General features: G+C 46.1%; 4 protein-coding genes, 2 long non-coding RNA genes and 1 other non-coding gene across 30 annotated transcripts; 5 read left to right on the top strand and 2 right to left on the bottom strand.

The window, feature by feature from the left end:
• The first annotated feature begins 41,915 nt into the window (after positions 1-41,915).
• Mrvi1 (MRV integration site 1) lies at positions 41,916-156,568 on the top strand. Of its 8 annotated transcripts, none has more exons than XM_006507416.3 (21): positions 41,916-41,965; positions 78,844-78,992; positions 95,247-95,347; positions 96,954-97,024; positions 98,309-98,482; positions 99,493-99,570; positions 100,238-100,290; positions 100,466-100,513; positions 100,753-101,364; positions 103,433-103,511; positions 119,275-119,398; positions 122,542-122,572; positions 125,011-125,151; positions 125,788-125,919; positions 128,890-129,031; positions 136,242-136,291; positions 136,777-136,884; positions 139,005-139,069; positions 146,564-146,683; positions 147,849-147,986; positions 153,223-156,555. In XM_006507416.3, the coding sequence occupies exons 2-21, from the start codon at positions 78,933-78,935 to the stop codon at positions 153,464-153,466; spliced, it is 2,571 nt and encodes an 856-aa protein (XP_006507479.1). In that variant the 5' UTR covers positions 41,916-41,965; positions 78,844-78,932; the 3' UTR covers positions 153,467-156,555. The 8 variants fall into 8 exon arrangements, 7 of the variants coding, with proteins under 7 accessions (XP_006507479.1, XP_006507478.1, NP_919446.2 ...); XM_006507415.3 differs by lacking the exon at positions 41,916-41,965 and adding an exon at positions 42,292-42,734; NM_194464.3 differs by lacking the exon at positions 41,916-41,965 and adding an exon at positions 42,364-42,812 and having other exon boundaries at positions 153,223-156,568.
• Gm16336 (predicted gene 16336) lies at positions 118,974-119,840 on the bottom strand. The gene is made up of 3 exons (NR_045267.1): positions 119,722-119,840; positions 119,284-119,391; positions 118,974-119,126 (listed from the first exon to the last, which is right to left on the bottom strand). It is a non-coding gene; the product is annotated as a predicted gene 16336 (long non-coding RNA).
• Positions 156,569-161,871: 5,303 nt separating the features above from the next.
• Positions 161,872-174,218, top strand: Lyve1 (lymphatic vessel endothelial hyaluronan receptor 1). Its single transcript, NM_053247.4, has 6 exons — positions 161,872-162,041; positions 165,067-165,235; positions 165,325-165,464; positions 170,832-171,128; positions 171,918-171,996; positions 172,467-174,218. Exons 1-6 carry the CDS (start codon positions 161,957-161,959, stop codon positions 172,651-172,653), a joined length of 957 nt encoding a protein of 318 aa, NP_444477.2. The 5' UTR covers positions 161,872-161,956; the 3' UTR covers positions 172,654-174,218.
• A 6,154-nt stretch (positions 174,219-180,372) lies between these two features.
• Positions 180,373-225,356, top strand: Rnf141 (ring finger protein 141). Of its 8 annotated transcripts, none has more exons than XR_869742.1 (8): positions 180,373-180,486; positions 187,555-187,748; positions 190,980-191,088; positions 199,427-199,608; positions 203,464-203,571; positions 219,505-219,631; positions 223,274-223,460; positions 223,836-225,356. XR_869742.1 is itself a non-coding variant. In XM_030242921.1 (6 exons), coding segments are annotated over exons 2-6 (543 nt in total). In that variant the 5' UTR covers positions 180,373-180,486; positions 187,555-187,605; the 3' UTR covers positions 219,506-225,356. The 8 variants fall into 8 exon arrangements, 5 of the variants coding, with proteins under 5 accessions (XP_030098781.1, XP_006508188.1, XP_006508186.1 ...); XR_003946542.1 differs by having other exon boundaries at positions 221,506-223,460; XR_001777995.1 differs by having other exon boundaries at positions 219,505-223,460.
• On the bottom strand, positions 212,416-257,035 carry Ampd3 (adenosine monophosphate deaminase 3). 9 transcript variants are annotated; one of them, NM_001276301.1, is made up of 15 exons: positions 256,446-256,619; positions 246,801-247,026; positions 236,011-236,215; positions 233,478-233,637; positions 230,966-231,185; positions 229,017-229,146; positions 223,988-224,182; positions 222,262-222,393; positions 221,581-221,744; positions 220,972-221,098; positions 219,837-220,000; positions 218,741-218,861; positions 216,872-217,045; positions 214,919-215,029; positions 212,416-214,091 (listed from the first exon to the last, which is right to left on the bottom strand). In NM_001276301.1, exons 2-15 carry the CDS (start codon positions 247,019-247,021, stop codon positions 213,915-213,917), a joined length of 2,301 nt encoding a protein of 766 aa, NP_001263230.1. In that variant the 5' UTR covers positions 247,022-247,026; positions 256,446-256,619; the 3' UTR covers positions 212,416-213,914. The 9 variants fall into 9 exon arrangements, 8 of the variants coding, with proteins under 8 accessions (NP_001263230.1, NP_033797.2, XP_006507282.1 ...); NM_009667.3 differs by lacking the exon at positions 256,446-256,619 and adding an exon at positions 251,929-252,221; XR_378209.4 differs by lacking the exon at positions 256,446-256,619 and adding an exon at positions 250,845-251,189 and having other exon boundaries at positions 212,423-214,091; positions 216,872-216,983.
• Positions 244,013-245,557, top strand: Gm39069. Its single transcript, XR_869867.2, has 2 exons — positions 244,013-245,139; positions 245,256-245,557. It is a non-coding gene; the product is annotated as a predicted gene, 39069 (long non-coding RNA).
• B430319F04Rik lies at positions 255,357-259,030 on the top strand. 2 transcript variants are annotated; one of them, XR_001778379.2, is made up of 3 exons: positions 255,357-255,537; positions 257,876-258,142; positions 258,248-259,030. It is a non-coding gene; the product is annotated as an RIKEN cDNA B430319F04 gene (transcript). The 2 variants fall into 2 exon arrangements; XR_001778378.2 differs by having other exon boundaries at positions 255,376-258,142.
• Positions 259,031-272,799: the final 13,769 nt, after the last annotated feature.

The raw sequence follows: 272,799 nt of genomic DNA, 5'->3' as shown, positions 1-272,799 counted from the left end.
GGCCTCAAACTCAGAAATCCACCTGCCTCTGCCTCCCAAGTGCTGGGGTTAAAGGCATGTGCCACCATGACTCAGCCGTTGAAGGCTAGGCTCACAGAGGAAAAATATAAGAGAAATCCTGTCTTGAAGATCCAGAAACAAAACAAAATGAAAACAAACAGTAGGATTGGCTGAGATATTCTAGAGAGAAACTGGAGCAGGAGCAGGGAAGGGTCCAGTCCCTGAGGCACTTCAGCACGAAGGCATGAAGACAGGGTAGTCAGCAGGTGATCTGAGAGGAATGGCAGGCAGAAGACCTCCTGCTGCGGTCCTGACCTGGTGCAGCCGGCTTTTTGTTTTTCCCTGACTGTAGCAGACACTGATCAGATTGGATGTTTTGAAGCCGTGGGTCCAGGTTCAGCGTGCTTTCAGTTCAGTTAGCTTGATTGCGCAATGTCTGCTCACAAAATGCTAGGCTCCCCTAGACATGGTGGCGCATGCCTTGAATTCTGGCCCTCCGGAGCCAGAGGCAAGTGGATCTCTGTGAGTTTGTTAACTAGCTTGGTCTTCACAGTTCCAGATCAGCCAGGGCTAAATAGTGAGACCTCATCCAAAACAACAAACAATGGCAACAATTCTGAGCTCCATGCTGGGCCTCTGGGCTCCTGGTTAGAGTGAAGCAGCTGGAGCATGCAAAGTGCTTTAGAACAGGCTGTGAGGCTGTTCTCTGTTGTTGACATTGTAGTCAGTGGCCCTGTTAAACACACAATGAGCCAGCCTGGGAAGCAGGCTATTCATATGTTGCTACAATATCTCACTGTTAAAAGTCATAAAAGAATGTTTCATCTTAACAAAGAATATTCTAGTTCTTCAATTAGATATCTTTTGAGAATCAGTACACAAAAGGAAATATTTTAGGCAATTTGTATACACCCGTTAAGGAGGTTTGAGAAACTGTACATTGTTTGCTATGGCTTAGGTAATAAATACCTCAGTCTGGATGACTTAACAGAAATTCATTTTCGCTTAGCTCTGAGGCTGAGAGTTAGAGATCAGGATGTTGACTGGGGTGTTTATTTTATCCTCCCCGAGGCGTCTTTTCTTGGCTTGTGAGGGCTTGTTTTCTCTCTGTTTCAGAGTCAGTCCCTCTGTGTGTCTGAGTTCTAACTGCCTCTGCGTATAGGACATCACTTATGTTGATGAGGAGTACCTTAATGACCCCATTTTAATATAATGATGTTGTCAGTGCTTCTGTGTTTAAACACTTTTTAAGTACTGGAACTCAAGACTTTAACATGGGAAGTTTGTTTCAGGAGATTACAGTAACCCGAAAGCTTTCCTGCTAAAAATGTCTAGATTTGCTGAATTAAAAAAAAAAAAAAAAAAAAGCCGGGCGGTGGTGGCACACGCCTTTAATCCCAGCACTCGGGAGGCAGAAGCAGGTGGATTTCCAGGACAGCCAGGACTATATAGAGAAACCCTGTCTCGAAAAATCAAGGAAAAAAAAAAAGTGTAGCTGGCGAGATGGCTCAGCGGGTAAGAGCACTGACTGCTCTTCCGAAGGTCCTAAGTTCAAATCCCAGCAACCACATAGTAATAGGATCTGACACCCTCTTCAGTGGCATCTGAAGTCAGCTACAGTGTACTTATGTATAATAATAAATAAATCTTTGGGCCAGAGGGAGCAGGGACTGAGCGAGTGGAGTTGACCGGAGTGAGTGGGGCCAACCAGAGGGAGCAGAGGTCCTAAAATTCAATTCCCAACAATCACATGAAGGCTCTGTACAGCTACAGTGCACTCACATACATAAAATAAATAAATGTTACAAACAAACAAAAACAAAAAAACAAAAAAAAGAGTGTATATCCTCCAAAAAGTGCTTGGCTGAGCCGTCTGAGGTTTTGGTGTTTAAGCCTTCACCAGGGCTCCCATAGAGCGACAGTGTGAGCAGGGCTGTGTCCCCATATTCCAGGGACTTGTGTTTTGAGATTTGTAAGGATACAGGCTTGGAGCCTCAGACATTTCTTAAAAGAATAAGAAAAAGGAAAAGCTGGAAAAATCCCACAAGTACAGGTAACAGTCTGGCTTGAAGGCATAAAAGTTGAGTACAGGGGCTGGAGATAGATAGGCTCCATGGTTAAAAGCATTCGCTGCTCTTGCAAGAGGACCTGAGCACTCCAGCTCCAGGGGATCAGATGCCCTTTTCTGGCTTCCAAAAGCACTAGTGCATGATGGGAGTGTGTGTGTGTGTGTGTGTGTGTGTGAGAGAGAGAGAGAGAGAGAGAGAGAGAGAGAGAGCGAGAGAGAGCACAGAAGGGTGTGTGTGAGATTTTAAAAATGAAAAAAATCTTTTAAAAAAAAAACTATAGGATAGCGTTTGCACAGGTCTGTATCTCAGGTTCGTTTGCCTGGTCTGGGACTCCTCAAGTCAAGGGGTAAATGTAGAAATGGTCCCTCAGCGTGTGCTACCCTTTGAATGCCTGGAAGGTTACTTACCCTCTTTAGTTACTCCTTATTTCTTCTGGTAATAATTGAATAATAGTAACAAGCAGGCTATGAATGTTTATTTGTGCCAGAACATTCATTCCGAAAGTCATTTATTTTTTCAGAACAACCCATGGCATGTGTACTGCGGTCAGTGGTGTAGGCAGTGGGGGGTAGGCAGCAGTCACATCTGTCTCCTGCGATTGATGGGAGAATGAGATAAAACGGACTATGTTTGGACATCGTCCACCATCTCTGTGCCCTTTGTGTTTTCTCTCACTTGAAGTGGGAAAGGTCTCTTAGCTCTTCTCTCCCTGCTTCTTTCCGGGTCCCCAAAGAGCCACTAGACTCTCCTCCTTTTTTCTCGAGACAGGGTTTCTCTGTATAGCTCTGGCTGTCCTGGAACTCACTCTGTAGACCAGGCTGGCCTCGAACTCGGAAATTCGCCTGCCTCTGCCTCCCAAGTGCGGGGATTAAAGGCAAGTGCCACCACTGCCGGCTTTTTTTTTTTTTTTTTTTTTTTTTTTTTTTTTTTTTTCCAGAGCTGAGGACAGAGCCCAGGGCCTTGCGCTAAATCCCGGCAAGTGCCACCACTGCCGGCTTTTTTTTTTTTTTTTTTTTTTTTTCCCAGAGCTGAGGACAGAGCCCAGGGCTAGGTAAGCTCTCTACCACTGAGCTAAATCCCCAACCCCTCCTTCTTCTCCTTTTAAAGACTTTACTGCTGATGGTTTTTGAAGGAGGGAAGTAAGTTAAATTGTGCTTTAACAGATTTCAAGCAGACTACAATCTTGACAAGAATCTGCTTTCCGGCTGGTGACACGTGAGACCATGGCCTGACTAAAATGCAAAGGCTTTGACATCGATGCTCTGTGTTCCCTGCGCTCTCGGCAACCTTCTGTTAAAATTCTGCTAAGATGGCTCAAAAGTGGGCACCCGCGTGGCTGCTCCACAACCATCTGTAACTGCAGATTCGGACTGTCTGATGCCCTCTTCTGGCCTCTGGGCACCAGGCATGCATGCAGGGTTAGATATACACGAAGACCTAAACACAAACAAAAACAAGACAGACAAACCACTGAGTTCTGGAACTTGTTATGGCAGAGAAAAACACCAAAACAAGACAAAACAAAATGAACCAACTTGCTCGTTAGGGGAGACTCTTTTACTTATCCCTCTTGTGATTTTATGTGGAAAGAATGATGTAACGATTTAAGAAATTCTTTCCCAACTATTATACCTGCTTATTCCCTCAATTATGGGAAAGTCAACATGACAATGGCGCTGTGGCTAGTGAAATCAGTGCCTTAAGCAGAGTAGTAAACTTTGCCAACTTTGTCAGTGAGTTTTGGCCAAAGAGAGTTCAAGTCCAGGTCATACTGACATGCATCTGCCACAGGGCAGGCTGCTCTCATGTAGCAGACTTGTTTACAGAGATAATTGAAAAAGGCATTGGAATTAAAATGTCAGCACTATTTTTATTTCAAGTCGTTTTGCTTTGTTTGGAAAGATTCTCTTCCAACATTAATAGCGTTTTAAAATAACTTTCTGTCATGAGGAGATGGAAGGAGAGCTCTTTGCCTTTTGAGACAGGCTGTCTCTACATAGCCCTGGCTATCCTGGTACTAACTGTATAGATCAGGCTGGCCTTAAAACCACAGAGATCCACCTGCCTCTGTTTCCCCAGTGCTGGGATTTAAGGCATACACCACCAAACTGGCTAGTCCAGGAAGAGCTTTGTAAGGTTTGGAGAGATCTTTCTGTATTTCAGAGACGAGCCTGTTCCCAAGACCTCTGCTGCTCAAGCTTGTCAGTGTAACAGGTGTCACCCGGGGGCGAGTTAAACTCAGATTTCTGGGTACCTCCCCAGTGTCTGATTCTTAGGAGTAGATAACTCATTTTTATTGAGTCTCCCTCTGATATTGATGCTGCTGGTCCATCATGTTTTGAGAACCTGAGGCTGGAGGGTTGTTGAGTCAGACAGTAGAAAAATGAGTTATCAGTTCCTGAGCCCTGGAGGTGTGGCAGGCACTCAGGGTGCAGTATGTCCAGTGGTGCAAGAACTCTACAAGTGCAAGTGTGCCCCTGCTTCAGGTGAAGCACTGAGCTGTCCAAGAGCACACAGTAACAGAAAGGATTTTTCTGTCTTCAGATCCAAGCTGTATACATTAAAATAAGTTTATCTACCTAGACAAAACTTTCTTTAGTTCTTCCTACATTCAGGGATACTCGTTTGATTGCTTGTTTTAGTTTTTCTTTTATTTCTTTTTTCTGCCCACCCCCAGACAAGGTTTCTCTGCGTAGTCCTGGCTGTCCTGAAACTCACAGAGATCTGCCTGCCTCTGCTTCCTTAGAGCTGGGATTAAAGGTGTGACCACAATGCCCAACCAATTCTCATTCATTCTCTCTCTCTCTCTCTCTCTCTCTCTCTCTCTCTCTCTCTCTCTCTCTCTCTCTCCCTCTCTCTCTCTCTCTCTCTCTCTCTCTCTCTCTCTCTCTCTCTCTTTCTTCAAGACAGGGTTTCTCTGTGGAGCCCTGGAGCCCTGGAGCCCTGGTTATCCTGGAACTCACTCTGTAGACCAGGCTGGCTTCGAACTCAGAAATCCGCCTGCCTCTGCCTCCCAAGTGCTGGAATTAAAGGCATGCGCCACCACTGCCCGACTGTGTTTGTTTCTTGAGGGAGGATTTTTCACAGGTTAGACTGGTCTCAGCTTTGCTGTGTAGCTCAGGCTGGCCTCAGAGTTCAGCTCCTCCCCTCTCAGCCTCCTAAGAGCCAGGTTACAGATATGATCAACCACAGCTGCATAGCTGAAGATGACCTTAAATTCCTGATCCCCCTCCACCAAAAGGTGCTGGAGTTGCTGCCATGTATTGTGTCTTTGTTTTTTCCTATTTACCACTCAACACAGACACTTCCAGTCATTAACATGGATGTGAGGTGTTTTCATGTGCTAGTGAATTCTCCAGAAGTCCCAAACTGGAGGTCCTGTAATTTGGCTCCATTTGAGCACTGTCTGCTGGAGATAGAGCCACAGCCCACAGATTAAGACTCATTACCTAGAGGCTGTCACCTCTCTCTGAGGCAGATCTCATGCTCTAAGTTGTAAACCAGCACTTCCAACTTTAGGTATGAACTGGGGTTCCAGTGATGCAGTCCTCCAGGTTTATTAACTTGAGCGAGAAACTCAAAGACTCAGAGCAGCACCGGATGACAGGCTGATCACAGCTGAAAAGCAATCAAAAAGGGTGGATGGCCAGAGAGGAACCACAGGACAGGTCTGATCGAAAAGGGATCCTCTGCTTCTGTATCCAGGCATTGCATAGCTCTCTGAATGGTCAGTTCTGTATCCAGGCATTGCATAGCTCTCTGAATGGTCAGTCCAGGAAGTGTCATGGAGGCATTGCCATGAAGGTATGACGACCAGTTATCAACTCAGTGGCCAGTTTTTCTCTTTCGGCTAGGCTGGCAACCAGAGCACCTCCACGATTCTCTTGCCTCTGCCTTTCTCAGTGCTGGGGTCACAGGCATTGGCAGGGCCACACTGGGTTGTTCTGTGAGTGCTGGGATCTGAACTATGGTCCTCATAGTTGTCAGGCAAGTGCACTTACCAGCTGAGCCATTCTTCCAGGCCCTAATTTGTGTACTTTGATATATACTTTGGATTTTGCTTTCATAAAAATTCTGTCAAGAAGAACCCTCTATATACATAAGGATAATATCTACATATTATCCTTTATACATTATATATATTATACATGTATGTATATGCAAGTATAATAAAACATACTGAGATTGTTTTCTAGACGAATGGACATAAACCTTTTAAATTTTGATATAGATTCTAAAATGAAACTGCAATTTGATGCATCCAGCTTGTGGATGTAGCTCAGTGGCAGAGCATGCCACGTGGTATGCACAGGTCCCTGGGTTCGATCCCCAGGAAGGAGAAAAAGTACGCATGCCCTTACTCTGCCTGTGCCCTTCAGGAAGATCAGGCACTTCCTGTTGGCACCACAGAGGCTTTTGGTCTTTTGTTTTCCCAGTTTGCTAACTGGAAACACACCATGTTAATTTCTTTAATTATACCGTAGGAGAACATCTTCCCATATGTTCAGGGTCTTCTCCATTTATTTCTCTATAAATATTTCTATACTTGGCATGGCTTTCTATTGGCTTCTTTAAAAAAAAACTCATTTATATCAGTTCTGTTTATTTAAGGAAAGAACTCTTTTGACAAGTTTGTTCTAAGATATATTTTTCTCTGGTTTGGAAGTTAGTCTTTTGAGTGAACTTCTCTTTTTAGACCCAAATAATATTGCTATTTGTGCAAATTTATTGGTGTCTCTCTTTAAGGCCCCTGGGTTTTATAGTCATCTCAGAAGAGCCTTTATTTTTCTTGGATTGGTAATAAAATAATTTGCATTTTAAGTGACTTTATGAGTTAGTGTCTCCATCTGAACATTCTTTCATCTGGAGTGACTGTGGGAGGTAATGAGTGAGACAAGAACTCATGTAACCTCAAAGGTGGCAGGCAGCTGCCTCGTCTCTAGGTTCTGAACAGTGGAGGCTACTCAGGGCTGGGCTGGGCTTTGGCGATGGCACCCCACCCCTCCTTAGCCCTGTTTTGACACTTTCCCTGTACAGTACACCTGCTATTTGGGTTGAGTGCTGATTTTTCTTTGGCTTTAGTACTTTCTTCCTGTAACCTGTTTATTGGTTGGAACTTCAAAGTCCATCTTGGTATGGGAAGACAGTTGGTATAGAGGAGACAGGGGAGGTCTTGTTAGCTAGGTGAATAAGACACAGTCAGCTTCATAAAGAGCAGACAGGAGTGTCCTGGGTAAAGAAGTGGCATGCCTGAAGAGAAGGCAGGAGACAATTCCAGTTCCTGTTTGAAGGGACTATGAAGGACCCGTGTCATGAGCATGGGAAACAGGGAAAAAAGGATGAGATGTTTTGGAAAGAAGGCTAGATTAAAATGCATTTTTAGACTATTTATTTTGTTTTATGTGCATGAGTATTTTGCCTGCATGTATGTTTGTGTATCATGCATGTGCCTTATGTCCAGGAAGGTTAGAAGAAAGTTGCATTCCTTGAGACTGGAGTTACAGATGATTGTGAGTTGTTGTGTGGATGCTGTCATCCAAACTCAGATCCACAGTAAGAGCCACAAGTGCTCTTAGTAGCTGAGCCATCTCTCTAGCAATGTGGGCCAGATTTGGTAAAACCTCTAGATTTGAAGCGTGGGGGTGTGGTGTGTGTGACAAGCTGCAGATTCCCAAAGAATAGCAATGACATTCTGACTGTCATGTGGAGGGTGGTGGGAGGACCGAGAGAGCCACACCTGGTGTGGACCAGGCCCGGGAAGGTGTTGATCATTTGTGTGAGCAGTGGAGAAAGAAAGGAAGGGAAGTCAAGACTGGGTGCAGAGTGAGAGCAGGAAGGAACGGAGGCTAATTCCTGAAGCGCCTTGCCATGCACAGCCTTTCTGAACCGTTCACCTAGCCACCTAAACACATGTGTTTAAAATGCCGGTGGCTCAAGGAACACTGAAGGACTTAACACCGCATTTGGGCTTATTGACATTCTAAGATCTCAGAGAGTATTGGATTTGCTGAGATGGGGTGAGTTACAGGAGAAAGGCGCTGGGACCTTGCTGGGCTGGGTTTTTATTAAAAAGCTCACTGTACCTCAGAGACACTTGTACATCCAGGCTTCCTCTGCTGTAGTCCCAACAGCCAGGTAGTGAAGCCACCCTTGACGCCCATCAACAGGTTCACGGAGACGGAAATGTACGGATACACAGTGGGATTAGGTTTAGTTGTAAAGAATGAAATTATGACATTTTCAGAAAAGTAGATGGAACTAGAGACCATTGTGTTAAGCAAAATTAGCCAGAGAAAGACAAGTACTATGTATTTTCACTTGATACAAACAAAATCTAGAGAAAAAAATTTGTGTGTATATATGGTGTGTGTGTGTATGACATGAAAGAAGAAATGAGACCATGAGAGAAGAGGATGGAAGGTGGGAAGATGACCATGGAATATAGTGTCACAGAATGGGGACCATGTGGGAAGGAAAGGGACCAGCGAATGGGGCTTTGTGCATGGGGGGGCAGTGTATGTGGGGCAGAGAAACAAGGAATGTGTATGAACACATCACAGTGTGATTCCTCTCTGTGTACTAACCAAAAAGTTAAAATAAAGAGGGCGGGTGCCTAGGAAACCCACATGTAGGCAGAAAAGTGTTTATTTCATCTGCAGTCTGCAGAGAGGTCTACACGGAGACACCAGCCACCATACAGATCTTGTTTAGAATCACGACAATGGGGCAAGAAATGTAGACAGAAAAGAGCAGGAGACAGACCCTGAGGGATGCCGGTTCCCAGAGCCTGGAGGGGTCCACCAGGGGCGGGCAGAAAGAGGGACAGGCACCATCTCCCAGTCTTCCTTTGCAGCCTTCTGTGGCCTCCTGTGCTTTTACAGGACAGCCTGGCCCCAATGCGCTTCTGGCTTCATCTCTCCTGGCTCCTTGCCTCTCCCTGTCCAGTGCCCCCTTACCCTCCCACCCCACTGCAGGTCTGTTTGTTTTTTTAATTGTCAGCCTGACTCACTGCTGTGTTGATTCAGGGCAAGAAGCACCAAGGATTGTTCCTTTTTTTGTTTCTTTCCTTTCCTTGGTTCTGACATAGTATCTAGCAAACAGCAGGCATACAGTAAGTTTGATTCAGGAATGGCTACACTCTTTAACTCGACTGTGACTCTGTAAAGTAGCCTTACCCCATCTTTACCTTTTTGGTTTTTTTAGAAACAAATCAAGGACAGGATCCTTGGAACAAGAAGGTGACTTTTCACTAGTACCCCAGAGCTCTTGACTCTAGCTGCATATGTATCAAAAGATGGCCTAGTCGGCCATCACTGGAAAGAGAGGCCCATTGGACAGGCAAACTTTATATGCCCCAGTACAGGGGAACGCCAGGGCCAAAAAATTGGGAATGGGTGGGTAGGGGAGTGGGGGTGGGGGAGGGTGTGGGGGACTTTTGGGATAGCATTGGAAATGTAATTGAGGAAAATACGTAATAAAAAAAAAAAAAAAAGAAAGGTGACTTTTCACAGGATCCAGCATAGTGAGTAGTGTTGGGTGGGTGAAGTGTTGGTGAGCCTTGTTTTAGGGTCGATGAATGGGTAGTTGCTGGGGAGCCAGAGGCTGTATAGTCCAGCAGGGGGCAGCAGAGGGCCATGCAAAGCAGGGACTTCCGGCCATTGCATGGGCTTCTCTAGATCTCAGCTGAACTTGGTGCTTACAAGAGTCAAGACAGAGTGTTGAGATCTGCTGATACAGCACTGAGTGCCAGTGTCTTCCTGTGGGTCCCTGGGAAAAAGAAAAATAAGGTGGGAAGACGGGTGGAGGTGGATGTGACAACGGGGCTGCCTCACACTTGGATGTAGTGACTACAAGTGGGATTTGGGGCCCTTTTTGCTTCAGCCAGGCAGGGAGCTAGGAAGGGTTAAAGTGCTGGTCCCAGGACATACATGGTTGGAAATAACTTTCTTTCGTTCTCTAAACTAGTTTTCCTTCTCTCTCTCTCTCTCTCTCTCTCTCTCTCTCTCTCTCTCTCTCTCTCTTTCAGCAGGTTTTAGTGTTTGTTTTATATGTCCAACCTGTCACAGGTGCTGCTGGGGAAGGGGATTTTGCAGCAGGTCATTGGGGGCCATCGAGGCCACAGCAGCAGTGACCAGAGTGCAAGGTCTTGCATGGAAACTGATTTTGGTTTCTCAATTCACACACTTTGCATAAATGTGAACCACAACATAAATCCACAAGCCACGTGCATGTACTTATGTGCACATATCATCCATGTAACATTCACTCATGTGCTCAAAGGCATACACCTGCTACCCACGACCTATCATGCATACATACTAACTCACAGTCTAACACACCAGGGGGTGGGGCTCTGCAGTGGGTTTTATGGATACATTCCAAGTTCCTCTTTCTCACCTCCATGTCCGTGTGCAGAGAGAGCAACAGTGTGATTTAAGTCTAGGATCAAACCAACTCTCAGCTAATGGTACCAACACAACCTCAGCCCCTCTACATCGCCTTGGTGGCTGCAGCTGTTCTAAGAGTGAATGAGGGAGGAAGTAGCTGTGGAAGCTGTCGGCTGCTGCTCTGTTACCCCCAAGAAAAGGCCAAGTCAGAAAACGCTGATGGAGATGTGCAGACAAGAGGCTTGCAGACAGAGCTGGCAGTGGTTTTCCACCACCCCAGTATTTGGAGCCTTGGGACAGCCTATGCCACCTCTCGACTTTAGGTTCTGATACCACATTGCCGTGTGTCTTTAATTCGTTCATATTGGGCTTTTCTGTTTCTTATATCCAGGATTCTCAGTGAGAAGCAGCTCCCGTCGGAGCTCTTGATGAAGGCCGGGAACAGGCCCAGCCTCTGCTTTCCCTCCTTTCCTTTTGGTCTCTTGATCCTTAGTGTGACCACAAGGCACTGTGTGCAGTTCATGGAACTTCATGTAGGAGAAGACAGTTGTGCTTAAACCAGGATGGATGGCAGCCTCTCTCTCTCTCTCTTCTAAAGAGAGTGACACAATTCAAACCCTGGGGAAGACTGGCTCTCTAAGTGGATCTTAATATTTTGTAGAGGCCGAGATGAGAGTCAGGCCAGTGCCTTTGGATTTGGAGGGCGGAAAATCTTTGCTGTCACCCTGCTCCTCCCTCCAATCTCTCTAGCCACTCTGAGGGTGAGCATTACTTACCCTGCTTGGAAGATGGATTATGAAGATGTCTCAGAGAGGATGCCTTCTGCTCAACACAGAGTGGAGCTCAGCCTCCCGTCTAGGGTTCTTTGGCTCAAAAGCTTGTGGGTGCCTCTCCAGGAGGGAACGGCCTTGATTGAACTCAGACTGTTCATGTGATCTGCTTTGGGTAGGCTCTTTGGAGGAGAAAAGGGTAATGAAGAACTAAGACCTCAAAAGTTCTTGTATCTGACTTTATCTGACTTTCACCAGAGTGGTGGAGGAAGCAGGGAAGAGGGCCTTATAGTAGGTTCTCATTGTGGTGAGTAGGACAGGCAAGGTGGACCTTAGAAAGCCAGTTCTGGGCTGGGGCTGGGGCTGGGGCTGGGGCTGGGGCTGGGGCTCGCCCGATAAAGTGCTCAAAACACGAGGACCTGAGGCTGATCCCCAGGACCATAGTTAAATACAAAAGAGCTGAATGTGGTAGTGCACTTGTGTAATCCAACTCTGGGGACACTGGGACAGGCCTAGGCCACCAGGCCAGCCCCAGGTCTCAGTGAAAGACCTATTCTTAAAAATCATGATGGAGGCTAGAGAAATGGCTCAGTGCCTCAGAGGATCTGGTTTGATTCCCAGCACCCATGCTACAGCTCTCAGCTACCTGGAACTTCAGCCCCAGGAGATTCAGCACCCCCCTCTTGCCATCTTAGGTACTGCAAACACCAGGTGTATTCATAGACATACAGGCAAAACACTCATACACATAAAATACAAATGAACAAACCTTAAAAACAAAAAACTGATGGTTCTGCCTACAAGATGACACCTGAGACTGTACTTTGACCTCCATATTCATGTGCACACACACGTACACTCACATGAATCCACACTTACATGAACACTTACCCACTCACATGAACACCCTCCTACATGAACGCACATACACAAGCACACACATACATGAACCTAACACAGGAACACATACATGAGCACACATATGAACACCCACCTACACGAACACACACCACATACATGAACACAACACAGGAACACCCACCCACACGAACACCCATCACATGAAAACACACACACACACACGCACACGCAAAAGAGAAGAGAAAAGACAACAGCTCCTTTGGGGTGTGGGCCTGCAGCATAGGAACTGGCCATGTAGACTTAGACCCAACTATGGCTTCAAGTTCTAAGGTATTTGCTCTAGGGTGTCAGAGAACAGCAAACTGTCAAGTTTTGAATTTCAGGTCTGAACATGAGAGCTTGCTCCTTTGGTCTTGGTGTAAGCCCAACCAAAATCCACAAGTAAAGAACTTAACTCAGGGCTCCCCAAGAGCAGCTGTCCCCACGCTGCATTAAGGCACACAGTGCTTAGCAGGTTTGCAGGTACCCTGGAGTCCTTCCTCATAAAAAAATGCCATGTTCAGTGTGGGAGGGGGCAGGGAGGCAGTGCATGGCAATTCTTCCTTTTTCTTTTTTCCCCTTGGGAGCAGTGGGTGGGGGCAGGTTGGTGGGCAGTGGAGCAGGCTGAGCCACATGCTGTATCTGGTAGTGAGTGGGAAAGAAGGAAGAGTTTCTCAATGCATGGGCAGAGGGCTGGTGGCCCCATGGAGGCATTGAGACAAGGTTGAAGGCTTCTGAGTTCAGTGATCCTGATGTTAATCTTTTCTGTCAACTTGACTGGACTTAGAGCCATCTAGGAGATACACCTCTGGGGTGTCTGGTGTTTCCAGAGAGGTTTAACTGAGGAGGGTCATCCTCTGGCTGGTGCCTTCCCCAGCATGATGAACCTCTCAAACCATGAGCCAGACCAAGCCCTTCCTTCCTTAAGCTGCCTTTTCAGGATCCCTGTCGCAGCAGCAAGAGCAGCAACTAATACGCCTGGCAGAAAAGAGGTTGGTCCTCAGAGTCCTCTCACATCTGACCTAGGAATCAGACTGGGTGTGTCAGGAAGCCTGGCCACAATGCCTGGCCAGGGCCCTCAGGGATAGCAAGATTCAGGTAGTAGTGTATATTAGGTTTACTCTTGGAGCAAGTGGGAGAGAAAGGAGTGGGAGGGGTATACAGGGCACACATTTAAGGAGACACTGGTTTTCTTGGCACCCTGATCTCCCATGAGCCTGATGGGGGCATCTCCTGTAACTTAGAACATGAGACAATTTCCTTGCTTCCCTCTTACCTTGTCCCCACATAGGAAAGCTGGCTTCCCACCACCGCTCCTGTTACAGAGCAAGGAAGATAGCATCTGCTAAGTGATGTATGTGTGTGTGTGTGTGTATGTGCATGCATGTGCACACGCATGCCTGTGTACCTTGTATGTGTGTGTGTCTGTGTACCTGTGTGTCTCTGTACTTGTGTGTGTGTGTATGTGACTATGTGCCTGTGTAGGTGTGTTTTCCACATCTTAAGGATGAGTGCTCAGCTGGTTACATTACTTTCTAGGCAGACCAGGAGATCTGACTCAGGTCCATATTCTCTTGGGCAGAAGGTCAGATGTCAAGGAACTACATAAGAAAATCACGCTTCTTTCTCCTCTTCCCTCACAGGGACAGCTATGGCCCAGAAGTAGAGTTGAGTATACTGCGAAAGAAAACACCATCAGAATCTATTGCATTGTGGCAGAGATGCTCAAAGCTGTCATGTTCATAGCTCAAGACTCCAGCTCTCCTCACCTGGTCCTGTTACAGAGTTTCCAACAAAGAATCAAGATGTCACCTATGGCTTAGTCATTAGGTGACTGGGGACATATTTAAGTTTACTCACACGTATGGATAGGTTTTGATCCCTTTCTGAATGGTGCCTGGAAGCTTTCTTTAGTTTTTACCATCTGGGTCTCTACAACATAGCAAAGAAAGAAAATCTAAAACCCACATTTCCCAGAATCCCCTGCAGGTGAGACACACAAAGGGGTCTCTGAAGCTCTGTGGGAGAACAGAGACCACACCTCTGACTGGCATTTCTCTGGAAGTGCAGGCAGATATCCTTCAACCATAAGCTTGGACAGTGGGAAGCAAGGGGTGTGCATTTAGTTGGGTCTGAATAGCAGCATTGACTCTGGAGAAGGTAGGGTCCTGGTCAGAGGGCCTCTACTGCCTGCTCCATGGCTCAGGTTTTCTGGAAGCCTTGCTGAAAGTTCAATCTAAACTATTTTCTAAATCCCTTCTGGTGATCCTGTAAGATGCTTAATCCCCTGACATGAATCTGGGCTGGCTGACTGTAGCCAGAGTGGACTTTATCTTCAGCTAAGCAGTCCAAATGGGATGAAGAGGCTCTGTGTGTGTGTGTGTGTGTGTGTGTGTGTGTGTGTGTGTGTGTGTGTGAAGGATGCATTGAAATGTGCCAGGAAAGAGGTCACAGAAATGTAGCTAGAGGCAGAAGGTTCCTGGATGGTGCTAGGCCAGGTGCTGTATCATAACACCCTTTTCCAGGACCCCAGCTTCATGTTTTCCACAAAGATTGTGAATATGCTTGGTGTAATCCGCCCTTCCTTCCTTCCTTCCTTCCTTCCTTCCTTCCTTCCTTCCTTCCTCTCTCTCTCTCTCCCCCTCTCTCTCCCCCTCTCTCTCCCCCTCTCTCCCCCCCTCTCCCTCTCCCTCTCCCTCTCCTTCTCCCTCTCTCTCTCTCTCTCTCTCTCTTCCTTCCATCTTCCTTCCACATTTGATTGTTTGTTTGGTGGGGGGATGTGGGAAGCCGCCCCCACATTCGCCGTTACAAGATGGCGCTGACAGCTGTGTTCTAAGTGGTAAACAAATAATCTGCGCATGTGCCAAAGGTAGTTCTCCACCCCATGTACTCTGCCTTCCCCGTGACTACAACTCGGCCATGGGCTGCAGCCAATCAGGGAGTGATACGTCCTAGGCGAAGGATAACTCTCCTTAAGAGGGAAGGGGTTTCGCTTTCGCTTTGGGCTTTGGGCTTGCTCTCTGGCTCCTAAAAGATGTAAACAATAGAGCTCTTGCTCTGCGCTCTGGCGCTCTGGCGCTCTGGCGCTCTGGCGCTCTGGCGCTCTGGCGCTCTGGCTCCTAAAGATGTAAGCAAAGGGGGGCTTGCACTCTTACTCCTGAAGATGTAAGCAATAAAGTTTTGCCGCAGAAGATTCTGGTTTGTTGTGTTCTTCCTGGCCGGTCGTGAGAACGCGTGTAAGAGTTGGTGCCGAAATCCGGGACGAGAAAATCCGGGAAGAAAAAACCCGGGACAAGAAAACTCGGGACGGGAGTTAACCATCACCGGCGCAAGGAAGATTCCTCATTCCGGAACCAGAACTGCGGGTCACGGTAATGAAGTGTTCCCGTAAAACAGACTGTTGAGAAGGATTCAACTGCGTGAATTCAGAACTCTTCAGCTGGGGAACGGTGGTAATAAAGTGTTCCCACAAAACAGACTGTTGAGAAGGATTCAACTGCGTGAATTCAGAACTCTTCAGCTGGGGAACAGGGTACCCGTAAGTATAGCTTTACAAGGTAAGTCTGGCCTTGAACTTTCTAACGAAATTCAAGACAGTCTATCAGAAGTAAAGTGGGAAATAGCTTTACAAGGTACGCCTGGCCTTGAACTTTCTAACGAAATTCAAGACAGTCTATCAGAAGTAAAGTGGGAAATAGCTTTACAAGGTATGTTTGGCCTTGCATTTTTTCTAGTGTTAGGAGCCTTTTTGTTCCTTTTCACATGTTATCAAGCGGTTAAGGCAGGGCTGAAAATTCTGGATGAAATTCAGGGCAATCTATCAGAAGTAAAGTGGGGAGAGAGAGTAGGAGCAAAGAGGAAATATGGTACACAAAATAAGTATACAGGCCTTTCCACGGGTCTTGAACCCGAGGAAAAGTTTAGGTCAGGTAAGAATACCTGGGGAGAGATTGGAAGGAAGGAAAAGAAAAAAGAAAAGAAAAAAGATCAATCAGCGGAGGTTTCTAGGAGAAGAAACCTATACTCATCACTAGATGAGCTCAAGGAGCCAGTTCTTAGTAGTTCTGAATCAGATGAAAAGGCTATTAGGGCCTGGAAGGCGCTCTCCCGAGCAGGTGAAGCCACTGGACAACTAACAAAGATCGTCCAGGGACCTCAGGAGTCCTTCTCAGATTTTGTGGCCAGAATGACAGAGGCAGGCTCTTGCAGCCTACAAGGTCTTATTGTCCACCCTGGAGTTGTAGATCAGGATTATAAAGGGGAACTTCAGGTTCTCTGTTCTTGTACTCAAGTTGTCTTTTCTATATCACAAAGGGACAGAATAGCTCAACTAATAATTTTGCCAAGCCTACATGGCTGTTTTCCTTCCTCTGGTATTCCTTGAGCTGCCAGAGGGATTGGTTCTACTGAAAGTGATTCTGATTACTTAATAATGCCTTTAGATTGTTGTCAAATTTTATCTACTCATGCCAGGCCATTACAGGTCTGGCAAATGGATGTCACGCATATTTCCTCCTTTGGGAGAAATCAATATTTACATGTTTCTATTGACACCTGCTCTGGTGTAATGTTTGCCACACCTTTAACAGGAGAAAAAGCCTCACACGTGATTCAACATTGTCTTGAGGCATGGAGTGCTTGGGGGAAACCCAAACTCCTTAAGACTGATAATGGACCAGCTTATACATCTCAAAAATTCCAGCAGTTCTGCCGTCAGATGGACGTGACCCACCTGACTGGACTTCCATACAACCCTCAAGGACAGGGTATTGTTGAGCGTGCGCATCGCACCCTCAAAGCCTATCTAATAAAGCAGAAGAGGGGAGTCGAGCCTCTACCCCGAGTACCAAGAGTGTCTGTGTCTATGGCACTCTTTACACTCAATTTTTAAAATATTGATGCTCATGGCCATACTGCGGCTGAACGTCATTGTTCAGAGCCAGATAGGCCCAATGAGATGGTTAAATGGAAAAATGTCCTTGATAATAAATGGTATGGCCCGGATCCTATTTTGATAAGATCCAGGGGAGCTATTTGTGTTTTCCCACAGAATGAAGACAACCCATTTTGGATACCAGAAAGACTCACCCGAAAAATCCAGACTGACCAAGGGAATACTGATGTCCCTCGTCTTGGTGATGTCCAGGGCGTCAATAATAAAGAGAGAGCAGCGTTGGGGGATAATGTCGACATTTCCACTCCCAATGCCGGTGATGTATAATGCTCAAGTATTCCCCTGCTTTTTTACCACTAACTAGGAACTGGGTTTGGCCTTGATTCAGACAGCCTTGGCTCTGTCTGGACAGGTCCAGACGACTGACACCATTAACACTTTGTCAGCCTCAGTGACTACAGTCATAGATAAACAGGCCTCAGCTAATGTCATGATACAGGGTGGTCTCATGCTGGTTAATCAACTCATAGATCTTGTCCAGAAACAACTAGATGTATTATGGCAAATAGCTCAGCTGGGATGTGAACAAAAGTTTCCGGGATTGTGTGTTACTTCCATTCAGTATGAGAAATTTACTAGGGCAGCTAATTTGTCAAAAAGTCTTTCTCAGTATATGTTACAGAATTGGACGGCTGAATTTGAACAGATCCTTCGGGAATTGAGACTTCAGGTCAACTCCACGCGCTTGGACCTGTCCCTGACCAAAGGATTACCCAATTGGATCTCCTTAGCATTTTCCTTCTTTAAAGAATGGGTGGGATTGATATTATTTGGAGATACACTTTGCTGTGGATTAGTGTTGCTTCTTTGGTTGGTCTGTAAGCTTAAGGCCCAAACTAGGAGAGACAAGGTGGTTATTGCCCAGGCGCTTGCAGCTCTAGAACATGGTGCTTCCCCTGATATATCTATGCTTAAGCAATAGGTCGCTGGCCATTCAGCTCTTGCACCCCACGAGGCTAGTCTCATTGCACGGGATAGAGTGAGTGTGCTTCAGCAGCCCGAGAGAGTTGCACGGCTAAGCACTGCAGTAGAAGGGCTCTGCGGCATATATGAGCCTATTCTAGGGAGACATGTCATTTTTCAAGAAGGTTGAGTGTTCAAGTGTCCTTCCTCCAGGAAAAACAACACGGGACCAGACCAGGACCCCTCTAGGTGATGAGCCTGGAAGGAGGTTATGTGTACGGCTCCTTTACCTGCACACTGGGGATTTGACCTCTATCTCCACTCTCATTAATATGGGTGGCCTATTGCTTTTATTAATAGAAAAGGGGGAACTGTGGGAAGCCGCCCCCACATTCGCCGTTACAAGATGGCGCTGACAGCTGTGTTCTAAGTGGTAAACAAATAATCTGCGCATGTGCCAAAGGTAGTTCTCCACCCCATGTACTCTGCCTTCCCCGTGACTACAACTCGGCCATGGGCTGCAGCCAATCAGGGAGTGATACGTCCTAGGCGAAGGATAACTCTCCTTAAGAGGGAAGGGGTTTCGCTTTCGCTTTGGGCTTTGGGCTTGCTCTCTGGCTCCTAAAAGATGTAAACAATAGAGCTCTTGCTCTGCGCTCTGGCGCTCTGGCGCTCTGGCCCTCTGGCTCCTAAAGATGTAAGCAAAGGGGGGCTTGCACTCTTACTCCTGAAGATGTAAGCAATAAAGTTTTGCCGCAGAAGATTCTGGTTTGTTGTGTTCTTCCTGGCCGGTCGTGAGAACGCGTGTAAGAGGGGGAGGCACTGAGTCTAAAGGAGTGCCTGCCTGCATTTCATGTTGAGTATAGTTCAGGGACAGAAGTGGAGCCTCGGCTTTGTGACGGGGTTTTACTGTTTATCTTCCATCTTGTCATTGCTGTTGTTTGTTTTCCAGACAGGGTTTCATGTACTCTGTAGAGTTGAGGCTGGTCTTGAATTTCTGATGCCACCATACCCTACTTCTAAGGTCAGCATCGCAGACCTGGCACCACGGGCACTTTTACCAGACTGAGCAGGCTCCTCAGCTCATGACTTTTAAGTCTTTCATTGGTGAATATTCATTGTACAAAGTCATGGCTTCATAACATTTTGTTCAAAATATCCTGAACTGTGACCACATTCACCCACTATCCTCTCCTGTCCTTATCCTGCTTCCTTCCCACCCCACAGATCTTGTTATGTCATATGTGTATACATGTATGTACCCAGGGAGCTTAGGTTCCATGTATGAGAGAAGTATGTGACATTATCCTTCTGGATATTTTTTGACACAATATGATTTCCAATTTCATCCATTTTCCTGCAAGTGATACTTTTTTTTTCTTTTCTTCAGCTGAATAATCCTGTGTGCATATGTGTACCACGTTTTCATTACACATTCATCTTTTGATGAACAGCTAGACTGATTCCATTTCCTCGCTGTTGTGAATAGAGCAGTAAGAAATATGGATGTGCACATATCTGTACAGTATGATCTAGAGTCCTTTGGTGTGGGAACAGGATGGAGGATGGGGGGGGGGATGAGAGATGATGAAGTCATGTGATGAATCCAGGGAAATCAGACTCCAGAGACCAGCATCTGGGTGCAGATCTGCATTTATTGTCCAGCACATAAGCTTATATCCAGTGTTTGAGGCAATGCCAAGCCGCTAAATCCTCGGCCAGTTGTATCTCGCCACACTGTCACCATGCCCCAATGAAAGCCCTGCCTGATGAGGTTACTCAGAAGGAGCAGGGGACACACACACACACACACACACACACACACACACACACACACACATATCATCACTTATTAGAACTTGGTGAAGATGGGGAAGCAGCCACCACCCTGCCTCGTTCCTTCTTGCTGTCTCATGGGTATGTTAGGAGCCATCTTAGATCTAATGCCCTGTACTCCTCAGATCAGGACTCTTTGAGGAGTCGCAGGAGCCTGTGGTGCCTCGTTCTCCATCCAAGTTATCCCTTCACAAGATTGCCTTCCACATCTCTCTCACTTTGGGCATTTGCTCAGGAGTTAGCTGGGTCACATGGTAATCCTATTTTCAATTTTCTGAGGAACTTCCACACTGGTTTCAAGAATGGCCGTTATCTAAAGGCTACCTTAGAGTCTCAACATCATGTTCCAGGGAGCCATTATTTACCAGACTTAGATAGCCAATGTGTTTTCTAATGTGGTTTTCTTCTCTGCTATAGGCGTGGCTTAAAATGAGGTTCATAAATTTTGCCTTATTCTAGAAAATTTATTTTCATATTGTACATGTATGTTAGACTATTTAACACTTAGAGTGTTTACTCATGCCCATCCAAAGCAGGCACACACACTGGAGAAAATGCCAGTGTGTTGGCAAGATAGATGTGCAGAGCCCAGAGGAGGAATGTGTTCTGAGCTGCCAGCTTTCTGCAGGCTGGCCTGGCCCCATCTAGTGAGCCCATAAGCCCATATCTGAGCCCACAGACACACAGGGAAGCAATTGTGGCCAGCTGATAGCAGCTAGAACACCCCCTCCCCCAGGAAGTGACTGGGGGCACATCCTCTGGACTTGTCAGTATGCTCCCTGGCCTGGAATCAGAAGAAAAAGGAAGGGGTTGTGTTTTGGCAAGATGCTGAACTTAAACTTGAACCAAGGATGCATGAATGTAAGCTCATTATGTGACTTTTGGGGGATCACTGGGCACAGTCATCCTCCATTCTGTTCATTTGTAAAGGGAGTTATTTCCCTTTTGACTACACTTTATTCCCACCCAACTAAGCTCCAAGAAGGTCGGCCCCTGAGACCAGTGACTTCTGACCCGGGGCATCATCCTCCTTGAGGGATGCTCCTCACGTGAACTTCTGGCCAGCCCTAAAACCATCCTTTCATTGAATTGCAGTTTTTTGCCCTCCTGAGTCCTGGATGCTCCATTTCTGCATCCCCTTTAGCCCCTCACATCTATGCTCCATTCTACCCAACTGCTGATGTGTTTTCTGCCCACCTTGGATTCTTCCTCCCCCTCCCCCCATCTTTTAAAAGATTTCCCACTCTGGATTCTTTTTTTGTTTTGTTTTGTTTTTTGGTTTTTTCGAGACAGGGTTTCTCTGTATAGCCCTGGCTGTCCTGGAGCTCACTTTGTAGACCAGGCTGGCCTCAAACCCAGAAATCCGCTTGCCTCTGCCTCCCGAGTGCTGGGATTAAAGGCGTGCGCCACCATGCCCAGCCCACTCTGGATTCTTATGGCCTTCTTCTTGTACCCAGCTCACTCTGTACAGCTTAGACCTACCTACCAGGCCCATAAACACTGGTTTACTGTTAGCAGCTAAGTAATGCAGGCACCAAGGTGACTGTTATCTTTCTGACATAAGTGAAGAATCCCCGGAGGGTGTTCTCATCTCTCATTTTCCTTTTTGGGTTATGACCTTGAACTGAGCACATATCTTAAACATGCTCAGGAATGTGCCAGACTCCATAGTACCCCACATAAATATTTGTAGGTTCAAGATAAAACTCTCCAAGCCTCCTTTATTTAGGGGTGGGGTATCATTTTACATGCTTTTCCTAGCCTGCCTCATCTGTGCAGGTAACATTGCTCTTGCCACGCCTTCCTAGCCTTTACTTTCCTCTTTTTTATCCCAATTATGCTTACTCTGGCTTTGATCCCACGACACAAGCCTGCTATGCTTGCTTGCTTCGTCTTCCTGACTCCCATTGGCAGCCTGGCCTCCACTGCCGTCCCTTACTGATATGCTGGCTGACCCAGCTCTTGTGTGACCAGCTTGGAGCCGTATGTGTTCTCATCAGCATGAGCAGGAAGCCTGTTTGTGCTGACAGTAACAGTGTTTGAGCATGTCTACATGAAGGCTGTGGAGTGTGTGTGCGCGCACACATGTGTGTGTGTGTGTGTGTGCGTGCACATGTGAGTGCAGTTGCCCTCAGATCTGGAGCTAGATTAAGGTTGTGAGCTTTAAGACACATGAGATTACTCACAAGGAATCTCTTCCATAACAGCAGTGTGTGACAAAGAGCAAAGAACAGGGCTCCAGAGACAGGCAGCAGAGTTCAATAATGAGTGACTCAGCAACCTTTGCCTCAGATACTTCTTAACCTTTCAGAAGAACTTTGGAGTCCTCGTTTGGATAAGCAGAATAAATAAAAGTACCCAAATTCTTTGGGTTAATGTAAAGATAAACATAAAGCTAACTAACATCGATAAGTCTGATTTACAGTTAGAAAAACATCTAATGTAGCACTAGTTTGCTAAGATTACTGTAACAAATTGCCACAGGCTGACCAGCTTAAATAGCAGAAATTCATTATCTCATGGCTCCACTGGCTGCAATGAAAGCATTCTGGGGTTGGCTCCTTCTGAGGGAAGGCCCTGATTCAGACGGCTTCTTTTTCTGTCTCTCTTTGAGGTGTTGCACTCCTTGTGAGGGACTCTCAGTGCCCAAATATCCTTTTCTTTTTTAAACTAATAGTCATATTGGACTAGGGCCCACTCTAATGATCTCATCTTAACTAATTACATCTGCAACTGCAACAACCTTATTCCCAAATAAGGTCACACTCTGAGGTACTGGGGACCAGGACTTATGCATGTGAATTGTGGGGTAACAGCACAATTCGTAACTGTAATTAACACTCTCAGAAGTTTTACTAAGGCCTTGGTTACTGCAAGGACTTTTGTGGAACCCCTTGGGGAGCCCTTCTGTTGAGCGTTATGCTAGTCACACCCTAGGACGAACAGCTCATGTGTGGAGGAAGCTGAGTCTGGAAAAAGGCTCTTTTGTTCTTCTCTGTTTTCTCTTAGCCCAAACAGTGGCAACAGAGAAGGTGAGAAGGATGAGGTAGCGTTCAAGGGTCATGCAGGCCACATGTAAGCCAGGTGTCCATGTGGGACCTCTGGGCCAGCAGGCCACCATGCTCAACTTAGGCTGTATAGAGTATTGAACCAGAACTCCATGCATGCGAGATGATCACTCTACCACCTGAGCTACACCCCGGCCCCTCAGTCTATCTTTATGCCATTAGCTGGATCCTAATGTATTGGTTGCTCCCCAAGGAAAACCACATTTGGGGAAGCTCTACTCTGAGAGACAGGGGTGAGAGTGGGACATTTAAATATTTGGTGTGTTCACAGGTGCACACAGGTGTCCTGTCCTTTGGACAGTTGTCATTTCTGCCTCTCATCAGGTCAGGGGTCTGTTTGTGAATATGATAGCAATGTCCTGGTCATCCTGACCCCTGGCTGGTGGCCCCTGGGGATTGGTGCTGAACCCTTGGGTGTTGGCCCAGCCTGAGATGCTGTGACTTAGCCCCCATCTTCACTCTGGAGTCTGTGCTGCCTTTGTGGAGGACCTGGAGCCAGGTTCTATCCTTTCAGAACCACCCCAGATCCACTAATTTATCTTCTAACTCAGCTCAGATTCAGCAAGAATTTATTGACTATCCATGTTATGTTGGCAGTTATGCATAGGTGGGATCTTATAGATGATCCTAAGCTAAGAGTTCACATTCTCCAGGGTGAAAAGTGACAAGGGGCAAGCACATGGAAGCACAGGCAGAGAGTGACGGTGATGGCTACGTATAGGAAAGCCAGTATTGAGAAGCAGGGAGACGGGCTGGGGAGATGGCTCAGTCAGGAAATAGCCTGCTGTATAAGCATGCAGACCTGAGTTCCATCCCCAGAACCGGAGCGTGGTGGCTCACACATCAGTCCCTATGCTGGGGAGGCAGAGACAAGCTGATCCCTGGGGCTCTCCGGCCAGCCAGCCTAGCTGAATAGGTGAGACCCAGGCCAATGCATGACCCAGGCTCAAAATCAAGATGCACAGCTCCTGAGGCACAATGCTTTAAATTGAACATTGACCTCTTATACACACATGCATGTGTATGTGCACACATATGTACATGAACACATATACACATGCACCCACACACATGCACGCGAGGCAGCGAGAAGTGAGTGGTTGTTTTCACCTGTGGAGGAGGTTAGTTGCCTGGAGTTATGAAGAATGGATGGGATTTCCATGAGTCCAGAGGGAGAAGTGAGAAGAGCAGGCGAGGCAGCCAGGAAGCCAGGCACTTTAGGCATTCAGATGAACTGATATTGAGGGATTTAAATTCTATTCTGTAAGCAACATGGATGGCATTTGAAAAGGAATTTAGTTTAGATGGACAGTCTGATCCACACTGCCTTCAGCAGGCTGGAGAGATGGCATGGTGGTTAAGAGTATGTCCTCCTCATGTAGAGGATCCAGGTTTGATTCCCAGCACCCATGTCGGGCCGGCCCCAAAGTACCTATATGTAACTCTAGCTCTGGTGGAATCTGATGCCTGACGTGGTCTCTCCTTTGGCACCTGCACTCATCACATATACATACATAAAATAAAATGATTAAAATTCCATATTTTAAAGATTAATCAGGGCAAAAGAGATGGCTTAATTGGTAAGAGAGCTTGCTGTGCAAACATGAGTTCAGATGCCCGTCAGACCTGGCCACATGTGATTATAACCCCAGCACTGAGTAATAGGGTGGAGACAGAAGGATCACTGAGACTTGCAGGCCGGACATATGACCTGGGCAAAAAGAGGTCAAGCTTCAAGTTCGGTGAAAGACTCTATCTTAAGGGGATAAGGTAGAAAGTGATAGATCAGGATACCTGGGCTACACACTCATATTCTCTCTCTCTCTCTCTCTCTCTCTCTCTCTCTCTCTCTCTCTCTACCTCTCTCTCTCTCTCTCTCTCACACACACACACACACACACAGAGACACCTAAACACTCACACACATATTTGCACATACATATGCACTCACACTCATAGTCACACACACATGTACACATACAAAACACACTCAGACATATACAACACACACACACGATTCTCTCTCTCACATACACACACACACAATAATTGTCTAGCTTTCTGTGCAGTGACTGAGTTAGCATGGTAGAGCTAGAGGCAGGAAGTGGAGGTTGTTGCAATGGCCCAGTCAGCAGTCAGATACCGACTGTCAGTTGCTCCCCAGCCCTAGTCTGTTCTCAGAGTTGCCAGTCAACGAGGACACCTGCCAAACTTGAACGCCCTGTCTCTATGTGGTCCACGAACCTCTGAGAATCCTCCATTGCAGAATTTTTATTCTTACGTCAGAAAGGAAGTGCTGCTCTCATCCCTGCTTCCCTGTTTAGAGCAGCCTTCTGCAAGTACTCCCGTGCGGTGGTTTTGAGAGGAATCGCAGGCATTTGGAGAACTCTTTCCTCTTACATGAGCTCCTAGAGGGCCTGACTTCCATCTGGGACTGGCCTTGGATTTCAGTGGCTTGTTTCTCAGAAAGCTTATTAGCGGTGACAGACTTCCATGTCACCTTTCGGCCTCCAATCTGAAGTAGAATCCCAGAATGACACTTAGAGTGTGCATCACAGGAGACACACGTTGCACACACTCATTGCTGTAGAACACATGGGGTCTTTAAGCCTGACTCAACTGATGGGGGAGGGTAGAGCGGCAGTGTGGCCTATACAGGAGATTTGCTCAGTACAAACCAAATGTGGTAGGAATTTTAGAGCTTCAAGAAAAATTTACTTGTTAAGTTTGTTTATATCTCAGGAAGAAACACCCTCCCACCCCCTTTGCCTTGTCTTCCTTATCTATTCAGAGGCAATGGTGACAGTGTATTTGTCAAATGCCAAGCGCTGAGCTGCCTAAGGTCTTGACCAGTCTGAGCTGATAAAGGACCCGGGCACTTGTGTGCCTCAGTGTTTTAAAGATCTTGAGTTGGACTTTGCTTAATAGCTTCACTTCCTGCAGAAATGGGGCCCCTTCTGTGAACAAGGTCAAGCGAGTGTTATGACACTCACTCTGGCCTCTACTTCTGGGGGTTTACTCCTTTCTCCTCTTTTCTAGTCAAGCTAGAAGCTGTGTGTGTGTGTGTGTGTGTGTGTGTGTGTGTGTGTGTGTGTGTGTGTGTGTAGAGGAGTGCAGTCCGAGGTGGCCTCACAGGGGAGGTGGCTGTTTTTTGACCAGTGAGGAAGGAACATGGAGTCGGAAGTGCTATAGTAGACCCCAGTCGTAGTCCTTCTGATAAAACAGATGCCATCTTCATCAGCTCAGCTGTGCTTCTTGCAAGAGTCCAGCCTTCAAGCTTGTTGGTACTTCCTCATAGAAGGAAGGTGTGTGGAGAGCCATTGAACCGTCCTCTGAGATTCCAACTGCTCCTTTTAGCCATTTGCATACAGTGCTGTCCTAACTGAACATGGCATCTCAGTAGGGGCTAGGACATATATGGCTGGGGGAAGCGCCTTGAGACTTCATGCTGCTCTGGGAGAGAGCATCATCCACGTGGAATGAAGACTTTCCAGTGTGGCTGCTTTGGGGTCCCCCACGTTCCTGCTGTAGCCCCTCGCCCTATCCTATAAGAAAGACAAGTTAATCATTGGATCCCCAAGTTGCACCTCTGTGTAATTGTGATTTGGTTTGTTACTGGACCTTATTGTGCTCCAGAACATGCTTGGCCACTGAAGCTGGGGCTGGGCAGTGCTGGTGGTTTCTTCTGTTTTCCTGTGAGTCAGGCTCTCGCTATATAGCTCTGGGTTAGCCTAGAACTTACTAGGGAGACCAGGCTGGCTTTTAACTCAGAGATTCATCTGCCTCTGCCTCCTGAGCGCTGGAATTAGATACCTCTCTGTACAGAGTTGCTGTGAAAATGTGAGTAGTGAGTAGTAAGAGTGATAGGCAGAGAAATTTATCAAAGTAGGATGTGGAATATCTGACAAACTTTCAGTTTTATTTCCTTTTGGTGTATGTGAAAAACCACATGAGCTGTATGGGAACAACAATATGAAGATCTTAAATTAGAACATATTTAGGGATGTGTTATTATTATTACTACACATCTCTCACATTTTCTTCTTCTTTTGTGTGCTTAGCATGTAAACAGTGAGCCTAGGAAAGTCCCATGATGCACCACTAGGCTTGGCCTGTTGTTTGTTGGATTTGTTTTTTATAGCAAGTGTTTGGATCTTCAGGGGTAAGGATGGAGATGGGGGTCTTCTGACCCCTTAGAGAAGGCTCCCCACTTTGCAGCAGCAGAGGAAGGCTTTAAGAAAGAAACAAAGATGTGAATTGGGGAATGTAAGGGATGCAGTCCTTTCCATTGCTGGTGTCTGGGCCCCTCTGCCAGATGGCGTGAAAACAAGGCGTGTAATAGGGTCTTCTGAGTGAACAAATGAATGAATGAATGCTGAGCTGTGGATATTATTATTAAGCTGTGGTATTGGATTCCACCAATTCTCTAAGAACAGTGGCAAGTATTTAGGCTTTTGGAGGAGTAAAACTGTCTCCTGCTAAGGAGATCTTGGATCCCCACTCTTCTGACACAGTGTCTCTAGGCCAGGCTGGCCTCTACCTGTGAGTTCTCAGAGTACAGGCGTGTGCTGCTGCATCTGGCTTATTCTGTGCTGGAGACTGAACCCAGGGCTTCATGCATGCTAGACAAGGTCTCCACCAACTGAACTCTATCCCCAGCCCCTCCTGTCCTGGCTGGACTGTGTTCTCTGGTGCGTGTGGAACTCCATCAGCAGCTGAAGGTAAGTCCTGTTCTGTACTCTGGTGACTGCCACTTCTCCATCTCCTGTAGTTTGCACAGTGGCTTGTGTAATAGAACAGCCTCTCTCACAGCCTCTCTGGTTCATATTATTTTTAGCCCAATAGCACCAACACCCCTTCTACCCCACATAAACTCAAAGAACAGGTGGGTACTCTCTGATGTGATGGCAGCTCACATCAGAGCCACGGTACTGCTGAGAGCCATGCACCTGTAAGGGACTGGGCTGGTTAGATTTTTGTCAACTTGACACAAACTGGGGTCACCTTGGAGGAGAGAACCTCCATGGAGGAAATGCCCCCATCAGATTTGCTTGTGAGCAAGTTGTGGGGGGACCGTCTTGATTAATGATTGACATGGAAGGACCAGCTCACATTAGAAGGTGGCACACCTGGGCAGGTGATCCTGGGAGGAAGCTGGTATCATCCCCCATGGTCTCTGCTTGGGTCCTGCCTTAAGGTTCCTGCCCTAACTACCTTCAACGGTGGACTGTGATGTGAAGTGTAACCCAAACAAACCGTTTCCTCTCTAAGCTGTTCTTCATCTGTTGTCGTAGCAACAGAAAGCAGACTAAGATGGGATGGATCACTCTGTTGAGGCCCTCACTGTTCTTGTAGACCCATGACCCAAGTGCCCATCTCAGGCTCTCATGTTGTAGTGTTTCAATGCCAAGATGCTCGCAACATCCAGGAGAGCACACAGGGCACTAGTTCAACCCAGGAGACACGAGTGAAGTCCTTGCTCCCATTAACACTATCACTGGGATACTCCAATCTACACTCTAAGGCCCTAAGATGCTTGCCTTTTATCCAAAGAGAGGAAGGAAGATCACAAAGGAAGGCTCCGGTCCAAATTGAATTCTTTTGTCTAGGACATGGTTTATTTTAAATGTGAAAGTTCAAGTTTATGAAAACAAATGGTTTGCCTGGTGCGTTTGTGAGTTCTGAGGCACAGATATTTCTCCATGTTTGGAGGATATGCTTAGATAATTGTGAGATTTCTTGGTCATTGTTGAAATAAAAGAGGTGCTGAGACTACAGAACATTGCATCCCAAGCAGTGATCCTGCCTGATGCTGCCTCCGTGCGGCTTAGAAGGGCCAGCATTCGTAGAAACCGTGCTGTTAGAGTTTAAATTTGAACTGCCCTTCACCTTTATGTTTTGGATACTTACTCCCCAAATGCTGGTGCTATTTGGGGGGCTGTGGGGCCTTTAAAAGACAGTGCCTTGGCTAGCATATGTAGTCACTGGGACTGTCTTTTGAAGGTTATAGTCCTGAGCTGATGCTCTCTGATCTCCGTGGTGATGTGATCAAATCTTTGCCATGTACTCCTGTGGCCAGGACCTCTGCCCCACCTTCTCTGAGTGGTAGATTGGCTCCCTCTGGGAATAAGCCTTGCCTTCTTAAATTGTGTTAGATATTGTAGTCACATGAACATGACAATAAGTAGCAGACAGCTGGCTCTATAGAGTAGACTGGGCCAGCAAGCTGCTGCCAAGAGCAGAGAACATCACCTGCCCTCTTCCACCCGGGCCTACCTGACTTCGTTATAATCCTCTTTATTAACTTGCAGTTAGATGGCATTGACTCCAGCAAGCATCTTTTTAAAAATCGATTTCTTGGGGATTGAGGTGGGTACTTCAGCCACAGGGGTTCAGCCTTCCCTTTCTTTGAAGGAGCAAACACAAACCTTCGGATGTTTAGGCTTAGTTCTGCCACAAAGTAGACATGTGACCCTGCAAACAGTGTTTCGTTTCTCCAAGCTTTAGCCTCTTAACTGGAAGAAGTGGGCAGAACATCTTTAGGGGTGCATTCTCAGGATAATGGGTTTAGTCCATGAGGGGGTCTTTTCTCTGTGGGGGTTTGCTGGCCTCCTCTGTTCTGCACCCCTCCCCATCTGCCTTTCTGACACTTCGAGTTTTCTTCTTTGGATCTGGATTCATATCTTGGCTTTCAACACCTAAGAGATCTTTGAGTCCAGATGACTTATGTAAGATGTGAGTCAGAATACGATAGCAGTTTCAGTAGGTCTTCCGTCCATTCAGCCAATCATTCTGAAGGTTAAGTATCTCCAGAGTGCGCACTTCTCTCAGGCTTCTCTATCTCAGTGAGTGGCTAGTCCACCTTCCAAGTTACTCAAGCACGACATGTAAACATCCTCCAGCGCTGGTGAAGGCACCAGGATCTGACAGAAGGCTAACAGACTAAGTTTATACCATTTAGTAGTGACGAGTGCAAGAAAGCAATGGAAGACAGGATGCAGAGCGGCAAGATGGAAGAGATGCTTATAGAAGAGACACAAGATCCTGGAGGGAGTGTTCAGCAGATGACAGCTGAGGAAGGGTGTGGTACAGAGCAATAGTGAGCACGGGGCTGGGTGTGAAGCCAGTGTGTTAGTCAGGGTTCTCTAGAGTAACAGAACTTATAGAATAAATCTATATATATATTTACATAAAATCTATCTATCTATCTATCTATCTATCTATCTATCTATCTATCTATCTATCTATCTATCTATCATCCAGATCATTTGAGCTGGGAAAAACCCACCTCTAGTCTAGGCCACACCTTCTGCTGGAAGCCTATAAAAAGACTTATATTTTTATGTAAATAAAGGGGATTTATTGTAATGAAAGGCTGTGGTCCAGCTAATTGAACAATAGCTGGCTGAGAATGGAAAGCCCAAGAATCCAGTAGTTGCTCAGCCCAGGAGAGTGCTGCTCTCAGCTGCTCTTCAGTATCTTCTGGAATCCTCAAGAACTAGGCTCCAATGCCAGTGAAGGAATGGATGTCCTAGCAAGGCGAGGGCAAGCAGGCGAGGAGGAAAAGCTTCCTCCTTCCATGTCCTTATATAGGCTTTCAGCAGAAGCTGAGTCCAGGTTAGAGGTGGGTTTTCCCAGATCAAGTGATCTGGATTAAAGTTGTGTTTTCCCCTCTCAAGATCTGAATTAGTTTCCCAGCTCAAAAGATCTGCATTAAAAGCATGTCTTCTTGCCTCAAAGATCTGAGTTAAAGATCTTCCCAGTTCAAATTGAACAAACATCTTATAGGTGTCCTCTATTTTTGAGTATTAGTTAGTTCCAGATGTAGTACAACCAAGAGTAGCCATCTCCGTCAGTGAGATGGTGGTAAGGTCCAAGAGAGGAGGATCTCGTTGTGTTGGGTCTCTCAGGCTGTGAAAAGACTCCTTCATTGTCCCCCCAGCTCCTCCTGCGCCCCCTCAAACTTATAACATCTCTTGCAATTATTATTGCTCTCTCTCTCTCTCTCTCTCTCTCTCTCTCTCTCTCTCTCTCTCTCTGTGTGTGTGTGTGTGTGTGTATTTATATACAGCTTACTGAGTCCCTTTAGTGTTCCTTACATGTACATGTGTTTGGGGCTAGTCACTTGGAATTAGATATCAGGTAGCTCTTCCCTGGAGAAAACTAATTCCCCTCTCAGTGTCCATTAATTGCCATTAGTTCTTTATTTAAAGGTGGGGCCTTGTGTTATTTCCATATTCTTGTTGGCCTGTCTGTGTAAATGGAGTTTAATAAACTCTATTAAGTTATTAATATGACCCAACCGGCCCCCAGTAATCAAAGTGGAGTTCTATGGATTTAAAAAAAATCAGCTCTAGCAGGCTGGAAAGATGGCTCAGCAGTTAAGAACACTGACTGCTCTTCCAGAGGTCCTGAGTTCAATTCCCAGCAACCACATGGTGGCTCACAACCATCTGTAATGGGGTCAGATGCCCTCTTCTGGTGTGTCTGAAGAGAGCAATGGTGATGTACTCATATGCATAAAATAAATAAAAGAAAAATGAGCTCTGGCACAATTCTTGGGAGATTATCCCTGATCTATATTCCTACTTCCGAGCTGCGTTACTCAAGACCATGCTGTTTGAATCTTGCCAGGCAGGGGTTACTTCTGTTCCATCAGCATGTCCTCAGGGTCCATTTCCTTTGGGTACATACATACGTGTGGTCCATCACATCTAATGGAGCTCTCCCATTCTTTCCATCTTCCTCCTTGTGGGAAGCTGCAAATGCCATTACAAGATGGCGCTGGTTTCTTTAAGCTGACGCCCATGAATATGGGTAAACAACTAATGTACGCATGTGCATAAGAGTTTTTTGCCGAGTCACTGCCTGGCCCGAGGCATATTAATGAGGTACTTGTAGCATAACCAATCAGGTATGGACACGTCACTCCTAGGCCTATATAAGCAGCACCATTTCTGGGGCTCGGGATCTTTCGCCTACGCAGTCCATGCTCTCCCAATAAACGTGTTGCAGAAGGATCCTGTTGTGGCGTCTTACTTGCTGGCAAGTCGGGCGTCCCACACCTCCTCCTTCATTCACTCCCCTCTTCTTCTCATGGTTCCTTCTTGTGACCCCAAACCTAGTAACTGAAACTCTGCCTCTTCTATTCTCCCCAGTAATTGGCTGTAGCTACCTCTATTTAACCAATAGTTTTAAATTGTGGAGCAAGGTATACACAGCATCACTTGGTATACACGAGTATCTGCAACCAGATCTGGAGAGATGGCTCAGCAGTTAAGAGCACTAACTGCTCTTATGAAAGTCTTGAGTTCAAATCTCAGCAACCACATGCTGGCTCATAACCACCTGTAATGAGATCTGACACCCTCTTCTGGTATGTCTGAAGACAGCTACAGTGTACTTATCTATAATAATAAATAAATCTTTAAAAAAAAGTGTTTGGTTGGGTTTCCCAAGGGGCATGTGGTAAGCAAGGCTGGTATAATGGACAGTGTTTACATTTTATACTTGAGAAACTTGGAGGATGGGTTGTCCCCCACTGAGATGGAGCAGAGAACAAAGAGCAGGGACTCAGGTTGGGTGTGCTAATTTGGAGAGGGCCATGAGACACACAAGAAGAGGTGTCAAGTGAGAGTCAGATGTTTGACGTTGGGAGCCTGAAGGACAGGTTCAGGCTGGCTCTAAACTTTTCAGAGTGTTCAGAGTGTAGTGACTAGAGAGACAGCGTAGTTGGTAAAGTGCCTGCTGCATGAGCATAAGGACCTAAGCGCTATACCTAGGACTGATGGGCATGGCGACAAGCACTGATAATCCTAGCTCTGAGGACAGACAGGCGGACCTCTGGAGCTCGCTGGCCAGCCAGCCTAGCCATATCTGTAAGGCAAACCAGTGAGAGACCATGTCTTAAAACCACAGCAGACAGGGGCTGGAGAGATGGCTCAGTGGTTGGGAGGCCAGAGGACCCGGGTTCAGTTCCCTTATGGCAGCTCACAACTGTCTGTCATGCCAGTTCCAGGGGGTCCAACAACCTCACATAGACATACATGTTGGCAAAACACCGATGTACATAAGATAAAAATAAATTATTTTTAAAACATGGTGAACATCTCCTGAGGGACCAGACCCAAGCTTGATCTCTGGCACTCTCACACATATGTGAATCTACATACGCTTGCGCACACGTGCACAGACACGTAGATTTTCGGTCTTCAGTGCGTAGACGGCGTTTAGAATCTCGAGCTTGGGTAAGGTAGTCTCAGTGATGATGAGCATATGCAGAAGAAAACCTAGCTCTGAGGACTGAGCCTGAGGCAGTTCAGCAGTTGCACATCAGGGAGTTGGGGGAGGAACAAGTAGGTCCTCCCAGTCCCTCTTCCTTCTCTAGTTAGCGTTATGAAAAACAACTATTTTCTCTAATTCAGTTAGCCTTCACTTCCAGAAAGGTGCTTCCAAAACCGCTCCGGGGTTTGCTCTTAAAAAGTGGTGTGTGCTCTTTGCAACTTCAAAGACTTCGCAAAAGACAGCTCCATACCCCAGGCTGGGGGAAAGGTTTCATGGTGCAGGCAGTGACCCCAGGAGGCCAGCCACAGCCTTTCCAGGATTAGTGAAATTAGGCTCTTGTTAGCATTCATCTCTGCGGAATGTCAGGCCCCAAACCTCAGAAATCTTCTGCTTCACATCTCTTTCACTTTTCCATCCAACAGGAAAACCATGTGAGGCCAGAAGAGAGAAGCTGAGAAAGGTTGGATTCGGTGAGATAAGCAATCTGCTGTGTCATGGGACCCAGTTAGAAGCTACAGAAGGCATCGAGTTCTCTCTCCTGCAGAATCTGAGTGGTGGTGGTGGTGGTGGTGGTGGTGGTGGTGGTGGTGGTGGTGGTGAACCACTGGTAACTGGAGGTGCTGTGGAGAGCCTTGAGGAGGGCAAGAGAGGAGCTTCAGGTGTGTCTGTGCACTCTATCCAAGTTTACTCTGATGTGTGGGGTTACCTAGCAACAGAGTATATAGTTTTCGTCAGATTTTCTGAGGTTTGAGGCTCTGTCTTGCCATAGCAAGCACATTGAGGCTGTTAGACCTCTGTGGCCTTCTTACACTAAGTTCTATGGTTCCTCACTGGCTCTGACAAAGCAAGTGTTCCTGAAGAAAGAATGTGACCTTTGTACTCGGGCAAACTTCTATTTATATTCTCCCTCAGCTGCCCCTGAAATCCTAGATGAGTGCTTACCTTCCCTTAAGTTTAATTTCTCCATTTGTAAAATAGGGGTACTGAGCTGCACCCCACTGTGCCATCAGGTACCGTGGCTTCAGGTCACCCAGCTAACATTTGGCATGTGGTGAGAGAGTGTGGTGGCCTTGAGTGAGGTCCCTCCCCTCATTCCTTTACAGTGACAACTCTGATTGTTTTGTGTCAGCATTCTGTCTAAACTCCATCCCACAGTGACCTGGCAACATCTAGGTATGCTCCTCCCCACAGTTACCTGGCAACAGTCAGGTAGACCTGGCCTGCTATGCTATGCTATAAAAGGGGCTGCTTTCCCTCTCCTCTCTCTCTTACTCTTGCTTCCTGATTGCTTTTCTTTTACCCTCTTGGGCTCTTCCCTTACCTCCTTTCTTCCCCCTCTCTCTACGTGGTCATGGCCCGCCTCTACTTCTCTATTCTTTCCTTCTCTCTGCCTTTCTCTGTCTCTACTACACTCTTAACTCCCTTCCCATCCCCTGAATAAACTCTATTCTATACTATACCGTCATGTGACTGGTCCCTCAGTGGGAAGGGATGCCTCAGCATGGGCTCACTAAGACATCCCCTTCCCCCATAACTCACCACCCCCATAGGACATATCTTATATCTCTTTGTCTTTTTATAAACACATCACTTTGCAGACGAGTAAAGCGGCTCATGGTGCCTGTACCATGGCTCAACTATCATTATGGGAGCTATTAGGACTAGTTGCCCCCATGGTGTGTGAGACCCAATTCAGCACACACTGGTGGGTCAGATTTTTCCTGTCAGTTTGAAAGAAGGGCTAGACAAGCCTGGAGCCCTGAGGTTATTATGGGCCATAGCCCTTGAGTGTGCAGCTAAGGAGGGGACAAATAGAGGAGAGGGGCAGACCACGGCAGCCTGGCTCTGATCCTCTGAGGCCTGTGTGGACTTCCTCTCCTCCTTAGGCCTCTGGAGTCTGAATTATCCTTGGCACAAGCTCTTTTTCCCCTTGAGCTAGCCAGAGCTGGTTTCCGATGCTTGTAACTCCAAGAGGCCTCCATGGTGATATTCTGGCCCTGCATGGTCTCACTTAGCTGACCCACCTGGCACTTAGCAGAGCCCCCACAGGGCCTTCCTCTCAGCCCCAGGCCCCAGAGCTCTCTTCTCTGGGCTTCTGAGGCTTTTCTATGACCTTTCCTATGTCAGTCTCTGCAATGACAGGTACTGTAAATCTTCTCTTGGCTCTGCCAAGTTTCTCTCTGTAAAGCTTCTTAATTAGCATATCACGGAGGAAGTACTTGGAGACCATGTAAATGCCTGTGAGTCATAAACTTAAAAACATTCATTGGTGTCCCCTCCCCACCAGTAAATCACACACTAAATCACGATGGTCTAGTTTTAATGGTCTACAATCATCAAAGATTTTGTCCTGCCGCAAAAATAGAACTTCCCTTTCTCCTGGCGTTGTTTTTATCAGCACAAGCTCATAATTCTTATTTGATTCAATGGACTGTAACTCCTTACTAGCATTAGCTATTGGGATGCCCACTGTCTTAGCTTTCTATTGCTGTGATAAAACAGCATGACCAAAATCAACTTGAAGTGGAAAGGATTTATTTCAACCTATAGTCCACATCACAGTCCATCATTGAAGGAAGTCAGGTGAAAAAAGAATTAAATTCTAGCTAGCCCCTATAAAAGACACACAACCCAGGTATTTTATTTACAAGCTGTAAGCCTAGGTTGGGCAGGTTTGGAGCTATTCTAACTTATTTCCCAGCCACATGTCCCTTGTCACTTGCTGTTTCTTCTGGCCATTTGCTAATGGTCCATCTCCTCTCATGGTGGCCTTCTCCTCTCCCCGTGTCCCTTCTTCCTATCTCTCTCTACCTGTAATGCCCAGCTAGGTAACTGGAAGCCTGACTCCCTTTCTGCCCAATCATAGGCTTTGGCCTTTTATTGACTAATTAACTCGGGAGCAAGGTTACACGAGTTATTTGGTACACACGAGGATCTCCCCATCCCTGAGGATCTATCTCCTCATGGGCAGGGGGCAGCCAGATCCTGGGAGCCAGTATATAGCATTTGAATACAAGTAGCAACCTACCAGTCTCCCTTTCAGTCAGGGCAGGAAAATGATGCAGAGGCTGTCTGTGGAGGAATGCTGCTTACTAACTTGCTCCTCATGAAGGGAAATGGAGGAGGAGTGGATCTAGGGGAGGGGGGGATGGACTGGGAGGAGTGAAAGTAGGGGAAACTACAGTTGGAATAAAAACAACAAGAAAAACAAAACCAAAGCAAATAAACAAACAAGAAAATGCACCATAGGCTTGTCCACAGACCAGTCTGGTGGGAGCATTTTCTCAACTAAGCTTCCATCCTCCCAAATGACTCTGGCTTATGCCAAGCTGACTCACATTATGCCAGCACACTCATATTATCTCAGATGTGACCAGTTGGAGCCTACATCCTACGCAGGGAGTCAGAGATGGTAGTGTCCCCAGGGCTTGCCAGCAGCCAGCGTAGCCAAGTCGTTGAATTCCATGTTCAGTAGGAGACTGTCTCAAAAAGTAAGGCAGACAGTAACTAAAGAAGACACTTGTCCTCAACCTCTACCCTGTACATGTATGTGCAAATGCACACACATACCCCTCGTCATGTGTACAACATACACATATGAAAGAAAGAAAGAAAGAAAGAAAGAAAGAAAGAAAGAAAGAAAGAAAGAAAGGAAGGAAGGAAGGAAGGAAGAAAGGAAGGAAAGAAGGAAGGAAGGAAGGAAAAGAAAGAAAGAAAGGAAGAAGGAGAAAAGAGACAATTGTTCCTTTTTATTGGAGAATGGTATTGACAAACAAAAATTGAGTGTAAAATATGCTGATTGCTCCTGGAGCATCCTTATTGCAGGTCTCCTCAGTGGCCATAGCTAGAAAATAGATGAAGATTTATGCACACACATATGTATGTATGATGTGAGGATATATTTATATATACATACACACACACACACACACACACACACACACACACACACACACAGTGCCTGGATTATGATGGTTCAGCTCAATGATTTTTCAGTATTACAAGTTTTTCAGTAGAAATAAAATTTTGAATTAAAAATTCCTGGAAATATGCAATCTTCTATATGCTGGGTGGTGGCAGTGAATGGCAGATCCTACTTAGCCACACAAACCCACTGGAAACAACTTAGATTTTGAACTGAATCATTGCTAGTTTTAGATACAGGTGATCAATAAATTATTTCACATTTCTTATAAAATAGGCTACTCAATGAGTATATGTTCTGAGCAGAGTGCTCGAACAGTCTAGACTGCATGATGGTGTTGAGTGGGTTGTGTATATTAAATGAATTTCCAACTAACATCACTTTTAGCTTACAATGAATGTGTTGGGACGGGACTCCATCATAAGTCAAGGGAACCTATATACATTTACATCTGTATATCTATTTTTGTCTTTATCCACCAGCTATCCTTTCTTTGTGTCTCTCATCCACTTTGGGACAGTACAGTATTCTGTTCTCTCTCCATAATTAACAGCAAAAAGCTTGGCTCTCATTACCCATACTGTGCTTGCTAACTTGGTTCATGGTAAAGTGTATGGAAAATATTTTCCAACTTATAAACTCAACTATGAAAAAAATATACTCAATAGCTAGTTCACAGTTCTCTCTGACATTAGCCTAAGACCGCTCACTTAAATCTTGTACAAAGGTTACCTGGATCCATTCCTTGCTGCCACTTCTGTGTAGAACTTTCTGTCTCCTCTTTTCCAGCCATCTCATCCCTATCCTGGTCACACCTGAGCCTCTCAGGAGTCTCAGAGCAGGCATGAGTGACTTGGCTATTGAAGTCCTTCTCTGTATGCTGTGTTCAGCTCAGCCTTTGCCCCTGATCTGTGAGGCACCAACCTCTGTTATTGTCCTGTAAGCCTCCAGAAATGTCCATTCGTGTCCCCTCCCTCCCAGTGTATTTGTGGCTAAGATTTATTATTGTCTTTCACTCTCTTTGACCTTATCTTCTTTTTCTATTTACCTATTTTTTTGAGGCAGCATCTTTTTATAAAGATCACTATGCGCCTGTCTCAGCCTCCCAAGCACTAGGATTAGGGTGGGATCCACTTCTAGCCTAATTATACGTTCCTTTTAAAGGAGTCCCTGCTAGCATTTTATTGGGATGATAGGAGGCAAGGGATCCTCTTATCTTGATGGAGGGAGACAAAGATTGGGGTCTTCCATTTGCAGTCTGTGGTTGGTCACTTGGGTTCGCTAGAGTCACAGAGATGGAGTTTTCACACTGCAAGATGGTGGCAAGGTCCCTCAGCTCTCCACAGTGGAGTTTTCATTTAGGACGCAGGGGTGGGAAGCTACACAACATGTGTTTTGGGCAGTGATGGCAGAATTAGACCTTGTATGCAAAGTGTCTGGCATAGGGCCTGTGATCCCAAACTGAATGACACCTGTTGGTTGCCATGCCTACCGAGTTGGTCTCTCATTGTCCCTTCACTTAGGGCCAGCTAAGTGCTGAGCCTTCTGGGAGTCCCTAAGTTAACAGGACAAGCTCCCAGAGAAGCTGTCCAGCAATCAACCCCAGGGCTGGTTGCATTCTTGGCAGGAAGCCATGTCTCCTCCCTTGGCGTCCCTCTGTCCCAGGATGAGCTTTTGTTTTCCTGGGCCTTAAAACTTCTTCAAAGGTCAAAGGTCAGATGGCCAGTGAAGAGCCTCCCTGAGCTGTGGGCCAGTCTGCCTCAATTGGCCCTTTGCTTTTGTGCCGAGGACACATGACGGTCGCTGATGGGCTGAGTGATGAGCTGAAGATTTTGGTAGAGTGAGGCCAAATCCCTGTGTGGCTCCAGGAACATGGATAAATATAGCCAGAGTAATTGCTTATGTTCTTTTAAGGATTAAAAGTCAGCTTTCAGGCAAGCTGTGAAGCTCCGTGACCAGGACAGCAAGGGACACAGTTCCTTTTTTAGAGCTGTGGTCAGCACTCCTTGTGCATTGCTGGATCCTAGGCCTCTGTGATGCTACTGTCACATGACTTTAGGGGTCACTGAGAGGTCACAGATAGACCACAGGTATCCTTATCACATTTTGTTAGCCAGTCTTGGGTCAGCGTATCAAAGGTATCCAAGCAACACTTTTTAAACTATTGTTGTTGTTGTTGTTATTGCTCTTTGAGACAGGGTTTCTCTATATAACAACCCTGGCTGTCCTGAAACTTGCACTGTAGACCAGGCTGTCCTGGAACTCACAGATGGTCAACCTGCCTCTAAATTAAATAAATAAATAAATAATAAATAAATAAATAAATAAAAACTTTTATTTCATTTTTATTTTGTGTGTGCATGTATGTGAGCATGTGCATGTGGAATTAACGATGCATTAATCGTTATTTTAGTTATGTGCATTTGCATGTGTCTGTGCATGTGAGTGCAGGGGCCCTCGGAAGTCAGAGGGGCTGTTGGATCCCCTGGAGTTACAGATCGCTGTGAGCATGTTGGGACCTAAAGTTGGAGTCCTGTGACATAGTGGCGCATGCTCTTAACCGTCTCTGCTGCCCCTTTGTATCAGTGAACATCTTGAGTGCATGAATGAAAGGATTATACTTGAGTAATAACCGTGGGCTAAGAGTGTCTAGTTAACAGTAACATCTCAATGTCATTTTCCCGTTCTGAAATACATAACTATGATCTAAGCGCCACCACTGGGAGAAGCTGATGAAGGAGGATTTGGGGCTCTCTACTGTTTGTATAACTTCCTGTGTGCCTGTAATTAGTCCAAAATAAAAGTCAAAACACACACCACCAAATAACCTTTAGCCGGGATCTTCCCAGCATCCCTGACCGTTGGAGGAGGTGTGCTGGGAGACAAGCTAATTAATTCTCTGCCCAGAGCAAGGCTTTTTGCCTTATTCTTTATTACTACTGTTATTATTGAATGTGAACGCGTGACTTATTCCTGTGGCCCAATACTTTAAATGCACAACCAAGACACAGTGGATACAGTGGTTAGTCTTTAATTTTTTTTATTTCATTTTTATTTTATGTGTGCATGTATGTGGGCATGTGCATGCCATGGTGGGTATGAAGAGGTCAGAGGTCAGAGGTCAGAGGACACCTTGTTGGAGTCAGTTCTCCCTTCCACCATATGGGTCCTGGGAATTGAATTTAGGTGGCCAGACTTGCCAGCAGGAACCTTTACCTCTTGGGCCATCTCACTAGCCCCACAACTTAGATACCTTTCCTATGGATAGTGTTTTACTATTATTGACTTTTGTGACAGCTTTTGTATTCTCTCACACACACACACACACACACACACACACACACACACACACACACACACACACACACACGTGAATGTGGGTATACATGAATGGACATAAGTGTCTTTGTATGTATGTAAATACACATCTACATACACTTTTCCCCACCCATGTGGTAGAAGGTGTTCTTTTCAGTATCTCCCCATGTACTAATATATCTCAGAGCAGTGGCTCTCAACCTACCTAATGTTTTGACCCTTTAATACAGTTCCTTATTATGTGGTAAGCCCCCAACCATAAAATTATTTCATTGGTACTTCATAACTGTAATTTTGCTATGTTATAAATCGTAATGTAAATCTATGATATACAGGATGTCTGATATGCAAACCCAGTGGGGTCGTGACCCACAGATTGAGAACCACTGTCTGAACGGCTTTTCCCATCACTACAGCAAGAACTCCCGTCTCCTTTGTTATGGCTGCACCCATCTTCTTTTATGGCCCCCAAGTAGCGGACATTTATACCATTCCTAATCCCTTGCTTTTATAAACAATGCTGCAGCGGGTAATCATGCTCATCTGTCATTTCCCTAGTGTGGGAGTTGTTTATAAAATAAATTCCTAGAAGTAGAACTGGGTCAAAGGGCACAAGCCTTATAACCTTGTCAGCCCTGATGTGTCCTCTTATAGAGTCTGCTCCACTTTGCACAGTCACCAAGTGATGTTTTATAAAATGCTTGTAATTGAAGTGAATTTTAAAAAGTCACTTGGTGACTGCCTTGCGAGTCTGGTGAAAGCTTCAGGCCACCACCAGGAGAAACACAGCCAAGTGCTGGCTCAGAGACTCACCGAGGCCGTACAGGACCCCTTCGGTTAGAGCCATGGTGGAGAGGGTGGTAGGTGGTAAAGAGGAAGGAGTTGTAGATGGAACCACCTCAGCTCATGTCTAGGCCCTGGCACTCAGGCTGCAGAGCATCTGAAGAGCAGATCTATTTCTTTGAGCCTCGATTTCCTTTTCAAAAGAAAGATGTAATGATTCTGTTTGAGAAGACACTTGTGAGATAGACACTTGCTTCCAGGCAAAGTATCAAGTGCACTGTTAGGAATAGAGTGGGTGTTTACTAAGAGGCTTACACACATACAAAAGTGTGCATACACTCACAAGCACGCAAAGCCTTAGGTTCAGTTTTAGCCTCTGGCTCCCAGGAGTTCTTGTAATACCCTTTAGAGCTCTCACACAGGACCAACAAGTGAATCTGCTGTGGAGTTCTCAGGTTTAGCCAGTAAAAATGCCCAGTTTCATTTAACTTCAAATGAGCAACATACAATCTTGTGGTACAATTATGTATTTGGGGGCATCCTTATATGGAAATAATAGCATTTCGTTTGAGATTTAAATTTGAGTATCTGGTTATCTGGCCACCCCTCCCAAGGGCTTCTCTGTTGCTGTCTCTAACTGCAGAAGGGGCTGTGGGGCCCCCATGTGGCTGTGTTAGGGTTGACAGTCTGTGATCCCAGGCTTGGACTATATTGAGGATGAAGACCAAGCGTGGCAGAAGAAAGGCAGCTTTCCCCACCGGAGTTGAGGTAACTCAGGGTTGGAAACTCTTCCGTGCCTTTCTAGTACCTATGAGACCCTAACCCACAGTGTCCTGATTTTTCATTGTTGTCCCACTTCAGAGATGAATAGACTGAGATTTGCTATGTTAAGGCTACAGGATGGTTAAGTGGAGGAGCTGGGGCTGACCCCTGGGGCTGCTGCCAGGCCTGGACTTAGTTAATCCCCCTCACCATGCCCCTGTTCTCTCTAGCAATCCCGAGGGTTTAAGATGGGAGCAGCCTCCGCCTCCAAATCCCTGGGACAGGAAACATTCCCAGCTTCTGCTGGCGGTGAGCCAGGATCTTATCTAGGCTCACATGCTTGCTGGACACTCAGGGGTGGGAGGCTGGTCTGCAGATGTCCCCTTCATACCCCTCTGGCACAGACAGAGTCCAGCATCTTCAACTGCTCCCCGCCCCAAGGCACTGCCATCGGCTATGGGGGTGCCCCTTGCAAAAGCCTGGGGATAGGGGCTACTATTCAGGCCCAACCTTCCTTGAACCCTAGGCTGGCTGGAAGGCTTCTCCTGCTTTCAACCCAGAGCCAGGCTGCAGGGGGCCCTGGTGGAACACTGGTTCCCAGTCCCAGCCCCTCATCCAGCCCCTCTCTGAGGAGGAGGCAGGCAGCTGGGGCTCTGCAGCCAGAGCTTTTCAGCTTGGAGCTCTGGAGCCAGATGTAACATTGACCTTAAATGGTAAAAGCTCCCCAGAGTGAAGAGAGGCTGGCCGGGAGGAAAGGGGAATAACTCAGTTTTAGGTAAGTCATCGCTATTGCCTAGAATAACCTGCCTCTTCAGCCCAAGGGAAGCAGAGAGGCGTCTTCTCCTCCTTAAAGGTACAGGGCGCTGGGATGGGGGCACTTAACTTTAAGTTGCATGGGAGGTGGCCTGGTTGGGTGATATTTTAGCCGAGTCTTTTTATTGTTGCTGTCTTAAGTTTTAAATAAGAAGTGAAACTCACGATCCTCACTAAATCCTGCCCCTTCTACTTGCTGTTGGAAAGCACGCACAGTTTGGGGTAAAGATGTGACTGCTCACTAAGCCCCTTACTCCTGGCTCTCCTGCAGGATCCTTTGTGACAGTAGAGAAATGCCCGGTGCTGTGCAAAGCAGACAGGCTGGCCTTTCTTCCCTGGGGCTTCCCGTGTCTCTCCTTTGTTCCCTCTCAAGTCTTGCGTGTGAACCCGTTTGTCCAGCCATCTTCACCATTGACTCTGTCCATTTCTATGCTTTATCTTCCTGACCTGTGCTCTGGTCACATCTCTCTTTTTGTATCTGTCCCCTGTCCCACCACATCATGTCCCCTTTCACAGATCTCTCTCTCTCTCTGTATATATATGTGTGTGTGTGTGTGTGTGTGTGTGTGTGTGTGTGTGTGTGTGTGAGTGTGTGTGTGTGTGCCTACATCCTAGCTTGCACCTCTCCAGAGGTCCTAGAGTGAGTGGCACTCGGGCCGACTTTCTCAAAGAGAGGGTAGCAGAGCGAGGCTCAGGAAAAGCCCAGCTGCTGGGCTGCTTCCTGCACAGTAAACAGTTGTAAAAGCTGGAGAGGCCTCATAGTCTGCATAAACAGCAGCATGGCCCCAGGACCCCTGGCTGGCGCTCCTGCCTCCACAAGTGACAGCTGCTGCTCTTTAACACTCTTCAGACAGCTCTCGGGTGGCATAGAAAGCAAGGCAGCCCTGAACTTGGCTGAGCTGTATTTTGCCCGGAGAGGGAGAAAGCTGCTAGCGCTGCCAGGCTAGAGCAGGAGTGAGGCAGGCCTTGGGAGGAAGAGTCTCTCTCACAACAAGAGGTGATACACACTAGCGGGGCATGTGCAGTTCCTCATCATCTCAGCACCTTGCCTACGTCACACAAGAAGGGTCAGAGCTAGGATTTGAAAGCATGCCTACACCAGTCCCCACCTGACAACTGTGAGCACCTCCAATAGTGGCCTCTGATTTTCAGCTAAGTGATAATGCAGTTGTCTCTGTTATATTTGGTTCATAATTCAGCGGCATGTATGTGCATGTGTTGGAGATGACTGTCTGTGTTCAAGACCATGTCTTCTTCCATATGTGTGGTGGCATGTCATTTCCATGAACCCTATATGTCCCTCTCAGAAGGAAAACTGTGCCAATTGCCACAACGTGAACAAGACATTGTCCATAAATGTATTTGCTGAGCCACAGAGAAGTCCCACAACTGATGTGACCTCAGTTGGCCATCTCTAGAGGTTCCGCTCTTGACACCTCCCATCCCACACACACCCCTGCTCCATTCACCTCTGTTGGGTCCTGTTTCTGAGAGGATGGTGGTAGAAGCATAGACCCTCATGCTACATCCAGGGCATCATGAAGTGTCACATGACCCCACAGCATTGCTAGGACAGCTTTAGCTGTCCCTTTAGGTGGGACACTTGAAGGTGTTTAGTGCCACAGAGTGACCCAGTATCTTAGGTAGATTAAGAACCAATGATTCCCAGTTCCCAGTAGGTCCCAGGGCTCTTAGTTTGGGGATAAAGCATTCTGGGAGTCTGTGGAGGAAACTGTATTGTTTACATGATGAATGGGTTCTAGCCAGAAGATTGAAGTCTGTAAAAACAGAGTCCACACTGTGTGTCCCAGGCCCCAAATGATGCTGGGAACCTCCTGAGTGTTCAGACTCGATCATTTCTGGATGAATGAACAGATACAACACGTCTAAGATTTGTCTTGGTTAAAAGGACTCGGGTTTACTGAGCGCTTGCTTCTGCTGGCCAGAATCTTGCTGTCTGGCTTAAAAGATGCTGCATGTAGAGGTCCTGTCTATATATCTCTCCCTGCGTTTTCAACCAAGTAGCCCCCCACAGGGCCACTGGGCTAGACAGCCGTCTTCAGTGTGGTTTGACAGTCTGTTTAAGGGTCCAGGTAGAGAGATAATAACTGCCCTTGCACCTTGGGGAGCTGAGCCAGAGCAGGGAGGGAGATGGAGAATTGAGTATAGTAAATGCAAAGGAAAGGAGGAGAAAAGGATGGTAACTGAGTTGCTACTGTGTGCTCAGACCTCGTCCCCATGTGTTCTTCAAGTCAGTGGTTATGTTACAACTCAGACTCAGGATGCTCTATTAGAAGCACACAGATGCTGCTGGTAGTGGTGGGTTCCAGTTCAGGCTGCTTCTCTCTAGGACCAGGCAACTTCTGCAGTCGATGTCACCCTGCCTGTAGCTAGTAACTCAAGTCCCAGGAGTTACCAAGTGCTGCTATCCAAATGGGAAATCAAGGAGAGAGGAAAAGTAGCCATCACACCAGCACTGTGGATTTGGGGCTTCAGGTCTGTCTCACATGATAGACCTTTGAACCTGGCACCTGAGCAGAGGTAACTCCAGCTTGTGACCTTGGACTGTGACCTGGAGCAAACCTTGCCTTCCCTGCCTGGGGTTTCTCTAGGGGAAATAAAAAGCAAGTGGCAGAAAAGCTCCCCCTGCCAGTAACAAATGCAAAGAGGTGGCTAAGACTGGGCTTGGGCATAGGATTGGACCCTTCTACATTCCATCATGGACGGGGGCGGGGGGCTCATGAAGCTCCGCCCCTCCCTGAGACTGTTGGCAGTTAATGGTAATCTGGTGTCATTTTCTTCCTTGGTGTAGACATTAAGTTGCCTATACTCTAGGAAGTAACCCCCTTACCCATGCTTACAGAGGCGACCTTAGTTAACTCAGTGAGTCAAAAAATAAATAAAAATTTAAAACGGCACAGAAGATGAAGACTAATGGAGAAGAGGGGAGCAGGAATTGGGGGTGGGAATAAGGGAGAGTGTTGAAGGTGAACTTGATCATGATGTATTGTGTATGAAATTGTCAAAACAATGTTAAACTCAGCCAAATATCTTTTCAATAACAATTATACTTAATAATATAATTAAAGCTGTTACTGCAAAAGGAACTGGTCTTAATCAGCACTGATTACTTCTTATTTTCCTTTATTTATAATTTTTATTCAGTTATTCACCAGTAGTAAAAGTAGTCTTTGCTCCTACTAAACTTTCTTGGGGGAAATATAGAAATGGGAATAAAAATAAATTCAGAAATAGTTATAAAGAGAAGAAGCACTTCAGAATCTCATCATTCGGAGATAAGTATTGCCACCATTACAGTAGATATCCTATTCATACTTTTATCATGTAAATAGTGACCAGGGCAGACTCTGCTTAGCTCCTGAGATGGTGTCATTGGGCATGTTTTGAGAGCTACATCTACACGCTTCTCTCTGCCCTTCTCCTCTCTGCCCTTTTCTATCTTTTGAGACCAGGTCTTAGGTAGCTCAGACTGGCCTCAAACTCAACAGGTAGCTGAAGATGACTGTGGATTTCTGATCTTATGCCTCTGTACCCACCATTAACTCTCAGTACATGTGTTACAGCTTATCAAACTTAGGGCTTAGTGTGGTCAGGGAGTCATAGTTATTTTTGTCAACTTGACACAAACCTAAGTCTACCTGGGAAGAAGGAATCTCAACTGAGAAATTGCCTCTATTAGATTGGCCCATGGCCATGTCTGTGGGAGCATTTTCTTAATTGATGATTGATGTGGAAGGGCCCAAGTAAGTGAGCCTGGGCTCTATAAGAAAGGCAGCTGAGCAAGCCACAGGAAGCAAGCCAGTAAGCAACATTACTCTGTGGTTTCTACATGGAGGTCTTGCCTTGAGTTCCTGCTTTGGCTATGCTCTCCCCATGTTGCTTTTGTTTGTGGTTTTATCTCAGCAACAGAAGACAAACATGAACACTAAGCAAGCAGCCTACCACCTGAGCTATATATAACCCAGCCCTGTAGAGTCTTTATATTGTTCTATAGTTTTATAAAGCTAAGACCTGAGTTTTTCTTAGTTGCACATCCCACGGTGATCTCCTGTCTGTAGTGTTAATTATTCTTCAAGCACAATGGTTTCGAAATGGATTCACCGTGCAGAGTCATGTTAGTTGTGGACGTTTAATCAGCCTTCCTGTTGGTGGTGTTTGCAATGTGGGCTTCCCGAGAGGACTATCTGAGCAATACACACAACATGGTCGCTGCTCCGAGTTTGCAGTTCTCAGAGGTGGATATGTGCTGTGTGGCCTGATGTCTGCTAGTGGGCCACTGGCTAGCTTCACCTAACAGGAATCACACAGACCTATTTCTAGGTCCTCTTGGTCTTTTGTACCCAAGGAGGGATTCTATATTTGAAGACCAGTTTTTGGGAATGAGAATTGCTAAAACCGGGACAGGCCTGTGCAGATCGGGAAGTGCTCACCCTCATTTGAGCCCGGTGTGATGTCAACAGCTTTCTGACACTTCCTCGTCTCTCTTCTTGGTAAAACGAGGGTAGGTCTTGGTGCAGCATCTTTGGTGGGCAGTAGCTGGAGTGTAGTAACTTGTTTTGATGGTGTTTCTAGCTCTCTGTTTGTGTTAACTGCTGCTGACTCTTATCACTTTAGATAGAACGTAGTTTCCCTTTTAAGTAAATGCAACAGTGGTTGCTGGCACACACTGAATGCCTGCTGTGTGCTGAATGATGGCCAGTGCTTCACAGAGGTGGCTCATGAAGCTATCATGGCAACCCTTCCAGGCAGCTGCCATTGTGGTCTTCAGCATACAGATCAGGCACAGGGAGGGAAGGACAAGGAACTTACCCAACAACATGAATTTAGTAAGTGGTAGAGCCCAGATTTTGACCTTGGTTCATTTCTCATTGAAAGAATATTAAGTAAATAGACGAATAGGCGGGGCAAAACTGATCAGGGTCATGTGCAAAGACCCAGTTAGCCAACAGCTGGTGGAACAACGGGTAACAGAGCTGGTAGTGTTTGGGTAACTCAACCCCGTGAGGGATGAGCATGCACACTGCTTACAGACTGCAGTATGTGCTGGGGCGATGCAGTTCCCAGAGTGGCCTCCCTTTTGGAGGGACACACAGGCCTTAGCCACATCTCTTGCTGACAAAGTAAACAGAAGTTGCCAGAGGCTTAACAGAGGCAGAGACGTTGCCTTGTGCCTTTAGGCAAAAGGCCTGACCTCTCTCTTTTCCCTCCTCATCCTATAATTTTATCAGTAGGACTTCTCAAAAGGTCACTATGAAGAGGAAATGGGGTATTTATCTAAACCGTTGCACATGTAAAACCCTCTTTTAAATCATCATGATTAGGCCCGAAGAAAGGGCTCAGGTAAAAGTGTGAGGATTTGAGTTCAGCTCCTCAGTTTGAGGATAGAGTCCATCATGTTGGAAAACATGGCCACGGCAGCAGTTTGAGACTGGCAGGGTGAGCTGCTTGCTCACTGGGCAGATCAGGAAGTACACACAGGAAGGGGGAGTCTGGTGTTCGGTTGGCTTTCTCCTTTCTCCCTTGTATTCAGTCCAGGACCCAGTTCATAGGTGCTGCCTATATTTGGAGTGGATCATTTCTCTGGAAATGTCCTCACAACATACCCATGGGTGTGCCTCACCAATGGCCTAGGTGTTTCTGAACCCAATCAAGTTGACAGTGAAGAACAATTGTCACCAAGATAGACATTGTGCCAGTCATGACAGTGACCTTTCAACATATGGACACATGATGCCATCACTGGGAAATAGTTATGAAATATTAAGAAAGTTCATTTGTTTCTATTTTAAAAATAAAAATAGAAAACAGTTTCCAAGTTTTTTTCCCTATGTTCTGTTGGGCTATCTTGTATGTTTGTTTGTTTGTTTGTTTTGCTTATTTTGGAGACAAGATCTTGTTATGTTGCCTAGACTGGACTTGAATTCATGACCCTCCTGCCTAATCACCCAAATGGTAGGATTGTCTGCATGCACCTGACCTGTAGGCCTGCATGTCTCATATTTCATGGGTGGGCCAACTGTACAATGAGAGCCATTGCTCTAGGACACAGACCCAGCCCGCCCAGGTTCCAGTGATTCCTGGTCTCTAAGTTTTCAGAAGGAAGATCTTGAATGGCTCAGTGTGAGATCAGCAGTGAGAGTCAGTGGTCAAGGAACACAATGTTCCTTTATCAATGGTTCTCAACCTGTGAGTCCTGACCCCTTTGTGTATGTGGGGGGTTGAACACCCCTTTTATAGGGTTTACATATCAGATATCTTGCATATCAGATATTTACATTGTGATTTATAACAGTAGCAAAATTACAGTTATGAAGGCAATGAAAATAATTTTATGGTTGGGGTCACCATAACATGAGGAGTATTAAAGGGTCGCAGCATTAGGAAGGCGGAGAAACATGGCCTTATATGGAAGGTTTCCTCAAGAAGGGGAACTGTTCCTCAACAGTGTCTTCAAATGAAGCTTTGACTTGTTAACTTGGGGTGGCCTTTCTAATGTGGGGTGGCCTTTCTGGCCCATTGCAGGCACAGAGAATGGTATTCATCATGTATGGGAGTTTTACCCTTACCCACTGGACAGCAGCCTTTCCTCCTCGCTCTTGGCCCTGTATGGCCAACATATACAACACAGGTTTGGCTGTCTAGGACTTTCCTTGACTCAGGAGCAGATTATTTCCTAGTTCTGCTGGTCCCAGCAGAGGAAAACAGGTATGGGAGTTGTTGGGTTTCAAGGATTTCATGTCTTAGACCCAGAGATGCTTGGCACATTGTCCCTAGATCAGCATTTCTACAGTTTGGAAGGCACCAAAGTCATTTATGCACACAAAGCACCTTTTCAGAGTTCAGAGAGGAAGAATCCATTTGCTGAAGTCTATAGTGATGCGGTGTGTGTGTGTGATGATTACAACAACAACAATAACAACAGCAACATTCTTGTTATTATCATTACTATAAAACCAGCATTTATTGAGTGTCAGCTAAATACTGTGTCTGGTGCATTATCTATATATTTTCATATTTTTGCTCTCTGTGAGGTAGTTGATTGTGCTATCGCCCTCCTTTTAAAGAAAATTGAGCCAGGATCACACAGCTGGGAAGTATCAGTGCCAACGCTGCGTTGCCTTGGTTACCAAGTGCACCCAGCACATTGAGGGATAGAAAAAGAAATTTTTTTTTCAAGACAGGGTTTCTCTGTATAGCCTTGGCTGTCCTGGAACTCACTTTGTGACCAGGCTGGCCTCAAACTCAGAAATCTGCCTGACTCTGCCTCCCTTGTGCTGGAATTAAAGACGTGCGTCATCACGCCGGCTGAGGGATAAAAATTCTAATCCCAGCAGTTGGGAGGCAGAGGCAGGCAGATCTCTATGAGTTTGAGGCCAGTCTGGGCTACATAGTGATTTCCAAACCAACTCCAAAGAAAGACCCTGTCAGAGAGGGAGAGAGAAAGCAAGAGCAATACAATAAATATCAAGAGCAGGGGGAGGTGGAATTCACATTTGGGTGTTGACCAGCCCAGGAGGGAAGTATAGGTTGAGTTAGTAAGATGTTGAAGGTTAGCCCAGGGGGCTGGAGAGAAGGCTCAGGGGTTAAGAGCATTTGTTGCTCTTGGAAAAAGCATGAGTGTCCCCCTCACCCCCACCCCAGGACTCTAATGGCAACTCACAACCATTTGTAACTCCAGTTCCAGGGAATCAAACACTCTTCTGGTCTCCATGGGCACTGTATACATATGGTGGTACCTGCATACATGCTGACAAAACACTCAGCCCCATGGTGGTGTTTGCCTTTAATCCCAGCACTTGAGAGGCAGAGGCAGGCGGATTTCTGAGTTCAAGGCCAACCTGGTCTACAAAGTGAGTTCCAGGACAGCCAGGGCTACACAGAGAAACCCTGTCTCGAAAAACAAAAACAAAACAACACCACCACCACCAACAACAACAACAAAAAACAACAACAAAAAGCCTGCTCATTTGCTCATTGTGGGTTTCCAGAAATGATAAGGAAAGGTAGTAATGTGGCAGGGTTTTCATGGGTCCATGGCAGGCAGAGCATGAGTAGACCCAGCCTCCCAGGTTTGAAGACAGAGAAGGTTGTGGTTGTTCAATACCCACTCCTGGTGTGCCATATCCTGAGAAGAAAGGGAGCTAACATACAAGGGTGACCCCTGCTTTTGAGCCTGGCTCATGCTGTGCCCGTGGACAAACTCTTGTTTTTTCCAGGGGCTCGATTCCTCACCATAAACTGTTTATTCTGCAAGGATCTACCTGACAGTTGTATGATTCAGGCCATCCCAGGGCAATAATTGTGACAGATACTGTGCAGGTGACAAGGAGGGGCCTTGCAGGTGTGTTTAAGAGCCAGCTGTTATGGCTCACTCTCTGAAAGGCTCTGCAGTGCCCCTGGGGACAGCTGGGCTGGCATCAGTCTGTGCTTAAGGAAACATTTACTGTTGGAGGAATGCCTGTTTCCCATCATTTGGTTAACAAGGCACTTGATTCATGCTTCGGTTTAGACATTCACCTCTCAGATCAGAGCCGATGGTCTTGTTTTCATCCTTAGCAGAGCTGTGATAGCCTGGTTCCTTTCCTCATGCTATGGGTTCAGTTGTTCCAGGTTCTCTGGCTTTGGGAGCAGGAGACTCATAGGCCCTGGAGTTCAGTTCCTGGGAAGGGATGGACCTTGTAGACATCAGAATTGGGAGGAGTCCATCAGACCTTGGGCACACCTTCAAAGTTCCCAAAGGGGAGGAGAACTGTTGAACTCAGGAAGGCCCAGGAGACTTGCAGCCAACACTCACCCACCCAGCACCGGCTTTGATGCTTTCCTATATCCTCTCGATGACTATAGACCCTGGACCTGTGTGGCTTTTCAGGTATTCTCTAGAGTTCAGTTCTAGCCATGATTAGGTGGCATTACCAAGTTCACTGCCACCTGCTCTGTCCCCAGGTCCTCATTAGCATCTTGTGGACCTCAGGAACTTTGTCTTCATGGATCTCTTCCTCCTTCAGGAAAATATTTACAGGCTAGGAATGCGGCTCAGTTGGTTGAATATTTGCTTAGTATGCACAGAGCCCTGTGTTCCATCCCATAAAACAGGGAGTGATGGCCCACATCTGCCCAGCTCTCAAGAGGAAAAGGTTCAGGAGGCTAAGGTCATCCTCGGCTAAAGAGACTAAATAATAAACCCAAACTTAAAGTGTTATTTTCTAGGCTGGTGGGAAGATAAACTTATCTACTGAAACATTCTTTCACCTAAAAGTCTATTTTTTTCCTTATGATGTTGGAATCCAAGCACTTTTGTGGGTTCTTGGCCCTGGTCCCTCTGTATCTGATAGAGAAGTTAGTGCTGTCCATGTTACCTGGTTACCTTGAATACATCTGGAGACTGTAGTGCCAGCATCACCTGGAATTGAGGGACAGCTGCAGAATTCTGAGGGCTGACACACATGCACAACTTCACACTCTGAACCTTCACCAGGCCCTGGCCACAGTCTATAAATCTGTCCTCTGACACACTGAGAGTGGCTGGATCCCAGGAAACACACAGTTTCTCTTAAACCTTAGCAAGTCCAGTATAGATTCTCAGGAGATGGCTCAGTCAGTAAAGTGCTTGCTTTGTGAACATGAGGATCTAAGTTGGATTTCCAGAACCTACACAAAGCTACATGTGGTGGTATATGCCTGTAACACCAGCACCAGGAGGGGAGACAGGGGGAGACAGGTCAATCCTTTGGTCTCATTGGATAGCCAACCTAGGCCTACTTGGTTAGTCCCACCAAGGGACCATGTCTCAAACAAAGAAAAAAGCAAGGTGAATTCCTCCTGACCTCTGGACTTCACATACACGTGCACACATGTGCATACACACAGCCACACACAGTCCATACACGTGCACACATGTGCACACACACAGCCACACACAGTCCATACACGTGCACACATGTGCACACACACAGCCACACACAGTCCATACACGTGCACACATGTGCACACACACAGCCACACACAGTCCATACACGTGCACACATGTGCACACACACAGCCACACACAGTCCATACACGTGCACACATGTGCACACACACAGCCACACACAGTCCATACACGTGCACACATGTGCATACACACAGCCATACACAGTCCACTATGGAATCTGTATCCAGCATTCAAAGCCCTGTAAATGTCAGCACACCTGGATGACACCGTGCACCCTCCTCCTCTATGCCATCCCACAGGGACAAGCAAGTGAGACAAATGGCCGTTAATCCTCTTCTGGGTAACTGCTCCTGGTTTCCTTCTGAGGCACCAGTGTTCTGGAGCCATCTCTATAGGAAGCCAGCCCTCAGCCCAGGGATGACACAGATCTAGTTACAACCCTAAGTGATTATTCTTACAGACACTGTCTAATCCAAAAGGCCGTAGGTCACCCTAGACTTATGTTTTATAGGGGACACTTGGCCTAGAAAAAGTGGCTTGACCAAATAAGGCTGGAAGACACTAAGTTCTGTCATACCATTTTGGAGATTAATCTTGTGCGTTTGTGCCCTAAGAATTGGGGATGCCATGCAGAGCCGAAGCCGATCATGTGCCCTCTTGCTTTTCAGAGCTCTTACCTTCACTTAGACATGCTCAGGAACGGCTAGTCTGGTATTTATGCTTAAATGGGTGTGGGGTAGATCACCAAATACCTACAGATTCCTGCAGAACCACCAGCGAAGGCAGATGGTGGGTGAGAATAGGGGAAATGGGCTTCGGGGGCTTGTGGCTCCCCATAGACTCTCATCACCTGGGACTCTGGAAGCATCATGGTACCAGCTTCCTTGTTTGAAATGGCATCTGCTCATTGGAAGCATGGATGTCTCCAGGCCTGTGGCAGGCCGCCTGTGAACAGGGAAGCTTGGCACTGTGTCCTGTCATCTCTTGCTTGTTTTATTTTTTGTTATCTCCTGTTCCCATGCAGATGTGAAACATTAGGGCTGGAAGCCTCCAGGACACAGGCCAGCATGGCTCTATCATTTTGATTTGAAGGTCACTAGGATTCCTTAGTCCAAGAACTGATTTCTCCTTGAGAAGGGAGGGGGCACTCCTGTGACCAGCAAAAGACCAAGGAGGAAATCCATAGCACTTTGGCTGAGCTGTGGGCTACATTAGGGTCACCTTGGTGGCACGATGAGAAGATACCACACAGCTAGGATTTCAGACAGTAATGGAATACCCAGGAAAGGTACTCATTATTCTCCAGGGCATGGGCAGAATCTGCCTCAGGAGAAAGGCATATTAGAAACGAGATGCCCTCCAGGCCTAGTGGTGTAAACATGTGACCTTAGCTATCAGAGAGGCTGAGAATTGTGAATCCAGGTACAGCTTCAGCAACTTAGTGGGCTTAAAATTAAAATGTTGAAAATGTGCCAGGAATACAGTTTGGTGGCAGAGCACTTGCCTAGCATGTCCAGGGATCCTTATTCCATCTTCAGTACTGCAAAATAAGATTAAAAAAAATGTTAGTTTTGTGGCAATGTTCACAGGTGCCTGCCCGGGCCTGACCCATCATCCAGCAGGAGCTGTATCTAAACCATGGTGATTCCATTTCAGAACTGACTCCAGAAAGGCCGTTATTTCAAAAATGGCCTTTGACAGAGGGACAGATGAACAGAGGGCCCTATGGTGGTGTGGAAAGGGCTGGGTTGGAGTATTAGTCTTGGCTGAACCTTCATGGCCATGTGGTCTTGCTAAGTCCCTTCTGTACCTAGAGGACAGACCTAACAGTATCTGCCTAGCAGTTATTGTATGCATGTGTTCGGCACTAGATAGGAAATTGTTTGAGCAATGGAAAGGTTCCAAACAAAGATAGAGATTAAAACAGGCATAAGGACCGGGAGAGCATGATGAAATCCCACCAAGGAACTGTGGCCTCTCATCTCTCGACGTCATCTAAACAAAGACTACTTGTGTTGGTGAGGATGAGAGGCAATGAGATTAAGTCACATGACTTGGAAGTTCCATTTTTAGGCATTTACATAAAACATCTGAAAATAGGTGTTCCAACAAAAGTGGGTATAGTAATATTTATAACAGTACAATTTCCAATAGCTAACAGGCAGAAATAACCCACATGTCTATAACTGATAAATGTATAAACAAAATATGAGAGAGCTTTACAATGGAATATTAGTCAGCTATAGAAAGAATTGAAGTTCTGACAAATGCTACAACACAGATAAGCTTCAAAATGACACAAAATCACATACTGTATGTTTCCAGAACAGATAAACCTGTATATAGAGAAAGCAAAGAGATATCTCCCAACTCCCAGAATAAGAGAAGTTCAGCCCCTGTAGGAATGTGATTTCACTCTTGAACCTTCATCCTTAGGAATTAAGAGACAGAAAATCACCCACAGTACTTCTCCAAGGGACCATATATTTTTAAAATTTTATTTCATTACTGTCATTATTACTGTTATTATTACTATCATCATCATTATCATTTTTATTAAGAGTCTCATGGAGCTCAGGCTGGCCTCAGACTCCTTTTGTGACCCAGGCTGGCTTTGAACTCCTCTTGTCTGTACCTCCAAAGTACTAGGAGTTTCCCAGGTGGGTGTTTCTGCTCTCGTAAGCCACGTGCCAGGTTAAAGGTCTCCAGTTCAGTAACAAGTGGAAGGCACAACTTGAGAATTTCCTAATTGGGAGGCAGCTCGGTCAATGTAGGGCAGCGAGGGACCAGGCAAAAGGGGAATGAACCAGGAGAGCCTAGGGCAGCCAGGATGGAAGTTAGGATCTGACAATGGCATGCTGGGAAAACAGGGATGTTTTAGAAATAGCGACATCATTCCTGAGGGACTGGCCGGGCTAAGGATCGAAGGCAATTTTAGATGCCCTGAGGACTATTTTTGGAGACAGAATCACATTAGTTTACTGCTGCTTCAAATGGTGGACATTTAGGGAGCCCTGAAGGAGCTCGAGGGCTGCTCTCCACCCAGCGTTGGTGTAGCAGGCTTGGAATCTGCAGGCTCTTGTCTATGCCCTTTCCTCCCAAGACTGCTTCCTGTTTCTCTATCATACCCAGCATTGGAAACACTCAACACTCACTTCTCCAGACTGCCATCTTGGGAAATAACAAGGCCATTTCAGGCACACTGGACAGCTAAGCCTAAAGTTTAGGGGGGAGGGGGAGAGATCAGAACAAAAACATCCAGAAACTTCTCTGGCCTTCACTCTGCTGAGTTGTGAGGAAGCTAACACTGTGGAGATCACAGCTCCCCTTCCCGCTCAGCTTCACTTTTTTTTTTCTTCAGGTATCCATCAGCAGCAGGAGAGCCTTAAGCGGTGTGTGTGTGTGTGTGTGTGTGTGTGTGTGTGTGTGTGTGTGTGTCAGTGTAACAGATGATGTCCTCATTGTGGTGGACACACTAGGAGCGGGTGGACAGGGAGGTGGTCAGAGCATCTCTGGGAAGTTCTCAGCTGAAATCCCAGAGGAGGCCTCATGAGCTTGGAATAGCTCACAGTCCTGCTTCCCTAAGTCTCTCCCTACTGATGAGGACGAAACAGGTCTGGGAATCTCTAAGTGTGGAGTAAATCCTGCTTCTGTTTGACTTCAAGAAGTGAACTGCAAGACACAGTCCCCGTTTGTGCTGTGCTCATAAAGCACATCTTTGTAAATGCCTTTGCTGACAGAATTCCAAGTTTATCCCATGAGAAGTGGTATATACCCTTCCCCAGCCCCAAAAGTCCTATTTTGAAACTGATGTGTGTGTATACACATATGTATGAGTGTGTATGAGTGAGTGTGTGTGCACATATGTGTGCATTTGTGTGTGTGAGTGCACACATGTGTGTCTGTGTGCATTTGTGTGTGGGAGTGTGTACATTTGTGTGAATGAGTATGTGCATGCATGTGTGTGTGCATGTGAGTGTGTGTGTGAGTGAGAGTGTGTGTTATGTGTGCATGTATGTGCATTTGTGTGTTTGAGTTTGTGTGTGTGCATGTGTGTGTGTGCATTCATGTGTATGAGTGAGTTCGTGCATGCGTGTGTGTGTGTGTGTGTGTGTGTGTGTGTGTGTGTGTGTGTTTGCGAATGTACCTGTGATCTTGTCTAGACTGGCATCCCAGTTTGTTCTGGCCCCACCTGTATTCACCTGCCTGCAGTAGCTTTGATAAGTCCTGTCTCTTCTCCTTTCCTTTTCTTTCAGGCTCTTTCGTGTCTTTCCCTTCACATTGTCCAAGCTGACCCCATCGGAGAAGCAAACTCCATCTCTTCTCTCGCCCATTTTTCTTACATATGTACACTTAAGGATTTAGATCCCGTGTCACCTGATGTCGTCTGTCTTTATGCCTTGGTTTGGTTCTGCAGAGTTGGGGGTGAACTCAGTATCTGCATGTGGCAGGCAAGCACTCTCACTGAACTTTGACCCCAGTCTATACCTTTGATGTTTGAGGAAACTTCTCACAGAGGTAAAAATGTAGGGCCAGCTTGCATAATCTCTCTCAGCCTTATTAAAATGCAATCCATGCACCATATAACTCATTGATTCAGTGACTACATTTGGTTTTCAGTGCAATCAGGGTCATGTAGTCATTATTACAATTGAGTTCATCAACCTCACGAAACTCTCTTCTCGTTAACAGCCACTCCTCATTGCTACTATCCCCCTGCCCTAAGCAGCCACAATCTACCTTGTATTCTGAAATTTCATATGAATGAAGTCTTACAGTGTGTCATTTGTGAAGGGTTTCTTTCATTTAGCATAATGCTTTGAATGTTTCATCTTTTTATTTGTTATTTTTTAATAATTATTTAATTAACTTTACATGTTGGCCACAGTTTCCCCTCCACCATCTCCTCCCAGTCATACCTCCTTACCTCTGCTCCCCCCATCTACTCTTCCTATCTTGCTCTTCAGAAAAGGGGAGGCCTCTCATGTATATCTACCAGCCCTGGCATTTCAAGTTTCAGTAAGACACGGCGCACCTTCTCCTATCAAGGCTAGATAAGGCAGCCCAGGAATGGGAGTGAGTCCCAGAGGCAGGCAACAGAGCCAGAGATAGCCCTGATTCTGCCGTTAGGAGTCCCACACGAAGCTACTGTTTTTATTATTTTTAGTTATGCATATGTGTGAGATGAGTTATGTACACATGAGTGCAGGACCTGTGGAGGCCAGGAGAGGGGTTGGATCTACCTCGAGTTGCAGTTACCGATGGTTGTAAGCTGTCAGATATGGGTGCTGGGAATCTAATAAGGGTCCTTTGCAAGAACAGCATATGCTCTTAACTACTGAGCCATCTCTCTAGCCCCTGACCCACCTCACCTCGGCTCAGATGCATAGCCTAGCATGTACTTGTTCTAGACTGAGCAGTATTCTGTTGTACAGTTACACCACCTTTTGTTCAGCCATTGATTACATAAGGAGCACATAGTGTGTGTCCACCCTTTTGCGATTGCAGGAACGGCTGCTGTGGACATTGTGCGTGTGTTTTGTGTAGACATATGTTCCCTTTTCTCCTGGGTAAATTCAAGGAGTAGAACTGGTGGATCAGTGTGGTTCTGTTAAACTTTTAGAAGAAATGCCAAGGTGTTCTCACTATTTACTGCTTCCATTAACAATATATGTACTCTAATTCTTTTATATCCTCATCAAATTTGTTATCTGGCTCTGTGATTTTTGCCACTATAATGGCTTTGAACTGCCATTGTATTCCTTAAATTGTTTTTAAATTAAGATTATACTTACGCTATTTCGCTCTTCCCTTTTCTCCTTCCAAAATTTCCCATATATCCTTCCTCAGTCTTTTAAACCCATGACCTCTTTTTTCATTAATTGTTGTCATTCATACACACACACACACACACACACACACACACACACACATTTCTAAATACATAAATACAATCTGCGTATTCCATGTAATGTACTTGTACATCTATGATGTGTATATTTTAATGGCTGACCATTTGGTATTTGATAACTAATAGGTATTTTCTTCCCTGGAGAAGTCTTTTTCCCACTCTCAGCATTCTTTAGTTGCCTGTAGGGCCAAGGCCTTGTGATCTTCCCCCTCTCCACTTTGGCACGTATATTGGTGTCATCCTTGTTTATGTTTGGGCAGCTATGTTGGTGAAACTTTAGAGTGTAGCTTCTGACATTGCTAGGAGACACAGTCCCACAGCAAACTCCCTGTTCCTCTGATTCTTATAACCTTTCCATCCCCTCTTCCACAATGTCCCAAGAGCCTTAGGTGTAGTTGTTTTGTACCATGGGACTGGGCTCTATAACTCTACATTTTGATTGGTTGTGGTTTCCTGTAGTGGTCTCTGACTGTTGCAAAGAGAAGCTCCCTTGATGAGGGCTGAGGACCACACTGAGTGTGGGTACAAGGACAAACATGTACAATGCAGGTAGGGATGATGTTTGGTTAGTGAATTGGTGGCTGTAGGTTCTCCCCTCCAAGTTCCATGACGTCACTAGCACTTGGCGAGGCCTCCAGTACTGGGCATGGCTTCCCTCCTGCTGAGTGGGTTGATGTTGTGTTGCTGTGCTGAGTTCCGTTTCCTTGGTGGTTGAGCATCTTTGATTTTTAATGTTTTTGCAGATGGCCAAAATGTGTGCTTTTTAAAAATGTGTGTCCTGGGATTCCAAACTCAGATATTCACGCTCACATAGCAAGCACATTTTATGCACTGAGCCATCCCTCAGGCTTTAAGTCTTAATTGCTCATTTGTGTATATTCTCTAGAGAGATGACTATTTAAACATTTCACCCATTTAAAATTGTGTTTTTTTAATTATTGAGAAAGAATAATTCTTTATCCTAAATATTAGTCTCCCATCAAATATCCCTTTTGAAAATATTTTTCCTATTATGTAGAGTCTCTCCCTTGTCTCCTCATTCCCTCTCCATCCCCCAATACCACATGAGAAATGGAGTACCACACAGTAGAAACAAAGCTACCTGTAAGCCAGGAGACATCATTAGGACAAAACCAGACAGAGTTTGATTTTGGACTTCCAGCCCTAAGATGTTAGAAGATAAATGCCTGTTATTTAAGATCTCTCTCTCTCTCTCTCTCTCTCTCTCTCTCACGCACACACACACACACACGAATCTTTAAAATACATATGCATTCACCACACAAATAAAATAATTTTAAAAAACATATCTAATCTTAAATATATATAAATTTTGGGACAGGAAAGATAGTTCAGTGGCAAAGAATGCTTGCTACTCCTGCAAGCGATCAGACAGAATTTGGCTGTTTCCAGCACCCACACTGGGCAGCTCAAACTGCCTATAACTACAGCTCCAAGGAATTCAACACTCTTTTCTGGCCTTTGGGGGTACACACACACACAAACAACAACAACACATACACACAAACAACAACAACAACATACACACAAATAACAACAACAACAACAACACACACACACACACACACACAAATAAAATGAACCTTTTTAAAAAACCGTCCATGTGTGTGTTGTATAGTGTGTGTATAGTGTGTGTAGCCTGCATGCCATACACCCAGGTGGAGGCCAGATGGAGGCCTGAAGAGGGTGTTGAGTTTCTTCCTCTGTTACTTTCAGTTTTATTCCTTTGAGACAGGGTCTCACTGTTGCTTTGCTCACCAGCAAATCCAGTAACATACTTGTCTCCAGAGCCTTCAGGGCTTTGGTTACAGGTGTGATCATGCCTTTAAACAAACAAACAATTAACAACAACAACAACAAAATGTGTGTGCCTCCACATTTAGATAAATGCTCACTTATCCAACACCTTTACCCAACTCAGATATTCATGTTCACACAGCAAACCCTGTTTACCTATTGAGCCACCTCCCAAGCCCTGAAAACAAAGGAGAAGAAGCAGCAGATGAGCAACATGGCAAAGTGTGTAACACGGGAGAGAGCAGATCCCACAAAGTGTGTAACACGGGAGAGAGCAGATCCCACAAAGTGTGTAACACGGGAGAGAGCAGATCCCACAAAGTGTGTAACATGGGAGATAACAGATCCCACAAAGTTAACCTTTGATCTTCACACACAAGCCCCTCCCCACTCTAATAATGATAATTAATATATAATGAACTTTAAAAATTAAAAATAAAAAAGAAAGCAAAGGCCATCCCAAATCCTGATGTGTAAAGAGCATGATAACATACAATACAACATATATGTAAATGGAGTCCTTCTCTGCATGAACTTGAAAAGTTCTGAATTACGAAATCTCCCTCCCGCTTTGCTCCTGTTAGAGCACAGGGTCCATTTCAGGTTATTTAACTGTTAGCTGCTCTCTGTTCTACAACACTTTCAATGATCCTGCTCCATCTGAGCCTGGAGATTCCCCTGGGGCACAGAGCCATCCTCTGTAGCTCAGGGGTCTCGCTTGCCCCTGCTTCCTTTGTCAGCTGTTACTTTTAACTCTCTGAGCCTTTGGGTATTTTTATTGATATCTGGCCGCTAGCCCTTTCAGGAAGCAGGCAGTTACAAATCCCTCACAGGCCAGTCCGTAAAGGGGAACACAAACTTCAGGAGGATTCCCCTGATGATCACGGTGCTGCGGGCTCAGGATTAGGTCCATGGGGAGATCTAGAGGAGAGAGGAGGGGCTTTGCTTCGGAGCAAGTGGAGGGCTACCTGAGCCTGGATGAAGAGTGGATGTTGGTTTTTGTCCATGTGTAGCTTCCCATCAGACCTCTGGGAGAGCTGCGTGTTCAGAGTTCTCCGTGTCAGTGGGCTTGTTTTGTTTTGTTTTGTTTGTTTTTTAAAAACCTTCTAATGATCTGTTTTAGAGCTACGGTGTGTTCCTTAAGCCCAAAGAAAGAGCCACAGGAGAGAGTTGTCACACTTGATGGCCAGGGCCGTGACAGTGATCACAGTGCTGGAGTGTGGGAGGGGCAGGGTCTCTGTCATGCTGTCTGTTGTCAGGCTTATGTCATCAGGAGATAGAGGCCAGCACTTGAGGGAGTTGAAAGTCTAAAAGCTGTTGTATGGAATCTGAAAAGCCAAACCCTGGGAGGCTGGGGTGGGAGGCTGGGGTGGGAGGCTGGAGTGGGAAGCTGGGGTGGGAACTGGGGTGGGAGGCTGTTGGCCAAGGTGGCAGTATGATTCCACACCTGGCTTGCAAACCAATGCTTGATCATCTTGCTTTGGAGAATTCTAGTTATCTCCCTCAAGGTTGGCTTAGAAAATGTGAGCACATGGGTGGCTGAAGCTAAACACAATGTCAATATGCAGAGGAGACCACAAGCACTGGCCAGTCCATTGTTGAAAGTGAATAAGCCAAATTGGCCACGGTCAGGACCAGAGGGGTCACTGTGACATGCCAGCCATCCATGCATGCCCTCTTGGGTGGTAGGTAGTCATTAACTTTGGCAAGGCAATCTCCTAAAGGAGGGTTTCCTCTACTGTCCACCAGGGAAAGTAGTCCCTAGGCAAGGCATGGGTGCTGAACTCATTGTGGGAAAGAGTGAGATACGGAGACTGAGTCAGCAGAAGGGAGAGGCTGTTGAGAACGCTTGATCCACAAATGCCCCTTTTAAGATTCTCACTTGTCACGGATTCCCTCAGCCTCAATCCTCAGGAGAACTCCACCCGTCTCCCCATAGGGACTCTCTGGATGTGTGTGCTCAAAAGTGTGTTGGAAAGGTTTGCTTTCAGTACATTTGCTGAGCCCTAATCACACCTTAAGGGTCAGAGAAATGCAGACGAGAAACACTGAATTTGGAAGAACACACGGGGAGGACAACCCTGGAATTGTTGCTAGCCAAGTGGAGGGAGGACATCACCCTGAAAACAAACCGTTGTACTATGTTGGAACAGGGCTGACTAACTTTTCCACAAAAAGGTAGTAAATGCATTTGTTGTGTTTTGTTTTGTTTTGTTTTGTTTTGTTTTGTTTGTTTTTGAGTTAGATAATGTCTGTCTGAGGTATTCAACTGTCCTTGTAGGAGGGGAAACTACCAAACTACATAAATGAATGTGGCAGTATCCCAATGCACCTTGCTTATTGGGACATTTATATTTGATACACAGTGAGTACTTTCTTTGACTCTGCTAGAGGAGTGCTTGTTAATATGGGAACAACGATAGCAAAAGCTACCATCCCAGTAGCTGCTTTGTGCTAGATTGTGGTAGGCACTCTATGTTTGATTTTCATATATTTACATACTCATCTTACATACTTATCTTTAAGAGCCAAAGTCAAAAGTCAAGAGCTAGGAAGTGTGTCGTTTATGTTGACAACTAAATGATTCAAAATGCCATGAACAAATAGCACAGAAGGCTAGAGAAGGGCAAATGTTCCCTGAGATGTGGGAGTTCCCAGGACTGTAAGCCTGGGCAGACCTGATAAAACTTGCCAATACCAATGACTTTCCAGGTCTGTGGTCTTTGGGGGCTCATCCTGGAAAGGGGACCTGATGGCCTAACTTTCCTTCTTAGGATGGCTCCCTGCAGGGCCACAGAAGGATTGTCCCATCTATCCCTGGCTGCCACTTCCTGCCCAGGGCTCTTGTAACTCAGGCTTTTATAAGAGTCAGGGAATGTTCTATGAAAATGTCTCAGCTTAACTCTGGGATTGAACTCCTTGTTGTTTACCTAACAGTTAACTTAGGTTGAGCTCTTGCAAGAATAACAAATGGTGTGGCAGATGGAACAATGTGGATCTGGTCGTTAAAGACAAGACCTTTTCCATGATGCATTGCTGAAGGCTTAGCCAGATGAACTAACTGCCTCTGGTCCCATGTCAATGGCTTGGGTGGTGGTTATTGTTGAGCTTCAAGCTGCAGATGAAGCAAGCTTCTGAACAGTTCCAGAAGCCTCATTATGGGATACTGAACAGAACCCCGGGCTGGGGCCTGTTTATGGTACATACCTAGTAGTCGTGGTGCTTGGAACAGGCTGGGTCATCCTGCTGAGCTTCAGCAAATGCAGATTGTTGTTAGAGCTAGGAAAGACAAAGGCTGTAAAGTCAGGTGAAGCCCACGTTCTGATAAATGTTAATAGTCTCCCAAAGACAGCCAGAGGAAAGTGCCCTGTGGTTCCTTCTTGTCCACGGTATGAGACTTCAACACATGTCATGCTGTTTTAGGCAGGGATGTATAAGGTGATCCCTCCTCTGGATTGGACATGGTCATGAGAGAAGCTCAGGACAAGCCTATTGGCCATAGATCTGCTTTTCCAGCTGGAGCTCTCAGGCGAGTGGCAGAGCAGAGAGGCGAGGGAAGAGTGATGTATAGAAGGCCCTGTGCACCTCGCTTTATAAAACCACACTGTTTGCATGAGGTGCAGCTCATTATTATCAGTACCCAAAAGCCAACAAAAAAGCCAGCATTAGAGGGAAAAAGAAAGTATTGTTTCTCAAAGCAGGAAAAGCCAGAGATAGCAACCTCAGCTCATCAGGGTGTCGGAGGCTAGCCCCAGGGACTTCCTTTTACTCTCAGCTGTGCACTTTTTCATATTGACTTTATCCCTAAACAAGTTCATCATCTCGGCAAGGATTCTGGCTTACTCTCTTACACTATCAGCCAACAGTTAAGAGTGGAACCTCCCAGCATGCCCAGCAAAGTCTTACTGTGTTTCCTTGGCTGCTGTCTAGTCGTACGTCTCCTTTAGCCAATCTCTGTGAGCAGGGGATGTGATACAGAGACTTCTACAGGCTACCTCCCACCCTGGGGTGGCCTCCTGTCCCGGGGTTGTTATCTAGTCTCCTGGATTCTCATCTCATGATTGCTCTTCATAAGAAATGGGAAGCTTGGACTCAAGAGACAGGAAGGGGGTGCAGCTAGAAGCATCAACATTGTGCTGTAAAGATGGGGAGACTGGAGCCCAAGTAGTGATGGTGTCATTCTGCATGGCAGGTCATTCCCCAAAGGGCTCGTCCAAAGCTGATCTTGGCCTCCTGAAGCCATATTAGAGCTGACCCTGTCCTGCAGCCCATCCCCAAGCATTTCTATGGTCTCTGAGATTCTCAGCATGGAGATGACCAGGGTGAAGGCAGCCTCAGCTGGAGACACTCCGTCCGACCTGCTTGGGAAAGGCTCTCCCTCTTTATCTCTGATCTCAGCTGCTGCTTTTCCACTCTTGGGTACTTTGAGATCTTTTAGCTCAGAGAACTGCATGCCACAGGGCATGTTGGTTTGCAATGCTCATCTTGAGGTAGGACTAGGAACCTGAGAAGTCAAGACTTTGTCAGGAAACATTTCCCATTGCCGACTGTTTATGGTGCAGAGAACAGTCCTGGTATGGCAACTTTGGGTGTTTCGTTGTTGTTTGCTAGTTTTAATTATTTTTATATATTATATTAGTGAACACACATGCGAGTGCTCACATGGTATATGTGCATATGGAAGCCAGAGATTAACTTTAGGTGTTGGCGCACTCCTTTAATCCCAGCACTCGGGAGGCAGAGGCAGGTGGATTTCTGAGTTCGAGGCCAGCCTGGTCTACAGAGTGAGTTCCAGGACAGCCAGGGCTATAAAGAGAAACCCTGTCTCGAAAAAACAAAAAACAAAACAAAACAAAAAAAATCAAAAAACAAACCAAAAACCAAAAACACAACAAAAGGTGTTGTGTTTTGTTTTATTGTTGGGACCTAGTCTTTCATTGGTCTACAGCTCACCAAGTGAGCCTCTGGGATCCATCCTCCTGTCTCTGCCACTCCAGCGCTGGGATTAGAAGCATGGTCACCATGGCCAGCGCTTTTTTTTAAAACCTGGGTTCTGGGTATTTAACACAGGTCATCACATGCCTGTGTTGAAAACATCTATCTACTATGCTATCTCTCCAGCTTATTTTTTTGTTTGTTTCATTTTAAGACATCTTGCTATGTAACCTGGGCTAGCCTGGAACTCCTATTCCTTCTGCTTCTGCCTTCCAAACGCCGGGATTACAGGCATGAGCCACCATGCTGGGCTAGGAGACTCAGTTTTAATCCTGTGTCTTCGGACTGTGTGACTAGCATCTATGATACGGTTTGGTTCTTTTCATTTGTAAAATGGAGATACAGTTCCTTGTTGCATAGCCTCTATCGGTGCAGGATCCATGTGCCATCTGAGAATGAGATTTGGTCATAAGAATACGTGCCTCAAAAAGAGACTGTGGGTGCTGAGTGATTGCTGGACCTGTGCCACATTCCCACAGAAGCTTCCAGAAAGTGAGCTGTCTGCCCTGGGTTGGACTGGGTATGACATACGTGTGCAGGAAACAGAAGCTACAGGATGGCCAGTGGAGGTACCCACAGGTGCTTCCTCAGGCCAAGAAGACAGAGCATCCAGGAGAGGTCAGGGAAGGCTTCTGGGAGGGCACATCCCTCGAAGACTCACTGTGAAGCCCCAGGGGCTGGGTCAATGCTTGGTGCCTGGGATGGTTGCACCTGACATGCCTTGCTGAGGGATGGATGATTCAGACACCCATCCTAGACAGCATCTCCAAACCAGGTCCTGCATAGAGATCCCAGTGGGTACTTTCCAGAATGAAACTCAGAAGGGAGGTAAAGAAGGAGAGGGAGGGGGCAAAGGAGAAGCATGCTGGGAGTTGGGCAGTTGGGGAGAGTGATGGGAGGTACTGGGTTGAAAGTTTGTTTTAGTCTGTTACAGAGTTTTGAAGAAAGACTATTGCTACTGGTTTTCTGGGTTGACATTTTTCAGATCTTATGTGGACAAAATCCCTTTCTCCCCATCCTCTCTCCTATCCTAAGGAATGCTTGTTTTCAGGTGCAGATGTCCAAGCTCCACAAACATGCTGTTGTTGGCTTTGATCCAGATGCACACACTGGCTTCTGAGGGTCTGTGTGTGCAGTGCAGCCAGAACTGGGTTGGCACACTGGTATGTTGAGTCTAGTCCTCTGTCTGTAACAAGAGACAAGTGGTCCCAAGGGCCTACCTCACAGGAAATGAGTGACTCCAGGCACCAAGTGAGAGGACTTACAAGTGCCAGTCTGTCTCCATAGTGGAGAAAGGAATTGGGGCTTGGGTTTCAAGGTTATTTCCATCTTGCACACCCTGTGGCTGCCCTCTGTTGAGAAGGAGGTCCCAGGAGTGCCAGGGCAGTGGACACTGGGCTTCTGCATCCTCTGAGAACACCCCCCCCCATTCTCATGGGTGCCATGGCTAGCTCCCAGGGCCACTGGAGAGACCAGTGGGGATGATTAGAGACCCGCTGCAGGTCCTATTGCTAAGTTTGTCCTAAAAGTCAGTTTGCACAGAACCCCTGGGTAGAATGATGGGAGCCTGGAACTGAAAAGGAAAAGGCTCTGTGCTTTGAGAGGGCGCCATGATGGAATCCTCTGGGGGGAAATTTGCATGCACATGTGGCAGAAAACCCAGGAAACATGGTTGAATTAGTTATCTTTTTCACGCTGCGGACAAATACCTGCCAAGAAGCAATTTGAGGAGGAAGGATTTTTTTTTCTTTTTTCCAGCTTTGAGGATACCGTCCATCATGGTGGGAAAGGCAGATAGATGGGTGAGCAGAACTCTGAGGCAGCGGGCACATAGTGTCACACTCAGAGAGTGGAGAGTGAGCAGGGAGTTGGGCTGGCCCATATACCTGCAAGTGGGAGCCCCTGACACCCACTTACTTCAGTGAGTTTCTCCTCCCTAAAGGCTCCCTAACACTCTAAATGACACCACCAGCTGGGAGAGGAGTGTTCAGACATGTGAGCCCATAGGGGCATGTCACATTCAAAAGGGTGAAATGGAAAACTCAGAAGCTAGCCTGGGGAAGCCGTCTGGGAATGGAGTGAAAACAGCCACACCCCAGAATGTACATCAACCCAACTGGTACATGTTCAACATCTCTCCCGGAAGATGTAACATAGTGCTAGGTCCTCTCCACTTCTTGTGTGGGGAACTCCAGAAGCCATGATGGGGTCGCCAGTCCTGAGGGGGCAAGGGGGGCGGTCACAGATCCCAAGGTAGCCTCAGACCCAGGACTTTGAACATCCGTTTTGTGGAGTGTGTGACACTTTCTTTCCTCCACTCAGTCATTCAGCGTCCCAGGAAACCCTCAGAGGTGAGTTGCATGCTGGCCCTGAGGGTCAGGTCTCACTGTCTATAGGTGAGTCTGAAATGAAATAAAGCTGAGGAAGAGAAAGAAAGGATGTGGGCAGAAGGCCGGGCAAAAGTGTGTTAGCTACCGTTTTTCCTGTCAGTGTCACCAAATGCCTGATACGAAGCAACCTGAGGAAGAAATGATTTCTTTTGCAGGGACAGTCCGGTGGAGGAAGGTGAGGGTGGGGGTGAGGGTGGGGGTCAGGGGGTAGGAAGCATGGTGGTGTAGCTGCTCAGGCTGTGGTGGCAGGAGTGTGAGGGCAGGGACAGGAAGCAGAGACAAGAGAGGAAGCCAGATGGGACCATAAACCTCAAGGCCCACCCTCCAGAGATCAATCCACTTCCTTTAGCTGGGCCACAGGTCTCCACTGGTCCACAGCCTTCCAAAATAGCACTGCCAGTTTAGAGGCCAAGTATCTGAACCCAGAAGTCTGTGGTGGACACTTTTAGGTTCAAACCGGCACAAAGGAGGGCTTAGGTTGTCGGTGTTGTCCTTAGTTGAGTTAAGAGACACGGAAGTGTCTGCATGTACCCTTTCTTGAGCGCTTCCCGTCGATGATACCTACGGCAGTCGGTAGAAGGGGCCAAGTCCTCTTTTCCAGTCACAGCCTGAGAAGTTCATTCTCTGTCAGGATCTCTGAGCTTCAAGGCAGAGCTAGGAGGGAGCCAGGTTTATATCCCACTAAGATCACTGTCACCCTCTCTGTGCTGTGCTGTGCTGTGTGACTGCCATGGCTGCTGAGCTGTGTGTGAAGTGATGACGTTTCTGGGCATATGGTCATTGGCTTGAGAGGTACTTCCCTGATGCAAGACCCTGCCGCCATGAAGAAGTGAAGCCATACTTGGCAACCATACCTAGGCCCGGACATGGAGGAGCTGCCCCAGGGACCACACGGCCCTGGGGACAGAACTCTGTGTGTACCTGATGAGGTACTGCCAGCCTTTTGGAAGGACTGGGCTTTGCTTTGCTCCCTGGCCTTCCCGAGGGTGCTCTTGCTGGCACTGCTGCTGAGAATGAATTAGATTAATTTGTATGTGAAGCCCAGAGGAACATACTTGAGGGCATAAATCAGGGGTGGCAACTGGTAGCTGCAGTCTGAGTCCCCAGAGTCACATGTTTGGTCCTTGTGGTATTTCTATAATTTTTTTTTTTTTTTTGGTATTAGCTTTAACGTTTCTAAATCAGGTGATTTTATTTTTAGCACTAGAGTTTTGGCTTTTCTTGGAAACTGGAAGTGCTTGCCAACAAAAGATGATATTTCTTCCTGACCCCAAAATTGAATAGTAGCCGCTCTGGTTAAGTGACAGTTGCACTCTCTGTCACCACAGACTCCATCAATCCACAGAGGAGGCCCTGCCTTCATCTCACTTGCCTGGCCCCAGAAGGAGGTGTGTGTGTGTGTGCTATCTCTTCATGAACCCCATTTTCTCAGAAGCTGCTTCTCAACTAAAGCAAAGCCTCCTTCTCTATGTATTCCAGATTGGCTGTTGTTGATTCATTCAACAAACACTTAGAGAGTCGTTCTTCTGTGTTTGTCCCTGCACTGGACAGCATTGAGATATGAATATTTATGTCTTTATAGTGAATATTTATAAGAATATTCATTCATCATGAAAGTATGAATGAAATAAGTTCTTGCTATTGAGGCATTTCGATTCTAACAGAGCTGAGACCTATGCAAAGCTCCCTGGGAGAAGTCACAGTGGAACCTGTGAGCATGTCACCTGAAATACAAAAGGGTTCCTGCAGATGGAACCAAGCAGGGAATTACAAATGGGGAGATCACCTGGGTCACCTGCAGGGACAGATATAACACCAGAGTCACTAGAGTCCCTGCATTAGGGAGTACAAAGACAGAGACGGAAATGCACACATGGAGGCCAAGCTCAGAGGTCAGAGAAGAGGCCCGCTTCTTTGCAGGCTGGGAACAAGGAGAAGGGGTTGCCCCAGGAGGTGGTGGCTCAAGGCAGCCCCAGCAGCTAGAGGTGAGGAGATGGCTTCCTTCCCTTGAGCATCCTGGAAGACCACAGCTCTGCTAACACTCAGATTGTATTTATTTATTCTGAAATGTTGATATTTTTGTTTTATGTGAGTGTGGGTGTTTTGCCTGCATGTATGTCTGTGCTCTCCTTACATTCCTGATGTCCACAGAGGCCAGAAGAAGGTGTCAGATCTACATTTGGAGTTACAGATGGTTGTGGGTGCTGGGAGTTGAACCCAGGTTCTCTGAAAAGTAGCCAGCACTGCTAACTGATGAGCCGTTTTCCCAGCCCATCCGCAATACCAAGATCTTAGCGAACAGAAAGGGAAGTTACCTCTCAATATGAGCATTGTAAGATAATAAATTGGTGTTGTTTTACATCACCACATTAGTGGTGATTGGTTGTAACAGCAGTGAAAAAAAAGAGGAAAGGAACCACTTTTCCTATGGTAAAGAAGAGGAATGGCTTAGAAGGAGGGGGTGTTAGAATTGGGTTCTGAAGGACGAATAGGAGATTTTCAGGGACCAAAGGACCAAAAGCAGTTCAGGCAGAGGGGAGAAGATGTGTGCAAAGGTTATCAAAGATGCAGTGAGCATCCCCAAGGGTAGCCATTTGTTAGACACTGTGGTCAGAACATATAGCTTCTGTGGTACTTCCAGGAGGACTTGTCTAAAGGCAACTGGAAGGCTCACAGCCAGGGTGATAGTGTTCTGTGTGCACCAGATAGGGATAAAAGCCAGGCTAGCCTAGCTTCAGAGCATGCAGCAAACACTACACCTGGCACTCTGGGAGAAGAGGTGGCACTCAGCTCTGTTTGCAGAAGCGCCTATTACTGCTAAGTGGATGTCACTAATGACAGCAGAGATGAGGTGGACAGTGGCCTGTCAGTGACCGTTCTCCTCTGGAGAGCACAGGTCCTAGTGAGACTTAACAAGACTCCAAGAGAGTGGCCGAGGAGTGACGCCCTTCAGTTTCAGCTAACGTAGTCTATCTGTACTGGTGTGTGTGTGTGTGTGTGTGTGTGTACGTGCGTGCACATATGTGGGTGAGCATGTGTGTGTGGAGGCCAGACCAACCTCAAGTGTTGTTCCTAGATAACTGTTGTTTTGAGACAGGGTCTCTCTTCGGAACTTGGAACTTGCCTGTTAGGTTAGGCTAGAAAACCTAAGAGTTGGCCCTTGTGAGCCAGGGGGCCAGTTCCTAAACCCCACCACAGAAGCTTCTCTAAAACACAAGGACTAGGGTTCAAGTTCAGCCAGACTTAATAATTCTCAGATTCATCCACCTGGGCAAGGCAGAGCCAATCCCGGAGCCTGAGAGCGGTCCTGACCCTCCATTTATTCTGAGCATCCCTTGGGGGCCCTATTCTTTATGGGGTCTCTCAGAGCTTGGCAGACTGAGTAGTCCTTGACTCCAGTGATGACTCATGACACCCTGGCATGAGTGACAGGGGATGTGTCTCTGGACAGCCAGGCACAAAGGGAACTGGGTAAGATTTATATCTGCTTGGAGCCAAATAGGAGGTTCAGCTACTTTGCTGCCATTGCCGGTGCCTTTGAACTGCCTCAGATTGAGCAATCACACATATTTCCAAGAAGAAAAAAAAAGTTTTCAAGCAGACTTGTTTTTTTAAAAAAAGAACTGCTGAAGTGAACAAGCTGGAGAGGAAACCTGGGGAGATGCTTTGGCTTATTTCCTGTCATGATGGGGAGGGGAAGTGGGGAGGGGCAGGGAGGTCTGGCCCTGGCCTGAGCATTCTTCAGAGGCTGAAGGATGTAGAACATGGATAACCAGGGCTGTCCCAAGCCTCCCTGTGCTCCAGGAGCCTTTGCAGCAAGGACTTTCTAAGTGTCAGGGCAGGAGAGAACATGGCATTACTCCTGATGGGTATGCATCTGTGCCCTTGTACAGATGGTGTGCCCTTGTACAGATGGTGTGCCCTTGTACAGATGGTGTGTCTTGTACAGATGGTGTGCCCTTGTACAGATGGTGTGACTTGTACAGATGGTGTGCCCTTGTACAGATGGTGTGACTTGTACAGATGGTGTGCCTTGTACAGATGGTGTGCCCTTGTACAGATGGTGTGCCTTGTACAGATAGTGTGCCTTGGTTTGTAGGCGATTGCTGGCTGTAGCAAACAAATGGATGGGCAATCACAGGGACACACTGAGTTATTCTCAAGGCTGCCACAGGTCTGGGCACTGAAATGACTGGGCTGACCCAATCATGGGATGTCACAGCCTCCAGAGGATGTCCCTGAGCATGCTCTATTTTGACATACCTCTTTGGGAATCTCTTCCTTAGAGTTCTGTCTGAGAAACAGGCTCGAGACTTCAGACTATGGACTGCTCACCTTCCAAGAGAATTGGGGAGCTGGTCCCTCTGGGACACCCCAGCCTCAGCACTGTCACTGTCTTCCCCTCACCCCATCATCCTGGGGAAGGTGGGTTGCTTCTTCTTGAGTTTGTCTCCCCCTTTTTCTTTTTCTCCCCTCCCCCATACTTGTATAATCACATTTAATCACAAAACCCACAAGGAAAGCAGTTGCCATGTGAGGTCACTGTGAGAATGACAGGGAATAAGCATCCGAGAACCTAGGAAATTTGCCCAAGCCACACTGTGAATGGTTCTGCTTTTCTTGACTGTTTCCAGTTTGTATCACACATTGATAAATCTACTTGTTAGTTATTTGTGGTTTTTATACGGCCTTTATACAATCACCAGTCTGCCCTGCTGTGTCTAGCTACCGAAGCAAATGCTTCAAGTTTCTTATTTAGCTCTTAAGTTTTCTCTTTATGGGACTGAAGATCAACACTCAGGTCTCAAGCTAGCCAAATGCTCTGCCTCCAAACTTATCCACTTCTGTATTTTTAATTTCAAGACAGGGTTTCACTAAGTTGCCCTGGTGGACCTCGAGTGATACATCTTTTGTTTTTAGATCCTTTTCCATTCTGTCCGAGGCTGACAAGACAGAGCCAAGACTCCTCCTTTTCCTACTCTCTCATATGTCTACACACCCCTTCCCCACACGCACATACACCCCACAGACACACACAAGAGGAAGAGTAACCTGAGGGAGATAACTCAGTGGCACTCCTGTCTTGAGGAATTCTCTCACTCCCTACACAGCCAACAAACATGCTGGTTCCAGACTTTCCTGGTGTGGTCTGGCCTATTCTGAGCAGGACTGGCTCACTACAGACACCCCAGGAGTGGATGGTGTGGCCAGAGAAAACAGGACCCCAGAATGATGTCCCAGACAAGGGAATATCTTAGGAATCATGTGTGCTGGAGATGCCATCCTTACTCCCATTCTTCTCATTAACTCAAATATATTTTCAGGGGAGAGTCTGGGAGCCCATTGTCAGACAGATGGTATAAGTGTTCATTCATGTCTCCATTTGTCCAGACAACCCAAGTGTGCGTGTGGCCAGTCACTGTGGAAAGCCTTCTCTTGGAAAGTCTTCTCTTTGGTCAGGTTTTGGTAACTGCAGCTGGGAGAACTCAGATGGCTATTCAGAGCAGGCATGGAAAGTTCCAGAAAGCATGTTAAGTCTGCATGTCGCAGGCATTTACGACTCTAACTCTTACACCAATCCTAAAAGCTCCACACGGCCACCTTCTTTTTGCAAATGAGAAAACAGAGGCCTAGGTGTACTGACCCAGCTAGGTAGAACTAGGAGAGTTGCAACTGTATCTGCTGAGCTCTTGCAACTGTATCTGTGGAGCTCTTGGATTCTTTTACAGCATGCAGGAGATATGCCCAGCCCACTCAGGGTACAGGACACAGCTCTGCAGTTGGCCAGGCCATAGAGATTCTGCCCAGTACCTCAGGATCATCTTAGTCGACTGAGGACATTCTGAGGCCACCCAGGGTGAGGACAAGAAAGAGGATCCTCTCTGCTGTGAGTGAGACCATGAGTAGAAGGAGGATGAGAGGCTCTGCTCTCACGCGGGCTTGTCTTCTGCCTTCAGCCAGCCTCAGCAGGGGCTCACTGACCTTCCGTAGGTGTGGCCTTGGTCATATCCGCCCTCCCACCTCAGCTTTGGCTCCCCATCTGCAAAAGTGGCAATGGAAAGCAGTCTCCTGCCTCTCTGAATTTGTAGAGGGGCTGAGAGAGATGTGTGTGCACAGTTACTTCAAGCAGTCTCCTGCCTCAGCCTTTTGTCCAGAGAGAAGCTAGGCTGGATATTAATAGCAACCTAATCACACTCACATTCTTTGAGTGCTAAATGAAAGCAAAAATCCCAAGCTGGAAGAACAGAGCCCTCCCTTCTGAGAAGCCTGAGTCACCCCAGAGGGGTTCATGAGGCTTGCTTAACCCCTTGCTCCCCACAAGGACCTCTCAACTCTTCTAGAGGAACAGAGCTACTCAGAGCACACATGCACATGCACGCCATGCTCCTGGGACACTGTGGCTTCAAGTGAGGGGTTTGATCTTTTCTGGGCAAGTCACAAGGCTCTGAGAGAGGCCAGCAGGCTTGGTCCCTCAGGGAGCTGCAGAGTCAGGCAATACACTGGCATGCCTGCCACTGCCATTCATGGATGATGCCTTCAGTCCTCTGGCATCTGTCAAATGGGACTAATTGTGTTACCAGTGTCAGAACGTCCATTGCCACCTGCCAGGGAGGCTGAGAGCCCTGAGGGTATCTCTGTAAAACCTGTTCATGTCTCCCCCTGACTATTGAAGATAGCCTGGTGCTTAATGAGGTATGGGACTTACCAGGTGGGCCAAATTTCCTGTATCTACTGAAGTCCCGATGGCTGCTGGGAACAGAATAAAGTGTGGCCTTCATTGCCAGAGCCCTCCTGCCTTCCCCCACTGCCTGTCCCCTGACAGCCCGCAGGGTTCTAAGGCAGCTCTTTATGGGACAGAGCCCAGGCTTTTGATCTTGGCGTGAGGCTTCCTGGCATGAGTGGCTCAATGACAAGTCTCTGGACAGTTGTGTGACTAGAAGAGTAAGAAGTGAGTGAGGCTGAGTGCGCCGCCGCTGCCTCTTCCTCGCACAGTGAACGAACACATCGTTACACCACATACCAGGGACACGAAGCCTCAAGCTGTGGACCTTCTCTGAGCAAGTACACATGTGGGCAAGCTCACATTTGCAGGCCAGAGGCCAACCTCAAATGACGGTTTAGTCTTCTTCCTTGTTTGTGGCAGGATCTCTTGTTTGTGCTCCATACACCAGGCAAGGTGGCCTACCAGCCTCTTGAGTTTTCCTGTCTTCTCCCCCTATCTTTCCTTAGAAGCAATGGGATCACGGATGCCTGCTGTCACACCCAGTGCTCTGTGGACTCTGGAGATTTGAACTCAGGTCCTCATGCTTGTGTGGCAAGCACTTTACCTATGGAGCCATCTCCCAAAGCTGGACCCCTTACTTTACCCTCAGAAGACACTTGGCCTGGCAACCAAAGGCTTAGTGTTACTTCCCCTCCCCGCCTCCGGGAGCTTATACCCCACTTCTCCCTCCTGGAGGGGAGCCTTGCACAAGGCTTTTTGGCTGTCTCCTAGGTAAGAGAGAAGATGGCGCCTTTGGACTCAGACTTAGCAGCTACACGGCCTTGTTGATTGTCTCCCTGCTTCAGTGCTTTATTGTATTAGATGAAAGTAATAAAGCTTACAGAGAAGGGCTGGGGCATAGCTCAGTCGGGAGAAGGACAGCTCCAGGAAAGGTTCATGAGCCCCTGCTCCTGGGGCATGAGTGTGAGGCTGGCGTTTGCTTGGCATGTTCAGGGCCTTGGGTTCAATTTCAGCATTGCACAAAAACAAAACTAAATAAACACACACCCTGTCTTGTAGGGGTTAAGTATGGCACGTGACCATACACAGTAGTGTTGGATACTCAGTAAGGAAACTGGTGTATGGATGCTAAAGGTATATTGTTTTGCTTTTTTTCATGAAGCAAATGAAATATCTAAGGATAGTTTAGGGACCCTTAGCCTCTTCACTTACACGAATGATTGGATGGTTATCCCAACAGAGGCTCTTGGGTAGTTTGTCTTAGGTACAAAGGTAACTGAACCCTGTCTTGTTTGTTTCTCCCTTCTATGCCTCAGTTTTCTTCCCTGTAAAATGGAGCAGGTTCTGTTTAACTATTGGTAAGAGGCCAGATGAATAGACTCCAAAGAGCCGATTGGTTCTTGGCATGACTCACATAACCTGACCTGGCTGGAGAAGCATCAGGAAATATTTGGAAGTGGATTGAAAGGGAGGCAGGGAGACAAGCATGACTCAGTGTTCTCTCCTTTTATGGGCTGGCACTCCAGATCATGGCTTCCTGGAGGCTGTATTCCAAACTGTGCTATGATGGATATGAGGTCCACATGCCCGTTAGCCCCCGCAGACCCCCCAGATGTCACCCTGGGGGCCTGACTGGGTTTTTAACCTTGCTATTTTGAGCAGTGAGTTTATAATAATGGATGGGAAAGCACACGGAACCTGAGCAGCGTGGGGATGGCCTGCAGCAGGGCTGCAGGGATTCCCACAGAGCCTCAGCAGCTCCATCTTGTTCACCTGTGGGGCTGCAGCCAGCCTCCATCCTGCCTCACCCGCATCTCCAGGTGTGTCTGACCTCATTCATGACATTTTGTTTCTGGCTGGTCTGGGAATGGCAGAGGTCTGTCTTCAAGAGAGGGAAGGGGGGGGGGGTTAGAGAATGGGATATTTCTGGTAGACCTTTATAATCCTAGGGTCTCTAAATGGACCCTGGGCTAGGAGCTCCTTGTGGCTGGTTGTGTCTAGATACAGTCTGGGGCTTCAGAGTAGGAAAAAGCCATGGCGGTGCTTGGCATTCCTGTGACCCCTGAAGCCAGCCAATATCGAAAGTCTCCCAGCAACAGCAAACTCTTGACCTTGAAGTTTGTTCTGTTTCATCTTTAACTGGCTCTGGCTACTAGAAGGTCCCTTTGCCTTCTCACTTGGCCCTTGAGTCCTGGCCATACACCTGCTCTCTGGAGACCTCAGGGCCACATGACTACCTTTTAGATATCTAAGAAGAGATTGCTTTTCCATTGCAGCTTCTCTGTCCTGGGCTAAAGTCTTGAGCTCTTAAACACAAATTCTTGCCCTCATAGAATGTTCTTTCTCTTTTCTGAACATGATCTTGCTTGACTGAATCCTTAGTACACAGTATGCTCTGTGTAGATTAAGACCTAAACAGGAAGTGGAATGGCTGCCTCCCATACTTTGGAAACTGTTCCTATTAAGATAGGTTGACTTGTGGGGATGAGGCAGTGACGTGACCTGAGAAAGCGAGCAACGTGTTTCCCTCGATTCCCCTCATTACCATGCAGTCCTTCAGCACTCCGGATGCCGATGTCTAAGTAAAGATGATGAAATTATTCAAAGACCTCATCATCTTTTAGGGAAACTTGATGTTCAGTTCCTTCATCCAGTAGCCTTTGGGGATGGAAGACACCGTGGTCCTGGCCCCACAGCTTTTAGTCTGCTTGGAGCCCAGTCCAGCATGGCTTCTTCTCTGCCAGTTCATCTACTCTGCTCAGCCCCGAGGCTATTCTGCAACCAGAGAAGTTCTGCTCTTATTTCTGTGTTATGGCTCAGCTCAAACTCCCCTCATAACATAGAGCCATCCCTAAGACCACATCTCATGCAATCAGCCTGCATAGCTAGGGACTCTTGTTTGAGTTCTTATAACTCCTCATTTTGAAGTGTTTATACCAATCAGTTTTTCAGTTGCCACCCAACACTGGACTCAGAACGCTGTGAGGGCCCAAAACTACACACCCACTCTCTTTCCATCACAACATGGGCACAGACCTAATAAAAAGTTTGTTTGTGGAGAAAGAAGGAATGATTCAGCCAGGCACGGCGGCATATTCCTGGAATCCTAGCACTTGGGAGATGGAGAAAGGGGAATCAGTCAGCCTCAGCTACGTGAGTTCGAAGCCAACATGTCAAATTTTTAAAGTTATGTCAAACTCTGTCTAAAACTAGAGAGAGAGAGAGAGAGAGAGAGAGAGAGAGAGAGAGAGAGAGAGAATATGAATGAATACCTGAATACCTTAGTTGAGATGAGATTTTCAAGATGACCAGCAGGGGTCACCCCAAATGCTTCAACTCTGCTCTGGGTACCTATTAGAATAAATGCAAAAGCCAAGATGGCGCCATCTTTGACAGCTACTGGCCTAAATGTCTCCAATTCTTTAAACACAAAGCAACCACCATTTTAAATGGATATTTTGAATATTCATAACGAATCAGACACCTTTCCTGCCTCAGAAAGTCCGGCCCAGAGGGTTCTGTGTGCTACGGCTGTGTGTCCTTTTACCAACCTGGATTGCAGCACTCTGGTTTGGGGAACATTCCAGGCCCTCTCTGTGGAACAGAAAGCATGTCATGGGAAACAGCAGAGCTTTCTGGATTTTCCTATAGGCTCCAGCATGTAGTGACACTCACCTAGGACCTGTGACACAGTGGTTACTCAGTTATTGGCACTGTCCTTGGTTCTACACGTGGGGAGGAGACAGGCCACAGGAAAGGCTGTGTGGTATAGGCCTCCAATCAGGAAGACCTAGGTAGAAACAATTAGTTTTCTATGTGACTCAGGACAAGTGGCTTCCAACCTGAGAGGCTCTTCCTTCACCTATAGAATGGGACTATTGATGCCTACCCATATCAAAGGCCATCACAAGGAGTCAACTTGGTAATGGTAGTCATGCTGCCAGTAGGAGCTCAGTAGATGGTATCTGATCTCAGCGAGCTGTCCTCCCTTAGCTATAGTTTTGAGGAGCTGAAATGTTTCTCTTCTGGAATAGCTGTGTTTACTGTAAGGACCAAATTAGATGCAAAAGGTCACCTCTGCCCATGTAAACAAAGCCAGAAAGCAGGAGGCAGTGCAGTTCCCAATGCCTGCTCCCAGCCTCGCCTCGCCTCTCCTCGCCTGATCTCTGGTGTTGATGCAAAACCAAAGAGCTCATCTGTGGCTCTTGGATCCTGGAAATGGAACCCAGTTTGGGACAGGGATGGGAAGGAGTTTGACTTGTCCTTTTGGCATCTCCCCAGCCTGCGGAGCCCAAGCCTCTTGGAGCATCTTTGGGGTTGGCACAGCAGAGGTTCCAGGCACGCACAGCCACTCCAACCAGGCGGCTGCCATGCCCCACATTCCTGAGGATGAGGAGCCCCCCGGAGAGCCACAGGCAGCCCAGACCCAAGTAAGTGCCCCTTCCTGCCCATGGCTAGCCTGGGTGGGGGCCAAACTAAGCATTCTGTCTGAGGCCACAGCTTACAGACTGGCCACAGTGGGTGACTAGTGTAGGCTGCAGTGGGTGCCTGGGGAAGGTGTGTGGCTTTCCCTCTGAAGAATTTGCTACCCTGAGTTCATCTAAGTGGCCAGGGTCCCAGGAATCCCGAGTGTGAAACCATCTAGAGAGTAAATGACTAAGGCTTTATGGGAAGTCAGATCACCTTGGCCCAAAATGCTTTCTTGTACACTTGAGAAAGATGTAGAAAATACAGGGTAGGAGACAGCCAAGGGCTGCTTTGAAACAATCTGCTTAAAATGAATACCAAAAGTTCATAGTTAAGGATAGGAAATAAAAATGAGTTTTAAAATGTTCATTAAGAGTACCCTTAATGAGGCAGGCATGGTGGCCTGCAGTCCCAGCCTTCAGGAAACTGAGGTGGCAGATCATGATGAATTCCAGACCAGCCTAGGCTACAGCCTATCTCAAAAACAAAACAAAACAAAACAAAACAAAACAAAACAAAAGCAAGCAAGCAAGCAAGCAAGCAAACAAACAAAAAAACCCAGACAAATAACAGCAGAGAAGGTATCGTTGAGGCTTTATTTTGCAAATGATATTTAGTAATTTTTAGCTCTCTCTATATATCATAAAGTATAGATTATGTTTATTTTCAGATTGAACGAAGAGTCAAGCATTTTGCTGTTGGTATATCACTTGTTTTGTTTTAGTTTTGTATATGTAGTGTACACATGTGTACTCATGCCAGAGGTTGATGTTGAATGCTTTCTACTGGTCTCCACTTTATTTTTGTGAGGCAGGGTCTCTCTCTGAACCTGTAGCTCATCAATTTAGTAAGACTGGCTGGCCAGAATTCCCTAAGGTCTTCCTGACTGTTTCTCATGCTACCCCTGTCCTTTTTTGTGTGGGTGCTAAAGGATAAAACCTCAAGTTCTCACGCTTACACAATAGAGACTTTCTGATTGGACCATTTCCCCAGCCTCTGCTCATTTTTTTTCTGTTAACCAAACAATGCAATTGCATGATCCCACATTCTTTACATCTTGTTTTATAGCAACATCATCAAGAGAATGTTTAAAGTGTAAGTCTATACCCATCTCCTCAAGATGCTGAAGTCATTCCCTTCTGAAGAACCTATCTTTCCATCACTATCATATTTTCTTTATCTGGTCACTGGCCCAGCTCCATCTGATCTTCTCAGATTAAAGGCTGTGCTTATGAAGGTCACCAACATTATTTACTTTGACTTGAACTTTAGAGTTGGTTTGCGCTGAGCTTGTGCTATCCTATTGCCTCTGACCATGGTCCCACGCTGACCAGAGCCAGATGAAACAGGCTTGCTAAGCAAGAGAAGAGCGTGTGAGTGAGTGCCATTTTTCTAGATGGGCAGATTCCTGACCATTCCTGAATGTTTTTCTGTTGTGACGGCGTTTACTTTCTTACATATTAAAATGGTGGGGACAAAGCAATTATTTAGAAATGAATAGTCACTTGTATTCCAAGGTTCATGAGCTCAAGATGTGAACTTGGCAGCTTAGGGGTGAGGGAGTGTCTTTTCCTTGATCATCTAAAAAACAAAGAGTTAAACTCCCATCTCTCTATCTGCAGACCATAGCTCCAGGTTCTAGGGAAAGCTCCACAACCATCCTGGGGCATCTTGAGCCATAGTGGATGCTGTTCCTTAGCAACCCTCAAGGCAGCTGAGGGCTGGGGGTTTGGGGGAAGGGAAAGGGGGTCACAGCAGAAGGCAGACACTGTGAGCAGATTCAAATGTGGCTGCTCCAATCCGGCTTTCTTTAACCCTGCCACTTCTGTGTTCTTTTGATAGTGGCCATCTCTGACCCTTATGGCCCCCTCACTAACAATGGTACCACGCCAAACTCACATTCTCATGCAAACCCTGGATCCAAAATCCTAGGCAATTTTCCCAGTTAAATGTGGGTTTTGATGACCACCAAGGCCACCAGAATAACCATCTGAGGGCAACAAGAAGGTAGTTTAGTTGAACATGACTAAGTAGCTATGTTGGTTCAAACTTCAGAGTCTGACTTGTAGTAGTTTATTCTAGGCATATTTAAGCACAGCACAATTTGGTGAAAACTTCCCTAGTGATGATAACTCAACCCTGTGTGTACAATAAAGCACAAATGAAGCTAAATAAAGTTCAGATGTGACTATACAGAAACTCTTTGTAAAGTACATGTGGCACCATCCATTAAATGGGTTTATAGATGGAGAAAAACAAGCTTTCAATAAGGGTCTAAGGGAGATTCTAGTGTTGTCTAGGGCATACATATAACTCAAAGGCTGCTCCCAGCCTTGTGTTCAGATAACAGGTCATACATCCATTCTTTCAAAGGAACAACCCTGTGTGTTTGACATTCCAGGTTTCCCTAGTACCTGTCCTCTCTAGCACAGAGACCCCTGACCTCCTACAAACAAAAGCACTCCTAAACTGAGTATAATAAAAGATTAGCAAAGAAACAGCCTCATCCCTAGATGAAGAATAGGAGTCCTATTCTTCCTACATCTGTAGCTCTCAGCATTTAAGAGAGGGTGCTGCTCTTATAGAGGACCTGAGTTCAGTTCCTAGCATCCATCCAGAACTGCCTGCAACTCCTGCTTCAAGATATCTGATGCCCTCTTTTGGCCTACACATTCATGCACACACACACACACACACACACACACACACACACACACTTAAAAAAAAAGTAAATATATTTTAAAGTACTTTCAAACCTTATTAAGCCACCCCCCCTTGTTACCCCCATGGCTGTTACCTGCTTGTTGGTCCAGCTCAATGAAGACCAGGGCCTGGGTGAAGCTTCTTAGAGGTACAGCATTGGGAGGAACCCATGTGCTAGCTGTAGAGTCAATGGTTAAGTCCCTTGATTGGCCAGTAGGAACCCTGAAAGCCAGTTCCCCACAAGCTACGCCTACCTGTGACCTGGAGCCAAAACTAATATTTAAAGAATAATGAGATGGGTTCTAATGGTCTCTGAAGGCTTTTCAGGTGCTGTGATTCTGTCTCTGGGCTTGTAGGAATCTGAAGCTATCCTGACTTTTTTTTTTGTTTTGTTTTGTTTTTTTTGTTTTTGTTTTTTTTTTGTTTTTTTGCAAGTTGCAATGGCTGAGACAGCACCGGAATCTGGAGGAGGATGCTTGAGGGACTCAAGCCAAATGGGATCCAGGAGGCCCAGGTCCCTCAGAGAAGACAGAGAACAGGGTTTAAGACTGCGATCTCTGTGGTCTGACCACATTGGCCTTGAATTCCAGCTCCTCTGCATCCTCATCCAGAGACCTAGAACCAAGGCTGTTAGATTTCTGATTGTTAGAGTCCCCGTGGTTACCTGTGTGCTACTTTGAACAAGGGTTAGCTGTTGCCACTTCTGTTCAGCCTGCTCAGCTCAGCCCTGAGGCAATTTATACCCTTGCACAGAGGTTCAAGGTCCACGTGAGACTTTCATTCTTTTACTTTCTGGTCTTGCTACCAGGCTCTGGGCCTCTCTTAGTTCTCCGGAAGCCAGATAGGCATGGTTCATAAAGAGCCTCTGCTCACACTGGGCTCCTGAGGTAGCATGGCCACAGGGGAGGTTCAGCTCTCCCAAGCTAGCTGGAGCCTCCAGGGGCAGAAAGAAACCTGACTCCCCAAGAGTACAGAAGTCAGGCAGCCAGGAAAGCAAGGCTGGCCAGGGTTCAGCCGGAAGTTCCCGTTCTGTGTAAATTCCCACTCTGTAAAACAGGCAAGGAACAGAGCATCCTTCCAAGTTTATAGCTCCCTGGGGTCCAGCCCTAGTTTTGAATACTCCAGTCCCAAGCCTCTGTTTCCCACCACTAGCCTGAGTGCTAGCTGAGTCTTCACAACAAAACCCTTGAAGTAGGAGAGCTATATTGTTCTCTTCACTGCAACTGCTAATTGGAATTCGTAATCTATCCCTACAGTGAAGTGAAGCCTTCTGGCAGTGACTCAGCAGTATGCATTCTCTAGGGCCCAGGCCAGGACACAGAGTGCTGACTGAATTGAAGCTGTTGGGACACATACCTTGGACCTTTGGGGACCACAGAATGACAGGCTGTCAGCTAGAAAAACCCTATGTCTTAGTTTGCTTTTTGTTGCTGTGATAAACATCACAACAAAATGTAGCCTGGGGAGGAAAGGGTTCATTTTATGTTTCACTTCCAAGTATCAGTACATTACTGAGGGAAGTCGGGCAGGGACCTGGAGCAGAATGCATGGAGAATGCATGCAGACCTGTTCTTCTTCACTGTGCAGCCACAGACCCCAGATGCAGTGTGACCAAGTCATCGGTACTTTCCTGAGCTGTGACCAGGAACCACTTAGGAAGCTGACTCATTGGGACAGCATGCATCCTCAGAGGTGCTTGGCACACTTGGGGTATAGGAGCTCCTGTCAGTAAGAGCCTGGGTTCCACTTGTCCAAGTTCTTTTCTCCTTTGAGGGTTTCTACAAGTCTCTAGGAACAGGTTGCTCGAGTTCATGGACAGAGCATCTGGCTTCCTGTTGTCAGCTCCAGCATTCACCACTCCACCTCTGTCTTCCACCTCCCTGCACACAAAGCCACTTGATGATAACAGGCATCCGGGCACCGGAAACTACTGAGCTGTATTCATACATTTAGCTTTAGATTAAAAAATTACTCTTTGGAAAACGTCCCACATTTATATAATGTATTTTGATCCTACCCACCCACCACTCCCTCCTTTAATTCTCCATAGTGCCCATCTATCTCTCTCCCATTTCTTGTCTCCTTTTGTTATTAATAATTACCCGAGTCTGCTTAGTGATGCTTCTTCCATATGCACAAGAAGGCGTGGCTAACTTGCTAGCAGCTGCTTTCCAGATAGAGAATGACTCCTCCATAGCTATTGACTCACAGTAGTTCCTCTGCTAAAGGTGAGGGAATTTTGACTGGCTTGATCTTATGAAGGTCTTGTGCAGGTAAGCACAGCTGCTGTGCGTTGGTGTATTCAACAACCGTGTCATGCTAAAGGTTAGCATTTTATAGTTTCCCTTTCCACCTACTGATTCTTACACTCCACCCCCCTTCTGAGATGTTCCCTGAGCCTTGGATGGTGGGAGGTTGACAAGATGACCCCTTGACAGCTGAGCACTCACAGTTACTTATACTCGGCACCTTGACCAATTATGAGTCTCTGCGTTAACCACCACCCGCTGCGAAAAGAACCTTCTCTGTAAAATTGAGAGCAGCACAAATCTATGGGCATAAGCATACATATTTAGAAGGCAGTTAGAGAGTATGACCATTTAGTAAGACAACAGTAAGTTCTATTCTGTGATCTACGATCCATCTCCCTAAGTCATGGACTTTTGATCAGGTTTATAGCACCAGGCATGAAATTCATCCTGGAGGTCAGGGCTCACATCGATCAGAAAGGATTGTTGCCCTCATAATCATTATACCACTATTCCATCAGTGGACACATCTTGCCAGGCAGGCCAGTATTGTAGTGTGCAGGGTACATTACTGGGTAAGATGGTTGGTGTTTTTTCTCCCCCAGTATCCTGCATAGCACCATCTGGCAATATGTAAGCCCGAAGGCAGAAGAGGGTTTTCTGGGCATTCTGGGTTGATTACTTTATGTCTTGCATCCAAAGTAACAGATTTAACTTTTAGTGTACTGTAGCTTGTGGCAGAAGGGCTTACCAAACTCCCTCTACAACTGACACAAGCTCAGGTCAAAAACCTTTTCAAGGTATCTGCTGGGCTGGAGAGACAGATCAGTGGTTAAGAGCACTAACTGCTCTTCCAGAGGTCCCGAGTTCAAATCTCAGCAACCACATGGTGGCTCACAACCATCTGTAATGGGATCTGATGCACACTTCTAGTGTGTGTTTGAAGACAGCTGCAGTATACTCATATAAATAAAAATAAATCAATCTTTAAAAAAAAGAAGATATTTGCTGACTTCATTCTCCTTCAGTCAGATGATAAAATAGCACAATGTGGCTCTCTGGCTCCCCAAAACACACTCTGCCAAACTAAACTCAGCCTAGGCCACAGCTCTGAGGCACTCCAGTGCTCCCAAGGCATCTGTTGTGTACTTCAGGTTTTGATGTTCCCAACAGCCATTACTGTCCAGTCACACAGAAGCTCTTGTGGTTGAAGATCGGCTAATCAGGGGTATTACCTGCCTTTCCTGTCCCCAGTTTATAAATAATTGAGATGAGGTGAGATAGGCTCTGGAGAAGCAGGTCTCTGGGTGTGGCCCTGTGATGGTCAACCTTAACCATTATCTTGTTGGGATTTAGAGTCCCCTAGGAAACATGCTTCTGGGTGTATCTGTGAGGTGTTTCCAGAGAGTTTAACTGATGTGGGACATGCACTTGAATGTAGGCTGCACCATCCCATAGGCTGGGCTCCCAGAATGAATCAGAGGAGAAGGTGAGCGGAGCACCAGCACCCACCGCTCTCTGCTCCCTGACAATCCGTGCAGTATGACCAGGCAGCACACACTCCTGCCACCATGCTTCTCAGCCGTGACAGACTGCACCCCCAAGCCATGAATCAAGGTCACCCCTTCCTTCTTTAAACTACCTCTGTTTGGGAATTTTGGAACAGTAGTGACAAATGTACCTGATATAGGCTCTAAGGAGGCAATCCCTTCGTGGAGATTTGTTTCCTCTGGTCTTAAAGCCCCCAGGCTCCTCTTCTTGGGATCAGAATGGGAGGCCCCAGTAAGCATCACCATAGTATCATCAGAAGTTCTTTCTCTCTGTTGGGGTCAATGTAGTCCTTACCCTCAGGCAGTTGGAGCTCTTAGCCCATCACACTGGTCTGGCCTCTTGTAAGATGAGATGACAAAGTAACACCCCCTAAGCAGCCAGAAAGTTCCATAGAAGACCAAGAATGTTTCTGGTCCAGGCTTATAGGTAAGCAGCATAGCAGAGTACCTGGGCCTCACATTCAGGTGATTCCAGATGATCCTCAATTATGTCAGATTGACAATTAATACTAAGTCTTACAAGACTTAAATAACCAATCCTCTGTCAGAATGAAGTAGAGATTAAATTAGTGATGCATATATATAATCCTTGTAATCTTGTAAGGACCCTCTGGAGCAGAGATGTACTTCTACAATCACCCAGTGAGAACCCTCATCCCATTTTCCTTCAAGCCAGCACTGTTGTATGTCCTCAGCACAGGTAGCTACACAATACCAGGGGGCAGGTGTTGTTCATTTATAGCTGTGAGCACCCAGGTGAGTCATGTACAGATCCACCTTTAGAACTGGAAGGAAGTACTTCTGCCACCCACCTGGGATGTCGGCATCATCTTCCTTGAGATGCCTCACTGCCATAATTTGTCTTCTGTGTCTATGATTAAAATGCCTGAGACCAACTTAGAAAGTATTCTTCTTCATTTCATGGTTTTAGAAGTTTCAACCTATGATCTCTTGTTCCTGTTATTCCTGGGCTCAGAGTGAGGGAGAACATCACAGCAGGGAGAATGTGGTGGAGCAAGGCCACCCATCCCATGATGGACAGGAAGTGGAAAGCTTGACAGGAAAAGAGTGGTGACAAGGTAGATTCTTCTAGGACATTGGTGAGCTAACCTAGCTTCCTCTAGTTAGGCTCCACTCCCCTGAAGTTTGCAATACCCACCAAAACAGGACCATCAACTGGGGACATAGACTTCAACCTGTGAGCAGTGAGGGGCATTTTATATTTGAACTGTAGCATCCACTTAGGTCATCACATCCTTTTAAGGTGGTCTCAGTTAAGATCTAAAATGAAATATCTTCACAGAAGCTTAAATAAAGCATTAGGATCTGGTGTAGGACTTAATGGTAACAGTTGTTGGCACCTGCTATTCATGGGTCCAAGCTAGATATTATCATCTCCAGTCTATTATAGATGAAGGCACTGGACCTAAGATGTTAGTCAAATGCCACAATTAAGTGCAGATTCAAAATGAAGATTCCTTGCATATGTCTTCTTTGCCTCCTCTTGCCAGTAAAGACACTGGACTGAGCACCAGTGGCCTCAGGTGTGCAGAGCCAGTACTGACCTCTCATCTTCTAGGGTTAGATGGAGAGGAGGCTTGGGAAAGAAGAGTCAAGACAACTGTCACAGCACAAAGAGAGAAGCTGTAGGAGTGCTTCAATTAAAGTAGAATGCATTTCAGAAATGGTGATCACAGTCAGGAATGCATATTATGGTGGCTCATCCTCAGTTCCCATTGCGAGCAACAGAGTGGCTTCTGCTGTTTCTGTCTCTTCTTAAATGGTATGTGAGCAGCCTGGGGTCAGGGGTCGCATCATTTGCACATCTATCTCTACTCTTAGCACAGACCTAGAGTATGGTAAGATCTTAGGGAAGGAAGATAGGAAGGAAGGAAGGAAGGAAGGAAGGAAGGAAGGAAGGAAGGGAAGGAGAAAGAGAGGGACAAGAGGAGGAGAGGAGGGGGGAAGGGGAGGGAGAGGGAGAGGGAGAGGGGGGAGAGGGAGGGGCGGAAAGGGAGAGGGAGGGCGGGAGAGGGAGAGGGAGAGGGAAAAAGGAATGAAGATTGATTCTGGCTGGATGACTGGATATATGGATGGATAATGCATGGATGGATGCCTGGGTAGATGCCTGGATGAATGGATGGATGGATGGATGGATGGATGGATGGATGGATAGATGGATGGATGATTGTGTTACAGTTTGGGTAGCTGAATATTTAGATTGAGGGGAGGAAGAGGGAATAGCACCCAGAAGGGAGGACAGAAGATGATGCAGGATGAGAGGCTGGCTGGCTGGCTGACTGAGTGACATTTTGCAAAGCATGGTCAATTCCCTTTGTGTACTGATCCACATGTGATAGCCCGAGAGTAAGACCAAGGCTAAGGAGAGCAGGAAGATCTGATGACTATGGATCTCTGCCCTCTGGGAGCTGAGAGGACACTGACAGAGACTGATAGAGCCAGAATGAGCACATAGGTTAGGCTGCAAGCCTTCAGGATTGTGGGGCAAAAAATGTTCCTCCTGCTTTACATGGAGGAGCTACATGCCCCACAGAAGCCCTTACCCTCTCTCCCATGGCCTCAGGATTTGACACTGGAATGATCATTTACTTGTGAGTCCCCTGAGAATCTTTTTATTTTGTCTTAGGAGCACAAATTCCCCTCTCAAGAGAGTCACTGCCTGCCTTCCAGGCTATAACAGATAGACTGCGGATGTGGTCAAACATTGTGCATCCTCCTCCCAGCTCTGCCCTGTCATCATTCTTACTGCTTTATCTGTGTTTATTTTAAAGCCAGTCTAGGGGAGTATTAGCCCCATTTGATGTTCATAAACACCAAGATCAGAGAAATAAAATACCTCCCTGGGGGTCACCCAGCTGAGACTTCATTGTAGGTCCATCTAGCTCCTCTCCTGTTCACAGGGCTGCAGAGGGGTCCCTGTCTCACTGTCACCCAAAGTCATTACAGCCACCACACTCCTCACACTTGCCTGGGCTAGACCTGGAGCTGTTCCTAAAGAGTCCTAGGCCAGACCTAGTCATGTGATATTGAAGATTTGAAGCTCATATTCCCATCTATGACATCGTTCTATATTTATCCCTTGTGCTCAGGAGCATAGGAAACTATCATGTACCCTTGGGAACTTATGAGTGAAATAAACATTTAAATGTTTCTATAAGATTTATTAGAGGGAAATGAAGTGTGACCTGCTGCTTATGACCGGGGTGAGCTAGCTGGAGGTGGCACGGCCCCACAGAGCTTGGCTCACCCCCAGAAAAGAGAGACAGATCCCTGGGGAGACTGGGTCCACAGACCAGGAAGAGGGACAAGAGCCCCAAAGCAATGCTGTCCCAGCTTGCTTTCCCCCTGCTGTGTGTTCTGCTCATTTGGATTCAGGGTTCCTTGGAGGAAGAGACATCCCCCCCATCGCCCCCTCCCCCGGGAAGAAGTGTGCAGTGTAGAGAGCTAAGAGAAGATTGTCTGAAGGACATCAGAAACCAGGGGAGGTCTCAACAAAGGCAAAGTGACAAATGGAGAAGCATCGAGGCACAGTGCGAAGGTGTGTCTTCCACTGTCTGGTGTGGCCCTGGGGCAAAGTAATATTTTCAATGGACAGATTTTTCATCTTCTCGTTTTCTTATCAGAGGATAGCAGGAATTACTACCTGTCTTAGTTAGGGTTTTACTGCTGTGAACAGACACCATGACCAAGGCAACTCTTATAAGGACAACATTAGAGGTTCTGTCCATTATTATCAATGTGGGAACATGGCAGCATCCAGGCAGGCATGGTTCAGGAAGAACTGAGAGTTCTACATCTTCATCTGAAGGCTGCTGGCAGAATACTGACTTCCAGGCAGCTAGGATGAGGGTCTTATAGCCCACACCTACAGTGACACACCTACTCCCACAAGGCCATACCTACTCCAACAGGGCCACACCTCCAAATAGTACCACTCCCTGGCACTCCTGTATTCAAACCATCACATTACCCCTAGTGTGCTGCTGAGTAACATGTGGAATTGATGGGCCGAATGAGAAAACATGAGGGTTTGGGACAATGCTAAGGTGCAAGAGGTCTGAGGAGTTGATCTTTTCCTCTGTGTCTGTGACCCACATGGAACATCTCTTGTTTGAGAAGTTGGTGAGAGAGGAGTGGAGCCAGGTGAAGATGACTGGCAGAGCTTTTGTGACCAAATGTCCTGGGTGGTGATGGCGGGTTGGTATGCTTGTTGGCTCTGTTAGCAGAAGGGCCAATCTGATGCCTTAATGAACTCCTGATTTAGCTCTAAATTGTCAACCAGCCCCAAGATCAAGAATATCACTTTCCCAGAAATCAAATTCCAAAGTGATAAACTCAGCTGTGAAGGAAATACTGAGCCTTGCTCTGTGCCAAGGGTGGTTCCATGGCCTTTCCATCTGGGGCTAAGATTTTGTGAATGAAACTAGTTAGGTCTATTCAATATTGGGACACAATCCCAAGATCTGTCCTCTATGCATTTGAAATTTGAAATTTAAATATAACTAGGGATCTTTTATTTTATTTGGAAACTATTTCCATATCAATTTGTCTAATTTTAAGCATTTAGTGTGTGTGTGTGTGTGTGTGTGTGTGTGTGTGTGTGTGTGTGTGTGTATTTGTGCAGAGTGCTTTTGGAGGCCAAAGGAAGGCATCAGATTCATTGGAGCTGAAGTTACAGGCAGTTGTAAACTTTTAGACAGGAGTTCTGGGAACTGAACTCAGGTCCTCTGGAAGAGTGGCAAACACTCTTAACAGAGCTCCACTCAACCTGTTTTATTTTCATAGAAACTCTGTAAGCTAGATAAGGTGATCGAGACACCAAGACACAAGGTTACTTGTTTAAGGTCACATACCTGGTAAGAAGAAATTATGGTCCAATGTGGTGACCCTTGAGTCTAAGGCTCTTACAGTCCCCAAGCCAGGAGTTTGCCCATATTCTATATAATATAATCCTGTATTCTGTATTCAATAACATATTGCCAGAATCAAGCTCTCAGGATCTTTCCCTTCTCTTAGGAGCTTCAAGTGGGAGAAGGGTTGGTATTTGCACTACACAAAGCTTGACAAACTTCTCCTGAGTGCCCTCTGGCAATGTACCCTACACTCGTTTCCAGTCTAGAGTAAAGAAAAGAAAACAGTCTGTATTCCTCAGGAGTGGTCCGACAATACAGCTTGGCAGAAAGCTACAAGTTCCCAGTCTGTTCAACCATTCTGTAAGCCAATTAGTGAAAGAACACTTCTATTTTATGACATATATTTTAAATACAATGACAGGAGAGAGAGAGAAGATCTTTCTAGAATGTCTCCCAGGATATTAGAGGGATTTTCTCCTGTTGACCTCAATCCTTTTGGGTTGTGAGCAGCTTGAGAGTATGTATGTGTTCATGATTATATGTGTAGCACTTGTCAGTTCTGGCTTGGTTTTGCCTGCCAGGATAGTCACTCCTGCTCTGTGCCCTCTCTAAGTAAGGGTGCCTGTAGTCCCAGCAAGTCCCAGAAGGCAGAGAAAATGCCAGCCAGAAAGCAGTTCCCTCCAGTGTCTTGAAGGCTGCTAACCTTATAGATGTTGGCTTACAGGGAATGGGCCTTCCACCCCTTCCTCTGCATCCCATCTGCTAGCAGAAAGTATCTCAGATTTGCTTACATCATCTGTGTCTCCCCAGTCAAGGCATAGACCCACAGTGGGCATTCCAGAAATGTTTGCTGCATAAATGGATAGAGTAGCGGGTAGGGGTGTGTACGTGCTCACAAACTTCATGAGCACGAAGAGAATCTTGCCACTCCCAGCATAGCTGCCCTCTTACCTCAGAAAAGGTCTTTCCTCACAACACTTGTTTGTAAACTGGTGCAAGTCAGAGATAAAGCAGGCATTAAGACAGTCTGCAGACAATGACTAAGAGGAGCTACAGGGAGTATGGGGGATAGATGTGGGAGGAGAGAGAGAAATAAATGGTGATAGATTGGGGGACAGCATATGGATGAATGGATGGATAGTAGAGAAAGAAGTAAAGAGAGATGGATTGCTAGATTTATTGATGAAAGAGAAATAGAGGAATAGATGAATGGGCAGTGTACTGGCTAGTTTTGTGTCAACTTGACACAGCTGGGGTTATCACAGAGAAAGGAGCTTCAGTTGAGGAAAATGCCTCCATGAGATCCAACTCTAAGGCATTTTCTCAATTAGTGATCAAGGGGGAAAGGCCCTTTGTGGGTGGGACCATCTCTGGGCTGGTAGTCTTGGGTTCCATAAGAGAGCAGGCTGAGCAAGCCAGGGGAGGCAAGCCAGTAAAGAACATCCCTCCATGGCCTCTGCATCAGCTCCTGCTCCCTGGCCTGCTTGAGTTCCAGTCCTGACTTCCTTTGGTGATGAACAGCAGTATGGAAGTGTAAGCCGAATAAACCCTTTCCTCCCCAACTTGCTTCTTGGCCATGATCTTTGTGCAGGAATAGAAACCCTGACTAAGACAAATTGGTACCAGCATAGTGGGGTATTCCTGAGACAACCTGACCATGTTTTGGGGAGGACTGTGGAAGGACTTTGGAACTTTGGTCTTGAAGATCCATTCATTGTTAAGAGCTCTGTGGGATGTTGTGTAGGAGCTTGGAAGATAATGTTGATAACAGTGCAGAAGATGGAGGCCTGGCTTGTGAAATTTCAGAGGGAAAATTAAAGACTCTTTTCAGGGCCATTGCTGTTTTGATTGTGAAGATTCTGTAGTTCTGGTTAGCTGGGGCTGAAGAATCAGCTGTGATTAACAAGATACCAGAACTACCAAAGCAAAAACTGCATTACTGGAACTATTGATGCTGGTTAGCTGGAGCTAAGAAATTAGCGGTGATTAAGAAGAGACCAGCATCATTGAGGTGAAATCTTCTGGGAAGTGTTTTCTGAGAGCACAGTGGCTGTGTTCCAGATATAGCCAAAGTTGTACCTTGTGCTGTGGCTGGACTTGGTAATGTGTAAGGGTCACGCAGGTGGTACTGGTTTTGAAGGCATGAAGGAGTTGAGCAGAGCAGCTGAGGCTTGGCACTGTGAGAGGCCATGGAAGGCCATTGGTGAAAGTCCAGCCTCAGTTGCAATTGATGGCCCAGGACTGAAGGGGTCATGCAGTGTTTTGGAGATGCCAGTACCATGAGATGACCACCAAGAGCAGCAGCAGCAGTGGAGTCCAGGCATCTGGAGCCTAGAGAATGACGTGTGTGCTACAAAGGGCATGGCTGGAGAAGTGACCCAAGCCCTTGGAGGAGCCCAGAAGATTGTGAGTTGGATCCCAGACATTGGATGGTTAGAGATTGACTTTTGCTTTTGATTGTGACTATGCTCTGATATTTTCCCTCTTGAAGGAAGAAACTATTTTAGTGGAGCCCACAGTTAAGAGATTTTTAATTGTAAAAAGACTTTGGATTTTAGAAGATATTGGACATTTTAAAGGGATTGACTTTTAATATGTAAAGACTGTGGGACTTTTAAAGTTGTTTAGATCTTGGGGATGAATAAGAAATTAAGGGTTGAGGCTTACTAGTGATGTGCTTGTGTGTCAAGTTGACAAGGGGTCAATTGTACTGGCTAGTTTTGTGTCAACTTGACACAGCTGGGGTTATCACAGAGAAAGGAGCTTCAGTTGAGGAAAATGCCTCCATGAGATCCAACTCTAAGGCATTTTCTCAATTAGTGATCAAGGGGGAAAGGCCCTTTGTGGGTGGGACCATCTCTGGGCTGGTAGTCTTGGGTTCCATAAGAGAGCAGGCTGAGCAAGCCAGGGGAGGCAAGCCAGTAAAGAACATCCCTCCATGGCCTCTGCATCAGCTCCTGCTCCCTGGCCTGCTTGAGTTCCAGTCCTGACTTCCTTTGGTGATGAACAGCAGTATGGAAGTGTAAGCCGAATAAACCCTTTCCTCCCCAACTTGCTTCTTGGCCATGATCTTTGTGCAGGAATAGAAACCCTGACTAAGACAGGCAGAATGGGAGAGATTAATGGATAAATGGATGGTTAATTGGTGAGTAGATAGGGAGACAGAAAGGGATGAACAGGCAGATAAATGGATAAGAGATGTATGAATGGATAAATCAATGGATATCCAGGGAAAGAGTTTATGGATGAATTTACTGATGGATAAAGAAGATGTTTAGAGAGAGGGTTGGATGAATGTGAGGGAGAGACAGGGATATGGATAAATAGGTGGGCAGGGGAAGAGACATGAACGAACACAAGCATTTATGTAGATCCATAGAGATGGGTGGATGAGAACAGACACAAATAAATGCATGCATTGGTGGATAGATGTATGAATGGCTACACGGAGAGATAAAGCGATGGCTAAGGAGGGCTTGGGCAGGAAGGTACACAAGTGGATGTTCAGAGTGTGTGATGTGTGAAGTAAAGGCCAGGAGAGAGGACAAGAGGTGGAGAAAGAAGTTAACTCAGTTTTTTCTCTCTTTCTGTAAAATTTAGTTTTATGTGTACAGGTGTCCAGTCTCAAGATTCATTCTCTTTTTCTGTCCTTGGAGAGGTGAAATGAATGAAGCTCTGGAACAGGCCTTTAAGCCAGCACTTCTCAAAGCCAGTCCTAGAGGGGTCACAGCTCCACAGGGTGTGAGGACAAACAGCTTAGCCTAGTGCCAACCATAGGCCACTAGAGGGAGGAAGTGCTCATTTTATCTCGTAGGGGCACTCACAGCCATCAGCTCCGAATTTTTATGCTTTCAGGTTTCTCTAGCTGAATTTTCTTGTTGATTGATTTGGAAAGTAGTCAGAGTGTCAATGAATTAAAATAAAGTCTCCCTTTCAGCACCAGTGCATGCTGGGAGTTTGTGAAAACTCCACCACAGGCATGGTAAAAAACTGTGATAGAACTGTGGGTAGAAAAATGAATTTCAGCCTTCCCATGGCAAGAGTCACACGTGAGCAAGAACAAGAGAGTCAGAGAGATTCCAAAGCTCAATGTCTTGTACTCCAGTAAGGCAGGCCAGGCTGAACCACCTGAGAGGCCACAGCAGAAGTGTTTGGGTCCATAGGCCTGAATGAGTGGAACAGGCCAGGCTAGAATCCTTTGGACCACAGTTCCTATGCAGAAACATGAACCTGGGATTTCTTATTACTCAGTTGTAAGAAAATGAGTGGGAGCCAAGCACTTGGTTCTTGTTGATTGCTTTGGAAAGTAGTCAGAGTGTCAATGAATTAAAATAAAATCTTTTTCAGCACCAATGTATGCTGGGAATTTGTTAAAGCTCCACCACGGGCTCTAAGAAGTGCTGGTTTAAAGGGCTGTTCCAAAAGCAGGAAACAAGGGGCTGGGGAGATGGCTCAGCAGTTAAGAGCATGGCTTTGATTCCTGGCACCCACATGGCAGCACATACCCCCACATGTAGGGAGAAAGGCGGGGAGGGATGGGGAGAGACAGAGAGGGAGAGGGAGAGGGAGAGGGAAACTGAGTTAGTCAGTATGTTCATTAATTCATCTGTAGCCATGTCACACTCTACACTCACAGCAAATATCACACTTTGAATATATGTGATTTCCATTTCTGAGTTATATCTTAATGAAGCTGAAACAGACAAACCAACATACAGAGTTGGTGACCTGTGACAATGGCCTTGGGAGTCACACTGTTGGAAATGCCGCAGTTCCAGGCCCTGCATGTCCCCAACTCAGCCCAGGCCTAACTCCATTTGTGTTTTGCTCGAAACCACCAGGACTCTCCCTCTGCAGGACCATTTCCCAGCCCTCCCACAATCGTCCTGACGGGGGATGCCAGTTCACCTGAAGGAGAGACTGACAAAAACCTAGTCAACAGGTATGCAGCCCAGGCGGACGAGCAATGCTTTGTGGGGATCAAATAGCTGCATTTCTAGAAACACTTTCTTCTTTCTTTTTCTCTGAATCACTTTATCGATGAAGATGCTGTCAAAGAGGGCTGGGGATATGGCTTAGTTTGTAGAGTACTTCTTGCTAAGTTTGTGTTAGGTCTTGGGTTTGATTCTCAGTATCACCTAACCTGGGCATGGTGGGGGCACACCTGTAACCCCAGAAATCATGAGGAAGCAAGAGGATCAGAAGTGCAAGGTCATCCTTGGTTATATGAGGGGTTCAAATCCACCCTGGGATACAAGAAACTTTATCTCAAAAATAAAAGTCCACATTATCAAGCAGTTTTTCAAAATGGGAAAGAGAACCTAGGATTTTTTCACCATTATCTTCTTTCCCAAAATGTTGTTCTTACTCTTGGATTTGGCCCTGTACACACTGCTAGATTTTAAGAAAATCAAAGACATCATAGCATGAAAACCTTCCATAATATCAGCCCAGGAATTCCCACAGAAGCCTGGAAGGTGTGGATCTTTAACTATAGGATCCTGTTGTGGCCAAAGCAGGTCCCTCATGGAACCTTTGGGAGGGACAGTGCATCACCATCACAGGGATGTCACTGCCCCTGTTCCCCTCACCAGGGGTCCGTGAATTGATCTAGCTGGAATAAGGTTGTCTAGATATCACTTTTAATAAGTTTAAAAGATAATCCTCGGGGCTGGGGATACAGGTCAGTGGGAAGGTGCTTGCCTAGCAAGTGCAACAAGGCCTGGGGTTGACAGGCAACACCACATGTAAGAGGGTAATTATCATAGGACAGAGTGAGCATCTTCATCTGTTAATTAAGAGCAGAGTGAATACCAAGGAGGATATAAGAAATGAATATACTTGCATAATCAATGTGAGAGGGGGTGGAAAAAGCCAAATAAAAGGGTTAAGTCAGACATAAGGCAGCTTCATGGGGCTGGAGAGTTGACTCAGTAGTCAAGAGCACACACTGCTCTTGCAGAGGACCTGAGACTGGTTCTCACTACCCAAATCAGGTGACTCCCAAGCACCTGTAACTCCAGTCCCAGGAGAACCTGATGCCTCTCGCCTCCATATGCATCTGCACACACAGGCACACACATATATAATTAAAATACGTCGTTAAAAGGAGCTCCGTGTTTTGCAGGGCAGTGAAACTGTGCTTTTATTTTCTCTTTCAAAAACAGATTATCTGTGTCTCTACCAGACCCCCCATGTATGTTTGGTAAGGCTCCCACAAGATAGCTCTAAAGTCCGGGTCCTTATAGAGAGTAACTCCTGTAGTAAGTAAGGTTCCATCCCTTGAGAGTGGGCTTGGATAGCTTGAGTGGGCAGCAGAATGGCGTAGTGACTTGTTGAGCCATTAGTCCTCCCAGGGGCTCTGATGTGGGAGACTGGGGTACAGCCTGGGAATTCAACCATCTAACATGCTCCCAAGGTGACAGTCAGAGGACCCTTGTGTGTGCCATAGATGATGCTCTGGGGTGACCCTGAGAGTCTGTACAGTCATCTCATTTGTCCATCTCTGAGTAGATTTCCTAACAGGATGACCATGGTCTGTCTTTCAGGGCTCCCAGCCCTCACCGGAGGCTTTCCCACCGACACCTGAAGGTCTCCACTGCTTCGCTGACTTCTGTGGGTAAGGGCTGGGTCAATATGAACATGTGCTTGAGCAGCAAGCATGAGTTGGCTCCTTTCTCTCTCCCCAAGTCCAAATAATAGAGGAGATCAGCCTCTCCATGTTTGGGTTCAGAAGAAATGATGTCTAGTTTCAGTGTCAGAAAGAAGAGGAGGATGAAGTCAGAGCAGACAGAAATGATGCTCAGTGATCAGCTGAGTGATGTTCAGCACTGGGCTCAAAGACCAGAGTCCTACGGCTGTATGGGCACAGCCAGGGAGTGTGCCCAGCCAGGAGGGAGTGTGCCCAGCCAGGAGGGAGTGTGCCCATGTGAAAGGCTGTTGGCTAGGATTCCTGATGGTTTCTACTCAGGATTTTCACACCTTTTTAGACCACTGAAGGATCGGGCCACATAGACTTGGGCTTTGTATTCGGTGTTGATTACACTTTATAAGGAGGTTGGGAAATGAGTAGATAGAATTGATAAATGGCCTTCATGAAAGATCTTAGGAAGCCAAGGTAAGAAGGGGCCCACTTCTCCCTAGGGAAGAGAAAAGATGTACAGGTATTCCAGAGGAAGTGGTATTTGAGTTTCACCTTAAAGAGACAGACACACAGGAGGGAGGGATGGCACTCTTGGTGGAAAAGGAGACTTGGTGGGAAGTAGGAACCACCTACAGTACTGTAGCAACCAGATGCTATGCTGTGTGTATGTGTCATGAGCACTGAAAACTATAAAGCCCCAATTCATAATAACTTACTCCAAAATAATAGAATTCTTCCCCCACCTCTGCCTTCTGTTAGTCTTCCTCCATCATTGTCTGCTCTTCCTTCAGGGTCAATGGTTTCAGGTATTGCTGGGTCCAGGTACTTAATTTGGGTTATTAGTTATTGTACTGTTCCATCTCTCATCTCATTTCATATATGAGCTCTCTTCTTGGGAAGACCTTCTATTCATGGGAACAAATGGTCGGCTGCACCTCCAAGCCTCTGTCTTATCTGTGACACCCTTCTTCCCTCTCATTTCCCAAAACTTCTTCTCACTAGCCTCATGTGGTCATCCCTATCTGATCCCTGTGGCTGCCTAGATGGCATTGCTCAACCGGTCAAAGCTGGCTTGGGACCCACTACTACTCAGCCTTGCTTCCTGAAGCAGAGTTGTGAGTGGGGATGGCTCGCTCCCCCTGAATCACTTAATGGTGATCCAGAGCCCCCCACCCCCACCCCGTGAAAATGAAGAGCTACTTCTGGAAGAGGCCTCTGAGATGAGGTGACTCTCACTGGGAGCTCATTCTCACTCTGCAGACCCCTCGGGGCATGTCATTGACCTGGTGAATGACCAGCTGCCGGACATCAGCATCTCAGAAGAGGACAAGAAAAAAAACCTGGCACTTCTGGAAGAAGCCAAGTTGGTGAGTGAGCGGTTCCTGACCCGCCGTGGGAGGAAATCAAGGAGCAGCCTCGGAGACTCCCCATCAGGTAGGGGAGGACCAGCAGTAGGAAGATAGTTACCCTGAGCCCCTCTAAGGCTGGACTGAGGGGAGGGAGGGAAGGACCAAGCTTCAGCTGCAGAACAACCTTCTTTCCAAGAGGGCAGGCTTCAACTGGCCTGTCCCCTTGGCCTCCAGGTTCTAAATGGCCCAAGCCTTGCAGAGATGACCCCTTCAGGAAGCCTTTGTGCTCAGCTTCCAGAGTTCTAAAACACCTACTCAACTCTACCCCTGAGAACTCTCCCATGTTTTGCTTTCAGGCCCTATGCGCGACCATTTGGGACTTCCCTATGTGTGGACAAATGCCATTCCACACGATGCTCATGTTATTAATTGAACTGCTATGTCCTTAGCTCTAGTGCAGAGAAACCCTGTGCAATTCCCATACACACTGACCCTTGCATAATCTCGCATGACAGAGTCTGTCTAACATCCTCATCCTTCCTATGATGACCCTGTCTGTGGTGGGCATCTCCCCAGCCAAGATCTGAGAAGGCCATCCTGGGCTCCCTGGGCTTGGTATCCAAGGTCCCAGGAACTCTGGAGGAGAGACAAGGATCCTGTGCTGTGGTCCTTCTTCTTCCTGAGTGCAAGGATGTAGCAGGTTTTAAAGAAGTCTAAATGGCCTTGGAGGACAAGGAGAGTGTTGGAAATCAGACGGGCTCTATGGCATCTAGAAAGTACAGCCTGGCATGCTCTTCCTGTCAAGCAATGCCAGGTCCTCAGATTCTGGAAAGTTCTCTGAGGCCAGGCCCACCAGGTTAAGGAATGTGATCCCATGTCTTAGAAATTACTTGAGGATCCCTCTGCTGGTCTGGCTGTATCAAAAGTTGGGGTATAATAAGAATCTTATATGGTGGTTCAGATCAGCCCCTGACCTTGACAAGGCAGTCTCGGTTCCCAGGGGTGAAATCTCCCTGAGAGAACGATCCATTTGGTAGCAGAAGTCCTAGCTCTTCACGAATGCTAGCCAATTGGCGGTTTTTTTTTTTTCCATAGCTGTTTCTCCAAACCTCAGCTCTGGGGCTTCTCCTGCATCCTCCAGGAGCTGCTCCCTCACCATCTCCACATCACCAGGTGAGGCTGACCCCGCCCCTCCTGGCGGGGAGAGGGCAGATGGACAGGCTGAGCGAGGATAGGACTTAGGTGATGGGAAGCAGACTCTAATGGCTGCTTTTTGCTCGGAGAGAAGTCGTCACATTTATTTTGAATCCTTTTGTTTGGACCACTATGAGTTTTGTCTGTTCTGTAGTGCTGGGATTTGAACTTAGGTCCACACACGCTAGGTCAGAACTCAACCACTGAGCTGCATCTCCAAGCCCAGTATGTATGTCGGTCTCTTCCTTTCTGGGTTGTGTCCAGAGCCACACCCTCAGGCAATGGAGTCCACAGTCTGCCTTTGTCAGTGCTGGAAGCTAAGCCCGGGATCCTACACTCACAGATGCTTCCTGGTCATCAGACCTCCAGGGCCCCCATGACTCAGTTTCCTTATTTGGTTTCTATGGTGTTTCAGTGCTGGCATGTGAGCAACATCAGTTTTTTTGGCTGCCAGATCTTGTGTGTGTGTGTTGTTGTTGTTGTATGTGTGTGTGTGAGTGTGTGTGTTGGGGTGTGTGTGTGTGTATGTTGGTGTATATGTGTGTGTGTGTGTGTGTGTGTGTGTAGGTGTTTGTGTGCTGTTAAAGTGACAAGCAGGGCACTAGGCAGGTGATGAGCATCACTTACCTGTCCTGGCCCATTGCAGGTTTGGACATATGCAGTGGCCCTCAGTCCCCTCTGCCAGGAGCACCACCACAGGTAACAATACGTGGGCATGCCATTTCTCTGCCATTGGATCTCTTATCCCTACCATGTCTGGACCCTCTGTAACCCCTGGATTAGGGGGAGGGGAGGCATTTACACCGTGCTAAGCTTCAAGAAGGGTGCAGGCCTCTTCCTACTGTTACCAACTTGTGTTTTTCTCCTTTTTCAGCAAAAGGGACATGAGGACGGGGTCTCCTCGCCTTGCCCCGGAGAGCCTGTGAGTTTGTGCTTTGCTCACTGAATGTGGGGAATGTGGTCTCAGAAGCCTAGCAGGACCTGGATGTGAGTAGAGGGTGGGTTCTGGTGTCAGCAGAAGACTCCTCTGTCTTATGAGATGGAACTCTGAGGGGTAAAGAGGTATGACAGGTCCTTTTGCATACTCATAAATAGGCTGTTGTTAAGGTCTGAGTCTTCTCAGCCTACCTCCGGGTCTGAACTCTAGCTTGTTTCTTTCAGAATGTCTCCAAAGGGCTAGCTGACCTGAAGCAGAATGACCAGAGAAAAGTGTCTCAAGGCAGACTGGCTCCTCGCTCTCCCACAGTGGAGAAAACCAAGGAACTTACAGTAGAACAAAAGGAAAACTTTGATCCCCTTCAGCACGTGGAGGCCACGCCCATGGCTCAGGCTTCTGGAGCAAGCATCAGTGGGAAAATGGCTCTGAACAGCCCCCAGCCTGGCCCTGCTGAGATGGAGCTGGGGAGGCAGCTCCTGAAGACAGCCCGGGAAGGCAACCCTCTGCCCAGAACCACAGCCCAGGGCTCAGGAGGAACGGTCTCCCCACATTCCCTGGGGCAGGGCTCTGCTGGAGAGCCTATGGGACCCAAGGCTGGCTCCAAGGCTGAGCTGAGGTCCCCTGTGTCCCGGCCCCCCCTGATTCGGGGGGTCTCCTGGGACAGCAGCCCTGAAGAACCCGGTCCCCTGCTGCAGAAGGTGCTCGCTAAGCTGCCCCTGGCAGAGGAAGAGAAGCGGTTTCCAGGCAAAGCCAAGCCAGCCAAGCCACCTGGGCTCAAAGACTTCCAGATACAAGTGCAGCCGGTGCGCATGCAGAAGCTGACCAAGCTCCGGGAGGTGGGTTCCTGCCCTGAGGATCAGTGTATGCATGCCAGAACCCCCTGAGCTACGGGCGTTGGCACTCAAGCTGGGCCCTGGGACAAGACAGCTCTGACCTCATGAAATCCCAAACTTCTTGACCCCTAGAAGCCAGTCCCATCAGTGTTACACCCCATAGCACCAGCTTCGGGTGCCTTTTGCTCCTGTTAATGTATAGAAGTCCCCTGAAATACAGTGACCACAGTTCAAGAGAAGTTAGCCACATGGACTCCTTATCCTAAGCTGTCTTCCTCCTCCCGCTAGACCTGGTGAAGGAACTTCTGATGGACTATCTGGTCATGCCTAGAATTGGGCAAAACCAGGATAAGTGGGCTTTCCCTTTGTAATGTCATCCATCCTGCCCTCTTGGTACCTGTTAACCAAGGGCCTTAGACCCAAGCACCACTATGACAATGGCCATTGGGGATGCTCCTCTATGGTGAATTTCTTCAAGTGTCCATGGTGTCCCCAACATCCATTAGTCATCAAACTAGGAATCATATTCAGGCAGGGGGCTGCCCTGCTATATAGTCTGTGATTGAGAATATCCAGATGTGGAGGGGTAGAGGAGAGATCAGGGTGTAAAATAGAGGGGGGCTTAACTGGATCGAAGGTCCTGATCCAGTCCCTTCTTTCTTAGGTGGCCAACCTCAATCCAGGTCAAGGAGACTGTGGGTCTAGGGATTAGGGCCTGGGATAGGACAAAGTCCCCAGGCTTTTCTATTAAGGCAGTAAGGGCAAGGAAGTGAGGACCAGTAACACTCCAGCTCCAATGAGAGTATCTAGTGAGAGTATCTACTAGCAAGGACACATTGTTACAGGCCACTGGGCTGTTCAGAGAGCTTCAGAGAGGAAGTGGCTCAGTCAGTAGTGTTCTACTAACATGCACAAAGCCTTAGGTTCCCAGAGTCACATAAAACAATGTGTGGTGGTAACTGTAATTCCAGGACCAGAGAGGTAGAGGCAGGAGGATCAGAAATTCAAAGTCATGTTCAGCTATATTGGAAATTTGAAGCCAGTCAGAGATAGATAGATGATAGATTGACATATAGATATATAGATAGAGGATAACTTGATATATAGATGATAGGTAGATGATAGATAGATAGATAGATAGATAGATAGATAGATAGATAGATAGATAGATAGATAGATGATAGTCTTGGTCTTCTGTGATGTTCTGGGCTGGAGGCTTAGAAAGATGAACAATTTACACAGAACTCCCACCCTCCAATACAAGGCCCAAGGTACCTGGTAGCTTAAAACAAGGCTGGGCAGAGCCACCTAAAGTGGTCCACATCTCATATCCCTGGAGGCAAGTGAGGACAAAGGGGGCAGACAACTGGAGATTCAGCTTCATAGACTTTAGAGGCAGGGAGAGTAGGCCACTCCCTCAGAACTCTCCACATCCCTGCAGGTCACTCACTCTCTCCCGGCAAGGGAAGTCGCAGAGAACCTGGAAGTTCATGCTACCAGCTGGTGTGGCACCGAGACCTGCTCTGTACCCTGCCCAGTGTGCTGGTAGCTGAGGGACTGTGGACCTCTGGCTTGCCAAGTATATATCGAGGGCATGGCCTGAATTCTGTTGCCATGGCCTGGGCACTCTTTGTTATCCCTTTTCTTTCCCCTAGCCCAGAGGCCAGTCGCTCAAGTGACTTGGGAGACTGAGAACCCTTGGATGTCACCAGGAACCAGGATATCACCCAGACATCCCGAGAGGGCCCTAGTCTGACATGGATTGGCTTGGAGCAAGGGTAGCTTATTGGGTCCTCCAGCACCCCCAACCTTGCTCTGCATGCTCAGTCCCCCAAGCAGTGACTCTCAGGCTTCATTTGTCTGGAGGTGCCACAAAGATCATTGAGGAAGGACTGTCACTTACACAGAAGGGCAGGGTAGGAGGCTGCTCCCAGCAGTGAGACCATCAAGAATTACTTCTAGAACAGCTGCATTCGTATCTAGGGGACCTTAATGTCCCCTAAGTTCTTAGTACCTCAGGATACCGCCCTGTGTCGTCACCTGAACTGTGTTCCTTCTTCCTCTCACCAAGGAACACATCCTGATGAGAAACCAGAACCTGGTGGGGTTCAAGCTCCCTGAACTGAGTGAGGCCGCGGAGCAGGACAAAGGTAGGCGGAGGGGGAGGGGCTTGGGGGGGGACCTGTGTGCCCTCCCAGGGCTGGTTAGGCCGGTGGCGTTCTATGTGTGAACACTCGATTTCCCATCAGTCTTTGTGCATGTGTGAAGGAAACAGATTGTATAGTCCACTGAGGCAGAGCACGCTCAAGTCTGTCTCCTTCCTGCCACCCCGCCCTATCCCTGTTAGTGGCATTGGGTCTGGAAGGCGCCCCAGGCCTGAACTTTTGACATTGCTTTTCCCTTACACCCAGGAAGCTACCCAAATAGAGCAGTTCCTCTTTTCAAGACACCAGAGCTCTCTCTTTTCAATCTGCTGTCATCACAAAGTCCATAATCCAGCCCTGCCCTGCTGGGTGTCTGCATATCCCTTCCTCCAAGCCTTCTGCTCTCCCCCAGGCCACACACTCTGCCACACTTCTCTGAAAATACAGACAGAGGCTGGATCCTCCCTGTTCCTGCCTTCGTGCGTCCTTCCTCTGAGTTCGCTGATGTCCCGGGGTGAGCCACAGCTGTCCATCCTGGCTCTGCTACTGAGTGAACAAGCTCTGTGGCCTCACCGGGCCTGATCCCCACATCCCACATTGTTACACGGGGCTATCATAGTTGCCTCGAACATTATCAAGACGAGTACACAAATGAAACTCTATTTACAGTATGCCTAGAGCAGCACCCGGTGCATAGTGAGTGCTGTCTAGGTGCCAGCCGTTAAGATCCCCAGAGATGCTACTGGGCCCCAAGAGCCCGTATCTCTCTCTGGGGATATGTCCATGTGTGCACATGTGTGTCTGTACATACTGTAAGCTATATGCTTACATTCACAGTGCTGCCTGGCACTGATAAGCCCTGAGTAAATACTTAACTGAACAAATGGTGCACAGGGGAGATACCGAGATAGCTGCTTAAAAGCAACCAATAGCCAGAATGCTTCGTGATGGCCAGAGAAGAAAGAACATGCTTTTAGGGATGCTTCTAGAAGGGCAGGCTCTCTGTTCTTCCCTCTTCCTCAGGCCTGTGGGCACTCACTCCCTTGTCTCTACGTGTTCTGTTGAATCATTGCACCTGTCTCTTAAAGGAGCCGGTCTGTCCATCTGCTCCAAAATCACCCTCATTCCTTATTTTGTATTTATGAATATATATATGCATATATGTCTTGTCTTTTGTTGGTACTTATTAATTTAAGTGGTGATATGTACAATGTTATATGTAACTATATATATGGCACTAATGTTACCATTTTAATCATTTTCAGCATGTGGGGCAGTGGCCTTAGGTCCAGTCTTGCTGTATTGTGCAGCCATCGCCACCGTCCATCCACAGACCCTTTTCATCTCCCTCAATTGCAGCCACACCCATGAGGCACAGCTGTCTGTGCCCCTCCCCCAGCCCCTTGCACTCCCATTTCACTTCCTGTTTCTGTGGATTATGTCTTCTCTAGGTCCCTCATTTAAACAAAGCCATACAACATTTTACCGTCTCCTTCTAATGTCATCTCAATAAATCCTCTCTAGTGTTTTGCAGACTCTAAGTCATTGGCAACTCAGATTTAGTCTCCCCCCAGGAAACTAAGAGGCAGGGACTTCTGCTCTCACCTTATTGTTAAGGAAACTGAGGCCCAAAGGACTGCTGATTCCATCACATGGCTTTGCCATCCCAGGAGCAGTTATGAAACATGTTTTAGCATTATTTAATTTTAGATAAACTAATCCAGAGGAGGTTGGCTTGTGGGGGGCAGGGCAGTGAGAGCAAAGCCAGTGTCCTGAAACTTCTGAAACTTCCACCTTTCTCCTGTGGGCACGGGTGTGCGTCAGGCTTCACAGAGCACCTCTGGAAGGGCACACTCCCCTCCCACACTGTCTATGGCTGGTGTTGTCATCTTATGAATCACTGTTCTGGGCTGACATACAATAACCACCACCTTCTCAGTTAACAAGGTTTCAGAGGTCCTGTCTGTCTGTTTGTTTGTTTTTCGAGGCAGGGTTTCTCTTTATAGCCCTGGCTGTCCTGGAACTCACTTTGTAGACCAGGCTGGCCTCGAACTCAGAAATCTGCCTGCCTCTGCCTCCCGAGTGCTGGGATTAAAGGCGTGCGCCGCCACGCCCGGCTCAGAGGTCCTTTTTTAAAGGACTGAATTATTTTTAAAAAATTAACCATCTCTAGCTGGGTATGGTGGCACATGCCTATAATACCAGCACTCTGGGGGCAGAGGCAGGAGGCTCTCTGTGAGTTCGAGGCCAGGCTTTAACTACATACTGAGTTACAGAGAGTCAGGGTGATGTATCTAGACCTTGTCTCGATAAGTAAAAGCAAGCAAACAAACAAATAAATAAAGCACCTTAGAGATGGGGAGATGGCTCGGGGGTAAGAAGGCTTGCTCTACAAGCATGAGGATCTAAGTTTGAGTCCCCAGCACCCACATACAGAGCCGGTCATATGCATAGCGACAATGCATGCCTGTAGCACCAGAGCTGTGAGGAGTGGAGACAGGAGGATTGCTATGGTTTGCTGGCTGCCAGCCTATCTCCAGATCCTTCAATGAATGACAGAGCAAGAGCAGCCGACATCTCCCTCTGTGTACATACACACACACACACACACACACACACACACACACACTCACACACACACACACAGACACACACAGACACACAGACACACACAGACACACACACACAGACACACACACAGATACACACACACAGACACACACAGACACACACACAGACACACATACACAGACACACACACACACAGACACACACACAGACACACACACAGGCACACACACATACACAGACACACACACACAGACACACACACAGACACACACACAGACACACATATACACAGAGGCATAAATCACATACATTTATAAATACTTTTAATTGTTTTATTAACACACTAGAAAAACCTCCTAAGAGTTTATATTCATGAGGTTGGAGAGGTGGCTCAGCAGTTAAGAGCACTTGCTGCTCTTGCAGAGGACCTGGGTGTGCATCCCAGCACCCACATGGCAGCTCACAACTATCTGTAATTCTGGTTCCAGGGAGCCAAGACCCTCTTCTAGCCTCCTGCAGCGCCGACCCCCATATGCTGCAGATGCAGACAACTTCTCATACACATAAAAATAACAAATGTTTTTGAAAAGCTCTTATCCATAGCTTGATTCTTTCCAATAGTTATCATTTCCTAAGTTGGTTTGATGGTATAGACACAACTTCCTTTTAAAGATTTGTCTCACTGAAGTCATAATAACTAATTACATGTATTTAGATATCATATTTATGGCTGAGTGGGTTCATATTTCCTCCTGTATGACTGTCTCTATTGTAAAATATTCCAGATGTTTATAGTTTTCCGTCTGTTATAAACAGTTTTGTCTTTGCACTTGTGAGGTTTTTCTTTTTTTTCTTTTTCTTTTTTTTAAAGTAATTCCCTTAGGATACATTCTCAGACATGGGAGTCTCTGGGTCAGAGTGTAGAAATACTTGCCTCTTATAGAATGGAACCCAAGATCCTCTCCAAGAGCAGCCAGTGCTCTGAGCTGCTGAGCATCTCTCCAGACCCCAATTATTTTTAACAAAGCAACAACATATTTTATTTGTGACATTGTGATAACAACAAACCCTGCTATGTACAGTAGTTAAAAAGCAAGAAAGATCAAAATCTCCTGAAAGAAGCTGGTGCTATGTGTCATGCAGCCCCCAATTTTTAAACTTTTTAGTTTATTATTTGTATGTGTGTGTACATTCATGGGCATACATGTACATATGGTGTGTATTTTCTTTCACAGTCATGCATGTACACATGATTGTGTGTGTGTATATATATATATATATATGTGTGTGTGTGTGTGTGTGTGTGTGTGTGTGTGTAGGGGTACATGTACACATGGTGTGTATGTGTGTATGTGTTCATGTACGACCATGCATGTATACATGATGTGTGGGTGTATGCACATACCGTGCTCCACATATTTATAGTTTGATTTATCTGTGTTTATTTTGCTAATATCTCTTCATCTTGCTAGTAAGAACTTCATCTTTTTTGTTGTATTTTAGTTTTTGACATGGAGTTTTCCATGTAGCCTGGAACTCACTATTTAGAGCAAGCTGGTTATGAATGCATAGGGCTCTAACTTCCTATCTCCCAAGTGCTGGGATTGCTGGTACACCACCACACCTGGCCCTGTGTGCTTCATTTTAAGATATAGGTATATTAAGACTTAAGAGCTCATTACTACAATAATATTTTGATAGTGTTTCTATTTCTTTGTGACAGTCATATGTTACATTCATATATATTTATGGAGAGCAGGGTTCTGTTTGCTGTTGTTTCTGATTCTGTTTGTTTTATTTTCTTTTGTTTTATAGTATTTTAGTGGGGTTTTTTTTGGGAGGGGGTGGTTTTTTGTTGTTGTTTAGTTGTTTTGTTTCTGTTTGTTTGTTTGTTTGTTTGTTTGTTTTTTGAGTCAAAGTCTCATTCTGTAGCCTGAACTGGCCTAGAAATAGCAATCCTTGTGTGTCAGCCTTCTGAGTGCTAGGGTTATAGATATGTCCCACCATACCCAGCTTGGCTCTGTTTCATTCTGGCCAAGATGTTTCTTTTGAGTCATGACTTTAATGAGACTATGTTCTCATGTGTAGTGGGATTAGCCCTCTCTCAGTACTTTTCTTCTGAAACATATCTGTGCATATTTGACATAGATTTAAGTCAAGATTGCAGAATGAGCAATGAGCGAGAGGCCAGAGGCCAGGAGACAGGAATCTGTCTCAAGAGAAGTGAACAGAGGTTTAGGTTTTCTGACATCTGTATGCCCCTTTCACATTTGAGAATTACACCATCTTGTGCACCTTGCATGCTGGATTCAAAAGGATTGCCCATGCAATCCTTTGTTTGCTGTGAAGTTTGTAAGACTTTAATTTACTCACCTTGCAGATACTCTTGTCTCGACCAGACACATTTAGGTATTTCTGTTTTCTCTTGCAGAGCATTTCGTGTTCTTTGCACACTCTGTGTAACCTTATTAATTGGTAACCAGGACTCTTAGTTCACTGGATTTCCTGACCAATCAATCACTAGTAGTGGAGATGAGTGTGGCCCCATGTCACATGCTTCCTGCATTCTAAATATTGTTCTTAAGCAGTAGAGTGCTGACTCTGGGGACTGGGATAAGGACTGCAGCCAGAGTGACTACTGCATGCCAGATGCCGTGCTGAGTGTTTGACCCTGGTAGACTCAGTGCTCACACGAACCACGAGAAGCAAGCAGGTCTGCGGTAGTCACATGACACGCAAAGACAGAGAGGCTTGTGAAGGCCTTGGTGATGTGTGGTGATGTATCTCTTAACCGCAGGAGCAGGATCAGAGCCTGAATGTGTGTAACCTCTGAGACCTTTGACCCCCTTGGCAGAACATCTCTCTTTCTGAATTTACAACTCTACCTCCTGTTACTTTTATTTTATCTGGTTCAGCATCGTTTCAGTTATCCTGCCTGTGGGAAGCCATGCGCATCTCTGTATCTGTGTGCGCTTTATCACTCCGGTACCATTATCTAACCCAAAAATGGTGAGGAGGACATTTGCCTTGCTTCTCTTTTGGAGTGAAGTTTAGTGTGTTGCTTTTTCTTCCAAGAGTCATGCATCGTATTAAATAAATGCACTATTTAAAATTATATTTATATGATTTGATATAAAATATAAGTAGTAATTATAAAACATGTTATCGTCTAGTTAGGTCTCTCTGTTAACTGTGATAAAACACTAATCAAACCAAATTGTGGGCAGAAACAGTTTATTTGGCTTACAAGTCCTGATCACAGGCCATCATGGAGGAAGATCTGGGCAGGAACTCAAGTAGGAGCAGAGGCAGGAACCATGGAGGAGAGCCGCTTGCTGGCTTGCTCATCTTGCTTTCTTATACCAACCAGGACCACAGTGGGCTGGACCCTTGTAAGCCTATTATTAGTCAAGAAAATGCCCCACAGAGATGTCTAAAAGAAAGACTGATAGAGGCAACTCCTCTTCCTAGCTGTATCTTATTTGTGTCAAGTTGACAAAACTAACCAACACAATATTATTTAACCTTTTATCATTATATATTTATTTATAGTTATATATATACTTAAATTTCTATTATACATTTATAATTACTGTATAATTAAAAATGTTTTATATGTTTTTATTTCCCAAGTTTCAAAATTGGTCTTGAAGTCTATCAAATATATTTTTTGAAAAGAGTACATATTACTCGATTAATTTAGTAATTTTCTTCTCTCTTTTATTTATTGGTATGGGTATTTGGTATATTTCCTTTTACAGTCACCAAGTCTGTACCTGTGTTTGTTTTGGAGTATCTGCAACTTTTTTGCATTAGGAAAATTAAAATTTAAATTGTTGGGACCCAGGGACTCCAGACACACTGTGTTACCGTTTGCTCTTCAGTTCCAGTTCCAGAGTACGTTATTTAGGTGCTGGCTGGCTTTGCTCCACCCAGGCACCTAGGGACCCTCATGTCCTTTTGTTATCTTTCAGCAGATTCTTGGAGTCCCACAGCTTAGAACAGGACAGGGTGGAGGTAATAGGAGGGTGTGTGTGTCAGATTCCAGAGCAGGGTGTGGACTGTAACTCCTCTTTCACTTCAGCTCTGTGGTGGCACGAGCTTCACAAATAGCAAGAGAAGCTAGGAGCATGGTTGCTAGCCTAAGAGCTGCCTTACACCATGTTCAAACCCCATTCATGTGATAGATTGTAGTTGTCAGCTATGTCCCTGTCATATCATCTTCTCAATTTAACAATATACCTAGGCAGCTTCCCATTTAATACCTATGGAACCTTAAGTTTTTAAGATAAAAACTAAGCTGATATGTAGGCATTTCCCCACATGTCTCTCTGCTATAAATAATGGTATGATGCACTCTCTCACATGTTATAGAAATGCCCATTTTCTAAGGGATGCCATTCTACAGGTAAGACGGGTAGATTAAACAGTATTTTCATATATGTGTGTTTTTGGTTGTGTGTAGATTGTCAAACTTTTCTACAAAATTATGCCAACATAGCTATACCTAGCCTGTAGCAAAGTCTTCCTCTCTATATTGATAGATGGTCACTGAGTTTTATGAGTAGGTAGGTGAATCTGACTCCTATGAGCTCCCAGTGTTAAAGGGGAATTATACAGGAGGGCTGACTCAGTGGGTGAAGTGCTTGCTGCACAAGCATGAAGACTGTGGATCTCAGAACCCATGGGAAGCCAACGCTGCAGCACACATCTGTAATCGCAACACCTCTGTGGTTAGATGGGGTGAAGACAGGGGCCAACAGGCCTGGCATCCACAGTGGCAGACAGGACACAGGGTCTCAAGTGAAGTGGAAGGCAAGGACTGGTCCCTCAGGTTGTCATTTGACATCCACACATCACTATGGTATGTGCGGGTTCCTCCACTCATGAACAACACACACACACACACACACACACACACGTTCATAAACAAAATGAACCCAGGGTGTTCAATAAATGAACACTTCCTCCTTATTCTCTCAGGTCTAAGGTGTGGGTGATTAATAATTTGGGTTTCATCATTTACTGGTTGCTGAGCTTTGGGCAAGTTTCTTGGTCTTGGCACCTCAGTTTACCCAGCTCTTTAATGGGGATAATTATGGCACCTAAAGTACTCATTAACCTGATGTAATGTTTTGTGTGACCCTAGTCTTAAGTTCAATTAGATCCTGCCATTCTTTCAATGACCGTTGCTGAACTGTGGAACTCTATCTAGGCAACCAAGTGTGACAGAACAGGATTGGGCTGCAGTCATCCACAGGCCCCTTCCCATCATGTATCCAGAACAAAAGATCCGGCAGCCCTCCAAGCTCTGACTCAGAGAATATGTCCAGGCTCTAAACCAGCGGTTCTCAACCTGTGGCTTTAGCAAGCCTCTATCTTCAAAAATATTTACATCACAATTCATAACCGTAGCAAAATTACAGCAACGAAAATAACATTAAAGTAGTAACGAAAATAACATTATGTTTGGGGGTCACCACAGCATGAGGAACTGTATTAAAGGGTTGCCACATTAGGAAGGTTGAGAACTACTGCTCTAAATTCAACAGAGCTCACAGGAAAAAAAAAATGAATCTCTGATGATGATTTCATGAGAAAACTCTAATCTTGTTGCTGTTCCTTGGGGAGACAGGAAAGGCCCTTATCAGGGTGTTCTGGAGTCTCCAGAACCTTGGCTCTCAGTTTCCCCAATAAATCTGACCTTCCCAACAATCCAACCTGTTCCCTTCCCAGGGCTCATTCTGCAGCCTTTGATCATTGTTTCAAGACAAAGATGTGAGGTTGATAAAGGCCACTCTCCAAGTTGTTTTCTGGAAATGTGATGGGGACTAAGGGAGTAGGGCTCAGACCATACCATCAAGGAGATGGCTGTGTCCCAACAGCCATTAACGTTTCATCCATCTCCCAATTTGACCTTTGGCCCACATTCTTGACAGCTCACACAGCACCCAGAGTCTCTGCAGTGCACTTTTGTCTCAGAGGCTTCGTTCTGTTCTCAGGATGAACACTGGAACCTTGGAAAACCCTATAAGGCTCTGGGACAGCCCCATTCACCTCCCAGCATCACCTCTGAGGCTCTGGGCCAGCCCGACTCACCTCCCAGAATCACCTATGAGGCTCTGCAGCCAGCCTCACTCACCTCCCAGCATCACCTCTAAGGCTCTGGGCCAGGCCCACTCACCTCCCAGCATCACCTCTGAGGCTCTGGGCCAGGCCCACTCACCTCCCAGCATCACCTCCCAGTATCATTTCCAAGGCTCTGTGGCCATCCCCACTCACCTCTCCGCATCACCTCTGAGGCTCTGGGCCAGGCCCACTCACCTCCCAGCATCACCTCCAAGGCTCTGAGGCTAGCCCCACTCACTTCCCAGCATCACCTCCCAGTATCACCTCCGAGGCTCTGTGGCCAGGCCCATTCACCTCCCAGCATCACTCAGAACCACCCTCTCTCAGCTGTCAACATCTACCTTTCCTTCTGCAGCTCCTTCATCCTCCATTTCCCAATTTCCCCTCTACACAGAGGGTTTTCTCCTCTCTTCTTTGCCCAGTGAACTCCTGTTGTAGATGTCCTCTGATTAATCTCTGTCCTCTTAAACACTAATTTCTGAAAGGGACACTTGTGTGAAAGTTTTGCTTAGTAGAGCATCTATCTTTGGCTCCAGCCCCCTTGCCTGGGACATAGTAAGTACTCAATAATTAGGGAAATAATTCATGAATGAATGGACTCACCTGCATTCTCTGTGAGAGGAAACCCAAGGGCAGACAGAGTCACCGTAATGCATCATAATGCAACTTCGACTGAGCAGAGGTCCTTGGGAACAAGGAGGAAGAAGCAGCTAGCTTAGCGGATGAGTCAAGGAAGGTTGGGGGCAGCTTTGCTCTGGAAGAGAAAGGCACACCGGGCAGGGCAAGCAGAGGGGACAAAAGCACATCTCTGGTGCCTGGCATGCTTCAGAAACAGAATTTCAGCTGAATCCACTGTGTAATGTGTGACCCAGGGAGATGGGCTATGTGACCCTGAGGCTGAAGCAGTGGTATTGGGTGGGGGAAGGTGAAGACCTCAAGGGCCAAGTAATAAGTTAAGGCACATGGTGAGCCAGAGAAGCCTACAGGAAAGGAAACTACATCCCAGCCCAATTCTTCTGAAGAGATTACAACAACTGGCCTGAGATAGGAGATAGTCAAAATTTATAAAGGCCCAGGCCCTGCCATTGAGAGAATGCCTCATTCCAAATGCTGTCATTGGAGACATCCCTTTGTAAAATAGACACCCATGTAAAACAATAAGGAAATGGTCTGGTGAGGGACAAGGGATAACAGGACTGTGGAAGGATAGTTTGAAAGCCATTTGGAGGTGAGGAGAGTGGGACATGGTGAGAAAGGCATCAGAAAACCACCAGGAATCTGCATGGGTGGCCTTGTGGGTAATGGTGCTAGTACCAGGTCTCAGATCTCAGTAGGGAGAACTCCCTTGAGAAGAGGACCAAGCATCTGGATTTGAACATATTGAGTGCCCACGGGACACAGCTGAGATGCAACAGTTTGACAGAATCAGTTTTACATCCTGGTTCTACTATGGATGAGTTTGGCTCTGTGGGAATCTATCAGCCCTAACTGGTCTTCCGTTTCCCCGACTCAGCCGAACAACTGTAGACAGCCAACAAGAAAGAGTATGGAATGTGTGGCTGATGTTTTATGAATGGTGGCGTTGGAATGATTCTTATTCTCTGTATCTAGTTGGTGATGTCTACAGGGTCGTTGGAAGTCTGGACCAGGTTTCCAAGGAAGGTGGATGGTTCTACACAGCTCAAGGCTGGGCCACAGTCTCATGTCTCACACAGGGAAAATGCTTACCTGAGAAGACAGACGCAAAGAAATGTATTCTAACTGGTGTCTCTGGCCTTGGAGGAAATTAAAAACCTCCTTGTTGCACTAAAATACCCCCCTTTCCACAAATACAGAAGAGGATAGGGAGGAAGGAGAGAGATTAGACTAGATGTACCCTTCAAGATAAGAACATAACAATTTAATTGAGTTTGAGTTGAAGTGAAGTGAAACCGTAGGACTTGCTGAATCTCTGCTATTACTTCCTCCACAGAGGAGAAATTAGTTTTGACAATGTATTAGGAAATATATTAAGGGTTTAGAGTTGTGGATTTTTCTGGCTTTGATTTGGAGCAATTGTTCTAAATTCTTAACCCAGCATAACGTCGGTCACATATGGCAAGACACAGAAATAATAGTCATGAGAGAAGTTTATATTCACAGATTCCCTAACACAGGGGCACAGTACACCCTCTGGGCCAGATAGAAAAGCACCAGGGTCAGCTAGGAGGTAGAAGGTGGGTGGGAAGGATCTTTACTGGGGTTTTCATGACAAGGAGTGAGCTGAGCAGAGTAGGTACCTTAGGAACCTCGGAGTCAGATAGTTTGAGTAATTTTAGCGGGCTCTGAAAAGGAGACAGGAGTCTAATTGTTGGATACTTGATGATGTGGAGCAAGAATGGATATTGCCTTGGTATGTGAGAGATGGCTAAAGGAGAGGGTTGGAAATACAGGTTCTAGGTTGATTGGGTTGGTTTAGATGTCAAAGGTGTACTTAAAGGAGAGTTCCCCCCCCCCCCGTCTCCTGTAATGAGCTAGCCCCAGAGAGTCAGTCTTTCCAAGATTGAAGACCCTAAACAGAAAAAGCAGAACATCTCATTATATATTTTCTTTGCTAGCGATTTCTTCCAGCTTTCTTGCCTCTGACTGGCTAGCTGATGAATTCTCCTCTGTGTGTGGTCAAGGTTATAACATTTCCATTCTACTTTGTAACCAGTTTTCACAGTTGTCCAGTTGTGCACCCGAATAAAAGGGTTTCATGCTTACTGCCAGTTCCCTCCTTGTGGCTAACCATCCTTAAGCATTTTTATTTTGATTTATGTTTTATTTAGTTGGACTTCATTATCTAGTAGTTTTCCTGGGAAGCACTGGAAGTATTCTGTGTCCTGAGTTCTAGCATATTTGAAAACATCTTATTTATCAATAGCCTGCATAACTATAACATTATTGGCTAATTCATTTCTATGAAATGTTTCCCAATTGTTTTCAGCATTGTAGAGATACCCAAGACCTCTTATTTACTGTGTCCCTTAACCTTTATATTCCCTGCATGTGTATTTTCTTTCCTGTTAGGAATAAGAACAGTAGCATTTCTTTATAGACATGCCTTGAGAAGAAAAGAAAAGAAAACAAAACAAAAGAAAACAAAAGAAGGAAAAACAAAAGAATGGAAAGAAAAGCTTCAGATGTATAGTTAACCTCCAAGTTCAACTCTTCCCTCCACTAAGGACAAGTTTTCTTCTATTATGTCTTTGAATATATTATTTGTTCAATGAAAGGGTCGATAGAACTCAACTTAGAACCTTCCTTCTTCAATCTTTCTTTTCCTCTTTATATTCTTTATGATCATTCAATCTATCTGGTCCACCTTACTAATTCATGTAAAACTGTGCGTGTTATATGTCCTCATTTTTAAAAAACAACCTGACCAGTTCTGTTTTTTCAATCTCTTATTCATTCCATTCTTGGTCTTTAATTTTTTTCCTTAAATAGAATCCTTGTCCATTATGTGTGATCTTCTTTTCTTGTCCTGATTTCTTATTCTCATTTTTTTCAGATTCTAATTTCCCCTAGAGTTAAGCAGTTACTGTATATATTTTGCACAGAAATGCAGTTTTTCTTTTTCCCCTATGTTCCCTGCATCTATGTGTCCATCCGTACATCTGCCTCCTGTGTTTCCATTCTTCCTTCCTTTCTACCTTCCGTCTTTCCTTCCTCTTTTCACTCTAGTATTTTTGTCTAGCTGCCATGTCATTGGTTTCCATTTCATCTGTTTGTGACTGGACATTTCCACCGGGATCTCCTCCTTCCTTGAATGTGTTGGGGGAGGAGGGTTGGTTTTCATTCACTCCCTCCTGCCACATCTGAGATCTCTTTGTCTTCTTCTCTCAGTACTGAGGACTGGGTGCTCATGGGTACTTCTTTGCTGCTTGAGTGGGAGGAAAGAGGAAGTTCAGACAAAGCTGTTAACAGCAGCATTTGTAGGCTTTCTGCTTCTTTTCTATAACTTTGTTCAGAGTCCAAAACTGGAGTTTATTATGGCAAATTGAGATATTTCTGTTCCTCCAGCTGGGGATTAGTGAGATTTGGAGCACCAGTTTAGGATGGAATTGTATCAAGAGTCTGTCCAGATGTTTATTGTCTAGACTTGACCCACCCCTTACCAAGAGCCATTCATTCTTCAGCCAGGCAAAGGAAGAAAAGGTAGACGAAATCAAGGACTTTAGCCACTGTGCTATTCTCTAACGTGGTTCGTGTGGAGCTTAAGTTGGAGCTCTCCATACGGCTCCTGCTACATCCGAAGAGCTTGCTTTATTTGTTTAGTTGTTTTCAATCTTCCCTTCTGGTGAGCTCCTACATATTATACAGGTAATTCTGATACAATACCAATACTCATTCCTCCTTTCTTCTCTCCTCCTTCTTGGCAGGGAAAGCTAAATGCCAATACAGGCAGCACTTTCTCTTTCTCTTCTTGGCAGTGTTGGTGTGGTAGGGTGTAGGACTTTCTAGAGAAACTTTCTTTCTGACGTTCCTCTGCAGGCTGCCTACTCATTCTATCTACTCTTTCTTGTTCTGTGCTCTTATATTCTTAGAAACTTCCTTATCCAGAATCCATTTTTGTTTTTAAAAAGACAGGGTTTCTCAGTGTAGCCCTGGCTGTCCCAGAACTCATTCTGTGACTAGACTGGCATTGAACTCAGAGATCCCTCCTGAGTGCTGGTATTAAAGGCATGCACCATCACCTCCTGTCAACATTTATTTTTTTTTAATATTTTGTTTGTATGAGTGTTTTGTCTGCATGTGTGTCTGTGTACTACATGCACACCTGATGCTTGAGGAGGTGGTGAGCCCCCACATGGGTGCTGAGAATTGAACCCAGTTCCTTTGCAAGAACAAGTGCTCTTAACCACTGAGCCAACTCTCCACCCCCAGAATCCACTCTTAGGCCAGGTGTTGAGATGCATGCTTGTAATCCCAGAATGCAAGAGGCTGAGACAAGAGGACCAGTACAAGCTAAAGGCTGGCTTGGACAATATAGTGGCACCCTGACTCAAAGCAAACAAACTCAATAAAACCCCTGTTCTTGGAGGGAGGAAGAAAGAGGAATCAAAGGTGGGGGTACCCCATTTATTTCTAGGAAATTCTGTTTTTAGCCATTATTATTATTATTTTCAGTACTTTATTTTTCTGTATTTAATCATTGTTGGCACATATATAATTGATAATATGATTTTTGGTTGTTAATTAGTTGCATTCAGGGAAAGGGTATTTGGTTCTGGTATCCACATATACATGGAACTGCTATTTGATAAGAGCTGGTAGCCCTAATTAGTTTCTTTTCTCCTTTCTATTTTTGTTCCTCCTCCTTCCCCTCATTTTCTCTCAACTTAGAGAAATGTTTTAGGCAGAAGCCCCCGGTGTGTCCTTCATCTGGAATTAGATTTGATGTTTCAGACACACATACAGCAACCTCAGGAGCCCCCCGCTTAGCTGGCTCTCTGCTAAGTGTGGCAGAGGTGTATAGATACAGAGCAAGGTCACAGATGACACATGGAGCTATCAGTGAGCAACAAATGCCAGCAGAAAGCAAGAGCTGACAGGTAGCTACAGGAACTTCTGGTCTAATGGTACACCTAGAGATGTAGTGTTGGCTGTCCTGTCCATGACAGATGACCCTGTAGCCTTCACTTGAATAACTGACACATCAAGGAGTCTATAATACTGTTCTGTTATTGAACAGGGTCAATCTGTTAAAAACCTATTCACTGTGAACCCAACTGTGTCCCTTCTCCTCTCTGCTTTGTCTCCCTTGGTGATAGGAATCCCAGTCTTAATTCCAGCCAGATGATTGGTACAACTCTGCCTTCTGTTCTGACCTCTAGCCTGGCCTGCAATTCTGGAAAACAGACAAGCAAATTGGAACACTGCTAGGTCAAAAGCCATGGCAGACAGTAAAAAATGGGGATAGATAGCTGCGTGTAAATGCAGCACCCTCACTGGTCAGGATCAGTGGGATCCTGAGGTGGCTCGAATGAAAGATGTCTAAGATGTCTGAGGTTGTTGCTTCACCCTAAATATGCTGTGAGTGAGAACACGGTAAGGCACAGCAAGTCTATCTTGTGTGGATGTGAAGGTCTGTGCCCAAGGTGTTGGCCAGCGGTCTGGGTTACACTTGCTAGAGAACATCTGGGGTCTCTCAAACAGCAACAAGGCAGAGTATGTATAGGCATGGGATGGGTCTAGAGACCATGAACCATAGGATTCCTCAAAGAGCCACTGGGAAGTAGGCGACAGATCCAGGAAAGAGCTGCTCAAGCAGAAGAGAGATTTACAGCCTGCTCTCTCCATTTCCTGGTTACAACCTTGCATCATTTGGGGAGGCAGCACATGCTGTTTGTTGGCTCTGTTGACTAGCAGACATCCGTATTTCTGAGACCTGTGACGGGGCTCATGACCTTAGCTTTATCCTGGAAAATACCTGCTTCTGTTACTATCTAGTGGCAAACAAGATGCTGACTTCTAGGTAGGACCTAGGAGATGGTGCTTTTGGATTTATTTGGGAAAAATTATCAGTCAAGAGATCCCTTTAAGAGCCTGACAAATAGAGAGGTTTTTTTCCCAAACACCCATAATCAAAGAGTCAACCAGCTTCCAGTTGCCAGAAACCAACATCTAAATGCTGACACACGATCATACTTGACACTGGGGATTATGGGAAGAAACGACTGGGGCCAGATAGATGTTGGTTTGCCATCAAGCTGCGCCATTTGCTATGCCTGTAATCTTCAGCAAGCTACCAACTTTATTGAGCCTTATACTATCCACAAGCAGAAGAGAGATTTACAGCCTGCTCTCTCCGTTTCCCGGTTACAGCCCTGCATCATTTGGGGAGGCAGCACAGGCTGTTTAAGGGATGGTTAAGAAGCAGCTCTTCAGGCCACTCTGAGGGTAAAGTAAAATAGAAAACAATTAATAAGGTCTCTGGCATGTAACAACGTGCTTACGAGTGTTGACAGCTCTCGTGGGACCTGCCAATAGTACTAGTATGATTTGAAACAGGCATTCTATAAGGAAAACTCTTATTTTCCAGGAGTCTCACCTGAACTCGCCCCAGCAGCTGAGGAAGAAGAGTCCAAGAGTGGTCTGGATGTGATGCCCAACATTTCTGACATATTGCTGCGCAAACTTAGGGTTCACAAGTCACTCACTGGAAGGTAAATCAGGACATGAGCTTTTGAAGATCTTTCAGGGGGTCCCCATGTTAGACCATGGGTGGAACACAGCAGAGTATCAGTTTTGGTTTTCATTCTGAAACGGATGCAGTCCAGTGGTCCAGGCAGAGCTAATGCAGCCAAAATACAAAGCACAGGGTGGGCCATGTTGGTATTTCCAACTCCAAGAGTATATGAAATTCAGGCAAGAACCTTTGAGGACACAAGGGTCACCAGAGGTGAAAGTGGTGGGCTTTGGGCCAGAGGACATACATTTCAAAGTACTTGCCAGGGGACACACATTTCAATCCATATAAACCACTTACCTGTGGGACAGACGGTATATGGAGAGATGCACAAAATCCAAAATCATGTGACGAACTGAGCAGAAAGTGCCCCAGACTTCTGCTCACAGGGAGAAGGTTCCTTTCCTTTCTGAGTTTTGGCTTCATTGCCTGTAGAAGAGTCGTAAGTGATCTGCCACTGGCAGGATGCACTAAGTGAGACCATCTGTGGGCAGGGCTTGGGAGAGTGTCAGCCCAGAATGCATCCTTGATAGCTGGATTAGAAAGTAAAGAGTGGGATTGGAGAAGTTTCTAGGAGCACCATGAGATAGGGCAACCCAGAGAACGATCTAAGTGAGACACTGGGAAGTGAGACAAAGAAGATCTTTATGACAGGGTAGTCAGGAATCCAGGTCACAGTGACAAGAAGCCACACATGCAAAGACTTTGGTGAATAGCTTTCCAAACGAAAAGAAGTGGTTTTAATAAATATCAGGGAGACAAATGGTGAATCACATGCAAAAGAGCAAAGCTAGGGTCTGGAGAGATGGTTCAGAGGATAAGAGCAGTGGTTGTTCTTTCCGAGGTGCTGAGTTCAGTTCCCAGCACCCGAATGGTGGTTCAGCATCAACTGCAATGGGATCTGATGCCCTCTTCTGTCATCCATGCATGCATGCAAATAGAGAACTCATAAACAAAATATAGTGAACAGCGAATGAAGCTACCATAATACATGAACACCAGCTCAAAATGGACCACAGACCTTAATGTCATGGAATGCTTAGAGGAAAATACAAGAGACAAGCAATCTTCATGAGCTATGAACTTGGGTTAGCCCACAGCTCCAGATAAGACAGGAAATCACACACAGAAGGTTTTAAAAGAACAGGTAAAAAATAAGTCATCACCATCATCATAATTTTAGTAAAAAGCCTATGCCTCAATGTTGCCCAGAAAGCGGAAAGTGACTCACAGAATGGGAGGAAATATTCATGGATCATTTACCTGGTAAGGTGCATGGTGCTATAAAGAATTCTTGTGATTTGATAAAATTTAGATTTCAAAGAGAGAGAGAGCACACTGGGTACCTGAGAAGATTCGCCATTACTCTGCATTGTCTTGGAGGCCCAGATGAGTCTGCCTCCTTACTGCTTAGTAAGAACTGGCTGTGTCACGTGACCACTTGACCTCCACCACACCACCCTGTCCCTTACTGTTTGTGTGTGTGTGTGTTCTGTAGCTCAAAGTAGAATGTAAAATAAGCTTGACTAATTATTTCTGGAAAGATGTAATTTTCATTTAATAGCCAAATGAACCTAGGTGACAGAAGCACATTCTAAGCACTTGATAAACCTCCCAGACCATATGTGCCTCTTCCGTTTCAAGTGAGAAAGCATGTTGACCCTGAGAGGACAAGGCCTGTGTAAAGAATTTTAAGCAGGAGACATCTTTGTCATTGTTTGTCCCCATACTCTGTTTTCTGCCGGCTCGATGGCCACAGGGTCTTGCTGTCTCATCCTGACAGGAAGGCTCTTGCTGTCCTTGGTCAAGGGTGAGAACCAGCCCTTCCCAGAGATGGATGACCCCTCTCCCTTTGCTCTCAGGGTCTCTCCGTACCCATACAAGGGAGGAAAATTGTGTTTCCTGAGAAGTTTATTGATGGTGTGCTTAGTCGCCAAGTCCTGTGACGCGAGTTGAACCCCCTCCTGGCCTCCCCACCCAGCACAGGAAAGCGCCTGTGTGGTATTTACGTTATCTGGGCTTCCAATGGAGCCAACTTTAGTTACTAAGGGCTGCACAGGCAGCCACATGGAGTGGTTGTGCAGATAAGGAATCTGTTGACTGGGACAAGCTGTGGGAACTGCTCAGGAACCTCTCAGAAGGTCACCTCTATGCCACCCCGATTCCAGAGTTTGGAGGCTCTTGTTGCAATGAGCTCTACCAACCCTTTTCTTACCAAATAGATGTTTCTGGACCAAATAAATGTTTGTCGCAGTCCTCGGAGTCTAGGAAGGAAGGATCAGTCTTTACAGAGCTAGGGAAGCCCTTGAAAGCTACAGTTTACGTCAGACATAGTTTGAAAATGACAAATGCATGCATGTTTTCTGATTTCTCACAACCTGTGGGTAAACAGTAATAATAGCCAAGGTGCCATATAAAGCTAACCTACAGTGGGCATTGGTTACAGGATGCACACATATGCACACCACACAGATAGCAAAATCCAAATGTTCAAGACCTTGTATAAAATGGCATAGTACTTTCATATAGTCTCAACAACCCTCTGACATTTTTAATAATCTCTACATGATGTATAATACCCAATATAGTGTAAATTCTATTTAAATAGGTGCTATTCTGTGTTGCTTAGAGAATATGGCCAAAAGAAGTCTGGATAAATTCTGTATAGGCACAGTTTGTTGTAACATTTTCAATATATAGTGGTTGCTTAAAGGAATATGGAACATGTGGCTGAGAAAGGCTGACTGTATTTACACACACAGTACACAGGTGTTCATGCATATATATGTGTATGTGCAAACATGTATATGTACATATATATGTATATATATATTCCTATAAGACATACAATATTCTGATTTTACATGTGAGCAAGCTGGAACTTAGAGGGGTTGTAGTGGCTGTTCTTGGGTGCTGACCCCAACATCTAATATTCCACACCCCCTCTATAAAGGTCAGTGGTCACGGATGACAGGGAGGACACAAAGGACTGTATCTTTTCATCTCACCAGCTCTGCTCAGTCCTCTTCTGGAAGTGCATGACCTGCTGGTCATCCGAAGTCACCTTCTGCTATTTAGTAGGCTGGATAAAGTTCACCTGTACTTTTTTCTTCTTTACAGCGCCCCTCCACTCACTGAAAAGGAAGTTGAGGTAAGCGGCTCACGGGCTCCGTGACGTGTTCTGACTGTCTCTGATGAGGTTCATCCACACATTCCTTCCTGCAGCCTGTGGCCCTAACGTTTCTATACAAGAGTGATAACAATGACTGTGGGATGTTCTGAATGCTTGTTCCCAGCCACTGCTGAGTTCCCCAAGCCTACCTCCATTCATTTTGACAAATCTGGTGAGAGGTGAGAAGGTTGCTGGAGCTGCCATCTTCAAAGACTGCTGTTGTCCCTTGATGGATGAGTTTCCAATACAAAGCTAGCCAGGAGACTCTACAAATACACTAAATTTAGTTCAAAAATTTTAAATGTGGCCATGTTTGAAGCTTCAGAGTTTGTCATGGAGGACAAAGGTATTGGCCTCCTGAGAGCTTGGGTTGCAAGAAGGACAGCTTGGCCAACAATGTGAAAGCTCTTGGTGCTACCTTCCCTGATTTAACCTCCTTGTCCCAATGCTGGGTGATGGGCGAGCTGAGAATTTTCATTCTGGTGAAGGGACAGGTGGACAAGACATGTAGTAGAGGTGAGTCAGGGAGGGTTGGAGAAGTGGAGCAGATGAGCAAGGGAAGATAGACAAGCTGAGACAAGTGTTCCCCACCCCCACCAGGTAACACAGTGCCCTTGAACTAGACGTTACCACTGCAGCGAGTTCACAGCCCCCACCCCTAATCAGGTGATCTCCCAGTAGCTCTGCAAAGTAGGCAGAGCAGGACTTAAAGCAGAAGAGAAGCTGGGCAATAAAACAGCTCACCCAATCTCCCAGACTCAGGACTTAACAAGATTGAGTTGGATGTGTATATTCCAACTGGCCTCAGGACCCTTCGTGTCAGGTATGGAGAGCTAAGCATTGAGAACTGCTCATAGACGGAAGCTAGGTAGGAGAGAGAACCCTCATCACTGGCCTGTCATTTATGGAGACTGATCATGCCAGCTCGGTTAATGTCAGCCCCTGTTCTCAGGTATGTGCTCACACAGCCATCAGCATGGCAGAAGTAAAACAGACTTGGGAATCAGATGTTGTAAGGCCAAGTCCTCCCTCTGCTTATTCATGTGTCACCTTGAACACGTTAATGATGTCTCTAGTCTTGGTCTCTTCACCTGTAAAATGGGTGTAAGAGTCCTCACTCCAGAGAGTCGTTGTGGAGTTAAATGTAACAAGGTTTATAATTCACAATCACCATGGTCAATAAGGGGTAATTTTCAATAGACCCACCACTGTCGTCTAGGAGGCAGTTCTTGTCTGGAGATAACTGCCATTGGCCATGTTAGATGAACTCCAGAAGCCGGGCAGGGGTCAGTGATCATGGAGGTGAGACGGCTTAGTGACTAAAAGTCCTATGCAAGGCTGACAACATTATGACCCCCACAGTAGACAGAACCAATTCCTGGACGCTGTTCTCTGGCCTGTACAAACATACTGTTCACACACACACACACACACACACACACACACACACACACACACACACACACACACATACACACACACTGAAGGAAGAAAGAAAGCTGCTCCCACTTGCTTCAGGCAGGGCAGATGAAGCAATTGGAACACCTCCCCCCTTCTTATTTCTCATGTGGAGTCCACTTGTCTATTTTTCCTCCCCAGTAGTTATGTGTTACGGTGAGTGCTAACTCCACATCTGATCACCTGCACCTTTAAAATGTTCGTTCTTGCGGGGCTGGAGATGGCTCAGTCGTTAAGAGCACTGACTGCTCTTCCAGAGGACCTGGACTCCATTCCCAGAACCAACATGGTGGCTCCCGTTCCAGGAGATTCAACTCCATCTTCTGGCTTCTGCACTTGTCGTGTGCAGGCATACATGCAGGCAAAACATCCATACACACAAAAACTTTAAAAAATATGTCATTCCTGTATGGTGTGCTTCATTTCGGGCTGGAATATTTATTCCAGGACATTTATCATAACTGATCCATACCTGATCTTGTCTAATCTCTGGGAAGTTACTTAAAGGTGACATAGAACTGTGAGATAACAGGGTTAGAAATGGAAGTTTGCTTTAAATCCACAAGCCTGCTGCTGAGTTGGCCATTCTTCAGATATAGAGGTTTGATGCAGACCTCCCGAACCCCCTGAAATAGGTCCCAGTATGAGTCCAAACTGCTTACACAGCTCTGGCCTAGGCCAAGGCCTATCTCAACCCAAACGTGGATGTTCTTGATTCAGGGAAAGGCAGAATGCTATTGTCTCCTGGTTACATTTGGTCCTGGGAAAGACCTTGCCTGGACCTCAAGGATTGCCATTTGTCCATTTTGGTGTGTTTCACCATCAAGGGAAGTTTACCTGCACATGGGGGCCTTGGGGACTAGTTCCTGGTAAAAGGGCTTGAGCAAGAATCCCACCCGCAGCCTTGCTGGCGGCAGTCACTCCTTCCAGCACCTCTACCACACTCTTGTTCCCAACAGAACGTGTTTGTACAACTGTCCTTGGCCTTTAGAAATGACAGCTACACCTTGGAGTCTAGAATTAACCAGGCTGAAAGGGAGCGCAACCTGACAGAAGAGAACACGGAGAAGGAACTGGAAAACTTCAAAGCCTCCATAACGGTAATTGAAGAGCAACTGCCTCTAAGGGCTGGGCCCACTTCTCCCACTAGCAAAGTAGTCTCTGGGAATGAGAAGGGATCCAAGGTCCTGGCAGAGTCTTCCTCAAAGGATCGGGAGGGGCTGAGGCAAAGGTCCTGGGATCAGGCACCCTGGCAGATCCTTAGGAGAGCGATGGTTGGCTCAGACATGACTTCTTTCAGGCCAGCCAGATGTAGTGTGTCTCCACTGGGCTTCTCCTGTATCTGGAAGACACCGTGGCCTGGGCTTGTCTCATGAAAATGAATTCAGGGTTGGTATGCTTTCTTAGTTAGCTCAAGCTACTATAATGCATTAACACAGGCTGGTGGTTTAAACAACAAACTTGTTTCTCTTAGCTCCAAGGCCAAGTTCGGGTTTCAGCATGGTTAGGTCCACACTAAGTCTATAATGAGACCGACAACCTCTCTTTATAGCCTGGCACAGTAGAAAGAAAGTAAGAGAAAGTTCTGTGACCCCTGATGTATGGGAAGCAATCCCATTGGTAAGGGCCCCACCCTAGTGACCTAGTCACTTCCCGAGGGCCCACCCCCCAACCTGCACATTGGGGTTAGGCTCCCAGTTTGAGGACTCTGGGTGATGCTCCTTGTTGTCCCTCAGTCCTCAGCAAACATCTGGTACCACTGCGAACACCGGGAGACCTATCAGAAACTTCTGGAAGACATCGCCGTCTTGCATCGTCTGGCTGCCCGCCTCTCCAGTCGGGCTGAAGTGGTGGGTGCTGTTCGCCAGGTGAGCCCCACAGTGCTTGGTCTTGCTGGATGGTACTGTTCCACTTGTAGCAATTTGTACCATGACACAAACAAGGGCAAGGAGAGTGTCTTAGTTAGGGTTTTACTGCTGTGAACAGACACCATGACCAAGCCAACTCTTATAAAAATATTTAATGGGGCTGATAACAGGTTCAGAGGTTCAGTCCATTATCATTGAGGTGGGCATGGTACAGAAGAAGCTGAGAGTTCTACATCTTTATCTGAAGGCTGCTAGCAGAATACTGGCTTACAGGAACCTAGTATGAGGGTTTTAAAGTCCATACCTATAGTGACACCCCTATTCCAACAAAGTCTCACCTTCTAATAGTGCCACTCCCTGGGCCAAGAATATACAAACCATAACAGAGAGGTATCACCTCTTGGTGACTGACTTAGACCAGGCATTCTATATAGGTTGTTGAGATATTCCAATATATTTGGTGCCAACTCAACCTTTGAATTATTCCTTCAGGAATTGTTTTCTTTGGGCATTGACATTTGAGGTAGACTGTGTACCGCCTTCCTCTTTTAGAGCCCATCTACAGTAGTTAAGTTAGAGAATTCCCTACTGGAGAAGTCTGTTGAGATTTTCCTGTGTGTTTTGTAAGAATATGTGACTGAGGAGGCTCTCCCTTTTCAATGTTCTCACAGAACACGTGCTCAGCTTCTAGGGAACCAGCATTGGGCAGCGCACACTTCAGGAAAAGGCACTGTTTCATTTAATCCACCCAGTAACCCTGTGAAGTGGCCTCCATACCCCGTATCTGCCCCCCCAGTGAAGGTGAATATTCTCAGAAGATATAGCTTCTAGATGGTGGGAAATCTCAAATATTCCAAATGTGTTGAGAGCCTCCATTATGGCACACATAAAAAACAACTAATTTTCTGTGACAAGACCCAGTCAAAATCCATTAAAAATGTACAAACTTATCTCTGGATCACATGTACAATAAGGCATATGTGGAACATAATTAGACTTAGGTACTATTCCCAAGATACTCCATTGCATATATACAATAATCCCAAACCTGACAAAATCCCAAACATTTTCAGTAGGCATTCTGGGTCAGGGACACTGAAGTTGTTCTAGCATTAGTGAGTGACTGGCAGAGTTGCATGCCGGCCCAGCTCAGACTCTCCACCTTGGCCACTTTGAAAGCATATGGAGCCTCCACACAATGCTGCAGTGCCCACTGCCAGAGTTCCCCTCCAGGTTCTGTCCCTCATTCATGCTGTGGCTCTCACAGAGCTCTCCACATGTGAGTGTGCTGGGCTGTAAACCAGAGCTGCTCATTGTGTCTGCCATGTAGGGCTGACAAAATTCATGAAAAGCACATAAATGTGCCATAACGTCTCGGTACCCATTCCTGCGCAGTGCTTCTGTGAGTGGATGTGCTGAGGGTACACTCATAAGCACTGCCTGTGGAATGAAAGGCGGCCAAGCCACGGGGCTGACCCACCCTGGTGTCTTTCTGGAGAAAGGGTGGCTGACTCAGCATTGTGACCTAGGAAGTAGCTCATCGGGGAACAATACCACCAGAAGGATGCTAGGGAAGAGGCGGGTTTCAGTCCCACATGGTGGTGGGGACATTTATAGGGAAATCCCTCTAAGATAGACAGGGCCTAAGCTGCGTCCTCTGTGGACTCTAGGGAGCATGGAAAAAGGAACCCCCCCCCCACATCTCCATTGTATGTAACCCTTCCAAATATATTTCTAGTTCTCTATGTTATAGAATCTGTCTTTACTCTTCTCTTCTTTATTTGTACTTGTTTGTTTTTAAATTTTTATGTGTTTTTATATATCTGTGAGTATTTTGCCTGCACCTGTGTGCCACATGCATACCTGGTGCCATCAAAAACCAGAAAAGGGTGTCAGATCCCCTGTGACTGGAGTTACAAACAGTTATGAACTGCCATGTGGGTGCTGGGAACTAAACCCAAGTCCCCTGGAAGAGCAGCCAGTGCTTTTAGCCACTAAGCCATCTCTCCAACCCCCTACTTATTTACTTTCAGGCAGAATTTAACTATGTAGTATAGTCTGGCCTCAAACTCATGTTCCTCTTGCCTCAACTACCTGAGTGCTAAGATCCAGACATGCACCACCATACCTGGCTTGTAACCTTCGTAACGTGGTCCTTCCACCTTGCCTTCTGTCCCCTACCCTGCCTTGTGGTCCCCCCCCATCGTCTGTGTCTCAGCTCTTGCTCTCCTCCCTGCTTCCCCTGGACCAGCTGAGACACTTGCTTCCTGTGGCGCTCACTCCACAGGTCTCATTCACATCTGCCCTGTCTCCGTTCATGACTCCATCATCCCCCACTTTAACATGATCAGGAATTCCTCTTTGCCTGCACAGAAAGTTAAGACTCTCACCTAGTACATTAAGTCCTCATGACCCAGCCCTAGAGCGCTTCTTCCCAGCAACCCCGAGTGCTTGTTGATCTTCTATATGAAGCGGGAGTTCATATAAAAGTGCGAGGCTGACTTGCAGAAGCCCTTGGGTGTGCTCAGAGTCCCAGCGTAGTATGGAATGGTGCCCACTTTCATTCTACAGGATTCCTGTCTGGAGGATAAATCTACATAGAAGACCTGTGAGGAACTGCCCCTGGCTCTGGCCTTGAAGTTCTCTGGTCTTGGGCCTTTGTCTATCCTGCCCATGTCTGTGTGCCTACGCTCCACAGCAGTGACTTCAAGCCATGCCCAGAAAGCCATCCCCATCTACTCTCTCCTAGAGTAAACCAATCCTTTCCTTCTCTAACCTTTTACAGCCTGTGGCAGTGTCTTTCTCCTCCCTGGACACGACAACCCTCAGCCCAGTGCCACAGGCAACAAACTCTCAGGACAGATCTGATTTCATCTGACGGTCCCTGCGGCCTTTCTGCTGAGCTCAGAGTAGAGTAACTGGTGCTTTTCTTCAGCTGTCGCCATGCACCTGTGCCCTTGTTCCCCGCAGGAAAAGCGCATGTCAAAGGCCACGGAAGTGATGATGCAGTATGTGGAGAATCTGAAGAGAACGTATGAGAAGGACCATGCTGAGCTCATGGAATTTAAGAAACTTGCAAATCAGAATTCCAGTCGCAGCTGTGGGCCCTCTGGTAAGAACCAGGCTCCCGTCCTCATTGTGAGGACAGGTCCCCCATGGCTTGGACCTCAGGGATCAGGACAGCTTGGTGGCTATATCTGGCTGGTTGAAACTCCTCCACCTCTGCCCAGAGCCACTCATGGGGCCATTACAGCAGCTGCTCTAGTGAGGATGGCGTCCTGGAATCTGAAACATAAAAGGTACCAAGGGTTTCCCAACTCCTGGTAATTAACCAAAGTGGCAGATGCCAAGCATACTCTGATTTCCATGCCCCTCGGATTTCCCCCTTTGGACATCACATGCTAGGACATTGAGCCTTATTCTAGAAAGCATGAAGGATCCAAGACATTCTGTCAGGGAAACATGACCATTGAAGTGGCTCACTGTAAGTGTAGCACAGCATTTATATAACTGGAGCAGATCGGCATCCCTAGTCCACGCTGGCCTCAAACTCATGAGACTGCTTATTCCGTTGTGTCTGGCAGAAGTGTTTAAGTATTCCAATCAAAGGATATTTAATTTTTTCCAGTCGCCCCAAAGAGCAGAACCAGAAAACATTCTATATGAAGCGGGAGTTCATATAAAAGTGCGAGGCTGACTTGCAGAAGCCCTTGGGTGTGCTCAGAGTCGCAGCATAGTATGGAATGGTGCCCACTTTCATTCTACAGGATTCCTGTCTGGAGGATAAATCTACATAGAAGTCCTGTGAGGAACTGCCCCTGGCTCTGGCCTTGAAGTTCTCTGGTCTTGGGCCTTTGTCTATCCTGCCCATGTCTATGTGCCTACGCCCCACATTAGTGACTTCAGGCCATGCCCAGAAAGTCATCCCCATCTACTCTCTCCTAGAGTAAACCAATCCTTGCCTTCAGCTGTCGCCATGCACCTGTGCCCTTGTTCCCCGCAGGAAAAGCGCATGTCAAAGGCCACGGAAGTGATGATGCAGTATGTGTATTTGTAAGAATATTGCAACAGTCCGGGGCAGGGTTGGAGTCTGGGCAGTGGGGCAGAAAAGGCCTAAACTAAGTGAGATATTCCCGTGACAAACAGCAGATGCGTGGCAAGACACACGCTTCAGTGATTCTTTTCTTAATGTTTTAGAAGTTCTAGACAAATTGGTGTAAGACAGAGAAGGGCCACCTGAGTTTGCTCAGGGAATCAAGGATGGATACCTCCTGGGAGGTCATCTCTGCAGGGTTTTAAAGTAAAAGGAGGAAGAGGAAGAGGAGGAGGGGGAGGAGGAGGAGGAGGAGGAGGAGGAGGAGGAGGCAGTATGTGTAAGATGTGGAGGAAGCACAGGTTGCAGCGCAAGGCTGACCACCGTCCAGGCCATAGTAGTAACCATGCCTTTGCCCTGTAGAACAGGGAGTCGGTCAGAAGCATGTCACAGGACACACCCATACTTTATGTTTGTACTACTCTGACTTCATCGAGCACAGTGTGTTTGCAGAGTATCAAAGCTGAAGTCAGGAAAGATAAGCTCAGAGGTTCTTGCTCAGTCCAGGAGGAAAATGATAGTACGTTGGACCAGAATCTCTCCCCAGATGCTGCTAGGGCTGTGAGTCTGGTCCAGGAGAGTGCTAGCTGGAGAAGCAAACAGCTTGTCACATTAGGAACTCCTGCGGAATGCAAACATCCGTGTTACCAAGAACAGGAGGAGGGAAAGTATAACAGACCGAAACCCTTTATAAACAGGAGGTTCCGCAAGCTTCCTGGGGATATCAGTGAGACTTGCCAGAGTCCAAAGGCCATGTACATGTGCTCAGGGCTGTCTGCTTTGGATCTTGGCAGCCAGGTTCCCCAGCCACAAGCATCTGGACCCCTAACAAACTGCTCTCGATACAAATGGAAAGTGGATTCCAAGAAAACCCTAGCATGTAGGTTCGGGTAATTATTTCTGTACAAGGCTCATATCTCCTGTAAACTAATGTACCAGAATTTTGCGGATGAAGTGATTGTCATTATAGAGGAATCTTGTAGAGGAATCCTAGCACCTGGGAGGCAAAAACAGGCTTACTGCAAGTTTGAGGCCAGCCTGGGCTATAGAACAAGAGCCTGTCTCTCGCTATGCTCTATGGGATCATCGGTTACCCAGGGGTCTCATTCATCCATTCTAAGATGCTTTTTGAGCACTTTTGGTATGCCCTGAATGGCATAGCCCCAGTCCTAGTGCTACAAGAAAAGGAAGCAGACAAGCACCAGTTACTCTACTCTGAGCTCAGCAGAAAGGCCGCAGGGACCATCAGATGAAATCAGATCTGTCCTGAGAGTTTGTTGCCTGTGGCACTGGGCTGAGGGTTGTCGTGTCCAGGGAGGAGAAAGACACTGCCACAGGCTGTAAAAGGTTAGAGAAGGAAAGGATTGGTTTACTCTAGGAGAGAGTAGATGGGGATGGCTTTCTGGGCATGGCCTGAAGTCACTGATGTGGAGTGTAGGCACACAGACATGGGCAGGATAGACAAAGGACATAGGTAGGTCCCGAAGCTTGCTGGCTAGCTAGTCTTGAGAATGGTGAACTCCAGGTTCAGTGAGGGGTCCTGCCTCAGAAAATACAATGGAGAGCAATAAAGGGAGACACTCTGGCTTCTATATGCACATTCTCCTCACATACCACACATAGCCACACAAGCATGTTCATACAGCACACCCACCCACCGGAAATACAATAAGCAGACTCCTGGGTGAGATGGGCTCTGTAGAGTCCCATGACCCAGTCTGGGGGCTGGGAAAGTGCTAGCCAGAGCAAAGGGCTTCAAGAGCCAAATCCTCCAGAGAATAAGGGCTGGGGATATCTAGTCCCACTTTGGTTTTTCCAAGCTCTTCCTCCACTGTGGCTGCTGCAGAGAGGCGAGCATTGGTGAATCTAGACATAGAGCAGGTGTGCTGTGCTATGACCATTCTCAAACAACATCTTTTTTTTTTTTCATGTGCGTCAGTGTCAAATCCCCCGAATCTGGAATTACAGACAGCTGTGAGCCGCCATGTGGGTGCTGGGGATTGAACCCAGGTTCTCTGGAAGATCAGCCAGTTTTCTTAACCACTAATCTATCTCTCCAGTCCCGGACAGCATATTTTTTAAAAAGCCTTTACATGACTTCTGGCAGTCTGTCTGTCTATGACTGAGACTTATAGTGAAATAAAATATCCCTGATTAAAAGATAAGTTGCTCATAAAGACCACATTTTTGGAACATGCAACATGCTGATCATCTGCATTTTGGATTATTTCCCTTGAACAAACTTCTAGAAATATGAATACTAGCTGACAGAGGGGAGACTCTTTGTAGAGGTAAAGGGGACCAGTGGGCAAGGGACAGGAGGGCTGTGAGGAGGGCAGACATAAGCCTAGTAGAATGACATAATGTGTGAAAAGGTTATAATAAAATGTATTATTTTGTTTACTAACTAAAAAGCTAATGAAATTAAAACATTACTAGATTAGGAAAGTAAATATTTATAAATAAACTATTTTCAAGTAGTTCATTGACATGGTCATTTAGTGGGTTATGCTAATGGTTGAGATTTGTAGTACACTGATGGCCAAACTTGTTCTCTCTTCTGAAATATATTTATAATTTTATAGACATAAATTGTTTTATCTCATAAATTGTTTGATTCAAAGTTTGATGCCCTTCTGTGCATTTGTTAAACATTTATCCTTTTATTTTGTAAATTCTCTGATTATCCCAGCTACAAGGTTGGAAATGTATTTGAACTCTTCACATATAGAGAATTTTTTCTGGTTCTGCTTTTTGGGGTGACCAGAAAACTTAAAAATCCTTTATCCAAAATGCTTAAACTTCCTGCTGGACAAAATAAAACAAGGCACCTAAAAGAACAGCTGAGCCCACAAGAAACAGCCAGAACCAAGAAGAGAACTGAAACCACGCTGACCCTGCGGCTTGCTGAAGCCAGAGCCGCCCTGCTTATCTGGAACTGTTCGTTTTCAGTACTAGCTGAGAGCAACCTTTGAGCCCTGGTGCCCGCCGAGTGGACAATGAACTCCGTGTGCAAGGCTAGGACCTTCTAGGGACTGTGCCTTGAGGTAGAATCTCTGCAGGGAATAAAAAGCCTCCCTCACCAGCCAGCAGCAAAGCAAATGTGGAAGCTTGCCTCTTTCCCCCTGTACCCTGGGAGGAACAAATGCTCTCTCCTTCCTCATAGAGAAAGTACATGAATGACAGCCACAGTGGTGCAATCTCTGGGGAATTGGAAAGAACATCGGGAGGAGATCTCCAGGAGCACAGTCAGCCGCTACAGAGAGGCACACCCTGCACCAGCACACACAGAATCCTCCATAGGGCCTGGATGAAGACGAGTTCACAGCGCAAATACACAATGGAACAGTCCACCGTGGACACAAATCAGTAGACCCACCAAATATAAGATTGTGTTTACGAATACCAGATAGTCAAGTAATTAGAATTTTAAAATCAGCAGAGACATGGAAAGGCAGATGGCAAACACAGGATCAAATAACAGTTATGACAGAACTACAACTCAAAACAAGGGGTCAGGGGTGAGGGAGACTCGGTAGGTGTGATAACCATGGTAGAGGAGGTTTCTCAGTATTCTGAATTCCTCTCCCCTGTCTTATTTTCCACCTCCTGGAGCAGCGGTTCTCAACCTTACTAACGCTGCTTCCTTTAATAGGATTTCTCATGTTGTGGTGACCCCCAGCCATAAAATTATTTTCATTGCTATTTTACAACTGTAATTTTCTACTGTAATGAATCATAATGTAAATATCTGATATGTGGGATATCTGATATGCAACCCCTGAAGGTTGGTTGATCCCTAAAGGGGTCTTGACCACAGGTTGAGAAAACCTTCCCTGGAAGATAGATCAGGCATTGTGGAGAGCTTTGTGGATGAGCCGAGTCACGTCTGGCTGAAGCCCATAAGAACTGGTGTGCACACGACCCCAGTTTTCTTCCTCCTGATCTGATGAGCACCACCCTTCCAGAATATTAACCTGTTCATTGTGACTGGAAGATTTGAGAGAGTTACCCAAAATGCAGTTGAATGGATACAGTGATTAAAACACGGTAGATAGTGTTTGAGACACGGGGTATGGGAGAGAGCCTACAATCCATTTGCCGTGTGATCCATAAGGGGAAAATTCGGCACAGGAAATCTTCAAAGAAATAACCTAGCATCTTCCACACAAATCACTGGATTCAGCAGTGTAGTGAAGTCTATCAGGAAAAAACTACAATCCACGTGAAATATAAACATCAAAAAAAAAAAAAAAAGATAAAATACAGAGTGAAGAGACAGCCTGGTGGGTGCAAACCCTGGCTGGGCAAGCATGGGGACCAGAGTTTGGATGCCCAGCACCCACACAAAGCTCAAGCGTGGTGGTTTGCGCCTGTAACTCCAGCTCTGAGGAATTGGAGGCAGGCAAATCCCAGGACCTCTCTGACCAGCCAGTCTAGCTGAAGAAGCAAGATCCAGCTTCAGTAAGAAGCCTTGTCTCATGCCCAGTGTTAACCTCTGGCCTGTTTAAGCATGAACACGCACACATATTCACGCACACGTTCAGGTGTGTACACCACAGACACAAACAAAAGGAAAGGGAAGGGAGGGGAGGGGAGGGGAGGGGAAGGGAGAGGAAAGGGAGGGAAGGGAAGGGGAGGAAAGGGGAGGGGAGGGGAGGGAAGGGGAAGAGAAAGGAAAAGCTAAGTGAAGATCTTAAACGTAATGAGAAGAACATTTGTATATAGATAATTCTCAACTCTCAAGAGCAACAATAGCACCAGAAGACAGTGGTTTGACCCCTCAAAGTCCTGAGAGGAAATAGACAGGTGGTCATGCAAGGCTTAGGGCTGGGGATAATGATAAGAAAGGGGTCTTTTCATAGGTCCCTACTGAAAGGACAATTAAAGACTATACTAGAGTTGGGGGGCGGGTGTTGGGTCTCAGATTGACAGAATGCAAGATAGGATGGTGACCAAGGAAGTTCATAAGCATGTGGGTGGAGCCAAATAAGTATCCAGTATGCTGGTTGGATGAATAATGCATAACTGAGAATACACAGGGTGACATAAAAATGGTGACTAGCTCTCTAATAAAGGTTTTTGAGAGTTATTGTTTTGAGCACTATTTAGGAAATAATTGATTAATTTTAAATTTATTTCTGGTTGCGAGCCTAGCCTTTAGCAGCAGAGCCATCTTTCCAGCCCTAATTTTAAATTTAAAGCCAAATAATATCAGAAGTTAAAGCCCTATTTTAAAGATTAGGATGGATAGTATCTCAACAAATATATAGAGTGGGAAAGAAATTAAAAAATAATAAAGTAATAAATCAAGGTAAATTATAGAAAATGAAATGATAGAAATAAAAACAACTCTGTTAATGATCACAAGAAGTATAGACAGTGTGAAACTGTTGGTTGACCAAGATTTTCAAGTTAAAAAAACAGAACAAATGAAATATATAGCAGCATGCTTTTCAAGGGTCATACTTAAAATACGGGGCTATGGAGGACAGACAGATACACAGGCTCCAGGATGTTGGTGACACTGAACCAAACCCAACTGTCCTTGATGATACTTTTCTGATAATTTTGAACAAATCATATTTGAAAATATATTCAAAGGGGCAAGATTTACATTTTTGAAAAATGAAAATACTTTTCATGTATTCAGTTGTTTTTCTGGTCGTACTCTTATGCAGGTATAGTGTTGAACACAGAACATGAATTGTATCATTTTATATACACGATAAGGAGAAGTTCTGAAAGTGGCAGCTTCCGTTATTCCGAGTAATGGTGTAGGAAACACACTGAAATGACTTCTATTAGTGAATTTTCACCCTTAACATCACATCCTCCTCGCTAATAGTGTCATCAACCGTCCCTCCTTTGAGTGAACGTGGAATGAGTTGGAATGCTTCAAGCTTGCAGAGTCCTGTTCACATACCATCCAGGGTGATACCAAAGACACTTCAAATGAAGCTCAGAAACCCAAGATGAGGGCTTCTCATAGTGTCTGGTGGAGTTAGAATAAATGTCTAGTCAAGACAGTTGATCCCTTTGCTGCATATGATTTTTGTAGAGGGTGAAGCATCAGAAGTGAAGGGTCCCCAGTGCCCAGATCTCTGAGCCATTCCTGCAAGGCCATTTGTGACCCATGAATAGCTTGGCTTAATTTCTGCCTGTCTGTGTACTGTTGGTCCCTAACCTGAAACTCATACCAATTTTCTTCTGCTGTTTCCTACTATAGAAGACGGGGTTCCTCGAACGGCGCGATCTATGTCCCTCACAATGGGAAAGGTATGCATGACAGAGGAACTCCAATGCTCCCAGAAGAAACGTGTCAGAAATCTTCATGGTCACCCAAATGGTCATTCCCTCTTGGACCTATGGGTACCAGCAGGGTTTTTAGCTTTCACACTTGCTCACATGGTCTTTGATACCCCATCTTTCTTACTCGGGCATAGTCTTCCCAACCCTTCATTAACTTGATGTGAAATGATACATACACTTCGGTTTTGCCACAGACCTTTTTTACATACTATCTAGGATGCTACTCAAAGAATGGAGTCTCAAATTCTAAAATGGGAGAGATCACTCATGACCAACAGAAAATTTGGGTCAGCTTTGATTCATTCTTCCCACCCTGATTCCTAACATCATCACCACCCCCAAACCAAATTACCTATTGAATGTTAGAAGTTAGCAAGCTTTCCTAATACCCTCAGAACCATGACTGCTGTTCTTCTCAAGACAGGAGGCCTGAATCGTTTCTCTTCCCACAGAACATGCCCCGCCGGAGGGTCAGCGTTGCTGTGGTTCCCAAGTTTAATGCCCTGAACCTGCCTGGCCAAGCCCCGAGCTCTTCACCCATGCCTTCCCTACCAGCTCTGGTGAGTATGGTGCTGTCTGCCCTTTTCTACCTTTCCCTCACATGACTACTATGGAGGGCTCGTAGATAGGGACAGGGTCAGCAGGGGCAGAACATTTCCAGCATACAATATAGATAGAGGTACACCAAGCAGCCCAGTGTAACCCTTCCCATTGTTCTGAGAAGAGATCTCTGTGCTCTCAAGCAAAGCACAGATGGCTCAGGGAGTAAGCAGCTACCTCTTTGAACAGAACCGTAATTCTTTAAGGAGGGTATGCTTTTATTTAAAAAGCACCTTCGCAGCTTACAGTGGGTTGTGTCAGATATCGCTGAAGCAAAACTGATTGCAGAGCTGGAGTTCATGAACTGGGTGTCATTCTGTCCTAAATCACTACACCATTGTTTCCAACAATGAAACCCTGAAAGTAGCCCACTGCTTATCAACAGGAGATTGGCAGCAAACTGTAAATACCATCATAAAGAATTTCTGTAGAATTATCACCCATAGTTTATTGAGAAGAAATAGCAGCTTCTATATAAAATAAATGCATGTATTAGAATATATAATTCTATTTTTGTACCTTTAAAAATAGAAAATTGTGTAAGAAATCATTTGAAATTTTATAACTGTTCTAGGTCCATTTCTGTTGTTGTAATAAAACATTCTCACAAAAATAAAGTTAGGGGGGAAAGGGGCTTATTTGGCTTACAATTTCAGGCTATCATCCACCATTAAAGGTATAGCAAGGCAGGAATGCAGCCATCACATCCAAAGACCAGAGCTGGGTCTTCCTATACCCACAGTAGGCTGGGCCTTCTTAAATTAATTAGCAATCCCCCTACAGGCATGACCACAGGCCAAGCTAGTCTAGACAATTCCTCAATTGAGGCTGTCTTCCTAGGTGACTCTAGGCTGTGGTAAGTTGATTATTAAAAATTAATCATCACAATAATGGTTATTTCTGAACAATAATAAAACAAATCATTTAAATTTTCTTTATTTTTAAATATTTCTATAGGGCATAAAAAGACAGGCAAAGAAAAATGTGCATTTCATTCTAGATGGAGACGATTTTAATATATAAGAGAATCTTTTTTACACCGAAAGTCTTTGTGAATCTAGTGATTTTTCTTTAAAGCCTTTAAAGACCTTTCTCAAGTGATTTCTCTAATCACTGTGCTTTCTAGAACAGCTGTAGAGAGAGAGGTTCAGTGTGACAGAAACTGGTCAAGTCAGTTCAGAGCCCCACGCGCCCGTAGCTACCAATCACTGTTAAGTTTCTTTTACCTTGTAAGTGTTTTGTCTGTGAAATGAAAATTTCCAGATCACCAATACAAAGAAACTGAAGGTCCTGAAGAAATGGCTCAGCGGTTAAGAGCATTGGCAACTCTTCCAAAGGACCCAGGTTCAATCCCCAGCACCTACATGGCAGCTCACAACCATCTATATCTCCAGTCCCAGGGGATCCAGCACCCTTATATGACCTCCAAGTTCAATGCAAGTTTACGGTGCATAGACATACATTCAGGCAAACATTCATACACATAACACATGTTTTAAAGCTAAAAAAATATTTCTTTGACGAGTCTAGAAAAGGTTAGTTAGCAACAGATGTTTTCATAGATACATGGTTTCTGAATACACCTTTATACGGGTGGTTGACAACTAAGAACTACACTTTAAAATGACAGCGGCTGCACTGAAACCACTCTGATCATGGGTCCCACCCCAGAATGCTGGAATGGATCAGTACTGTTTAATCCACTATGGGTGATTTTAGCATGGATACAGAGTAGAAAGCCTATGCTCTGCCCATACCCAGTGCAGCAGCACAGAAACGTTTGCCAGCTTGAGCTCATTGTGCCATTAGGAATCTCCTGAGGTTTGCGCTTGGAACAGAACCTGTGGGAACAGTGGTGCTTGTGAGTCCATCCCAAGGATTCTAAACCCACACTGGGTAGGAGTGGTCCTCAGGAAATGGGACAGAGGAACACTGACGGCTTCCTGCTAGGATGGAGCCTCAGAGGAAAGCCTGGGGTAGGGGGAGAGAAGAAAGGAAAGAGAAATGAGAGTTGCAGCCCCTCCCCAGCGTCGCCCGAGGCCCGGCTGCCTCACTCATCCTCAGTCCTGTTTCCATCCAGTCTGAATCGTCCAATGGGAAGAGCAGCATCTCCGTCTCCCCAGCGCTGCCTGCACTTTTGGAAAAGTAAGTTTCTCTGTTCTCCACTTAACAGTGGGGATCCTTAAAGAAAACCTCTGACTTGCTTTCTTTCCTCTCATTCTCAAACCAAAAAATGAAATAGCAAGAAACTTAAGTTCTAGGGGAAGTGAATAGTTCTCTGAGACCCAGCCAGCTACACCCTGCCTAAGAGCCCCTGAGAGGTAGAAAGCTTCCTCAGTAGTTGGGGTTCCTTAGGGATACACACACACACACACACACACACACACACACACACACACACACATGCATGCACCACACACACACACACACACACACACACACACACACACACACACACGCATGCATGCACCACACACACACACACACACACACACACACCCCTCAATTCAACAGGGCTTAGATGGCAAGCCCAGGGTGTGCTTCTCCAGTGTGGCAGGGTTCTATTTCTCTGTGGGTCCCTTGACTCTGGCCACTTCATGGTGATGACATCATCAGGCTTGCAGCAAATGGCTGCTAGTTCCTGGAATCCTAGACAAAACCATAGGTAGAGGAAGATGAATGCATTTCTTCCATTTGGGAATAGAACCATTATATGAGTTTAAACTATTACAGAGGGGGTGAAGATCCCCAAAGCACAGGGAAAGGTAAATTCCTTTTTAAAAAGTCTTCTTTCTATCAAGTAGTGGGAAGGAAGACACGTTAGCCTCCCTGGCCTGCTTCCCACAGGCCTCCTTGTAATTTGCAGGTCATCTCCTGCTAAGCCAGACCATTAAGGCTGCTTCTCTGTGATGGGGGAAATTTACAGCTTATGTTTTGATGTTTTTCATTTGCTTCTTGGGAAACATCTGGATTACAGCTTCCACCTCTCAGGGCTCTCTTTGTGTCTTTCCTCAGTTAGTGGAGTGTAGACCTCATTTCTTCTTCTTTACCTTGAAGCACTTTCATTTTCTGTTGCTGGTAGAAGGCTTTGTGTTGTCTGGCTGCCTGAGAATGTGAATGCTGGTGTCGATGTCAGTTCAGAGAAGATCCCAAACTCTCTGTCTCAAGACTCAGCCTGTGTTCCTCACTCTCAGGAGGCGTGACTGCCAAGTTCCCACTAAGGACCCCTTTGGTTGCTGTCAGCATTTGCCCAGTATTTATACCCTGTGTCACCTACCAGCATATAGTCCCTTCTTTATATCATGCAGTGTATCCTCTTCTTTCCTCTCGCTTCTTGACCAATCCAGAAAAACTACCAAGACATGATAAATGAGTCACTAAACAAAAGTATCTAAAGTTACACATCTTACCACATAGAGTTCATGGCCTCTGAACCTGTGGAGAAATGATCATTTATACTCTCTGAAATTCTGTCAGCCTTCACTTTGGGCTCACAAGTCCACTTCAGAGCACTTCCATCAAGGGCTCCCTCCCAGCTCTGTGCCTACAGACCCCAAAGCAGAAGATCTAGGTCCCTGCTTTCCTTGATAGACTCTCAATCAGAACTAATGTTCAGAACTAATGTTCAGGCCAGCTGAATGCTGATGTCCAAGGCACTGGGGATTATTAAGTACTTGAGATGTCCTTGGCAGGAGAATCTGCAGAACAGTCCCAAACCTGCAGAGTAACTGAGTGAGGATGAGGGATGGTGCTGCCATTCACAGGTTTGGAATCAGAAGCTAAAAGGCTCAAGACAAACCGGAAGTTCCCAGGAGGGAGTTTGTAGCTCCCTCTTAGGCTAACTCAAAATCGCCATTGTATACACTGCACTCCACTACTGGAAATATATCGAAATAAATAGCTGCAAAGAGGGCAGGGAGGTCTAATTGAAGAGAGACTCCAGAGACTCCAAATAATAGCAGCTCCTCCATATGGACTTATAAGAGGTACTATCTTGCTTTTTTCTCCAAATACATAGAACTGGAAGCATCGTAGATACCCAAGTGGCCAATTATGAAACAATTTGCAAGTGAATATAAATTCATGTCTTTTCTTATATGCAGATGCCGCCTATTCCAGTTTGCCTAGTCATGTTGAAGAGAAATAATGTGTTATAACTTATCAGACATTCACAGTTTCATTGAGCTTCATGTTAAATGAGTCCCCATTTCCTAAGTTTGCATATAAGGGAGAGAATTGGCTAGGCATGATAGGACGATCGAGTAGCCTGTGGCCAGTCCACTGTACAGAGCAGCTGGCAATACTATTTCATGTGAGCTTAGAGCATTGAGTCTTGCTCTTGTAGGCCATCTCATAAAAAACCACTCTTCAACTCATCAAATGTCTAGAGATGTATACATTTAAACACATGGCTAGGGAGAGGTTTTTAGTTACCCTTAAAGATGCAAATAGGAGGAACTGTATGTGGTCTTTTATTCTTTCATTCTTTTGACAAGTGCTCTCAGGTCAGCCTCATGGAATGTTCTCAAGGAGTACCAGTCTAGTGGGAAAGTCAGACGGGAAGCAGCTTATTATTCCATGTTGTGATGAATGTTGTCATAAGGAAGTGTGGTTGCTAAGGGACCAACACATGAGAAAATGTGCCCCTAACCCTGTGTGAGTGTAAGAAGGGTCATGGCTCAGGAAATATTTCTCCATAGGAATCTGCTTTTAAAGTTAAGCCTGAAGGATATATCATTAACTAGGAAAATAGGAGATGCGCAGCATTTCGAGGTAGCAATGAATTCAAAGAAAGATGATGGTTATGGTAATGGTGATGACAAGTCACGCTATTAGCTATAACTCATTCTCTGTATGCCAGGCACCTTTTATCCTAATTTCTGTCCATTTCTTGTTAACCCTGCTAAGGATCTTGTCTTAGATAGGGTTTTACTGTTGTGAACAGACACCATGACCAAGGCAAGTCTTATAAAGGACAACATTGAATTGGGGCTAGCTTACAGGTTCAGAGGTTCAATCCACTATCATCAAGGTGGGAGCATGGCCAAATCTAGACAGGCATGGTGCAGGCAGGGCTGAGAGTTCTACATCTTCATCTGAAGGCTCCTAGAAGAATACTGGCTTCTAGGAAGCTAGGACAAAGCCCACACCCACAGTGATACACCTACTCCAACAAGGCCACACCCTCTAACAGTGCCACTTCCTGGGCTGAACATATACAAGCCATCACAGACCTCATGAGGTAGATACATTATTAACATCTCTGTCTTATCGATGATGCCCAGGGATACACACCCTAACCTTATACACCTAAAAGATGCCATGCTCATGCTCTTAACCTCCTAATAGAATACCAGAGGGCATTCATTGTGACTACAGAAGCAAGGGTGGAAAAGAGAAGTCTTTGGGGAGAACCAGTGAGTAGGTGGACATGGAGCGTAGGACAGAACAGGGGACGAGAGGGTGTATACAGGACCACTCACCAAGGGACAGCAAAACTAGGATGTGGGAGTGTTAGCAGATTAGTTTCATGAACAGGCCATGATGCTAGCATCTCACAGTGCCGTGTTAGCTATGGTCTTTAAAATCGTTGTCTTCTGTGCTTTTGAAGCAGCAAGGCCAGTAGATCTGCACAGCAAACAACCTAACCCCTTATTGTTTATATTCTGGAGAAGATTATATCCCAGGGTGATTATTACTCAAGAATCTGAGAGTGGGTGTGAGGGAGTATGAACAGTCCCATGACTCAGGCCCCCTGGCTTGGGTTTATCAAAGGAAGCCACTGAGCTGAGATGATTTAGCAGCACTTCTGAGCCCAAGAGGCAAGGCCTGCCTTTTGGAAAGGCTTGAATACTGCTCACCAATACACTGACAACTGGCTTGGCTCACGATTTACTCTGAACAAACAGACCTCAAGGTGACTGAGAGCTGAGCACAGTGATAAAAACAGCCACAGTTTAATGAACACCCCAGAAAGAAGGCACAAGATCCCAGGGTGAGGATGAATGCTAAAGTCCACCCAGTGATCTCTGGGAAGGGCACAGACTGTGCTCAGCTCTCATTTACAGAGCTCAGTATGGATTCTCTTAGCCCAAGCTAAGTTCTAGGTCCTATGGAAGTCCTCACTTACAGATAGGATCTCTCTTCTTACTAACTTCATAGGCAAGGACCAGGCACATCATTGAGGGGTTGGGGGGACAAAAGAACTGTAGTCCACACCAGGCACCTTTCAAGCATAGGCCACTCCATTGATCAAAGCCCCAAGGAGGGGACAGGCAGGTGTGAAAACATTCTCCCTTTGTTCTGGAAGTATGGTGACAGATCCACTTTAGCCAGTTGGCCTGGAAGACAGTAGAACATCAACAAAGGTCCCACAGTGAAGGAGGATTTAACCAGAATCTTAAAGATGCACAAGGAGAAACTTCCAGGTAGTCAGTGAAGATAGTTAGGGGACTCCAAGCTTGGTCTAAAAATCAGAAAATAACGACAACATTTGCATATCACTGTATTTGTCCCGCCTCCAATCCCAGCTTCCTGCTTCCTGTAAAACCAAGGCTCTCCCAGCCTCTCATACTTGAAGCAGTCTGTGGAGAAAGGAGCTTTGCTGGCTATGGGAATGTGGTGGGAATAACTTCATTCAGCAGATACCTGGGGCCTTACACAGCAGGCAGAGCCCCAGAGGAGACAAAGGCCCAAGGAAGAAAGCTTACCTTGACAGGAAGTTAGTGGGCCAGAGTGAACAGCCCCAACCGTCATCAGTAATGTGAGTGCAGGCAAGTATGGAATTGTTTCTTATCTGCCAGGAAGGAACTCCTCTCAAGGACAGTGACTAGAACAGTTGAAGCATAGGTTATCGTCAACCTGAAGCAGGGCTAAATTTGAGCCTTCCCACACACTAATTGTTACTAGAGTTAAGGTCCGTGTCCTGGAAGCTCTAACAAGTCAGGCTCAACCACCTACCCTCAACCAACCAATGAAAAGGGCCAAATTCATAGTAGAAAGCAGAAAAAGGACTTATTTACTATGGTTATGTTGGGAATGAAAACAAAGAGATCTAGTGACCCTCCATCCTATATATGTTCAGAGTCCTGACAGAGGGCTTGGGTTTAAAGTTGAGGGCCAGAGGTCTGCACAGCTCAGCAGTTCCGGTCAAGATGTCCTTCCTCCTGTCACTGACCCACTAATCTCAACTCCATGGGGTGACCTGGCAAGTTGCATGTCTTTTCCCAGGAGACCAATTTCATCTCTGGATGGCCTAGGCTTCTAACCCTTTCTCCTGCTGGCATGAGATTGATTCCTGAGGAGATTTCACTTTCTTGGGGAATATTGTTTCAACAGTCTGATGGCCAAGGGGAAGCTACAGGTATCTCTTCTATTAGAGTATCCTCGTTCCTGCCGGGTGGGGGTGGGGCCTGGGGGTGGTTTACAATCTTGCTCAACCGGAGGCTGGTTAGTTAGAGTCTCCAAGCCTGGGGTTTAATCTAGGTTTGTCTCTGGCAAGTTCTCTTCATATCGGTCTAGCTTTAAGGACTGTGACGTGGGCAGCTATAGAGAAAAGAAGCCAAAAGTGTGAAGGCCACATTTCACTTCTACCATATAAATACACTTCAGAGATAGCCACTGCCCCTGCCCTTGACTCTGTGTTTTTCTTCACTTGCTCCAGTCAGGGGACAGATAGGAAAGTGCACATCAGACAAAGGTCTCGGAAAGGGAGCGGAGAGTACAATTTGCAGGAGGAGAAATGTTATGCATAGCTTGTATTTTTAGAGCATTATCTTCCTTGTTCATGATGGATTTTGGTTTCCAGCCTAATGAAACAAATATTTTCAAGATCTGAAGGAAAGTTAAGAGATAGGAAGCTGAGGCCAAGAGTAGGAGGCACGCTGGAAGCTTGCACCCTGCCTAAGGAAAGGCAGTGGTGACCCTATAGCTCCCTGCTGGAAGGCTCAGCTCATAGACTTTGCCTAGTTTCTAGGCTCCTCCAGTTTCTAGTCACTCCTAGTGGGACTCGGGGCACCAAGATGGCTGCAGAGAACATCTATAGGGAAGCTGTGCCTCTTAGGCTGCTTCCTTTGAACTTTCTGTCCCATTCATTCATTAGACAAGTTCCAAGCATGCCCAACCGCCCTGAGGGGATTGGCTAGTGTGCCTGTTTTCCTACTACTCTAGCGATGCTCGTGCCTCCTGCTGTTTCTCGGCCCTCTCAGATCCCTGCCCTCTTAGATCCCTGCCCTCTCCTGCTCGGAAGAAGACCTAGCATTGCTCTTACAAACAACATTTCAGCTTTGTCACCAGGTTGGGGGCAGATCATATTTTGTCAGGTCTCCATGCCTCTGTCCTTCACTTCTACTCTTTGTTCCAATTAAGGAGAGGTTTCTCTTACTTTTCTAAGGTCTCAATTGCTTTAGTTAAAGGCAGTGGGCCCTTTCTCCCTGTGCTTGAATTTGCTTGCACCCTAGAACCACTTATTTAGCCCATCAGCCCAGCCAGTCACTCCCTGCTCTCCTACCTACTCCAACTGTGGCTGTGTCTTTCTTACTTCCCTTTCTTCATTAAGCCCATCCATCCATTACCTCAAAGCTCCTTGTGAGCCCTGCATATCACACCCACCAGGGACACAGAGTTTCAGAAGACACAGTGAAACACACTGAGCCCTCTTTCCCTAACCCCCAAGCCTCCCACCTCTTCTGGCTTGCACCCACCTCTCTACCTTTACTTCTGTTGTTTCAGCCTGCTCCTCTCTCCTGACCCTTTTCCATTAATCCATCATCTGTTCTTTATGTTCCTACAACATCAAGCAACTCTCTCTAGCCAAGAACTCATCTCTGCCTCACTTTGGCATCTCCAACTGTCCACCCAACATCTGTTCTTGGACATCTCATATGCACAGCAGTTTATTCTGCTCCAAACTTAGCTCCTGCCATATTGACTGTTCTTAGCAACTCGGGTCTCCCAGCATCCCTTGCATCTCAAAGTCTATTTATCTTCCATCTCTTGCCTCAGATGACCTCTGCATACATACCTCATCTCTGAGGCTGAGGCTTCAAATTTCAGCACCTCAGAGAGGTCTTTTGTGACCATCCACTCTTTGTGATCATCCTCTCCTTGCCATTTTCTGTCACTGATAGTTTCTTTCATAAATATAATTCATAATTAGTATAATTACCTTTTCCTTTTGCAAAACTCTACATTAGAAAAAAGGAGGTTTCTCCCTTCCTTCTTACAATCTATATCACCTTGTACCTGTAACGTTCTCGTACCCAATGCACAGTTGATAAAATAAATGAAAGTCACCAGACACAGGACAACCTGTGATGTCTCTGTCTGTATCCTGTGGCAGTGCTCTGCTGCCTGTGACACTTGCCTGTCACAGCACTTCCTCAAATAAGCATAAAGTTGGATTTGGGGACATCAGGCTGAAGAAGCTAAGGTAGGGTCTGTCTCCTCAGTAGTCTAGAGAAGATTCATGGATGGTGTCTTTATGGAATCTCATCTCAAGATAGATGTTTTAAAACCACAAAGCCAGTGAAAGAGCCCAAATTTCCTCTTTGAATCAGGAACCAGACCAAAGATATGGTTCTGTCTGCAGATGTGCAGTCTCTCCCTGCAATGACGCCCTGCACTTCCCTCCTCTCACAGTGGAAAGACAAATGCAGAGGCTAACTGCGAAGTGGGTGCCCCTGTGCCACTCCCAAGCTGTCTGGAGGAGACGAGCCAGGAGACCAAGGCCAAGGCAGAGGAAGAAGCCTACAGCAAAGGGTGAGTCAGTGAGTCAGACCTTGCAACCTGAGGGCACCTGGCACAGAGAGCTTCCCACACCCTGGCTTGCTTCTGAGGAGTTTTCGGGAAGCAGTCAATGGGCCCAAAGCCTCTCCTTCAGTGAAGAGGGCCTACCTAGGGGAACAGATCATAGGATGTGCTTAGACAATGGCTAGACTTGACTAGACTCCTCTCTTTCAGGCCTGATGCTGCTGCCTAGGAATATCTAAACATCAAGGGCCTGGGCTAGGTTCTTGGTGCTGCCTGAGGCTTCCTGACACATGTGTAGATCTGTCATGTTATTGGCAACAGTGTCCAGGGGCACCTTCGACTGTGTTTTCTAGAATTGCCCTGGTCTTCTGTATAAATTGGTGGTCCCACTTCCTGTTCTTGTCCTACCACTTCCACCCTTGCCTATCTGTAAATGAGCTGCATTAGCAAGCATGGCCAGCTATCAGACACTGGGAGAGAGCACTGAGCAGGGTCTAAGGCCCAGGACTCAAGATAGAAAACTCACTTTTAACTTAGCATGGGCTTAGTACAGAGCCCAATTGTATCTGTGCATAGTCACTCAGTTGTGGGTGGAATTGTTGCAATTCAACCAATGAAGTTAGACACCTGGCTGCCTGATAAGTAAGCAGATTGTATTCGTGGACATATGTGACTCCAAGATCACTAGGAGCTTTTAAGGAAAGTTCTCCCCCCAAACAGGAGAGCAAAATCCCTTCATTGGTTCTGTCAATATTTTCAGGGTACCTCCCTATGTCAAGCCCTGGCATGTCTGAGAAATACCCAACCCAGTATCCTGAGATGAGGGGCCCCCTGAAGTTGAAGCTCCTAGGTTCCACAGGGGAAATGCAATCTTATCTCTGGGGAATGTTTTATAGGATAACAACCAGCAGTAGACCCTGTCCCACATTTTTCCCAGTCAGTTTGTCACACTGTCACATAAACAGGAAGGATGGCTGAGGAGTGAGGGGAAATGGCACTGACATGAGTCGTGTTGCGGTTCAGCGGTGCTTCCCAGCTTTTTCCTGTTGTATGGAGCCACAGGAAGTGCGCAGTGACTGGGGGTTCTTGAGTCCCCTCCCCCAGGGCCTCAGGCAAGAATGTCCTGTGTCTGACCCTCCCCTCCAGACTCAATTATTCTCTTTTTGCCCTCCAGATACCAGGAAGGGGTAAAGAAGACCGAAGAACTTCAAGACCTGAAGGAGGAGGAGGAGGAAGAACAGAAGACGGAGAGTCCCGAGGAACCAGAAGAGGTAGAAGAAACCCAGGAGGACGAGAAGGACCAGGGAAGCAGGTTGGAAACCTACGCTTGGATCCCAAATGGGTTGCAAGTCATTTAACTGCACATAATGGATGAAAACTCCAGTCCTCCATGGCAGTAGGTCTGGGGCCCAAATTCTTGGCCAACAGAACTCAAATTCTTGGTTAGCAGAACTCAAGAAGGCAATAACTACGGAAAGTAGAGGAAAATCAAGTTACTAGTGGCAGAGCTGAGGGGTCAGAGGAAGTCATGGACAAGGCAGGGAGCCATCTATAGTCTCTAGGAACTTAGAAAGGGAGAGGGACTCTTGATGGGACTCCCAGCCAAACTCTGGGTCAGCCCATTCCACAGCCTGCACCATGTAAGAGTCTAGATCAAAGGAACTGGCCTGAATTCCTAGAGAAGGGTTTAGACAAAAACAAGAACAGTGGAGGGAAGCAGAGGGAACAGCAAAGCAGGGAACAAATTTAGGTCAACAGCAAAGTTCAGTCTCTACCAGGACCCTGCTATGTTGACTTGGTCATTTGCATGATGTCTTCAATTTAGGTTGGGGATGAAATATTTTCTGTTTCAAGGTATCTCCTTTTAACCAGTGGAAGTGGAGATGGAGCGTACAGAGAGAAGGTCTGTGTTCTTGCTCCTCTCTAGGTGAAGGTCTCACTGTACCATACAGAACAGTATATTAAAAACAAAACAAGACAAAACTGCCATCAGTGGTTGAACCCAGGACCTCACACACAGTAGGCAAGTGCTCTCCCATTGAGGTACATCCCCAGACCAAGAACAACAGAAATAGCCTTATCTAGTTGCAGGGCATTCCATGAAATGAAGTCATAACCCTACCAGGCCAGGACTATCCCACGCAGGAATGTGTTTAAGGATAGAAGAAACTGTCCCCAAGAAGAGGCATACACTGCTCTAAGGATACTATCAACACCCTAGATTTCTAGAAAAGCCCTAATTTCATAAATTCAGCCCAACTGTCTCTGTTAGTACATGAAGACCCTGGTTTTGCTTCGTTTTGTTTTTTCTCAAATACAGTTGTAGTAATCTTGGAACACTTCACTAAAATCTTCTTTTAGATGCCCTTGGCTTGGTCCAGAACTGGTGCAGACAAAACGGTTAACTGTATGATCATCTGCCACTGACCTCAGACACAGTGTCTGTGATCTGAACCTCCTGCTGGCAAGCCCCAGAACCTACTTACATGTAATGAATAAGGTAGTAAGTAAAGGCTGGAAAGACCATAACTGTATTTCAAAGCCTGTAGATGCCATCAACGGAGCCCAGTTGTGGAAGATGCAACCAGCCGGAGGGGGCTCAGCCTGCCTGGGTCAGCCCCATTGCTAAGGAAAGAGCTTTTTCAGAGTGCCAGGGAAAATGCTTCCTCATGGTGAACATGCCTGTGCCAGTTACACCACCTTCTCTGGTGGAAGAGCCTCAAGTTGCACCGTGGAAGCACAGCCCTGACTCCACACAACTGCATCCGGCTCCTCCTCCCTCTTGGGGGTCATCTGCATTTATTTTGCAGACCACCAGGCTGCCTTTGTCAAGCCCAAGCCTGGACACAACCCTTCTGTTGGCACCTTGAATTTATCTAAGACAGGCTAGAATTTCCAGCACGTCCACACACAGGACAAAAGAGAACTAAGCAGAGCAGGCACATGACTATAAACAGTCTGGCTTACAGAGCACAGGCCCGATCTAGCTAACCCAATCGTAGGCATACAGCAGCAGCCTCCTCCTGTCTCTCAAAAGCCCAGGGAAGCAAGGCTTTGCCTGGGTCCCTTTCTGCCTAGCTTGTGAGCAACACTGGATAATGGCCATTTGTAGCACCTGGACCTCATTCAGACTCCCATCCTTCATGCCTGATTAGAGTTTTTTAAGCTTTGGAGGAGACGACTGATACAAGACCAGAGCAAGACCTCCCAGCAGGTCTTAGCCTTCAGCGCAAGAACAGCTTCACTTTTTCAGACTCGGCCCAGCTTCATTTTATCATATAAACTGCACACCCACTGTCATAAAGCCCCGCTCTCACCCATAACCCAAGCAGGCTGGTTCCAAGGGCTGCCATGCTTAATGCTAGACAATGCTCAGTCCATTCTGGAACCCCTTAGCACCAGAGTTGCCTGCAGGAGCCTTCACTTGAGCGTGAGACCTCTGTGAGATGTTGGTCCATCACTAGCAAGCAGAAGCTACCGAAAGTTCCATGCGGGCGGGAGAATGTTTCAGTTATTAAGAACACTTGTTACACAATCATGAGGTCTGGAGCTTAGACCCCAGCACTCACATAGCAAGCCAGGCATCCTGTGCACGCCTTGTAACTCCAACTCCAACAGTGGCAGAGACAAGAGGATCACTGCAGCTTGCTGAGTTCTAGCCTACCTAAGCAAACAGGAACTCCAGGTTCAAGCAGAGGCCCTTCCTCAAAGGGATAGGGGAGGATAGAGGGAAACATCCCATGTCCTCTTCTGACCTTCATGTGTATCGAAAGGTGTATGCTTGCTTGCTCTCTCTCTCTCTCTCACTCTCTCGCACACAAACACAAACACATACACTCTCACACACACATACACAAGAGCTTTTATGTTCTATTTTATACATTTTAAGAAACATTGGGGCTGGAGAGATGGCCTAGTGGTTTAGAGTACTTGTTGCTCTTGCAGAGAACCCAAATTTAGTTCCCAGCATACACATCATGGCTCATGACTGTCTTTTTTTTTTTTCCATTTTTTATTAGGTATTTAGCTCATTTACATTTCCAATGCTATACCAAAAGTCCCCCATACCCACCCACCCCCAATCCCCTACCCACCCACTCCCCCTTTTTGGCCCTGGCGTTCCCCTGTACTGGGGCATATAAAGTTTGCGTGTCCAATGGGCCTCTCTTTCCAGTGATGGCCGACTAGGCCATCTTTTGATACATATGCAGCTAGAGTCAAGAGCTCCGGGGTACTGGTTAGTTCATAATGTTGTTCCGCCTATAGGGTTGCAGATCCCTTTAGCTCCTTGGGTACTTTCTCTAGCTCCTCCATTGGGAGCCCTGTGATCCATCCATTAGCTGACTGTGAGCATCCACTTCTGTGTTTGCTAGGCCCCGGCATAGTCTCACAAGAGACAGCTACATCTGGGTCCTTTCGATAAAATCTTGCTAGTGTATGCAATGGTGTCAGCGTTTGGATGCTGATTATGGGGTGGATCCCTGGATATGGAAGTCTCTACATGGACCATCCTTTCATCTCAGCTCCAAACTTTGTCTCTGTAACTCCTTCCAAGGGTGTTTTGTTCCCACTTCTAAGGAGGGGCATAGTGTCCACACTTCAGTCTGGCTCATGACTGTCTTAACTCCATCAGATATCTGATGCCTTCTTCTGACTCTCATGGGAACCAGGTATGCATATAGTACACATACATATGTGCAGGCAAAGCATTCATACATACAAGTCATACATTCATATATACAAATATACACATTTGTATGTAATTCATACAAATTAAATAAAATTTAAAAATATAGAAATAAATAAAAACCACTGAACTAAGTAAGCCTAGCAACTAGCCCCTTATTTAAAGGCTTCGACATTAAACTATAAGTCTCTGTGTTTAAGTTTCTTCTCCCTTATATGTAATACAGTAATCTGTTATAAACGTTGATCACTGGAGGAACTTTGGGTGAAGTAACCCAACATCTTCTAAATTCAGTCTGTGGCATTAATATGTAATACAAATGAGATTCACAATAAGTAACATAAAACTGGTTTGTTTGTTTGTTTCTCACCACTGACTCAGGCTTGTTCTATGGAGTTGAGATGGAAGTTAAGCCGGTGCCTTTACTTTTCCAATAATGCCCAGAAAATAGAAGCTTTAGCCATCAAAAACTGACCCAGAGGATTTCTATTTCTGGCCTAATTTTATTTCCAGTTTCTCTTCTGGGCTAAAATCTGGGTGACCAGCTAAGGATCACACACCCAGATCTTGACCTGCTCTTTTGCAGATTGAGGATGAGTTTGGGGTCTGGAAAGACTTAGGGGCTTGACAGTTAAGAGAACATGCTGCTCTCATAGAGGATCTGAATTTACAACCTCCTGTAAAGCCAGTTCCGGGGGATCTGGTGCCTCTGGCGCCACAGGCACCTGCACCCCAGTGTGCATATTCCCTCTCCCGACACATAATTTAAAAAATAAATCTTTAAGCATGGATTTAGAGTGGGCTTCTCACCACACCAGCAGCCTGTTATGGACCACAGAATTAGAACTTGAAAAATGGCTCCATTTTGGATTCCAGCTGTATCCCACTAGAATTCAAAGATAAATAGGGCTAGAAGGAGGGAAGCTTGTAATTCCAGCCTCTCCCTTTCCAATAGTTGCATAAGTAGCCGATGATTTTTCTCCGAAGCAATTATACTAAGCTGTCATGTAACGGCTTGTGCAGCTGAGATTGGTCCACTTCCAGTTCATGTCATGACTTTTACAGCTAGAATGGCTTGATGGGGTCCCTACGTGTACAAGGGACCAACTGCTGTCCTTTGTGGCCCTGGCACCTAAGATAAGCATTCCAAGGACCTGGCCCCTTTCTTGGGAGAGCATTTGCTGAATATTTTGACTCATAGCAAGCCTTCTACTTCTTACCTGCTCTCAGTTCAAGCTGCAAGCTTGCCAGGAAGCTGGCCTGAGCACTTCAGTGTCCGTGTTATGACTTGGAGTCCACAGGAAGCCCTCAGTCACTCTCCTCACCTCTTTGGTTTGGTAACCCTCAATAATCTTGCTTTGCAAATCATAGGATTGGACTTAGACACAGGAGAAAAATACAGCTTGCTTAAAGTGCTTTTCTCTGGAAAGCTCTAGGATGGGACTCTGATCAATGTCTTTTTACTTAGCTGAAAAGAGAGAGAGAAAGTTGGAAAATAAGCAAAGGAAATGTGGTAATTGAGGAGAGAGATGCAAGGGAGAGACAGCCAAATGGAGAAAACAGGGTTTGGAGAGTAGGAGAAAAAAAGGATGGAGATAAAGAGATTGACAAACATCTGCATGAGCCTCCTACAGTATGGACCAGTGGCACCAAAATCATCCAGGGATCCTTAGATGTTAACTGTGGAATTCTCATTTAAAGGGTATTTTGAATAATATCTGCCATGTGTTGCTCTGTGTCATTGAATTGAAGAACCACTGCTTTAGACAGCATAGGAAGTATCCCCAGGCAGGGAACTATGGGTCTGGGCATTAGATATGTGCCCAGTATACTAACCTCTCTATCTATATTTTATTGACAGCAAACTTGAAGAACTGGTCCACTTCCTACAAGTCATGTATCCTAAATTGTGTCAACACTGGCAAGTGATCTGGATGATGGCCGCAGTGATGCTGGTCTTGAGTGTTGTTCTCGGGCTGTACAGTTCCTATAACTCCTGCACAGAGGAGGCCGATGGGCCCCCTGGGAGATCCACCTGCTCTGCAGCCCAGCGGGACTCCTGGTGGAGCTCCGGACTCCAGCAAGAGCTGCCAGCAGAGCAGTAGGACATCGGACTCCTTAGTCATGCCCTGCTCTAGTGCATTCATCCCAACACCCTGCCCCTAAGTACAGTGTGTCAGGCCCAAACCGGGCACATGTGGCCACCCATCCCATTGGGGAACAAGGAGGCTCTCTCCTGTCATTCATGGAAGCTACTCGCAACAACCTGATGCTTTGAAGGGATCAACAAAAGATCAAATTGTGCTCTGGGAAAGTGCCTGGTTGATAAAGAATCAACCTTCATTAAGGACTCTAGCACAAGGGAAGGGTCCTGCCCCTGGCTCAGATGGATTAGGAGAACTGAAATCCCTTCATTCAGGGGAAAGTGAGAAACCTACTTTCCCTTTCTCCTCCCTGTGTTTCATGGTCAGTAAGAATTGTACTTAGGCGCCAGCACTGACCATAAGGCTCAGTCTTGGAGTCACAACATATTGTCCCACTTCCCACTTTATGTATCACAACCGTTCTTTCGCCTTCCCTCTCCCTTTCAGAATTACCTTTTTTTTTTTTTTTTCAGAGAGTGGGAAAGCTTTCTCATAAAAATGCACAGGCTAAAAGTAGCCCCATGCTAGAAAGGAAACAGGAAGATGTGAATTAATATATAATGAATCTGTATACATATAGACTATACACATGTTTGTGCACAAAGACACCCACTCTCTGGAAGTGTGCTCTGCTCAGTGGCACCCATGTCATGCCATCCAGTTGGTTTTCACTAGGTATAGAGCAGTAGTCACCAGGTACCAACACAGGGAGCCCTCCACACACTCTGAAGATGTTTGAACCTCTGAGAAATCATATCTTCGTTCCACTTCATATGCCAGGTTGGAGCTGCTGTTTGACAGTCTGTTCCCTGGTTGCTTGCTCCGTTTGAAAGTGATCCTACACAGTTAACCCACCTCTTGGGTAAGAAAAGGTGTGCCTTCCACTTCTGACTCTCACTCTGCCATGCACCTTGGGACTACAGTATTCATGAGATTTCCAACTCTAATGTGTCCTTCCACAGACCTGTTCAGCATTAACCTGAAGGCAGTGCGTTCTCCTCCAGCATGGCGGCTCTCCACGCTGCTGACAGTTTCCTTCATGCAGCTCTCTTCAGTCAGAGATGGGGCTTCTCTTGTGGTTGCTTTTCTGGTTCGTTGTTTTTGTTGCTATCACTTATGTAGTATGTATTGTGAGCCAAAAATCATCTGTGTTATAGGCAGTAATTCATTCGTCCTCAAGAATAGAAAAATCTGAAATAGATATCACTCGCTCCATGTTCAAATAAGGAAATAGAAGCATAAATGATACAAAAGTACACACACACACACACACACCAGTGCATGAAGTGCATATGCACACATACACACATACAATGTTTCAACTTGCCAAGCATCTATAGCTAGGAAGTCATTCACACTATAGTGGTCTGGCTCCAGGGACTGCACTCCTACACCTTCACCTGTGGGTGCCTTCTCCAGCTGGGTGCCTTCCGGTCTGATTCCACCCCACACCTCAGCTGACCCTTCAGCTGCTCATGGTTCTCAGATGGCACTGCACCTCTCCCTGTCCTTTAACTCAGAAGCATCTTTGCTGCCTTAGTCCTCTTTCTCACCGCTCTTGAGGACCAACCGTAAGCACTTCCCCTTGGTACATGCCTCTGTGACCTCCTTCCACACTCTTGCATACCCAGCCTAGTGGGGGGCACCCCTCTTAGTGCTTCTGGCACTTGTTAAATTTTAGTCATTGAGCTGTATCTACTGTCTAACTTATTTATATATCTGTCTCCCTGGATGTTTTCCCTCAAGAACTCTGTCTTACCATTTCTTGTCTAGGTACCTAGCATGGCAAACCTGTGGGAGAGAGTCATTTGATGTTGGTTAAAAGAACAAGTAAACATTCAAGGTGGAGAGCAGCCCAGAACATGTGACATTTTGAGGTGGCCCAGTAGTGTCACCTTCATGACAATTTCTATTCCCATGAGAAAGCTGTGACTTTCTGACTGATTCATGGTCTCATCTTATTTTTATCTTTCTCGGAGAGAGCAAGAATGAAATAAGACTATAGCAACACCATTTTCAAGTCCAAGAACCTGACTCCATGCAATCAGTCCCTTCAGAGAGACATGCACCCCCCACCACCACCCCAACTAGGCCTCACTTTAAAATACTGTTTTTGAAGAAACGTCTTTACAGTGGCTAGAAAGAGAAAGAGAAGCCCAAGGATGTGCCATTAAAGGTAATGAGGTTCAGAGCCAGGCAGGGGGATTTCATGGACAGGGGTAGGGCTTACCTGGAGGCTTCCAGGGCCTTAGATACAGCTCAAGGAGATTTAACTACATAAGCACGTCCGAGACAAAGCCAGGATTTACAGGGAATGAAGAGAGAGCAGCTGTTGGGCAGGACTTTGCGGGGGTGGGGGGGTGTCCAGTCTCAGCCCATCCCCACAGCAAAAGAAGATCCAGCCTGAGTGAGCCCATTGTCCATTTGGCCACAAATTTCCCACCCCCTTTCTGGGTGAGAGAGTTGAGGAGAACATGAGTAAACTGTTTCAGCATCACCACTGGCCTCCAACGCCTGCAGGCGTCCTCAGGTACAGACCAGCAGCCACGCTGCTCCAGCAGTAAAGACAGTTGAGGACAAGGACCTCTCCAGAGAGCATAGCCATATTTGGGATGGCATGGCTGAAAGCACACTGTTGGACTACCGGTTCAGGAAGGCGAGTCACAGCTGCTCCCACACATGGCCAGTGACATGGAAGCCAGCCTTGTGTTTCCAGACGTAACTGTGAAATGGAATAAAAGTTTCCCACTCAAGATGCCCCTGAAAGCTGGCATTTCTGCTTGAGCCTGAGGGTCTGGTTGCCAAGGATGTGTTTGCATCACCAGTGATGTCACTTCCTAAAAGGACCTTCATGTTCTAGCTGTGAAGTTATGTGGGCTGTTTCTTTGTGCAGCCTGGAAGAGGGTATGGCAAGGGAGACACTGGACGTACCTGTCACCGACTGTCAGTCCCTAACACTGTTAAACCTCACACAGGTAGGTGTGGCAGTGTTGAACTTTAAGAGTGTCACATAGCTGAGTTTGAAAATAAATGCACATTTCCAAACCGTTGGCAGAAGTCAAAAGCCTCTTTGTTATGTGGAGCCAAACCCTAATCTTTCTCCAATGCTGAATTAGATCCACAAAGAACTATAGGCTTGAATTTCTCCCAGAAAACACAATCAGGATCAAATCTAGAATATGGAGCATTTCTAAAATGTGTCTCCACATTTAAAATGAGATGTCTGTTACTTTTCCTGTTGCTAAAATAGGAACAGCCGACCTATTAAATAGGACAACCCTGGCAAAGCCGACCTGATGGGGAGGGTTTATTTTGACTCACAGTTCAATGGTTCAGCTTGCGGTGGAGAATCCTGGCAGCTGGAGCTGGAGGCAGCTGGTCACACTGCAACTGTAGTCAGGAAGCAGAGGGAGAGATGAACGTCCTAGCCCACTTTCTGCTTTTCCTACAGTCCAGGATCCCATCCCAAGCAATGGCACAATCCACAGTGGGCAGGTCTTCTCACCTCAATGAACCTAATCTAGATAATCCGCTGAAGGCATGCCAGAGGCTCATCTCTTAGAGTCCAGGGCCTAGGTGATGCTAGATTGGATCCATTTGACAATGGCCATTCTCCAGCTCCTAGAGCTTCTGGCTGTGAGATACAACTCTTGCTAATGTGTTACATTTTATGGGACTGTTAGCCCTAAGATAGAGCATCCAGTTCTTTTCTTGTGAGAGCCAGTGCTTTCCTTATGCCCTCTCAGCCCTGGGGACTGAACTCAGTTTTAAGACTCAGTAAGAAGCGCTTTTACCTACGGAATCACCTCAACAGTCCCCCAGACCTTGTTTATTTGTTTTATTTGGAGATATGTTGTTCTCGCTTTGTGCCAGACTGACCCTGAGCTCGTGCTCCTCCTGCCTCTCCCCTGTGAGTGATGGGATTACAGGCGTGCATGACCACATTCAGTTTAAGAAGAGATTCATTTGGTTCACAGTGCTGAAGATTCAAGGTCATGGTACCATTGTCAGTTTAGTTCTGACAAGGAATTCCTGGTGAAGGGCAAATGGTAGTGACGGGAGTGGGTGTTGGAGCTGGCAGTCACGTGTCAAAGCTAAAAGCAGAGAGGAAGGGGTTGACCAGGTTAGGCTTGCTCCGTATATAACAACCCTTTCACAAGAACTCCCAAAAGAACTGCACAAGAAAAACTCCCCACTTAGACCTCTCTTCCTAACATGATACCGCTCTGGAGACCCAGCATTTAACCATATTGGACTCTTGAATAACACGCAAACTGCATCCCATCCACAGCAATGATTTTCATTATGCCATTTCTCTGACATTACTGGACCACTTAAGCGTGGCGATTGCTGTGACTTCCATTCTTCCCCTTGATGAGTGGGAAATTTCATTGAGACCATCCAGATCCTGCTTCACCAATACCTATAGGGAGTGGTATACAACCTCTTAAATCCATAGGTCACCAGACTACAAATTGCCACAGCTATACTTAGTGGTCTGAATGAGAATGGCCTCCATAGGCTTATCTGTTTGAATACTTGGTCACCAGTTGGGTGGAACTGTTTAGGAAGGATTAGAAGGTATGGTCTCATTGAAGAAGGTATATCAATAGGGGCAAGCTTTGAGGTTTCAAAAGACCCATGGCATTCCAGTTAGCTGTCTCTGCCTCATGCCTATGGGTCAGGATGCAGACTCTCAGCTATGACTCCAGCACCATGCTCCCTGCCACAATGGTCATGGACTCACCATCTGAAACTGTAAGCTCCCATTAGATGTTTTCTTTTCTAAGTTGCTTTGATTGTGGCTTATCATAGAAATTGAAAAATAAAATAGAGGATAACTCAGAGATCATGGACTCTGTGCAGCCTAGGACCTTGAGTGGCCTCCCTTGTGTTCTGCAAGAGGGAGAAATAGTGAGCTTAATATTGGCTGACTAAGTAGGGACACTCAAGCACAGGCCATCCTATGTTCACAAACTCATTTTCCTTTTTCCCTCTCAGAGTACATAACTGGATTAAAACTCCTTGATCAGGTTAGATGGGAACATGTGACTAAGTTCTGATTGCTCAACTGTAAACAGGAGTGACACACCCCAGGCTTGGCCTTGAAAGCGTTCTTCAGCACCATTGTCAGCGTTCTGGTTGCTGGTCCAGGAAGAGAGCTCTAGAGATACTAGAAGACAGGCAGAAGCACCCTCTCTCTCTCTGAGTAAATGGTGCTGTGGAGTCCTCAGTATTCCCACCCACTATTCCCACCATCATCTCCTGTCAGCCATCGGAACACCTCATAGACTTTTCAAACAAGCCATTGAGTTGTGGGGTTGTTAGTTACAGCAGTCAGAATACAGTAAGTAATACATTTGTCCACCTGTGTATTTCTTAGAAATAAGCCTTATCCAGGTCCATAGAACTACTGTTATTTTTAAGTTCCTGTAACTCCATTGTTTGCCAGGCAATGAAAATTGAGGCCCGGAGAATTTAAGTGCTCTTAAAATACGCTCCAGGACACGTGGATTATTAGTGTTGGAATTTGAACTCAAATATGGGCATCATCCTCCGCCCAGTTTATGGCCTCTGCTTCAGGCCCTCCCTTGAGTTCCTGCCCTGATTTCCCTCAGTGATGGATTAAGACCTGAAAATGTAAGATGAAATAAACCCGTTCCTCATCAAGTTGCTTACTCTCAGAGTCTTATCACAGAAACAGAAAAGGAAACTAGAGTGGATCTTTGTAGCAACGCTTACCACACAGAGAGGCACAGAAACTGATGTGGGATATATTCATATATTATTCATATATTCATATAATATTTATATAGATGTGTGTAATATAGTGATACATAATGTATATGTAATATTTGGAGAGGCAGTGAAGTCCAGTCACCTGCCTTGAACAGAGAAGCTCCTTTTAAAGACTCTTCGCTGCTCAGAATGCTAAGACTAGGCTGCTGCTGCGTGCTTAGCCCTAATCAGAGTGTTTATACCATTCCTCGCCCATCCCCCCACCCCGAGACTCAAGGAGTATAGGCAGGAGCGAAGGCAGAAAGAACATAAGAACCCTAGTTAGAAAGAGAGCTGTGAGACCCTGTCCTTTGTGCATGATGAAGCTCAGCAGCTGTGGTCACGTGGGCCAGGATTCCACGCGTTCCATCCCAGCCAGGGAAGGCTGCTCAGGAGCAGCTATTGGCAGTTAATGGCTGCCAGAGGAGAAGTCGTCATTTTCCTTCAGAAGTTAGCCACTACGAAGTTGTCCATGGTACAGCAAACAGCTCTCTTCCATGCACATGTGAACAACCTTAATTAAACTCAGTGGGCTTTAGGAAAAGATGTGAGCATAGGGAGGAGACATGCTGTGAAGAAGGAGTTGAGGAGCAGGAAGGAGCTAAGAAGAGAAGGAAATGGGGTGAATATTATCGAACATATTATCTACATGTATAAAATTCTTATTTTTTAGTAAAAAGGTCTAGGCCAGCTTTGGTTACATCAGAAGAGCCTCTCTTGACAGCAATATTTATTCCCAGTCATATTCTAACAGTGGCTAAACTTCTCTCACACGGTCATGAACAACTTGTTTCTTTACTTTGGAAACTCACCACTTAGCCCTGGTACAATCATTCAGACCTCTTTTATCTAAGAAGCCCGTCTGTCCTTTTGTTTATAAAAGCTAATGAGGTCTCATTTCTCCTAAGTTATTTCTCACACGCTTTGCCTTCTACAGCTAATTCTCCCCTTTCTGCCATCTTCTCCCCCTTCTTAGGATGATTTATTCTTTCTGTCATGATGCTAAGCATCAAGGATGATTTTTAAAGGACATGATTCCTACCTCTTTTTCTGGAACTACAGTGCTAGAGTCACATGTTCTAATGCACTCCCCAGGGCTTGTGTGCAAACACATTTACATCAGAGATATTCAGGGGCTATTTCCTTGCTTGCCTAGAAACTCTCAGTGTTTGTGAAGAATAGAGTCTCATTACTGGCATTTTTTGCACATGTATCTACGTCTGTACCAGTACAATTAAGTAATTATCCATGTGATTCGAGTGTTGAATTAAATAGGCAACACTGGGCAAATGGCTCAGTATTTAAAATTAAGTTCTGTTCTTGCAGAGGACCTGAGTTCAGTTCCCAGCATCCATGTTAGGCAGCTCATAACTATGTGTAACCCCAGCTCTTTAGGGTCTGATACCCTCTTTTGGTCTCCTGGGTATTTGCACTCATGTACACATAGCCACATATGGACACACACACACACACACACACACACACACACACACACACACACTACCACTCCCATAAAGGACACTTACTTTTGAGGAAAACTCACAGCCCTTTGCTCCAGGCGTTACTCCAGAGCTCCAACTGTAATTATTGAAGAAGAACCACTGAAAACCCCGCTTGGAGATACAGAGTGCATTCTGATTTAACACAGTGTGGCTGTCTGTCATATGTGTCACATGAAGACGTTGGAGTCTAAGATGAATTCCACCAGCACCCAGCGAAAAGTAACTGTGGGAACTGTGACACAATAATCCCTGTGGTGATCACTGTTACACAAATCAAAACTCCTTTTGTAAGGTGCAAAGTGTCTAATTTTTTTAAAAAAATAAATGGTTTGTTACTTATGTTTTATAACTGTGAATTTTAAAAATGATTTATTAATCTGTATGCATACTTGTGAGTGGGTATGTGCAATGAGCGTGGGTGTCTGCAGAAATTAGAAGATGGCATAAATCCCCTGGGGTTGGAATTCCAGGTGGTTATGAGCTGCCCAGTGTGGGTTCTGGGATCCAAACTCAGGCCCTCTGGAAGGGCAGCCCATGCTCTGAACTGTTAAGCCACTGTTTCAGCTCCAGATAAGACTTTTATGAGTCTTGTCTCTCTGAAAAATGAATCTCCTAGCAATGTTGATCTGTCCCGTGTATGTAAGAAGTTCCAAAGGAAGGAGTGGTGCTTTTATGAGCAGTCACTATCCTAAGCCTCACTATTATTTCCTTACACATTACAAGGCAATGCATCTGAGAGGTGGTGGGCACTGCTTGTACAAAGGAAAAGAAACACAATCCATCTTCAGTCTCTTAGCGGCAGAGCCAGTCACGGGCGGACATGAATGAATGGGCTCCGCAAAGCATCACACTGGAGAGTGTGGGAACTGAGTCCACAGGGGAATATGGGAACTGGGGAAATCTTCAGCAGCTGACACAGTGCTATCTGCCTTCCTCACCCGTGTGCTTTCTGAGTCAGCATTAGCTAAATGTTCCAGAAAGCCATCCACAAAGTACAGCCTGGGCGTTCAAGGGATGTCATTCATTTCCTCCAGTGATTTTGACAAATCAGAAGCTTGAAAGCAGGGAAATCCTCAGCCTATTTCCAGAACTCTCCATCCAGCTTGGTGATTGAACATCTGTCTCCCTTACTGCGGGTGGCCAGCCACAGTGCCCCGGAGGGATCTGCACAATGCTCCAGCACACTAGCCTGGTGTTACTCCTCGCCTCTATTTGGACCACTAGGCACCCAGTCCAAGGTGCCGACCTCGTGCAAGGTAGGTGTCTTACCAGGTTTCTACACGGAGGCTACACAAGGGCTTGGGAAGCGTCCAAGGCTCCCCCTGCTCTTGACCATGGACTGTTGGGAATGGAGGAGACTTGTGAGGTTATCAGATTGAGTGGATCTTATTGCTTACCCAAAGAGGTTTGACTGCACTGCAGACTCTCCAAATGACTCACACTCACCTTGACATCACTTAGAATTTTATTTGGGGTTATGGAAAGTTTTTAACGATAATAATTTGACTTTTTTTAAAAATGAGAAGTCATTTGTTTTTAAAGGATTTTATTCAAGGAGCAAACCAAGGTTATGAACATTGAAAGCAGTCATCAAGTCCAAGGAAAAATGGGTATATTTTATTAAATCCTGCCCACTTTATACTACTCTGTTAATATAATTGCTTTAATCGCAAGGATATTCTGCCACTAGAGGAATGCAATGTTTTAATCTGCAGTAACTTTAATCTGCAGGGAATTAACTGACAATTTGGGTTTAAATGTTTCCCATCAGCAGCTGTGAAGGGAGGGACTCCAGTTGCTTCTGTGTTTGTGGGCTGCGTTCATGGAGACCTCATTTGGCATAGTAGGAAAAACGCTGAAATCACAAACCACTTATTACTGTCCTGGGCAAGTGAAGTAACAGGTTCATTAAAGAGAACCCTTCTGCTGAAGATGCCCTGAAACAGGAGACATATCAGGATCAGATGTTCGGAGTTGATTCATATATTGCTGGATTTGACTTTTATGAGAGATTAGAGTAGATGATTATGCCTCCTCCCCCCCACCAATACCAGAACTGTCACTTTAAAATAAACCTGGTCCTCTTAGCAATGCCATCAGGAGGCCATACACACAACAAACACACACACACACACACACACACACACACACACACACACACACACACACCCCACAGTCCACAGTGCTACAATTACACCAATTATTTTGGAAGGTTTTTTTGTTTGTTTGTTTGTTTGTTTGTTTGTTATGCTTTGGGGTTTTTTTTTGGCGGGGGGGGGGGGTCTCTTGTAGCCCAGGCTAGCCATACGTTCACTATGTAGCTGAAAGTGATCTTGAAGTGATCCTTTCTTCCTTCACACAGTAGATGTAGGGATTACAAGAGTGTCGTGTTCAGTCCCACGCTGTGACAAAGCATGAATTTCAGGCTTTGTGCCTGCTAGACAGGTACTCCAAACTGAGCCACATCCCTCGCTCTTAGACCCCTGCCACACTATTTGCTTCCTCCTCAACAATGGCATTTTGTTTCCTAAGGAAATTAAGTTCTTGCAAAGAGTAGAAAGTTACCATCATCCAGCTGGCCTCAGTGGTGCTGAGGTGAGCAGTGGGTGCAGACAGGAACTTCTTAAAAGGCTTGTTACAGAGAGAGTCAGAATGGAGCGTGTGTAGAGTCGCACTGACTCCTCTGTCAGAAAACATTTCCTATGTGGGAAAAAACAGTCTCCGTGCATCCAAGGGGTTCGTCTAAGGCCCCGCAGGTAGACGATCCTAACACTTGGTATTGCCTCCGCCCTATCAGACTCCCAAGAGCACGCTGTTCCCGTGATCTGTGACATTTTCTAAGTCTTATAGAACGTGTAGCCTTGGATTCCAGCTTGATATTAGAATTTCTAGATGAAATCAGAAAGCATGAAATTTGTATGTTTGACTGATTTGCACGGATTAGAGTTCTGCTAGGGACAAGCTACCTAATTTACTTCCAACTACAGGGCCTCACAAGGTGCAACTTCACAGATGAAAGCCCTAACTTGTCCCCAAAGTCCCAACAGCTACTCAACAGCAGGAGAGGCATGACGTTTTTCTCAGAGGCTTGGGAACTTGAGATGAACTTTCATAGACAAAGCTCAACAGATGAGAGAGGGAGGGAGGGAGAGGGAGGGAATGAGAGAATCTCACAAGAAAATTTCCCAATGTTTTAAGTAAGTTTACTATTTTGAACCACTAGACTAAAAGTTTGTGTGGTCCATAGGCCAAAGGCTGGGTATCCCTGCTAGAGTCTTGCATAGCCACTATTTACAAGGCTAAAATGCCTTTTTAAAGTAGATTTTCATAATAAAGCCCAGCAGAAGTAAGGTAATATAAGGGATATAATACATGGTAATTTTACATAGATCTATAAGTTCCAGGGAAGTGTGTCAAAAGAGCTCCCAAATCCAGTAGATTTTGAGAAAAATATTCTGACAAGTACCATTGCCTCCGCCTTCCCAAGATCAGTCTTTGGTAGATAACATCAGAATGTTCTGAAGCCCAAAGGACGCTATTATCTATTAGTACCTAGTATGTGGCAGATGCTAAGCCCTGCTAGAACTCACTCCTGTAACTCCTGCTACCCTCTGCCCAGTGGATCATTACTCTCTCTATTCCAAATAAGGAAATGGGCTCAAAAAGATAACGTAACAAAGTTGCAAGGTCTCAGAGTTACAGAGAGCAGGTGATAGCCAAGCCCGCCCTGATGTTGAAACTCAACTTCCTTTATTTAGTTTCCCTGCCCTGCAAGATTTCCTGCAGGCTCCTCCAGGAATTTCTGAGTAAGCCTGTCCTCCAATGGCCAGAAAGGACCTGAAACGGAGAACTCACATTCTCTTCTAGCAAGTATACGCCTCTTTCAAAACAGAGACACATTACTTTGGAGTATTGCTAGTGATTATGCTGTTAACCAGAGCTCTGAGTTTTCTTTGAACTCTCGGAGGCTTCCTTACATAGACTAAAAAAAAGAAAAAGAAAGCTTGCAGCATCTAAATCACCTAGACCCCCCACGCTGGAACAATTGATAGCTAAAGCTTCCTTAGTACATAGCGTTCAGTGGGCTTGGGATCTGGAGATTTACAGCCTCAATCAGGCAGTACAAGCATCTAACCCAGCGAGCAGTCCGTGTGGGATATTCTTGGCTTGAATCATAACTAAGTTCAACACCAGCCTCACAGACCAGGGTCAAGACAATGATTCTCTGAGAGCTGGGAACAAAGCTGGAAGCAAACTGAGGACTTTATGATTTCTTTCCAGACCTTTCCATTTCTACATGCAGAATCATGGGCGTTGCCCTTGTGGGCAGAAACAAAAACCCACAGATGAATTTCACAGAAGCCAACGAGGCCTGTAAGATGCTGGGACTGACTCTGGCCAGCAGGGACCAGGTAGAGTCAGCGCAGAAATCTGGCTTTGAGACTTGCAGGTAACAAAGAGCTTCACTAAAGCCAGTGTTCCTGCTTAGTGGTAGATATGGTGCCTTCTAACCTTTGTCCAACGTGTGCTCTTCTACAGCTATGGATGGGTTGGAGAACAGTTCTCTGTCATCCCTCGGATTTTCTCAAACCCCAGGTGTGGGAAGAATGGCAAAGGTGTCCTGATTTGGAATGCTCCCTCCAGCCAAAAGTTCAAAGCCTATTGCCACAACTCATCCGGTGAGTCAGACCCTGAGCCACTTCATGTGGCTCATTCTCTGGGTGTCTCAAGATCTGGGACCTGTCTGGGATGAGCAGCCTGAGTAGCAGCAGAAGCAGTTGTGGGTTATCGAAATATTACCAGACCAGGCTGTGGGGAGCAATGTACCCCTCAGAGGAAAATATTTGGGAAAGTAGGATTGAGTGGTAGCGTAAGAATAAGGGTTTCCAGAGGCTCGGCTATTACCTCCGCTGCCCGGGTTTCCTATAAGATAAACAGGAAGTGGGAAATAAACAGATGTCTATATGTATGGATGCATCCCTCTGGACAAAGCAGTTGAGAAGTTAGCTATCTTGCAGAACTTTGAACTTCCCTTGAGGAAGCCTTATCATCCCATCTACAAACAAGGAAATATAGCCATGGGAACTTTAATCCACTGGTCTTATGTATCTGTGTTGGACATTCTCCATTACTGTGATGAAATACCTGCAGCTGATCAATTTATAAAGAAAGGAAGAGTAGCTCAGACTTCTGGAGAATCAAGGTCGTGGCGTAACAGCAACTTGACCTTGGAGAGGATTTCATGTCATCGCAAAGGGTGGAATGTGTAAGAGAAGCGTTATGTGTGCTGAGATTGGATGCCAGAGAGGGATGCAGGAGTATAATGCATCCTAGCACCAACCAGGGTCCCAGGAGAACTCACGGATGGCTGCGGTACCCTTTATGACCTCCTGCTAGGCTCCACCCCTTAAAGGTCCTACCACTTCTTGGTGTTACCACATTGGATTCTTACACACAAACATTGGAGGATACACTTGAGCTGTGCTTGGGTCTAACTCTGACACCACATCCTTCCACGATCCCACCTGACATTTTGAAAACAAGTACCAATCTCCCTCTTTTGAAGAAAGATATTGAAACCTAGAGAGCAAGACTGATTTGCAGTCATCATCGTGGTCTTGCCCATAGGCCTTGGTTGCCCTAATCTAATGGCTTTCCTAAGCCATTTCTCAGAGCATTTCTTTTAACTACTACCCAGTTAGTTGTTCCATGTGTGGTAAGAAGGCTGCTTGATTCATTTCTTGTCACATGCACTCATATGTCTGACTTCCTGAAGGTTAGCTAGCGAGTGGTCATATATACACAAGAGAGATTTCAATACTAATTTGCAAGATCTAAGAGACAATGTTCACCCACCAACATCAGCAAAGTTGGATCCAGGAATTCCAAGCAATTCTCTGAAGCAGAGAGCTTTGACATAAGCAATCTTAAAGATACCCATCCTGCTTTCTCCCCTCACCAGCAGTTCAGAATGCATGTTTTGGGGGCAGGGATTTAGCGACAGAGTCAAGACTTGCACCCTGATGACATGTCGCCATCCTTCTTGTCCCTTCAGAGTGTCTTAGCTAAAGAGTTATCTGTGTGCCTGCCTCTCTCATCGCCCCATTCCTGTGAGCTGGTCCTGCCTCGCTTCCTCACCTGCTGGGGCACAGTTCTGTGGTGCCCATCTCTCTGACTAAACAGAAGAGAGGAAGGGGCCTCAGACTCATCTGTTTCCTCCTACTTTTGCTTAAGGTGTACTCTCAGCCCATGTTACTTCCTACACCCTGAAAGGTCAAGAAACTTCTTCAACTTCCGGTCAATGTGTGAGGCATGCTGTAGGGAGTAATGTGTAGTAGGAATCACAGCCTAACAAACACCACCAAATGTCAATAGTTCCTATTACTGACTGTTTTACTCTGATGATTTGCTCAAGATGGTGACTAACAGATTGAAAATGAAGCGAGAAGGATATATTTTCTCATTTGTGGTTAGTAGGTATCCTTACATACAATATTTTAGTACCATGAAATTATCCTCACCCCAAACTAGTCCTTGCTGGAAATGGTTATTATATAGGGGACTACAGATTAATGATTTTTCTAAAGCAGTCCTCCTTTCTGTATTTATTAGTTAGCCCCCCCTCTCTCACACACACATACACACGCATGTATACACACACACATACACATGCATGTATGCACACACTTCCTCCACCTTAAGCTACCACAGACATGTGATGTTTGATTTATTCAATGTGCCAAGCACATTAAAATAAATTTTATACTTATTATTCTTTCTAGTCCTGTGCATGTTCCAAATCTGGTATGTAGAAGTCTTAGGTGACTACTGCTTCCTAGCAATGAGACAGACCCAGGCTCACTTTGTACCCTCTTTGTTACTGGTGGAGAGATAACAGCTCATTTCTCTGTGGGCCTCTGGTACTTTTGGGTGCAAAATGCTAACCAAAAACCAAGATCTACATGCAAATTATTTACATTACTAGTCTATGCAAGTGAGATAGAGAGATAGAGAGAGAGAGAGAGAGAGAGAGAGAGAGAACATGTACATGCACATGTGTGTGAACTATGCATTTATATTGACATTTTTAACTCAAATTTAATAACTTAGTTTTTCTGACTTCGCTTTATCTCTCTTCTCCTACACCCAGAATCTTAGTTCTTAGTAAATAATACATTTTTGTGTGTGTGTGTGTTACAGAAGTTTCAAAATAGCAAGGCAGTATCTTTGGGAGACAACTCTATTGAGTAAAACTGAGGATTGCTTCACCCCTTCCCCCACTGCAGAAGAAAGTTCTGCAAGGACAGGTGATCAGGGAACTCTGTGTAAAAGTGACTGGACAAACCCCTCCTCCACTGTGATTAGGATCTCATTTGAAAAGAATAGAAGAGGCTTAATTTGTTTCTGTTTGTTACAGGGCTCAATTTTATTGTTTCAATTTTCTCAAACACACACAGCATCAACAGGCAGCCATTCAAAATAATCAGGGATGTCCAACTCCTAATCCTTTCATCTTTATGCATGTCTTGCCTGTGCATCTGTTTTGCACATAAAGAAAGGTATATGGGATACTGTTTACTTTTCTCACAGAAAAGTTGGAATTCCATGCGCTACTCTGTGCATAGCTTTCCCACTTACAGCCTTAAAACTAGTCTGGGTCGACTCATAGACATGTTTCTAATTCTTAATGGCTATGTTTTTAATGTGCTCGAGTGGCTGTCTGTATAGTCATTTATTCAGTCTGCCTTCTATTGGTGGACTTTTGTGCTCTTCCTAATCTTTCTAAGTTTTAAGAACCAGACATTTCTAAATTCTTCTATCTCTGTGCAGTTTGCTAGAACTCTCTTCTCTGCTCCTGGACCTCCTCCCTCTCTCTGCATCTGGCCCCTCCCCTCGCCCTCCTCCACTGGTAAATGTTTGCCCTACAGCCTTTGGTGACTTCTCACATAATGTAGTATGTAGCGTGTGATATCTTTTATATATATAAATAGAATGCATGTAAAAACACGTGAATATGGTTAAAGAGGGTTGTGAGCCCTAGTAGAAAATGTCCTTTCCTACAGAGTAAATTCCAAGCTTGGTAACTTGCAGTCTTGATACCCTGGCCAGGTGTATCTTTCCAGCCTTGCCTCCTGCTTGCAGGCTTTCTCCCGCCAGTCACACTATTCTCTAGAGCCACACTCTGCTCCTGCTCATTTGCCTGACCTGGCTGTACTTACCCACTTCTCCATTCTTGGACCATGCACATCCTGCTGACCAGGATATCCTATTCTCTCCCTACAGATGAGCCTGCTCTGTTTCAGCCACACTGGGTTTCTTGTTCATCAAATGGGCTCAGCACATTCAGAGTTCCTGCTCTTGAACTTTTTGTTTTCTTCCAGTGTCTGCCCTAGATCTCTAGTGACTGGCCACTTCTGACCACTAGGTCTCAGGTTAAGTACTGTCTCCCCAGGAGACTTCCTCTTGTGGCCCTAACCAAGGATGCAGCCTTCATCTCCACCCTTACCAGTTTAACCGACACCCTGTTTAAGTTTTGTTTTCCTATTTATAATATTCCAAAACCGTGGCTTATTGATCTTTTATCATCTCTGTTCCTCCAATGGTTCAGAAGTCTCTTAAGAGCAGGGATTATGTCTCTGGCATCGAGAGCGCAGGCCTGGCATGGAGATGGTACTCTGTGAGTATCTGTTGGATAAGTGCCATCAGCTTTCCACACTGCACCCTACGTCATGCCAGAAGCAGGAGCTGTAGCCACTTTATGTGCCAGTGTTTTAGAACCCAGCAATGTCTATTGAGTTCTCTGTGCTTTCTTCCCTCACTTTAAAATGTTGATTCTCTGAGGGAAGAACTTAGCAAAGACCAAAGAATGGGAAACAGGACTAAAGGTTCAAAGTGACAAAGGTCAACGATGATGTTTATTTGAACAAGGCTGTTTTCAAAGTGTCTTGTATAGAATAAACTACTGACTTGATGCAAGTGTGGTCAAACATTTTATTGGCAGTATTCCATAGACTCATAACTGGTGACTTATTTACCTTTCAAAAGTAAATCAACTTAAAGAAACGACTTCTTTCATAGCCACAATTCTGGCCAGTAGCATCCACGGCTATAAATAATCAGGGCTTTAAAATAGATGAAAATTTGTATTGTAAGATACTGTGCTGCTCTCTCATTTCCTAACTGTGATTGAACAAGAGAACTTGATGTCTATGATCTTCAGCATCTTCCTGTATAAATGAAGCCTTGATAAATGCTAAACACCTGGTACCACGGCTGACCCAGAGTAAAAAAGACAACAGATGTGTTTCCTAGCAACTCTTCTCCAACAGATTGGAAAACACTACGTACCTCCCTCCCCACTCCCTCCCTGAGCACAGAGAGATTTTATTTTAGATCTGGTCCTAAAGTGGTATCTTACATACACCTCCAGTTTTTCCTTTCTCTGTTTCATTTTTCCTTTATCTTTCTCTGTTACATTCAAATATTCACTGAGCATTTACGATATGCCAGGCACAGAGGAAGAACCATGATCCTCAAATCAGACCAGTTTCCTGCTGCAGGTAGTTCACGGTCAGTACAGAGGGAGACAAAATGATGAGAACAAGATGACAAGATCAGGCACGGACAAGAATGGTCAACCAGAGACCCAGTCTAGAGAAGTCTGGCAAGGCCCGGTAAACCTGACAGCTGGGGAGAATTGATTGAGTAAAGAGCAGACAGGGATTGTAAGGGTGGGAAAGGCATCCCAGAGAAATCCAGGGTGATGAAGGAAGTGAAGCAAGAGCCGAGGAACTGGCAGGATAGCAAGGCTGTGGAGAGGAAGCCTGAGCATTTGAGTCGTTTAGTCTCATGATGTTGGCAGGGTGGGCTCACAGAAGGCCTCATTGGAGGAGGCCTTCAGTGGAGGCTGATGCTGCAGGACGCTAAGGAAGGGAACTGAGATTAGATTTGAATCTTGGTGAGACCTGGGTTCTGACTGCAGTGAGAGGCCTGGGGGGTCCTGCTGCCAAGCTTACTTCTCCCTTCCCTTGTCTTTCTCTGGACAGACACCTGGGTTAACTCCTGCATTCCAGAAATCGTTACCACATTTTACCCCGTGTTGGACACTCAAACACCCGCAACAGAGTTTTCTGTCAGCAGCAGCGCCTACTTGGCTTCATCCCCTGACTCCACAACACCTGTTTCTGCCACCACCCGGGCTCCACCTTTGACCTCCATGGCACGGAAGACAAAAAAGATTTGTATCACGGAAGTTTATACAGAACCTATCACCATGGCTACAGAAACAGAAGCATTTGTTGCAAGTGGAGCAGCATTCAAGAACGAAGCAGCTGGGTTTGGAGGTGAATGTCTTCTGGGTCTGCATGGGCACGAGCAACTGTAGTCAACAGACAATGCACATCACCCAGTACATCTCCAGACAGAGCGCTCAGCACCCACAAGGCACAAATAAAAGCTTAACAAAAACCCAGCTCCCACAGACTCTTAGAGATAGCTTTGTAAATAGCTTCAAGGGTCAGGTGACACTTCATGAGCACAAAAGAGCTTCCCTGCTGAAAACTTGCATTTTCACAAAATAAATAATTATCCTATACTATAGATACAAAAGAACATATCTTCATGGCATGTGACTTTAACCCAAATGCCAGTTTCTCACATGGACCTGTGAGATTGATCTTAGAGCTTCAAATAACAGTGTACCCCACTCTTCATGTTGCAGTGATAAAGTAGACATAAATACACACACACACACAGAGCAAATAGAGGGCTGGTGAGGTAGCTGGGTGGGCGAAGGCACTTGCTGCCAAAGCCCAACAACATAAGTTCAATCCCCAGAACCCACATGATGGAAGGAGAGAACTGATTCTCACAAGTTGTCCTCTGGCATCCACATTTAGACCGTGTCTCTTTAGAACTTGCACCCACCCACCTACACACATGCACACATACAATGCAAAAAATAAAATTGTGTGTGTGTGTGTGTGTGTGTGTGTGTATGATTAAAATAGTCACAAAGAAGGGTCTTTTGTACTATTTCTTATCTATGTCCCATATAAAAGTGAATCATTGCATGCACAGACACACACATGCAAGCAAAAGGCCAATGGACCCTGTCTCCCCACCCCCCCCAGGTGTCCCCACCGCCCTGCTGGTGCTGGCTCTCCTCTTCTTTGGTGCTGCCGCTGTGCTGGCTGTTTGCTACGTGAAAAGGTGAGGTTGCAGGCACATCTCTAGTCTTGTCACCTTTGCTGTGCAACTAACTCGTGCTCTTCCATGGTTGTTATTGGCATTTGGTCAAAAGGGAGATGGCACCCCTTTTAGACATCACTACTACCTGACCTTTGCACGCGTATGTCATCTAGACAGTAGATATTGGTCAGTGGGTGTCAAACTCAAGAAATGAAAACAGAGAGGTTAACAGGAAAAATCTTAGACTGTATTTCAGTTGGGGTTCTGGGAGGGTCATGAGGACACCCCAAGTCCAGCCTATGGGTACTGTTCAATAGGAGTGAATCCACTAAAATGCAGGAGTGATATATTTGAGTATACCTGTATTAGCATCACTGTGAAGTAAGAGTGCTTAGGGAACTGTGCCAGTCTGTCCCATGGTAGACAAAGTCCTATCTGTTGTGATGTGTGCCACCTGAAGTCTCTCCTTTTGATATATGTGTATCCTACAGGTATGTGAAGGCCTTCCCTTTCACAACCAAGAATCAACAGAAGGAAATGATCGAAACCAAGGTTGTAAAGGAAGAGAAGGCTGATGACGTCAACGCTAATGAAGAATCAAAGAAAACCATTAAAAACCCAGAGGAGGCCAAGAGTCCACCCAAAACTACGGTGCGATGCTTAGAAGCTGAAGTTTAGATGCAAGAGAGTGGAGAAGGTGCACACGAGGCAAGTTTCATGCCCCGGGAACCAAAGAAGCAAGCCACTGTCAGTTCCTGCAGAAAAAGACTGCAGAGTTCACCAGAAGGAGCCCTCTCCTTACTGCAGTCTTCTCTGGACTCTACCCTCTGGCCTCCAACCTTCCCACAGCCTCCCTAACCCTTCTGTGGCTCACAGCAGACCAGAGAGTAGAGGGAGCTTTCAAAGTACCAGGTCCTAAAACAGCTCCTAAGCTCACACTCAGAGACAGGCTTCCAGGTTGCCTGACCCCCATGAAAGGCCAGAGTCCCTGAGACATGGCCAGCCCCATAGTTCAAAATCTTCCCACAGGGAAATACACCACCTGGCCGTGCTCTTTGGAACCAGGCACATGTAAAATAAGGAAAGGAAAACAACAGAAGGTCATGGAGAGCCTGGGTGACTTGAGACTTAATCTCTGGAAAGCCAAAATAAACAGAGCATGAGATGGGAGCTGGGGCCACAGATAGCAGCCTTGTTGGCTGAGACTGTAAATACAGGCTGGGGCTGAGAAGCCTCTCGGTTAATTGATCTGCAGCACGTAGACAGACTTTCTTTTCTTTTTACTGTTGCTGGTGTTCTCTAGAGACAAATACACGTTTATAAGAAACCTAAAAGCAGGAGAGCCCAGGAGCTGACTCAGTGGTAAAGCACTTGCCCGGCATGTACAAACAAGGCTTCCAGTCCAATCCCCAGAATCCACTGACCCCACACACACAAAGAAACAAACACAAGTATGCATTTCCATTTTTTACTTGAATTACAGGACCCATGGCTGAGAAAATAACTATGTTAAAAGGTTAAAAAAAAGGAGAAAAGTACAAAAAAGAAAAAAAAATTGTCAGATAATCTACTACAAACAGAACACTTGAGAAACCGAAATGCTTGGCACCGACAGTGTTAAAGAGTGCAGGTTATGTTTGAAGTCTGGGATGCTTTCACAAACATAATGATATATTAGAGGGACTCAGTCTAAATATGAAGTTTACTTATGTTTCATGCACACCTTAGACACTTAGCCTGGCGGTAATTTCAGACGAAAATTTAAAAATAATTTTCCACATGAGATAAAGTCTCACAGTGTGACATTTGCCCCTGGGGACAGCATGCTGACAAGCAGTTTCAGGCTTGGTAAAAGTTTAGTTTTCAGATTTTTGGGTTAAAGCTATGAGGAGCTATGTACGGCATGACATTCCATAACTGATATTACTCAACACATTCTCATGTATAGCGGAGTGTGGGCTGAAGCTAATATTTTTTTCCAGCTTTTATATCCTTAGCTTTTCTACTTCCAAACTAATTTTTTTGTTGCTGAGAATAATCCATTCATTTTCTCTAATACAGCAACTACTTCAACCTTTAATTTATTATTAATGTATTTGAAAGTGTATTATTACCTCTATGTACCAACATATACACTTTGTGTGCCTTTAACAAATACATTATTAGCTCTCATTCTTTTCCAGCAAGAAGAACCTGAGAGGAGAAAAAAAAATATTTGTGCCCCAAACAAATAAAGCATTTAGAAACATCTTTGCTCTTTTGTTTCTATAGAAACACTGCAAAATTTAAGGGGTACATCATAATCTTTACTTAGCAAAAGTAAAATGGACACAGAAATATATGTATCATCCTATGGGCTGTCTATGATTCAAATGGTTTCATTTAAATTGGCCAGTGTCACGGTTTTAATGTGAGACATCTCTCACAGCCTTGTGTGGTTGAACATTTGCTCCCCGTCCCGAAATTCTGCTGCTCTGGGAGGTGTGGACCTTTTAGGAGCTAGGCTTTACATAGAGGAAACAGGTCTGGGGTAGGGTTTTAAGGTTTATAGCCCAGGTGTACTTCCCACTCTTTCTTTGCTTCCTGGTCCATGGAGACATGAGCCCGCAGCCTGATGCCCCTGTTGTCACAGCCTCTCACTGCTCCCATTACCGTGCCTTTCCTCTGTGATGAGCTGTACCTTCACATGTGAACCAGAACCAATCTTTCCTCTCTTCTTTGTTATTTGGTCACAGCCGTGAGACAATGGCTAAACAGTCAGGTTCATACACTGCAGTCTATTACTTGGGGCTGAGAGGCAGCAAGGGAGGAGCCAGAGAGCAAGAGAGTGGGAGCAGTCGTCTTTTAGCCTTAATCTTGGAAGTGGTAACAATGATAAATAGGTCAGAAGTAAGTGTCTATGTTCAGTGCACTCATAGAAAGAGAGGCATACGCATACCAGGACGTGGGGAGCTTGGAGATCCACTTTAGATGAATTATGAATTTAGAATTATGAATTCTTCTTGCTCCCTTGTGCACTTTGCTTATGTTGCCATGCTAGCATATGCCACCTTGAATTGTTATAATTGCATACTTTGTCTTTCCTTTCATTCTTAACATCTGTGCAGATACATAGAGAGGCCACATATGATGTAAGCTCTCAGAAGGCTGGAGGGATGGCTCAGTGTTAAAAGCATTGGCTGCTCTTGAAAAAGACCTAGGTTCTGTTCCAGAACCCACATGGCAGCTCACATCTATCATCAATCCAGTTTCAGGGGGTCCAACACAGTTGTTTCATCTCTGAGAGCACCAGACATGCATGTGATGGTGCACAGACATACATGTAGATAGACCTGCATACATATTAACAAAAATAAATACATTGCTGTGAAAATAAATAAAGTAGGCTCTCAGTAAATGCTGAATGAGTGAATGTGTGGAGACCAGTATTAAGTGCTAAGAATATTTTCTATAAAAGCAATTGTTCCTGCTGGCCTCAGTTTTTTCTTGTTGGCTTTCCCTTGGTGCAGAATGCAGCTGTTAACTAACCAAAAGGATAAATTAAGACTATTAAACATGGCTTTTTCTCTCTGGGTTAACATCGACTTACCTCTGCCATCAAGAACAATCATGAGCAAAACTTTGATTGGTTGTTTTTGGGAAAGTTACATTTATGTGTATGGGACTGGTAGGCATTAGAGATAAAGTCAGAGACAAGAGGCGAACCTGATCCTAACTTAGATGGAAGTAAGACTTTGTCTGCCCTGAGTGGGGATTTCCAGTGCAGATAGATAAACCAAAGCATAATGGTGCCCACTCAGAATGACAGGAGCTCAGTGTTAAGCTGAGGTTTGCAACTGTGCAGAGGAAGAGCCTCATTGAATCAATCAGAACTGAATAATGAGGCTTGATAAACGGATCTTTAACTCCCATTGTATAATTCTCATTATGAATCCTGCATAAGTTTCCAGCTATGTGAACAGAATAGCTTCATTAGAGACCCTGGGAGTGTAGGTGGTGGTGGTAGTGGTGGGGTGTAACTGAATGATTTAACACGACATGGAGGAGAAGAGGAAATTATCCTGTTGTAATGGCTAGACTTCCTTTATTTTCCTCTCCCCAAACTATGGTTTGAGAGGCACTGCTATGGCCTTCTTTCCCCTGGATCTGTTAAAGCAGTTGCCCAGCCCTTCTGGTTTATCTGAAGTCAGAAGGGTGCTCCTGGAGCAATGTACCAACCCTCCAGGCTATCCACAAACATATTGCTCAACATGCTCACAAGCCAATGTGGTTCATCCAAGCGGTATTGAGTTTCCCCCACTGTCCTTGGCCTAATTCTGCTCTGCTCACTGCTGTGCCTTCCACAGAGCACACCAACTATCTCTGATGGTTTTTCTATTTCCCACTAAGCACTATGACCACTTCCTCTAGTTGCCAGTTCCACTGACCCCATTGAACACAGCTCCCACATCCTCCTGGCATTGCCCACTGACCTTGTCAGACTCCACACTGCTTCCCTGCACCATCCTAGGTATCACAGTGCTTACTCTCTCTTAGATGACACCTTTCTCTTGGAGACTGAAGTCACTTTTCCCCACCACCACAGAGTCCTCTGGGCACTGCCATCTCTTTAGTTGGTATCGCTGACACCAGCACTGACACTTGGATCCTGAAGTCACTTTGGTGTGAAAGTCATTGACTTCTGGTGCCATCGCTACAGTTCGTTCATACCTATAGGAGCTCCCCTCTGTTAATATGGCAATGCAGGGTTGGATTGCCAATGAAATACAAGAATTGGCAATACATTAAATAAATCTAGGAGTGCATGAGTTCCCAAAGGGTTTGAGAATAAGATCCGAGGGCTAAGGGGAGACCATAGTGCCCATAGTAGGGACACTAGAGTGTAGAAGCAGGCAAAAGAAAGGATGGACTGGGATATAGAAACACCAGAGTGCAGCATCCTAGAAGATGACAGAGATTTGATGGTTTGATGTTTTTGTTGTTGGTTCCCCCCCCACCCCCCACTCCAAGACTGGGTTTTTCTGGGTAGCTCTGGCTGCCCTGGAATTCACTATGTAGACCAGTCTAGCCTTCAACTCAGAGACCCACCTGTCATTGCTGGGATTAAAAGAAGTTGTCACCTCTGCCCAGCCAGAGGTTTCATCTTAACCATAGATAACTAGTTTTTCTGTGTTCTACCCTGAGAATTGAAGGTGATCCTATACACTGTGAAGGAAAACACAGAGTGGCAGCCTAGGATCTCTGGAAGCTAGCCCACTCTCATTCACTTGTTCTGTAGTTCTTGGGTGCAACACGTCCTACCCCTGGATCTCCGTTTTCCTCATCTATAAGGAATGTTGGAGCAGATGACTGTTAGTCAGCACTGTCAAACTCAAAGTTTCATCAATTACATACAGGAAGTTAATAGTGTTTGCCACTCACAGTCTTCCACAGTATTCCCACAGTCCTGACACAGATGTTCAGTGACCTTACAGACTGATAGGAGTCCTAGGACATACCTTCCTAGAAAAAAAAATATACATTTCAAAAGTCAAAATGCATCTGAGTATCCCTATGGGACTGTATTCACTTCGAGTGCATTCAATTCTCATATTATCACTGAATGGAAAATTCCTAAACTGTGAAGCTCTGAATACTCATAACAAATTACACTGTTTATTGAAAAAAAAACAGTCTTTCATATAGGCAGATGAACTTGGAGACTTCTTCTATAATTCTTATGATCTATCTATCTATCTAATTTTCTATAAACATTTTAACACTTTTATTATATGTAAGATAAACATTACTACAGAATAACCTTATGACAGAGGATGGTTAATCATGTATACTTTGTGGTTGATTTGGATAAGAATGGACCCCACAGGTTTGCATCCCCAAAGGAGGAACAACAATATGATCTAACCAGTACCTCCAGAGCTCCCTGGGACTAAACCACCAACCAAAAAAATCACATGGTGGGACTCATGGCTCTAGCTGCATATGTAGCAGAGGATGGCCTAGTCGGTCATCAATGGGAGGAGAGGCCCTTGTCCTGTGAGGGTTCGATGCCCCAGTATAGGGGAATGCCAGGGCCAGGAAGTGGGAGTGGGTCTGTTGGTGAGCTAGGGGGGAGGGTGAGGGGGTTTTGGAGGGGAAACCAGGAAAGGGGATAACATTTGAAATTAAAATAAAGGAAATATCAAAGAAAAAAAGAAGAGTCATATGGAAGAAAAAAAAAGAATGGCCCCCATAGGCTCTTATATTTGAATGCTTAGTCATCAGGGAGTGGCACTATTTGAATGGATTAGAAGGATTAGGAAGTGTGGTCTTGTTAGAGAGAATGTGCCACTGGTTTGAAGTTTGAAGCTTTGAGGTTTCAAAAGCCCACTCCAGGCCCAGGGTTTCTCCTCAGCCTGTGGGTCAGGATGTAGCTACTTCCTCTGCATCATACACGCCCTCATGCTCCCTGCCATGACGATGATGGACTAAGCCTCTGACCCTGTAAGCCACCCCCTAGTTAAATCCTTTCTTTCATAAGAGCTGCCATGGTCATGGTGTCTCTTCACAGCAACAGAAAGTGACTAAGACATATGTTTAGGTAACACTATTTAATAAAATAGTGATCTTATTTTGTTTACCATCTGGGTTCTTCATTATGTTTATGCAAACATAAAAAGGAACTTGTTATGCTAAGCAGCGGCTGCCTAGACTGGTCATTAATTATTTTAATATAACTACCACGTTATATCACCTTGGTCTTGCAATCTCTCCTTTATTTCAGTCTTTGTGGTGCTCACTATAAAAAGGAATACAGGTCCCACTTTATAAAACTGTGCTTTATGGAGACTATTTTTTTTCTGACTGGGCTCAGGTTAGACAAAGATATGAACCTTTAAAACATGAAGCAGCTACATCTTTACCCCATAACTTTTTGGGAATGTAGTTGGCATATACTAAACTATATATGAGTAAGGTGTACAATTTGAGAAGTTTTCATATTACATTCATGTCTGTGGTGTCATGCTCTAAGACAGTGAACATAGCCAATACCCTAAAATGTTTCTTCTTACCCTTTGAAGGTTTGGAGGACTTGTGTTTGAGTCTGAGCCAAGGCTTAAACATGCTAGGCAAGTGTTTTACCGTTGAGTCAGCCACCTCTAGTTCCCATTCTAACACTGTAGTGTTTCCTACCTGACACCACCCGCTAAGCAACCACTGATCTGATTTTGCCACTAAAGATTCCTGGGGGCGGGGGCTATTCTAGAAAATTTTTTTGGAAGGTCTATCTTCTTTCAGCCTAAGTATTTCAGGCTCATCCACATTGTTAAGTGTGTCAATCATGTATTCTTTATTATTGCTGAGTAATATTCCATTGTGTGACTTTATTTCAGTTGTTTTCCATTCACCTGTTGATATGTTGTCATAGGGTTTCTACTGCTGTGAAGAGACACCATGATCAGAGAAACTCGTATAAAGGAAAACAATTCATTGGGGCTGACTTAGAATTCCGTGGTTTAGTCCATAATAGTCATGGTGGGAAGCATGGCAGCACACAGGCAGACATGCTGGAGAGGTAGCTGAGAGTTCTACATCTGGATCAGCAGGCAGCAGGAAGAGAGAGTGACACTGGGTCTGACCTACGCATCTGAAAACTCAAAGCCCACCCCTAGTGACATATTTTCTCCAACAAAGCCTTATCTATTGCAGCAAGGCCACACTTCCTAATAGTGCCATTCCCTGTGGGCCTATGGGGACCATTTTCATTCAAACCACCACATCAGGTATCTGATGTTGGTGTACTAGTCTTCATGTGGATCTATTCTAGAAGCAGGATGACTGGACTATGTGGTTGGAATGTTTGTGCTTAGGTTTTAAAGAAATGGCCACAATCTCGTTCCACAATGATTGTATCATTTTACATCCCCAACAGACAATCTGAACAGATTTGTTCAGCATCTTTGTCAATATTTAATACAGTTCTTTTCATTTTAGCCACTGTGGTATTGTATTGATAATTCACTTCCCTTCTAATTTGCATAATGGTCTCAGACATCATTTCATGTGCTTATTTGCTATCCATAAATCTAAAAGGCTAGTCTAGTCTTTGGCCATTTAAAAAAATTGTGGGTTTTTTTGTTGTTGTTGTTGTTTTTTTTTTTTTTGGGGGGGGGAGGGGTAAGAATTGTGTATTCTAATTAGAAGTCCTTTGTTAAATATATTTTGCTTTTCCAAAGCCTGTGACTTGCCTCTTCATTTTTTTGTCCTTTTTTACAAAAGTATTTAATTTTATTGATTTCTATGTATGTGACTATTTTGCCTACAGGTGTGTGTCAGCAGCCTTGAGCTACAAAAACCTCCAAAGCCAACAGGGGGGGGTGGAGCTCCGTCTCCAGGCAACGCGCGAGGGCGTGGCCTTACGTCACTGAGGTGCGACTGGTTTGCGGGCCGCGCCGCTGCCGCCTAGCGGGTTTAGCTAAGCAGCAGCCGAGGCGGTGTCCCTGGTGCGAGGAGAGCGATGCCTTGAACTGGGTGAGCCTTGCAGCGCCGCCCCTTCGCTGTGTCCCTTCCCAGCCACTCCACGGTCCTGGAGTAGGGAGTGGAGGCCCGGGCAGCACCAGGGTGTGAAACCGGGCTTCAGAGGAGCTAGGGCCCCTTGTCAGGGCCTCGGCTGCGGGCTTTGGGCACCGATTCCTGGGCGGGTGGAGACTCTGGGTCCGCCTTCTCGGTGGCGGTGGAGACTCTGGGTCCGCCTTCGCGGTGGTGCTGAGGAGAGCTTTCAGAGATCAGCTCGAGCGGTTTTGAATCTTGGCGCTGGCGCACTGAGCAGTTTAGCTGTTGGTTAGCAGAGCAGGTGCGCCAAGGAGGGGCTGAGGGGCGGGTGCTGGGGCCAGGGCGGCAGGGTGGCCACAGGGCAAGGCTTCTGAGGGAGAGCCTGGGCCCGTGGTGTCGGCCAGCCCTCCTACTAAACCCGCCCCGGCAGTGCACCCGGGCCCTTGCTTGTCAAGCTAATTGCTACCTTTTGAGGACCGACATTAAAAAAAAAGTTTCCTTGCTAATCATAATTGTAGGGTAAGTTGCCTTCTGTGTGCAGTTTCATTACAAAACTGTGGGGTTACTGTTGTTGCAATTTGTCTCCAGCCTACCTTCATATTCTTCATATTCCGACCCAGCCCCATTTCCTGATGCCCAGCATTTCTTGTCCTTCTTCTGGAGTACATGTAGCTCCAGTAACACTCCCAGTTGCTTTTAATCCGTGCTTCTCAAACTAAGACCATCTTTTCCACACCCCCTTACCGTGCTTGCTATAGAATGAAATTCACCCTTTAGACTTTTACTTGGGCTTGAACTGTCACCCGACCAATGGTCCTGATAGTTGTCCTTGAAAAGTAATGCCTTCTGAATTCAGAGCCCTCAGGACTTGCGTGGATTTTGTTTTACCCCTTTTGTGCTGGCTGGTTTCGGTTTCTGTCTTAACATGATTGTGTTTTTCAAGACTATGTTATCTTTGTCATTTGGCGTAAGGGAACCATATATATAAGGGACATATAGGATAGATATTCTCTGAATATATCTAAATTCTTTTAACTAGAGGAAGTTGATTTCTCTTTCTAAAAAGGTAGAGAAGGTGCAAAGAGAATATTTTTCTTTCTAAGTCAGAGTGTACTTACTACTTGGTGTGTGCTTTGTCAGGCTGTCTATAATACTTGCCAATTTTCCAAGAATCCATGAAAGGATGAATGGATAATCTATAAGGAAAATTAACAACTGGTGCTATTAGAACTCCAGCACTTACTCAGTACTCTGTTTGTTTATAGGTTTTCAGGTTTTATTTTATTTTATTGAGATTTCTTTAGTTTTATTTCTCCTCCTTAATACCTTTGACCCCAGAACAGGCATTCTAGATTCTATACCGACTCTGACCAGCCTAATCATTGGATATCTGTATAAACTTAGAGTTTGTATAAATAGTGAATAATAAGTTAAGTAGTGTCATTCGAGCCCCAATTGTAGAACTTAGTATGTATTACTAAGATGGAAGATGGTACAAAATTTAACAAATTTCAAAGGTGCCTTTGATACCGAAGTCATTGTTGACTAGTCATCTGATGTGACACCAGAAGTCAGCCTTAGGTCTGGATAGACTACACACCTAGTGGCCAGCAAGTCCCAGGGATCTTCCTGTCCCTGCACACACACACACCCGGCCTGGCACTAAGATCACAAGTGTGCCACTGCGCTGTCCTTTCACATGAGTTCAGGGGTAGAACTGAGGCCCGGGTGCTTCCTGGAGGTCCTTTCCCAGCTGAACTCTCCAGCCCTCACCCAGTTGTCTTGCACTTTGATGGGCTCAGTTTTCCTCTGTGTCATTTCTGAATGACTTATGTTTCACATTTTCAGGGAGTTCCTTGGGTGAGTATTATTAGTGATGCAGTTGTGTTTCTTATAAGGAATACTTGAACTTCAACAACTCATTTGTTAGAAAAAGAAGCAATTGACTGTGTGTGCCACCCACTGAAGAATGTGGCACATCCTTGGAATCCTTGATATCCCTGTGAGTTTCAGAATAACAGCTCTTTCTCAGAGACCCTCAGGCTGCTCTTGGGAAGCACATCTCTGTCTTAACTAGAAGAGGTCACAGCTCTTTGAGGAATCTTGACCACAGACTTGTATTTTACTGAAACTTATTGCCAGTGGTTTGCAGGTTTACATATTATATCTGTAAGCAATACTACTGTTCTGTGATAGATGTGTGTGTGTGTGTGTGTGTGTGTGTGTGTGTGTGTGTGCGCGCGCGCGCACGCATGTGTGTATGATAACTTCACAATTTTATCCATAAATATCATTTTAACTGCCATGTCATGTTAGTGTGAATGATTGAGCTAATAAAAGAATACTAGATGAATGATAAAAAAGTATTTCTATATTGACTAGAGAAATACTATATACTTATCTACTACCCAAGAGCACAGGTGTGTGTCCTGAAGACTCAAGGGGGAACTGAGTAAAGCGACTTCATTGAACGATACGTGCTGTTCATATATGGATGAACAACACTGAAAAGGCTGGTGACTGAAGAGCGGTTTCGGCAGATTGCTTTTGTGGATACTCATCTCAGTGGCTCCATAAGTAATCATATTTTTACACTAGTGATGAAATGGTTAATGTTGCTTAAATGCAGCATCTTCCCTCCTAGCCAGTGTGGACACCTTTGTTTCATGCCCTCAGGTAGGCGTGAGTCACTGAATCAGCTTTCTGGATATTAAGCGCAATTACAGGAAAACAATATACTGCCTCACACTATAAACCTTGCCATCAAGGTAGGGTACCAGGGACACAAGGCAACATTTTCTAATTTGAGAAACAACAGAGGCTTCTTTTCAGATGGGTTTTGATGAGTAGTGTAGGGTATTAAAATAAGATACTTGGGAATGAGAAGTCTTTTAAGGTACAAATACTTTTTGAAGCAGCAGCAGTCATGCAAAAGTACCTGCCTTTTACCAGAAAGGAAGACATCTTACAATCAGAGCTAGGTCTCAAAGCCAAGAGAAATCAGTACAAACTTCCCTGAGTAGCTTGCTTCTTGATACTTTCCCACACTTAAGAGCCCTACCTCCAACTCCATTGTCCTGTCATCTTTTCACAATTTACTTGTCTTTGTCCAGTGAGTATCTGGGCCTTATTTTTCTTGTGACGACATCTCCATACAACATGTATAGTTTTCTCTTGTTTATTTCAGTTATTCTTGGGAACAGCTGGAGATCCAAAAGTAAAGGCGGGGACTGTTACCTCCCTACAAAGTTTAATTCAGTTGTCATGAGTTCCATTAAGTCTTGAGACCATTCAGAAGTTTAGTTTACTTTGTTAGGTAATATAGTTAGAATTGGAAGTTTCAGGCTGGCTTCTTAGAGTCTGTTTATTAAGTGGATACAGCAAGGCTTGGGGAAGTTAAGCTTCATTTTGAGAGCAGTAGTTCTCAACTTTGCTAATGCTGTGACCCTTGATACAGTTCCTTATGTTATGATGACCCCCAACCGTAAAATTAAGTTTGCTGCTTCATAACCGTGTTTTTGACACCGTTACAATCATGGAAATACCTGTGTTTTATGATGTTCTTTTGGGGTAGAGAATCACTGGGTTAGACGTTAATGCCTCTATTTTTCTATCCTAGAAACTTCTCTGTGCCGCTCATTAGATGAACTTCCTATCTTTAAACATTTTCATATTATGTCATTGAGAAGTTCACATATGTTGCAGCAGTCCTTTCCATTGCTGGGTGGCAGGCAGGGCATTCTTACAGTAAGTCTGGACTTCCCTCTGTCCTTATTGGCTAATTTGCTCTTTGTATGCATGTAAAAATCTCACTTCCTCTTCCATGTGACAGCTCAACAAATATTTGAACAGGCTGTTGGGCTGCCCGAGTCATTACCTAGTTGGGCTCAGCCACAGTAAGTTGACTTGTTTCTGTTTCTAGACCCGAGACTTGACTATGTTCTCTTCTTTAAAGGTGTGATTGCCTTGAGCTGAAAATCAATCAATCAATCAATCAATCAAACAAACAAACAAACAAACAAACGCTCTCCTGTTTAACACACTAGAGTGGGAGGCTCCTTGCTGTAGACATCTGCTTCTAGCAGGAGTTTAGAATTATTTTGATATCTTTCCTAGACCTATTATAATGTTATTTTAATCTAAAACCTCATGACTTGTTTTTGTGCTGCTTTAAAGCACATCTTACCTTGGTGCTTTTGTGCAGTCAGCTTTTCAGAACACATTCAGGAGTTAATATCTTGCTGTATTTATAGACTTAGCAGTCTCTTTATTCAGTAGATATGGTTCATTCATTCTAGTTTTGTCAGCCAGATTGGGCAAGCATACCTAATCTTGTCTTCCAGTTATCTAAAAAAAAAAAAAAATCTTAAATAACCATCTTGAGTTTGTTTTTTGTTTTGATGTCAATATCTCACTTCTCCAAGTAGCCCCAGTGTGTTTTATATCCCTCAGAGGTACTCCGATCTACCTATCTCAGATGCTTTATGAGACCTCTGTCTAAAATGTCCTCCCACCATGCCCTGACTGTTACAAACCCAGACTATCATTTTGGACTCAAATGTTTTCCCAGAATTTCTTTTCTAACTCAAGACCAGTGTCTTTCACTCTCTTCCATGCTTTCAGGGCACCCTGTACTTGTTTGGTTTAGGACTTGTCATTTTGTAATTATATACTTATTTGTATGACTGTTGCCCTTCCCCCAACTGTGTTGGGTGCCCAACATACACAAGTACTGTGTGTGGTGCCAAGTTTGCTCACCATCTTGACATAAGCACATAAGCACCACACACAGTACTTGTTAAATATATTATTTTTTATTTATTTTCAGTTTTCAAGACAGGGTTTCTCTGTGTAGTCATGGCTGTCCTGAACTCAATCTGTAGACCAGGCTTGCCTCTAACTCACAGCAATTGCCTGCCTCTGCCTCCCAGGTGCTGGGATCAAAGGTGTGCACTACTACCACCCAGATAAACATAATTTTCAGAAAGACAGTGTATGACAGTTGTTTCCAGCTGGTCTGTAGACATTTATTCATGATATTTCCACACATATGAATCAGAACATGAAGAGTGAAGCTAGCATGTCATTTAAATATATATATTCCTTAAGCGTGAAGTTACTGCTTTTCTTGGTAGGGTTTTCTTGCCACACCCTACTTTTCATGTTATACGTTGTATTTTTTATTTTTTCTTAGGTTTTGAGGATTTGGGAATTTTTGTTTGGAAACTGTCTTTGCATAGAATAAAATGGAGTTCAACATTATTGTATTTAGAGATGTTACTAGTTTGTGCCACCCAGGAACCAATAAGGTGAATTCCCTGTACCCCTTCTCTAAGCTGGGAATCGTTTGTTTGTTTTAGTTTTTGCTTTTTGAGACAGAGTTTCTCTGTGTAGCTCTGGCTATCCTGGAACTCACTCTGTAGACCAGGCTGGCCTCAAATTCAGAAATTTGCCTGCCTCTGCCTCCCAAGTGCTGGGATTAAAGGCGTGCGTCACCACGCCCTGCTAAGCTGGGAATATTAATGGTTGTTCCTTTTTGGATATACTTGGTACAAATTTGTTATACTTGGACATTCTTAAATGTAATCTTTTGCCTTCAGAGATCAGGTTTTAGTAGTCTGGGTTTCCTTCTTTTTCATTATCCCTCTACTACAGTATTTATTGCTCCCATATATGTTCAGATCCAAAATAGTAATGGAAGAATTTTGTTTTTAGTATAAGTACACTTTTACTATATTTAAAGTAACTTTTAAATAACCCTCAGTACATTAAATTTTAATACTGAAAGTGATACATATGTATGGTCATATACTTTGAAGTCATATTTTAAATGTTTGTTTGTCTTGTGTGTGTGTCTATGTGTCTAGGGCTGCACATGCTACAGTGCGTATGTGAAGGTCAGAGGCAGCTTTCAAGAGTTTGTTCTCTCTTTCCTTCCTGGAGATGGAACAAGAGTTGTCAGCCTTGACAGCAAGTGCCTTTGCCACCTGGCCAGCCCTACATTTATATTTCAAGCTATAATGCCATTTTTATTAAGTGATAAAGCAAGTTTTTTGCTAAAATCTTTTCTATGTAATTGTTACTACTTGCTTTATGTGGCAAAGGTGTTAATTTGAGTAAAAGTAAAAGATAGATTTTTTTAAATGGTAAATGAAATGGAATTTCTTGAGGTGGGAATTCAAAGTTCACATCTGTCTCATACCATGGACTTAGCCATTTCTTTACTCATAGAATAAGGATATAAAAATACATCTACCCTATAGGATGCTGTGAATAATAAATGATGTCATGTAGGGAGAGCATTTAGTTTGAAGTGTGACATATAGTAGACAGCCTGGAAGTGTCCTTAGGAAAATGCAGTCACTTGACTGCCCCCTTCCCTGTGTGCTTGGTAGTTAAAGACCCATCCCTCTTCCAATCTCTTAATCATTTAGCTGTATGATTCTGAAAAATTAACATAAATCTTTACTTTAAAGACTATGGTTAAATACATTGTATGTCAGATTCATTTGAGGTGACTGAATTCCCCCTTTGGGTGCTTGTAGTTTTTCTTTGCTTTTTGAAGGATGGGTGTACTGGATATTTTTATGTCAACTTTACCTAAACTGAAGTCATCTGAGAAGGGGGAACCTCATCTGAGAAATTACTTCCGTAAGATGGGGCTGTAGGCAAGCCTGTAGGTCATCTTCTTAATTGGTGGTCATAGGGGAGGGCCCAGCCCATTGTGAGTGGGGTCACCTGGGCTGGTGATCCTGGGTTCTATGAGAAAGCAGAGTGAGCAAGCCACAGGAGCAGGCCAGTAAGCAGCATCCCTCCATGGCCTCTGCCTCCAGCCTCCTGCCTCCAGGTTCCTGCCCTGTTTGAGCGGCTGTCCTGACTTTCTTCAGTGATTAACGATGATAAAGAAATGTAAGCCAAATAAACTCTTTGCTCCCAAGTTGCTTTTGGTCATGGTGTTTCATCACAGCAATAGTAACCCTAAGTAGGACAAAGTATATTGGTGTTTTTTATATTTATGTAAAATAACTTTTGCATTGTATTTAACAGAAACTATGGGAAGCAAAACTCTTTCTGAATTCTGAAAGACATCATTTCACCATGGGACAGCAAATTTCGGATCAGACGCAGTTGGTTATTAACAAGTTACCAGAAAAGGTAGCAAAGCACGTCACCTTGGTTCGAGAAAGTGGCTCCTTAACTTACGAAGAGTTTCTTGGGAGAGTAGCTGAACTCAATGATGTGTAAGGCTTCCTCGTCTTCGTTCTGTTTTCCCTTCATATGGCCCTGTTTGTCAGACAGACTGTAGGAGGTAAACACACGCACTGATGGTGAGAATGAGCTTTTTAGCTTAAGTTAGAAAGTACTCCATTGCCTGTCTGCTCTAAGCAGACTTCAGTGTAGCTGTTTTAAAATGTGGGAAGGGAACAGAGGGATGGAGGAACTCAAAATGTTATTTAGAATACAGGCAACAGGTATAGGGAAGCAATTCTAAAGTGTACTGCAGCTCAACCGTTGTGTAACAAGAGACTAATTGACTCTTTTTTTTTTTTTAAAGATTTATAATTTATTATATGTAAGTACACTGTAGCTGTCTTCAGACACTCCAGAAGAGGGAGTCAGATCTCATAACTGATGGTTGTGAGCCACCATGTGGTTGCTGGGATTTGAACTCCGGACCTTCGGAAGAGCAGTCGGGTGCTCTTACCTGCTGAGCCATCTCACCAGCCCCGACTAATTGACTCTTGTGTAAAAGTACTTGCACTTAAAGGAGCACATAAACAGAAGAGAATTTGCCACTATCACTAAAGGAAGCATCCCAGTGTAGCAGTGTGTGTGTGTGTGTGTGTGTGTGTGTCCGCCTGCTGTTCACTAACATGCATGTGCAGTGAGGGGTCACTTTAAGTCTTTTCACCTCTCCTGAGTGAATCTCTGTCTAGGATAGAGTGCCAATTTCTCCTCCTTGAACTTAGTCTTTCTTTATAGAGTTCACCTCAGTTTTTGTACTGATCAATATAAAAGCTTTTAAAATACAAAGGGCTCTTTGCCCTTGAATGGCCTCAGTCCCCTATGCTTTCTCAATATTGCTGGTTTGCTCCTGCTGTGGCAGATAGGTGGGCGACACTCTTTCCTCTGGTAGTACCTACGTTTACTTTTCTTTATTCTGTATCAGTCTTCTGTCTCTTTGGGAGTTTAATTACAGTTTGCCTAAGATATTTTAAATAATATCTTTAAGAATCCTTGTATTTTATGTGTATGAGTTTTTGCCTGCATATGTATGTGCACCACATGCATGCCTGGTGCCTGTAGAAGCCAGAAAAGGGTACTAGATCCAGTGGGGATGGAGTGACAGACTGTTATGAGCTGTCATTTGGGTGCTGGAAATTGAACGGAGGTCGCCTGGAGGAGTCGTCAGTGCTTTTAACCTCTGAGCCATCGTTCCAGCCCCCTTAAGTAATACCTTAAAGGTTCTCTCTAGTCTCTCAGTCTAACCAGTTATCACTGAGCACATAATATACACAAAGCACTGTGCCAGGGGTTTGAGCATTTTAACTGATTAACCATTTTAATTGATTATTTAAATATTGATGACACTTCCAACCATCTCTGAATTGGAAGTTTCTTCCATTATCCTATATTCTTATTCAATCACCTCAAAGCCCAGGACCACTATATACAAACTTGTAGTAGTATAGTCACTGTTAATAACATGCAGTGATATGTATGCACTGGTTCCAGAGGCATTTATGACATAAAGGACCTACTAACGATATGAAACATGTTAGGTAAGAAGATCATATTTTCTTTATGAACATAGCTGTATTACTTTCAGTCAATTATGAAGGCTAAAGGATAGTCTTAAGGTTTTGTCAGGAATTGCTTTCTTTTAAGAACACTGGATCTTACTTATTAAAAAAAGAAAAATAGCTTGTTTCTGAGATCATATTGTAAAGAGTAAAACAGGACTGAGAATTTAGTAGTATCAGAATAATTGGGTACTTTATTCTTGTTCCAGCTTTTTTTAAAAAAAAACATTTATTTATTTATGGGGGCAGTGCACATGTAGAGGTCAGAAGGTAGCATGCTGGAATTGGTTCTCTCCTACCATGAGGGCCCCAGGTATTGAACTTAGGTGGTCAGGCTTGGCCTTACCAAGCACTTGGCCATTTTTCCCTTGCATTGTTCCAACTCCTAGGAATTTAATAACATTTGCCATCTTTTAGTCCTTAGATTTATGTATGAAAACTCAGATTATTTGATTCTAGGAAAAAACCTGTGTCCTGTGAAATCACCTGTGTGCTTAAATTATTGGGTAACAATAAAAATACATTCCTTTTACTTATTTGGCACAGGATATTTGAGTGGGTTTGAGGGGTTTTGTTTATTTTTGATGGGTTTCTTGTTTTGTTTCTGTTCTAATAATGTTGAGAAACAAACCTAAGCTCTTGCTGCTGTCTGTATACTAAGCAATGGCAGCACTGTAGCTTGAAACCCATTTCCATGGGCTACAGTTGAACATTTCATAGGTGCAGTGCTTCCTGCTGCCCTCCAGTCATGAAGTCAGTCCTACAGACGTGTGGCTTGGTATCCAGGAAACAACTGGAAGCTGGCACAGCTGAGCTGTTTCCCTTGACTGACAGTACTGACTGAGGCGGGTTGCTTTACTTAGCTGGAAGGCACTTACTGTTTGCAACTGTCCCGCCAGTGTTCAGAGAACAATCAGCAGTAATAAAGGGAGCTGTAGTTGGTGTTGATTGTAGTTGGTGTTGATAGCAAGATACTGAAAGTATTGTGTGGTCTTAATGCTAGTGTGGCTTGTAACTACTTCAGGAGGAAAGGGCAGTAGAATTATACTTAGTTCCACAAACTATTTGTTTTACCTGGCCAAATTCAAAATTACTATAAATTAAAAGCTTTCCAAAAGGTATGCTAGTGTGGTTATGTAACAGGACTTAAGCAAGAATATGATATTCCACAGGACTGTGTGCTTTGGTCAGCATTTGTGTTCACTAAACCAGTAAACTTTTACTTCAAGTCCTAGGTTTCTTGGGCTATGTTTGTCAGTGTTGTTCTTGCTTGTTTTCTTTTAAGAAGGACCTCATGTAGCCCAGGCTGGCCTCAAGCTCTCCTTGAACTCCTGATCTTCCGTCCTTCTATCTGACAAGTGCTGAGATCACAGGCTGGTGTCACTGTGCTCAGCCTTGGACTAATTTTTTTCTAGACATCTTTTTTAGACACTCAAAGAAATTGAAATATAGATATGGAGATGAGTATTCCACAGCTTTAGACTTTAACAGTGTCAGAAACTGTGTTCAGAATAGTCTCTGTTCTGTGCTATAGGAGGCTATTGATTTTCATCACTTCTGCTGTCTCTGTCTTCCTACTTCCTTCTCTGTTGGAAAGGGTTTCTTGAGACTGGTTTCAAAGCTCTATTACCTTTTCATAAAAATAACAATTGTGCTTGCCTCTTTCAGAACTGCTAAGGTGGCTGCTGGCCAGGAAAAGCATCTTCTCTTTGAGGTACAACCTGGGTCTGACTCCTCTGCCTTCTGGAAAGTAGTTGTACGGGTGGTCTGTACCAAGGTAAGGTTGGGAGAGTCTTCGCTTTAGAGCTTATACTGTTTTGCTAGTTAGAGGCACATTTAACAATGTAATAGATTTTGTAAATAAATGTCATTGATTTGTTAGTCTTATAAAGGTTGGGGGTGGGGGAGGTGGTGTGTGTAGTAGTCTATATATGCACAGGTACATCAAGGTCGAGGCCAGAGGCGGACATCATCTGATGCCCAGAATTGATATCACATGGGTATCTGCTTCTCTGTCTGTCTTTTTTGAGGCAGGGTCTTTCATAGAACCTGAAGCTCACTTGCTGTTGTGTCTAGACTGGCAGGCCATGTACCCCACTCCATGCCAGGATCTGCTCATCTCTGCTCCCCCAGCACTGGGCTTACATTACATGCACATGCCGTTGTACCCAGAGTTTATGTCCTTCCTGAGTCCCTGAGCTTGGGTCTTCATTCCTGTGTGGCTGGCACTTTACTGACTGAGTCACTGCACAGCATTGTTTGATAATGTTGCCTTTGAGCTGTTGGACTCTCACTGTTGTTTAGTTGCCAGGTCACAGAGATTATGCAATCAGAGGAAGTAGCAATCAAATTGTGCCCACCCTCCAACTGTCTTCTGAAGCTTTAGCTTGCTGTGGAGCCCTCAGAGGACACCATAGTTAGCTCTGAGATGATACCTTAAAAATTGGTTATTTCAGGAAATCATTTCTTTTGAGAACATTGGATTACATTCATGTAAGTACCATCTACCAGAGAGGTTGTAGTGATTTTGAGTTATGGAGTGGACCTTTTATGAGGGACGTACTATCTTGTAGTTTAGTTTTTGTATTGTAGAGGACTGCTAAAAATACCATGGAAGCCGTTGCAGAAAGAAAGCTTCCCGTTCCCAGTGAGTTAATTAGAATAGCAGTTCCTAGCCACAGGCCTTCGAGAGCACATGAGTTTTGTTAGCTCTCCTTCGGTCTCAACCCTTCTTCTAAAAGGTGAGATAAGTCATACAAGCCATAATTTACACAGTTGTGAATGCCTGGAAGTCCATTCCTAACCAGTCAGAATGCCAAGATGCGTCACTTAGCAGTCTGAAATACATCTTATAGATGATAATACTCTGTTTATGGACATGGATGGAGTCTGCTATTGTTGTGCAAATCTTGAAGGATAAAAGGTAGTTTGAAGAGTTAGAGTTATCTCAGAAGATAATTTAAGAGCACTGGATTTCCTTAATTAGAAAAGGAAAAAACTTTTATGATACATATGATAGTGTGTGTGTGTGTGTGTGTGTGTGCGTGCGCGCGTGCACACATCACTAGAATGAATGGGATAATAAACTGAAAGTAAATGTTAGTGAGTCACAGACCCTAGAGATTACCTTGACAGTCTGTCACATTCCCCTAGTGGGTGTCAGTTTTACCTCTGCTGTGTTTTACTTCTAGTTGATTCAAGCAAATATATGAGCAATTACACCAGGAACCCAGACTGCAGGCAAATGCCATGTCCTTAAGGAAACTGTTCACAGTTCAGGCCCCATCCCTTCTGCCATAGACTCTGCTAATCTCCACACACACACACACACACACACACACACACACACACACACACACACCCCAGACCCCTCCATATTCCAGTTCATGCAGCTGTGAAATGCCTTTTCTGAAGCTCAGCTCTCCTCAGCTCACCGACCTGCTTAACATACTTCAATCCTCACTGCCTACAAACCTCCCTTGCTCCCGTATGTGGCATCTGTGTCTCCTAGCATATGACTCCAGACTTCTTTTCTGCTATGCCCACCAGTATTGAATTGGAAGTGTTAACTTTTAGAATGCACACCTTCTGTTCACTGAGTTTCCTCAAGTAGGATGATTGTTCCTTCTGTCACTTGTGAGGGTCATCAGCTACAAGCCAAATGGCACTCCTTTTAACCTAGTTTAAACAAAAGCCATTTATTTTCTCATGAATCCACAAATTCTGATATACTGGTTCCAGAGCTGGTCACAGGGCCAGCAGATCTCCATAACCCATTGGTCATTATTCACTTATACCCACCCCTCTCTTATTTGTGGAAAGAAAGATTGGTTTAGATCAGACTAACCAGTATTGACTCCTCAGACATTTTAGGGAGTGGAGAATGCCTGACTAAAAGCAGGCACACCAGCAACTGAAGTGGAAACAGTGGCTCTTGCGTGTTCAAACTTGATCTCCACAGGCCCATCTCAATCCCATCTCATCTGTCATCTCCCTTCACAGGAATTCTCTTGCCTCTTATAAATTCCAGTCGCTCTTGGTTTCATAGCTAACGTAACAGTATTAAGAGTAGAATGTCTATTCAGCCTCTAGCTCCTCCTCTGTGGCTCCCGGGGCAGGAGCTGTTCCTTGCAGTTCTGTGTCATGGCTGAAATACTGTGCTTTGCATCCAGCAGCTTGTTCTGGATGATAAAACCTGTTGAAGAGGCGCCATCCTTTGCATGGCCAGGGCTAAGCCTTTCCTAAATTGTATTTACTCTCCATTATTTCATAAAATACTCAGTTTACAAGGAAGAGACCTTGGGGATTACAAGGGGATCAGGCTTCTGATCCTTTGGTTTCCTGCCGCCCCTTTCATGACAAAGTTAATGTTTGGTATTATTAATTAAATTCTTTTTGCCCCAAGCTTTCACTATGTTACTGTATTGTTTAGTTTAAATTGCTGTACTTTATTAAAACACTTTCTAAAATAAGATTCTAAGTAGAAAAAATATAAATGTTAAAGACAAGGCCATTAGAGTCTTTATTTGCACTTTGTTTTGTTTTGTTTTAGGGAGGAAGCTGATCTATTCAAAGAATTTTTTTATTTATATTTCTTTGCAAAGGATCTTCCAAAGCCAATACTTGGCTGAGAAAAAGTGAAGTCTGATATGGAAAAATGACTCGAGACTAAAAGTGTCAAGTTTCTTCTCTTTATCAAAAAAAAATTTTTTTTTGGAATGAATATTCTCACTGTGTAGCCTAGGTGTCCTGAAACTCAGTGCTCTGCCTCACTGCCCCTAGTGCTGAATGTACAAGTGTGCATTTGCCACACTTGGCCTGAGAGCTGCCTACTTATGATTCTTTAAAAATTATAAACATTTGTGTTCCAATCTCTGAATTTTTAGTAAGACCTCTCTGGTCTATCTATATACTATTCTAACAATACTCATATTATTGAGTTCATTTTTTAAAAAGAAATCTTAAATTATGTTTACCTGGGATGATTTATGGGTATGACATTAGAAAAGTTATTAGATCAATTAAAAATTATGTGCTAAGGGGACTGGAGAGAACTCAGCAGTTAAGAATACGTGTTGCTCTTGCAGAGGACCTGGGTTCAGTTCCCACCACCTACATGGTAGCTTACAGCCATCTATAACTCTGCTTCCTGGGAATCCAATGGCCTCTTCCAAGCCTCTCTGGCATCAGGCATACATGTGGTGCACATACGTACATGCAGGCAGAACACTGATACAAATTAAATAAATAAATATTTAAAACTCCCAAGTTTATGTACTGAAGTGACTATTGAGAAAACTTAATGAGGCCTGGAGAGACGGCTCAGCGGTTAAGGGTACTAACTGCTCTTTCAGTGGTCCTGAGTTCAATTCCCAGGAACCACATGGTGGCTCACAACCCATCTACATGAGATCCAGTGCCCTCTTCTGGTGTGTCTGAAGACAGCTACAGTGTACTCCTACATTAAATATGTACATACATACATACATACATACATCTTAAAAAAAATAATTTATAAAAAACCCTCCTCGCTATATTTTTTTTTCCATTTTTTATTAGGTATTTAACTCATTTACATTTCCAATGCTATACCAAAAGTCCCCCATATCCACCCACCCCAAAAGTCCCCCATATCCACCCACCCCAAAAGTCCCCCATATCCACCCACCCTATATTTTTTAAAAAAGAAAGAAAACTTCATGAGAGGCCTGGGAAGGATGAGTTTAGTCAGCAAAACCCTTGCCATATAAGCATGAAGATTTGAGTTTAATTCCCAGAACCCACATTTAAAAAACAGAAAAAAGCCAGGCATAGTGTTGTAGAATCAGCACTAGGGAGGCAGAGATAGGAGGATACCTAGGGCTCCTGGCCAGCCAGCTAGCTTAGTCCAATTAATAAGTTCCAAGCTAACACAGAACCCTGTGTCAAAAAAGAGGTGGAAGGTGTCCTGAGGAGCAAACAGTGATGCCCAAGGTTGACCTGTGCTCTTCACACTTGTGCCCACACATAGACTATACCTGCTTGTGTGCATGCAGACAAGGCTTCATGAGGTGTGTCTTAGACCTCTGTGCATAAACCAAGACCTCGCAGCTGTCTTTCTTCTTTAGTGCTCCAGATGACCCATGTCATCAGAATCCAGATGCTCTCTCCGTGTCTGCTCCACTCTCACTCTGTTCATGGTGGCCATCACTTCTCACCAGGGGTGTTCATTCCAGTCACCATCCAAGTGCTCTCCCTGCTTCTGTTCTGACAGCCATCCCTCTGGATTCTCAACACAGCAGCCATTCCTCATCACATGTGAAGTGTGAAGTAGATTGGGTTACCTTTTGGCTCAAAGCATTCCAGTGGCTTCCTGTGTGCTTGGAATAAAAGTCAAAGTCATTGTTGAGATCAGCCACGTTCTGTATTTCATCACCACCTCACCTTCTAACCTTGCATCTCATCACCTTTCCCTCTGTCTCATCCACTTCCGGCTCCTTGCTGGATTCCTTGTGCTTCTCACTAGGTGCATATCTGCCAGACAACCTTTACACGAGCGAATACTGGAGCTGTAGTACTTGGTCCTCAGATAGCATACATGAGTTATTCTATACCGCTTCTAGTTCTTACCTGTCCCCTTTCCCTTGAGACCTTCAGCTTCCCTCTCCCTGGTTTACCTTTCCACACTGATTTTCAGCTAACATCCCAAGATAGCATATGTGACTCATCACAGTACCTCTTCTAGTTCTTAAATGTTTGTTTTACCTTGGAACCTTTCTTACCCCTCAGCATCCTCTCTCCCTGCCTTATCTGATTTCCTTGTACCCTAGTCTGTATTTCGTTTTTCTCCCTGTCATGAAGCTTGCATGTAACAGGGGTTCTGCGTTATGCACACTATGTCTTTAGTTCCTGGCACATTGTACATCATAACTATAATACTTGCATTGTGGACACTCAGGAAATACAGAAATTCTGTTATTAGAACAGTTACTGTATGACCCATTTCACCAATACAGTAAGGTCCTTATATGAATGACTCCATACTTTTATTTCTTCTGAATTGTGCAGTTTCAAACGAACACGGCCCACTTTCCTCAGCTCTGGAGGCTTATTCCAAAAGCTTCTGTAAATCTGTCATGTTCCATTTGTTCTTTGTACCTGTCTTAGCTATTTTGAGGGTTCTTCTTTTTCCCACCCTTTATTGCCACCCCCACCTCCCAGTTTCACCCCCTAACACTAGATGGGAAAATACAGATAGAAGAGAGAGAGAAATTAGGAAAATCTCTGAATCTAATTTCTTTCATTTTGTTTCTTCTTTGACCATGGTTACTGTCTTAGTCAGGGTTTCTATTCCTGCACAAACATCATGACCAAGAAGCAAGTTGGGGAGGAAAGGGTTTATTCAGCTTATACTTCCACATTGCTGTTCATCACCAAAGGAAGTCAGGACTGGAACTCAAGCAGGTCAGAGAGCAGGAGTTGATGCAGAGGCCATGGAGGGGTGTTCTTTACTGGCTTGCTTCCCCTGGCTTGCTCAGTCTTCCCTCTTATAGAACCAAGACTACCAACCCAGAGATGGCACCACCCACAAGGGGACCTCCCCCTTGATCACTAGTTGAGAAAATGCCCCACAGCTGGATCTCATGGAGGCACTTCCCCAACTGAAGCTCCTTTCTCTGTGATAACTCCAGCTGTGTCAAGTTGACACAAAACCAGCCAGTACTGCTAATAAACTGCAGCCAACCTCCCTAAATGGCCAAAAACTCACCCAGACTTTCTGGGCTCTAGCATCTATGTACCCTCTGGAAAGTTTTCAGAATTCCAAACATCACATCATCACAGAAGTTATCTGCAGCTGGCAGAACCACGCCTCTGCTAGAGCACGAGGCAAATCATAGTCAGCTCCTGCAGACAATCTGTAGCAGCCCCATATCTCCCCACACCCGGGATTATAGTGAAAACACTTAGAATATTTCTGAGTTTTTAAAGAAATCAAGTCACTACAACACTCTACTCTGTGTTTTTTTTTTATTAAAAAGAACCTTGTATGTTTGAATCTCCACATACATATTAGCTTCTCAAAGTTTAACCAGGCATTTAATTATTAGATATAATTCCACATTTTCATGATATGAAATCTGGCCCATTCTTGAGTCTCAATTTTTTTCTACCTTCTCAAAGAATAAAAAAATTGATAAATGATTAGTTTTAACCTTCATTTTCATCCACATACTACTGTGATAAATTTAAATATGTGTGTCTGCCTTCTCATATCTCATTTCCATGAGCACATTTCACAGTCTTAAGGCTTGCTGCCACTGCCTGTGTTCTTTGTCTCTTTGAGACAGCCTTGCTGTGATCCCGCCTCTGGGGTCCTGGGCTTATTTGAGTGTACACTACCACACACAGCCAGTTCATCTCCCTACATTGTTTCTAACCTTGTACTTTCATTTATTTTCATGTACGCATAAGATTTCTCAACTTCTGTCTCCACAGTCTTTGGATATTGTTGTTACTTTTTTGTTTATTTGTTTGATTTTGAAACATGGTCTCATTACATAACCCAGGCTGGCCCGCAACTCATTCTGTATCACAGACTGGCCTTAAACTTGAAGCAGTTCTCCTGCCTCAGCCTCCTGCATGCTGGGATTATAGGAATGTACCACCACTCTTAGCTTCACATAGACCTCTCTACCACCTCGTCTGCTAAGAAGTCGTCTTTCCTACTTGTAATCAATCTGATTATCTCAAGCTCTTTAAAACTATCATTCCCTTATTCAACCGACTTAGTTTTTCACATATGTCCCACTCTGATTTTCTGAAGTCTTCTAAAAGTGCTCAGAGATACAATCTATGGAAGATCTCCAGCCCACTGGTTCCACGTCATTTGTGAAATCACAAAATTCAATTGCTTTTTGTAGTTTAATGTAGCATTCTGGCTTTAGTTTATATGTACGAATTAGAGCATAAATATATATAAGAAAGGGGCTGAAGAAAAAACTCAGTTGATAGAGTGTATTGCATTTGATCCGCAGAACTCATGTTTTAAAAAAAAAAAAAAAAAGCCAAGCATTGCAGGACTGAGGAGGCAGGGACAGGTAGATAGATCCCCGAGGCCTACTGGTCTGTAAGTCTGATAGAATCCGCCAGTTCCAGGTCAAGTAAGAGAACTTCAGACAGATAGCAAATTCAGACAGACATTACAGTGTCCTGAAGAACGATACCCAAGGTTAACCTCTGGCCTTTACAAACTCATGCACATACAAAAAGGAGGAGGAAGAGGAGGAGGAGGACATGTAGTTACTATCATCCTTTCAGTTGTCACAGAATAGCATAAATAAATTCTTTATTAAAAATTATTAGCTTGTAATGTAGGAGCTGGACCTAGACAACACCCCCCCCCCCATGAGTTTGTAGCAAATGTGCAGCTTGGTCTTCATGTGAGTCCTCTAACAAATGGAGCCAGGCGGTATTGCTCTCTTTTCACTGCCATTGGATCTCCTCCTACTTGCACTGCCTGGTTGGGCCTCAGCGGGAGAGGATGTACCTAGTCCTGCTGGGACAAGATGCTGCAAGGTGGAGTGGTACCCAAGGGAGGGGCTTCCCTTCTCTGAGGAGAAGAGGAGGGAGAAATAAAGGAGGGATTTGGAAGAGAGGAAGGAGGGGAGCTGTGATCGGATGTAAAGTGAATAAAAAGGAAGGAAAAAGGGAAAATTACTAGCTTGTAATGATAGTACATGCCTGTAATGCTAACAACACTCGGGAAGCTGAGGAAGGGGATCTCCAGTTCTAGGCCGGCCTGGGCGACAGACCAAGCAGATGTCTCAAAAAGAATGAATTAAAACATCACAGTGAAAAGTTTCAGTAATCTCTAAAATTAATTTCTCAACTCCAGGAAAGTCACCTGATGTTTCAACCTGAGATAGGCCAGTACTTGATCAGCCTTGCAGGGTTATTTTAGATATCAGATGGGAAAATTTAGTAAGTTCTCTGATGAACCGCACAACTGAAGAAAATGTATATGTTCTTTTATTTAGACTCCTATTTTTCTAGGTATATTGTGCACTGCAAAGTCTGTTTCCCAGGATATTGACTGACTGCTATGTGTCTATGTTCCCCTCTCCCTTTGTTTCTAGATTAACAAAAGCAGTGGCATTGTGGAAGCATCGCGGATCATGAATTTGTACCAGTTTATTCAGCTCTATAAAGACATCACAAGCCAAGCTGCTGGAGTGCTGGCTCAGAGCTCCACCTCTGAAGAGCCTGATGAGAACCCATCCTCGGTCACATCTTGCCAGGCTAGTCTATGGATGGGCAGGTGCGCGCCACAGGACAATGAGCAGGCAAAGCGCTAAGATCATAGTACACCTTCCCTAGCGCTCTATGACCCCGTCAGTTCTCATGTCTCAGCCTGTGGTAGGCAGGTCAGTTTTAGGTTAGTCTGCCTTCCGTTCATTTCAGTCCCAGATTCGCTGTCAGCTCCCTGCCCAGGAACCCACGCTCTGTCTCTTACGTTTGGATAGGAAATACTGATGCCTTCCCTTTAACAGATTTTTAAACAGTCAAAGTCCTTTATAAAATTAGGTCCAGAACTGGAACCATTCAGAAGTTATTTAATTGGAAGTTAAATTTTTAAACATTGTCTTTAGGCCTTGGTGTCTACTCAGGGAAGAAAAGCAGTGGTGCACGTATGGACGCTGCACAGCAGGAGGAAGTGACGTCAGCTGCAGTTTGCCATGACAGTGCCTGTTCCCTAGGGCCTCATGTATGCTGTTCCTTCTGAGCTCTCCTCCCATGCTTTCGGTGTGTGAAAGCTCCCAACTGTTGCTGCCTGATGATGTGACGTAATTCAGTTTGTAACTACCTCATTGGAAAAAGGCCTCTATGGCTCCAGGCATGCTAACATTCTGTCTCACTGTGACTGGCACTGGTTGGTGTGATGCAGAATCTGCATCAACTGTGTCCTCCTCAGAGGTAGGAGTGTGTCTGACAGGAGTTTCAGTCTATTGCATTGCTTCAGTTACAGCTGCATTTTCCCTTCACTTGTAATCAGCTGGTTTCCTCATCCCGTGCTGTGTAGTTGACTTGTATTTTCCATTTGAACCTCACTGTTAGGTGTACAGTGGGCTCTGTTACCAGCCTGTTGTGTGAGTGTCACTGTGCTGTAGCAGTGCTTAGGCCTGTCAGAGGTCTGATTTTTCTGCTCTTTCCTTGTCTCAGTTCAGAGTGGTAATCTTTTTCTAAGTGTTTTGAAAGCTGAGAGTGGTTTTTTACTTGCCTCTGTAGCCACACCACAGCAAGTAAAAAGTTCCTGTTGCGGTCATCTTCAGGAAAGGGGTGAAAGTGTGACTCAAAGACTGGAAGCAGCGCCAGCTGGTTGGGTGAGCCAGCACTTGGTTTCATGTGTTGTGAGCCTCCAGTGGTACCCTGGGACCCAGGTCATAGAAAAAGGCCTTTGCAAGTAGGAGAGTCTGGGGGCCTTCTGAGTTTTGCTTTATGTTAGATGTGTGGTTCTATTAATGGCTAGAGTTTGTGGAGGACTTGCAGTTCATTAAACCCTGCAGTGACTCCACGGGAATACAGTTGATCAGACGAGGAAGCAGGTTTAGGAGAATAAGTGCATGACTAGACCCTGACATGGCTGAGCCCACTGACACATTTAGCCCATTGCAGCTTAGTGGTTTGGAGGAGGAGCTGGAGATTGGCCAACTCTGTGGTGCTCTGATGCCACTGATCCCAGGGGCTGCTCTGTCTGTCTGCACTATCACGTCTGAGCCATAGTTCACCAAATGGAAGGAAGCCAGCTTGTACTTACAATGCGTTACTACTGTCCCCCACAGCTCTGGGAGATTCACTCCCTCAATGAAGCAATCTTTTTCTCACCCAGATAGCTTTACTAGTGTGAAAGTTTTCCTTTTCCCTTTTACCTCAGAGTAGTCTGACCCTCTGGAGGCAGCACAGCAAAGGCCCTAGAACCAACTGGCCTGTGCTCCAGCCTTCACTCTTCTCTTTCATCAGTTCCTCACCTTTTAAAGAGGATGAGAGCGATGTCATGTGCCCCAGAGGGCTGTCGGCAGTTAATTGAGTTAATAGATGGGACACACAGCGGTATGTGTGGGCGAGTTACCTGTCACCATTATTAGTAAATCATTAGAGTGCCCTTGAGTGCAGAGGCCATGCCCTCTGGAATTCTACCCAACAAGTGTGATCTCTTCTGCCCTTCAAATGTTTGAAAACTCCTCAAATTTCCATTGAGCCTTGCTCTCCACAGTAAGTGTCTCCAGCCTTTGTTCACGTGGTTCTCCGTACCTTAGGAGCATCGAGTGGCTGTCCTGTCCCCGTGGTGCTGGAAAGGTAGCAGACAGTGTGGGCATGGAGTACCTTCCTCCAGCAGTCTCTGTCTCATTCTTCTCGGGCTACAGTGCTGTTTTTATATAGTCATCTGCTCCCAACTCTGAAACTTTCCTGTCAGAACACTCTGTCACTCTTTGGGGAGTCTGTTGTATTTTCTGTCCCTGACACCCTCAGGTGAAAATTTGAAGCCCCAAAGCAGAAATGCTAAGTCAGTGGATCTGAAAAGGCATTAAAATGTTAGATATGTATATAGGTGTTGATATGTTTATTTATATGTGACTGATGTATTGTGTATATGTGTGGATACACAAATGTATGTGTGAGCACACATATCAGAGCCATATGCATGTAGGTTTTCACCCATTTCACTATTTCAATTCAATGGGCATGCTTTTCTCCACAACAGAAGCAAACATGAATCTGTTACCTGACCTTAATGGTATGTCCGTAGTAATGCTCCTTAATCCAGCCCCAGCTGCCTCAGGAGCACTGTGAGACGAGGTTCTACCTGGTTTCCCTCACTGTCAACTGCCCTTGCTCTCCACTCAGTTAACTTCTGAAGTCCTGTATCAGCAGGAGCTCATGCTGCCTCGAGTTTGTCTGTTAGAGCAAGTTCAGAGTTAGTATTTTGACATTAAAAAATCAGATTGTCTTTGCTATATAATCAGTCTTTTCCTCTCGGTTTAACTCATGAGCATCATGCAGCCTTACACACGCACATGCACACAAATGCACACATGCATACACACACACACACACACACACACACACACACACAGGTTTCATGTTTTCTTTTATGCCTCCATGACTTACTTTATGATCTGTCAAAGTCCTGTGATTTTTTTTTCCTCTCACGTTTCCTAAAGTACTTACTTGACTTGGCACATACTGTTCGTGCTGTACATTTGACACTTATTTATTTCAGGTCAACAAGTTCCAAGTGCTATTGCCGACTTTCATGCTGTGCTGTAATTATAGCAGGGAATGGAAATTATATGAGACACAGCTCCTACCCTTAAGGAGAGTGGGACTATACTTTGAAACATTCAGTTTTAAACAACGGGAAAGCTCAAAGAATAAAACATTGAAAATCACTTTTGGAAACATTACATTAAAAAAGCTAACCTATGGAGTGACTAACCATGGAACAGCTGTATGCAATTTTTAAATCATTTAATTGAGGGAGAAGTTGGTTTTGAGAGCAGAAGGAAATGGATATTTTAAGCTGAGCTGCTGGAGTTGGAATTGACTAAACTCCATGAGCAAATGAGCAGGGCTCCTGTGGCGCTGGCTCCAAGCCAGTGTCAGCGAGTCAGCGAAGGCTCTCTCTCCAAGCTCCCTAAGTTGGAGCTGTGCTCCAGCCCTTCTGTGTTTTCTCTGGAGTCTGATACTTAGGCCACTCCTGCCATTTCTCTCCAATACTGCAGGGCCACTGTAAGGCCCTGAGGAAGAGGCATCCATGTGTCCCTTATGGCAAGTACATTATATACTGGTTGATTTCCTGTAAATTCAGTATGCCTAAAATGGACTGAGTTATTTCGGAAAGACTTGAGTTTGCAGTTTTTGTTCAGATTTAGTTTTCTTTAACCTGTACAGGGTTTATCTTTTATAGTCTTTAGAAACTTAACATCAGTGTTTCTTCCCTAATAGATTTGCTATGCCCAAAAGATGGTCATTTTGGTCTGGCTTTGCTCTGCACATTAGTCATTGTGTGATTTATACTGTGGGTGTTTGCTGGTGCTTTGTAAGGCAGTGAGACAAAGTAGGAAGCAAGTGCACAGAGACTGCCATTGTCCAGCTCCGTTGTCGTCACACTCAGGGTGAAGCAGCTGACTGATGAGGAGGAGTGTTGTATCTGCATGGACGGGCGAGCTGACCTCATCCTGCCCTGTGCTCACAGCTTCTGTCAGAAGTGCATTGATAAATGGTAAGTTATCCGCTGCCCTTGGAGATAGCACAGGTCAGCTGGGACTGTAACTAAACAACTGGAAACACAACCATGAGAGCTTTGCTCTCTAGTCCTCTGAGTAGTCCTCTGCTGTGCTGCCCCCTAGCTCAGTGAAGTGTGGGGATGCAGCAGGGCTTTGACACATGGACTTTAAGAGTCTTGATGCCTGATTTGGATCTAGAATCGGGTTTGTTTGGGGTTTTTTTTTGTTTTTTGTTTTTTATGCCCCTTGCCCCCATAATTCTCTATATGTGTGTGAAGGAACCAAATTCTCAACTGTGGAATCTGGAGGGATATTAGGTCAGCTATTTAAAGTCTTACAAGATAATAGACTATCTAGGAGACTTTATAGTGACATTCAGTAAGCTACATGTATCTAAATATAAATGCTTTAATTTATGTGCACACTCATGAAAGCTGTCACAACATGAAGAGCAAACCCATCAGTCCCAGAATCACCTGAAGCCTGGTTCTTAGGCAGCAATTAATTGCTTTCATTTGCCAACAATACTTTGGATTTGCTAGACTTTAAAGCAGCACCACACAGAGTGTTCTCTCTGTTGTCTAGCATCTTTCAATCAGTGCGATCAGCTGGAGATTTAACCATGTCTTAAGTGCAGATAATTGCCAGATAAAGGCTTCTCTGTTTGTGGACAAGTAGTTTTATGGACATCTATTTTGACTTTTTCTTGGGTGGCTACCTCTGATGACCAGGTCATATAGCAGGTGTTTCTCAAAAAATGCCAGCTCACTTCCAAAAGAAGTCATACTTTTTTAAAAGGTTGTTTGTTTGATTATTTGTTTGTTTATTTGTTTGTTTGTTTGTTGAGACAAGATCTAGCAGTGTAGAGACCATGAAGGTCTCAACTGGATCTTGTGACAATCCTCCTGCCTCAGCCTCTCAAATTTGGGATTATAGATGTGTGCCACCATGCTTGGCTCCTTCTCATCTTTTTTTTTTTGTGCCCTCTCCAATACCACATAGGAGTCCACTGCCTTTGCCTATGCTAGCCAGCCTTGTACTCAGGCATGGGCAGTGTCTCTGTGGCTCTCCCTTACATCCACTACTGGCTGCCAAGTTGTCATCTGTGCATCTTAAATGATAGTCTAGTCAAGTCTCTGCCCATTTTATTATTTCACTGTACACTTGTTCTCTCCTTCTATGGCCTGTCTTCTTTCTCTGGAGAATGTCTCTGAAGGAGAGGTTTTTGTTTCAGTGAGGCTAAAGTTCAGTTTCTGGCAGTGACCCTTTCTGTACAATCTTTTCCTGCTCCAAGAGCACAGGAGTTATATCTTCTACAAGTTTAGAGTTTCGCATTTAAGCCTCTACTCCAGTTCTATATATAACTTGCTGAAATATCACCTTTACTAACCTTTGAACCTTTTTTGAAATCACTTGTTCAAGTACACGTCAGTTCTTGACTCTTCCGTCCACTGACCTAAGTCTGTTTCACTCTAGTCTCACCCTGTCCTGGTTCCTGCTGCCCTACAAGTCTCCCTGTCTAGAGTCATGTGCACTGATCCATATGTTTTAATAGGGAGTTTAGAATCAGTGTTATCAGGCTTCACAAAGGAGCCTGCAGAGACATTGATTGGTTCCGTATTGACTACATCGGTTTGGGACAGTTGGTTTCTTAATGTTAAGCCTCTGATTTCTACAGGCAGTTTTCTGGTTTTCAGTGTTGCAGATCTCGGGCGAAGGTGGTTTTGAATATTTCACAGTTTTGTGCTGTTCTAAATAGTTTTTGTTTGTTGCTAGTACATAAGAAGACAAATAGTTTTATATCCACCTTTATCCTGAAGTCTTATGAAATCCACTTACTTTTTGGTAGCCTTCTGAAGATTCTATTGAACATCTTGAAGATTCTATTAAACATCTGAACATTATTTTCCAAAAATACTTTTTCTATTACAAAATTCTAGGCCAAAAGCTTTTCCCTCCAGGCTTCAGTGTTGAGCCCCACTTCGTCTTGTTTTGTAGGAGCCGCTGTCTCCGTATCCTTCTCCTCTGGGGCAGTGTGCTATCTTGTCTCTCGGGGTTGTTGTAAGGTCTTTATCTTTCTGCTGCTTTTAGGCAGTGTGAGTAACAGATGCCTTGTCACAGTCCACCCAGGTTTCTTGTGCTTGGAGTTTGTTGATATAGTAGGGCGATGGTACTGTTGATATTGGAAAAATTTCAGCCATTGTTTTCTCCAATCTTGTCTGTCTGCTTTTTTCCTTTGGCTTCTATTACCACGCATTGACCCTGAACTTGTCCTCTGTCTCAGCCGTTGCTCTGTGGTTGCACTCTCCAGTGTCTTGGTGTGTTTACCTCATGTGTTAGCCTCCGTTCCTGTGTTCGGTGGATAGTACAGTGACTGCGCTTACTTCATTTGTCTGCTAGTTCTACTGTCTTGTCAGTTCTGCATTGCTCTTATTGCTTTCCTCTTCATCTTGTCTTACAGCGTTTTTCTGCTGCTCATCTGCCTTCCAGATAGGAATTTTACCTATCTAGGTAGTAAATATTTTTTTAATACTGTAAATAATCAAGCTTTGTTTTAAAATACGGTTTTCTTACTTAGAAGGACTGTTTGGGGGTCCTTTTACAGTTTGTTAGGAGACCCAGAGCAAAGTTTAGTTTCCTGTTACTCATTTCCCACTGATGAGACAAACTCCTTCAAGGTGCTGTACTTCGTGCCTCTAGAGTTGGAAGCACACTGATGCCCTCTGTGGCCTTTGTATGCATCTCTCGGAGCTTCAGCCTCCTGGCATCTGCCCACACTGGCTGGCTCTAGTGCTCAGTGAAGGGCCTGCTGTCTCTTGGCGCTTCTCTCTGTTGCTCTGTGCTGTGCAGAGTTCTGCCCTCTGAACTCTAGCCACCTTGGCCTCAGCAGTTTCTTCAACAGCCAGCCAGGCCTCCGAGGTCCCCTACTTCTTTTTCCGAGTCCTGGAAACTCACAGCTGACTTGCACCCACGGGCTCACTTTGCTTCTCACCCCTGGGAGTCACACCATGTCTGATGTCCAGTGCTTTATATCAGCCCCACCTAACACCACTCTTCTGGACATTGTGTCCTGTGTTAGTTGTTTTTAGTGGGAAGATAAACCTGGTTCCTGTTGGTCAGAAGCAGAATTTGACTGCTTTCAAATTGTGATGTTTTATGTACAGAAAAGCCCATCTTGGAAACCATCCCTGGGGAACCCCAAATCAACCAAATAATGTCTGCCAACTCTAAATTTCACATCTAGTTTTTGGAATAAGTTTCTTGTTTTTGTACAAAAGCCAAAGCACAGTTGATACGCTGGTTGTTTAGCCCTAGATTTCAGTGAGCGACGAGAAAACAGCATTGCCTTTTCCTTTTGTAGTGTGTTTCTAGCTCAAACGTGGTGTTTAAGCTTCCGAAATAGTATTGATGAGAGAAATCCCCTTGCAAAATCTCTTAAGAAATCATGTGTGTGTCTGTGTCAGAAGTTACTCTGCATTTGTGTCACTTCCAGTCTTAAACTCAGATGTTCCATCCCTATACAGTTTCCTTAAATCTTCTTGGTTTTGAACCAAAGGACATTTTATCAGACTTTTGATTTTAATAACGTGTCAAAATTCTTTTCTCTTGTTGAATGTGGTGGCACACACCTTTAATTCCAGCACTTGAAGAGGCAGAGTCAGACAGAGCTCTGTGAGTTCAAAGCCAGCCTGGTCTATATAGCAAGTTCTATGGGCTGCTTAGAGACCCTACCTTTAAAAAATGACCTTAATTACTCAGAATAATAATTAGTAATACCTTTCTGCTAAATGTGCAGTGGTTTCCACTTAAATTAAAAATAAATGTTTAAACGTTGCACATTTTACCCTAACTCTCCCACTGGTGAGAGGGAGCTTCCCTTAGGACACATAAGGAATTCTTATTGAGGAAAACTTATTTGGGTGCAGAAGTAAGAACTGAAGATTTTAGCTGGTGGTAGCAAACAAGGTGAAGGAACTAGGTATCTTTCTACCAGAGATGAGTTAGATACTCTGCAGCAGGTGTATGGGAGCATGCCACAGTCCCAGCCCTGAGCAGGCTGGAGCAGGAGGATGGCAAGCCACCGAGAAGAGAAAAGAAAGACTACGCTTACATACACTGGTACACAGTGGTTTCTAAGACGTGGGTACAAGGTCAGCGAGAACGTACTCACTTGCTCGTTTCCCACACATTGACAACTTCAGTCATTCCTGGTGAAATACGTAGGCAACCAGTTGATCCTGGAAGAGAGAATTAAAGGTTGGAGTGAAGAGAAAGATTAATTTTTCATTGCACATTTCTATGTTGTTTGCATTTTTAAAGCCATGTACTTTTCAAAAAACCTGATTTTTTAGAAAAAGAAAAAAAGGAAAAACTTGTTTTGCTTGGACTTCCCTGACAGGAGTGATCGACACAGGAACTGCCCCATTTGTCGCCTACAGATGACTGGAGCAAATGAATCATGGGTGGTGTCAGATGCACCCACTGAAGATGACATGGCTAACTATATTCTTAACATGGCTGATGAGGCAGGCCAGCCCCACAGGCCATGACTTGGGGAAGACTTTCTGTTGTTATTCTGAACTACAAATACACTGTTGTCGTAGAGGAGAAGGGGGGGATATTGTGGCACACACAGAAATATCAGTTTTCCCACCCTCTTATTTTTGCTATTCTGGTATGTCCCGTTCTTAAATAAACTCCCATGTCTTCCATGTATGGTGGGCTACAGTTTGCTACTGTTTAGCCATATTTCCCACAGTCCACCTATTCTATGTTGCTCTTGAGCCCTTTGCTACAGATAGCAGCAATACTTGACACTACTGCTTTTCAGGGAGGGAGGGACTGTTCTGGCATCTTTTTAGTAGGTTTAAGTTTTAGAGTGTTGACAGTTGTAGCCATCTGAGATAAATGACTGAAACTAATGTCTCAGTTGGAACCTGAGGTGTGTGTGCTCTGCCCCCTTGTGGTTCATTATGGATCCTTCAGTACTGTGGCCCAATTGCTTCCTGATGTTATGTCACTTTTGGCCTTGGGTTCTGGAACTACTTATTCTTTATGTTGCCATGATGCAGCACACGGATTAGGACTGTCTGGTTGGAACTTTGTCTCGAAAATGGACTGTACCGGAGGGATCTTCATGGCTGCTTTAGAAAGGCATCCCCGGACCTGGATAGGTGCCCGTTGGATTTTTTCATAATGCCCATGAAGCTTGAGTTTTCAGAAGGATTTTTTTCTTTTATAGAAACACACATTTTATATTTCCAGATTCCACAGAGGCATCCAGTCCTGAGCCAGACAGCGTTTATTTTAGGTAAAGACGCCTTTCTGAGGCTTCGGTTTCCTCAAATTTCTCAGATTAAAAGAAGAGGACGATCAGGTAAACCTCCTCACCAAGCAGTTGTAAAACCCTAAACTCCAGACCTTGATTGGCTTTCTTCCCATTTCTCTGCACTATTCAGGCATCTAGAGAGAGAACCGTGACAGGAGTGCGGCCTCAGTGACAGCCACAGTGGCTTATGGAGGAAGAACGTTAATGCTAACAGTGCAGCCTATAAAAGTGCTAGTGCATGAAATAAGTCCCCTGTAAGAAATGTTAGCGTTCCATAGAAGTCTTCTCACAGATTTTTGGCAAGTTTCAACTGTCCCTGTTTTCCTAAGTATAGATGTACACAATTGAAGTTACTGCTTATTGATTTTTGATTCAGATTTTAATGAATATTTAAATAAAATCCCTTTCAAAGAAAAAGATCTGACTTGATTCAGATTTTAATGAATATTCAAATAAAATCCCTCTCGGGGGAAAAAAAGGTCTGACTTGATTCTGCCCCCAAATACTGAAGACATCAATAGTCCATTCACTGTAAGGACAGGGCAGTGACACCAAATGGCTAAGCAGTCTGCCGAGCATGCGGGCAAGCACAGTGCTGTTGTCTGTCATACCTTAGCTGAGATGGTTTCACAACCCCGAGAAAGTCTTACTCTGTTGTAGGTTCTTATTGAGAAACTCAGATTGTATTTGTGGTTTTCAAACATTAGCATTTCAAGTAAGTTCTGAGAGCCTATTCACACTGAGTGCACACACACACATGCTACCCCGTTATAGAGAAGCTACATATTATTAATACAAGTTTCCTTACACAAACCTTAGTGTGATCGAGTTTAAGTCAGTATATGAAAATGTGAAAATGTATTGGTGATACAGTTACATTAGAATTTGTAAATGAAAAAACCTCTGTTTTGTAAAAATAATAACAATTCAGGGCTAGAGGTGTAACTCAGTTGGTAGAGTGCTTACCTAATATATATAAAGCCTGGGTTCCATCCCAGCACTGCGTAAAAACAGTGATGCTGGTGCACCCCTCCTACCCCAGCACTTGAGAGGAGGAAGCAGGAAGACCAGAAGGCCCAGGTCATCCTCCATCACAGAGTGAGTTCAAGGATAGCCTGGGCTACATTGAAATGCTGTTTCAAAAACAATTGGGATGGCTAGGCTAGAGAGCTAACTCAGTGGTTAAGAGCACTTACTGTTCTTGCAGAGGACCAGAGTTTAATCCCCAGCACCCACATTAGTGGTTTACAACCACCTGTATCTCTCCAAGGGCTCCAACACCCTCATCTGACCACCTAGGGCACCCACATGCATGTTACACACAGAGAGACACACTAGCAAAACAACTTTAAAACATTTTAAAATTCATATTCTGTCATATTCTGTCAACTTTCAAGTGCTCCATAGAACACATTCTCTAAGCCTTGGAATGAGTGATCTTCTGAGATGCTTTCTAGCCCTAAAATTGTCCTTTTGGATTTTGACTTGCTGGGTTTAATTCAAATTGTCTAATCTTAAAGTGTTTCAGAAATTAATAACATAGCTTTAGGGGTTGGGGATATTTCCAGCAATAGCCAATACCTCTATTCCCCAGAATCCTTCATTTTTGAAAGAATAGAAAGTGAGTCCAGTGACTTGATCTTGCCCACTGCCCTTTATTTAAAGTGTGATCTCTGGGATACTAACTGGTCTACTGTGAAGCGTCAGTGTCTCCAACTGCCTTATCAAGTAGTAAGCAGAGTTCTCTATGCATTCCATTGAACTGGGTGGTGACTCCAGATGTCAATAGTAGGTAGGGTTCACCATAGGATCTAATCATAAATTTGTCTCATGAGTAAAATGTATACTTTTTCTATTCTGTACAGCTTTGCCTTTATAAAATAAGAACTACATAAATACATTTACCATGGTAGGAAATTGTGTGCCTTCAGTGATGTGCAAATTGCCTCCTGCTTTAGGGAATTGTTGTAAATTGTATGTTAGTGCTGTGCTCACTCAGTAACAGCAGGTTGGCTCAAATGCTGGAAACGTTGGGTTTCAGAAAGAGTTTGACTATGTATTGATGTAAAGGCTGACAACAGCAAAGCCTGTTTTATTCTTAGGAAAAACTGATACAATGTGCAATAAGTAAACTTTGCAAGTGAACATTAGCTAACTAAAAACGTTTGCTTATGTAATTTCACATTCTTATATACTAAATATTTATATTTATTAGAGGACTGTTTTGTATTGTGCTCTGGGGGTTGTGTTGTTTGTGTGCTGTTTTGAGGTGATTTTCTTGTATTAATATACAACTGGGTAATAAGGCTGCTTGGAAACCTTTTTTTGGTTCCCTGATTTTTTAACACTGGGAAGTTGGATTCATTAAAAGATAGTCTGAATAACTTGCATCCGTAGGTGTTGGGAGTTTCCTTGCTTTGGGGAGAGGGTTCTCGACTGAAGCCTACTTTGTCTGTCGGCTCATCACCTGCATTTATGAGAAGCAACGTAACAGCAGTGTGAGCAGCTACTGTGACTTTGGTTAGCTTTTCTTTCCTAGTACCCGTTAGACAGAATAAAGGGTCCACACTGAGCTCTGCCAGTTCTGTGCTTTCCGTGTAAAAGAATGTCATTGGAGAAACAGAAGAGAGGAAGCAGAGGGAGGTGGCAGCTTCGAGTCAGGTTTGCTGGTGCCCGTCAACCATACTGTGGAGAAACCCGCATTACTATCAAAGCATAAGAGTCCTTCGGATACACTTTGCTAAATCCCCACTCTGTAGTCTCAGCTCTTCATCAGCTTCTGTTTTACAGAATGCGCCTTAAAGATGATCGCTCAGGAGCCGGAGGCTGTGGGTCTGTGGTGTGAGCCCCCTTTCCTGGTGAGACGGTTATTCTGACAAATCATGGTGCAGACACAACATTTAGGTGCATAAGCCATCACCCTCTGTGTTTAAGAACCAGAGAAATTGTGTTGTGAGCCCACCCTTCAGCAGGCAGCAGCTACTGAGAGAGCCAGCCAAGCACACCCTTAGACCTGCTTTCATTCAAGACTAAAGTGTGGATTCACGAGGCGGAGAGATGGTGCCGACTTTCAGCAGTACAGGCTAAGTAAGATATAAGGCAAACATCCACCCTTAGGAATTGTCCAGAGAGTACTGTCTGGAAACCTGAGCCCATATACAGTTGCCTTGGCTTCCGACTGTAAAACAGGCAAAAGGAGGGATTTACACACACACATACACACACACACAAACACACACACACGAGGATCAGTGAGCACTAGGATTTCATTAAACAAAGTGATAGAGAAACAGTCTGAGAAGCACCCTGGTGAACAGATTAAGACATCATCCGAGGCAAAGCACTCTAGATGTGGCTTTGCTGATGCTCTGTGGGACTGGCAGAAGCTAGGCTGAGGTGCTAGATGACCACGAGGTCACCTGAGCCGTAGCTTGCAAATTGTGGGTTTCCTCGTCAGTGCTCTCCACTGCTCACAGCTTTCCATGCACCCCATCTCAGAAATAAAGAAACATTTGTTCTATTGGGTCACAGTCCTAATAGACTTTATTTGTAGTCTTTAAAAAAGTATTTGATACAATGAAAAACTGTACAATAGTTGCTATGTTTGGGCAAATGTATACAAATGGAGGCTTTTCAAAAATAATCCCGCATGACAGGTTTTCATTCAGTTTCATAATCATCTATGTGAGATAGTATGTGTATTTGCCTAGTAAAAGGATGACATGGTTCCATACGCTACACAACAACTGGAAGGATGACAGTCACAGGACAGAATAATTAGTTAAATGGGCAACTTCCAGGTACAGTTAGGTTCATCTAACTATGGTGTAGGACTTCCTGCCTTCTGAATAGTTAAGAAGGTCTTTGAACATTGTTGAGTATTCTGCACATACAGATGCCAAAAGAGAAAGTCATTCAATTACTCCATGTGTATTTATTGAGCACCTACTATGTTCTAGGCACTAGTAACAAAAATGTCTGATAAAGCTAAAGTTCACGTTAGACTTAAAAATTCTACCTAGTCCCTGGGACCATGATAGCTTCTGAAGAAATCTGCTTTAAAATAAAATCCACTTTGTTAGTGACTCTTTTTCAAACATTTAAAATATGTGAAGCCTAAAACAGTAGGAGGAGGCAGGGGAGTCGGGGGTGGGGTGTGACTGGATCAGGAGCTTGGCTCGAGTCCTGTGTGTCCTGAAGCACATTTCACTCCCTGAGGAGTCCCTGGTCTGACTCCCAGGGGAGGTGGTGACACTACAGTCACAGGACATCAGAGCCAGAAGGAGCAGAGGCCCTGTGCTTTTCAGAGGTCTTCATTTAAAAACAAAAAGTGAAGAGCAGCCCCATAACCTCGCCTTGTACCTTCCGCAGCCCAGGAGTGGACCATGAGATGGATTCACAGAATATGGTTTGAGATGACTCGTTGAGTCCTAGATAATAACATAGAACAGAAGTGATGACCTCAGAGGGTGCATTGGGCTTCCTAACCAGACAGGAAGGAGGGGTGCTAAGAGGGAAAGAAACTCATTTTTTAAAATGCACAAATCATCAACAGGAGAGCGTTTGTATTTTCTCTCAAGGTAGCCCCTTTATGAAAAGGAGCTTTGGTGGGGGTTTAAGGCAGGCAGCCAGCCAGATGCCAAAATGAGAACCACTACAGGGCCTGCTGAGTGTGGCAGACACCACACAGGCCTTGTGTCCTTTGGCATTAGGCCTTGCAAAGTCTCAGCCCCAGCCATATTAGCACTGGCAATCACGGGAGACGTGGACAGTCAGGGACAGGTGTACACAGTGCCAGCTCCCAGATCCCCACGGGAGGGAGCCAGCCTCTGGCTCAGAAATGCTAACGAAGTGAGCATGTTCGTAAAGTGCAACCAAAATTGGGAGCTTGAGATTTCTTCAGAGGCGTCCTCATCACAGACGGAAGCCCTAGTTTGAGATCTTGGCCACCATTACCCCCAGCAGACCTGACATTAAACCAAATAGTGAAGTGTGTGTGGACCGCTGGGCCTATTTGGTCAGGGCTGTGATCTCCTCGGACTTCATGGCATCGGACAGAAAGCTGAGCTCATTACACAGGGTCTCGTAGCGGAATGCCATCCGGATCTGTGCAACATTTGTCTTTCGAATGTCATTGCCCTCTGGTCCTTCCTTGTAATAATTCTGACCCAGAAACTTCTGCTTCTCCTGTGGGCCATGAGAAAGACAAGTGAAACCAGATTAACCTCTAGGTCTGCAGGGCAGCTTTGATAGGGGCTCCAGCACACAGACTAGTGTCTCTAGAGCCAATCCTTCAATGGGACATCTTCCTCCCATGGGACTCCAAATCTCCCTGGACCTCCGTGTGACGCTGACCACTCAGTCATTCTCTCTATTGTCGTGGAAGAGAAGTATGAAGTTGATGGGCCTACACTGGGTGAGGTAAAAGACTAAGACCAGGAACCCATCCTGAGAGGTGACATGGCAGGCAGTCATGTTCCTGGAGAGGCTGGATCCCAGAACGACTCAAAACACTTAGGCCTTTAACTGTCACCTTCCCCAGGACCATGTAAGGATGTCTCTTCTTGTTAAATGGCATCCCCTGGGCAGATGCCCAGATTCTCAGTGTTGGTTCCACATCCGATTCTTAAAGGAGCCATGGAAAAAGGCTCTGTGCCTGCTCTGTGCCAGCTCTGTATTAGGGCCTGGGAACACAGGGGCAAGCTTCTGCACTCAACTCCCTTTCAAAAGGGAAACTGGGACGCACAGTGTCTGCAGTGATGCGTACTGTGAGAAAAATAGATTAAGGAGAAAGAGGGCAGCTAGGGACGACCTCGCTCAGGGCAGGTCTGAGATAGATGAGGGGCAGTCATGGTGACCTCACAAGGTTTCCCATGGAGCCAGAGTGTCAGTGCTCCTGAGACCTGGCTTGTTCAGTTTGTCACCCATCCCGGTGACGGGGAAGGCACACTGTGTACAACATTCTGTGTGCTCGAACACTGAAGGGTGGAGGTTACAGCCAGCCCATCACATACCTGATGTGAGAGGCCACTCTGCAGCACACTGTTCCTGGCGATCTCACACAGGTCGCAGGTACTCAGCTTCCACACTTGTGCCGCAATGGCGTACTCCTCCATGAGCGCTTCCTAGCCCCGGCCAGAGAGCACAGTCGGGTGAGAAACATAGGTCAGCCTTGCATCACAAAAAGTACTCACTCTCCAGGGCTTTCCTCAACTCCCTAGCACCTAGATCCGCCAACTCCAGACTCCTGAGACCTGTCTGTGTGCAAGTGTGGGTCACCAAATGGAGATAAAGCAGGCAGGCTTCTGGATTTGCCTGCTCACCAGCACTGAGGGCCTACAATGTCGGGAAGCTGGGGCCTGCTCTCCTGTGACTGTCCTATTAAGAGGGAGCCTCCTTAGGTAAATGCGGGAACATTCATGCAAACAGAACAAAACAAGGATCTGGGAGAGGGACAGCTCCCAAGGCAGCAGCCTCCAACACTGACCAGCAGAGTAAAAAGTAACATCAAGTAGCAAGACCTGTCTGGAGATGATGCAGTCAGTCCCTAAGGGGCCGGGTTAGCTGTGGCCCTGCTTTTTCTTCTGGCAGGAACTACCTGCTGCCCAGCACCAGCCCTCCCTTTACTGTTGCCTCCAGTGGGTCTAAAAGTGAGGTTTGAAGACTGCTGGGACCCAGAATCTGTTTACCAGCTCCACATGACAGCTCTGCAGCTGTTGTGAGGCAGGACTCTTTCGCATGCTTTCCAGCAAATTGAATGCAGAGGCGGGGATGGGAACCCAGCTGTCTTCTATTAAATAAGACACTGAAGCAAACTGCAGAACGGTACCACTCCTCTTGGGATTTTTGTTTTGGGGAAATAGTTATTTTCATAACATTTTTTGCTATTTATATAATACTTAATGATTCTATTACTATTTTGGGGTGGGTGGAGGGTGTGTGTGTGTGTGTGTGAGAGAGAGAGAGAGAGAGAGAGAGAGAGAGAGTGTGTGTGTTGTGTGTGTTGCTGTCATTGTTGGTTTTAGTCTCTTGGTTATTTTTGTTTTGTTTTGATGCAGGGTTTCATCTGTAGCCCAGGCTGGCTCCCAGCTCCAGGTCTCAGTGCCTCAGCTCCCTAGTGCAGGAATCTAGGCATCAAACGGATACATTACTATTGTTAAAGGTGAAAGAGCTATACACTCAGAAAAGAAACCAGAGTATTACTGTTTTTAAATGAGTTTGTAAATATTTTTAAAAGCATCTCTAGGTTCTCACAACAATAAAAAGCAACAGACACAACTAAGATGGGAGGCAGCTCTTCAAAGGCTTCCATTCTGGGTGTAAAAGGTCCAGACACCGTAAGCCTGACACCTATTGCTTGCTAGTCAGTGGCTTGATCCCATCAACACCAGTAGAATGTTCTGGAAGCAGTTATATCTGTTCCCTGTGCATGATATCTCCTTTCCCTTCTCTCTTCCCAGAGACACAAAGCATAGTCATAAAAATCCGATTAACAAAGCCAGGTGTGGTGGCCATGCCCTAATCACAGCACCGCAGAGGCAGGCAGATCTCTGCGGCATCAGGGCCAGCTTTGTCTACAGAGTGAAACACACCAGAACCCCAATGGATCAAACACTATAATTTTTTTGCTTCAATTTTTGGATGAATGGTGTATAATATATTGGACCTATTAGACTCTAGTTCATCAGCTTAAGGAGGGCATGGTTTTATGCCCACTTTACATAAAATACAATAAGACAATACAATAGAGTTCTGCTAACTCTTCCACAATCACAGAGATGCATCAATACAAGGTAGACGGCGAGAAAGACCGACTTCCCTCACCAGAGGAGCACCCCTCGTCTTCACCAAGCCACACTACCCCAAAACAGAACAAGTGAGCTATGGGCTTGCATCCTCACGGGGGGGGGGGGTGGTGAACCAGCACCGATGCCTGCTGGGACACAGCTGCATCTCCACAGCCTCACCTTTGTGTAGTGAAACTGCATGGGGTCATCGGTAGAGAGAGAGACATGTAGTCCCTTGTGCAGGAATTCCCGGAGGGGGTTCTTGGAATATTCCAGAAACAGGCTGTTGTTGCTGAGAGGAGACATGGCAATAGGGATCTGAGCAAGGTAGTAGAGGTACTGCAAAACAGGGCTCTGCAAAAGAACCGACAGACACTCGTGTGACGTGTGCCAGGGTGCGGTGGGGCGGTTCATGCCAACAGAATCCAGAGGCTGAGATGTCTGGACAGGCCACCACGCCCAAGAAAGCTGAGATGTCCAGACCCACCTTCTTCTACTGCCTGCATTCCACTCATTGCTTGGGACACATGGGCCTCTTGCCCACTCTTTGTACTCCCTCTTGGCCTCAGACCGCAGGGTACAGTGCTGGGCAAGAGGCCACCCCTTACACCTCCACAGGCCCCCTGAAGTGGGCAGGCCGGGAGAACCCCTATATGCTTGAGAAACGTTCAAGTTAAAACTTCCATTGGTTTGAATATTAAATCTCCTTCATAGTCTTGGGTGCTTGTGTGTTTGATTTCCAGCCGGGAGCACTGTTTTGGAATGTTATGGAACGTTTAGAAAATAGAACCTCCCTAGAAGTGAGTCACTGATTGTGGGCCTTGAAGTTTTATCATTTCTAGGATCCCCTTCCTAACCATTTCCCACTTCCTGACTGGAAATGCAATGTCACCAGGCAGCATCCCTGCCACGGTAGGCTGTATCCTTCCAAGCGTGAGTCAAAATCAGCCCTTTCTCCTTTAAGATGCTTCTTGTTAGGTGCAGACACAGCATTGAGCAGAGGAACTACCAGAGAGCTGGACACAGTCTAGCCCCCGAGAGCCAGATCCTGAGGGAAGGGAAGGAGCGGGCTTCGTGCTATGGTAGTCTTGTGTCCCATACAAATGTGACCAGAGAGAGCACATGTCAGGACCAGAGGCAAGGCGATATTTTGGAAGTGACCCAATATGTAGGAAGGCTGAGTACCCAGGTTCACAGTGACATCACCTACAGGAAGCAAAAGCTAGATGGCCAATGTGTCTGCCACTGGGGACTGGGAGTCACCCAGTGGTGAATTCTTTGTCCCAAAGGCCTTAAAATGAGAGCATAGGAATGTTGCAGCCCAGAGCAAGGGTTACTAGTCAAGGAAGGATTCCAAATTCTGTGCTTATTATTATGCTAAAATTATGCTGTAGGTGACAGAGAGCTGCAGGACTGCCTCAGTGTGTTTTTCTGCAGTGCTTTTATGGAGGACCTGAGTTCAGTTTGAGGCAGTTCACAATGACCTGTAACTGCAGCTCTAGGATCCGACAGCCTCTGCAGGCACCTGCCTTGCTCATGCACAGACCTACACACACACACACACACACACACACACACACACACACACACACACCAGCATGCATGCACAAACACAAAAATAAAAATTAGCCTTTCAAAAGGAAAGGAAAAGGGAACTAGAAATACTAAACGGCTGCTAATGCTGTTTCTGTAAAGAAAGTAAGATTATTTTTTAGTTTTTTTTTTCATCTAAAATGTAATGTTTGGTTATTTTATGGTTAAAAGTGAGCCAAATTGTTTTTGTTGGTTTTCCTGCTTTAGTTTAGTTTTTTGAGGGGCTGAGGGTTGGGGGGAAGATGAGAACATGAATTGGGTAGTGGGTATGGAGTTGAAAGAGGGAAAGAATATGATCAAAATATGTGAAAGTATTTAAATAAAAATTGAAGTGAAGCCAAGAAGACTACAGTGGCACAGCCCTCTCCAGGGGCCATGGCCCTCGAGGAGCACTGACCAGAGCTCTGAAGAGGGGATGGGGGATGGGAGCCTAGCCCCCACGCATGGCCCACTTACCTTCTTAAGCAGCAGCCCGTGGGAAATGTTGTCTGCCGTCAGGAAGGCAGACACTAGGTGAGTGATGGAGCCGGCCTCCCCACAGTGAGGCCGGAAGAGGAACGTGCTCAGGCCTCGTTCCCTGTCAAAGGGAGGCTCCAGGTCAGGATGCGCCCCTGGCTTACACTGCCCACATCCCTCTGGCATGGTCAGCACAGCTAAACCAGTGCACCCTAGAAGCATCCCCTCCTACAATTCGGAAGCCAAGGGCAGAGGAGACTAGACATAGAGAAGGGTCCTGGCCCTCCTCCATTCCCCACGCCCCCATTTCCTGGCTTTCCAAGACTGTGGCCTCCATCCACCATGAGAAAGCAGGTGGATGGAGGCCCCCTCTTTGCTTTAGAAATGGTCCAGGGGATGACGTGTGTTGAAAGACGCTGAGCAGGTCAGTGACAAAGCCAGAACCAGAAAGCCTGTCTCCCAGAGCTTAGCTCAGGATCACCTCCACCCTGCTCCCAGCCCCTTTTACTCAATCCCATTCTAACCTCCCACATCACAGCCTGGATTAGCTCAGTGCTAGCCAGCGAGAAGGCACACTCCATGGGAAGGTGTATGCAATATTAGACTCTCAGGGAAAGGAATGTAGCTGTGTCCTGTGTCCTATGTCCCAGGTTTCTGGCTCGTGCCAGTATGTGCTTTGTCTGGTTTGTGGAGCCTTTCCATGGGAGACCACCCTAAGACTTATGCAAATTGCATCTGTTTCACTCTGTCTCTCCTGTGTCCAGAGCCGAAGTTTTTCAAAGCACAAGTGCATGTGTACAGACTGCTGCCTAGCAGGAAAGAAGCGTGCGTATGGTCAGCGTGTCCCAGGTCTCTCCTGTCTCCCAGATATAATAGCCCACATGGTCTGCGGTGAGTATGTGCATATGAACATGTGTGTGCAGCTGTACAGCATCATTGCACTCATACTACCTATCTGTGTTGGCATGAGTCTTCTCAAGCATATGGCCACATGTGTGAGCAGTCATGTGATACATTTAAATACCACGTGGGTGTGCATGTTGGCAGAAGGAATACATGCATGTGCAACACAGGCTCATGCCGGGGCCTCACCCACCTGCGGAGGTTGTTCAGCACCATGATGTTGGCATACATGTAGTACAGGTAGTAACTATAGGGCGGGTTCTGCTCGCTGGTCCAGAGGTCTGGGCTGGGACTCTTGTCTGAGAACATGTGGTCACTGTGCTTGGATTCGTCATCCACACTGTCAAACCCAGTCACCTGTGTGGGAAGTAAGGATTCTGACACTGAGCCAGGGCAGGATAATCCGGGACTCAGTTCAGCTCCCCACAGGGTTTCGGAGCTCACACTCCTGTCGGGGACCCCGAGCCTCTGCATTGGCCCAGCAGGCCAGCCTGGAGAATGCCAGCCCCTGTGTATCAGGCTGGAGACAATGAGGAAACTGAGGCTGGGCCAGATGAGGCTGGATCTGAGCTGCCAGGTTTCCTGCTGCTGTGCCAAGGAGGCCAGTCCTGCAGGGAACAGCAGCCACTGCCAACGGCAGCAGTGCCATGCTGGGGTGGGGCTACTTGATATGCCTGGCATCTACTACCATCCATCAAGGTCCCCTGGCCTGACAATTCGCCAGCTAGTTAGTACTCAAGTGACACTGTGTACACCACCACTGGTGGTGGCTGAGGCCTCATTTTAATGTTGAGCAAACCAGGACCAAAGTGGTTTTGGAAGCCGTCCAAGTGGGATGACTAGACTCTGGGCCCAAAGAGGTCCAGAGCTGGATTCAGAGTTCTAGGTAGAGGGTTCCTTTGGTGTGTCAGGTATAGCCATGAGACACCAGCTGGGTGCCTCACAGTAGATCAAGGGGCCCTGGCCAGGTGTATCCATGGCCCCAGAGGCACCTCCGCTTCACTGGGAAGAAACCTAAGAAATCCTTTTGATCAGGCATTTCTAATCTCCAGACTAAAAGCTACTGATCCTTGCCCACAGCTGCCCTTCTAGGGACAGACACAACCTTCCCCTGCGTTACCAACAACCACTACCCTGAGAAGAAGCCTGCCTCCGTTCCTTTCATTATCCAGCTTCTTGGAGCTGGCAGCCTGTGCCTGGGTCCAGGAGCTGGGGAGGGGAGCAGAGTGGGAGGCCGGAGAACGTGAACCCTAAACTGGACCCATGTGGGGCAGATGTGCCCTCCCTTGCCACACCGGGCTCACTAGGGGCCCCACCCCGGCACTTACGTATTTAAGGAAGAGGTGAAGCTCCCGATGATCTTGGGGGTTGATGGTAGCTTTGAACAGGGGCAGGAAGATGTTCTCCAGCATCTTCCCAAAGTTTGGCAGTAGTTTCTTTGACCTAAATATATCACTGGGAAAACCAAAGGCTGGCTTGGTCGGAGGACTTGGTCTGCCAGGTGGAGCCTAGTCACTGTCCCAACAGAGCAAAGAGCCAGTGCCGTCAGTGTTTGCAAACTGATGGGCATCTTCCTGTGCCCATCGGGCCACTGCCTCAAGCCAGTGAAGTGGTGGGATTGGCTGGGTGAGAGCTCAACTCAGCCCCTCTGAACCCCATGCCCAGCCCAGCTGGAGATGAGAGTGTCGCTCTGCATGACGGCCAGGGAGGCCAGCCATGTAGGACACTACAGGTCATCTCATAGCCCAGGCTTACCCAAGTCTTCAATGAGAAGAGAGGGTAGTCCGCCCGCCATGTATACTTCAAAAGCAAAAGTGATGTGTGCTGAGAGCCAAGTCCCACCACCCCTGCCCCACCCTCAGGAGCATACCCAGGAGCCATGTAGGACAGGCTGTGGTCTCCCGAGAACCCAGGGCAGACGAGAGCATGATACTCACTAGATGCGGGGCACCTGGATGATCCAGCGCATGTTGGGTGAGTAGACCTTGTGCTGGATGAACCAGCGGGCCAGGCTAGACCACTCCTTGGGACTGCGACCATAGATGGAGAGCCGGGGTTCTGAGTATTGGTACTTGCTGTCCTCTAGCTCCCGGGCCACTTCCTGATACCAAGAATTGAGTCAGCCCCATAGCCTCCCGGACACATGGGAGACCCCATCCCTAGGTGGGCCCTGGGGTCCTTTAGCTACCTGCTCATAGGTAGAAAGGCTGATCTAAATTCCTGGCGTTGCCACATAAGCACCCACTCCCCTGCCGAGGCGTCTCCTAGGAGGGAGGCCAGGGTCTGACACCGGCAGGCTGTAAACAGGCCTGGCTGCAGAACCAGGCTGGGCAGCAGCCATGTCTCTACCTGAAGCCAGCCTGCAACCAGCCGAGTTCTGGCTGTAATAAACAGAGGTGGCGCCAGGATGCTAGGAGCTCTTCCCTTCTCGCCCCTTCCCTGCCATCGGCCCACAGGACACACTTGTCCATGCTCAAGAGCAGGAGACCAGCACTTGCCTGTGTTGGGTGGTAGACAGAAGGGCCTTCAGGGAGAGGAAGGGACAGAGGGTCACATGTGCCCCTACTTTTTGAATGCAGACAACGGCAGGTATCTGAAGAGGCTGAGGGCTCACTCACCTTGACCATGCGAGCAAAGTATTCTCCCCCGAGGTAGTTCTCAGTTTTCAGATACAGGTCCCGGAGCTCGCTGGCCCCCACGGGGTTGTACTTGGAGTTGAACTTGTCGAAGCGGTGAAATGTCTGGCGGCCCTGAGGAGGAGACCACCGGCTGGCTGCATCACAATTCCATGCGGCTACCTAATATGTTTCTCCTGGCCTTTCCAAGACAGCCACGCTGGAAAATGTAGTCACCCCCTCCTTTAGCTCCAGATCCCCCTCCCTCCCTTTCTTTCTTTTAGGCAGAGCCTCACTGTGTAGCGCAGGATATCTTCTAACTTGCAATCCTCCTGCCTCATCCTCTATAGTGATAGAATTACAGGCATGCGTCACCACAACTTTCTGCATGAAACCTTGGTCATTCTGTGTGCCAGGACCATGTCCCTCAGTCAGCCATAGGACTCTTTGGACAGGCACTCTGTGGTGGAGTGTCAAGGTCCTGGACGTGTGAGGAACATAAGTGACTTACAGACCACTGAACAAGCAAAAGTCTCAAGTTTAGGGTCGGGGAAGATGGCTCAGCAGCTCATCTGTTTACTGCTCACCCCGTGACCAGATTCAGATCCTCTGAAGCCCAAACCAATGCCAGGTGGGCATAGTGGCCCCACTTCTAATTCTGACCTCAGAAAGCAAAGAGAAGGGAGCCCCAAAGAAGCTGGCTAAGGCTAGGCTCTATTGATGAACTCTGAATTTGATTGAGAGACCCTTATGCTTCAATGAATATGGAGAAAGAGTAAACCAAGATGATTACTGGCATCAACTTCAGGCCTACACATATACATACATGTGCCACACAGGTGCAAAAACATACACACATACACCACAAAAAAATATAATCAGAAAAAAAAATTAAGTTTTTACTCTGTCTTTCTAAGTCTGAACAGTAATTACTGTGTGTGCATTTGTTACATTTGGGTTAGTTATTGTCTATGGTCTAATAATTGTGCTATTTTCTACCTTTTGAATACTGAAGATAACACTGCTATGGACAGCGGAGTGCAAGTGTCTACTGAAGTCTCCATTTTCAGTGCCTTCAAGGGCGTGAATAGAAGCTATGAAGTCTATGGAATTCTACAGCTAACATTTTAAAGGACCACTCTGCTGTCTCTATAGCAACTGCACCATCATTCAGCATCTTAACAACTTTGAAAATTAACAAGGTACATGATAGTCATCACTTTTTAAATACTTTTTTAAAAAATGTATGGATATTTTTACTTAATATGTGTCTGCTTGGCTGGATGGGTGCTGAGTGCATGCAGTTCCTGTAATGGCCAGAAGATGGCGCGGAGTCCCTAGGACTGTAGTAATAAGCGCTCATGAGTGCCTGACTGGTTTCTGAGAGCCCTGTCTTCTTGCAAGAGTAGAAAATGCTCTTTCCTCCATCTCTCCAGCCCTACAGTCATCATTTTATTGACAAGAAAATGAAAGTTTAAGCGATTCACCTAAGGGTACATGACTCCTAAGTGATTGAGGGGGATTAGAATTTGTAACCATCCGACTTCACGGTCTTCCTTTGACTCATTTGTTCCCAGCCTCACTATTCAATACCACCGGATTCCTTCCACGGCTCTACTACAAGCAAAGTAAGATGATTTCCCCAGCCACCAACTGTCCAAGCACAGGCATGCTGGCTTCTGTGGACAGAGCACTCCTGATAGAAGTACCCAGGGCAGAGCTAGCTTACTGCATGAACATCCAGCGAGTCCACCGTGAGGTCGTAGGGGTCCATGTGCAGGCTGTCAAACACCTGCCGCAGGGTGATCTTCCGACCTAGCTTCTCCGCCACAGTTCTGTCGGGCTCTGTCTGGTACGTGTGCTTGATGAAACGCAGCAGGTGCTTCTGATTCATGCAGGCCGCTGCATGAATGTGTGTGTCTACCTGGAACACATCACCCACTGGTCAATGAGCCAGTCCCCTCCCCTAGTGACCGAAGAGCCTCAACCCTCCAGGCGGAACACAGAGTCTCAGCACCACACTGGCTGTGGACAGAATGCCAACCATCCCCCTTCCTATTTTTTCTCCAGGCCTCGGAGCTAGTCTTTGCTCCTGCAGGCCTGCCCCCAGCCTATATCTAAACAGCATCAAGATATTTTTGTTTTGATTTCTTGTTTACCCACTTGACAAGTTCTCTCTTGCATACACAGTCCCAGCACTTGAACCTGGAATTAAGGCTGCATGCAATCATAATCTCTCCTCTTCCAGCTGCCCCCGTCACATGTGGGGAGCCATGTTTGGCTCCTCAGACACCAAGCTGCTCTGTGGTATCACATTGCCCATGCCTTTCTCAGCCCACAGGTTTCCTTCCTTCCTGCCAAGCTCATCCACTCGAGAGCCAACCCTGATCCCCTGGGCACAGCTAATCCATTCTCTCTCTTGCCCAGCCTGGGCACCTGGGATAGTCATCCACATTGGTGGGCACATCCTCCTGACCTCTCTTACATGTTTCTATCTGCCTGGGACCTCCTCAAGGGCAGGGACCAGGTCCACTGCATCCACGTCACACCTGCCCCAAGAATTGGTCCAAGGTATCGGTGAGTCAATGGTGAGTGAATGAATGAATGAATGAACGAACGAATGAAGAGAGAACCGGTGCCATCTGTTCCAATGGGTTCATATAACCATTGAGATCCAACCCTTCCCACTGACTTCTCTGGGAATTCCCAAAGCAATACCCCTAAAAGGGCACCCACCACACCTTTCTCAGTCAACTCTACCTCACCTGAGCCCAGGAATTTCAAGCCCCATTCTGAAACAAATATCCTGACTGGAAGCCAACATGTGGACTCAGACCGCAGAGAAAATTCTGACTCACAGACAGGAGTCAGGAGCGTGGGTCCCCTGCACTTGATGGAAACACAGATTCCCCAAAGGAGGCACCAGCCTGGAGCCCAGTGGGACCTTGGCTTCCTTGTTGAATGTTTCAGGTCTTCTGTGTCCTGCTAAACTCCTGTAACATAGAGCTGTCTCTTCACCTCTGACCTCTCTTGTGACAGCTCATCCTCACCCCTGACCTATGCCACCTGTGTCTTTAAAGATTATTTTTTTTCATGTGTATGTGAATACATGCATATACACCAGGGAGTGGAAGTGGGGAGGGGGGGCTTGAGGGAGAGAGGAGTCGAGAGAGAGAGAGAGAGAGAGAGAGAGAGAGAGAGAGAGAGAGAGAGAGAGAGAAGAGAAGAGAAGAGAAGAGGAGGGGAGGGGAGGGGAGGGGAGGGGAGGGGAGAGAGAGAGAAGAGAAGAGGAGGGGAGGGGAGGGGAGAGAGAGAGGAGGGGAAGGGAGGGGAGGGGAGGGGAGGAGAGAGAGAGAGGAGGGGAAGGGAAGGGAGGGGAGGGGAGGAGAGAGAGAGATGAGATGAGGGGAGGGGAGGGGAGGGGAGGGAGAGAGAGAGAGAGAGAGAGAGAGAGGAGGGGAGGAGAGAGAGAGAGAGAGAGAGAGAGAGAACAAAGAGGCAAGGGGTGGGGGTGGGGCTGAAAAGGGCATCAATCCCCTGGAAATGAAATTGTGTGCAGTTGTAAACTGCTTGCCGTGAATGCTGGGAACTGAATTCCAGTTCTCTGCGAGAACACCAAGAGCTGAGCCGCCTGTGCCTTTAATTTTTCTCTTTAAACAACTCCCAATTGCGGACCATGAGCTGAAAGTCCCAGAACTAAGTAATTACCTAACGGACGTCTCTATTCGAGGAACTCACAGACAGTTCAAATTTAATATACCTCCAGAATGCACTCTCCGTCTCAGACCACAGTGCAAACCTGACCATCTCCTGGTCCTCAGTGTCTTGAGAAATGACCGATCCTGACCTCAGAAGTTCATTGTGAAAAAGTGGGCGGCCTTCCTACCCTCGTCTCAGTACCAGCTAATCACATCAGTTCTACCTCCCAAACGTGTGTCCCACCCCCACTGCCACCAAAAAACTCACTCCTGAGTCCAGAGCGACCTCTTTCCTGGCCTCGTGGCTTCTTCCCTTGTCCTCAGTCAGCCACACCATCCCCGTGCACATGCAAGCTAGAGTGGGCTGTTTGGGTTTTTTTAGAGTACAATCACTCCTCACGTTGCCTGTCCTATCTCCCTCACCCCTCCATTTTCTCTTCTTTTTTTACTGTTTCACTTACAGGCTGTCACCTGGCTAACGGGTGCCCTAGAGACACAGTGAGCATGCTGGCTCACCTCTCATGATCCCAAGAAGACAAGAGAGGTCACAATTCAGGGTGCTACCTACCAGACTCCAGCCTGCACGCTAGAACTGCAGCAGACTGGGCTCTCTGGCAAGGCTTGGGGGAGGAGACACTGACCTCAAGCCGGGGAATGCTGTCCACAGCTGGTTGGTCATCTGTTAAGACATGCCAAGCCAGACATTTGATCTATTGGACTTGTGTGTCCATTATCCCAGCCAGCCTATGGTGTTGGGGACAGTGCTCACTCATCAGGGACCTTCCTGCCATCAGTTCTTGACCCTCCTCCAGGAAAGACAGAAGAACTCAAAGCTGTGAGATGCAGAACATTACACGGAGCGGGGCTGAAGCTCCAGCGCTTCATAGCCGAGAGGCGACAAGGAGCCAGCCTGGCTTGGCCTACCTCACTCAGCATGACTCCACACATTCTTTGCCATTCTAGCTGTGTCTTCCAGCTTCACAGTCATACACACAGCCTGTCATAGCTCCCATGAGTCACAGGACATAGAATGAAACCAGCTGGGCCATCCAGGAATCCCCTACTCCAACTTGCAGAATAAGTCAAAAAAGGCCTTCATTTTAGTGTCTTCGACTGGCTAGAAGAATCTACGCGGATACTTTACTGTCACGTGAGATCAAGGTTCACAGACCAGTCACATTTCAGTGAAGCACTGTTTGATGTCTGAGACCTGAGCTAACTAACACTGGCTCTTTTCACACCCATGGCAGACATGAGTAATCGATACTCATACTCTTTCTCTAAGCTTGAATAGCTTCAGGAAGCCGACCCCACTTGATCAGGCTTGGCCTAAATGATACCTATGATGTCCCTAGTGTTACACTTTACCAAAGTGGACAATGCTCATTTCGATCCAACATCCAACTTCCAAGTAGCAAACACAGTCCTTCCTTCTTAGCGGTGGGCAGAGACTACACGCTCAAGTATAGGGTCCTGCTGGTTGGGACTCCCAATATCAAAACTCATTCCTTACTACCCATGCTGACTTTAGAGCCTGACTCTGGACATGGCAGCCACCATGGAGATAGGGATACCCCTTCCCTGTCACTGTAGATTTTAAATCTCAGTCTTGTCCTTAGAACCCAGATTTTGAGTGAGAAAACAAATCACCCAGCACCCTGCCAACTCCCCTGTCCTGGAGGACCAGGCCTAACTCAGCAGCTCTGGATTCATACTTAGGGACCAATTTAGGTGCCAAAAGCCAGACTGTTGTGGATAGAGCAGGCATCAACCTCAGACTGCCAGGAAACCCCAAGAATCATCTATTCTCTCTCACATCATGGCCAAGGAGCAGCCCAGGGACAGTCATGGGCCATCCAGGGATGACCGCAGGACCATCAGAAGCACAGCTGGCTAGGCCAGCCTGGCCCCAAGCCTCAGGAGCTATAGAGGCCCAAAGCACTCGCTCACACTTGCAGAGGGCGGGGCGGGGCTATGCCAGGCTGGGGGAGGTGTTTCCCCCATCTGCCAGGGTATGTGCTAAGTTCTCACAGAAACTGAGCCACCCAAATAAGGAACAGACAGTGGCTGTTGTGTCTAGGGAAGTGGTCTAACCACAACCTTTCACCTCTGCCCATGCATCCAATAACCCACGTGTCCTACTCTTACTTCCGAAGCCTCTTCTTGGTCCAGAGTCTGAGATTTACGACATTCTTTAAGAAGTCCATAGGCCTCCATGGTGCAGAACCTTCCCACAGCTCCCTCTACTTGGCTGTCACCCACCTTCCAACCCCACGAGCTTGCACACTCTCTCCTCCCTCCCCCCTCCTGACATCTGCACACTCTGCTCCCTCCCCAGAGGCCGCTATCACTGTTCCTTCTCCTGTACCACACGGCCTCTCCTCCTCAGTTCTGGCCCCTCTGAAAGCCACTCCCCACCCCCGTCACAGCACTTGTCTCTGAGGATTCTTATGAACAGAAAGTTGAGTCTTGGTCTCCATCCGAGCCATGCTCAGCATGATCCCAAGTCTTCCTTCCCCTGGAAGAAAGTGGAAAAGCCTCCAGGCCAGGATCCTCTAACGCACACCTGCCCTGTTGCTGCCCCTGAAGGCAGAAGGTACCAGAGCCACGCGGCCACTCCAGGGGCAGAGGAGGGGCAGAGGCTGGAGCATCTCAGTGCTTTGCTTTAATAGAGCTGACTCCAAAGGATGGAAACCTGCCAACTCCTAAGTCCAGACAGGTCCTGACAGCTTTCCCTCTGTGATGTCTCTAACACACCCACTACCCTAAAGCCGCCACTGTTAAGACCAGTTAGCAGGCTATGTTCTGATGCTGGAGAAAGACTTGCACCAACACAGACTTTCCACCGTGGATCTAGAATGGTACCACAGTATCCGAGACAACCCGAGTCAAGGACACAGTCTGCCAGTCTTCCTGCTGCACAGGCATGTTTTATCACACAGGCTACTCCAGCCAGGAGACCTGGTGCTCACCCAACTCTGGACCTAGACAGACCCAGGGCATCATTCCCTGGGCCCAGTATGGGCCAGGTGAGTGGCTTGGACACCAGCCACCACATACCTTTCTCACATTATAAAAGTCTCTGTGGGGGTTACTCTTCAATTCCTTGAACTCTGACATTTCATTTAACATCTCATGAAGGCTAAACTTGGATTCCAGAAAGTTCAGTCGCCGGTGACAATAGGTTTTCCTGCAAGTTGGTGAGAGATAGAGACCCCAGTAAGACATCAAATGACAGTTTAGCAACCTCAAGACAGGGTAGTGACCGGGGCTGGAAGGGTCAGGTTCTGACAGCATGGAGGAAGAAGAGCCGAGATGCTTCCAGCTTTCCTCAGACCTGGCTGAGCTGACCAGCACACACGTGTGAGGACACCACATGAGCAGACGGTCAAGACACACGGGAGGGAAGCACCAACTCTGGGAGCCCAGGCAGGGTTTTGTTGTCTTATGTTTGGGCAATTAGCACAGGGATAACCATCCCATGTATAACCATGGAGACGGTGCCGCCCCAGACTGAAGTACTTGTTTCAGGCTCTGGGTCTGGCTGAGCAGAGGAGCCCCTCCTCTCTCCTCAGCCCCCATAATTCTTTAACTACAAAATTCATTGCCCAGAATGTGAATAATGCAGTCAAACCATCTACTACCACCTGCCTAGCTTAGGATGCAGAGGCATCAACCCTCCACCCATGACCAACTGTCCCTAGATTCCCACGACCTAAGGGATCCTCAGCTCTGAGATTCCTGGGCAGGAAGAGGATGTTTACAGTGAGGAGCAGGTAAGGACCACTGAGACAGACAGCTCTGTGGGACTGACACCCCAGGGTCCTCACCCAGGGAAAGCACTCCTTGGGAATAAGTTTTCCTCAGCGAACTAAGATGCGACTCACTGCTATGACCAGATGTCTCCCACACCCAGCTCAGCTGCCCAGCCTCACAGAACTGACCCTGCTCCCTCGGTGCTCTCAAACAGCAGCTGCCTGCATCTCCCTAGGCCGCCATAATGAGCAGCTGCTAGGAACTAGAGAGATCACATACTGTTTTTGCAGAAGACCTGAGTTTGAGTCCAAGTATCCAAATCACAACTGCCTGGAACTCCAGGGGATCTCACAGCCTCTGACCTCCTCACATGCAGATATACACATGGATATATAAGTAAATGGCAATAATAACATTTTTAATACCAGTGTCATTGTCTGTCTATAGAGGCAAGCCCTGAGTGAGTCAGGGATCTCAGAGTGGGAACGGACTCTGAGCTAGTGAGAGATAGAGACTCCAGTAAGACATCACATCAAACATTAGGTTTAGTCACTGTGTCCAGTGACTGTCCCTTCATAGTTTCTCAGACAACAGTCAATGCTCACACCCCTGGTAAGGAGGGATTCCCAGAAACTATCCTTCCCCTCCTGGTCTTAGTTCTGGCCTCTGCTCAGTGAGGACCAAGAGCCAGAGGCCCACCCTCCCCCATCCTACTCTTCTGTCTCAGAGACGAGGCCCACACCCTTCACAGCAAAACCCAAAAGGCAGGAGTGAGCAAGGAGTACATGCCACTCTGACAGCCCCTTGCCTTCCCAGGCTCTCATTCCTACAGTTCAGGTAACTGAACCTTAACCAAGGGTTGGCTCAAGTCCCTGCCATGAAGAAAGCCACCTTCCCTGTCAGCTCCAGCCAAGCACTCTCGAGCATAGGCGGGGAAACAGAGGGCTCCAGGATCCCTGCATAAGCCCAGTAGCTGAAATAAGAGTTTTTCTTTATTCCTCCCTCCATGTTTGCCCATGCCCGGAGCTGACAGCTGGCAGCTCTCTGCAGTGTTTCCTTGCCTAAGGAGAAGGGTGGCAGCTGATGTAGGTACACAGTGGCCACTATCACACAGAGGTTTCCACGTGCCCATGTACAGCAGGGTGCAGCAGTAACAGCTCTAAGTCTGTGCCATCCCCATAGGGAAACCCAGGATGGAGTGCCTGCTGTTCCTTCCCACACACCAAAAAGGGGAACCGGGAAAACTGGCTTACGTGGGGCCATCAGTGATGAGTGCCAGAATATGGCTCATGTCCACAATGTAGGTCTCCAGGTCAGGGTAGGGCAGGCTGTGGGGCTCCTGGCGTTCCAACATCGTCTGATTGTCATACACAAAGAGAACACCTCCGTGCATGCGAACCAGGTAGCCCAGGTTGGGGGGTGCATCATCCAGGCAATAAGGGTCTTCCTGGGGCAGTGGGGGAGGGTGGAAGTCTGCAAAACAGGATGAGTGGTGGCCAAATGACCAATGTTGAACACTTTGACAGCCTCCCTGCTTTGTTTGTCTCTATAACTCTCACCACTGTGTGAAATAATAGTTCTTCACACCTTGGGTATCAGAGGACACACACTGATTTGTGTTGTTAGCTGCTATAGTCCAGTCTCTAGAGCAAGCCTGTCCCGAGGCTAGCACACCAATGCATGTGTGTGCATGTGTGTATGTCCATGTGCATGCATGCTTGTGTGCATACATGCTTGTGTGTGTGTGTGTGTGTGTTTGCTTGCACATGCACATATGTGTGTGTTTAGCTTAATTAAAATGGACTTCACCTAATTTGGCCCTTTTTGGCCCTCAGGGGTGTCTGCTTTATTTTACTTTTAGTTTTTAGAAAAGAGTGGCTCGGTGTTCTCCCAGTGAGAAAGCACTGGCAGGGAATAACGGCTCCCTTTTCCCACATATTTTCTGAGCCCAAGGCAGGCAAAGAATTAGACAAGAAGTCACCCTGTCCCTAACAGAGCAAAAGGAGGAGTAACCAGGCTCTGCCCTCCCAGAGCAGGAACTGGCCAGCATAGAATCCTTAGCCCAGCATGGAGCCAGGCAAAGTACACCCAACCCAAGCAGTAAAACACCTCTGCTGTTTCCTGGTGTGTGACTCTGAAAGGCCCTTTGCCTCTGGGATCCTGACTGCTCACCTGAGACACCACCTACCCAGCAGATGGTAGTGAGGGCCATAAAAGTACAGTAGGGAAATGCTTGGCAAACAGGTGTGCCCTGCACAAGGATCATGGGACATTGCTTATGATGGTTCAACTTAATGGGCTTTTTTAAACTTTAGGAGTGTGCGAAAGTAAGTGTGTGTGTGTGTGTGTGTGTGTGTGTGTGTGTGTGTGTATACCAGCAAAACACTCCATGTTTTGAATAAGGGTAGTCAGCATGTTGTCACTAAGAAAGCTGATGATGTTGCCAACTGTAGGCTCTCAGAAACGTTCTGGGCATGGCTGATATCTGTTGGCTGTGTTAACTGCATTTTCAGCTTAGGATGTTTTCAGCTTCCATTTGACTTATTGGGAGCACATTCCGTCAACAGTCCGGAACATTTGCCTTCTCGTTAGTCTTGAGAGTTCTCAGCTCTTAACCAGCTGTCTCTGGCCAGGGAATAAACACAGCAGATCAGCCAGCACCTTGCGGGCCAGCTGCCTGACAGGCAGAAGGAACAACCTTGGCTCCTGAGTGGAAGAAGCGCCCAGGGCCCAGGGCAGGGTGTCCTGCCTCAGCACTCTGGAACAGGCTGACCCTAAGCTGTGATGGTCACAGAGAAAGCAGAACATAGCAGAGCCAGGATGCTGATGTCCCCATCAGGCACAGCAACAGACCAGACCAGGAGTCTTGAGATAGTGCTAGCATTGTGTATGGGGCAGACAGTTGGAAAGGCCAAGGTGAAGCCGCAGCCCACCCACCCAGAGATTGCATGGCTTCACCACACTCATGACCAGGACACAAGGGCCTTCTGCCATATGTAACACCCAAGCATCTGACAGTCATTCCTGCCTGGACAATACTGGGGACCTGTCCCTCTGACAGACAGGGAAATAGCCTTGGGAAGGCTGAGATCTACCAAGCCCCTCCCTGGTGGAAAGGGTACTCAAAACAGAACTGAGCTAGAAACAAGGACAACCTAGCACCTGTTGCCAAAGGCATCGAGGGTACTGGCCTGGATATGATCCGCAGGCCCTCGTCTAATCCCTACCCCTGGATTTCAAGGATGAGGGTTGACATATCCTTGTTTTAGTGACTTCATTGTTAGCCTCTGCTGCTCCTAGGTCCCTCACTAGGTCAGGAAGATACCCTGCCCTTTCTTGTCTCCCTTCTCTGAACTTAAATATGGTTGTCATTTATGGAACACTCTAGAAGCCCAGTCTGCCCTAAGCACTCCACACACATTCACACAATCTCACCCAAGGAGGTGGTGATTGCTGGCATTCCTGTTTTTTAAGACTGTAAAACTGAAATTTAGAGAAGCCGTTTGCTCAAGGGCCAAGAAATTGGCACAATCCAGATATGAAGGCAAGTATGTTTCGCTTCCTCTGCCCAGGGCACATGGGCTCTGTATGTATTCTCACTCAACCCTTCCACTGCTGTACATTTGATTGTATTGTTTTAAACACACCAGTAGCCCCATCTCCAAAAACACCACTGGTAGAAAAATATTCAGCCAGCAAAAAGTCCCAACCATACTTGGGTCCAGTTCACACATAGAATCCACCTTGGTCCCCAAGACTTCATACCTGGGAGACCCTCTTCCAAAGGCACACTTTCCCCCTGATGAGCCAGGTACTGGGCTGTGGTCCGTGGGAAGCGGTGGTAGGCAAGCCGTGCATACTTCTCCCGGATCATCAGGGCCTTGGCCAGGCTCTTGGCAGCCTGCTCATAGTCTTCCACAGTGATCTACAGCAGGAGACATGTAAGGGAGGGTCTGTCCACAAGCCAGAGACAATGCTTGCAGAGATCCTGGGCGAGCCTGGCCCCCAGGAAGCAGGATCTCAGGATGGTTCCCATCAAACTGATAAGCGAGGCTCGTTGTGTGTGACCCGCTCCCACAAACACTGTGATTTATGCTGGGTACTTGAGTTCCTGCCCAGAGTCTGGAATTGGGGGTGTACTGTGCAGATGTGTAAGCAAAGCCAAGACGCCTCTAATGAGCTTCCCTGATAGATACTAAGTGTTGCTGCCTTACTGAGAGAGACCTCTTGGTGGTTAGCCCTAGTGTCCCCCAGACCTGTGTGCCCCTCCCCTTGGCTGCCCTTGGTCTTTCTTTCTGTAATACCCTGAGGCTGTGGGTACAGCCAGGTGCTGCATCCTGAGAGCCCTACTAGCACATCTCAAAGTCTGAAGGTGGTCTTGGGGACCCCAACACAGGACACACAGGGAGAAAGATAGGGTTGCTAGGAGGGAGCCGGGTTCTCAGCCTGCACACCCCAGGTTGGTCCCAAGGATGCTGATTAAGCCAGAAGCCTGCAGCTGCAACCAGCATACAGAGCCTCAGTCCTATCTTCAAATGAGAATAAGTACCGTCATTTTCAACTGAGAGCAAAACATCTTTTGCTCTGCCACCCTCTAGCTATCAGTCAATCCAGCAGGCTCATCAGGTCAATAGGACTCCTAGTCACATAGGAAGCACCGTGATTCTATAGGTTCTGTTGTTTATTAACTGGGGAAACTAGGCCCAGAAATGATCAACCATTGTTGGGAGGCGACAAAGTCTGACTTCAGACCCTGATCTGACTGACTCCAGGATGCTCTTCTCATGCTCAGAGATGTGTACTTCTCTGAAGGCCTTCCCAGCCTCCCTCATCCTAGGTACTCAAAGAGGATGAGTGTCACACAAGTCTGTAACACTCTGTGTCATTTGTGTGAAGTTTGGGATACTTGCGTAATGACCTGCAGATGGATAGGCAGGACAGGAAAGAGGGGACACCAACAGACAGGGAGGGGAGGAGGCTGGAGGAGCACAGAGTGAGAACGGCTGGGCCTGGAATTTTCCTCCTCTGCTTCTTAGCATCATTCGTTTTACTGAAGTTTTGAGAACCTACAGAGTATGTGCACTTGCCTTCCAAGACCCTGATATTCACGTTTCTCCTGACTGCTGTGGATATCCTTCGAGGGAGGTAAATAAGGCATCATGGATACAACACCCTGCCTTCTCCCTTGCCCAACTCTGACATCGGAGGGAGCGGTCAGCGTCCGTCTCTCTCATTCATTCTCCAAATCTGATTCCTTGCTTTTCAAACTGGAAGCAGCTCACTTCCCATCTCAGATACCCTCACAAGGGGCTACCCTCAAAACAACCACAGGGACAGGATGGCAGACACATGCTAAGGTAAAGCCACGTCCCTGCCTAGAGCAAAGCCAAAGGACCACGTGACAAAGGACTCAGGAGATAACCAAGGAGATCAGAGAAGGTTCCTGAGGAGGAAGAGGCCATTAGCCAATCACGTGGGCCCTGAAAGGCCCAGTGGCCACCCCTGGGTACCAGGATCAGTAAGGTCAGCCTGCCTCTCATAGCCTCATAGCTCTTTAGTTATGCACATGGGAGGGAAGAAGCAAGGAAGAGAGAAGGGAGGTAACATTGCAGGCCCATCGACTCCAGCAGCATGCATTCGGCTCACATCTACCTTCTATTCCATTACTCTGCCCACATACGTGAGGTGGACACTAAGCCCTGGCCAGGAGGCTAAGGCTGGGTTTGGTGGGAAAGCATCCTGGCTAAGAAAAAAGACTGCATTAGTTCCCTTCTATACCCCCATCCTCAGGAAGTCGATATGCACGTGGTACAAACACACAGTGGAATGCTATGCACTCATAAAGAAGAGCAGGACGCTCTCTCATAAATCAATATGGCATCATTTCTAAGGGAGCTGTTGAGCAGGAAAGGCTTGTTCATTTTCTCATCAAGAGCTTACTGCCTCTTACTGGCTGAGGGATTTCTAGCCTGTATTTAAGGATATTGACCTAACATGGAAGAGTTAATTTTACACAAGTCAATACCATCACATAATCTCCGCTGGATGCTGGGAATGTTGGCAGGTCCCGCTGGCAGATTTGTGGGCTCTGGAACACACAGGACTAACTGGGCATAGCCACAGCATGCCAGCTGGAAGTTCTTAGTCTTGTAAACCAGGATGGGACAACTCCCTAGACATGCCCACATCCCTGAGTCTCCACTAAGGCCTCTCTGCTTTTCAGGTTCCTGGGTCCCCTTCCACCCTCTCCTAGACACACACACACCGGACCAGGCTTCAAGGGTGGGTATGGCCTTACCCCTGCACAGTAATCTCCACTGATGGTGACCCGCTGATACTCAGGCATAGCATAGGGTGCTGGCCCAGGCTTAGAAGTAGCTCCGGGAACCAGAGGGGTTGCAGGAGACATGGCAGGACTGGCAGTTGGAGGACCTTTCCAGTCTTGTTGTGTTGGCATCTGCAGGGACAAAGACTGCGACCGGATCATCTTGAAACTCTTCTTTCTAAGAGCCAAGGACAAGGGACAGGGGAGACATCAGCTGCTCATAGGGAGAATCTCAGGCGGCAAGAAGTTCCACTGTCATCAATCCCTGGTGCTGGGTATCATTAAGAAGTCTCTGGTGGGCTGAGGAGATCACTCAATGATAAAGCACTTGCAGTACAAGTGTGAGGATGTGAGTTGAGAACTCCAGCAATCACATAGAAAGTGGGTATCACCATGGACATCAGTAACCCCAGCACAAGCGAACCCCAGGGGTCCTCTGGTTAGTCAATTTAGCTGAAATAGCTTTGGAGTCAGTCCAGAGACTCTGTCTCAAAAAATAAGATGGAGTACGACATTAACCTCTGGCCTCTGCACCTGTATCTGTACCTGCATTCATACACATTTCTGGTTGCTTATGACTTCCTCCTCCCAGCCTTGCAGATACTGCATCTGAGGCATGCCTCATTGCCAATGGTGGAGTCTTTGGGACCTGTGGCACATGGCAGTAGGTCAATGTGACAGAGCAGAGACAGACAGACCAAGATCCACACTGCGGGGGCTTCAGTATATAAGGGTGACACTGTGTCAGAGAGGCATTCCCCCAGGAGCAGACAGCATGTTCTCTTCCAATAAGCCAAACTCTTTAAGCCCTGACAAATGAAGTCTCTGGAAAGATGTGGTCAAGGACACAAAGACACAACATTGTATTTTAGTTACAAACGCAGGCACGGGAAGCAGAAGGGATGGAGAGTGATCAGTTTGTCAGCCTCCTTGGTTAGGGCCCAGAGACAGAAGGGGCCTTATACAAAATCACACAGCAAGGCTTTCTCCAGCCATTAGCCAGCTTCTCCTTCCTCAAGCCTGATGTTTGCCATCCTGGCGGCAGCTGGGGCTGGTACAGACCTGCATCCATCTCTTCTATAGGAGAGGGGTTGATGGGCACCAGGATGAGGCCTGGACCCTGAACCTGTTGTTCTGGCACTGGAAGACGAGACCACAAGGCTGGTTTAAAATGCTGCAAGCTCATGATTACTTGTAAGTCTGATTTGTGATGACATGGCTTCCTTTGTTAACAAAAATCCAAACTGTTTCAGCTGATGTCACTCCAAGTCCTGTGATCCCCGGGAAGGAAATTACTCAGCACTGGGACAATGCCAGCAGCAACCGGACTCACCCTCTAAGTAAGCCCCCGGCTAAACGCTTTCTTCTATGGGGCTTAGTGGTCACGATGTCTCTTCATGGCAATAGGGAGGCAATGAAGACTTCCCTGGTGACACTGGGTATGGGAAATCAATCCATCCCCAAGTTAGCCTCATGCTCATCCAGAAACAGCCAGCTTCCTGCTGGCACCATCCAGGACTCCTCCCTACCCAACCTTCCATAATCCAGTTCACCTCGCCTGCTTGCCACAGGTCTCTCTGCCCTAAGGACCTGTGTTTCCACTTCCCTGGGACAAGGATGTTCACACCTGAGAGATGAAACTGGTCTCTTCTCAGGAGGTGCCTCCACAGGGACTTGCATGGCTGACAAACCAGGCTGCTTCAGGAGCCCTAACCAGAACCCCAGGAACCCCCAACCCTGGCCTGTTGTCCTTCACCTGTTGCTGAGCCAGCTTCCTACACTGAGAAAGATAGATGTCAGGGTGGGCCAGCCAGTCAGTCAGTGTTAGAGTCACCCTAAGCACAGAGTCCCCCTATAAGGAATCTTTTGGACATCTTGACTCTGCTCAGCTCATCCCATGAGTCACCAGTTCCTGTGTCACATCAATGTGTGTGTTTCGTCTTATGCCAACACCATCCCCTATGCCTTAGTCTAGCCTGGGGTTCATCCAACCAAGGAGAAGCAATGGGTAACTTGTTAGGTTAGCAACAGGTAAAACAGACAAACAAACAAACAAACAAAACACACAGGCAAAAATCTGGAAGACTGCCTAAGCCAAGCACTCACCAGGGTTCTCCTATGAGTGCCTCAATAGGAAAGAACATGTCTGTCACACTGAGGAAGACGATACCCAGCTGGTACCCAGAGAACTCTCCTTCGTGCCCATTATTCACTGTGGCCCCAGTCAGACTGTCACACATGAATGGAGATGTGGCTCAGTTGAGAGAGGGCTTGCCTAGAATTCATCAAAGCCCCACGTAAATCAGAAATGATAACACACACACCTGAAACTGCAGCAACCAGAAGGGAGAGTGAGAAGAATCAGAATTCAAGGTCATAACATGCTAGTCATTGAGTTCAAGGACAGCCTGGGCTATGTTAGCCGACTATCATACAAAACCATTCATAGGCTGAGAACTCACGCTTACAGGCCCAGGGGCAGGTTTTAAAATGGCTGGGCCACTTCCTCAGAGCTACCATCCTGGAGCAGTAAGGAGCTGGAATCCCCATCAGCTAACCACTGAGCTGGCATCTGGAAGTAGAAATGCCTATGTCTGCTGCTGCATAAAAATTGCCATAGATTTGGCGACTTGAACCCATGCCCACTTGCGACTCCCCAGTTCTATAGGTCAGACGGTCAGCTGGGATTGGCAGGGATCCATGCTCAGGCCACCCAAAGGCCAAAACAGACATCAACTACACTGGGCTTGATAGAAAGACTTCATCTTTAAGATCAGTCAGACTGCTGTAGCTGTTAAAACTGAGAGTTCCAGTTTCCTGGTGACTTGGCCAGAGGTCACCACAGCCCCCCACAGACAGCACTCTGATCCCTGAGGTGAGCCCTCTGTCAGGAAAACCCTGAGTGTTCATGTTCCCAGTCTTCCTGGCTGTGCTTAGCCTGGAAAAGCACTGTTTTGAAGCCCTTGTAATTAGATCCGGTCCACTGACCACCTCCCTAGCTTAAGGTCAGGCAATGCCTTTTCTGCAGGGTAATCACAGACAGCTCATATCTGTCTTGGCAGAGAGAGACATTTTTTAAAAATCTGCCTATGGGTGTGGAGAGATGGCCCAGGGATAAAGTGCTTGTCACACAAGCATGAAGACCTGAGTTCAGATCCCAGAACCCTCACACATGGACCATGAAAACACACACACACACACACACACACACACACACACACACACACACACTGATTAATTAGTTCTGCCCACAGTGGAGCATAGACTAGTACACTAATATCCACACAGCATATGTGTATGTAGGTATGTGCACATATGTCATCTGAGGTGATATGAGCCCTACATGTGTCACAATAATAAAAAGTCACACAGAAGTACCAAAAGTTTCAGCAGAGTTAGAGAACCGGGGGGTCTCTGGTGGGGAGACATGAATACTATTCACCCTGCCCTCTTCTAAGCAGCCTAGCCTAGATACCTCTAATGACAGAGCTCCCTGCACTCCTGAGCAAGGCATAAGCATTCAATTAGTCATTCAATAAACATTTACCAAACGCCTGTTCCTGTCCAGGCCAGTGCAAGACACACAAACACTCAGAGCCGAACAAAGTGCGACCTGTTACCGCTGATATAAAGCACTTCATCACCAGGATCGCAACTGTCTGTCCACAGCACACCTGTCACGCCTTGTGCTAGCCTCTAGGGCATCAGGGTTAGCCAGCTTGCTCTGGCACAGCTGGCCAGATCCGTCCTTCCTCCAGCCACCTGGCAGAAATACTCAGCTTACTAAGGAGCTGGCTGGGTATGCCGTGGTAAGCCTGGGCTTGGGAGCAGCTTCATCAGTCCTTAGATGGGTGGTCCTCACGGGCCACAGGGAGTTTCCTGATGGCTCTCAGACAATAAGGTAACCTAGCATGTTCCGTTCCTCCACCTAAAAGCAAGACTCTAAAGTGTGGTGGTGGCAGCCAGCAAAGCATGGTTAACTGTGCACTCAGCATGCCATTGAGTGGGACAGATTCCGGCACTTCTACAGACTCAGCTGCTCTATGGCTTATCATGGTCACTGAACTCTTCCACGTGGGAATGGGACCCCGTGTGTAAGCAGAAGAGCTGGCATATGCTGTGTGCCCGATGCCAGAGATCCCGACCTGTGTGGCAAGGAGAAGATGGAACAGCCAGCATAGGGCACGGTGTTTGCTCACCATCCTCATTGTCTGCAGAGAATGTGTAGGGAATAGAGGGCGGGGGGGGGGGGGGGAGCTCGCTGTGTGGGCGTGGCCAGGTGACAGCAGCTGACTAGGAGCATACAACTTTCCCACATCCACAAGCCCATCAGCTGCAGAGACTTATAGCCACTTGTTTGTCTGTTATTTATTTGTAATAAATATATAATACATAGGGAATATGTAAATACATGCTCATGTGTATGTACATATGTGTGGTATGTATGCATGTGTATGTATATGTGGGGAGGGGGGGGCAGAGGTCAACATCAATTGTCCTCTGTAATGGATCTCCATCTTAGTTTTTGAGATCGGGTCTCTGGCTGAACCTGGAACTACCGACTCAGCTAGACGGGCTGGTCAGCAAAGCCTGTCTCAACTGTAAGTGCACACAATCGTGCCCAGCTTCTTCATGTGGGTGCTAAGGAGCAAACCCAGGTCCTCATGTTTGCAGAGCAGGCACTTAAAAAGAGCACCATCGAGCTGGCAAGATGGCTCAGCGGGTAAGAACACTGACTACTCTTCCAAAGGTCCTGAGTTCAAATCCCAGCAACCACATGGTAGCTCACAACCACCCGTAATGAGATCTGACACCCTCTTCTGGTGGGTCTGAAGACAGCAATAATGTACTTAGTTATAATAATAAATCAATCTTTGAGCCAGAGTGAGCAGAGTTGACCAGAGCGAGCAGAGGTCCTAAAATTCAATTCCCAACAACCACATGAAGGCTCACAACCATCTGTACAGCTACAGTGTACTCATATACATAAAATAAAATAAACTTTAAAAAAAATTTTTAAAAAAGTCACCATCTCCCCCGCCCCCTTTTCCTGCTATTCATAGCTGCAGTCTCTACTCATCGATGGAAGCACAGATGGCTTGGATGCCTCCGATAAAGCTTGGTCAATAACTACAAATCTATAAAAAGGGGGCTATGCACTCTGACTTAGTAAGCCTCATGAAACAAAAAAATTTAGTGACACTTCAGCTATCCTACCCTCAATCCATAACAAATACCCATTTACCAATTTTACTCAAAACATTCTCAGGGAGGCAGCTGTTCTAAATAGCTAAGTCCTTCCCCTAAGTCTGTCCCCTTTATATCCTGACTATTTCAAAATAATTGTACAAGGCAGTCTCCAGTGAAATCCCCAAATCCTGGGCTCTTAGTCAGAACTCACAGGACATTTTTTTTTTTTTTGAAATTCTCCCTGGATAACTCAGGTCATCGGCATGTTATCCAGTCATGGGCTTAAAGACATCGTGTCCCTTATCCAGTCACGGGCTCAAAGACATCGTGTCCCTAGACATCCAGGCCTTAGATCCCTGTGTTTACTTTTCATAGACGTTGTCTCTTCCCTCACTGCCGACTGCCCAACAAAACCAAGGTCAAGCTCAGGCCACCAAGATGAAATCCTTAATTTTCCTGTTCAGATCTGCCATAGTACTAAAAAGCAAGGTGACATGCTTATTAGAGCATGTCCTAAATAAGGAGACAAAGGAGGCGGGGCTATGCGAGAAGCTCGGGCATCAGGTTTCTTCTGAGAATTATCACAAAGTTCAAAGCCTGGGCATGGTAGCACGGATCTGTAATCCCAAGACTCAAAGGGCTAAGAAACAGGAGAACCAAAGCCAGTGTGGGGTGTGTGTGTGTGTGTGTGTGTGTGTGTGTGTGTGTATACACACACATATACCTAGATGGCATATATTTATATATGTACATGTATATACATATGTACATATATATATAATATTTATTCTCATGTGTATCTTATATGATTATTTTGTTTATGTACATATATACTTAGACATACACACATAATTAAAGGCAGTTTAATTTTGTTGTGTGCACCGGTAATCCCAGCAAGGGGGAGGCAGGCTGAGGTAGAATTATTGTCATGAGTTTGAAGTCACCCTGGGCTGCATAATTAGTAGCAGACCAGCTAGGGATAAAGAGCAAAGCCCTGTCTCAAATAAACACAATTAATTAAATTGAAATATAAAAATAATAATATATTCTCAAACTGCCCGTGATATTGGTAACATACAAGTGAATACACTAAAACCCAGTGAATTGTACCCACAGTGAGCAGATGGGTTGTACAGGGCGTGCCTGATCTCCGTACAGCTGCAAAAGAAAGCAGAGTGGGACAGGCAAGGGTGGGGGGGAGAGAAGGAAGCTCTCTCGTATGCACATGCATTGCTCAGAAAATTTTCCATGTTGTCTCCAAGTTGGCTGACTTCCAGCCCACGGGGTTGTAGGAGGTGAACTCTGCCAGTGTCAGGGTCAGATAAGGTAAAGAATGGAACGGGATGAGCGCTTCAGCTGATGCTGGGTCTGGCCAAGCAGTTTATTTTTCTTACACATCTTAAACATGGTAAACTTTGGGAAAAAGTCTTCACGTGACAATAAAATTTCATGGATGGCTACATCAAAACTCCCTGGCATCTCTATAGCAAAGCACCTGTGCCCTTTAGCTTAGGAATGAGTTCTACTGACGGATAAGCAGTGCTCAGGGATCTGGACCAAGGGATGGAAGAGTTTGTAATAAGCATATAAATGGGTTCCATTAACAGAGAATGCCAAGTACGTGAGCCCTCTGTCATAAGGATGGATTCTATTCACTGAGCGACAAAGCTCTGAATCCGGGCCTAAAAAGTGCTCAGGACTTAGGGGGATTCAGGTGAAGCCTGGCTCCATAGAGTAGCAAAAGATCACTAGGCTGTTGGACAGCATCCACTCTAACCTGCGTGAACAGGCTTCAGTCATTTCTGCATGTTTAAAATTCTGTTTTTTTTTTTTAATGGTTTCTGTAAGCTGTGTCTTCCATATACTAGAAAACACATGTGAGCCTCAAAGGGGTCATACAACCCTCTGGCAACTCCAGAGCACTCTAGTCTGGGCTTGCCTCCAAACTTTCCATAGCTCATCCTCCCTCCTTCGGACCCTCACCCACCCACCCACCAGCTAGCAGAAACATAGCTGTTGTCAGAGACAGAGGGCCCTCAGTGAGTGGTCCTACTGTTTACAGATCTGGCCCTGACCTACAAAATTAGCAGCCTTGAGTTGGTCCCCAGCTCCACCAGGGTGGAGTCTGAACCCCACCCTTTTCCAAGAGCTGGCAGTCCTGCATGGCAGGCTGCCAGGTGCTCATCTTTCCTGCTCACAGCTCAGCTTCTGGTTTGTGCCTCCACACTAAATCTAAAGAGAGTTGTGGGTGTTTTGTTTTGCCTAAAGAAGAGAAGCCAGGCATAGCATCCTTAAAAGAGCCTTCTCCAAGGTCCTCGGGTACCAGAATAGCCAGAGTGTGGGACAGGCATGTGTCCCAAATGGAAAGCCCCATTTTATGTCACAGTTGGAAACACAAACTCACAGACTGGGGGTCTGGAGACCTGCTGCTGCTTTCAGACCTGTGTCCCAAGGGTCCTTGTCACTGTTTACCTCAGGGATCACTGATGGATGGGGAGCTGGAAATGCTGGTATCTGAGTGACTACATGAAGGCACCGGCACCGAACAGTGAAGTAGAGACAATTCTCATGTGAGCAAACTCAGCCCCAGGTGGCGTTGGGACATCTGACCAACAGTCAAGGGGCCAGGTGCCTTTCAGAAATGAAGCCATGGTTGGCTTCCCTCCACATGTCACTCAGAAGCAGCAACAGTTACATCTGAGGAAACAGCATCAGGTGTCACTTCAGAGGGCAGGACAATGTCTTGGTTAAAGTATGGGATCACAGGACATGCCCCGTCACTTACTGTGTCCTAGTGTAAGTTGACTCAACTCCCAAGAGCTCTTCTTGCCTAGTCAGCCAAGTTGGGGCCCCAAGAGCACCCACTCCCTGGTTAATATGAGGAGGAAGAAAGGAATGCAAACCGGGAGGCCAAGGACGTGGCTCACTGTCAGGATCCAGCAGCAGTACGTGCTATTGCTGCCCATCTCAGCAGCAGCAGGAGGCCAAGTGGCAACATTTACAGGGTGAACTATGACATAGGCATGTCCTGAGCCTTTGCATATGCCAATTCCCTCATTCTTCAAAATGTCCCATAAAGACTGACCGTCATCATCCCCGCTTCAAATGAGGAAGAAGCTGGGGCCCAGAGAGGTTGCTTATTTTGCGCAGAGTCACAGAGCATGCTAGTGAGTGGCAGAACCCAGATGTCCTGAATGAAGTGGCAGTGGGGAGGTAGGATACCTTTCCTCTGCTGACACCCACAGAGCTCCAGTGTGGCTAAGGCCTAGGCTGTACCCTGAGAAGGCCGTGAGAGGCAGATGGAGTCCCCAAGTCAGGGAGTCAGATGATACAAACCAAGAAACTTCCACCTAGCAGCAAGCGGCTGAGTGCATTTCCAGAGTTTGCAGCCGACTCTTGGAGACCATGGCGTGTCATTTGGATCGAGAGTAACAAAGCTTCCATTTTGCCCTGGGCCTGGGCTCTGATGGGAAACTACAGGCTCCCTCCGCAGCCGTCTATGGAAACTGGCCTCAGACACTTATTATTCCTGGTAATACCAAATGCCAGGGGCTCCTGCTTTCATTATGAAGGCCCAGAATGCCCTATTCACAGCACATAGAAGGCCCCGCAGAGCATTCAGTCCCCGAGGCCAGCCCTTGCTATGCCAGGGCAGTGCAGACAAGGGATGCCATAGTCTGCATCCTTTCATTCCCAGGATGAACATGGCACTAGGTCTGGGGCCTCCTACCTCCAAACACAAGGATGGCACTCAGTGGCTAGTGATGACCCTTCCTTCAGGGGCTCCATGCCCATCTGAGGAAAGCAGAAACTGAGCTTACAGATGGCCAAGCTCTGCCCCTGCCTTTTTATGCAAGTACCAACTTCATCCATCCAAGGAAATGCCAAAATCCTATCCTGCCAAGAAAAAAGGTAGGCGGGGCCTGCGGGTGAGGGATAGGGCTCGGTCTCGTCTGGCAGAAGGCTTGCCTTGAATGAGTAAAACCCTTGGTTCCCTTCTAGTCCAGGCCCTCTCCTCTCTTTTCCAGGGAACCAGCTGGCTTCTGAACTAGGCTGGGTCAAATGGCAGAGACTGTGAGAACCTGGAAGGTCCCGGAAGGGTGACACTAGGGACAGAATCCTGCCCTTCATCTCAACCCCAGAAGCAGCTCCTAGCCACTGCCTAATCCAACTTTGCCTGGTGACCCCAGTCCCACAACATCATTCTACTGTCTGTGTCACCTAGAGATGGCGACTGTCCCAACGTCTCTGGGAAATCTCTCCCTCATTTGTCTTCTGGGCTCTCTATGAGCCATGTAGCCAACTCCTCACATTAAAATCCTAGATCCAGTATTTGGGTCATTTGTATTTTCTGGTTAGACTCAGACCAACCCAGTCCTTATCATAACTGGTCATTCCTTGACAATTTGTACAGTTCTTAATTCTTGTCCACACCCAGTGTGAGCTTCACGGAGTGGGAACTTTATCTATAGTATACATTATGATATCTCCAGTCCCAGTGAAGTGCTCGGCAAACAGTGAGGCACGTCAACAAAAAAATGAAAACAAGTAAAACTGGTGTTTTACCTAAATCCTCAAATTTGTGAAGAGGGAAATGCTCTGCGGGGTGGTGTGTGTTTGCCACCACGGCAGCAGGGCAGTTCGGAAGATGGTTCAGTCGGTCAAGTGCCACTACACAGTCTTGAAGTCCCAACCTCTGTCCCCAGGACCCATGAAAACAGCTGGGCCTGGTGTTGTGTTTATAATCCCAGTACATGGGAGGCAGAGACAGGCAGGTTCCTGGAGTTCAGTAGTCAGCCTGGCTAACTTAATCAGAGAGCTCCGGGTTCCAGTAAGAGACCCCCCAAAATGAGGTGGGGGCTGGAGAGATGTTCTAGCAGCTAAAAGCCTTGGATTGCCTCTTCCAAAGGCCTTGACTCAAGCAGTACACAGCCACCTGTAACTCCAGATCCAAGGGAGCCAATGCCTTCTTCTGGCCTTCTTAACACAGCATACACACACACACACACACACACACACACACACACACACAGAGAGGGGGGGTGCTGAAGAAGTGGTTCAGCAGTTCCAAGTGCATACTGCTCTTCCAGAGGACCCAAACCCCCTTCAGGGGGCTCACAGCTGCCAGGGGATCCGTCAGGTTTCTCATGCATCTGCACTCATACATGTACATACCTACACATAGACACACATGCCTACACATAATTTAAAATGGAAATAAAATAAATACTTTAAAACAGGATAGCCAGTTTCTGAGGACCAACAGCTGAGGTTGACTTCCAGCCTCCACGTGTAGGTACACACACGTGCATGTGCACCCCCACACATGTATGTGCTTACATGCACACGAATGTGCACAAGCACACACACAAACAGCACAACCCTGGCTTTTGATCTTTTCAAGCAGGCAAAGGCAGCAAGGCCCTCTTCAATAAATACCTAGGGAGCTAGGTGGCCTTGGATAAAAGAAAACCAGAAGTCCCAGGACCACGTCAGCTCCCTCAGGTCTCACAACTATACACACACACACACACACACACACACACACACAGAAGCCGGTCATGGGAACAAACCTTTTTGCTGTCTCCACAGACTTCTGCTCTGCAAGCTCCTTCTGTAGCTCCCTCTCCTTGGCTTCCTTCTGTCCGATGGGACAGTCCTCGGGGACAGTAAACAGGGACATGACATCTTTGCTGTCCTCTTCTCGGAGCACCTTAGCAAACACCTTCTCCGCCAACAGCCGGACATGTTCGTCCAAATCGGACATGTTCAACTTGGGGAACTGGCGCGGCATCTCGGCTGACAAAGAAAGAACAAAGGTGAGCCTTCCTGGCTTTGTGGATGTCCTGAGTCCCCAGGGTAAGGAACAAAAGGCCCGTGACCTGAGGCCTGGTCCTTGGTCAGCTGTGGATGTGGTGATGGATTCCCAGAGCAAGCCCAGCAGACCAGATTTCACAATTAGCTTAAGTAACTGGGTGTGAAGCGCACAGGGCGGCTCACATTTCATAAGCAGCGAATGCTCAGAAGTCAAAGAACGAACTGATCGTGGAGGCTCTTCCGTTTCTCCAAGGGGGGATGGGCGGCCCCACCCTCCTAACTTACAAAATTGAGAGGGTCAGGAGAAGGCTCTGAACAACCCTTCTCCAAACTTCAAGAAGCCAACAGCACCCTCCCCCCCCCCCCTGCACCAGTTCATCCTGCTCCTCCAAGAGGGAAGATCCACCTCAGAGCTAGCAGTGAGCTTTGGTCCAATGAGATAACAGCAGAGCCTTGGGAAATCCAGCACTCTTTATGCAAGGAATGAGGCTTTGTGCTGAAAAGCAGGCCTCTGAAACCAAGATCCTAAGGCCCCTCCCAACCTTCCAGAACTATCTAACAGGACACAGCAAATGCATTAAGGGCTTTGAACAGTAACAATCTTAGCTGAAAACACATGTTCTTTAAGATGCTCTCTCCATCCTTCTCTCTTTACATGGAAGGTTCTTATCACCTGCTGGCCCCTTCCCTTCCTCCCTCCTCCATGTCCTGATCACATGTGCTGAGTGACTACACCTGGGCCACAGTCCAATGCCTTCTGCAGGAGTGGGGAGGGGCAAGGCTGGGGTGGGGTGGGGGTGGGGGTGGGGATTCCTCTCCCCCACCCCCAACCTAGTACCAGTTCCTTTAAGGCAGTTTCAAGAGACAGTGGTTTTGTTGGTCAGGGCAGACAAAGGTGCGATGGGCCTTGCTGCTGTCTGTCAAGGACAGGAAGCAATTACAGGGGCGAGGCTCATTAGGCCATCTTGGATCAGTCACTCTTAGTCCTTCCATCTGTGGGATGGAAGGATGGTGTAAATGGTCTCTAAGGCCCTCTTATTGTAAGTGGCATCATTCTAGGTGGTAGAGACATTTCCTGTGCCCGAGGTTCAGCGTACTGGCTTCTCTGTGGCATGTGGGGCTAATTCATGACACACACAGGACAGGAAAAAGCAGGCTGGTAATGGGTAGTTGGAGCCATGTCTGTGGTCTTGACTCTGAAACCAAATCCCTCTCTCCCCCACACCCCAGAGATGTGCCTTTCCTGGGCTTCTCACTCCAAGGAAGATAAGAGGGAAAGGGTGAGGAAAGACTGCCTCAGTGCCCACTGAGAGGGTCCAGGGAACAGAGAGGGACAACACTCAGCCAGGAACAAGCAGAAGCCTGGTCCTCACAGGGAGGGAGAGGAGCAAAGCTGGCTGTGTGAGAGGCTGGGTACTGTCATGACAAGCAGAGGCTCAGGAGGAAGGTGACAGTGGGGGGGGGGGGGGGCAGGATGGTACAGAGAACCAGGCTCCAAAGGTAAATGGGAACAGAGTAGGACCCTGTCCCCAATCCCCAGTCCATTGGCCCAGTGTCATCATTTCTCAGAAGTGGACACAGAGAGACCCAGGCAAAGAGCAGCAGATGCAGGACTGTTGGACCAACCAAGCCTTCCTTAAATCACAAGAAAATAATATGAACCAAGGAAACTGTGGAGATATCTCTCTGCATTGTTTATACAAAGACCTTTTAAATGTCAAAATTGGACACACACTTGAGAAAGACTGCTAAGCAGCAAACAAAACAGTAGGGGGATGGTGCAGCCATAGTTTTAAAATCATGTGAAATAATAGATAATGAAGAATTAATACATGCTGGGTGGTAGTGGTGCATGCCTTTAATCCTGGTGTTCAGGATTCAGATACAGGAAGTTCTCTGTGAGTTCAAGACCAGCTTGGTCTACAGAGAGAGTTCTAGGACAGCCAGAGCTACGCACAGGAAAACCCTGTCTGAAAAAAACAAACTCAGAATTAACACACAGAGCTGTGCTGTGTTTTGGTTACACTGATATAAAAAGGCATCCTCTTATGACCAATGCCATGGGAGGGCTACACTCTCAAAATGACCAGATGACACGGATAGCTGTTTTGGTTTGTGTTGTCTTGGGGTTTGTTATGACAGAATCTTGCTATGCAGCCCAAACTAACCTGATATTCATTCTAGTCCAAGCAAGCCTTAAATGCATAGCGGTCCTTCTGCCTTAGCTTCCTGAGTTCTGAGATCATAATATCTAAGCTGCTATACCCACTTGGAATATCTAATTTTAATAATTAATGCTGCTCTAATTTCATTTTCTATTTTCATTTTGTTTTTTGAGACAGGGTCTCACTGTGTAGCCTTGGCTGGCCTGGAGCTCGCTCTGTAGACCAGGCTGGTTCACTCACAGAGATCTGCCTGCCTCTGCCTCCTGAGTGCTGGATCAAAGATGTGCATCACCAAGCCTGGCTAATTTCAGTTTTTAAGATACTAAGATAATAGAAATAAAATGGGTGGGCTTAAAACTTAATGAGAAGAATTTTAAGTCGAGATTTTCCTCCAGGGTTTGACTGCTGGACCCTCTCCTGCCTGACCCCCATAGAAAGATTCCTGCTCGGAGGGGTTTGTATCACTGGGACCCTTTCTGCCTAACTCCTTTCCTGCACGGAAGCCACCCCTTCCACCCAATACATGCATATAACCTGAGCCAGACACGCAACTCTGGATGCCCTCGGGAAGAGGCGTTTAGGACAGCCCTTACGTCCAAGGCTTCTTATACCACAGCTCACCATCTCTGTCCCTGAAGCTCTATTAGTCAAGTCAGCCACACTTACTCTTCATAGTGCCTCTTCTTAACACACGGTCCTCCCCCTTTCTCCTTATCTTGACCCTGCCTTCCTCAAACTGGGCCCCACAAGAAGCTGATGCCTGCTCCTGGTTACGCAGAGGCTGATAGTAGTGACGGAGACACTGCGTTCCCCCCAGGCTCCTGAGAGACTCCAGGATCACAGAATGGTGCTTCCCAGTAGAACCCTTTCCTTCTTTCTCTTTTAAATTTTTTATCAGTGTAAATTCATTGTATGAAATAACAGGTTTTATTATGTCATTTTCATACATGCACAAGATGTACTTTAGTCTTTTTTCACACACATACACACACACACACACACACACACAGTCTCTTCCCTCCTATCCACGCTCCACCCCCAAAAAGACCCTTTCCTTTTCAAAACTTCCAAGAATCAGCTAAAGATTACAATGGGTTTCCCACCCAACTGGTGAGGACTTTCCAGGTTTTCATGTGGTCCCAGTCACACAAATGGACCTATGAGCAAATGGACCTCCATGGGCCTCGAACACTGCAGCACCTCTGCTGCCTTCTGGCCATCCTCCACAGACACTCTGCCATCCCTCCCCTCTCAAGCCATTAGCACCTGCCAGGCCAGTCTTGCCAGGGAAAGCCTACTCACTGCAGATGCCAAGCAGAGTTCAGCCCCAGCTGCCCCATCATGCCTGGCTTTCAACCATTTGCCAACTGAAGCCAGCAGACTTGTAAGGCTTAACTGTGAACTGGCCAGCATCAGTCAGCTAATGATAACAGCTTATCTTGTTACATATAACACCCTCTAGTGAGTGTAAACACATTGTTCCACAGTTACAAAGAGCTAAAATGCCCCCAATTTCAACAAACAGCAACTTTGCACAGCACAAAGGAAGCCCGGTGCCACCAAAATCCTGCCTTACACTAACAAACCTGTTCCCTCCTCCGGCCAGAACCTAGATGCAGAACCCATGGCACAGACCTGAGCCTGGCGCCTCCATAAATGATCCTGAGGATGCCACACAGGATCCTGTGCTGCCCGGAGCTGAGTCAGAGCAGGAGCAGCTAGCTGAGTCCTGCCTGCTGCCGCTGGGGTGGGAGGTCTCTGCTTTGCATATCTGGGAGCAGGAAAAGTCTGGGCTGGAAATTCTCCTGCGAATACGAAATGCAAGTGGAAAATTTCCAAAAGGCCCTAAAGGCCTCAGGTACTGCCAGTTATCCAAGGCAAAATGGATACAGGATCCTGAACACCACGTCCTGGCCCCGCTCCCAGCCTTCACCAGAAGAAATGAAAGCAGCCAGCACCGCTGCCCTCCTGGGCAACCACACAAGATAAGCTGCCCTTCCTCCAACACCCAGGCTCCTCTGAAAGCTGAGGAGGGACAGACGGATGATGATAGCATCAGTTTGGCTGCTTCCAGTATGAACCCCATTTTAGGATTGATTGGGGCCATAGGTCTCACCTCATTAAGGGGATTCATCTACAGTAGGGACTCAGAAGCCCCCTCATGCAAAACAACCCTCCCGAAGGCTCCCCACAAGTCAACAAGGAACCCAGAGCCCAACACTACTTCCTCCTTCCCCTCCCCCCCAAAAAGAGGAAAGGACTATGAAGTGCTTCCTCCTTGTCTAGGAAGGAACAGAGCCCAGAATAAGGGGCGGCCTCAGCTCTGAGGCGCTGGCTGAAGGGCAGGCAGCTGAGACGAAGCCTTTCCCTACTCTTCCCTTTCTTCCCTAAAAGAACCGTGATGGTACACTATCCATCGCCCAGAGGCAGAGGCAGGTGAATCTCTGACTTGAGGCCAGTCTGGTCTACAGAGAGAGTTCCAGAACAGCCAGGGCTACACAGAGAAACATGACTCAAAGAAATAAAAAGAAAAATAAAAAAAGAAAGAAAAATGAAGATGAAGAAGAGGTTCACTCACTCACACTCATACACACACACACACACACACACGTGACTGCATACAAATGTATGCACAACACACTCACAGACAGGACAGACAAGCACCCCACACCTGGCCCACCCAAGCTCACCCCTGCCCTCCCTTCTTGCCACTACTCACAGTAACTTCCCAAAGTGCACACTGGATTCTATCACTGTGCTTTCTGAAGTGGCCCACAGAGGACAACACAGACACAAAGCTCAGCCCGTTAGGAGAATGGGGAGATTCTGGGGAGACACGCAGCCTTCCAGTGACTTCAACAAACTGTGTGGCTCTAGGAAATTCCCCTGAGTGGGATGGCTATTTCTAGTGCTGTTGAAATCCTGAGGAGAGGAGTCCAGGGAGGACAGGTCAGTTGTTTACCAGGAGGCTAGCTGTAGCCCTGTCTTGGACCTGAGTCACCTCCTCGTGCCCAGTCGAGAGGTTGTGCCTTGCTGTGCCCACACTGTAACTCCTGTGAGCCTAGAGCAGGATTACAGAGCTGACACGTGACCCACTGCTGGGCTTCAGCAACCCTGAGATTACAGTCCACCTGTCCACACAACTGTCTCATAAACAGTACAGTCAGCAGGCCACACACAACCTGGAAGGAGGGCAATGTTTATTCATTAAATAATTCAAAATGCTTACAGCATGGGAGAAGGGGAAGCCAAGCCCTTAAAATTGTTCTGTCAAGGGGCTGAAGAGATGGCTCAATGGTTAAGAGTGATTCTTGCTCTTCCAGAGAACCTCAGTTCACCCCCAGCATGTATATTAAGCAACCACTTATAACTCTGACACCCTTAGACAGACAGACAGACAGACAGACAGACAGACAGACACACACACACACACACACACACAGACAGACAGACACACACACATACACACACACATACACACACACATACATACAAATTTGTCCTGTCAAAAGACAATTAGAACAAATCACTCTCACTCCTGGCATTTGGGGAAGGGGATGGTATGTGGGAGAAGTGATCAGAGAGCATCCTGGATCATGGCTCAAAGTCCAACACATTCCGGTCATTTTATCCTCCAACTTTAATGGGATTCTAGGTGGCCTTGGTCTAAACAAAGTGCAGTCTGTAGACTCCAAAAGGGAAGATCTGGAAACACTGTCTTCTCTTACAGGGATTTCCACACAGTTTCTACTAGCATAGCCATGAGAGAAGTCTTGCAATAAAGAAAGATACTTAGCACACTTCACTGGCAATCCCACCATGGGAAAAAATACCTATTAATATCCCGTGTCATCAGAGCTGGGAAACGCCTTCCACTAGGTCTGCAGTTTCCATTTTAGAGAAAGCTGCCATCCTGAGGCCAAGATAAAGGTGTGGGGCCAACTCCACCAGGTCTAGACAGAGCATGGAGGCAGCTCTGCTCTGTTGACAAGGGAGGAACAATGGCTGAGGGTCCCATTGAGCTAAATGGACAGGGACAGCTCTGTCTCAGGAGGACCAGTAATGTTCAGGACCACAGTTTACCTTGAGACTGGCATACTGCTCTTCTCTGTGGCCCACATGCCTCACTGGACTGAGGAGTGCTCATCCCATGCTTAAAGCCTCAGTTCCCTGGGGTGGGGGTGGGGGAGGATTGTGGTGTGTGTGTGTGTTGTACAAGTAGCATGTGTATTCACCGGAACATGTGTGGCCAGAGGTTGATGTCAGTTCCCTCAGTTGCTCTCCACCTTATCTTTCTAAGAGAAGATCTCTTTACTAAGCTGGTCTCTATTCAGCTAGCTTGGCCAGGAGGCCCCAGGATCAGCCTGTCTCATCCACCTAGTGCTGGGGGTTCCTGGAGAACACTGACACACCCACTTCCTCTGTGCATTCTAGGACTCTGAACTGAGGTCTTCAACCTTGAGCAGCAAGCACTTTACCCACTGAACCAACTCCCCAGCTTCCCCATGTCCTTCCCAAACCCTCCTGAGTGGATTTCGGGATGACCTATGATAACAAGACGGGAGGCCTGTATCTCCTACTCCAGAGACCAGGGCGTGTTCGTTTTTATCACTTAATTGTCTGTGTCTGGCATGAAAAGCTGGAATCAAATTATGTCTCATCATGAAACACACCACTCTACTCTCTAAAGGCAAGGCACAGGCTTGCCCAGAGGGGCCCATTTCCTTCTCATTTCTGAGATGTGTGTGACAAGAGTTGGGCACCTGGTAAATATCACGTCCGCACACATCACCTATCTTATTTGTGATTATACCACAGTGCTAAGTACCCAGTACACACACACACACACACACACACACATGTTGAATAGATATTTACATAAGATAACAGAGGAGGGAATGGTCTAAGCAGAGGCCATCTCCTTGTGGTGATCTCGAGAGTCAGCCATGTGTATGGTTAAGCACATAGACTCAAGCCAGACTACCTGGCTTTGAATCCTGTTCCACCACTTATTTATATGGCCTTGGGCAGATGATGAAACTTTCCGTGGTTTTTTATTCCCTATAAAAGAAGAGTAATGGAAATGGCAATGCCATGAGATGCCATGATTAGTCAGGCAGCACATGAGAGTTGTTTAGACTCATCCCTAGCTCAGCATATGTTCTTTGTAGGTATTAGCTGTCAGCATCACTATCTTCTTCATCATTCTGACATCAGATACAAGAGAATCCAGCAGGGAAAACGAATGTGAAGTTTCATCCAGACACTGACTCCTTTTATTTGACATTTATCAAACACCATGGTGGAGCTGGTACTCTCCCAAGTTCCTATGTGGTACAGGGAGACAGAAGCCATATTTAAATGTGAAGCTGCATGGGGGGGGGGGGTCATTTCCTCTATAGTTTGCTTCTTCCTAGGGACTGTGCACATCCTGGACTCCAGCCATCAATCAGCCTGCACCCTCATCAGCTCCTCATACTGTGGATTAAAAGGCAGAGCCATTGTCTCTTCTAGAACTGCAGACAGCACATGGAGGAAATAGGGATTAATATACTTGACAACAGAAACAGGCCACTGAATTGCTTTGGGAAAGAAAAGTATATTCCAACTTAATTCTAAGCCTACATTTCACCTGCCCAAGATACTGCCAAGATCTGGGATTGACTCAGAGGCCATCTGAAGAGGGACTCAGCAAGAGTAAGAACAGGAAAAGCAAACCTTTTATCTCAAAGAACACAATGCTGGTGAGAGCCAGTCCGCCTGTATTCAGGATTTCAGGTTTGAGGCTGGGCTAAGGATGGATAGGCCTGAAAGGTTAGAGTCTCACACCAGCCCACCTAGAGAGGACCAGGTACTACCAGCCTCTTCAGAGCAAGCCAAGTCCCTCCAAGTTGCAACCTGGACAGGCGGACTCCCCCAGTCTGCAGTCAACACTTCCTCTGAGGTGAAGGTGATGATGGAGCTGGAACAGACAGAGGCTCCACGGCTGCCTGCAACTTGGCATTGACTCTTTGTACCTAGGGTACAAAGCATGTCTTCTTAAAGAGGTCCCTGCTCAGCCCACAACTGCTCAGGACCATACTGGGCATACTGCTGTCAGCTTTACTCCAGTAACTTTGCTTATTTCTCACCAGCCACATGCAGTTTGGGGACACTCCCGTTAGAAAACATCTACTAAGGGGCCTCTCAAACTTGCATCACAGGCCTCTGCCAGCCTAGACCAGCCATTAGCAGATCTGCTCTTAAAGCAGCTGCAGGAAGTTCAAGGGCGGAACCAACCTACTACAGCACAAGGGTGTACTCCCAGTGACTTGCCCAGTGACAGGAGGTAAGAAAGGGGTCCTCAAACGGACTCATCATCTGGTCCATACCTCTGCCTCCACCTAGAAGTTCACCCCAGCCCAACACACCCAGTGAGGCTCAGGCACCTAGAAACTTGTCCAGGAGCTCAAAAGCTAGCATGCCCGGTTCCTTTAATTTCCCTAAATCTTGAGATTTTTCTCTAAGCCAGGAACCAGAGGTGCTGCAGGCTCACCAGAGGCCAGGACCCAGGCCACCGCTGGGTAGGGACGGGGAACAGGCTCTGGAGGTGGGAGCTGCGGAGGTTCTGGTCTCTGAGCACAGAGGGGACTGGGCACAGAGCGCCGGCCCAAGGTCAGCGGCGCAGCATCGCGCGCACTCACCGGATTCGGAGGGCAGGGCCATGGGGGCCGGCTGCCGGGCTGGAGCGCAGGTGCCGCGCCGGGCAGGGCGCACAGGGCAGCGGCAGCAGCGCACTGACGCCTGCGCGGCCCGGTACGTGGAGCTGGACCCGACCAGGCCGCGCTTGCAGCCCGTGCCCGCCCCGCAGGAGCCCGCGACTGGTGGGGACCAGGCTGAGCGCTGTGCGGCAGGGCCCGGTGGCGGGGCAGAGAGCCTGTGCAGCGGGATCGCGCACTACCTGGAGGACCCGAAGCTACCCGAGGCGCTGGGCCGCGCTGCCAGCAGGAAACCTAAGCACCCGGGCGCGGCAGCCTCCCTGTCCTCGGCCGGAAGCGAGTCCGGCTCCACCCGGGCTCCGTGGGGCCGCGACACTGTCCCGGGTCAGATGCCAGCAGGGATACCCGCTCTGAGCCTCCCTACCACCAATCTAGCTGCTGCGCCTCGAGGTGTTTGCCCACCTCCTCCTCCCCTCCCAACCAGGACTTTCCCCAAAAAACGAGATTCTAGAGGCATGGTTCCCTCCACGACACTTACTCTTGGTAGCTAAACCGACCAGCAAGCGTTGGTTTTCTCCAGGTGTTGGACCGGTCCCTTGAATCACCTTCCCGCCCCTCCCAACACACACGGGCGCGCGCGTGTACACACACACACACACACACACACACACACACACACACACACACACACACACACACACACACACTTCCTTGCTTCCCAGCCTTCTGCGGTCTAGTTTCTATGCCAGCCCCTCAAAGTCCGGAATGACCTCTGAGTTGCCAAGGCCAGCGGGAGCTTTCTGTGCACCCTTGCTCACCTCTTCCCAGCACTGCAGCCTGCTGACCACGCCTTCCTTCCTGGAACACAGCTCCCAAAGTTAGCACTGGGTGTCTGCCGCCGCTGGCTTCCACAGACTTCCACAGAGTGACCGGTTTCTTAGCCTCCATGGCCTGGTTTTCCATTATGCTGCTCCTGCTCCGAGGAGTCTCGGGATGCCAGCTCCCTGGATCATTTCTGGAGCTAACTCAGAGAATCCAGGCCCATCCAGGTGGTTTTAATGGCCTCCTGCCTGCTGATAAGCTAGTAAACTCTTAGGCCCAGAATACTCTAGAGCGGCAGGTGCATCTCAACCAGAGATTCCTAGGCCCAACTCCTAATTGCCTGCTGGTGGTTTTAGTCTTGACCAGTGACCTCACCCAAGCACCCCCACTTTAAGCCACACTGGGGAGCCACCTTTTGACTTGTGCCTCTTTCACAGAGTTACTGCTACTGTGAGTTTTCATTCACTTCACAGCTGTCTCATTTAAGCACCAAATTTTATTCTTTCTACTTCATAGCCTGATGCTTGCAATCTACATATTTATCAATGATACTCACATGACTGCTAATATACATTACATAGCACACTTAAAATGTTAAAGATGTGATAAAAATGAAGCAATAATTTAAAAATACGACAGGATCTCACTATGCAGCCCTGGCTCACCTGGATTTTGCTATATGGACCCTCCTTCTGCCTCCAGACTGCTGGGATTAAAGGCACATACCATCAACCCAGAAAATTATTTTCCTTTTAATGAATAGTATGCTGCATCTTTTTCTTCTTGCTTTAAAGTTGCCCATGATCGGCTTGGTGAAAGAACCGTGATTAAACTAGTTTGCTAGGCCAGGCTTGGTGGTCCATGCCTTTGATCCCAGCACTCAAGCAGCATACAGCTATCTTTGAGTTTGAGACCGGCCTGGTCTACAAAGCAAGTCCAGGACAGCCAGGGCTCTGTTATACAAAGAAACCCTGTCTAACAGAAAAACAAACAAACAGAAACAGAAACAAAAAGCTAGCTAGTTTGCTGAACCTTAATTTTTTTTAGATTTATTTATGTGCATGAACCTTTTGTTCCCATATATGTCTGTGCATACCTGTGTATTTGGTGCATGAGGAAGTCAAAAGAGGGCATTGTCTCCCCTAGAACTGGAGTTATGAGTGTTATACGTCACCGAGTAGATTCTGGGAATGGAACTTGGATCTTCTGCAAGAACAAGTACTCTTGACTGCTGAGCCATCTCTCCAGGACTCTGGCTGTTGTTATTTGTTTCCTAAGAAGATAGATACCCAAAGATAAACAGAACTCTGTCTCTGCACTTATTAAATTATAATTCTGCTCAAATAGCACCTCCCAATTCTGTAAATGTGAAGGGTCACAGGAAAATGATTTTGTCTGAAATCAATGTTCTCAGTGAGTATTTCGTCAACTATCCTTGCAATTATTTTTAAAATATGTGACATTTTAAATTTGAGATAGTGAATCTGTAAGATTATAAAAAGTATGCTTCTGATGTAGACATCCCTGGTCTAGACTGTCACCTGAAGCCATGTTGACATCTGAGAGCTGTGCAGAGCTGGCCCTGTTTCTCATCAGATGCAGCAACTGGAAGAGCTGGCCCTACCCCTCGCCTGGGCAAAAAGCTGACCAACTCAGCTTCCATCCAGGCCCAGACCCAGTACTTTGAGTTGGCCCACCCCAACATCTACCCCATCTATGAACTGCTAGAACATGTGAAGGGGCCAGTCCTACAGATCCAAAGCTGCAGGATCTCTAAAACACAGGGCCTCAACATAGTATCCAAGAGGAGTCCAGGTGAGGAGCCAGTATCTATAGTGTAGCAGAAGCCAGAGACCTTGAACCAGATCATTTGCAAGTAAAGATGGTGGGCAAAAAGATACAATGTGGTACCCAGTGTGACACATCACAGCTTCCACAGCAAGATGGTTTCTCTTTGTTTGGCTGGTTGGTTTGGTTGTATTCTTTGGGCCAAGTGCAAGGGCAGATATGGAGGGACAGGGAAATAAGTGGGATTGGGGTGCATGGTGTGAAGCCCACAAAGAATCAATAAAAAGTTTGTGGTTTTTTAAGTATGCTTTCAGACACACTTTCAGCAAGCTCCAGCTTCAGTGGTGAGTGTCTCACAAATGAAGGTGGGAGCCATTGAGGAAGACACTGGAAAACCTCTGGCTTTGACACATACGTGCAGATTGTGACAAAGGGGGAAAGTTGACACGTTTCATTTTTCCATTGAACTTATATAGCAGGAACAGTCCAAATGCCACTTTCTATGGAAATTCCTGTCGTATGATTCATTTATTAAAATATCTCCTTTAAAAAAAAAATCCCCTTTACTTGAAAGACATTGTGTGAGTGTGTGTGTGTGTGTGTGTGTGTGTGTGTATTCCTTCTACATAATAGGATATATATTCCCCTTTGTTAAAAAGACACATCTGTAAATTCCATAGCCATCAAGTTCTTGGCCCTGAGATGGTCACTGAGTTTCTGAGCAGTAGCCAAGATTCCCTGTGTCCCCAGCACTGTGTTATAAAGTGCTGTAAAGCCCCCAGCATGTTTTAGGGGTATTTCTTAATCATGTTACTGACATGCTGTGTCATGTTCTCCCTTCCACTTTATTGTGGCAGCTGGTCAAGAAGAGAGTGAGTGATGGGTCCCAAGCAGCAAGCACTCTTCAGCTGTAAATCAGGCAGGGTCAACGGTGGACTGGCGGGCCTCACCATGAGCTAAGTTGACCACTGTTGTGAACACGTTCTTATTTTAGTAGACAGGATTTCACAAATGTTAGCATCAGGAAGCTTGGCATCTTCTGGGCAATCAGGTTCTCCCAACAATTGTGGACTGCCCTGGATCTGCCCAGGAATGGCTCTTTCAACAGCAAGACATGGAAGGAACAGGGGCTCAGGATTCCTTAACTCCCATGGTAGATTCATAGAATGAAGGTGCCATTCCCTTTACCAGGCTCCTGTGGATATCCCCAATGCAATGGGCATGCAGATGCCCTTGTAAACTAAATGCAGCACAGAACAAAATCATATCCTGAATCTGTTAAATGTATCGGCGGGGAGTAGGACTGGGAAAGGTTATAGGGATGGGCGTAACAGGGAGAAAGAAACATGGTGTACTAATTAGGTTTGTCAACCTGACAGAAACCTAGAAAGAGGGACTTATGATGCCTTCCTTAGACTGGGCTGGAAACAAGTCTAGGGGGCATTTTCTCTATTAATGATTGATGGGAAAGCCTTACCTACTGTGGGTGGTGCTACCCCTGGCTGGTGATCCTGGATGCTATAAGAAGCCAGGCTGAGCAAGTCATAAGAAGCAATCCAATAAGCAACATTCCGCCGGGCAGTGGTGGCACACGCCTTTAATCCCAGCACTGGGGAGGCAGAGGCAGGAGGATTTCTGAGTTCGAGGCCAGCCTGGTCTACAAAGTGAGTTCCAGGACACCCAGGGCTATACAGAGAAACCCTGTCTCGAAAAAAAAAAAAAACAAAACAAACAAACAAAAACAAAAAAGCAACATTCCTTGTAGCCTGTATATCGGCTCCTGTCTCCAAGTTTCTGCCTTGAGTTCCTGCCCTGATTTGTCTGGATGATGAACTACAAACTGTAAACTCTTTCCTACAAAAGTTGCTTTTGGACCTGGCATTTTATCATAGCAACAGAAACCCTAACTAAAACATATGGCAAAGACAACATGAAATATGTTAGCAACTCACACCTGAGCCTATACTGCACAACACAACATGTATTCTAAATTTCTTTATTTGAGTTTTCCCCTATGTTTTCAATGCGTGTTTCAATATAATGTCCTTTATCTGCAACTGTCTTCTCTCTGGGCCAACGCAGTCTCTTTAGCTATGGCAAACAGAGTGGCTGTTTTCTCTAACAAAAACGCCTGACATTTTGCCTTTTATTCTTAAATAAGAGCCCCAAAGAAGATCCCCATGGCTGAGGACAGGGCTCCGTGGTAGAACATGTGTCTAGTATATACAAGGCCTGAATTCTGGGGACTGGGGCGGTAAAGGGAGACGGAAAGTCGCAGGCATCTCCTAGGAACTTGTTAGCTCTGTCACTTTCTCTGAGTCTGCTGTTTATATTATTATCTGTCTCTAGGCCTTTGCTGGGGTCTTTTCAAACCACCCACCCTCTTATGAGGACAGCTTCAACAGAATCAGATCCTATAACCCATCTATCCCCTGCCTGGGAAAGTCATTTGGAAGACCTCCTCCTAGTCTTAAAAGCAGCTGGACCAAGGGTTCCCAAGCTCTCTTCCTTTCCTGCCTGTGTACAATGGGCACCAGACTGTGGGCTGATAGAAGTGCCTATGTGGATTTATTTAGTAAATATTGGCATGAGAAACTTGTTAGATAGATAGATAGATAGATAGATAGATAGATAGATAGATAGATATGGTTTCTATTTTTTCTCTATTTTGGTGGCTTGTTCTGCAGACCCCACTTTAAAGACCACTGACTGCATCCTCCTCTTTCATTGCCTCAGGTCCGTGAACACTGCCTAGACAGTCTGTGCCAATACAACCACCTCCCCCAGACACCTGTCTCCTGTCTGCCCCAAGCAGCAGACCACACCAGTCTTTTCTTCTGTCTCCAGGGGGACATCCTGCCTCATTGACTCCTGTCCTCCAATGAACTGCTTCCCCACTGAGCCCATTTGGGACATGGACCCCCCAACAGGAGGAGCTTCTTGTACTGGGGGACAGTGGCAGCTTGCTGAAGCAGTTTTACATGCTAAGACCTACTCGCTTCCCACACAGCCATGCTCTCCTCTGAACAGTTGCCCTGCCACAAGCCATACAGATTCAGGATAGCTATGGCTCTTTCCACATACCTAGTTTCTCTGCTTCTTTCACAGTCTCCTGTGCTAGAAGGCAAACTGCACAACCTTTTTGGGGTTCCAAAGGAAGCTGTAGGGAAAGGGCTCTACTTCCGAATGTACTTTAAAGGTACATGGCCAGTTTCTGTCAGTTCTCAGCCAGAACAGCCTGTGGGCTGGTACTAATTGAGTTGAGTGGCCTGAAACCATGGCATATGGTCTGACAGCAGGGAGGAGACAGGGCAGCAGAAATACACAGTGCATGAAGGGACGCATGCCCAAGGCAGCGGTGTTGGCTCCTGCCATAGAAGGGCATCACAGCCCTCCCAGATGCTCTGGTGTGGCAAGGCACAAGCTTTTCCCCACAAGCATGCACTTCAGCTGCAGACTGACTGACTCCTCCTGAGGACTTCAACTCCATGGAGACAAGCTGACCTGAGCAAGCTGGCATCTGATTGGCAGAGGGCAGAACAATCCCCTCGCTCTAAAGAGCCAGCTCCTGCTCTGTGAGACAGGGTCTATGAAGAAGACTGGACAATCTGAACCCTTTAGACATTAGTGTGGAGAGTTCAGACCTGGTCCCAAAGTACAAATTCTCGGGATTTTGACAGGGAATAAAGAGGGGTTCACAGGTATCACAAGAGACCAGGACTATGTGAGGAAGGGGACTCTGTTTGGTCTCTTGGGGACAAAGCTATTTGAGCTTAGGTCCCTCACTTCTCTCCAGATTGTGCTGAAGGAGGTCAGTGGCTGGGGATTTGAACCCACAGCTTGTGCGTCTCCTTGGTCTGAGAGCACGGTCGGTGATGATGCTCTTTGAGAAGTGTGCTTAACAAACACAGCTTCTTCAATTAGGTGAAGTCCTATTGATTGGGGGCCCCTCCCCCTTCCAAGAATGGCCCATTGTCACTGCAGTCCCATGGATTGCTGTCTATATGCAGGTGAGGGAAGGCACAAGATAAGGTGAGAGTCTGTGATTGGGCAGTGGAAAAGGAAGGCGGGCTGAGAATTTTAGAGATGAGTACAGAGAGTACAGAGAGACGAGGAAGGGTAGGAGAGGGGGAGATAAGATGGAACCTAAAGGAGAGGAAGAGGCGCCAGAACCACACAGCCCAGGGAGCCATAAGTATTGGGGATTTCATAGATAGATGATTAAATAATAGTAAGGCTCATTTGCCCCATCTAGGGGTATAGCTTGTGTTTCTATCAATTGAGTTTTGAATTCATTGTGTGGGCATTTTGTGGGTTGAGAATTTACTAATATAAATCTGACTGATAAATCACAAACCTCTAGAGTTTTGACTTTACTGGGGTACAATCTGCAGCAAGGGAACCGCAAGATGGGCAGTCACTGCAGGGGACTAGCCATGGAGGCAGAGAGACTGCCAGGGCCATCCTTTTTAATAATTCCCAATACACATTCTCTCCAAGACTCAATCCAAAATCAAACTAAGTGACACAAAGAATTAGATTCTGGCAAGAATGTGGTTGACTTTTCATAGACAGGAATCACAACCTCAAACATCCTTGCTTATTTAGCCCTTTCTCAACACTGCCCTGAATCATCAGCCCTCGTTCTTCGCTATCTCTTGCCTTGTGGTTAAAAAGCTGGGTTTCCACTAAAATCAGGGACTAGACAAGGCTGCCCACTTTCTCCCTACCTTTTCAACATAGTACTTGAAGTATTAGCCAGAGCAATTCGACAACAAAAGGAGATCAAGGGGATACAAATTGGAAAGGAAGAAGTCAAAATATCACTTTTTGCAGATGATATGATAGTATATATAAGTGACCCTAAAAATTCCACCAGAGAACTCCTAAGCCTGATAAACAGCTTCGGTGAAGTAGCTGGATATAAAATTAACTCAAACAAGTCAATGGCCTTTCTCTACACAAAGAATAAACAGGCTGAGAAAGAAATTAGGGAAACAACACCCTTCTCAATAGTCACAAATAATATAAAATATCTCGGTGTGACTCTAACTAAGGAAGTGAAAGATCTGTATGATAAAAACTTCAAGTCTCTGAAGAAAGAAATTAAAGAAGATCTCAGAAGATGGAAAGATCTCCCATGCTCATGGATTGGCAGGATCAACATTGTAAATAAAAATGGCTATCTTGCCAAAAGCAATCTACAGATTCAATGCAATCCCCATCAAAATTCCAACTCAATTCTTCAACGAATTAGAAGAAGCAATCTGCAAATTCATCTGGAATAACAAAAAACCTAGGATAGCAAAAACTCTTCTCAAGGATAAAAGAACCTCTGGTGGAATCACCATGCCTGACCTAAAGCTTTACTACAGAGCAATTGTGATAAAAACTGCATGGTACTGGTATAGAGACAGACAAGTAGACCAATGGAATAGAATTGAAGACCCAGAAATGAACCCACACACCTATGGTCACTTGATCTTCGACAAGGGAGCTAAAACCATCCAGTGGAAGAAAGACAGCATTTTCAACAATTGGTGCTGGCACAACTGGTTGTTATCATGTAGAAGAATGCAAATCGATCCATACTTATCTCCTTGTACTAAGGTCAAATCTAAGTGGATCAAGGAACTTCACATAAAACCAGAGACACTGAAACTTATAGAGGAGAAAGTGGGGAAAAGCCTTGAAGATATGGGCACAGGGGAAAAATTCCTGAACAGAACAGCAATGGCTTGTGCTGTAAGATCGAGAATTGACAAATGGGACCTAATGAAACTCCAAAGTTTCTGCAAGGCAAAAGACACCGTCAATAAGACAAAAAGACCACCAACAGATTGGGAAAGGATCTTTACCTATCCTAAATCAGATAGGGGACTAATATCCAACATATATAAAGAACTCAAGAAGGTGGACTTCAGAAAATCAAACAACCTCATTAAAAAATGGGGCTCAGAACTGAACAAAGAATTCTCACCTGAGGAATACCGAATGGCAGAGAAGCACCTGAAAAAATGTTCAACATCCTTAATCATCAGGGAAATGCAAATCAAAACAACCCTGAGATTCCACCTCACACCAGTCAGAATGGCTAAGATCAAAAATTCAGGTGACAGCAGATGCTGGCGTGGATGTGGAGAAAGAGGAACACTCCTCCATTGTTGGTGGGATTGCAGGCTTGTACAACCACTCTGGAAATCAGTCTGGCGGTACCTCAGAAAATTGGACATAGTACTACCGGAGGATCCAGCAATACCTCTCCTGGGCATATATCCAGAAGATGCCCCAACTGGTAAGAAGGACACATGCTCCACTATGTTCATAGCAGCCTTATTTATAATAGCCAGAAGCTGGAAAGAACCCAGATGCCCCTCAACAGAGGAATGGATACAGAAAATGTGGTACATCTACACAATGGAGTACTACTCAGCTATTAAAAAGAATGAATTTATGAAATTCCTAGGCAAATGGATGGACCTGGAGGGCATCATCCTGAGTGAGGTAACACATTCACAAAGGAACTCACACAATATGTACTCACTGATAAGTGGATATTAGCCCAAAACCTAGGATACCCAAGATATAAGATACAATTTCCTAAACACATGAAACTCAAGAAAAATGGAGACTGAAGTGTGGACACTATGCCCCTCCTTAGAAGTGGGAACAAAACACCCTTGGAAGGAGTTACAGAGACAAAGTTTGGAGCTGAGATGAAAGGATGGACCATGTAGAGACTGCCATATCCAGGGATCCACCCCATAATCAGCATCCAAACGCTGACACCATTGCATACACTAGCAAGATTTTATTGAAAGGACCCAGATGTAGCTGTCTCTTGTGAGACTATGCCGGGGCCTAGCAAACACAGAAGTGAATGCTCACAGTCAGCTAATGGATGGATCACAGGGCTCCCAATGGAGGAGCTAGAGAAAGTACCCAAGGAGCTAAAGGGATCTGCAACCCTATAGGTGGAACAACATTATGAACTAACCAGTACCCCTGAGCTCTTGACTCTAGCTGCATATGTATCAAAAGATGGCCTAGTCGGCCATCACAGGAAAGAGAGGCCCATTGGACACGCAAACTTTATATGCCCCAGTACAGGGGAACGCCAGGGCCAAAAAGGGGGAGTGGGTGGGTAGGGGAGTGGGGATGGGTGGCTATGGGGGACTTTTGGTATAGCATTGGAAATGTAAATGAGCTAAATACCTAATAAAAAATGGAAAAGAAAAAAAAAGCTGGGTTTCTAATTCTAATGTGGTTCCTTATAATGTTTGGAAACCGGGGGAGGGAGGTGTATAGAATTCAAATAAGGCTAAGACCTTTGCTTCCTCGAGATGTACTTACCATATTGACCAGGCTAGACACCACACCACACCACACACATACACATTTTTCCCAGCACTCCTAACATTTCCAATCCTGGGCCATCCCCTTTCCTATACTCGTCTCAGAACTGCCTATCCAACCATCCAGCAAACAATTAGACGAAGGTTGAACAGAAACAGCAGTGTGTTAAGTGTCCTGTCATGTGGTATTTGCATCACATTTGTGTGGCAGGCTCCAGGAGGCTGGCCACTATCAGCCCCCTCCCCACCATGCACCGTCAACACACAGTGCATCTCTAACATTGAGGTTTCTTCTGTGGACACCTGCAACAGGGCCAGCTTAAGTTGTACCAGAGAAAAGCACGTGACTCAAGCTCCTGAACCTTCAAGAATGAGGTTATAGCCTTAGGAAATCAAACGCCTGTGGGGAGAAGAGTAAGCTTAAGAGTTTGATGTGGCACATGCTTTTTACCCAGTTCTCTCGAGGCAGAGGCAAGCGAATCTCTTGAGTTCGAGACCAGACTGCTCTACAGTGTGAGTTCCAGGATAGCCAGAGCTGTTACACAAGAAACCCTGTTTCAAAAACAAACAAACAAACAAACAAACCATTTGATGTGGTTGGAGGTAGGGAAGAAAGATTTTAAGAGCCAGAACCAGTGTCTTCCATACATGACAGGATCCTTGTGACTTACACACCCAATGCAGCTGTGGTCACCTGCACAAGTCCCTCCCAACACTTCAACGTGAAGGAGAGAGGGAGCTCACTAGCCCCGGCCCCTTCCTTAGCTGCTATTGAAGCTGAAGGCTGCAGGGGGAGAGTCCGTTTTTTTTTTAAGAATGTGGACCCTAGATGGTTGACCATGCACAAGTGGACGGCCCCCAAATCCAGCACAGATTGATTTTAAAAGGGGGTGGGAATAAGTGGGAGAGCTGGAGACAGATCTAGAGGGAGTTGGGTGAAAGAGTGGGGGTGAACAGGACCAAAATACATTGTAGGTATGAATGTATGTATGTATGTATGTATGAAATTCTCTAATGACTAATAAAATAGTCCATAATTTTTAGAAAAGGAATTTGATGTGAAAAAGGCTGAAGATGTAGCTCAGTTGGTGGAGTGCTCGCTAGCATGCACGAGGCCCTGGGTTTGATCCACTGTTGATGAACCCAGTTGTAACCCACATTCCTATAATGTCACACTTGAGAGGTGCTGCTGAGTTGCATGTGTAAAATGGTTTAAATGGCAAATTTACCTTGGATATGTTTTTCTATAATAAAAAAATACAAAAGAAAATTAGCTTCATATCCTTTTATGACTCGTGTCAATTTGTCTACAAAAAATAATAAAAATACAAAGAACATAAAAGCCAAAGGCTTGAAAAAGAATTCCAGTTACTTCAGAATTCCACTACTTCTTTGCATCATTAAGCGTGAACGGGGCAGGACAGATGGCTACTTCCCATAACCCTTCAGGGCAGGGATGCAAGGCTGCTCTGTGAGCACAACTGTAAGAGTAACAGTCAGAAGAGGCCAGGACAGGGGACAGGAGGGCAGGGCCAGGGAAAGAGCACACATGGCACAGGTCCAGGTCCTCAGACCCCAGAGAGCCCTGGAAAACCCCTAACAGCTCACAGTAAGCAACAGGGTCCATAGCTCACCACCTCTCTACCGGATCAGTCCTGGGGACAGAGAAGCAAATCCATTAGTTGTCACCTGTCAACTGCTCCTGAAAGATGAGCCCCTGACTTCAACCACCTGCAAATTTCCTGTCTCCCTTAAACTGCAGATAATTCTTGCTCAACCCTGCTCAACTCCCCCTAAACTATGACAAAATGAAGAGCCTTTCTTTCTCCTTCCTTCCTTCCTTCCTTCCTTCCTTCCTTCCTTCCTTCCTTCCTTCCTTCCTCCCTCCCTCCCTCCCTCCCTCCCTTTCTTCCTTCCTTCCTGTCTGTCTGTCTGTCTGTCTGTCTGTCTGACTGTCTTTTTTGAAATAAGGTCTTTCTTGGTAGCCCTGGCTGTCCTGGAACTCTCTATGTAGACCAAGCTGGCCTTGGTCTCAGAGATCCACCTGCCTCTGCCTCTGCCTCCAGAGTATTTAAGGACTGTGCCACCATGCCTAGTTCACATTCTTTCTAAATAAACACAGTGAATGTTTGTGCGTCAACAATTTAGTGTTTCACAATAAACTTTGGCCACTAGCTTCAGTTGTTGGTAACAGACCTGAAATAATGACCTAAACAAGAAAAGAAAACCTTCTTTTATTAACTACAAGTTGAAAACTGCATACCACTCCACAAACCCCCAGGCAACTTTTAGCCTGTTGCTCTGCTTGACCTCATAGCAAGCAGAAGTTTTTCTTCTGCAAATGTCAACGGGGAACCTTTAGCCATTGCAGCTGTGTTCCATGGAGCAAGAAGAAAGGAGGGGTAGAGATCTGGAGGCAGATAGCATGGGCTAAGTGTCTCTCTCTCTCTCTCTCTCTCTCTCTGTGTGTGTGTGTGTGTGTGTGTGTGTGTGTGTGTGTGTGTGTGTGTGTGTGTGTACAGAAGCCAGTGTCAATGGCTGATTCCTTCCTCACTGTCTCCCCACCTACCTTTTGAGACTCCCAGAGCTCACCGATTTGACTGGACTGGCTTGACAGAAACTCCAGGGATTCTCCTGTCTTCAAATCCCCACTGGGTTAACAGGCACATGGTAAGTTCTGTGTCTGGCTTCTTCACACAGGCCCTGGCAGATCACACCTATATGCTTGCATGGACTGTGCTTTACTGATGGAGCAGTGTCCCCAGCTCCAAACCAAATGTCACTATTTATACTCTGTGACACCCCTAACCAATGGCATATGTGTTTCTTTTCTTGTTTATAACTCTCACCAAGGCATTTTCCTTCCCAAATATAATTGCCATTGATTTCCATGGCTGACTTGTTTGCACCAGGCCTGGAATCTCACACTGAAGAAGGCAGGGAAGAATGTTAGCCAGTGCAGTTTAGCTATCTTCGCACCTCTCAGCTCTTCCCAACGATGAGCGTCATCATGTCCGTAGAGTTGCAGAAACTACCTTAAGATCCAAAGTCAAGTGAAACCATTTGGCAACTTCAAGGACATCAGAGGGAGCTGGTGTCTCTCTCATGCTGTGAGGGCAAGGTCTGAGGTGGTCAAAGCCCTCACTGCACTTCCTCATGAAGCTCTGAGGTATGGAGGGACGATAGATACTGGCTTCACCACTCCTTTCCATTTAACTATGGCAGGACTCAGGTCCCACAGACCAACAGTCACTGCTATCAGACACAATACTTCACCTTCTCTTACTGAGGAGGCTGGTCTTAACCCAACGCTTGGAAAGGCCCTCAAACACATGACCATCTGTGGGGCACTTAAAGATCACCCAGCCCAGGTCTGGCACTAGGACCTAAAGGAGCAATGGAGAGCAGAGTGTAGACCTCGCCTTTGTCAGGGATGACAGCTAATGAATGATTGAGACATGTCATTCATCAAACAGTCACCCCAAACCATGACAGGGAGAGCCATGAACAAATGTACAGGAGTGTGGGCTCAGGCAAGAGAAGCTCAGGTGCAAAGGCCCTGAGACACTGCTCGCACACAACACTCGGCCTCACTTTCTTTCTCTCATGTATTTGTGACCGGACATTCTGTTGCGTTCCTGGTGTCAGAGCTGGGTTTGATGTGTGTGGATTTCTTGCTTTGCTAAGAGGAAATATTACAGAGCCTGGGTAAGCAAGCCCACATTTAGTGCTCCAGGGCAGTGCCATTCCGAAATCAATGTTTCCAAACCCTGTCACCCCTCCAACATTTATTAGATCTCTTACAAACCTGTTTTTAAATTCCTCTTGCCCACTCTCCCCAGGGCCCCTGGTATTTTCTGCGTGTTTCCAGATCCTTCTGACTGAAGCATTCCTTCCATGTGCGCAGCCACTGAAGTCAGTGCAGGGAGCCCTCAAGCCCAGAGCTGTTTTATAAGCACCTCAGTTTTTCCATTGTGGTTATAGAGATGTCCACTTGTAAAAATGCTCCCGGCTCAGCACCACCCGCAACCTTCCCTGTAGGCACCGGCTACAATTACCCCCCTGAACCTGGCCTTCGGTTAAGCCCTTCTCTAGAGAGTAAATGCCGTGGATCTAGCTGAGGTGACTGGCTCTGGGCAGTGACCTTTCTGAAACAACCTGCCTGTTAATACCACCACTGTATCTGTGATGGTTCATTCCATCAACTTGACAGGATCAATAAACTGGGTCTCTGAGGGCTTTTCCAGAGAATGTGAACTGAGAGGGTAAGAATGTAGCCAGCCCCATTCCCAGGGTTGGAGCCCATGAATTAAAAAACAAACAAACAAACAAAAAAAACAAAACAGAACATGAGCTGAATGCAAGGAATTTCCTTGTTTTACTTCTTAGCCTGCAAAGATTCCCACCACTGTGGACAGGTGCTGGTCCCATTGCCATGCCTTCTCCTCCATGACAGACTCTGACCCATGAATCAAAACAGCCTTTCCCTCCTTACATTGCCTCTCGTTGGGTATCAGGCACCATCAGTGAGAAAATAACTATAAAACTTACAGCCACAATCTTGTAACTGAACCCATCTGCCCCTCTGATTTCCTCCCGTTCCTCGATGAAGACCTCAGAGCAGTCCTAAGGGTCATGACCTTTGCCCTCTGACCTTTCTTGCCCTTTTCATACCTGGTGAATGGTACCCATTCAGGCTGAACACTGATGTCACAGACAGTTCCTACGGCAGCCCAGTGCAAAGGCCTTTGACCTCCTGGCCCAGTCCAGTGTAACTTAGCCCAGCTTGTGGCTTACACAGCTGTTTCTAATCCGTTTCCCAGAGTCTTTCATAGGGTGTGGAGAGGGGAGCAGGAACCCTTCCCCCAGTGCTTCCCGGTCTCCTGTGGTCACTCTTACAAGGAACACACAGCAGCCTGGCCATGTACTCTCATAGAAGTTTCCATCAACTGCCTCATGTCACGTGACATTCCAGCTGACCACCCCCCCCCTCAGCTGAGCTAGAGCAAGTCGTATCTGCAAAACCACGCTCTTCAAGGGGCCCCAAGAGCAGTGGCTCTCAACCTTCCTAATGCTGCGACCCTTTAAATACAGCTCCTCATGTTGTGGTGACCCCAACCATAAAATTATTTTCATTGCTACTTCATAACTGTAATTCTGCTGCTGTTATGAATTGTAATGTATAAAACATCGTGTTTTCCATTGGTCTTTGGGAGCAGCAACCCACAGGTTGAGAACCATTGTCCTAGAGCCTTTTGCATGTAGACTGTAGCCTGCCTGATGCACACAGTTGGTACAGATGCGCCCCAGTGCACCTGGGTCTCTAACTCTGGTGCTGAAGGCCTCAGGTTCTCCCAGCAGGATGGCAGCCCTAATACAAGGGATAGCATTGTCCAAGCAGTCACCTGACAGAAGAACTCTGTAATGTCCTCCTTTCTGACCAGCTGTCAGCAGCTGAAATCACAACACCCAATTTGCCAGGGAGTAGTGAGTCATTTGCCTTAGTTAGGGTTACTGTGGCTGTGATGAAACATCACAGGGAGGAAAGGGTTTATTATTTGGGTTACACTTCTATGTCACTGTTCATCATCAGAATCAGGACAGAGACTCAAACAGGGCAGAGCCCTGGAGGCAGAGCTGATGCAGAGGCCATGGAGGGGTGCTGCTCACTGGCTTGCTCCACGGGAACTTGTTCAACCTGCTCTCTTATGGAACCCAGGACCACAGTAAACCTTTTTTGTCCACACATCTTTTTTTCATTAATTTATTTATTCACTTTACATCCCAATCGGTGCTCCCTCTCCTCCCCGTTCCCCCACCAGAGTCCTTTCCCCTTCATTCCCCCCTCCCCTTTTCCTCTGAGAGGGTGGAGGAGCTGAGGCTGCCCCAAAGCTGTTGTCCACACATCTTTACTTGCAAGTGTTCATTGCAATGAGCCATTAGTGTGTTTTGAAGCTTCTGGCTTCTGCTACACTATCTACACTGGGCCCTCACAGGAACTCCTCTTGGATACCTTGTTGTTGCCCTGTGCCACGGAGAGCCTGATGCTTTGGATCTGTAGGATTCCATCAGTTCATAGATAGGATTGATGTTGGTTGGGTGGATCTGGGGCTGGAAGATAGCTGAGTTTGTCAGCTGGCCCGCTCCCACACCACCAGGGCAAGCTCTCCACACTGTCCCAGCTGCCTCACTCAATGCCAAAGCCAGCAAGGGGCTGGGGCAGCTCTCCTACTTTCAAGTCCTCTAGGCCAGTTCACCAGTGCCTTCGCCTCCAGGCCAGCTCTGCTGTGCTGACCAGATAGGATGCAAAGACCACTTTCCCAAATGCTGCAGCCAGTGAGGGGGCTGGCCCAGCTCTTTTGCTCTCATAACCTTGGGGCTAGCTCACCCGCCTGTCAAGGTGAGCTCTCTTCCTTGCTCATGCTACCCCCACAACAGATGAGGAGGTGGCTCTCCCTCACTCATGAACTCAGGGCTAGCTCACTTGCACCCCTGAGACTAGACTTCGCTCTACTGTGCTGTAGGTGGTAAGGGGCATGGGTGAGGATCTTAAGTTGTGTTTTTAAGAAGGAAAAACAAGTGAATTTTTAAAAAATGCTTTGGGGCATGGTGGCACACACCTTTAATCTTAGCACTTGGGAAGCAGAAGCAGATGGATCTCTGAATTCAAGACCAGCCTGGGCCACACAGTGAGTTCCAGGCCAGCCAAAGTGACAGAGTCAACCCTGAAACACTGAAAAATCCCTGCGGAGTGAGGGTAAGGCAGACCAGGCCAGTTACATCCAAAGACGTCAAAGGGAGAGTGAGGATCAGACATGGAACGACATAGACATCCAGAGAAAAACTTAACACAGTCTAAATGATATTTTAAAGGGCTTAGCATAATTGATAAAGTCCTAGCAGGATATATTAAGAAGAAACAAAAAG

This window comes from Mus musculus, chromosome 7, assembly GCF_000001635.26.
Source record: "Mus musculus strain C57BL/6J chromosome 7, GRCm38.p6 C57BL/6J".
NCBI lineage: Eukaryota > Metazoa > Chordata > Mammalia > Rodentia > Muridae > Mus > Mus musculus.
Note: the sequence above shows the minus strand (reverse complement) of the source record. Positions and strands in the feature narration are given on the sequence as shown.

What these genes read in the sequence shown, in the direction of transcription:
- Lyve1 (NM_053247.4), top strand. Translation starts at nt 161,957, where the DNA reads ATGCTCCAGCACACTAGCCTGGTGTTACTCCTCGCCTCTATTTGGACC. An exon ending in AGGTGCCGACCTCGTGCAAG is followed by an intron (nt 162,042 to 165,066) that starts GTAGGTGTCTTA and finishes ATTTCTTTCCAG; the next exon opens with ACCTTTCCATTTCTACATGC. An exon ending in TCTGGCTTTGAGACTTGCAG is followed by an intron (nt 165,236 to 165,324) that starts GTAACAAAGAGC and finishes GCTCTTCTACAG; the next exon opens with CTATGGATGGGTTGGAGAAC.
- Ampd3 (XM_006507219.4), bottom strand. Translation starts at nt 256,870, where the DNA reads ATGGAAAACCAGGCCATGGAGGCTAAGAAACCGGTCACTCTGTGGAAG. An exon ending in GGCTGCAGTGCTGGGAAGAG is followed by an intron (nt 247,027 to 256,725) that starts GTGAGCAAGGGT and finishes TTTCTTTGTCAG; the next exon opens with CCGAGATGCCGCGCCAGTTC. An exon ending in ACGGGCTGCTGCTTAAGAAG is followed by an intron (nt 217,046 to 218,740) that starts GTAAGTGGGCCA and finishes GTTCTTTTGCAG; the next exon opens with AGCCCTGTTTTGCAGTACCT.
- Mrvi1 (NM_010826.5), top strand. Translation starts at nt 78,738, where the DNA reads ATGCAAAACCAAAGAGCTCATCTGTGGCTCTTGGATCCTGGAAATGGA. An exon ending in TGCTTCGCTGACTTCTGTGG is followed by an intron (nt 97,025 to 98,308) that starts GTAAGGGCTGGG and finishes CTCACTCTGCAG; the next exon opens with ACCCCTCGGGGCATGTCATT. An exon ending in TCACTGAAAAGGAAGTTGAG is followed by an intron (nt 122,573 to 125,010) that starts GTAAGCGGCTCA and finishes TGTTCCCAACAG; the next exon opens with AACGTGTTTGTACAACTGTC.
- Rnf141 (XM_006508123.3), top strand. Translation starts at nt 187,606, where the DNA reads ATGGGACAGCAAATTTCGGATCAGACGCAGTTGGTTATTAACAAGTTA. An exon ending in GTAGCTGAACTCAATGATGT is followed by an intron (nt 187,749 to 190,979) that starts GTAAGGCTTCCT and finishes TGCCTCTTTCAG; the next exon opens with AACTGCTAAGGTGGCTGCTG. An exon ending in TACGGGTGGTCTGTACCAAG is followed by an intron (nt 191,089 to 199,426) that starts GTAAGGTTGGGA and finishes CTTTGTTTCTAG; the next exon opens with ATTAACAAAAGCAGTGGCAT.